Here is a 265,745-nt window from a genome sequence, read left to right on the forward strand (position 1 = left end):
AAAATTATCTAGCCAGCTCGGTTATTAAGAAGCCTGTTTATCAGATATGACTAGTTTAAAAATCCGAGCGCACCCGGTTCATTTTGTAATGCGAACTCACCTTAACACAATCAATATGTGGAGTGATCGTATTACGGGCGCCTATGTAGTTCGTGAGTCGTATGTACATTTACTGGACACGGCGCAATCATCAGAACTCAGCAACCGAACCAATGCTTAATATACAGACGTTGAACAAACCATCGGTGGAGAGCTGATAATCACATCTGTTTCCGGCGGATCTTGCGTGATGCCAAAAATCGAATTAGGATGCAGGCCAAAACTCACATATTATTTCTCAAAATTATCTAACAAGGTCGGTTTCTAGGAAGACTGCTTGTCAGATATGACTAGTTTAAAAATCCGAGCGCACCCGGTGCATTTTGTAATGCGAATTCACCTTAACACAATCAATATGTGGAGTGATCGTATTACGGGCGCCTGTGTAGTTCGTGAGTCGTATGCACATTTACTGGACAAGGCGCAATCATCAGATGTCAGCAACCGAACCAATGCTTCATCTACAGACGCTGAACGAGCGAGCTGATAATCACATCTGTTACGGGCGGATCTTGCGTATTGTGAAAAATCGAATCTCGATGCAGGCCAAAACTCACATATTATTTCTCAAAATTATCTAACAAGGTCGGTTACTAGGAAGACTGCTTGTCAGATATGACTAGTTTAAAAATCCGAGCGCACCCGGTGCATTTTGTAATGCGAACTCACCTTAACACAATCAATATGTGGAGTGATCGAATTACGGGCGCCTATGTAGTTGGTGAGTCGTATGCACATTTGCTGGACACGGCGCAATCATCAGAAGTCCGCAACCGAACCAATGCGTGATCTACAGACGTTGAACGAGCGAGCTGATAATCACATCTGTTTAGGGCGGTTCTTGCGTATTGTGAAAAATCGAATCTCGATGCAGGCCAAAACTCACATATTATTTCTCAAAATTATCTAACAAGGTCGGTTACTAGGAAGACTGCTTGTCAGATATGACTAGTTTAAAAATCTGAGCGCACCCGGTGCATTTTGTAATGCGAACTCACCTTAACACAATCAATTTGTGGAGTGATCGTATTACGGGCGCCTATGTAGTTCCAGAGTCGTATGTACATTTACTGGACACGGCGCAATCATCAGATGTCAGCAACCGAACCAATGCTTCATCTACAGACGCTGAACGAGCGAGCTGATAATCACATCTGTTACGGGCGGATCTTGCTTGATGTTAAAAATCGAATCACGATGCAGGCCAAAACTCACATATTATTTCTCAAAATAATCTAGCACGCTCGGTTACTAGGAAGCCTGCTTATCAGATATGACTAGTTCAAAAATCCGAGCGCACCCGGTGCATTTTGTAATGCGAACTCACCTTAACACAATCAATTTGTGGAGTGATCGTATTACGGGCGTCTATGTAGTTCAAGAGTCGTATGTACATTTACTGGACACGGCGCAATCATCAGATGTCAGCAACCGAACCAATGCTTCATCTACAGACGCTGAACGAGCGAGCTGATAATCACATCTGTTTCGGGCGGATCTTGCGTGATGTTAAAAATCGAATCACGATGCAGGCCAAAACTCACATATTATTTCTCAAAATAATCAAGCACGCTCGGTTACTAGGAAGCCTGCTTTTCAGATATGAATAGTTTAAAAATCCGAGCGCACCCGGTGCATTTTGTAATGCAAACTCACCTTAACACAATCAATTTGTGGAGTGATCGTATTACGGGCGCCTATGTGGTTCGTGAGTCGTATGTACATTTGCTGGACACGGCGCAATCATCAGATGTCAGCAACCGAACCAATGCTTGATCTACATACGCTGAACGAGCGAGCTGATAATCAAATCTGTTACGGGCGTATCTTGCTTGATGTTAAAAATCGAATCACGATGCAGGCCAAAACTCACATATTATTTCTCAAAATAATCTAGCACGCTCGGTTACTAGGAAGCCTGCTTATCAGATATGACTAGTTTAAAAATCCGAGCGCACCCGGTGCATTTTGTAATGCGAACTCACCTTAACACAATCAATTTGTGGAGTGATCGTATTACGGGCGCCTATGTAGTTCGTGAGTCGTATGCACATTTACTGGACACGGCGTAATCATCAGAAGTCCGCAACCGAACCAATGCGTGATCTACAGACGTTGAACGAGCGAGCTGGTAATCACACCTGTTTCAGGCGGATCTTGAGTGATGTTGAAAATCGAATCACGATGCAGGCCAAAACTCACTCATTATTTCTCAAAATTATCTAACAAGGTCGGTGACTAGGAAGCCTGCTTGTCAGATATGACTAGTTTAAAAATCCGAGCGCACCCGGTGCATTTTATAATGCGAACCCACCTTAACACAATCAAGGTGTGGAGTGATAGTATTACGGGCGCCTATATAGTTCGTGAGTCGTATGCACATTTACTGGACACGGCTCAATCATCAGATATCAGCAACCGAACCGAACCAATGCTTGATCTAAAGACGCTGAACGAGTGAGCTGGTAATCACATCTGTTTCAGGCGGATCTTGAGTGATGTTGAAAATCGAATCACGATGCAGGCCAAAACTCACTCATTATTTCTCAAAATTATCTAGCCAGCTCGGTTATTAGGAAGCCTGTGTATCAGATATGACTAGTTTAAAAATCCGAGAGCACCCGGTGCATTTTGTAATGCGAACTCACCTTAACACAATCAAGGTGTGGAGTGATAGTCTTACGGGCGCCTATATAGTTCGTGAGTCGTATGCACATTTACTGGACACGGCTCAATCATCAGATATCAGCAACCGAACCGAACCAATGCTTGATCTAAAGACGCTGAACGAGTGAGCTGGTAATCACATCTGTTTCAGGCGGATCTTGAGTGATGTTGAAAATCGAATCACGATGCAGGCCAAAACTCACATATTATTTCTCAAAATTATCTAACAAGGTCGGTTACTAGGGAGACTGCTTGTCAGATATGACTAGTTTAAAAATCCGAGCGCACCCGGTGCATTTTGTAATGCGAACTCACCTTAACACAATCAATATGTGGAGTGATCGTATTACGGGCGCCTATGTAGTTCGTGAGTCGTATGCACATTTGCTGGACACGGCGCAATCATCAGAAGTCCGCAACAGAACCAATGCGTGATCTACAGACGTTGAACGAGCGAGTTGATAATCACATCTGTTTAGGGTGGTTCTTGCGTAATGTTAAAAATCGAATCTCGATGCAGGCCAAAACTCACATATTATTTCTCAAAATTATCTAACAAGGTCGGTTACTAGGAAGACTGCTTGTCAGATATGACTAGTTTAAAAATCCGAGCGCACCCGGTGCATTTTGTAATGCGAACTCACCTTAACACAATCAATTTGTGGAGTGATCGTATTACGGGCGCCTATGTAGTTCGTGAGTCGTATGCACATTTACTGGACACGGCGCAATCATCATAAGTCCGCAACCGAACCAATGCGTGATCTACAGACGTTGAACGAGCAAGCTGATAATCACATCTGTTTAGGGCGGTTCTTGCGTAATGTGAAAAATCGAATCTCGATGCAGGCCAAAACTCACATATTATTTCTCAAAATTATCTAACAAGGTCGGTTACTAGGAAGACTGCTTGTCAGATATGACTAGTTTAAAAATCCGAGCGCACCCGGTGCATTTTGTAATGCGAACTCACCTTAACACAATCAATATGTGGAGTGATCGTATTACGGGCGCCTATGTAGTTCGTGAGTCGTATGCACATTTGCTGGACACGGCGCAATCATCAGAAGTCCGCAACCGAACCAATGCGTGATCTACAGACGTTGAACGAGCGAGCTGATAATCACATCTGTTTAGGGTGGTTCTTGCGTAATGTGAAAAATCGAATCTCGATGCAGGCCAAAACTCACATATTATTTCTCAAAATTATCTAACAAGGTCGGTTACTAGGAAGACTGCTTGTCAGATATGACTAGTTTAAAAATCCGAGCGCACCCGGTGCATTTTGTAATGCGAACTCACCTTAACACAATCAATTTGTGGAGTGATCGTATTACGGGCGCCTATGTAGTTCGTGAGTCGTATGCACATTTGCTGGACACGGCGCAATCATCAGAAGTCCGCAACGGAACCAATGCGTGATCTACACACGCTGAACGAGCGAGCTGATAATCACATCTGTTTCGGGCGGATCTTGCGTGATGTTCAAAATCGAATCATGATGCAGGCCAAATCTCACATATTATTTCTCAAAATTATCTAACAAGGTCGGTGACTAGAAAGCCTGCTTGTCAGATATGACTAGTTTAAAAATCCGAGCGCACCCGGTTCATTTTGTAATGCGAACTCACCTTAACACAATCAATTTGTGGAGTGAGCGTATTACGGGCGCCTATGTAGTTCGTGAGTCGTATGCACATTTGCTGGACACGGCGCAATCATCAGAAGTCCGCAACCGAACAAATGCGTGATCTACAGACGTTGAACGAGCGAGCTGATAATCACATCTGTTTAGGGCGGTTCTTGCGTAATGTGAAAAATCGAATCTCGATGCATGCCAAAACTCACATATTATTTCTCAAAATTATCCAACAAGGTCGGTTACTAAGAAGACTGCTTGTCAGATATGACTAGTTTAAAAATCCGAGCGCACCCGGTGCATTTTGTAATGCGAACTCACCTTAACACAATCAATTTGTGGAGTGATCGTATTATGGGCGCCTATGTAGTTCAAGAGTCGTATGTACATTTACTGGACACGGCTCAATCATCAGATATCAGCAATCGAACCGAACCAATGCTTGATCTAAAGACGCTGACCGGGTGAGCTGGTAATCACATCTGTTTCAGGCGGATCTTGAGAGATGTTGAAAATCGAATCACGATGCAGGCCAAAACTCACTCATTATTTCTCAAAATTATCTAGCCAGCTCGGTTATTAAGAAGCCTGTTTATCAGATATGACTAGTTTAAAAATCCGAGCGCACCCGGTTCATTTTGTAATGCGAACTCACCTTAACACAATCAATTTGTGGAGTGAGCGTATTACGGGCGCCTATGTAGTTCGTGAGTCGTATGCACATTTGCTGGACACGGCGCAATCATCAGAAGTCCGCAACCGAACAAATGCGTGATCTACAGACGTTGAACGAGCGAGCTGATAATCACATCTGTTTAGGGCGGTTCTTGCGTAATGTGAAAAATCGAATCTCGATGCATGCCAAAACTCACATATTATTTCTCAAAATTATCCAACAAGGTCGGTTACTAAGAAGACTGCTTGTCAGATATGACTAGTCCAAGGTGATTTACAGAGGTTTGTGGTGATCGCGAGAAAACCCACGGTCACCCTCACCGTAAACGTTAGTAAATTTCCCTCTTTATATCGAGGCGTTTTACAGAGGTTTGTGGCGATCGCGAAAACCCACGGTCACCGTAAACGTTAGTAATTTTTTAAAAAATAGATGGCACAAAATTATATCGAATCTTTGCCGCAGAGCACTCGACTGGGGATGATGTCTCTTGGCCACAGACAGCTTCGAAACTGGATCCTCTCCCAGGTTGGAGTAGGTTCAGAGGTTCACTGACACTTGCTGTTTGGTGTAACCACGCCATTTCGGAGTCTGAATCCCCAGTCGCTGTGGCAAACCTTCCTTTGTTTCTGCTATCTCCTCTCCTTCTCTCTGTTATTTCAACTTCTTTTCCAACCATGCATGCCGGGGCATGTTTTTTTTTAACAAAAATGCTTGACAAAAAAGTAGCCACTCGTGACTAATTGCATATCGACCACTGTCACACCCACCGTGACAAAAGACTTGACGAAAGATCTCCCGTTTCCGACCCGTAGAGCTCTTTATATCCAAGGTGATTTACAGAGGTTTGTGGTGATCGCGAGAAAACCCACGGTCACCCTCACCGTAAACGTTAGTAAATTTCCCTCTTTATATCGAGGCGTTTTACAGAGGTTTGTGGCGATCGCGAAAACCCACGTTCACCGTAAACGTTAGTATTTGGTTGTATTAAGGTAGCAACCGGCGTAAGTATATAACGGCTATTTTCAGGTGCAACCAAGGAGATCCGGGCCGCTGTGGCATTAGAATAACCGTAAATACTTGTAAATAACTTGCAGTACCTAGACTAAATTTTTACCTAGGCTAAATTCTTCACCCTCTTCCTCCTTTTCATCGTCGTTGGATTTCCGTTTCACCTTCGAGTCTTCTTCAGACTCTAACCTCCTCCCTCCTTGGACCTGACTCGTCTTCGTGAGTCAGGTCTAAAGGAGTCTGTTCCTACCTCCACTAGAGCTTGACTCGTCTTAGTGAGTCAACTCTAGTCGGAGTCTTCTCTCTTCAAGTCTTGACTCTCTCTCTCGAGTCAAGACTTGTCGAGTCTTTCCTTTTCTCTCGCGCCTCTACCTTGAGGTGACGAGAGACTTTAACCTTCGATTGCTTGACGTCAGTCGTCTCGATCGAACGATCTCCTTAGCCGTCTGACAACGCCCTTACGAGCGCTTTGCGACTACAAGAAAGCGCTATCGAACAACGCTGCTGCCTTGAATAACAGAGTGCGAATAGCAACTATACACCGCCATAGTCTGTTGTTCTACACTCCTGTGCAACTAGCAGTGGAAAACAGCAGGCACAGCTCTTAGGATTCAGATTAGACAGGCCAGCCTTCGGTAATCTGTAGAGAACCTTCGCTCGCAGATACCGACAAGACTAAGGGAAAGATAATACAGCAGCGCTTCTGCAATTAGCAGACAGAGGTCGATAACGAAGCAGCATCAAGAATGGCATACGCGAACGCAGTACAAAACGTTCAAGCGAGTCGCGTAACATATGGATATAGACCGAGATCTATAGATATAATCGCACCAAACGAGACGACTGCTTTCCAAATAATTGCGACTCTAAAGTCGCACCCACAACTCGCAAAACATCACGAGGATATTCTCTCCCTATTCCAAATAGGGAGAAACACATTTAACTTAACGTTCACCGACGCACAGCCAGCCGAACAAATGAAACAAAACTTCTTTCAACAAGGCGAGAACGGCATCGCCACGAAAATGGAACCATCTACTTTGAATACCCAAGACTGCCGACAGTTAAGATCAATGTTAGAGCAGTCCCTACGGAAACGCAAGAAGAAGAAATCAGGAACAAGTTCATCTCTTATAACTGCGGCACAATCAAAGAAATAACAAAAATATACCATCGAGGAACTAACATACAAAACGGCTACCGACAGATCGCTGTCGAAAACTATCAGCCGGGCAAGATCCCACCATTTGTATACCTTGGGAAGGCACCGTGCAAGGTGTACCTTCCAGACACAGACCAAACACACCAAACTTGCTACAAATGCCTCCAACCAGGGCACGGCTCCAGAGAGTGCCCCAACCAGACGGCGTGTCTTTTATGCAAGAGGTACGGACATGTTAAAATAGATTGCCCAGAAAAGCTAGATAAAGAACACACAACACAAATGGAAATCAACGCTACACAGCAACCACAAACCAATACAAAATCAGGTACCGGTGCGAGAAGGAAAATTCTCCAACAGGAACCGATGTCTGGCGCGCAATACACAAAAACGGTTATCGCGCAGCAATTAGAAGCGGCGTCTCAGGGAGAAGAGACACTAATCCCTGAAACGCAGCAAACGACATCACCCGAACTAGACGAAAACACAGAAACAGAAATAGAAATCGGAAATGAAAAACAAGGTGAAGAACTGAATGACAAAGAGGAAGAAAGTAGTGAGGAAAACAATACTGATGTAGAAGACCTCTTCAGAGAAATAGATAGCATAGGCGAAGAAGAAGAAAGCGCGCTGAACCAAACGATGATCCAAGCTACAGACGTAGTTGATAGCAGCAACGAAGACGAGGGAGAACTGACTATAGTAACTAGCGAAGACGAAAATAGCAGGCCCGAAATCCCTGAAAAACCGCAGGGAATTATCCCGCAAATGTCACGCAAGGTCTTAAAGCAGCGCTCATTTACACACGAAGAATTCTTCAGAACGGCCACTAGATCGCCGAACAAGCGCAGTAAGGACCAGAGAAGTCCTAATGCCAGACCGGAACCGAGTAAACACAAAAAGTAGCGCGCCCATCCCAAAAATCCGATGGATATCAACATTTTATCACTAAACGCCAATGGGCTAGACACCCATTGGTTTAAGGTCAAAAATCTCCTCAAAAGAGACAAGAATTGGAACATAATATGTATCCAAGAAACCCACAGAGTGAATATAAATAAAGTAAAGGAATGGACTAAACAAAACGAATTCATATACTATCCAAACCACATAAATGTGGGGCAAACCTGGACAGATACAGAGGAGGGAAAGAAACACTACTATAGAGGAACTTGCATAATCATCAGAAAAGAAATAGAAACCAAATTCGGCATAATCCATCGGATCATAAAGGAGAATAGGGCACAAGCGCTACAGCTAACTGACAGAGAAACGGACGAGAAAACGACAGTATATAATATATACGGTCCCAGTGACGTAGGAAGAATACAAACAAATTTCTACAAGGAACTTATACTAAATACTGAAAAAGCCCCAGAAGCCGCAATAATCTGTGGAGACTTTAATATAGTCACCGAGAAAATAGATTCTAAGAACATCGAAAACTTCACGCTAACACCTGCGGCCAAACTTTGGAAAGCTTTCACGGAAGTATATAAAATCCGAGACGCGTGGCGTTGGCGAAATCCAACTAAAAAACTATATACGATCATGAAAACGAGACAATCGAGGCGTATAGACAGGATATACGTCTCAGAAAGAATCCTAACGAGAGTTAAAAGAATAACATACCAACTCAACACCATTTCGGACCATATCTTTCTCCAAAAAATAACAATAGCAGAGCGGGCAAACAACATAAAATGGGGTAATGGAACCTGGAAAAGTGATCCCAGGCATTACCCCAACGAAGAGCTCTACAAAGAAATAGAACAGGTCCACCTAAAATGTACAGAAAGTAAACCAATGTACAATGATGTATACGAATGGTGGGATTACTTTAAAAGAGAAATTAAGAAGCTGCTAAAACATCACAGCTGGACCAAAAGGGTCGAAACAAACCAAAAAAAAAAAGCACTGAAAGAAGAAATCGGTCGAATCCAAAACGACCAAAACACGGACGAGGACCCCTTCGAAGCCATTAAACAAATAAAAAGGCTCGAAGACGACGAGATTAGACACCAAGCCCAGCTCGTCAAAATAAAAGATCTAGAAGAGGGCGAACGACCCACTAAATACTTCTTTCAGAAAATAGAGCAAAGAAGAGAGAGAAAAGTACTTAATAGTGTGGTCAACGAACATGATAAGGAAATAACCAACAAAGAAGAGGTTATTAAAACTGTAGAAGATTATTACACAAAACTGTGGAATAAAACCGAATATATTAACACAGGCCTCCAGGAAAAATACCTTGAACAAGTGGAAGGGATAGAAATATCCCAAGAGCAAAGAAAAGACTTGGAAAACCAAATAACCCAAAAAGAAATGAAAGCAATAATACAGAAGATGGAAGGTGGCAAAACTCCCGGGTCGGATGGCCTACCCAAAGAGTTTTATGCCACCTTCTGGAACGTGATAAAAAAAGACCTCCAAGAAGTAATTAACAACGCGTACATATTCGGAGGCATATGCGACACGTGGGCGGACGGGATATCCACGATAATATACAAAAAAGGGAACCCCGCAAACCTCAATAACTGGAGGCCCATTACATTACTTAACACGGACTATAAAATCTTAACGGCAATAATATCAGCCAGACTGAAAGAAACATTACCTGACGTAATACATAACACACAAAAATGTGGCATAAAAAATAGAAAGATCACTGATGTACTCAGAAATACCCAAGCCGCAGTGGATTATGCAAAAGAACGAGGCAAACAGCTATTCTTGGTCAACTTTGACCAAAAAAAAGCCTTTGACAAAATAAATCATGAATACATGTACAAAATATTGGAGGGATACCGCCTCCCTGGGAACATCAATAAATTAATCAAAAAACTCTACAGCACATCCAATAGCAGAATACTAGTTAACGGAGCCCTTACAGAAAAAATACATCTAAAACGAGGAATAAGGCAGGGGTGTCCGTTAAGTATGGCCTTATACGCCATATGCAGCGACCCCCTAGCCCGAAAAATTGAAAACAACCAAAATATCCAGGCCTTTAGAATAGGGAGGAGCACGATCAGGCTACAGCAGTACGCTGATGACTTGGCCTGCTATCTTACCCAAGAAAAAGACGTCAAAATAATATTCCAAGAATTTGAACAATATGCAAGAGCAACAGGCCAAAAATTGAACGCCAATAAAACCGAAATCCTACACATCCCACCAAGACGCGGTATCCTAAGCAACAGCTTCCAATACAAACACCTAATAAAACCAAGCATAAAAATACTCGGCCAAATATATGGCAAAAACCAAGAAAAAGAAACGTGGAATATGCGCACTATGAAAATAAAGAGGACCCTCAACGCCTATAAACATAGACGACTATCCTGGGTCGGAAAAAAAACAATCCTCAATTCCATGGCGTCCAGCCTCATCATATATAACGCCAGAGTAATTGAGATGCCAAAACAATATCAAAAACAAATAGAAAAGATGTATTTTAATTTTATCTGGAATCCGGAAAAAATGGAATCAATTTCGAGGAAAACATTAATAGCGGAGAAAGAACGAGGCGGATTTGAAATACCCGATGTCGAATCAAAAATAAAAGCCTGCGAATTAGAGAAAATACTCGAACTGAAGAAAATAGAAAAACCGCATGAAATATGGCATCAATACGCGATATACGAAATCGGGACAAGAATAAAACAAATAAATGAGCGACTGTATAAAAATACGGAACCTCACAAATACCCTGTACCTCGAAAATGGATTGACAATATCGAACTTAGTAAGAAAATCGAATTCGACGAAGAGGAGTGGCAGGAAGCTACACATAAATGCTTATATAAAGCAATCAAAAGTCTAAAAGAAAATAGACCGAACATAAAAACGGAAGAAGGGAAAGATATAAACTGGAAGAAGATCATCCAGACACAATATCAAACCCAAAAAACTATTACGAATCAAGAACTTATCATAAATTACAAAACTGCATACAATGCGTACATTTTCGGCAATAAAAAACGCAGCCGAAATATAACCCATACAACAACTGGAAAAGCGCTAGACCTTAAGTGCAAATTTTGTAACGCGGACAACGATGACGCAAAGCACATCCTGACGTCATGCAGATATGCAAAAAAAATCATAACCCACCTAGAGAAGATAATTGGGAGGAGTATAAGTACCAACAATATACTCTACAACATCGGAAATCGAAAAATGGACTGGACAATCCTGTCCATCTACAAAAAAAACATCATCAACTTCAAAATATCACTTGATATTGAAAATAGAAAAGTTGCGGATGAAAATATAACAAAAAAGATAATAAACAAAATCAAAAGAAGAGTCAGCCGTATAATAGCTGACACACACACAAACTATATACTTGACAACATAGACAAATTGACTTAAAACACTAAAACAAGACAAAAAATGAGAATGAAACACAACCACCCCCCAAACGGGAGCCCAAACGCAAATTTGGTCAACCCAACGGAAACTAAAGAGATAAAAACAACAAAAACCCCCTCAGGAGAGAGGGGAGGGAATGACAAAGAACCCCCCAACCGCATGCAACCAGCGGTTGGTCTTTGCTCCACCAACGAAAATACGAAAATACCAAAATCGGATAAATTGGAGTAGTTGGTTGTACTAAGGTACACACCCTCCACTCTGGTAAGAAGAATAAATACATGAGAGAAAACACAAGAAGAAACCGTTAAAATTTATGTTCATATGTACCAGTTTAAAAACCTTTAAGTTAGAAAAAATTAAAAATAAAAATAATATAAAATGTGTAATCAAGACCCCGAGCGCGAGGCAGCCCTATTCTGAGAGAGGGCTCCCAAACGCCGGCGGTTACGGGGAGCCGTATAAAAAAAAATAAAATAAACGTTAGTAAATTTTTAAAAAATAGATGGCACAAAATTATATCGAATCTTTGCCGCAGAGCACTCGACTGGGGATGATGTCTCTTGGCCACAGACAGCTTCGAAACTGGATCCTCTCCCAGGTTGGAGTAGGTTCGGAGGTTCACTGACACTTGCTGTTTGGTGTAACCACGCCATTTCGGAGTCTGAATCCCCAGTCGCTGTGGCAAACCTTCCTTTGTTTCTGCTATCTCCTCTCCTTCTCTCTGTTATTTCAACTTCTTTTCCAACCATGCATGCCGGGGCATGTTTTTTTTAACAAAAATGCTTGACAAAAAAGTAGCCACTCGTGACTAACTGCATATCGACCACTGTCACACCCACCGTGACAAAAGACTTGACGAAATATCTCCCGTTTCCGACCCGTAGAGCTCTTTATATCCAAGGTGATTTACAGAGGTTTGTGGTGATCGCGAGAAAACCCACGGTCACCCTCACCGTAAACGTTAGTAAATTTCCCTCTTTATATCGAGGCGTTTTACAGAGGTTTGTGGCGATCGCGAAAACCCACGGTCACCGTAAACGTTGGTAAATTTTAAAAAAATAGATGGCACAAAATTATATCGAATCTTTGCCGCAGAGCACTCGACTGGGGATGATGTCTCTTGGCCACAGACAGCTTCGAAACTGGATCCTCTCCCAGGTTGGAGTAGGTTCAGAGGTTCACTGACACTTGCTGTTTGGTGTAACCACGCCATTTCGGAGTCTGAATCCCCAGTCGCTGTGGCAAACCTTCCTTTGTTTCTGCTATCTCCTCTCCTTCTCTCTGTTATTTCAACTTATTTTCCAACCATGCATGCCGGGGCATGTTTTTTTTAACAAAAATGCTTGACAAAAAAGTAGTCACTCGTGACGAACTGCATATCGACCACTGTCACACCCACCGTGACAAAAGACTTGACGAAATATCTCCCGTTTCCGACCCGTAGAGATCTTTATATCCAAGGTGATTTACAGAGGTTTGTGGTGATCGCGAGAAAACCCACGGTCACCCTCACCGTAAACGTTAGTAAATTTCCCTCTTTATATCGAGGCGTTTTACAGAGGTTTGTGGCGATCGCGAAAACCCACGGTCACCGTAAACGTTAGTAAATTTTTAAAAAATAGATTGCACAAAATTATATCGAATCTTTGCCGCAGAGCACTCGACTGGGGATGATGTCTCTTGGCCACAGACAGCTTCGAAACTGGATCCTCTCCCAGGTTGGAGTAGGTTCAGAGGTTCACTGACACTTGCTGTTTGGTGTAACCACGCCATTTCGGAGTCTGAATCCCCAGTCGCTGTGGCAAACGTTCCTTTGTTTCTGCTATCTCCTCTCCTTCTCTCTGTTATTTCAACTTCTTTTCCAACCATGCATGCCGGGGCATGTTTTTTTAACAAAAATGCTTGACAAAAAAGTAGCCACTCGTGACTAACTGCATATCGACCACTGTCACACCACCGTGACAAAAGACTTGACGAAATATCTCCCGTTTCCGACCCGTAGAGCTCTTTATATCCAAGGTGATTTACAGAGGTTTGTGGTGATCGCGAGAAAACCCACGGTCACCCTCACCGTAAACGTTAGTAAATTTCCCTCTTTATATCGAGGCGTTTTACAGAGGTTTGTGGCGATCGCGAAAACCCACGGTCACCGTAAACGTTAGTAAATTTTTAAAAAATAGATTGCACAAAATTATATCGAATCTTTGCCGCAGAGCACTCGACTGGGGATGATGTCTCTTGGCCACAGACAGCTTCGAAACTGGATCCTCTCCCAGGTTGGAGTAGGTTCAGAGGTTCACTGACACTTGCTGTTTGGTGTAACCACGCCATTTCGGAGTCTGAATCCCCAGTCGCTGTGGCAAACCTTCCTTTGTTTCTGCTATCTCCTCTCCTTCTCTCTGTTATTTCAACTTCTTTTCCAACCATGCATGCCGGGGCATGTTTTTTTTAACAAAAATGCTTGACAAAAAAGTAGTCACTCGTGACTAACTGCATATCGACCACTGTCACACCCACCGTGACAAAAGACTTGACGAAATATCTCCCGTTTCCGACCCGTAGAGATCTTTATATCCAAGGTGATTTACAGAGGTTTGTGGTGATCGCGAGAAAACCCACGGTCACCCTCACCGTAAACGTTAGTAAATTTCCCTCTTTATATCGAGGCGTTTTACAGAGGTTTGTGGCGATCGCGAAAACCCACGGTCACCGTAAACGTTAGTAAATTTTTAAAAAATAGATTGCACAAAATTATATCGAATCTTTGCCGCAGAGCACTCGACTGGGGATGATGTCTCTTGGCCACAGACAGCTTCGAAACTGGATCCTCTCCCAGGTTGGAGTAGGTTCAGAGGTTCACTGACACTTGCTGTTTGGTGTAACCACGCCATTTCGGAGTCTGAATCCCCAGTCGCTGTGGCAAACCTTCCTTTCTTTCTGCTATCTCCTCTCCTTCTCTCTGTTATTTCAACTTCTTTTCCAACCATGCATGCCGGGGCATGTTTTTTTTAACAAAAATGCTTGACAAAAAAGTAGCCACTCGTGACTAACTGCATATCGACCACTGTCACACCACCGTGACAAAAGACTTGACGAAATATCTCCCGTTTCCGACCCGTAGAGCTCTTTATATCCAAGGTGATTTACAGAGGTTTGTGGTGATCGCGAGAAAACCCACGGTCACCCTCACCGTAAACGTTAGTAAATTTCCCTCTTTATATCGAGGCGTTTTACAGAGGTTTGTGGCGATCGCGAAAACCCACGGTCACCGTAAACGTTAGTAAATTTTAAAAAAATAGATGGCACAAAATTATATCGAATCTTCGCCGCAGAGCACTCGACTGGGGATGATGTCTCTTGGCCACAGACAGCTTCGAAACTGGATCCTCTCCCAGGTTGGAGTAGGTTCAGAGGTTCACTGACACTTGCTCTTTGGTGTAACCACGCCATTTCGGAGTCTGAATCCCCAGTCGCTGTGGCAAACCTTCCTTTGTTTCTGCTATCTCCTCTCCTTCTCTCTGTTATTTCAACTTCTTTTCCAACCATGCATGCCGGGGCATGTTTTTTTTAACAAAAATGCTTGACAAAAAAGTAGTCACTCGTGACTAACTGCATATCGACCACTGTCACACCCACCGTGACAAAAGACTTGACGAAAGATCTCCCGTTTCCGACCCGTAGAGCTCTTTATACCCAAGGTGATTTGCAGAGGTTTGTGGTGATCGCGAGAAAACCCACGGTCACCCTCACCGTAAACGTTAGTACATTTCCCTCTTTATATCGAGGCGTTTTACAGAGGTTTGTGGCGATCGCGAAAACCCACGGTCACCGTAAACGTTAGTAAATTTTTAAAAAATAGATGGCACAAAATTATATCGAATCTTTGCCGCAGAGCACTCGACTGGGGATGATGTCTCTTGGCCACAGACAGCTTCGAAACTGGATCCTCTCCCAGGTTGGAGTAGGTTCAGAGGTTCACTGACACTTGCTCTTTGGTGTAACCACGCCATTTTGGAGTCTGAATCCCCAGTCGCTGTGGCAAACCTTCCTTTGTTTCTGCTATCTCCTCTCCTTCTCTCTGTTATTTCAACTTCTTTTCCAACCATGCATGCCGGGGCATGTTTTTTTTAACAAAAATGCTTGACAAAAAAGTAGTCACTCGTGACTAACTGCATATCGACCACTGTCACACCCACCGTGACAAAAGACTTGACGAAAGATCTCCCGTTTCCGACCCGTAGAGCTCTTTATACCCAAGGTGATTTACAGAGGTTTGTGGTGATCGCGAGAAAACCCACGGTCACCCTCACCGTAAACGTTAGTAAATTTCCCTCTTTATATCGAGGCGTTTTACAGAGGTTTGTGGCGATCGCGAAAACCCACGGTCACCGTAAACGTTAGTAAATTTTTAAAAAATATATGGCACAAAATTATATCGAATCTTTGCCGCAGAGCACTCGACTGGGGATGATGTCTCTTGGCCACAGACAGCTTCGAAACTGGATCCTCTCCCAGGTTGGAGTAGGTTCAGAGGTTCACTGACACTTGCTCTTTGGTGTAACCACGCCATTTTGGAGTCTGAATCCCCAGTCGCTGTGGCAAACCTTCCTTTGTTTCTGCTATCTCCTCTCCTTCTCTCTGTTATTTCAACTTCTTTTCCAACCATGCATGCCGGGGCATGTTTTTTTTAACAAAAATGCTTTACAAAAAAGTAGTCACTCGTGACTAACTGCATATCGACCACTGTCACACCCACCGTGACAAAAGACTTGACGAAATATCTCCCGTTTCCGACCCGTAGAGCTCTTTATATCCAAGGTGATTTACAGAGGTTTGTGGTGATCGCGAGAAAACCCACGGTCACCCTCACCGTAAACGTTAGTAAATTTCCCTCTTTATATCGAGGCGTTTTACAGAGGTTTGTGGCGATCGCGAAAACCCACGGTCACCGTAAACGTTAGTAAATTTTTAAAAAATAGATGGCACAAAATTATATCGAATCTTTGCCGCAGAGCACTCGACTGGGGATGATGTCTCTTGGCCACAGACAGCTTCGAAACTGGATCCTCTCCCAGGTTGGAGTAGGTTCAGAGGTTCACTGACACTTGCTCTTTGGTGTAACCACGCCATTTTGGAGTCTGAATCCCCAGTCGCTGTGGCAAACCTTCCTTTGTTTCTGCTATCTCCTCTCCTTCTCTCTGTTATTTCAACTTCTTTTCCAACCATGCATGCCGGGGCATGTTTTTTTTAACAAAAATGCTTGACAAAAAAGTAGTCACTCGTGACTAACTGCATATCGACCACTGTCACACCCACCGTGACAAAAGACTTGACGAAAGATCTCCCGTTTCCGACCCGTAGAGCTCTTTATACCCAAGGTGATTTACAGAGGTTTGTGGTGATCGCGAGAAAACCCACGGTCACCCTCACCGTAAACGTTAGTAAATTTCCCTCTTTATATCGAGGCGTTTTACAGAGGTTTGTGGCGATCGCGAAAACCCACGGTCACCGTAAACGTTAGTAAATTTTTAAAAAATAGATGGCACAAAATTATATCGAATCTTTGCCGCAGAGCACTCGACTCAGGATGATGTCTCTTGGCCACAGACAGCTTCGAAACTGGATCCTCTCCCAGGTTGGAGTAGGTTCAGAGGTTCACTGACACTTGCTGTTTGGTGTAACCACGCCATTTCGGAGTCTGAATCCCCAGTCGCTGTGGCAAACCTTCCTTTGTTTCTGCTATCTCCTCTCCTTCTCTCTGTTATTTCAACTTCTTTTCCAACCATGCATGCCGATGCATGTTTTTTTAACAAAAATGCTTGACAAAAAAGTTATCACTCGTGACTAACTGCATATCGACCACTGTCACACCCACCGTGACAAAAGACTTGACGAAAGATCTCCCGTTTCCGACCCGTAGAGCTCTTTATACCCAAGGTGATTTACAGAGGTTTGTGGTGATCGCGAGAAAACCCACGGTCACCCTCACCGTAAACGTTAGTAAATTTCCCTCTTTATATCGAGGCGTTTTACAGAGGTTTGTGGCGATCGCGAAAACCCACGGTCACCGTAAACGTTAGTAAATTTTTAAAAAATAGATGGCACAAAATTATATCGAATCTTTGCCGCAGAGCACTCGACTGGGGATGATGTCTCTTGGCCACAGACAGCTTCGAAACTGGATCCTCTCCCAGGTTGGAGTAGGTTCAGAGGTTCACTGACACTTGCTGTTTGGTGTAACCACGCCATTTCGGAGTCTGAATCCCCAGTCGCTGTGGCAAACCTTCCTTTGTTTCTGCTATCTCCTCTCCTTCTCTCTGTTATTTCAACTTCTTTTCCAACCATGCATGCCGATGCATGTTTTTTTAACAAAAATGCTTGACAAAAAAGTTATCACTCGTGACTAACTGCATATCGACCACTGTCACACCCACCGTGACAAAAGACTTGACGAAAGATCTCCCGTTTCCGACCCGTAGAGCTCTTTATACCCAAGGTGATTTACAGAGGTTTGTGGTGATCGCGAGAAAACCCACGGTCACCCTCACCGTAAACGTTAGTAAATTTCCCTCTTTATATCGAGGCGTTTTACAGAGGTTTGTGGCGATCGCGAAAACCCACGGTCACCGTAAACGTTAGTAAATTTTTAAAAAATAGATGGCACAAAATTATATCGAATCTTTGCCGCAGAGCACTCGACTGGGGATGATGTCTCTTGGCCACAGACAGCTTCGAAACTGGATCCTCTCCCAGGTTGGAGTAGGTTCAGAGGTTCACTGACACTTGCTGTTTGGTGTAACCACGCCATTTCGGAGTCTGAATCCCCAGTCGCTGTGGCAAACCTTCCTTTGTTTCTGCTATCTCCTCTCCTTCTCTCTGTTATTTCAACTTCTTTTCCAACCATGCATGCCGGGGCATGTTTTTTTAACAAAAATGCTTGACAAAAAAGTTATCACTCGTGACTAACTGCATATCGACCACTGTCACACCCACCGTGACAAAAGACTTGACGAAAGATCTCCCGTTTCCGACCCGTAGAGCTCTTTATATCCAAGGTGATTTACAGAGGTTTGTGGTGATCGCGAGAAAACCCACGGTCACCCTCACCGTAAACGTTAGTAAATTTCCCTCTTTATATCGAGGCGTTTTACAGAGGTTTGTGGCGATCGCGAAAACCCACGGTCACCGTAAACGTTAGTAAATTTTTAAAAAATAGATGGCACAAAATTATATCGAATCTTTGCCGCAGAGCACTCGACTGGGGATGATGTCTCTTGGCTCGAAGAAAAAAGAAGAAGAAAAGCCAATGTAACACCCCTTTTATCTCCTAAATGGAAGGCCAGACAAGCAACCCAGCCCTTCAGAAGAAAAATCAAAACATAAGAGGGTTCAAATGTACTCTAATCTCGATAAACGTCAACGGCCTAAACCGAAAATGGGAAACATTCAAGATCTTTATAAAGGAGTCCAAGGCAGACATCTACTGCATTCAGGAAGTGCACAGAATGCAAGAACATAAAATTGCAAACTGGGCAAATCAAAACTCCCTTCAATATTACAAAAACTTCGAAACAGAAGCCTACAAGGGAAAAGGAAAACACTATTACCAAGGGACAGTCATACTTGTAAAAAACCACCTGATAGATGAATACATCGTCAAGCATAAGATCATAACTGCTGACCGCGCCCAGGAACTCGAACTAGCCAGAGAAGGAGAAACCATACGCGTAATAAACATCTACGCACCAACAACTGCTACACGCGAACAAAACGACTTCTACCAAGAACTGAAAGAACACATAGGAAAAAAAAACGACACTATCATCATAGCTGGAGATTTTAACATGGTGACAGATAAGATGGATAGTGAGAAGCAAGCCTGCTTCCGAATGACAAAGGGGGCTGAAATATGGAAGAACCTTATGAGGCAAATCTCGATACTAGACATATATAGATGGCGAAAACCGTACACCAAGACCTTTTCAAACATAAACAACCTTAACTCAAGACGCATAGACAGAATCTATGTGTCAAAAACCCTAGCAACGATGGTGACAAAGGCAGAATACAAAACAAACTGCATATCAAACCACCTATATGCGATAATCAAAATAAAGCCCAAATCGCCACAAAAATGGGGGAAAGGAATATGGAGAAACAACATCTTTCACCTAGAAAGCGGCAAATACAGAGCAACTATAGAAAATGTGTACACCGAATTCGACATGGAAAAAACAAACTACGCCACAATTGCTGAATGGTGGGATAACTTTAAAAACAAGGTCAAAAAACTCTCTATTTCTTTCGGAATTGAAGAACAAAGAAAAAAAAACCAACAACAAACAACACTTGAAAACAAACTACAATCACCTTCAATAACACCTGAAGAAAGGAAAAAAACAATCCAAGAGTTGAAAGAAATAGAGAAAAAAAGACTCGATGCAATCATGAAATTCGAATACAGAGAGCAACTGGAGAAAGGAGAGAAGCCCACACACCAATTCTACGAACATCTCAAAGAGAAAAAGCTGAGGAAAACAATCACACGCTTGAAGGATAGAACCGAGAATATAACGACGGACAAGGAAAAAATTATAAACACAATACATGGATTCTATACGGAACTGTGGAATGATGAACATACCGGAGACCCAAACCTACAAAGAGACCTGATTGAACTACTAACAAAAGAAATACCACCTGAAAACAAAATAATACACGACCTCCCAATAACCGAAGTAGAACTAAAAGAAGCCCTCAAAACACAGGCAAACAACCGATCACCCGGACCGGATGGAATTTCGATCGAATTCTACAAAACCTTCTTCCAACTCCTCAAGAACGACCTTCTCCAAATATATAATAACGCTCTCCTATTTGGAAGTATAGCAGCCACATGGAATGAATCGAAAGTCACTTTGATCTTCAAAAAAGGGGACCCCGAAGACCTAAAGAACTGGAGGCCAATATCCCTAGCCAACGCTGACTATAAGCTGCTCACAAAAATAATCGCCAACAGAATTCGAAAAGATTTAGGCGAAGTCATCTCTCCCACGCAAAAGTGCGCGATAGAAGGCAGACAAATCACAGACGCGCTGCAAAACATCCAAGCAGCGATAAGTTACAGTAACGAAAAGAAAGCGCCACTAGTAATAACGAGCATTGACCAAGAAAAAGCCTTCGACCTTGTCCCGCACAACTACCTTCTCGGCATAATAAAAAAGCTCAACTTCGGCAAAAAACTGACAAAACTAATTGAGAACATCTACGAAAGAGCCGAAAGCACAGTCGACATCAACGGCACCCAGACCAGCCAAATACCACTAAAAAGAGGACTCCGCCAAGGTTGCCCTCTGAGCATGAGTCTTTACGCCCTCTCCGCCGAACCAATGACCCAGAGATTCCTACAGAATAAAAAAATCAAAGGAATAAAACTGGCAAACATGCAGCTCAAACTGCAGCAATATGCCGACGATTGGACGATAATAACCAAAGACCTGGAATCAATAGAACATGCCCTTGAAGAAATGAAATTTTTAGAACAAGCGACAGGACAAAAGATAAACAAAAAGAAAACCGAAATACTGAACTTAAACAATCCAAAAGACCCAATCAGAAGTGAAAAATACAAAGAAAACATTAGGAACACGATCAAGATACTCGGCCAATACTACGGAGAGGAGCAGAATAAACAAACATGGAAGACAGTCATCACAAAAATAGAGAAAGCAACCCGATTTAACAATCAACGGAACCTGACGTGGTACGGGAAGAAACTGATCATAAACGCAATGATATCGCCGAGAATAACGTACCACGCAAGAGTAACACCACCAACTCCAGAAGTCACTGCGAAAATGACAAAAATAACTTTCAACTTCTTATGGCACCCTGAAAAAATAGAGAAGATCGCGCGACACAAGCTCATACGAGGAATTAAGAACGGCGGACTAGATATCCTGCACATTCCATCGAGGATAAAAGCTTGTCAACTCGAAACAATCTCCAAAATAACGAGAATAGAGCAAGTAACTGAGTTCTGGCACCAATATGCCCTATACGAGCTGGGACCCACCATAAAGAGATGGAACCCACTTTTGTTTTCAAACAACATGCCACACAAAATGGAACTATCGACAAAGTGGAGAAAAAACATCAAAAACTCAGAGGAAATCAAATTGGAAATAAGCGAATGGCAAGAGGCAACTTTGAAAAGCTTATACGCAGCAGTCAAAGAAACCCACGAAAACAAAGGCGAACCACCAAACGATGCCATCCCATGGAACAAAATTCATCTCAGAGGAATCCACCTAGATAAGTTAATCACGAACGAGGAACGAATAACATCATACAGAATCGTGCACGACGCCTACCTCCTCGGAGCAAAAAGGACAAAAGGAAGCCTTGTCCAACTCAAAACCGGCAAACAAGCCCTGACAAACTGCAGGCAATGCAAGACGAAGAAGGAGACAACGTCCCACCTGATTTACCACTGCAAAGCGTCCCAAAAGATAATAAGGTTGATGCAAGGAATAATATCAGATGCAACCAAAACAACCGTCAAACTTGATGAGGAAAGCATATTCGGCAGGAATAGAGGAAAAACGGAAACAGCAACATCACTTATAATAGCAATTTTCAAAAATAAAGTAATAAGAAATAGAAGATACCTTGAAGAAGAAAACAAATACCAAGAAGACCCAGAGCAATATATCAAAACAACATATGAGAACATAAAAAAGACAGCCCTAAAAAGAATAGAGGCCAACGAACTCCTTCCAGAAAGCCTGAAAGCCTTGAGACAAGCCATCCTCAAAGAAAACAACAAAGAACTAAGAAGAAACCAACCAACGCACGTAAACAATACATAATACAATATTGCTATCCGCACGTCTATGTATATACGCCCTTTTATTACTGAAATAAATGAACATGATAAGCAATGATGAAACTGCCATGAAGGCCCACTGACCTGAGAAACGGACAAGCGAAAACGAACGAAACCAAAAAGCCGCTCAATGCAATTGAGAATGGCTAAACATGGCACGACCTGAGCTGAGAAAAAAAAAAAAAAAATGATGTCTCTTGGCCACAGACAGCTTCGAAACTGGATCCTCTCCCAGGTTGGAGTAGGTTCAGAGGTTCACTGACACTTGCTCTTTGGTGTAACCACGCCATTTTGGAGTCTGAATCCCCAGTCGCTGTGGCAAACCTTCCTTCGATCGCGAAAACCCACGGTCACCGTAAACGTTAGTAAATTTTTAAAAAATAGATGGCACAAAATTATATCGAATCTTTGCCGCAGAGCACTCGACTGGGGATGATGTCTCTTGGCTCGAAGAAAAAAGAAGAAAAAAAGCCAATGAAACACCCCTTTTATCTCCTAAATGGAAGGCCAGACAAGCAACCCAGCCCTTCAGAAGAAAAATCAAAACATAAGAGGGTTCAAATGTACTCTAATCTCGATAAACGTCAACGGCCTAAACCGAAAATGGGAAACATTCAAGATCTTTATAAAGGAGTCCAAGGCAGACATCTACTGCATTCAGGAAGTGCACAGAATGCAAGAACATAAAATTGCAAACTGGGCAAATCAAAACTCCCTTCAATATTACAAAAACTTCGAAACAGAAGCCTACAAGGGAAAAGGAAAACACTATTACCAAGGGACAGTCATACTTGTAAAAAAACACCTGATAGATGAATACATCGTCAAGCATAAGATCATAACTGCTGACCGCGCCCAGGAACTCGAACTAGCCAGAGAAGGAGAAACCATACGCGTAATAAACATCTACGCACCAACAACTGCTACACGCGAACAAAACGACTTCTACCAAGAACTGAAAGAACACATAGGAAAAAAAAACGACACTATCATCATAGCTGGAGATTTTAACATGGTGACAGATAAGATGGATAGTGAGAAGCAAGCCTGCTTCCGAATGACAAAGGGGGCTGAAATATGGAAGAACCTTATGAGGCAAATCTCGATACTAGACATATATAGATGGCGAAAACCGTACACCAAGACCTTTTCAAACATAAACAACCTTAACTCAAGACGCATAGACAGAATCTATGTGTCAAAAACCCTAGCAACGATGGTGACAAAGGCAGAATACAAAACAAACTGCATATCAAACCACCTATATGCGATGATCAAAATAAAGCCCAAATCGCCACAAAAATGGGGGAAAGGAATATGGAGAAACAACATCTCTCACCTAGAAAGCGGCAAATACAGAGCAACTATAGAAAATGTGTACACCGAATTCGACATGGAAAAAACAAACTACGCCACAATTGCTGAATGGTGGGATAACTTTAAAAACAAGGTCAAAAAACTCTCTATTTCTTTCGGAATTGAAGAACAAAGAAAAAAAAACCAACAACAAACAACACTTGAAAACAAACTACAATCACCTTCAATAACACCTGAAGAAAGGAAAAAAACAATCCAAGAGTTGAAAGAAATAGAGAAAAAAAGACTCGATGCAATCATGAAATTCGAATACAGAGAGCAACTGGAGAAAGGAGAGAAGCCCACACACCAATTCTACGAACATCTCAAAGAGAAAAAGCTGAGGAAAACAATCACACGCTTGAAGGATAGAACCGAGAATATAACGACGGACAAGGAAAAAATTATAAACACAATACATGGATTCTATACGGAACTGTGGAATGATGAACATACCGGAGACCCAAACCTACAAAGAGACCTGATTGAACTACTAACAAAAGAAATACCACCTGAAAACAAAATAATACACGACCTCCCAATAACCGAAGTAGAACTAAAAGAAGCCCTCAAAACACAGGCAAACAACCGATCACCCGGACCGGATGGAATTTCGATCGAATTCTACAAAACCTTCTTCCAACTCCTCAAGAACGACCTTCTCCAAATATATAATAACGCTCTCCTATTTGGAAGTATAGCAGCCACATGGAATGAATCGAAAGTCACTTTGATCTTCAAAAAAGGGGACCCCGAAGACCTAAAGAACTGGAGGCCAATATCCCTAGCCAACGCTGACTATAAGCTGCTCACAAAAATAATCGCCAACAGAATTCGAAAAGATTTAGGCGAAGTCATCTCTCCCACGCAAAAGTGCGCGATAGAAGGCAGACAAATCACAGACGCGCTGCAAAACATCCAAGCAGCGATAAGTTACAGTAACGAAAAGAAAGCGCCACTAGTAATAACGAGCATTGACCAAGAAAAAGCCTTCGACCTTGTCCCGCACAACTACCTTCTCGGCATAATAAAAAAGCTCAACTTCGGCAAAAAACTGACAAAACTAATTGAGAACATCTACGAAAGAGCCGAAAGCACAGTCGACATCAACGGCACCCAGACCAGCCAAATACCACTAAAAAGAGGACTCCGCCAAGGTTGCCCTCTGAGCATGAGTCTTTACGCCCTCTCCGCCGAACCAATGACCCAGAGATTCCTACAGAATAAAAAAATCAAAGGAATAAAACTGGCAAACATGCAGCTCAAACTGCAGCAATATGCCGACGATTGGACGATAATAACCAAAGACCTGGAATCAATAGAACATGCCCTTGAAGAAATGAAATTTTTAGAACAAGCGACAGGACAAAAGATAAACAAAAAGAAAACCGAAATACTGAACTTAAACAATCCAAAAGACCCAATCAGAAGTGAAAAATACAAAGAAAACATTAGGAACACGATCAAGATACTCGGCCAATACTACGGAGAGGAGCAGAATAAACAAACATGGAAGACAGTCATCACAAAAATAGAGAAAGCAACCCGATTTAACAATCAACGGAACCTGACGTGGTACGGGAAGAAACTGATCATAAACGCAATGATATCGCCGAGAATAACGTACCACGCAAGAGTAACACCACCAACTCCAGAAGTCACTGCGAAAATGACAAAAATAACTTTCAACTTCTTATGGCACCCTGAAAAAATAGAGAAGATCGCGCGACACAAGCTCATACGAGGAATTAAGAACGGCGGACTAGATATCCTGCACATTCCATCGAGGATAAAAGCTTGTCAACTCGAAACAATCTCCAAAATAACGAGAATAGAGCAAGTAACTGAGTTCTGGCACCAATATGCCCTATACGAGCTGGGACCCACCATAAAGAGATGGAACCCACTTTTGTTTTCAAACAACATGCCACACAAAATGGAACTATCGACAAAGTGGAGAAAAAACATCAAAAACTCAGAGGAAATCAAATTGGAAATAAGCGAATGGCAAGAGGCAACTTTGAAAAGCTTATACGCAGCAGTCAAAGAAACCCACGAAAACAAAGGCGAACCACCAAACGATGCCATCCCATGGAACAAAATTCATCTCAGAGGAATCCACCTAGATAAGTTAATCACGAACGAGGAACGAATAACATCATACAGAATCGTGCAAGACGCCTACCTCCTCGGAGCAAAAAGGACAAAAGGAAGCCTTGTCCAACTCAAAACCGGCAAACAAGCCCTGACAAACTGCAGGCAATGCAAGACGAAGAAGGAAACAACGTCCCACCTGATTTACCACTGCAAAGCGTCCCAAAAGATAATAAGGTTGATGCAAGGAATAATATCAGATGCAACCAAAACAACCGTCAAACTTGATGAGGAAAGCATATTCGGCAGGAATAGAGGAAAAACGGAAACAGCAACATCACTTATAATAGCAATTTTCAAAAATAAAGTAATAAGAAATAGAAGATACCTTGAAGAAGAAAACAAATACCAAGAAGACCCAGAGCAATATATCAAAACAACATATGAGAACATAAAAAAGACAGCCCTAAAAAGAATAGAGGCCAACGAACTCCTTCCAGAAAGCCTGAAAGCCTTGAGACAAGCCATCCTCAAAGAAAACAACAAAGAACTAAGAAGAAACCAACCAACGCACGTAAACAATACATAATACAATATTGCTATCCGCACGTCTATGTATATACGCCCTTTTATTACTGAAATAAATGAACATGATAAGCAATGATGAAACTGCCATGAAGGCCCACTGACCTGAGAAACGGACAAGCGAAAACGAACGAAACCAAAAAGCCGCTCAATGCAATTGAGAATGGCTAAACATGGCACGACCTGAGCTGAGAAAAAAAAAAAAAAAAAAAAAAAAAAAAAATGATGTCTCTTGGCCACAGACAGCTTCGAAACTGGATCCTCTCCCAGGTTGGAGTAGGTTCAGAGGTTCACTGACACTTGCTGTTTGGTGTAACCACGCCATTTCGGAGTCTGAATCCCCAGTCGCTGTGGCAAACCTTCCTTTGTTTCTGCTATCTCCTCTCCTTCTCTCTGTTATTTCAACTTCTTTTCCAACCATGCATGCCGGGGCATGTTTTTTTTAACAAAAATGCTTGACAAAAAAGTAGTCACTCGTGACTAACTGCATATCGACCACTGTCACACCCACCGTGACAAAAGACTTGACGAAAGATCTCCCGTTTCCGACCCGTAGAGCTCTTTATATCCAAGGTGATTTACAGAGGTTTGTGGTGATCGCGAGAAAACCCACGGTCACCCTCACCGTAAACGTTAGTAAATTTCCCTCTTTATATCGAGGCGTTTTACAGAGGTTTGTGGCGATCGCGAAAACCCACGGTCACCGTAAACGTTAGTAAATTTTTAAAAAATAGATGGCCCAAAATTATATCGAATCTTTGCCGCAGAGCACTCGACTGGGGATGATGTCTCTTGGCCACAGACAGCTTCGAAACTGGATCCTCTCCCAGGTTGGAGTAGGTTCAGAGGTTCACTGACACTTGCTGTTTGGTGTAACCACGCCATTTCGGAGTCTGAATCCCCAGTCGCTGTGGCAAACCTTCCTTTGTTTCTGCTATCTCCTCTCCTTCTCTCTGTTATTTCAACTTCTTTTCCAACGATGCATGCCGGGGCATGTTTTTTTTAACAAAAATGCTTGACAAAAAAGTAGTCACTCGTGACTAACTGCATATCGACCACTGTCACACCCACCGTGACAAAAGACTTGACGAAAGATCTCCCGTTTCCGACCCGTAGAGCTCTTTATACCCAAGGTGATTTACAGAGGTTTGTGGTGATCGCGAGAAAACCCACGGTCACCCTCACCGTAAACGTTAGTAAATTTCCCTCTTTATATCGAGGCGTTTTACAGAGGTTTGTGGCGATCGCGAAAACCCACGGTCACCGTAAACGTTAGTAAATTTTTAAAAATAGATGGCACAAAATTATATCGAATCTTTGCCGCAGAGCACTCGACTGGGGATGATGTCTCTTGGCCACAGACAGCTTCGAAACTGGATCCTCTCCCAGGTTGGAGTAGGTTCAGAGGTTCACTGACACTTGCTGTTTGGTGTAACCACGCCATTTCGGAGTCTGAATCCCCAGTCGCTGTGGCAAACCTTCCTTTGTTTCTGCTATCTCCTCTCCTTCTCTCTGTTATTTCAACTTCTTTTCCAACCATGCATGCCAGGGCATGTTTTTTTAACAAAAATGCTTGACAAAAAAGTTATCACTCGTGACTAACTGCATATCGACCACTGTCACACCCACCGTGACAAAAGACTTGACGAAAGATCTCCCGTTTCCGACCCGTAGAGCTCTTTATATCCAAGGTGATTTACAGAGGTTTGTGGTGATCGCGAGAAAACCCACGGTCACCCTCACCGTAAACGTTAGTAAATTTCCCTCTTTATATCGAGGCGTTTTACAGAGGTTTGTGGCGATCGCGAAAACCCACGGTCACCGTAAACGTTAGTAAATTTTTAAAAAATAGATGGCACAAAATTATATCGAATCTTTGCCGCAGAGCACTCGACTGGGGATGATGTCTCTTGGCCACAGACAGCTTCGAAACTGGATCCTCTCCCAGGTTGGAGTAGGTTCAGAGGTTCACTGACACTTGCTGTTTGGTGTAACCACGCCATTTCGGAGTCTGAATCCCCAGTCGCTGTGGCAAACCTTCCTTTGTTTCTGCTATCTCCTCTCCTTCTCTCTGTTATTTCAACTTCTTTTCCAACCATGCATGCCAGGGCATGTTTTTTTTAACAAAACTGCTTGACAAAAAAGTAGTCACTCGTGACTAACTGCATATCGACCACTGTCATACCCACCGTGACAAAAGACTTGACGAAATATCTTCCGTTTCCGACCCGTAGAGCTCTTTATACCCAAGGTGATTTACAGAGGTTTGTGGTGATCGCGAGAAAACCCACGGTCACCCTCACCGTAAACGTTAGTAAATTTCCCTCTTTATATCGAGGCGTTTCACAGAGGTTTGTGGCGATCGCGAAAACCCACGGTCACCGTAAACGTTAGTAAATATTTAAAAAATATATGGCACAAAATTATATCGAATCTTTGCCGCAGAGCACTCGACTGGGGATGATGTCTCTTGGCCACAGACAGCTTCGAAACTGGATCCTCTCCCAGGTTGGAGTAGGTTCAGAGTTTCACTGACACTTGCTGTTTGGTGTAACCACGCCATTTCGGAGTCTGAATCCCCAGTCGCTGTGGCAAACCTTCCTTTGTTTCTGCTATCTCCTCTCCTTCTCTCTGTTATTTCAACTTCTTTTCCAACCATGCATGCCGGGGCATGTTTTTTTAACAAAAATGCTTGACAAAAAAGTAGTCACTCGTGACTAACTGCATATCGACCACTGTCACACCCACCGTGACAAAAGACTTGACGAAAGATCTCCCGTTTCCGACCCGTAGAGCTCTTTATATCCAAGGTGATTTACAGAGGTTTGTGGTGATCGCGAGAAAACCCACGGTCACCCTCACCGTAAACGTTAGTAAATTTCCCTCTTTATATCGAGGCGTTTTACAGAGGTTTGTGGCGATCGCGAAAACCCACGGTCACCGTAAACGTTAGTAAATTTTTAAAAAATAGATGGCACAAAATTATATCGAATCTTTGCCGCAGAGCACTCGACTGGGGATGATGTCTCTTGGCCACAGACAGCTTCGAAACTGGATCCTCTCCCAGGTTGGAGTAGGTTCAGAGGTTCACTGACACTTGCTGTTTGGTGTAACCACGCCATTTCGGAGTCTGAATCCCCAGTCGCTGTGGCAAACCTTCCTTTGTTTCTGCTATCTCCTCTCCTTCTCTCTGTTATTTCAACTTCTTTTCCAACCATGCATGCCAGGGCATGTTTTTTTTAACAAAACTGCTTGACAAAAAAGTAGTCACTCGTGACTAACTGCATATCGACCACTGTCATACCCACCGTGACAAAAGACTTGACGAAATATCTTCCGTTTCCGACCCGTAGAGCTCTTTATATCCAAGGTGATTTACAGAGGTTTGTGGTGATCGCGAGAAAACCCACGGTCACCCTCACCGTAAACGTTAGTAAATTTCCCTCTTTATATCGAGGCGTTTCACAGAGGTTTGTGGCGATCGCGAAAACCCACGGTCACCGTAAACGTTAGTAAATATTTAAAAAATAGATGGCACAAAATTATATCGAATCTTTGCCGCAGAGCACTCGACTGGGGATGATCTCTTGGCCACAGAAAGCTTCGAAACTGGATCCTCTCCCAGGTTGGAGTAGGTTCAGAGGTTCACTGACACTTGCTCTTTGGTGTAACCACGCCATTTCGGAGTCTGAATCCCCAGTCGCTGTGGCAAACCTTCCTTTGTTTCTGCTATCTCCTCTCCTTCTCTCTGTTATTTCAACTTCTTTTCCAACCATGCATGCCGGGGCATGTTTTTTTTTAACAAAAATGCTTGACAAAAAAGTAGTGACTCGTGACTAACTGCATATCGACCACTGTCACACCCACCGTGACAAAAGACTTGACGAAAGATCTCCCGTTTCCGACCCGTAGAGCTCTTTATATCCAAGGTGATTTACAGAGGTTTGTGGTGATCGCGAGAAAACCCACGGTCACCCTCACCGTAAACGTTAGTAAATTTCCCTCTTTATATCGAGGCGTTTTACAGAGGTTTGTGGCGATCGCGAAAACCCACGGTCACCGTAAACGTTAGTAAATTTTTAAACAATAGATGGCACAAAATTATATCGAATCTTTGCCACAGAGCACTCGACTGGGGATGATGTCTCTTGGCCACAGACAGCTTCGAAACTGGATCCTCTCCCAGGTTGGAGTAGGTTCAGAGGTTCACTGACACTTGCTGTTTGGTGTAACCACGCCATTTCGGAGTCTGAATCCCCAGTCGCTGTGGCAAACCTTCCTTTGTTTCTGCTATCTCCTCTCCTTCTCTCTGTTATTTCAACTTCTTTTCCAACCATGCATGCCAGGGCATGTTTTTTTGAACAAAACTGCTTGACAAAAAAGTAGTCACTCGTGACTAACTGCATATCGACCACTGTCACACCCACCGTGACAAAAGACTTGACGAAATATCTTCCGTTTCCGACCCGTAGAGCTCTTTATATCCAAGGTGATTTACAGAGGTTTGTGGTGATCGCGAGAAAACCCACGGTCACCCTCACCGTAAACGTTGGTAAATTTCCCTCTTTATATCAAGGCGTTTTACAGAGGTTTGTGGCGATCGCGAAAACCCACGGTCACCGTAAACGTTAGTAAATTTTTAAAAAATAGATGGCACAAAATTATATCGAATCTTTGCCGCAGAGCACTCGACTGGGGATGATGTCTCTTGGCCACAGACAGCTTCGAAACTGGATCCTCTCCCAGGTTGGAGTAGGTTCAGAGGTTCACTGACACTTGCTGTTTGGTGTAACCACGCCATTTCGGAGTCTGAATCCCCAGTCGCTGTGGCAAACCTTCCTTTGTTTCTGCTATCTCCTCTCCTTCTCTCTGTTATTTCAACTTCTTTTCCAACCATGCATGCCGGGGCATGTTTTTTTTAACAAAAATGCTTGACAAAAAAGTAGTCACTCGTGACTAACTGCATATCGACCACTGTCACACCCACCGTGACAAAAGACTTGACGAAATATCTCCCGTTTTCGACCCGTAGAGCTCTTTATATCCAAGGTGATTTACAGAGGTTTGTGGTGATCGCGAGAAAACCCACGGTCACCCTCACCGTAAACGTTAGTAAATTTCCCTCTTTATATCGAGGCGTTTTACAGAGGTTTGTGGCGATCGCGAAAACCCACGGTCACCGTAAACGTTGTTAAATTTTTAAAAAATGGATGGCACAAAATTATATCGAATCTTTGCCGCAGAGCACTCGACTGGGGATGATGTCTCTTGGCCACAGACAGCTTCGAAACTGGATCCTCTCCCAGGTTGGAGTAGGTTCAGAGGTTCACTGACACTTGCTGTTTGGTGTAACCACGCCATTTCGGCGTCTGAATCCCCAGTCGCTGTGGCAAACCTTCCTTTGTTTCTGCTATCTCCTCTCCTTCTCTCTGTTATTTCAACTTCTTTTCCAACCATGCATGCCGGGGCATTTTTTTTTTAACAAAAATGCTTGACAAAAAAGTAGTCACTCGTGACTAACTGCATATCGACCACTGTCACACCCACCGTGACAAAAGACTTGACGAAATATCTCCCGTTTTCGACCCGTAGAGCTCTTTATATCCAAGGTGATTTACAGAGGTTTGTGGTGATCGCGAGAAAACCCACGGTCACCCTCACCGTAAACGTTAGTAAATTTCCCTCTTTATATCGAGGCGTTTTACAGAGGTTTGTGGCGATCGCGGAAACCCACGGTCACCGTAAACGTTGGTAAATTTTTAAAAAATAGATGGCACAAAATTATATCGAATCTTTGCCGCAGAGCACTCGACTGGGGATGATGTCTCTTGGCCACAGACAGCTTCGAAACTGGATCCTCTCCCAGGTTGGAGTAGGTTCAGAGGTTCACTGACACTTGCTGTTTGGTGTAACCACGCCATTTCGGAGTCTGAATCCCCAGTCGCTGTGGCAAACCTTCCTTTGTTTCTGCTATCTCCTCTCCTCTCTGTTATTTCAACTTCTTTTCCAACCATGCATGCCGGGGCATGTTTTTTTTAACAAAAATGCTTGACAAAAAAGTAGTCACTCGTGACTAACTGCATATCGACCACTGTCACACCCACCGTGACAAAAGACTTGACGAAATATCTCCCGTTTCCGACCCGTAGAGCTCTTCATATCCAAGGTGATTTACAGAGGTTTGTGGTGATCGCGAGAAAACCCACGGTCACCCTCACCGTAAACGTTAGTAAATTTCCCTCTTTATATCGAGGTGATTTACAGAGGTTTGTGGCGATCGCGAAAACCCACGGTCACCGTAAACGTTAGTAAATTTTTAAAAAATAGATGGCACAAAATTATATCGAATCTTTGCCGCAGAGCACTCGACTGGGGATGATGTCTCTTGGCCACAGACAGCTTCGAAACTGGATCCTCTCCCAGGTTGGAGTAGGTTCAGAGGTTCACTGACACTTGCTGTTTGGTGTAACCACGCCATTTCGGAGTCTGAATCCCCAGTCGCTGTGGCAAACCTTCCTTTGTTTCTGCTATCTCCTCTCCTTCTCTCTGTTATTTCAACTTCTTTTCCAACCATGCATGCCGGGGCATGTTTTTTTTAACAAAAATGCTTGACAAAAAAGTAGTCACTCGTGACTAACTGCATATCGACCACTGTCACACCCACCGTGACAAAAGACTCGACGAAATATCTCCCGTTTCCGACCCGTAGAGCTCTTCATATCCAAGGTGATTTACAGAGGTTTGTGGTGATCGCGAGAAAACCCACGGTCACCCTCACCGTAAACGTTAGTAAATTTCCCTCTTTATATCGAGGCGTTTTACAGAGGTTTGTGGCGATCGCGAAAACCCACGGTCACCGTAAACGTTAGTAAATTTTTAAAAAATAGATGGCACAAAATTATATCGAATCTTTGCCGCAGAGCACTCGACTGGGGATGATGTCTCTTGGCCACAGACAGCTTCGAAACTGGATCCTCTCCCAGGTTGGAGTAGGTTCAGAGGTTCACTGACACTTGCTGTTTGGTGTAACCACGCCATTTCGGAGTCTGAATCCCCAGTCGCTGTGGCAAACCTTCCTTTGTTTCTGCTATCTCCTCTCCTTCTCTCTGTTATTTCAACTTCTTTTCCAACCATGCATGCCGGGGCATGTTTTTTTTAACAAAAATGCTTGACAAAAAAGTAGCCACTCGTGACTAACTGCATATCGACCACTGTCACACCCACCGTGACAAAAGACTTGACGAAATATCTCCCGTTTCCGACCCATAGAGCTCTTTATATCCAAGGTGATTTACAGAGGTTTGTGGTGATCGCGAGAAAACCCACGGTCACCCTCACCGTAAACGTTAGTAAATTTCCCTCTTTATATCGAGGCGTTTTCAGAGGTTTGTGGCGATCGCGAAAACCCACGGTCACCGTAAACGTTAGTAAATTTTTAAAAAATAGATGGCACAAAATTATATCGAATCTTTGCCGCAGAGCACTCGACTGGGGATGATGTCTCTTGGCCACAGACAGCTTCGAAACTGGATCCTCTCCCAGGCTGGAGTAGGTTCAGAGGTTCACTGACACTTGCTGTTTGGTGTAACCACGCCATTTCGGAGTCTGAATCCCCAGTCGCTGTGGCAAACCTTCCTTTGTTTCTGCTATCTCCTCTCCTTCTCTCTGTTATTTCAACTTCTTTTCCAACCATGCATGCCGGGGCATGTTTTTTTTTAACAAAAATGCTTGACAAAAAAGTAGTCACTCGTGACTAACTGCATATCGACCACTGTCACACCCACCGTGACAAAAGACTTGACGAAATATCTCCCGTTTCCGACCCGTAGAGCTCTTTATATCCAAGGTGATTTACAGAGGTTTGTGGTGATCGCGAGAAAACCCACGGTCACCCTCACCGTAAACGTTAGTAAATTTTCCTCTTTATATCGAGGCGTTTTACAGAGGTTTGTGGCGATCGCGAAAACCCACGGTCACCGTAAACGTTAGTAAATTTTTAAAAAATAGATGGCACAAAATTATATCGAATCTTTGCCGCAGAGCACTCGACTGGGATGATGTCTCTTGGCCACAGACAGCTTCTAAACTGTATCCTCTCCCAGGTTGGAGTAGGTTCAGAGGTTCACTGACACTTGCTGTTTGGTGTAACCACGCCATTTCGGAGTCTGAATCCCCAGTCGCTGTGGCAAACCTTCCTTTGTTTCTGCTATCTCCTCTCCTTCTCACTTTTATTTCAACTTCTTTTCCAACCATGCATGCCGGGGCATGTTTTTTTAACAAAAATGCTTGACAAAAAAGTAGTCACTCGTGACTAACTGCATATCGACCACTGTCACACCCACCGTGACAAAAGACTTGACGAAATATCTCCCGTTTCCGACCCGTAGAGCTCTTTATATCCAAGGTGATTTACAGAGGTTTGTGGTGATCGCGAGAAAACCCACGGTCACCCTCACCGTAAACGTTAGTAAATTTCCCTCTTTATATCGAGGCGTTTTACAGAGGTTTGTGGCGATCGCGAACACCCACGGTCACCGTGAACGTTAGTAAATTTTTAAAAAATAGATGGCACAAAATTATATCGAATCTTCGCCGCAGAGCACTCGACTGGGGATGATGTCTCTTGGCCACAGACAGCTTCGAAACTGGATCCTCTCCCAGGTTGGAGTAGGTTCAGAGGTTCACTGACACTTGCTGTTTGGTGTAACCACGCCATTTCGGAGTCTGAATCCCCTGTCGCTGTGGCAAACCTTCCTTTGTTTCTGCTATCTCCTCTCCTTCTCTCTGTTATTTCAACTTCTTTTCCAACCATGCATGCCGGGGCATGTTTTTTTTAACAAAAATGCTTGACAAAAAAGTAGTGACTCGTGACTAACTGCATATCGACCACTGTCACACCCACCGTGACAAAAGACTTGACGAAATATCTCCCGTTTCCGACCCGTAGAGCTCTTTATATCCAAGGTGATTTACAGAGGTTTGTGGTGATCGCGAGAAAACCCACGGTCACCCTCACCGTAAACGTTAGTAAATTTCCCTCTTTATATCGAGGCGTTTTACAGAGGTTGGTGGCGATCGCGAAAACCCACGGTCACCGTAAACGTTAGTAAATTTTTAAAAAATAGATGGCACAAAATTATATCGAATCTTTGCCGCAGAGCACTCGACTGGGGATGATGTCTCTTGGCCACAGACAGCTTCGAAACTGGATCCTCTCCCAGGTTGGAGTAGGTTCAGAAGTTCACTGACACTTGCTGTTTGGTGTAACCACGCCATTTCGGAGTCTGAATCCCCAGTCGCTGTGGCAAACCTTCCTTTGTTTCTGCTATCTCCTCTCCTTCTCTCTGTTATTTCAACTTCTTTTCCAACCATGCATGCCGGGGCATGTTTTTTTTAAACAAAAATGCTTGACAAAAAAGTAGCCACTCGTGACTAACTGCATATCGACCACTGTCACACCCACCGTGACAAAAGACTTGACGAAATATCTCCCGTTTCCGACCCATAGAGCTCTTTATATCCAAGGTGATTTACAGAGGTTTGTGGTGATCGCGAGAAAACCCACGGTCACCCTCACCGTAAACGTTAGTAAATTTCCCTCTTTATATCGAGGCGTTTTACAGAGGTTTGTGGCGATCGCGAAAACCCACGGTCACCGTAAACGTTAGTAAATTTTTAAAAAATAGATGGCACAAAATTATATCGAATCTTTGCCGCAGAGCACTCGACTGGGGATGATGTCTCTTGGCCACAGACAGCTTCGAAACTGGATCCTCTCCCAGGTTGGAGTAGGTTCAGAGGTTCACTGACACTTGCTGTTTGGTGTAACCACGCCATTTCGGAGTCTGAATCCCCAGTCGCTGTGGCAAACCTTCCTTTGTTTCTGCTATCTCCTCTCCTTCTCTCTGTTATTTCAACTTCTTTTCCAACCATGCATGCCGGGGCATGTTTTTTTTTAACAAAAATGCTTGACAAAAAAGTAGTCACTCGTGACTAACTGCATATCGACCACTGTCACCGTGACAAAAGACTTGACGAAATATCTCCCGTTTCCGACCCGTAGAGCTCTTTATATCCAAGGTGATTTACAGAGGTTTGTGGTGATCGCGAGAAAACCCACGGTCACCCTCACCGTAAACGTTAGTAAATTTCCCTCTTTATATCGAGGCGTTTTACAGAGGTTTGTGGCGATCGCGAAAACCCACGGTCACCGTAAACGTTAGTAAATTTTTAAAAAATAGATGGCACAAAATTATATCGAATCTTTGCCGCAGAGCACTCGACTGGGGATGATGTCTCTTGGCCACAGACAGCTTCGAAACTGGATCCTCTCCCAGGTTGGAGTAGGTTCAGAGGTTCACTGACACTTGCTGTTTGGTGTAACCACGCCATTTCGGAGTCTGAATCCCCAGTCGCTGTGGCAAACCTTCCTTTGTTTCTGCTATCTCCTCTCCTTCTCTCTGTTATTCCAGTTTCGAAGCTGTCTGTGGCCAAGAGACATCATCCCCAGTCGAGTGCTCTGCGGCAAAGATTCGATATAATTTTGTGCCATTAATTTTTTAAAAATTTACTAACGTTTACGGTGACCATGGGTTTTCGCGATCGCCACAAACCTCTGTAAAACGCCTCGATATAAAGAGGGAAATTTACTAACGTTTACGGTGAGGGTGACCGTGGGTTTTCTCGCGATCACCACAAACCTCTGTAAATCACCTTGGATATAAAGAGCTCTACGGGTCGGAAACGCGAGATATTTCGTCAAGTCTTTTGTCACGGTGGGTGTGACAGTGGTCGATATGCAGTTAGTCACGAGAGACTACTTTTTTGTCAAGCATTTTTGTTAAAAAAAAACATGCCCCGGCATGCATGGTTGAAAAAGAAGTTCGCCACAAACCTCTGTAAAACGCCTCGATATAAAGAGGGAAATTCACTAACGTTTACGGTGAGGGTGACCGTGGGTTTTCTCGCGATCACCACAAACCTCTGTAAATCACCTTGGATATAAAGAGCTCTACGGGTCGGAAACGGGAGATATTTCGTCAAGTCTTTTGTCACGGTGGGTGTGACAGTGGTCGATATGCAGTTAGTCACGAGTCACTACTTTTTTGTCAAGCATTTTTGTTAAAAAAAACATGCCCCGGCATGCATGGTTGGAAAAGAAGTTGAAATAACAGAGAGAAGGAGATGAGATAGCAGAAACAAAGGAAGGTTTGCCACAGCGACTTGGGATTCAGACTCCAAAATGGCGTGGTTACACCAAACAGCAAGTGTCAGTGAACCTCTGAACCTACTCCAACCTGGGAGAGGATCCAGTTTCGAAGCTGTCTGTGGCCAAGAGACATCATCCCCAGTCGAGTGCTCTGCGGCAAAGATTCGATATAATTTTGTGCCATCTATTTTTTAAAAATTTACTAACGTTTACGGTGGCGGTGGGTTTTCGCGATCGCCACAAACCTCTGTAAAACGCCTCGATATAAAGAGGGAAATTTACTAACGTTTACGGTGAGGGTGACCGTGGGTTTTCTCGCGATCACCACAAACCTCTGTAAATCACCTTGGATATAAAGAGCTCTACGGGTCGGAAACGGGAGATATTTCGTCAAGTCTTTTGTCACGGTGGGTGTGACAGTGGTCGATATGCAGTTAGTCACGAGTCACTACTTTTTTGTCAAGCATTTTTGTTAAAAAAAACATGCCCCGGCATGCATGGTTGGAAAAGAAGTTGAAATAACAGAGAGAAGGAGAGGAGATAGCAGAAACAAAGGAAGGTTTGCCACAGCGACTGGGGATTCAGACTCCGAAATGGCGTGGTTACACCAAACAGCAAGTGTCAGTGAACCTCTGAACCTACTCCAACCTGGGAGAGGATCCAGTTTCGAAGCTGTCTGTGGCCAAGAGACATCATCCCCAGTCGAGTGCTCTGCGGCAAAGATTCGATATAATTTTGTGCCATCTATTTTTTAAAAATTTACTAACGTTTACGGTGACCGTGGGTTTTCGCGATCGCCACAAACCTCTGTAAAACGCCTCGATATAAAGAGGGAAATTTACTAACGTTTACGGTGAGGGTGACCGTGGGTTTTCTCGCGATCACCACAAACCTCTGTAAATCACCTTGGATATAAAGAGCTCTACGGGTCGGAAACGGGAGATCTTTCGTCAAGTCTTTTGTCACGGTGGGTGTGACAGTGGTCGATATGCAGTTAGTCACGAGTGACTACTTTTTTGTCAAGCATTTTTGTTAAAAAAAACATGCCCCGGCATGCATGGTTGGAAAAGAAGTTGAAATAACAGAGAGAAGGAGAGGAGATAGCAGAAACAAAGGAAGGTTTGCCACAGCGACTGGGGATTCAGACTCCGAAATGGCGTGGTTACACCAAACAGCAAGTGTCAGTGAACCTCTGAACCTACTCAAACCTGGGAGAGGATCCAGTTTCGAAGCTGTCTGTGGCCAAGAGACATCATCCCCAGTCGAGTGCTCTGCGGCAAAGATTCGATATAATTTTGTGCCATCTATTTTTTTAAAATTTACAAACGTTTACGGTGACCGTGGGTTTTCGCGATCGCCACAAACCTCTGTAAAACGCCTCGATATAAAGAGGGAAATTTACTAACGTTTACGGTGAGGGTGACCGTGGGTTTTCTCGCGATCACCACAAACCTCTGAAAATCACCTTGGATATAAAGAGCTCTACGGGTCGAAAACGGGAGATATTTCGTCAAGTCTTTTGTCACGGTGGGTGTGACAGTGGTCGATATGCAGTTAGTCACGAGTCACTACTTTTTTGTCAAGCATTTTTGTTAAAAAAAACATGCCCCGGCATGCATGGTTGGAAAAGAAATTGAAATAACAGAGAGAAGGAGAGGAGATAGCAGAAACAAAGGAAGGTTTGCCACAGCGACTGGGGATTCAGACTCCGAAATGGCGTGGTTACACCAAACAGCAAGTGTCAGTGAACCTCTGAACCTACTCCAACCTGGGAAAGGATCCAGTTTCGAAGCTGTCTGTGGCCAAGAGACATCATCCCCAGTCGAGTGCTCTGCGGCAAAGATTCGATATAATTTTGTGCCATCTATTTTTTAAAAATTTACTAACGTTTACGGTGACCGTGGGTTTTCGCGATCGCCACAAACCTCTGTAAAACGCCTCGATATAAAGAGGGAAATTTACTAACGTTTACGGTGAGGGTGACCGTGGGTTTTCTCGCGATCACCACAAACCTCTGTAAATCACCTTGGATATAAAGAGCTCTACGGGTCGGAAACGGGAGATATTTCGTCAAGTCTTTTGTCACGGTGGGTGTGACAGTGGTCGAAATGCAGTTAGTCACGAGTCACTACTTTTTTATCAAGCATTTTTGTTAAAAAAAACATGCCCCGGCATGCATGGTTGGAAAAGAAGTTGAAATAACAGAGAGAAGGAGAGGAGATAGCAGAAACAAAGGAAGGTTTGCCACAGCGACTGGGGATTCAGACTCCGAAATGGCGTGGTTACACCAAACAGCAAGTGTCAGTAAACCTCTGAACCTACTCCAACCTGGGAGAGGATCCAGTTTCGAAGCTGTCTGTGGCCAAGAAACATCATCCCCAGTCGAGTGCTCTGCGGCGAAGATTCGATATAATTTTGTGCCATCTATTTTTTAAAAATTTACCAACGTTTACGGTGACCGTGGGTTTTCGCGATCGCCACAAACCTCTGTAAAACGCCTCGATATAAAGAGGGAAATTTACTAACGTTTACGGTGAGGGTGACCGTGGGTTTTCTCGCGATCACCACAAACCTCTGTAAATCACCTTGGGTATAAAGAGCTCTACGGGTCGGAAACGGGAGATCTTTCGTCAAGTCTTTTGTCACGGTGGGTGTGACAGTGGTCGATATGCAGTTAGTCACGAGTGACTACTTTTTTGTCAAGCATTTTTGTTAAAAAAAAACATGCCCCGGCATGCATGGTTGGAAAAGAAGTTGAAATAACAGAGAGAAGGAGAGGAGATAGCAGAAACAAAGGAAGGTTTGCCACAGCGACTGGGGATTCAGACTCCGAAATGGCGTGGTTACACCAAAGAGCAAGTGTCAGTGAACCTCTGAACCTACTCCAACCTGGGAGAGGATCCAGTTTCGAAGCTGTCTGTGGCCAAGAGACATCATCCCCAGTCGAGTGCTCTGCGGCAAAGATTCGATATAATTTTGTGCCATCTATTTTTTTAAAATTTACTAACGTTTACGGTGACCGTGGGTTTTCGCGATCGCCACAAACCTCTGTAAAACGCCTCGATATAAAGAGGGAAATTTACTAACGTTTACGGTGAGGGTGACCGTGGGTTTTCTCGCGATCACCACAAACCTCTGTAAATCACCTTGGATATAAAGAGCTCTACGGGTCGGAAACGGGAGATGTTTCGTCAAGTCTTTTGTCACGGTGGTGTGACAGTGGTCGATATGCAGTTATTCACGAGTGGCTACTTTTTTGTCAAGCATTTTTGTTAAAAAAACATGCCCCGGCATGCATGGTTGGAAAAGAAGTTGAAATAACAGAGAGAAGGAGAGGAGATAGCAGAAACAAAGGAAGGTTTGCCACAGCGACTGGGGATTCAGACTCCGAAATGGCGTGGTTACACCAAACAGCAAGTGTCAGTGAACCTCTGAACCTACTCCAACCTGGGAGAGGATCCAGTTTCGAAGCTGTCTGTGGCCAAGAGACATCATCCCCAGTCGAGTGCTCTGCGGCAAAGATTCGATATAATTTTGTGCAATCTATTTTTTAAAAATTTACTAACGTTTACGGTGACCGTGGGTTTTCGCGATCGCCACAAACCTCTGTAAAACGCCTCGATATAAAGAGGGAAATTTACTAACGTTTACGGTGAGGGTGACCGTGGGTTTTCTCGCGATCACCACAAACCTCTGTAAATCACCTTGGATATAAAGAGCTCTACGGGTCGGAAACGGGAGATCTTTCGTCAAGTCTTTTGTCACGGTGGGTGTGACAGTGGTCGATATGCAGTTAGTCACGAGTGACTACTTTTTTGTCAAGCATTTTTGTTAAAAAAAACATGCCCCGGCATGCATGGTTGGAAAAGAAGTTGAAATAACAGAGAGAAGGAGAGGAGATAGCAGAAACAAAGGAAGGTTTGCCACAGCGACTGGGGATTCAGACTCCGAAATGGCGTGGTTACACCAAAGAGCAAGTGTCAGTAAACCTCTGAACCTACTCCAACCTGGGAGAGGATCCAGTTTCGAAGCTGTCTGTGGCCAAGAGACATCATCCCCAGTCGAGTGCTCTGCGGCAAAGATTCGATATAATTTTGTGCCATCTATTTTTTAAAAATTTACCAACGTTTACGGTGACCGTGGGTTTTCGCGATCGCCACAAACCTCTGTAAAACGCCTAGATATAAAGAGGGAAATTTACTAACGTTTACGGTGAGGGTGACCGTGGGTTTTCTCGTGATCACCACAAACCTCTGTAAATCACCTTGGGTATAAAGAGCTCTACGGGTCGGAAACGGGAGATCTTTCGTCAAGTCTTTTGTCACGGTGGGTGTGACAGTGGTCGATATGCAGTTAGTCACGAGTGACTACTTTTTTGTCAAGCATTTTTGTTAAAAAAAACATGCCCCGGCATGCATGGTTGGAAAAGAAGTTGAAATAACAGAGAGAAGGAGAGGAGATAGCAGAAACAAAGGAAGGTTTGCCACAGCGACTGGGGATTCAGACTCCGAAATGGCGTGGTTACACCAAACAGCAAGTGTCAGTGAACCTCTGAACCTACTCCAACCTGGGAGAGGATCCAGTTTCGAAGCTGTCTGTGGCCAAGAGACATCATCCCCAGTCGAGTGCTCTGCGGCAAAGATTCGATATAATTTTGTGCCATCTATTTTTTAAAAATTTACTAACGTTTACGGTGACCGTGGGTTTTCGCGATCGCCACAAACCTCTGTAAAACGCCTCGATATAAAGAGGGAAATTTACTAACGTTTACGGTGAGGGTGACCGTGGGTTTTCTCGCGATCACCACAAACCTCTGTAAATCACCTTGGATATGAAGAGCTCTACGGGTCGGAAACGGGAGATATTTCGTCAAGTCTTTTGTCACGGTGGGTGTGACAGTGGTCGATATGCAGTTAGTCACGAGTCACTACTTTTTTGTCAAGCATTTTTGTTAAAAAAAACATGCCCCGGCATGCATGGTTGGAAAAGAAGTTGAAATAACAGAGAGAAGGAGAGGAGATAGCAGAAACAAAGGAAGGTTTGCCACAGCGACTAGGGATTCAGACTCCGAAATGGCGTGGTTACACCAAACAGCAAGTGTCAGTAAACCTCTGAACCTACTCCAACCTGGGAGAGGATCCAGTTTCGAAGCTGTCTGTGGCCAAGAGACATCATCCCCAGTCGAGTGCTCTGCGGCAAAGATTCGATATAATTTTGTGCCATCTATTTTTTAAAAATTTACCAACGTTTACGGTGACCGTGGGTTTTCGCGATCGCCACAAACCTCTGTAAAACGCCTCGATATAAAGAGGGAAATTTACTAACGTTTACGGTGAGGGTGACCGTGGGTTTTCTCGTGATCACCACAAACCTCTGTAAATCACCTTGGGTATAAAGAGCTCTACGGGTCGGAAACTGAAGATCTTTCGTCAAGTCTTTTGTCACGGTGGGTGTGACAGTGGTCGATATGCAGTTAGTCACGAGTGACTACTTTTTTGTCAAGCATTTTTGTTAAAAAAAACATTCCCCGGCATGCATGGTTGGAAAAGAAGTTGAAATAACAGAGAGAAGGAGAGGAGATAGCAGAAACAAAGAAAGGTTTGCCACAGCGACTGGGGATTCAGACTCCGAAATGGCGTGGTTACACCAAAGAGCAAGTGTCAGTGAACCTCTGAACCTACTCTAACCTGGGAGAGGATCCAGTTTCGAAGCTGTCTGTGGCCAAGAGACATCATCCCCAGTCGAGTGCTCTGCGGCAAAGATTCGATATAATTTTGTGCCATCTATTTTTTTAAAATTTACTAACGTTTACGGTGACCGTGGGTTTTCGCGATCGCCACAAACCTCTGTAAAACGCCTCGATATAAAGAGGGAAATTCACTAACGTTTACGGTGAGGGTGACCGTGGGTTTTCTCGCGATCACCACAAACCTCTGTAAATCACCTTGGATATAAAGAGCTCTACGGGTCGGAAACGGGAGATATTTCGTCAAGTCTTTTGTCACGGTGGGTGTGACAGTGGTCGATATGCAGTTAGTCACGAGTCACTACTTTTTTGTCAAGCATTTTTGTTAAAAAAAACATGCCCCGGCATGCATGGTTGGAAAAGAAGTTGAAATAACAGAGAGAAGGAGAGGAGATAGCAGAAACAAAGGAAGGTTTGCCACAGCGACTGGGGATTCAGACTCCGAAATGGCGTGGTTACACCAAACAGCAAGTGTCAGTGAACCTCTGAATCTACTCCAACCTGGGAGAGGATCCAGTTTCGAAGCTGTCTGTGGCCAAGAGACATCATCCCCAGTCGAGTGCTCTGCGGCAAAGATTCGATATAATTTTGTGCCATCTATTTTTTAAAAATTTACTAACGTTTACGGTGACCGTGGGTTTTCGCGATCGCCAAAAACCTCTGTAAAACGCCTCGATATAAAGAGGGAAATTTACTAACGTTTACGGTGAGGGTGACCGTGGGTTTTCTCGCGATCACCACAAACCTCTGTAAATCACCTTGGATATAAAGAGCTCTACGGGTCGGAAACGGGAGATCTTTCGTCAAGTCTTTTGTCACGGTGGGTGTGACAGTGGTCGATATGCAGTTAGTCACGAGTGACTACTTTTTTGTCAAGCATTTTTGTTAAAAAAAACATGCCCCGGCATGCATGGTTGGAAAAGAAGTTGAAATAACAGAGAGAAGGAGAGGAGATAGCAGAAACAAAGGAAGGTTTGCCACAGCGACTGGGGATTCAGACTCCGAAATGGCGTGGTTACACCAAACAGCAAGTGTCAGTGAACCTCTGAACCTACTCCAACCTGGGAGAGGATCCAGTTTCGAAGCTGTCTGAGGCCAAGAGACATCATCCCCAGTCGAGTGCTCTGCGGCAAAGATTCGATATAATTTTGTGCCATCTATTTTTTAAAAATTTACTAACGTTTACGGTGACCGTGGGTTTTCGCGATCGCCACAAACCTCTGTAAAACGCCTCGATATAAAGAGGGAAATTTACTAACGTTTACGGTGAGGGTGACCGTGGGTTTTCTCGCGATCACCACAAACCTCTGTAAATCACCTTGGATATAAAGAGCTCTACGGGTCGGAAACGGGAGATATTTCGTCAAGTCTTTTGTCACGGTGGGTGTGACAGTGGTCGATATGCAGTTAGTCACGAGTCACTACTTTTTTGTCAAGCATTTTTGTTAAAAAAAACATGCCCCGGCATGCATGGTTGGAAAAGAAGTTGAAATAACAGAGAGAAGGAGAGGAGATAGCAGAAACAAAGGAAGGTTTGCCACAGCGACTGGGGATTCAGACTCCGAAATGGCGTGGTTACACCAAAGAGCAAGTGTCAGTGAACCTCTGAACCTACTCCAACCTGGGAGAGGATCCAGTTTCGAAGCTGTCTGTGGCCAAGAGACATCATCCCCAGTCGAGTGCTCTGCGGCAAAGATTCGATATAATTTTGTGCCATCTATTTTTTTAAAATTTACTAACGTTTACGGTTACCGTGGGTTTTCGCGATCGCCACAAACCTCTGTAAAACGCCTCGATATAAAGAGGGAAATTCGCTAACGTTTACGGTGAGGGTGACCGTGGGTTTTCTCGCGATCACCACAAACCTCTGTAAATCACCTTGGATATAAAGAGCTCTACGGGTCGGAAACGGGAGATATTTCGTCAAGTCTTTTGTCACGGTGGTGTGACAGTGGTCGATATGCAGTTAGTCACGAGTGGCTACTTTTTTGTCAAGCATTTTTGTTAAAAAAACATGCCCCGGCATGCATGGTTGGAAAAGAAGTTGAAATAACAGAGAGAAGGAGAGGAGATAGCAGAAACAAAGGAAGGTTTGCCACAGCGACTGGGGATTCAGACTCCGAAATGGCGTGGTTACACCAAACAGCAAGTGTCAGTAAACCTCTGAACCTACTCCAACCTGGGAGAGGATCCAGTTTCGAAGCTGTCTGTGGCCAAGAGACATCATCCCCAGTCGAGTGCTCTGCGGCAAAGATTCGATATAATTTTGTGCCATCTATTTTTTAAAAATTTACCAACGTTTACGGTGACCGTGGGTTTTCGCGATCGCCACAAACCTCTGTAAAACGCCTCGATATAAAGAGGGAAATTTACTAACGTTTACGGTGAGGGTGACCGTGGGTTTTCTCGCGATCACCACAAACCTCTGTAAATCACCTTGGGTATAAAGAGCTCTACGGGTCGGAAACGGGAGATATTTCGTCAAGTCTTTTGTCACGGTGGTGTGACAGTGGTCGATATGCAGTTAGTCACGAGTGGCTACTTTTTTGTCAAGCATTTTTGTTAAAAAAACATGCCCCGGCATGCATGGTTGGAAAAGAAGTTGAAATAACAGAGAGAAGGAGAGGAGATAGCAGAAACAAAGGAAGGTTTGCCACAGCGACTGGGGATTCAGACTCCGAAATGGCGTGGTTACACCAAACAGCAAGTGTCAGTGAACCTCTGAACCTACTCCAACCTGGGAGAGGATCCAGTTTCGAAGCTGTCTGTTTTTTATATTATATTTTTCAACTTTTTATATTATAAACAGTCAGGCACATCCAAATAACATACAGGTATGCTAACGGAAGTGAAATTAGAGATAAGTGTGATTGCTTATTTGCTCTTTGACAGTTCTTCAATTTTCTTAAGTATTCTTCTTGTTTCATCAGTGCTTGGAATGTTTTGAAGTCTTCTTTTGATTCTTTGCAGTAGTGTGTTTTCTAATCTTTCATTTCCTATTTTTCTGTTCTCGATATCAAGGTTTACTTTGAGGTTGATGATGGTTTTTTTGTAAATTGATATCATCGTCCAATCCAAATGCTTTGTTCCATGGTTGTGTAGCGCCGCGTCCTTCGTTAGCCTCCTCTTGAGCAGTTGGTCCAGGTAGGAGATCAATTCCTTTGCAAAGCTACACTCTAGTAGGACGTGTTGCACGTTGTCGTTTTTCGCGTCACAGAATTTGCAATTCAGGATGAACATTTTACCATTTTTGTCTCTAATCATATTTCTTTTGCGTTTTTTTTCACCAAATAGATAGCTTTGGTGTGCCGTTTTATAATTTATAATTTTTTCTTCGTTTGTTATAGTGTTTCTCCCCATGCATTTCGTTTTCAGGACTCGCTCCCACTTAATCTCTTCTCCGCTCTCTACTCTTATGCTTGTCTTGTTTTCTTTCAAGTTTTTTATCGCTTTGTAAGTGGAGGTGTGGGTTGCGGTCTCCCAGTCCTCATTCTTCCAATTTAGTTTGCCGACCAGATCTAATGTGTCGGTCCAAATTTTTGGAGTGGGATACTTGTGAGGCTCTGAGTTATTGTATAGGGCGGGGTTGATGTTTTTGATTTTTGTGCCAATTTCGAAGATTGCGTGTTGGTGCCAAAATTCTGTTGGTTCCGTTATTCTTTTTAGTTCTATTATTTTTTCCATTTGACATGTTTTTATGCGAGATTCCAGGTCTGGCATAGCCAGGCCTCCGTTCTCTCTCTCTGCTATTAAGGTCTTCCTGGCGATCTTTTCTATTGTTTCTGGATGCCAGATGAAGTTAAAGTATATCTTTTCGATTTCGCGTTGTTCTTCTTTAGGTACTGGGACCACGCGGGCGTTGTATATAGTCTGGGTAGCTATGAGGCTGTCTAGGATGGTTTTTTTCCCCATCCAGGTCAGTTGGCGATGTCTGTATGCGTACGCAGTTTTTCTCATTTTTGAGATTCTTTCATTCCAAGTGTCTTTTATTTGATTTTTTCCGAATATCTGTCCAAGTATCTTGATTTGTGTTTTTTTCAGATGTTCGTATTTAGTTTTTCGCATTCTGTTGTCTTGCTTTTGGTTCATGTGTAAGATTTCCGTTTTATCTGCGTTCAGTTTTTGTCCGGTGGCCCTTTCGTATCTGTCAAATTCTTTAAAGATATACGTTAGATCTTCTTCTTTGTTTGCTAGGCAGGTGATATCGTCTGCGTATTGCTGCAGTTTTATTTCCATCCTGCCTATATTGAAGCCTTTAAATCTCTTATCTCTTGCGATCTTTCTTGCAAGCGGGTCGCAGCAGATAGCATAAAGGATCATGCTAAGCGGGCATCCTTGTCTGATGCCTCGCTCTAATTTGATCGGTTTCGTTAAAGCGCCGTTGACTATGATACTGCTTGTCGCTGTCTCGTAGATGTTTCTGATTAAGCGAGTAAAATGCTGCGGTAGTTGATAATTTTCAAGGATTTTATACAGGTATTGATGGTGCACTAGGTCGAAGGCTTTTTGTTGATCTAGGTTTACCAAAAGGAGTTCTCTTTTCTTTTCTTTGGCGAATTCTGTTGCGGCGTGAATGTTTCGGAGTACGTCTGTTATTTTTCTGTTTTTTATCGCGCATTTCTGTGTATTATATATCAAGTTTGGAATTATTGGGTTAAGCCTTCTTGCTAGTATGCCCGTCATGATCTTGTAGTCTGTATTCAACAACGTGATCGGGCGCCAGTTCTTCAGTTGTTGGGGTTTACCTTTTTTGAAGATTATTGTTGTTAATCCTTTTTTCCAACTATCGCAGAGACCTCCCAGGAGGTACGAGTTGTTGAAGAGTTCTTGGAGATCTTTCCTCAAGATCTCCCAGTATCGTATATAAAACTCCTTTGATAGGCCGTCAGCCCCTGGTGTTTTATCGTTATCCATCTTTTCTAAGATAGCTTTTATTTCATTTTCTTCGATCTGACTATCGAGGTCTATCTTTTCCTCTTCTGTTATTCGATGTTGTTTAATCTCATCTATATATTCTTGCTGGAGTTTCGAATTTTCCTGTTCGGATTTGCTCCACAAGTTAGTGTAGAAATGTTCTACCTCGCGGAGTATATCCTTTTTTTCTGTTAATTCAGCCCCGGTATTAGTTTCTATTTCTTTTAGAATTTTGCTTTCTCTTCTTGTTTTGAGCATTTGGAAGAAAAACTTCGTCGGCTTCTCATTTTCCTCCATATCACGCAGTTTATGTAGTCGACATTGGTATCTAAAATGATCGTCTTCTATTTTCTTCAGCTCTTTGATCTCTTTGTATGCACTCTTTGAGTCGTTGTTCTTATTTTGTATTTTTTGTATCTTTTCTTGAAGCATTTCGGCTTTGCTTCTTTCGGCTTTTTGTTTGTTCGAACCGTATTTCTGCAGGTGTAGTTTGGCGCATTTCTTGAAATAATCCCACCATTCATAAATGCTTTGGAAAAGGTACTTGTGTCCTGTACATCGTTCGTGTATCTCCTGGATCTGTTCGTATAGTACCTCATCCTTGAAGTGTCTGGTGTCATTCTTCCACATTGCTTTCCCCCATTTGACGTTTTCGGATTTGTTAATTTTAATCCTCGGGTAGAGGATGTGGTCAGCCAAAGTGTTCAATTTGTATGTACACATCTTGATGTTTATCATAAAGCGGTTCGATGTGTAAACACGGTCTATTCTTCTTGCTTGTTTTGTTTGCATTTTAGTGTATAATCTTTTCTTTGGATTTCTCCATCGCCAGGCGTCTCTGATTTTGTGTGTCTTTATGAATTGTTTCCAGATTCTGGCTGCCGGTGTGATTCGGAAGTTTTCAGAATTTCTCGAATCTATGCTTTCTGTTATTATATTAAAGTCGCCGCATATCACAGCGTTGTCTGGATCTTTGCCAATTTCTTGTGTGAATGTTCGAAATATTTCGGTTTGGTATCTGCCTACATGTGGAGGTCCGTAAAAGTTCCATACTCTAATGTTTTCCGGTGATTTGCTGTGTTTTGTTATTAGATTTATTGACTGTATTCTGTCTTCTTTTAAGGTCGATTCTTCCATGTCGTATTGTTGTTCTAGTTCTTTTTCGATAAGTATTGCTGTTCCTTTGTAGTATAGTAGTTTTTTTTCTTCTTTGTCGATCCATGGTTCTTTCTCGTCTAGGTGGTTTGGGTAGTAGAGTATGTTGTTTTTACTTGCCCATCTTGCTATTTTGCTTTTGTTTCCTCTGTGGGTTTCTTGTAGGCAGGCTACATTCCATGTATTGTCTGTCTTTAGAAAGGTCTTCAAGTTGTGCCATCGTTTTTCTATACCGTTAATGTTTATCGAAATTATGTTAAGAGCCATGGCGATGGTAGGGGAGTGGTGGGATTATTGCGATGAACTACTTCTTATTAGGTTTTTTCGTCGCCTTTCCTTCGAGATTGGGGCTTCGTTCATGCCTAGTCCTTTTGTTAGGACTTCGTGCTGCTCCGTGCTGTTTTCTTATCGGGGAGCACATTAAGTTTACCATTTCTCTTTCATTTAGGAGTGGCGGTTTTTCGAATAGGTTGCGCAGTTTGCGGGTCGAAAGGCTACTTGCTTTTTGTTCTTGTGCAGCTTTCGTCTCACAGTTTCGGCTTTCCTCTGTCCGACTGTGTTCTTCTTCTACGGTCTGTAAGCTGTCTACGCTACTTTCGTCGCTATTGCTATCTTGTTCCAATATTGTGATGTTTGCGCTGTCTTCGCTGTCGCTTGTTTCTTCAATTATTGCGCTGTCTTCGCTGACGCTTGTTTCTTCAGTTATTGTTTGAGTGTTTGCGCTATTCTCTTCTCTATGTAGGATTTCGTTCGTGTTCGAGGCCTCTTCTAGGGGCCTTTGTTCTCGTACTTGTGTTGCAGGGTTTTGTATTGCACTTTGTATTGCACGAGTTTCTTCTCGCGTTTCTCGTGCCTGTGGGCCGACATGTACAGATGTTCTATGTTCCGGCTCCGTACCTCTGCTTTTCTGTGTTGTTTGTTGTTCTGGGTTATTGTTATCTGTTTGCATTTCTTGTTCGTCTGCTACCTCGTTTGATTGAATTGCTACGTTCGCGTTTTGCGGGCAATTTTCCTTTCTATGACCGTACTGTTTACAAGTGAAACAAGCTGTTTCGTTAGGGCAGTTCTTTGCCTCGTGACCGGTCAGGAGACATTTGAAGCATATGTTTATCCCTTCATCAGGTGGAAAGAATATTTTACACGGCGCCTTTCCTAAATACACGAAAGGTGGTATCTTCCCTGGTTGGTAGTTTTCGATATAGACTTCTCTATATCCGTTGTGCAGTTTTGTGCCCTTGTGGTTTATCATTCTGATTTCTTGGATTTCTCCACAGTTGTATCTTTCAAATTTTAGTCTGATCTCATTTTCTTCTACTTCGGTAGGGACTGCTCTTATGTTTATTCTGACCACAGGTGTCCTGGGTTTCTCAAGGCGGAAGATTCCTTTCTCTGTGTGAATTCCTTCTTTTGTTTCATCAAGGAAGAGTTCTTTCAATTCATTTACTGGTGCTTCGTTGTGAAACGATAGGTTGAAGGTGTCTCTACCGATTTGATATATTGAGTGTACATGTACTCTATACTTTCCTAGCTCTTCGTGTTGGAGAATTGCATCTATCACATCTGCTGAAGTTGAGCAGCTGTCGAAGCTGTCTGTGGCCAAGAGACATCATCCCCAGTCGAGTGCTCTGCGGCAAAGATTCGATATAATTTTGTGCAATCTATTTTTTAAAAATTTACTAACGTTTACGGTGACCGTGGGTTTTCGCGATCGCCACAAACCTCTGTAAAACGCCTCGATATAAAGAGGGAAATTTACTAACGTTTACGGTGAGGGTGACCGTGGGTTTTCTCGCGATCACCACAAACCTCTGTAAATCACCTTGGGTATAAAGAGCTCTACGGGTCGGAAACGGGAGATCTTTCGTCAAGTCTTTTGTCACGGTGGGTGTGACAGTGGTCGATATGCAGTTAGTCACGAGTGACTACTTTTTTGTCAAGCATTTTTGTTAAAAAAAACATGCCCCGGCATGCATGGTTGGAAAAGAAGTTGAAATAACAGAGAGAAGGAGAGGAGATAGCAGAAACAAAGGAAGGTTTGCCACAGCGACTGGGGATTCAGACTCCGAAATGGCGTGGTTACACCAAAGAGCAAGTGTCAGTGGACCTCTGAACCTACTCCAACCTGGGAGAGGATCCAGTTTTGAAGCTGTCTGTGGCCAAGAGACATCATCCCCAGTCGAGTGCTCTGCGGCAAAGATTCGATATAATTTTGTGCCATATATTTTTTTAAAATTTACTAACGTTTACGGTGACCGTGGGTTTTCGCGATCGCCACAAACCTCTGTAAAACGCCTCGATATAAAGAGGGAAATTCACTAACGTTTACGGTGAGGGTGACCGTGGGTTTTCTCGCGATCACCACAAACCTCTGTAAATCACCTTGGATATAAAGAGCTCTACGGGTCGGAAACGGGAGATATTTCGTCAAGTCTTTTGTCACGGTGGGTGTGACAGTGGTCGATATGCAGTTAGTCACGAGTCACTACTTTTTTGTCAATCATTTTTGTTTAAAAAAACATGCCCCGGCATGCATGGTTGGAAAAGAAGTTGAAATAACAGAGAGAAGGAGAGGAGATAGCAGAAACAAAGGAAGGTTTGCCACAGCGACTGGGGATTCAGACTCCGAAATGGCGTGGTTACACCAAACAGCAAGTGTCAGTGAACCTCTGAACCTACTCCAACCTGGGAGAGGATCCAGTTTCGAAGCTGTCTGTGGCCAAGAGACATCATCCCCAGTCGAGTGCTCTGCGGCAAAGATTCGATATAATTTTGTGCCATCTATTTTTTAAAAATTTACTAACGTTTACGGTGACCGTGGGTTTTCGCGATCGCCACAAACCTCTGTAAAACGCCTCGATATAAAGAGGGAAATTTACTAACGTTTACGGTGAGGGTGACCGTGGGTTTTCTCGCGAGCACCACAAACCTCTGTAAATCACCTTGGATATAAAGAGCTCTACGGGTCGGAAACGGGAGATCTTTCGTCAAGTCTTTTGTCACGGTGGGTGTGACAGTGGTCGATATGCAGTTAGTCACGAGTGACTACTTTTTTGTCAAGCATTTTTGTTAAAAAAAACATGCCCCGGCATGCATGGTTGGAAAAGAAGTTGAAATAACAGAGAGAAGGAGAGGAGATAGCAGAAACAAAGGAAGGTTTGCCACAGCGACTGGGGATTCAGACTCCGAAATGGCGTGGTTACACCAAACAGCAAGTGTCAGTGAACCTCTGAACCTACTCCAACCTGGGAGAGGATCCAGTTTCGAAGCTCTCTGTGGCCAAGAGACATCATCCCCAGTCGAGTGCTCTGCGGCAAAGATTCGATATAATTTTGTGCCATCTATTTTTTAAAAATTTACTAACGTTTACGGTGACCGTGGGTTTTCGCGATCGCCACAAACCTCTGTAAAACGCCTCGATATAAAGAGGGAAATTTACTAACGTTTACGGTGAGGGTGACCGTGGGTTTTCTCGCGATCACCACAAACCTCTGTAAATCACCTTGGATATAAAGAGCTCTACGGGTCGGAAACGGGAGATATTTCGTCAAGTCTTTTGTCACGGTGGGTGTGAGAGTGGTCGATATGCAGTTAGTCACGAGTCACTACTTTTTTGTCAAGCATTTTTGTTAAAAAAAACATGCCCCGGCATGCATGGTTGGAAAAGAAGTTGAAATAACAGAGAGAAGGAGAGGAGATAGCAGAAACAAAGGAAGGTTTGCCACAGCGACTGGGGATTCAGACTCCGAAATGGCGTGGTTACACCAAACAGCAAGTGTCAGTAAACCTCTGAATCTACTCCAACCTGGGAGAGGATCCAGTTTCGAAGCTGTCTGTGGCCAAGAGACATCATCCCCAGTCGAGTGCTCTGCGGCAAAGATTCGATATAATTTTGTGCCATCTATTTTTTAAAAATTTACCAACGTTTACGGTGACCGTGGGTTTTCGCGATCGCCACAAACCTCTGTAAAACGCCTCGATATAAAGAGGGAAATTTACTAACGTTTACGGTGAGGGTGACCGTGGGTTTTCTCGTGATCACCACAAACCTCTGTAAATCACCTTGGGTATAAAGAGCTCTACGGGTCGGAAACGGGAGATCTTTCGTCAAGTCTTTTGTCACGGTGGGTGTGACAGTGGTCGATATGCAGTTAGTCACGAGTGACTACTTTTTTGTCAAGCATTTTTGTTAAAAAAAACATGCCCCGGCATGCATGGTTGGAAAAGAAGTTGAAATAACAGAGAGAAGGAGAGGAGATAGCAGAAACAAAGGAAGGTTTGCCACAGCGACTGGGGATTCAGACTCCGAAATGGCGTGGTTACACCAAAGAGCAAGTGTCAGTGAACCTCTGAACCTACTCCAACCTGGGAGAGGATCCAGTTTCGAAGCTGTCTGTGGCCAAGAGACATCATCCCCAGTCGAGTGCTCTGCGGCAAAGATTCGATATAATTTTGTGCCATCTATTTTTTTAAAATTTACTAACGTTTACGGTGACCGTGGGTTTTCGCGATCGCCACAAACCTCTGTAAAACGCCTCGATATAAAGAGGGAAATTCACTAACGTTTACGGTGAGGGTGACCGTGGGTTTTCTCGCGATCACCACAAACCTCTGTAAATCACCTTGGATATAAAGAGCTCTACGGGTCGGAAACGGGAGATATTTCGTCAAGTCTTTTGTCACGGTGGTGTGACAGTGGTCGATATGCAGTTAGTCACGAGTGGCTACTTTTTTGTCAAGCATTTTTGTTAAAAAAACATGCCCCGGCATGCATGGTTGGAAAAGAAGTTGAAATAACAGAGAGAAGGAGAGGAGATAGCAGAAACAAAGGAAGGTTTGCCACAGCGACTGGGGATTCAGACTCCGAAATGGCGTGGTTACACCAAACAGCAAGTGTCAGTGAACCTCTGAACCTACTCCAACCTGGGAGAGGATCCAGTTTCGAAGCTGTCTGTGGCCAAGAGACATCATCCCCAGTCGAGTGCTCTGCGGCAAAGATTCGATATAATTTTGTGCCATCTATTTTTTAAAAATTTACTAACGTTTACGGTGACCGTGGGTTTTCGCGATCGCCACAAACCTCTGTAAAACGCCTCGATATAAAGAGGGAAATTTACTAACGTTTACGGTGAGGGTGACCGTGGGTTTTCTCGCGATCACCACAAACCTCTGTAAATCACCTTGGATATAAAGAGCTCTACGGGTCGGAAACGGGAGATCTTTCGTCAAGTCTTTTGTCACGGTGGGTGTGACAGTGGTCGATATGCAGTTAGTCACGAGTGACTACTTTTTTGTCAAGCATTTTTGTTAAAAAAACATGCCCCGGCATGCATGGTTGGAAAAGAAGTTGAAATAACAGAGAGAAGGAGAGGAGATAGCCGAAACAAAGGAAGGTTTGCCACAGCGACTGGGGATTCAGACTCCGAAATGGCGTGGTTACACCAAACAGCAAGTGTCAGTAAACCTCTGAACCTACTCCAACCTGGGAGAGGATCCAGTTTCGAAGCTGTCTGTGGCCAAGAGACATCATCCCCAGTCGAGTGCTCTGCGGCAAAGATTCGATATAATTTTGTGCCATCTATTTTTTTAAAAATTTACCAACGTTTACGGTGACCGTGGGTTTTCGCGATCGCCACAAACCTCTGTAAAACGCCTAGATATAAAGAGGGAAATTTACTAACGTTTACGGTGAGGGTGACCGTGGGTTTTCTCGCGATCACCACAAACCTCTGTAAATCACCTTGGGTATAAAGAGCTCTACGGGTCGGAAACGGGAGATCTTTCGTCAAGTCTTTTGTCACGGTGGGTGTGACAGTGGTCGATATGCAGTTAGTCACGAGTGACTACTTTTTTGTCAAGCATTTTTGTTAAAAAAAAACATGCCCCGGCATGCATGGTTGGAAAAGAAGTTGAAATAACAGAGAGAAGGAGAGGAGATAGCAGAAACAAAGGAAGGTTTGCCTCAGCGACTGGGGATTCAGACTCCGAAATGGCGTGGTTACACCAAAGAGCAAGTGTCAGTGAACCTCTGAACCTACTCCAACCTGGGAGAGGATCCAGTTTCGAAGCTGTCTGTGGCCAAGAGACATCATCCCCTGTCGAGTGCTCCGCGGCAAAGATTCGATATAATTTTGTGCCATCTATTTTTTTTAAATTTACTAACGTTTACGGTGACCGTGGGTTTTCGCGATCGCCACAAACCTCTGTAAAACGCCTCCATATAAAGAGGGAAATTCACTAACGTTTACGGTGAGGGTGACCGTGGGTTTTCTCGCGATCACCACAAACCTCTGTAAATCACCTTGGATATAAAGAGCTCTACGGGTCGGAAACGGGAGATATTTCGTCAAGTCTTTTGTCACGGTGGTGTGACAGTGGTCGATATGCAGTTAGTCACGAGTGGCTACTTTTTTGTCAAGCATTTTTGTTAAAAAAACATGCCCCGGCATGCATGGTTGGAAAAGAAGTTGAAATAACAGAGAGAAGGAGAGGAGATAGCAGAAACAAAGGAAGGTTTGCCACAGCGACTGGGGATTCAGACTCCGAAATGGCGTGGTTACACCAAACAGCAAGTGTCAGTGAACATCTGAACCTACTCCAACCTGGGAGAGGATCCAGTTTCGAAGCTGTCTGTGGCCAAGAGACTTCATCCCCAGTCGAGTGCTCTGCGGCAAAGATTCGATATAATTTTGTGCAATCTATTTTTTAAAAATTTACTAACGTTTACGGTGACCGTGGGTTTTCGCGATCGCCACAAACCTCTGTAAAACGCCTCGATATAAAGAGGGAAATTTACTAACGTTCACGGTGAGGGTGACCGTGGGTTTTCTCGCGATCACCACAAACCTCTGTAAATCACCTTGGATATAAAGAGCTCTACGGGTCGGAAACGGGAGATATTTGGTCAAGTCTTTCGTCACGGTGGGTGTGACAGTGGTCGATATGCAGTTAGTCACGAGTGACTACTTTTTTGTCAAGCATTTTTGTAAAAAAAAACATGCCCCGGCATGCATGGTTGGAAAAGAAGTTGAAATAACAGAGAGAAGGAGAGGAGATAGCAGAAACAAAGGAAGGTTTGCCACAGCGACTGGGGATTCAGACTCCGAAATGGCGTGGTTACACCAAACAGCAAGTGTCAGTGAACCTCTGAACCTACTCCAACCTGGGAGAGGATCCAGTTTCGAAGCTGTCTGTGGCCAAGAGACATCATCCCCAGTCGAGTGCTCTGCGGCAAAGATTCGATATAATTTTGTGCAATCTATTTTTTTAAAATTTACTAACGTTTACGGTGACCGCGGGTTTTCGCGATCGCCACAAACCTCTGTAAAACGCCTCGATATAAAGAGGGAAATTTACTAACGTTTACGGTGAGGGTGACCGTGGGTTTTCTCGCGATCACCACAAACCTCTGTAAATCACCTTGGATATAAAGAGCTCTACGGGTCGGGAACGGGAGATATTTCGTCAAGTCTTTTGTCACGGTGGGTGTGACAGTGGTCGATATGCAGTTAGTCACGAGTGACTACTTTTTTGTCAAGCATTTTTGTTAAAAAAAACATGCCCCGGCATGCATGGTTGGAAAAGAAGTTGAAATAACAGAGAGAAGGAGAGGAGATAGCAGAAACAAAGGAAGGTTTGCCACAGCGACTGGGGATTCAGACTCCGAAATGGCGTGGTTACACCAAACAGCAAGTGTCAGTGAACCTCTGAACCTACTCCAACCTGGGAGAGGATCCAGTTTCGAAGCTGTCTGTGGCCAAGAGACATCATCCCCAGTCGAGTGCTCTGCGGCAAAGATTCGATATAATTTTGTGCCATCTATTTTTTAAAAATTTACTAACGTTTACGGTGACCGTGGGTTTTCGCGATCGCCACAAACCTCTGTAAAACGCCTGGATATAAAGAGGGAAATTTACTAACGTTTACGGTGAGGGTGACCGTGGGTTTCTCGCGATCACCACAAACCTCTGTAAATCACCTTGGACTATTCATATCTGACAAGCAGTCTTCTTAGTAACCGACCTTGTTAGATAATTTTGAGAAATAATATGTGAGTTTTGGCCTGCATCGAGATTCGATTTTTCACATTACGCAAGAACCGCCCTAAACAGATGTGATGATCAGCTCGCTCGTTCAACATCTGTAGATCACGCATTGGTTCGGTTAAGGACTTCTGATGATTACGCCGTGTCCAGTAAATGTGCATACGACTCACGAACTACATAGGCGCCCGTAATACGATCACTCCACAAATTGATTGTGTTAAGGTGAGTTTTGGCCTGCATCGAGATTCGATTTTTCACATTACACAAGAACCGCCCTAAACAGATGTGATTATCAGCTCGCTCGTTCAGCGTGTGTAGATCACGCATTGGTTCCGTTGCGGACTTCTGATGATTGCGCCGTGTCCAGCAAATGTGCATACGACTCACGAACTACATAGGCGCCCGTAATACGATCACTCCACATATTGATTGTGTTAAGGTTAGTTCGCATTACAAAATGCACCGGGTGCGCTCGGATTTTTAAACTAGTCATATCTGACAAGCAGGCTTCGTAGTAACCGACCTTGTTAGATAATTTTGAGAAATAATATGTGAGTTTTGGCCTGCATCGAGATTCGATTTTTCACATTATGCAAGAACCGCCCTAAACAGATGTGATTATCAGCTCGCTCGTTCAACGTCTGTAGATCACGCATTGGTTCGGTTGCGGACTTCTGATGATTGCGCCGTGTCCAGCAAATGTGCATACGACTCACGAACTACATAGGCGCCCGTAATACGATCACTCCACATATTGATTGTGTTAAGGTGAGTTTGCATTACAAAATGCACCGGGTGCGCTCGGATTTTTAAAGTAGTCATATCTGACAAGCAGTCTTCCTAGTAACCGACCTTGTTAGATAATTTTGAGAAATAATATGTGAGTTTTGGCCTGCATCGTGATTCGATTTTTAACATCAAGCAAGATCCGCCCGTAACAGATGTGATTATCAGCTCGCTCGTTCAGCGTCTGTAGATGAAGCATTGGTTCGGTTGCTGACATCTGATGATTGCGCCGTGTCCAGTAAATGTACATACGACTCTGGAACTACATAGGCGCCCGTAATACGATCACTCCACAAATTGATTGTGTTAAGGTGAGTTCGCATTACAAAATGCACCGGGTGCGCTCAGATTTTTAAACTAGTCATATCTGACAAGCAGTCTTCCTAGTAACCGACCTTGTTAGATAATTTTGAGAAATAATATGTGAGTTTTGGCCTGCATCGAGATTCGATTTTTCACATTACGCAAGAACCGTCCTAAACAGATGTGATTATCAGCTCGCTCGTTCAACGTCTGTAGATCACGCATTGGTTCGGTTGCGGACTTCTGATGATTGCGCCGTGTCCAGCAAATGTGCATACGACTCACGAACTACATAGGCGCCCGTAATACGATCACTCCACATATTGATTGTGTTAAGGTGAGTTCGCATTACAAAATGCACCGGGTGCGCTCGGATTTTTAAACTAGTCATATCTGACAAGCAGTCTTCCTAGTAACCGACCTTGTTAGATAATTTTGAGAAATAATATGTGAGTTTTGGCATGCATCGAGATTCGATTTTTCACATTACGCAAGAACCGCCCTAAACAGATGTGATTATCAGCATGCTCGTTCAACGTCTGTAGATCACGCATTGGTTCGGTTGCGGACTTCTGATGATTGCGCCTTGTCCAGTAAATGTGCATACGACTCACGAACTACATAGGCGCCCGTAATACGATCACTCCACATATTGATTGTGTTAAGGTGAATTCGCATTACAAAATGCACCGGGTGCGCTCGGATTTTTAAACTAGTCATATCTGACAAGCAGTCTTCCTAGTAACCGACCTTGTTAGATAATTTTGAGAAATAATATGTGAGTTTTGGCCTGCATCCTAATTCGATTTTTGGCATCACGCAAGATCCGCCGGAAACAGATGTGATTATCAGCTCTCCACCGATGGTTTGTTCAACGTCTGTATATTAAGCATTGGTTCGGTTGCTGAGTTCTGATGATTGCGCCGTGTCCAGTAAATGTACATACGACTCACGAACTACATAGGCGCCCGTAATACGATCACTCCACATATTGATTGTGTTAAGGTGAGTTCGCATTACAAAATGAACCGGGTGCGCTCGGATTTTTAAACTAGTCATATCTGACAAGCAGTCTTCCTAGTAACCGACCTTGTTAGATAATTTTGAGATATAATATGTGAGTTTTGGCCTGCATCGAGATTCGATTTTTCACATTACGCAAGAACCGCCCTAAACAGATGTGATTATCAGCTCGCTCGTTCAACGTCTGTAGATCAAGCATTGGTTCGGTTGCTGACATCTGATGATTGCGCCGTGTCCAGTAAATGTACATACGACTCACGAACTATATAGGCGCCCGTAATACTATCACTCCACATCTTGATTGTTTTAGGGTGGGTTCGCATTACAAAATGCACCGGGTGCGCACGGATTTTTAAACTATTCATATCTGAAAAGCAGGCTTCCTAGTAACCGAGCGGGCTTGATTATTTTGAGAAATAATATGTGAGTTTTGGCCTGCATCGTGATTCGATTTTTAACATCGCGCAAGATCCGCCCGAAACAGATGTGATTATCAGCTCGCTCGTTCAGCGTCTGTAGATCAATCATTGGTTCGGTTGCTGACATCTGATGATTGCGCCGTGTCCAGTAAATGTACATACGACTCACGAACTACATAGGCGCCCGTAATACGATCACTCCACAAATTGATTGTGTTAAGGTGAGTTCGCATTACAATATGCACCGGGTGCGCCCGGATTTTTAAACTAGTCATATCTGATAAGCAGGCTTCCTAGTAACCGAGCGTGCTAGATTATTTTGAGAAATAATATGTGAGTTTTGGCCTGCATCGTGATTCGATTTTTAACATCAAGCAAGATCCGCCCGTAACAGATGTGATTATCAGCTCGCTCGTTCAGCGTATGTAGATGAAGCATTGATTCAGTTGCTGACATCTGATGATTGCGCCGTGTCCAGTAAATGTACATACGACTCACGAACTACATAGGCGCCCGTAATACGATCACTCCACAAATTGATTGTGTTAAGGTGAGTTCTCATTACAAAATGCACCGGGTGCGCTCGGATTTTTAAACTAGTCATATCTGACAAGCAGTCTTCCTAGTAACCGACCTTGTTAGATAATTTTGAGAAATAATATGTGAGTTTTGGCCTGCATCGAGATTCGATTTTTCACATTACGCAAGAACCGCCCTTAACAGATGTGATTATCAGCTCGCTCGTTCAACGTCTGTAGATCACGCATTGGTTCGGTTGCGGACTTCTGATGATTGCGCCGTGTCCAGCAAATGTGCATACGACTCACGAACTACATAGGCGCCCGTAATACGATCACTCCACATATTGATTGTGTTAAGGTTAGTTCGCATTACAAAATGCACCGGGTGCGCTCGGATTTTTAAACTAGTCATATCTGACAAGCAGTCTTCCTAGTAACCGACCTTGTTAGATAATTTTGAGAAATAATATGTGAGTTTTGGCCTGCATCGAGATTCGATTTTTCACATTACGCAAGAACCGCCCTAAACAGATGTGATTATCAGCTCGCTCGTTCAACGTCTGTAGATCACGCATTGGTTCGGTTGCGGACTTATGATGATTGCGCCGTGTCCAGTAAATGTGCATACGACTCACGAACTACATAGGCGCCCGTAATACGATCACTCCACATATTGATTGTGTTAAGGTGAGTTCACATTACAAAATGCACCTGGTGCGCTCGGATTTTTAAACTAGTCATATCTGACAAGCAGTCTTCCTAGTAACCGACCTTGTTAGATAATTTTGAGAAATAATATTTGAGTTTTGGCCTGCATCCTAATTCGATTTTTGGCATCACGCAAGATTCGCCGGAAACAGATGTGATTATCAGCTCTCCACCGATGGTTTGTTCAACGTCTTTAGATTAGGCATTGGTTCGGTTGCTGAGTTCTGATGATTGCGCCGTGTCCAGTAAATGTACATACGACTCACGAACTACATAGGCGCCCGTAATACGATCACTCCACATATTGATTGTGTTAAGGTGAGTTCGCATTACAAAATGAACCGGGTGCGCTCGGATTTTTAAACTAGTCATATCTGACAAGCAGGCGTCCTAGTCACCGACCTTGTTAGATAATTTTGAGTAATAATATGTGAGTTTTGGCCTGCATCATGATTCGATTTTGAACATCACGCAAGATCCGCCCGAAACAGATGTGATTATCAGCTCGCTCGTTCAGCGTGTGTAGATCAAGCATTGGTTCGGTTGCTGACATCTGATGATTGCGCCGTGTCCAGTTAATGTACATACGACTCACGAACTACATAGGCGCCCGTAATACGATCACTCCACAAATTGATTGTGTTAAGGTGAGTTCGCATTACAAAATGCACCGGGTGCGCTCGGATTTTTAAACTAGTCATATCTGTCAAGCAGTCTTCCTAGTAACCGACCTTGTTAGATAATTTGAGAACTAATATGCGAGTTTTGGCCTGCATCGAGATTCGATTTTTCACATTACACAAGAACCGCCCTAAACAGATGTGATAATCAGCTCGCTCGTTCAGCGTGTGTAGATCACGCATTGGTTCCGTTGCGGACTTCTGATGATTGCGCCGTGTCCAGCAAATGTGCATACGACTCACGAACTACATAGGCGCCCGTAATACGATCACTCCACATATTGATTGTGTTAAGGTTAGTTCGCATTACAAAATGCACCGGGTGCGCTCGGATTTTTAAACTAGTCATATCTGACAAGCAGTCTTCCTAGTAACCGACCTTGTTAGATAATTTTGAGAAATAATATGTGAGTTTTGGCCTGCATCGAGATTCGATTTTTCACATTACGCAAGAACCACCCTAAACAGATGTGATTATCAGCTCGCTCGTTCAACGTCTGTAGTTCACGCATTGGTTCGGTTGCGGACTTCTGATGATTGCGCCGTGTCCAGCAAATGTGCATACGACTCACGGACTACATAGGCGCCCGTAATACGATCACTCCACATATTGATTGTGTTAAGGTGAGTTCGCATTACAAAATGCACCGGGTGCGCTCGGATTTTTAAACTAGTCATATCTGACAAGCAGTCTCCCTAGTAACCGACCTTGTTAGATAATTTTGAGAAATAATATGTGAGTTTTGGCCTGCATCGTGATTCGATTTTCAACATCACTCAAGATCCGCCTGAAACAGATGTGATTACCAGCTCACTCGTTCAGCGTCTTTAGATCAAGCATTGGTTCGGTTCGGTTGCTGATATCTCATGATTGAGCCGTGTCCAGTAAATGTGCATACGACTCACGAACTATATAGGCGCCCGTAAGACTATCACTCCACACCTTGATTGTGTTAAGGTGAGTTCGCATTACAAAATGCACCGGGTGCTCTCGGATTTTTAAACTAGTTATATCTGATACACAGGCTTCCTAATAACCGAGCTGGCTAGATAATTTTGAGAAATAATATGTGAGTTTTGGCCTGCATCATGATTCGATTTTGAACATCACGCAAGATCCGCCCGAAACAGATGTGATTATCAGCTCGCTCGTTCAGCGTCTGTAGATCAAGCATTGGTTAGGTTGCTGACATTTGATGATTGCGTCGTGTCCAGTAAATGTACATACGACTCACGAACTACATAGGCGCCAGTTATGCGATCACTCCACATGTTGATTGTGTTAAGGTGAGTTTGCATTACAAAATGCACCGACTCGACTAGCAGCATTCAGCAACCAACGAATCGGTGTCAGAACTTATCGAAATTTCTCTTCTACTGCACGTCAGTTAGAGAAAAAAGGCGGGAAATTGTAAAGCGAGAAGGACAGGCAGTTTTGGCGCGCGATACAGCGCAGGGCGTTGCCCGAGATTAGCAGCGACATGAGCAGCAGCAGAACGGGCCAAGCCCGGACTACATATGCCAATGTGGCTGGGAATATTGAACCAATTGATCGATCACGCGATCTGGGACTTAAGCTGAACCGGCCTATCAACCGGGACGAAATGTGGGATTTATTCGATTTGATTGGATTACGAAAAGAGGAAATCGATGGGATTATACAATTTCCGAATGGTCAAATTGACCTGACATTCACTGAGAGGAAGATAGCTGTCCTTATGGATAGGAAGATAGTTGACCACAAAAAGAATGGCGGTGGCTTTCCGGCCCATTGGCTGTATGTAGCAGCCAATACAGCGGTCTACCTTAGCTGGGTACCAATAACACTCAGAGAGGAAAGACTGATGGAATACTTCAGGAATAATCATGGAGAAGTAAGAGACATCCACCACCAAAGGGATAAAAGAGGAGTCAGAACTGGTGTGATGAGCCTCCTTCTCGAAACCAAGAACCTGGAACAATGGCCAATTAAGAGCTACATCTGGATAGATGGAGCAAAGATAGCAGTTAAATGCAGAGGCCAGATCGCGACCTGTGGCTACTGCGGTGAGCCAGGACATATACAGAGGTTTTGCAAGGAAAACCCAAGGAAGATCAACCAGATTATAAAGGAGCCCATCGAGTCGATGGAAGTGAACAAGAAGGGACCACAGGAAACAACCCCAAAAGCGCGGGAAACAGAAGATAATCAGAAAATAGAAACTGAGATAGAAATCTCACAAGAGATAACAAGCGGGCAGAGGGAGAAATCCACCCCGCGGAAGAAAGCAACCGAACAGGAAGGAAAAAGGGGCGTGACGTCCCCCGAAAATCACTATACAGACGAGAGTCCGTCCGAAGAGCGGGAAATAGCCCGTGAAAATGAGAACGCCGCTAGTCGACGTCTAGAGGCAAAAGCAATTGCAGAAAGTATGGGAGATGTACTAACCAGATCTGACACAACCGAGACCTATGATGAAAGCAAAAGTTCGGAGAACAACGAATCCGATCTGTTCCAACTCGCCGACGATTTACGCATATCGGAAGACGAGGATAGCAATCCAGTGAACACCAACACTGGCCACAAAAGACCGAGATACAGCACAGATTCAGAAGGTGGCGCAAACGCCCCCAAGAGAAACTACAGCCTAGCTAAAGAAGAACCGGCAAGCACAGAGATCATAAAATGTGCGGAACCTGAAAGTGGCTCTAACAGCCAGAAGAGAAATTTTAGCTTCTCTACAGAAGGTGTCGCAATGACAGAGTGCATGAAATGCGGAAAACCAATGCATTTCACCAACTATGGAGAGACAAGCAGGTGCTTGTCCTGCAAAACGAAGCACTACACAGCAATGGCGTGCTGCAATGAAGAACAAGTCTACACATACACTGAAGACCAGAAAAGAAACAAAGACTTGCTAAAATGCAACGCATGCGGAAAGAAATGTGCGATCGCCAAATGCTGCGGAAACTTATATTGTATGGAAGAAGGAGAGATCCTGGAAAAATGCGGCAGATGTAAGGAAGAAATGTAAGATAAATATATCCAAAAACTATCAAGAAAAATGGCGATTGGAGGAGGAAATAACAACACTATAAAAGTGGTAACGATAAATGTAAACGGACTAAATGAAGAAACCAAAAGAAGGTCAATTTTCAAATTTCTAACTAAAACCGGAGCAGACGTGGCACTACTCCAAGAGACACATTCTGAAATAAGAACTGAGGAGCTCTGGAGCAAGGAGTGGAGAGGCCAATCAGTGTGGAATTCGGGAAACGCGCGAACTGCGGGAACTGCGATACTACTCATCCATAGAAGAACCTCCCTCAAAATACTGAAGAAGGATAAAGACAGTGATGGCAGATATGTCAAGGTCAGTATCCAATTTGGATCCAACTTGCTCGATATTATCAGTTACTATGGCACGAATAATTATGCCCAAAAGAAAAAACAAATGAAACAACTAGCCGCGAGAAACTCCAGAATGACCACCAAAATAATAGGGGGCGATTTCAACAACGTTGAGGATCATCTTTTAGATAGAGAACCCCCAAGCTATTATGACCGTGAAATGGCACAAGGAATTAGGTCAATAGTTAATACAATGGGAGTCAAAGATACCTTCAGAGAAGCAAATGGCATGGCAAGAGATTTTACTTACTTCTATAATAACTGGAAATCTAGGCTAGACAGAATATATGTTGACACGAACCAAAAAACAATTGAGTCCAAACACATTCCTTGTGAGATGTCGGATCATGACGCGGTGCTGGCGACAATACAGCTACAAAATGGAGCTCATAATCCAACCAAAAAAACATGGAAAAACAATACACGGACCTACCTAATGGAAGACTTCCAAGAGGACCTCGATAGGAGGTGGAAAAAATGGAAAACCTTGTACCCGCTGATATACCCAACACGCGTGGAATGGTGGGCCGCGATCAAAACGCGTATAAAGAATCTTACAATCAAATACACCAAAAAAGCTCACAGGGAAATAAGGGAGGAAATAGAAAAGAGGGAACTTGCCATGCTCAGAGCAAGACAAAAAGCCCTACGTAGAAACCAACCTACGCAGGAGTACAAAAAAGCTAAAAGAGACCTTTGGAAGGCAAAAAGAGAAGACCTAAACAAGCAAAAAAAAGAAGCAAAAACGCACAAGAACACGATACTAGATAACAACCCCTACCTCCTATGCAAAAAACTAAAAAAAAAAAAAGAAGAGAGGTAGCAACGATCGAACAACTGAAGACCCCTGAAGGAAACTCCACAAGTAATCAGAGACAAATCAGGAACATAGTTGAGAGCTTCTATAAGAGCTTGTACGCGACGAGAATCAAAAACAACTACATTGCGGAACAATTCCTTGACTCCATGCAGAGAGCCCTCACCATAGAGCAAAGAGACAAGCTCGATGGTAAAATCCTCGAGGAGGAGCTACGAACTGCAATCTTGCAGCAAAAGCGAAACAAGACACCAGGGGAGGATGGTCTTAGCGCAGAATTGTACACCATAAACCTCGAAACCATGGCGGACGAGCTGGTAGACGTTTACAACGAGATTTACGACGAACAGAACGTAAATAAGGACCTCGCAAGAGCCACTCTGAAAGTAATATACAAAAAAGGAGAAAAGGATGACATAAAGAACTACAGGCCAATAAGCCTCCTAAACGTTGACTACAAGATCTTAAGCCGAATACTAGCAAATCGCCTAAAGCAACTCATGCCAAAAATAACACACGAACATCAGCACGTAAACCCCCCGAAAACAATTGGACAGATGAACCTACTCTTAAGAGAAATCACAGAGGAAATGAGGGAAACACAGCAAGGTGCCATCATCACAATCGATTTCGAGAAGGCTTACGACTCGATAAACCATGAGTTCCTTCTAGATACACTTAAAAGAGCGGGACTAGGAAAAAAATTCTGTGGTTTCTTTGGGAAAATCTACCATCAGGCTGAGGCAAGAATCTCCATAGGGGGCGACGTGGGGGAGTGCATGCCGCTGGCTAGAGGCATAAAACAGGGGGACCCAATGTCCATGCTCCTATTTACAATCGCTACGGAACCATTACTGAGACAATTAGAACAGGACCTGAAGGGATACAAAATACCAGGGGCTAGGAAAAGGTACGTATCGCCGACCTATGCCGACGATCTAACACTAACCCTACAGGATCAACAAGAAACAGGAGAGGCTTTGGAAATAATAAGCAAATTTGGACTGGCGAGTGGGCTCAACATAAATAAAACCAAAACCAGAGGGATTGACTACCGAAATAACCAGCAACAACCAAGACCCGCGACAATCAAGTGGGTACAGGAAATGGAGGTGCTGGGCCATACCATCTACAGGGGAGTCCCAGACCAACGCCAACCCTGGAACACCCCCATCGAAACAGCCTGTGATCTGATGAAAGAGATAGAAAGCCTGAAACTGACTACACAACAGAAGATACACCTCTTGAGAACAAACATCCTCCCACTCTTCACGTACCCGGCGGCGATACCAAAAATGCCCAAAACTACAAGGACAAGACTCAGAGGTGAAATAACGACCTTCCTCTTTGGAAAAGGGAAAAGACCTGAATACCCTAAGATAATTCAGAAAGAGAGCCTAGGTGGAAGGGATGTCGTTGACATCCCAACCCTGACGGACATGATACTGATCAAACCGGCAGTCGAGTTCCTTAGAAATGAGCAAACTAGGCCCTTGGAAGGCTGGGATGCGAGGCTGGAACACCAGCTGACTCTATCCTTAAGGAGATATGACCCCCGACAAATAAACAACGCCAGACCACATACCTTAGCCCCAAGACGACACTGGAAGGAAATAAATAAAGTAATGAATGACTTGGGATTCAAAAAAGAACATATCAAAATGAAAGATAACACAAAGCTATACAGTGAGGCAATTCAACGTAAAAATGAAAGAAAAATAGCCGAAATGCAAGGGCCAAATTGGACGAATATACAAAACAGAAAATTGACAGCTGTGCAGAGGGACCTGAACTGGCGTATCGCCAGTGACTTTTTGAATACCAATGAGTCCCTCTATGAAAGAGCGCTTACAGAAGAAAGGGAATGCGAGCTTTGTGGGAATACTGTGGAGACAATACCGCACCTCTTTGTCGGATGTAAAATAACAAAAGAAGCACTAAACACCGTTGCTAGAGCCTGGAATGAGGTGACTGGACAAGAGTTAGACACGACAAGAATCAGCATCATAATATACATGGAAACAGACAGAAACTCCCCGGAAGGTTTGCAGGATGCCCTCACAATATTGATCACAATGTTAAAACATGCAGTCTGGACAGCAAGAAACAACAACAAGCACAAAGGATGGAGAATTGGCAGCAACTGGATTATCCAATCCTTAAAGAGAAGAATAAAATTGAGGAAAAAATTGCAGGAAGATGAGATGGTAGAGAGGCTACTCACGGACCTATGTGAAGAACTACCATAGCATCCTGCGGGTGGCACTGTGATGATAAGAGTAACAAGTATCCGAATACTATGATCAATTGAAGCGAAACCCCACCTAACGCTATACACACCCTATGGTGTGATATACCGCGAGGTGTGGCCAACACCAACAAATGTAAGAACCGGGTGCGCTCGGATTTTTAAACTAGTCATATCTGATAAACAGGGTTCTTAATAACCGAGCTGGCTAGATAATTTTGAGAAATAATGAGTGAGTTTTGGCCTGCATCGTGATTCGATTTTCAACATCACTCAAGATCCGCCTGAAACAGATGTGATTACCAGCTCACTCGTTCAGCGTCTTTAGATCAAGCATTGGTTCTGTTCGGTTGCTGATATCTGATGATTGAGCCGTGTCCAGTAAATGTGCATACGACTCACGAACTATATAGGCGCCCGTCATACTATCACTCTACATCTTGATTGTGTTAAGGTGAGTTCGCATTACAAAATGCACCGGGTGCGCTCGGATTTTTAAACTAGTCATATCTGACAAGCAGGCTTCCTAGTCACCGACCTTGTTAGATAATTTTGAGAAATAATATGTGAGTTTTGGCCTGCATCATGATTCGATTTTGAACATCACGCAAGATCCGCCCGAAACAGATGTGATTATCAGCTCGCTCGTTCAGCGTCTGTAGATCAAGCATTGGTTCGGTTGCTGACATCTGATGATTGCGCCGTGTCCAGTAAATGTACATACGACTCACGAACTACATAGGCGCCCGTAATACGATCACTCCACATATTGATTGTGTTAAGGTGAGTTCGCATTAAAAAATGCACCGGGTGCGCTCGGATTTTTAAACTAGTCATATCTGACAAGCAGTCTTCCTAGTAACCGAGCGTGCTTGATTATTTTGAGAAATAATATGTGAGTTTTGGCCTGCATCGTGATTCGATTTTTAACATCACTCAAGATCCGCCTGAAACAGATGTGATTACCAGCTCACTCGTTCAGCGTCTTTAGATCAAGCATTGGTTCTGTTCGGTTGCTGATATCTGATGATTGAGCCGTGTCCAGTAAATATGCATACGACTCACGAACTACATAGGCGCCCGTAATACGATCACTCCACATATTGATTGTGTTAAGGTGAGTTCGCATTACAAAATGCACCGGGTGCGCTCGGATTTTTAAACTAGTCATATCTGACAAGCAGTCTTCCTAGTACCCGACCTTGTTAGATAATTTTGAGAAATAATATGTGAGTTTTTGCCTGCATCCTAATTCGATTTTTGGCATCACGCAAGATCCGCCGGAAACAGATGTGATTATCAGCTCTCCACCGATGGTTTGTTCAACGTCTGTAGATTAAGCATTGGTTCGGTTGCTGAGTTCTGATGATTGCGCCGTGTCCAGTAAATGTAGATACGACTCACGAACTACATAGGCGCCCGTAATACGATCACTCCACATATTGATTGTGTTAAGGTGAGTTCGCATTACAAAATGAACCGGGTGCGCTCGGATTTTTAAACTAGTCATATCTGATAAACAGGCTTCTTAATAACCGAGCTGGCTAGATAATTTTGAGAAATAATGAGTGAGTTTTGGCCTGCATCGTGATTCGATTTTCAACATCACGCAAGATCCGCCCGAAACAGATGTGATTATCAGCTCGCTCGTTCAGCGTCTGTAGATGAAGCATTGGTTCGGTTGCTGACATCTGATGATTGCGCCGTGTCCAGTAAATGTACATACGACTCACGAACTACATAGGCGCCCGTAATACGATCACTTCACAAATTGATTGTGTTAAGGTGAGTTCGCATTACAAAATGCATCGGGTGCGCTCGGATTTTTAAACTAGTCATATCTGATAAGCAGGCTTCCTAGTAACTGAGCGTGCTAGATTATTTTGAGAAATAATATGTGAGTTTTGGCCTGCATCGTGATTCGATTTTTAACATCAAGCAAGATCCGCCCGTAACAGATGTGATTATCAGCTCGCTCGATCAGCGTATGTAGATCAAGCATTGGTTCGGTTGCTGACATCTGGTGATTGCGCCGTGTCCAGTAAATGTACATACGACTCACGAACTACATAGGCGCCCGTAATACGATCACTCCACAAATTGATTGTGTTAAGGTGAGTTCGCATTACAAAATGCACCGGGTGCTCTCGGATTTTTAAACTAGTCATATCTGATAAACAGGCTTCCTAATAACCGAGCTGGCTAGATAATTTTGAGAAATAATGAGTGAGTTTTGGCCTGCATCGTGATTCGATTTTCAACATGACTCAAGATGAGCCTGAAACAGATGTGATTACCAGCTCACTCGTTCAGCGTCTTTAGATCAAGCATTGGTTCGGTTCGGTTGCTGATATCTGATGATTGAGCCGTGTCCTGTAAATGTGCATACGACTCACGAACTATATAGGCGCCCGTAATACTATCACTCCACACCTTGATTGTGTTAAGGTGGGTTCGCATTATAAAATGCACCGGGTGCGCTCGGATTTTTAAACTAGTCATATCTGACAAGCAGGCTTCCTAGTCACCGACCTTGTTAGATAATTTTGAGAAATAATATGTGAGTTTTGGCCTGCATCATGATTCGATTTTGAACATCACGCAAGATCCGCCCGAAACAGATGTGATTATCAGCTCGCTCGTTCAGCGTCTGTAGATCAAGCATTGGTTAGGTTGCTGACATTTGATGATTGCGCCGTGTCCAGTAAATGTACATACGACTCACGAACTACATAGGCGCCAGTTATGCGATCACTCCACATGTTGATTGTGTTAAGGTGAGTTTGCATTACAAAATGCACCGACTCGACTAGCAGCATTCAGCAACCAACGAATCGGTGTCAGAACTTATCGAAATTTCTCTTCTACTGCACGTCAGTTAGAGAAAAAAGGCGGGAAATTGTAAAGCGAGAAGGACAGGCAGTTTTGGCGCGCGATACAGCGCAGGGCGTTGCCCGAGATTAGCAGCGACATGAGCAGCAGCAGAACGGGCCAAGCCCGGACTACATATGCCAATGTGGCTGGGAATATTGAACCAGTTGATCGATCACGCGATCTGGGACTTAAGCTGAACCGGCCTATCAACCGGGACGAAATGTGGGATTTATTCGATTTGATTGGATTACGAAAAGAGGAAATCGATGGGATTATACAATTTCCGAATGGTCAAATTGACCTGACATTCACTGAGAGGAAGATAGCTGTCCTTATGGATAGGAAGATAGTTGACCACAAAAAGAATGGCGGTGGCTTTCCGGCCCATTGGCTGTATGTAGCAGCCAATACAGCGGTCTACCTTAGCTGGGTACCAATAACACTCAGAGAGGAAAGACTGATGGAATACTTCAGGAATAATCATGGAGAAGTAAGAGACATCCACCACCAAAGGGATAAAAGAGGAGTCAGAACTGGTGTGATGAGCCTCCTTCTCGAAACCAAGAACCTGGAACAATGGCCAATTAAGAGCTACATCTGGATAGATGGAGCAAAGATAGCAGTTAAATACAGAGGCCAGATCGCGACCTGTGGCTACTGCGGTGAGCCAGGACATATACAGAGGTTTTGCAAGGAAAACCCAAGGAAGATCAACCAGATTATAAAGGAGCCCATCGAGTCGATGGAAGTGAACAAGAAGGGACCACAGGAAACAACCCCAAAAGCGCGGGAAACAGAAGATAATCAGAAAATAGAAACTGAGATAGAAATCTCACAAGAGATAACAAGCGGGCAGAGGGAGAAATCCACCCCGCGGAAGAAAGCAACCGAACAGGAAGGAGAAAGGGGCGTCACGTCCCCCGAAAATCACTATACAGACGAGAGTCCGTCCGAAGAGCGGGAAATAGCCCGTGAAAATGAGAACGCCGCTAGTCGACGTCTAGAGGCAAAAGCAATTGCAGAAAGTATGGGAGATGTACTAACCAGATCTGACACAACCGAGACCTATGATGAAAGCAAAAGTTCGGAGAACAACGAATCCGATCTGTTCCAACTCGCCGACGATTTACGCATATCGGAAGACGAGGATAGCAATCCAGTGAACACCAACACTGGCCACAAAAGACCGAGATACAGCACAGATTCAGAAGGTGGCGCAAACGCCCCCAAGAGAAACTACAGCCTAGCTAAAGAAGAACCGGCAAGTACAGAGATCATAAAATGTGCGGAACCTGAAAGTGGCTCTAACAGCCAGAAGAGAAATTTTAGCTTCTCTACAGAAGGTGTCGCAATGACAGAGTGCATGAAATGCGGAAAACCAATGCATTTCACCAACTATGGAGAGACAAGCAGGTGCTTGTCCTGCAAAACGAAGCACTACACAGCAATGGCGTGCTGCAATGAAGAACAAGTCTACACATACACTGAAGACCAGAAAAGAAACAAAGACTTGCTAAAATGCAACGCATGCGGAAAGAAATGTGCGATCGCCAAATGCTGCGGAAACTTATATTGTATGGAAGAAGGAGAGATCCTGGAAAAATGCGGCAGATGTAAGGAAGAAATGTAAGATAAATATATCCAAAAACTATCAAGAAAAATGGCGATTGGAGGAGGAAATAACAACACTATAAAAGTGGTAACGATAAATGTAAACGGACTAAATGAAGAAACCAAAAGAAGGTCAATTTTCAAATTTCTAATTAAAACCGGAGCAGACGTGGCACTACTCCAAGAGACACATTCTGAAATAAGAACTGAGGAGCTCTGGAGCAAGGAGTGGAGAGGCCAATCAGTGTGGAATTCGGGAAACGCGCGAACTGCGGGAACTGCGATACTACTCATCCATAGAAGAACCTCCCTCAAAATACTGAAGAAGGATAAAGACAGTGATGGCAGATATGTCAAGGTCAGTATCCAATTTGGATCCAACTTGCTCGATATTATCAGTTACTATGGCACGAATAATTATGCCCAAAAGAAAAAACAAATGAAACAACTAGCCGCGAGAAACTCCAGAATGACCACCAAAATAATAGGGGGCGATTTCAACAACGTTGAGGATCATCTTTTAGATAGAGAACCCCCAAGCTATTATGACCGTGAAATGGCACAAGGAATTAGGTCAATAGTTAATACAATGGGAGTCAAAGATACCTTCAGAGAAGCAAATGGCATGGCAAGAGATTTTACTTACTTCTATAATAACTGGAAATCTAGGCTAGACAGAATATATGTTGACACGAACCAAAAAACAATTGAGTCCAAACACATTCCTTGTGAGATGTCGGATCATGACGCGGTGCTGGCGACAATACAGCTACAAAATGGAGCTCATAATCCAACCAAAAAAACATGGAAAAACAATACACGGACCTACCTAATGGAAGACTTCCAAGAGGACCTCGATAGGAGGTGGAAAAAATGGAAAACCTTGTACCCGCTGATATACCCAACACGCGTGGAATGGTGGGCCGCGATCAAAACGCGTATAAAGAATCTTACAATCAAATACACCAAAAAAGCTCACAGGGAAATAAGGGAGGAAATAGAAAAGAGGGAACTTGCCATGCTCAGAGCAAGACAAAAAGCCCTACGTAGAAACCAACCTACGCAGGAGTACAAAAAAGCTAAAAGAGACCTTTGGAAGGCAAAAAGAGAAGACCTAAACAAGCAAAAAAAAGAAGCAAAAACGCACAAGAACACGATACTAGATAACAACCCCTACCTCCTATGCAAAAAACTAAAAAAAAAAAGAAGAGAGGTAGCAACGATCGAACAACTGAAGACCCCTGAAGGAAACTCCACAAGTAATCAGAGACCAATCAGGAACATAGTTGAGAGCTTCTATAAGAGCTTGTACGCGACGAGAATCAAAAACAACTACATTGCGGAACAATTCCTTGACTCCATGCAGAGAGCCCTCACCATAGAGCAAAGAGACAAGCTCGATGGTAAAATCCTCGAGGAGGAGCTACGAACTGCAATCTTGCAGCAAAAGCGAAACAAGACACCAGGGGAGGATGGTCTTAGCGCAGAATTGTACACCATAAACCTCGAAACCATGGCGGACGAGCTGGTAGACGTTTACAACGAGATTTACGACGAACAGAACGTAAATAAGGACCTCGCAAGAGCCACTCTGAAAGTAATATACAAAAAAGGAGAAAAGGATGACATAAAGAACTACAGGCCAATAAGCCTCCTAAACGTTGACTACAAGATCTTAAGCCGAATACTAGCAAATCGCCTAAAGCAACTCATGCCAAAAATAACACACGAACATCAGCACGTAAACCCCCCGAAAACAATTGGACAGATGAACCTACTCTTAAGAGAAATCACAGAGGAAATGAGGGAAACACAGCAAGGTGCCATCATCACAATCGATTTCGAGAAGGCTTACGACTCGATAAACCATGAGTTCCTTCTAGATACACTTAAAAGAGCGGGACTAGGAAAAAAATTCTGTGGTTTCTTTGGGAAAATCTACCATCAGGCTGAGGCAAGAATCTCCATAGGGGGCGACGTGGGGGAGTGCATGCCGCTGGCTAGAGGCATAAAACAGGGGGACCCAATGTCCATGCTCCTATTTACAATCGCTACGGAACCATTACTGAGACAATTAGAACAGGACCTGAAATGATACAAAATACCAGGGGCTAGGAAAAGGTACGTATCGCCGACCTATGCCGACGATCTAACACTAACCCTACAGGATCAACAAGAAACAGGAGAGGCTTTGGAAATAATAGGCAAATTTGGACTGGCGAGTGGGCTCAACATAAATAAAACCAAAACCAGAGGGATTGACTACCGAAATAACCAGCAACAACCAAGACCCGCGACAATCAAGTGGGTACAGGAAATGGAGGTGCTGGGCCATACCATCTACAGGGGAGTCCCAGACCAACGCCAACCCTGGAACACCCCCATCGAAACAGCCTGTGATCTGATGAAAGAGATAGAAAGCCTGAAACTGACTACACAACAGAAGATACACCTCTTGAGAACAAACATCCTCCCACTCTTCACGTACCCGGCGGCGATATCAAAAATGCCCCAAACTACAAGGACAAGACTCAGAGGTGAAATAACGACCTTCCTCTTTGGAAAAGGGAAAAGACCTGAATACCCTAAGATAATTCAGAAAGAGAGCCTAGGTGGAAGGGATGTCGTTGACATCCCAACCCTGACGGACATGATACTGATCAAACCGGCAGTCGAGTTCCTTAGAAATGAGCAAACTAGGCCCTTGGAAGGCTGGGATGCGAGGCTGGAACACCAGCTGACTCTATCCTTAAGGAGATATGACCCCCGACAAATAAACAACGCCAGACCACATACCTTAGCCCCAAGACGACACTGGAAGGAAATAAATAAAGTAATGAATGACTTGGGATTCAAAAAAGAACACATCAAAATGAAAGATAACACAAAGCTATACAGTGAGGCAATTCAACGTAAAAATGAAAGAAAAATAGCCGAAATGCAAGGGCCAAATTGGACGAATATACAAAACAGAAAATTGACAGCTGTGCAGAGGGACCTGAACTGGCGTATCGCCAGTGACTTTTTGAATACCAATGAGTCCCTCTATGAAAGAGCGCTTACAGAAGAAAGGGAATGCGAGCTCTGTGGGAATACTGTGGAGACAATACCGCACCTCTTTGTCGGATGTAAAATAACAAAAGAAGCACTAAACACCGTTGCTAGAGCCTGGAATGAGGTGACTGGACAAGAGTTAGACACGACAAGAATCAGCATCATAATATACATGGAAACAGACAGAAACTCCCCGGAAGGTTTGCAGGATGCCCTCACAATATTGATCACAATGTTAAAACATGCAGTCTGGACAGCAAGAAACAACAACAAGCACAAAGGATGGAGAATTGGCAGCAACTGGATTATCCAATCCTTAAAGAGAAGAATAAAATTGAGGAAAAAATTGCAGGAAGATGAGATGGTAGAGAGGCTACTCACGGACCTATGTGAAGAACTACCATAGCATCCTGCGGGTGGCACTGTGATGATAAGAGTAACAAGTATCCGAATACTATGATCAATTGAAGCGAAACCCCACCTAACGCTATACACACCCTATGGTGTGATATACCGCGAGGTGTGGCCAACACCAACAAATGTAAGAACCGGGTGCGCTCGGATTTTTAAACTAGTCATATCTGATAAACAGGGTTCTTAATAACCGAGCTGGCTAGATAATTTTGAGAAATAATGAGTGAGTTTTGGCCTGCATGGTGATTCGATTTTCAACATCACTCAAGATCCGCCTGAAACAGATGTGATTACCAGCTCACTCGTTCAGCGTCTTTAGATCAAGCATTGGTTCTGTTCGGTTGCTGATATCTGATGATTGAGCCGTGTCCAGTAAATGTGCATACGACTCACGAACTATATAGGCGCCCGTCATACTATCACTCTACATCTTGATTGTGTTAAGGTGAGTTCGCATTACAAAATGCACCGGGTGCCCTCGGATTTATAAAACTAGTCATATCTGACAAGCAGGCTTCCTAGTCACCGACCTTGTTAGATAATTTTGAGAAATAATATGTGAGTTTTGGCCTGCATCATGATTCGATTTTGAACATCACGCAAGATCCGCCCGAAACAGATGTGATTATCAGCTCGCTCGTTCAGCGTCTGTAGATCAAGCATTGGTTCGGTTGCTGACATCTGATGATTGCGCCGTGTCCAGTAAATGTACATACGACTCACGAACTACATAGGCGCCCGTAATACGATCACTCCACATATTGATTGTGTTAAGGTGAGTTCGCATTAAAAAATGCACCGGGTGCGCTCGGATTTTTAAACTAGTCATATCTGACAAGCAGTCTTCCTAGTAACCGAGCGTGCTTGATTATTTTGAGAAATAATATGTGAGTTTTGGCCTGCATCGTGATTCGATTTTTAACATCACTCAAGATCCGCCTGAAACAGATGTGATTACCAGCTCACTCGTTCAGCGTCTTTAGATCAAGCATTGGTTCTGTTCGGTTGCTGATATCTGATGATTGAGCCGTGTCCAGTAAATATGCATACGACTCACGAACTACATAGGCGCCCGTAATACGATCACTCCACATATTGATTGTGTTAAGGTGAGTTCGCATTACAAAATGCACCGGGTGCGCTCGGATTTTTAAACTAGTCATATCTGACAAGCAGTCTTCCTAGTAACCGACCTTGTTAGATAATTTTGAGAAATAATATGTGAGTTTTGGCCTGCATCCTAATTCGATTTTTGGCATCACGCAAGATCCGCCGGAAACAGATGTGATTATCAGCTCTCCACCGATGGTTTGTTCAACGTCTGTAGATTAAGCATTGGTTCGGTTGCTGAGTTCTGATGATTGCGCCGTGTCCAGTAAATGTAGATACGACTCACGAACTACATAGGCGCCCGTAATACGATCACTCCACATATTGATTGTGTTAAGGTGAGTTCGCATTACAAAATGAACCGGGTGCGCTCGGATATTTAAACTAGTCATATCTGATAAACAAGCTTCTTAATAACCGAGCTGGCTAGATAATTTTGAGAAATAATGAGTGAGTTTTGGCCTGCATCGTGATTCGATTTTCAACATCACGCAAGATCCGCCCGAAACAGATGTGATTATCAGCTCGCTCGTTCAGCGTCTGTAGATGAAGCATTGGTTCGGTTGCTGACATCTGATGATTGCGCCGTGTCCAGTAAATGTACATACGACTCACGAACTACATAGGCGCCCGTAATACGATCACTCCACAAATTGATTGTGTTAAGGTGAGTTCGCATTACAAAATGCATCGGGTGCGCTCGGATTTTTAAACTAGTCATATCTGATAAGCAGGCTTCCTAGTAACTGAGCGTGCTAGATTATTTTGAGAAATAATATGTGAGTTTTGGCCTGCATCGTGATTCGATTTTTAACATCAAGCAAGATCCGCCCGTAACAGATGTGATTATCAGCTCGCTCGTTCAGCGTATGTAGATCAAGCATTGGTTCGGTTGCTGACATATGATGATTGCGCCGTGTCCAGTAAATGTACATACGACTCACGAACTACATAGGCGCCCGTAATACGATCACTCCACAAATTGATTGTGTTAAGGTGAGTTCGCATTACAAAATGCACCGGGTGCTCTCGGATTTTTAAACTAGTCATATCTGATAAACAGGCTTCCTAATAACCGAGCTGGCTAGATAATTTAAGAAATAATGAGTGAGTTTTGGCCTGCATCGTGATTCGATTTTCAACATCACTCAAGATCCGCCTGAAACAGATGTGATTACCAGCTCACACGTTCAGCGTCTTTAGATCAAGCATTGGTTCGGTTCGGTTGCTGATATCTGATGATTGAGCCGTGTCCAGTAAATGTGCATACGACTCACGAACTATATAGGCGCCCGTAATACTATCACTCCACACCTTGATTGTGTTAAGGTGGGTTCGCATTATAAAATGCAACGGGTGCGCTCGGATTTTTAAACTAGTCATATCTGACAAGCAGGCTTCCTAGTCACCGACCTTGTTAGATAATTTTGAGAAATAATATGTGAGTTTTGGCCTGCATCATGATTCGATTTTGAACATCACGCAAGATCCGCCCGAAACAGATGTGATTATCAGCTCGCTCGTTCAGCGTCTGTAGATCAAGCATTGGTTCGGTTGCTGACATCTGATGATTGCGCCGTGTCCAGTAAATGTACATACGACTCACGAACTACATAGGCGCCAGTTATGCGATCACTCCACATGTTGATTGTGTTAAGGTGAGTTTGCATTACAAAATGCACCGGGTGCGCTCGGATTTTTAAACTATTCATATCTGAAAAGCAGGCTTCCTAGTAACCGAGCGTGCTTGATTATTTTGAGAAATAATATGTGAGTTTTGGCCTGCATCGTGATTCGATTTTTAACATCACTCAAGATCCGCCTGAAACAGATGTGATTACCAGCTCACTCGTTCAGCGTCTTTAGATCAAGCATTGGTTCTGTTCGGTTGCTGATATCAGATGATTGAGCCGTGACCAGTAAATGTGCAAACGACTCACGAACTACATAGGCGCCCGTAATACGATCACTCCACATATTGATTGTGTTAAGGTGAGTTCGCATTACAAAATGCACCGGGTGCGCTCGGATTTTTAAACTAGTCATATCTGACAAGCAGTCTTCCTAGTAACCGACCTTGTTAGATAATTTTGAGAAATAATATGTGAGTTTTGGCCTGCATCCTAATTCGATTTTTGGCATCACGCAAGATCCGCCGGAAACAGATGTGATTATCAGCTCTCCACCGATGGTTTGTTCAACGTCTGTAGATTAAGCATTGGTTCGGTTGCTGAGTTCTGATGATTGCGCCGTGTCCAGTAAATGTAGATACGACTCACGAACTACATAGGCGCCCGTAATACGATCACTACACATATTGATTGTGTTAAGGTGAGTTCGCATTTCAAAATGAACCGGGTGCGCTCGGATTTTTAAACTAGTCATATCTGATAAACAGGCTTCTTAATAACCGAGCTGGCTAGATAATTTTGAGAAATAATGAGTGAGTTTTGGCCTGCATCGTGATTCGATTTTCAACATCACGCAAGATCCGCCCGAAACAGATGTGATTATCAGCTCGCTCGTTCAGCGTCTGTGGATGAAGCATTGGCTCGGTTGCTGACATCTGATGATTGCGCCGTGTCCAGTAAATGTACATACGACTCACGAACTACATAGGCGCCCGTAATACGATCACTCCACAAATTGATTGTGTTAAGGTGAGTTCGCATTACAAAATGCATCGGGTGCGCTCGGATTTTTAAACTAGTCATATCTGATAAGCAGGCATCCTAGTAACTGAGCGTGCTAGACTATTTTGAGAAATAATATGTGAGTTTTGGCCTGCATCGTGATTCGATTTTTAACATCAAGCAAGATCCGCCCGTAACAGATGTGATTATCAGCTCGCTCGTTCAGCGTATGTAGATCAAGCATTGGTTCGGTTGCTGACATCTGATGATTGCGCCGTGTCCAGTAAATGTACATACGACTCACGAACTACATAGGCGCCCGTAATACGATCACTCCACAAATTGATTGTGTTAAGGTGAGTTCGCATTACAAAATGCACCGGGTGCTCTCGGATTTTTAAACTAGTCATATCTGATAAACAGGCTTCCTAATAACCGAGCTGGCTAGATAATTTTGAGAAATAATGAGTGAGTTTTGGCCTGCATCGTGATTCGATTTTCAACATCACTCAAGATCCGCCTGAAACAGATGTGATTACCAGCTCACTCGTTCAGCGTCTTTAGATCAAGCATTGGTTCGGTTCGGTTGCTGATATCTGATGATTGAGCCGTGTCCAGTAAATGTGCATACGACTCACGAACTATATAGGTTCCCGTAATACTATCACTCCACACCTTGATTGTGTTAAGGTGGGTTCGCATTATAAAATGCACCGGGTGCGCTCGGATTTTTAAACTAGTCATATCTGACAAGCAGGCTTCCTAGTCACCGACCTTGTTAGATAATTTTGAGAAATAATATGTGAGTTTTGGCCTGCATCATGATTCGATTTTGAACATCACGCAAGATCCGCCCGAAACAGATGTGATTATCAGCTCGCTCGTTCAGCGTCTGTAGATCAAGCATTGGTTAGGTTGCTGACATTTGATGATTGCGCCGTGTCCAGTAAATGTACATACGACTCACGAACTACATAGGCGCCAGTTATGCGATCACTCCACATGTTGATTGTGTTAAGGTGAGTTTGCATTACAAAATGCACCGACTCGACTAGCAGCATTCAGCAACCAACGAATCGGTGTCAGAACTTATCGAAATTTCTCTTCTACTGCACGTCAGTTAGAGAAAAAAGGCGGGAAATTGTAAAGCGAGAAGGACAGGCAGTTTTGGCGCGCGATACAGCGCAGGGCGTTGCCCGAGATTAGCAGCGACATGAGCAGCAGCAGAACGGGCCAAGCCCGGACTACATATGCCAATGTGGCTGGGAATATTGAACCAATTGATCGATCACGCGATCTGGGACTTAAGCTGAACCGGCCTATCAACCGGGACGAAATGTGGGATTTATTCGATTTGATTGGATTACGAAAAGAGGAAATCGATGGGATTATACAATTTCCGAATGGTCAAATTGACCTGACCTTCACTGAGAGGAAGATAGCTGTCCTTATGGATAGGAAGATAGTTGACCACAAAAAGAATGGCGGTGGCTTTCCGGCCCATTGGCTGTATGTAGCAGCCAATACAGCGGTCTACCTTAGCTGGGTACCAATAACACTCAGAGAGGAAAGACTGATGGAATACTTCAGGAATAATCATGGAGAAGTAAGAGACATCCACCACCAAAGGGATAAAAGAGGAGTCAGAACTGGTGTGATGAGCCTCCTTCTCGAAACCAAGAACCTGGAACAATGGCCAATTAAGAGCTACATCTGGATAGATGGAGCAAAGATAGCAGTTAAATACAGAGGCCAGATCGCGACCTGTGGCTACTGCGGTGAGCCAGGACATATACAGAGGTTTTGCAAGGAAAACCCAAGGAAGATCAACCAGATTATAAAGGAGCCCATCGAGTCGATGGAAGTGAACAAGAAGGGACCACAGGAAACAACCCCAAAAGCGCGGGAAACAGAAGATAATCAGAAAATAGAAACTGAGATAGAAATCTCACAAGAGATAACAAGCGGGCAGAGGGAGAAATCCACCCCGCGGAAGAAAGCAACCGAACAGGAAGGAAAAAGGGGCGTCACGTCCCCCGAAAATCACTATACAGACGAGAGTCCGTCCGAAGAGCGGGAAATAGCCCGTGAAAATGAGAACGCCGCTAGTCGACGTCTAGAGGCAAAAGCAATTGCAGAAAGTATGGGAGATGTACTAACCAGATCTGACACAACCGAGACCTATGATGAAAGCAAAAGTTCGGAGAACAACGAATCCGATCTGTTCCAACTCGCCGACGATTTACGCATATCGGAAGACGAGGATAGCAATCCAGTGAACACCAACACTGGCCACAAAAGACCGAGATACAGCACAGATTCAGAAGGTGGCGCAAACGCCCCCAAGAGAAACTACAGCCTAGCTAAAGAAGAACCGGCAAGCACAGAGATCATAAAATGTGCGGAACCTGAAAGTGGCTCTAACAGCCAGAAGAGAAATTTTAGCTTCTCTACAGAAGGTGTCGCAATGACAGAGTGCATGAAATGCGGAAAACCAATGCATTTCACCAACTATGGAGAGACAAGCAGGTGCTTGTCCTGCAAAACGAAGCACTACACAGCAATGGCGTGCTGCAATGAAGAACAAGTCTACACATACACTGAAGACCAGAAAAGAAACAAAGACTTGCTAAAATGCAACGCATGCGGAAAGAAATGTGCGATCGCCAAATGCTGCGGAAACTTATATTGTATGGAAGAAGGAGAGATCCTGGAAAAATGCGGCAGATGTAAGGAAGAAATGTAAGATAAATATATCCAAAAACTATCAAGAAAAATGGCGATTGGAGGAGGAAATAACAACACTATAAAAGTGGTAACGATAAATGTAAACGGACTAAATGAAGAAACCAAAAGAAGGTCAATTTTCAAATTTCTAATTAAAACCGGAGCAGACGTGGCACTACTCCAAGAGACACATTCTGAAATAAGAACTGAGGAGCTCTGGAGCAAGGAGTGGAGAGGCCAATCAGTGTGGAATTCGGGAAACGCGCGAACTGCGGGAACTGCGATACTACTCATCCATAGAAGAACCTCCCTCAAAATACTGAAGAAGGATAAAGACAGTGATGGCAGATATGTCAAGGTCAGTATCCAATTTGGATCCAACTTGCTCGATATTATCAGTTACTATGGCACGAATAATTATGCCCAAAAGAAAAAACAAATGAAACAACTAGCCGCGAGAAACTCCAGAATGACCACCAAAATAATAGGGGGCGATTTCAACAACGTTGAGGATCATCTTTTAGATAGAGAACCCCCAAGCTATTATGACCGTGAAATGGCACAAGGAATTAGGTCAATAGTTAATACAATGGGAGTCAAAGATACCTTCAGAGAAGCAAATGGCATGGCAAGAGATTTTACTTACTTCTATAATAACTGGAAATCTAGGCTAGACAGAATATATGTTGACACGAACCAAAAAACAATTGAGTCCAAACACATTCCTTGTGAGATGTCGGATCATGACGCGGTGCTGGCGACAATACAGCTACAAAATGGAGCTCATAATCCAACCAAAAAAACATGGAAAAACAATACACGGACCTACCTAAGGGAAGACTTCCAAGAGGACCTCGATAGGAGGTGGAAAAAATGGAAAACCTTGTACCCGCTGATATACCCAACACGCGTGGAATGGTGGGCCGCGATCAAAACGCGTATAAAGAATCTTACAATCAAATACACCAAAAAAGCTCACAGGGAAATAAGGGAGGAAATAGAAAAGAGGGAACTTGCCATGCTCAGAGCAAGACAAAAAGCCCTACGTAGAAACCAACCTACGCAGGAGTACAAAAAAGCTAAAAGAGACCTTTGGAAGGCAAAAAGAGAAGACCTAAACAAGCAAAAAAAAGAAGCAAAAACGCACAAGAACACGATACTAGATAACAACCCCTACCTCCTATGCAAAAAACTAAAAAAAAAAAGAAGAGAGGTAGCAACGATCGAACAACTGAAGACCCCTGAAGGAAACTCCACAAGTAATCAGAGACAAATCAGGAACATAGTTGAGAGCTTCTATAAGAGCTTGTACGCGACGAGAATCAAAAACAACTACATTGCGGAACAATTCCTTGACTCCATGCAGAGAGCCCTCACCATAGAGCAAAGAGACAAGCTCGATGGTAAAATCCTCGAGGAGGAGCTACGAACTGCAATCTTGCAGCAAAAGCGAAACAAGACACCAGGGGAGGATGGTCTTAGCGCAGAATTGTACACCATAAACCTCGAAACCATGGCGGACGAGCTGGTAGACGTTTACAACGAGATTTACGACGAACAGAACGTAAATAAGGACCTCGCAAGAGCCACTCTGAAAGTAATATACAAAAAAGGAGAAAAGGATGACATAAAGAACTACAGGCCAATAAGCCTCCTAAACGTTGACTACAAGATCTTAAGCCGAATACTAGCAAATCGCCTAAAGCAACTCATGCCAAAAATAACACACGAACATCAGCACGTAAACCCCCCGAAAACAATTGGACAGATGAACCTACTCTTAAGAGAAATCACAGAGGAAATGGGGGAAACACAGCAAGGTGCCATCATCACAATCGATTTCGAGAAGGCTTACGACTCGATAAACCATGAGTTCCTTCTAGATACACTTAAAAGAGCGGGACTAGGAAAAAAATTCTGTGGTTTCTTTGGGAAAATCTACCATCAGGCTGAGGCAAGAATCTCCATAGGGGGCGACGTGGGGGAGTGCATGCCGCTGGCTAGAGGCATAAAACAGGGGGACCCAATGTCCATGCTCCTATTTACAATCGCTACGGAACCATTACTGAGACAATTAGAACAGGACCTGAAGGGATACAAAATACCAGGGGCTAGGAAAAGGTACGTATCGCCGACCTATGCCGACGATCTAACACTAACCCTACAGGATCAACAAGAAACAGGAGAGGCTTTGGAAATAATAAGCAAATTTGGACTGGCGAGTGGGCTCAACATAAATAAAACCAAAACCAGAGGGATTGACTACCGAAATAACCAGCAACAACCAAGACCCGCGACAATCAAGTGGGTACAGGAAATGGAGGTGCTGGGCCATACCATCTACAGGGGAGTCCCAGACCAACGCCAACCCTGGAACACCCCCATCGAAACAGCCTGTGATCTGATGAAAGAGATAGAAAGCCTGAAACTGACTACACAACAGAAGATACACCTCTTGAGAACAAACATCCTCCCACTCTTCACGTACCCGGCGGCGATATCAAAAATGCCCCAAACTACAAGGACAAGACTCAGAGGTGAAATAACGACCTTCCTCTTTGGAAAAGGGAAAAGACCTGAATACCCTAAGATAATTCAGAAAGAGAGCCTAGGTCAGTGGTTCCCAACCTTTTTCATCCCGTGCCTCCCTTGGCCGAAATTTAAGCCAAAATTCCCCCCTTAGGATAAATCCACCCGATGATTAAAAAAGGTCAGTTTTACCGCGCAAACACCTGTTGACTGAGAGAATAAGACGGGCGGCACCAAGTGTTGGTTTTTAGCAGTCCTCTAATAACACTTTGTAAACCTCCAAAAACAATGGTCTTGGTCCCAATCAAACAAATTCTGGAAGGCTTGACTTAACAGACCCCCACACTTCCATTTGTGTTTTCGGCTTACCATGCACCAAAGGCTAACATAACTGCTGTGACAAATCAATATCCATTAATTTACTGGTCTCGCAATTTTTTTGTCAAGTTTGCGTATGCATTTGGCCAATAATATTCGCACTTTCATATATAGCAGGGTTAACCAGAGTCGAGTCTGACTCGAGTCACCATTCTTTGATGACTCGACTTGACTCGAGTCATTTTCTCAAAATATGGAAACGACTCGACTCAAGACAATCAGGCTATTGACTCGACTTGGACTCGAGTCATTGTGCATGACTCGAACCAAGCCATATGACTCGAGACTGTAAAACGGCCAAGACTGACATTTCATTGTAATTTCGACGAACAGTAAAGTGACCACCCAGTTGGAATTTCGTCTATTGATACTGGTACTTGACAATCCGACAAGAAACTGCTCAAGGGGAGGAAAATTAGTATATCATAAATCCACATCATTCAATATCACCAAACAATGTTGACTTGAGTGTGACTTGGACTCGAAATCGAGTCATAATACCATGACTCGGACTCGACCCTCTGCTCGGTGACTTGGACTGGGACTTGACTCAATGGTGAATTGAAAATAACTCGTCTTGACTCGAGTCAAAACTATGAAAGTGAAAGGGACTTGTGACTCGGAACCTCACGACTTGGTCACAGCCCTGATACATAACATACACGTGATCAGATTGCCTGCCGGAGCTCATTGAAATCTAGGACACCCATTACGTTTCGGCAACATTGCACCAAGATTAACATGTCTTTTTTTCGGGTAGCTGTTTACTAAAAATAAAGCAAGGCTAGCGATCTCTTTGACTTGAATCGATGACGTTGTAGTATTTTGTCACTGTCTGAAAACGTTGACTTGAAAATAGGGGGATTTGTATGTGAAAAATAGATTTCAAATAGAATTTGAACATACTTTCAGCAAACAAAAACGAGCCATAATGAGCATGCGTTCGGATATAACTGGTTGACTGCATGACAGTTCCGATATGAACAATTTGGGAAATCCGTTTCAATTCTAAAGTGGAATTCCTCCCTAAAAATTGCAAAATTCCCCCCAAGGGGGGAATTCCTCCCCGGTTGGGAACCACTGGCCTAGGTGGAAGGGATGTCGTTGACATCCCAACCCTGACGGACATGATACTGATCAAACCGGCAGTCGAGTTCCTTAGAAATGAGCAAACTAGGCCCTTGGAAGGCTGGGATGCGAGGCAGGAACACCAGCTGACTCTATCCTTAAGGAGATATGACCCCCGACAAATAAACAACGCCAGACCACATACCTTAGCCCCAAGACGACACTGGAAGGAAATAAATAAAGTAATGAATGACTTGGGATTCAAAAAAGAACACATCAAAATGAAAGATAACACAAAGCTATACAGTGAGGCAATTCAACGTAAAAATGAAAGAAAAATAGCCGAAATGCAAGGGCCAAATTGGACGAATATACAAAACAGAAAATTGACAGCTGTGCAGAGGGACCTGAACTGGCGTATCGCCAGTGACTTTTTGAATACCAATGAGTCCCTCTATGAAAGAGCGCTTACAGAAGAAAGGGAATGCGAGCTCTGTGGGAATACTGTGGAGACAATACCGCACCTCTTTGTCGGATGTAAAATAACAAAAGAAGCACTAAACACCGTTGCTAGAGCCTGGAATGAGGTGACTGGACAAGAGTTAGACACGACAAGAATCAGCATCATAATATACATGGAAACAGACAGAAACTCCCCGGAAGGTTTGCAGGATGCCCTCACAATATTGATCACAATGTTAAAACATGCAGTCTGGACAGCAAGAAACAACAACAAGCACAAAGGATGGAGAATTGGCAGCAACTGGATTATCCAATCCTTAAAGAGAAGAATAAAATTGAGGAAAAAATTGCAGGAAGATGAGATGGTAGAGAGGCTACTCACGGACCTATGTGAAGAACTACCATAGCATCCTGCGGGTGGCACTGTGATGACAAGAGTAACAAGTATCCGAATACTATGATCAATTGAAGCGAAACCCCACCTAACGCTATACACACCCTATGGTGTGATATACCGCGAGGTGTGGCCAACACCAACAAATGTAAGAACCGGGTGCGCTCGGATTTTTAAACTAGTCATATCTGATAAACAGGGTTCTTAATAACCGAGCTGGCTAGATAATTTTGAGAAATAATGAGTGAGTTTTGGCCTGCATCGTGATTCGATTTTCAACATCACTCAAGATCCGCCTGAAACAGATGTGATTACCAGCTCACTCGTTCAGCGTCTTTAGATCAAGCATTGGTTCTGTTCGGTTGCTGATATCTGATGATTGAGCCGTGTCCAGTAAATGTGCATACGACTCACGAACTATATAGGCGCCCGTCATACTATCACTCTACATCTTGATTGTGTTAAGGTGAGTTCGCATTACAAAATGCACCGGGTGCGCTCGGATTTTTAAACTAGTCATATCTGACAAGCAGGCTTCCTAGTCACCGACCTTGTTAGATAATTTTGAGAAATAATATGTGAGTTTTGGCCTGCATCATGATTCGATTTTGAACATCACGCAAGATCCGCCCGAAACAGATGTGATTATCAGCTCGCTCGTTCAGCGTCTGTAGATCAAGCATTGGTTCGGTTGCTGACATCTGATGATTGCGCCGTGTCCAGTAAATGTACATACGACTCACGAACTACATAGGCGCCCGTAATACGATCACTCCACATATTGATTGTGTTAAGGTGAGTTCGCATTAAAAAATGCACCGGGTGCGCTCGGATTTTTAAACTAGTCATATCTGACAAGCAGTCTTCCTAGTAACCGAGCGTGCTTGATTATTTTGAGAAATAATATGTGAGTTTTGGCCTGCATCGTGATTCGATTTTTAACATCACTCAAGATCCGCCTGAAACAGATGTGATTACCAGCTCACTCGTTCAGCGTCTTTAGATCAAGCATTGGTTCTGTTCGGTTGCTGATATCTGATGATTGAGCCGTGTCCACTAAATATGCATACGACTCACGAACTACATAGGCGCCCGTAATACGATCACTCCACATATTGATTGTGTTAAGGTGAGTTCGCATTACAAAATGCACCGGGTGCGCTCGGATTTTTAAACTAGTCATATCTGACAAGCAGTCTTCCTAGTAACCGACCTTGTTAGATAATTTTGAGAAATAATATGTGAGTTTTGGCCTGCATCCTAATTCGATTTTTGGCATCACGCAAGATCCGCCGGAAACAGATGTGATTATCAGCTCTCCACCGATGGTTTGTTCAACGTCTGTAGATTAAGCATTGGTTCGGTTGCTGAGTTCTGATGATTGCGCCGTGTCCAGTAAATGTAGATACGACTCACGAACTACATAGGCGCCCGTAATACGATCACTCCACATATTGATTGTTTTAAGGTGAGCTCGCATTACAAAATGAACCGGGTGCGCTCGGATTTTTAAACTAGTCATATCTGATAAACAGGCTTCCTAATAACCGAGCTGGCTAGATAATTTTGAGAAATAATGAGTGAGTTTTGGCCTGCATCGTGATTCGATTTTCAACATCACTCAAGATCCGCCTGAAACAGATGTGATTATCAGCTCTCCACCGATGGTTTGTTCAACGTCTGTAGATTAAGCATTGGTTCGGTTGCTGAGTTCTGATGATTGCGCTGTGTCCAGTAAATGTACATACGACTCACGAACTACATATGCGCCCGTAATACGATCACCCCACATATTGATTGTTTTAAGGTGAGCTCGCATTACAAAATCCACCGGGTGCGTTCGGATTTTTAAACTAGTCATATCTGACAAGCAGTCTTCCTAGTAACTGACCTTGTTAGATAATTTTGAGAAATAATATGTGAGTTTTGGCCTGCATCCTAATTCGATTTTTGGCATCACGCAAGATCCGCCGGAAACAGATGTGATTATCAGCTCTCCACCGATGGTTTGTTCAACGTCTGTAGATTAAGCATTGGTTCGGTTGCTGAGTTCTGATGATTGCGCTGTGTCCAGTAAATGTACATACGACTCACGAACTACATATGCGCCCGTAATACGATCACCCCACATATTGATTGTTTTAAGGTGAGCTCGCATTACAAAATGAACCGGGTGCGCTCGGATTTTTAAACTAGTCATATCTGATAAACAGGCTTCCTAATAACCGAGCTGGCTAGATAATTTTGAGAAATAATGAGTGAGTTTTGGCCTGCATCGTGATTCGATTTTCAACATCACTCAAGATCCGCCTGAAACAGATGTGATTATCAGCTCTCCACCGATGGTTTGTTCAACGTCTGTAGATTAAGCATTGGTTCGGTTGCTGAGTTCTGATGATTGCGCTGTGTCCAGTAAATGTACATACGACTCACGAACTACATATGCGCCCGTAATACGATCACCCCACATATTGATTGTTTTAAGGTGAGCTCGCATTACAAAATCCACCGGGTGCGCTCGGATTTTTAAACTAGTCATATCTGATAAACAGGCTTCCTAATAACCGAGCTGGCTAGATAATTTTGAGAAATAATGAGTGAGTTTTGGCCTGCATCGTGATTCGATTTTCAACATCACTCAAGATCCGCCTGAAACAGATGTGATTATCAGCTCTCCACCGATGGTTTGTTCAACGTCTGTAGATTAAGCATTGGTTCGGTTGCTGAGTTCTGATGATTGCGCTGTGTCCAGTAAATGTACATACGACTCACGAACTACATAGGCGCCCGTAATACGATCACCCCACATATTGATTGTTTTGAGGTGAGCTCGCATTACAAAATCCACCGGGTGCGCTCGGATTTTTAAACTAGTCATATCTGACAAGCAGTCTTCCTAGTAACTGACCTTGTTAGATAATTTTGAGAAATAATATGTGAGTTTTGGCCTGCATCCTAATTCGATTTTTGGCATCACGCAAGATCCGCCGGAAACAGATGTGATTATCAGCTCTCCACCGATGGTTTGTTCAACGTCTGTAGATTAAGCATTGGTTCGGTTGCTGAGTTCTGATGATTGCGCTGTGTCCAGTAAATGTACATACGACTCACGAACTACATATGCGCCCGTAATACGATCACCCCACATATTGATTGTTTTAAGGTGAGCTCGCATTACAAAATGAACCGGGTGCGCTCGGATTTTTAAACTAGTCATATCTGATAAACAGGCTTCCTAATAACCGAGCTGGCTAGATAATTTTGAGAAATAATGAGTGAGTTTTGGCCTGCATCGTGATTCGATTTTCAACATCACTCAAGATCCGCCTGAAACAGATGTGATTATCAGCTCTCCACCGATGGTTTGTTCAACGTCTGTAGATTAAGCATTGGTTCGGTTGCTGAGTTCTGATGATTGCGCTGTGTCCAGTAAATGTACATACGACTCACGAACTACATATGCGCCCGTAATACGATCACCCCACATATTGATTGTTTTAAGGTGAGCTCGCATTACAAAATCCACCGGGTGCGCTCGGATTTTTAAACTAGTCATATCTGACAAGCAGTCTTCCTAGTAACTGACCTTGTTAGATAATTTTGAGAAATAATATGTGAGTTTTGGCCTGCATCCTAATTCGATTTTTGGCATCACGCAAGATCCGCCGGAAACAGATGTGATTATCAGCTCTCCACCGATGGTTTGTTCAACGTCTGTAGATTAAGCATTGGTTCGGTTGCTGAGTTCTGATGATTGCGCTGTGTCCAGTAAATGTACATACGACTCACGAACTACATAGGCGCCCGTAATACGATCACCCCACATATTGATTGTGTTAAGGTGAGTTCGCATTACAAAATGAACCGGGTGCGCTCGGATTTTTAAACTAGTCATATCTGATAAACAGGCTTCCTAATAACCGAGCTGGCTAGATAATTTTGAGAAATAATGAGTGAGTTTTGGCCTGCATCGTGATTCGATTTTCAACATCACTCAAGATCCGCCTGAAACAGATGTGATTACCAGCTCACTCGTTCAGCGTCTTTAGATCAAGCATTGGTTCGGTTCGGTTGCTGATATCTGATGATTGAGCCGTGTCCAGTAAATGTGCATACGACTCACGAACTATATAGGCGCCCGTAATACTATCACTCCACATCTTGATTGTGTTAAGGTGGGTTCGCATTACAAAATGCACCGGGTGTGCTCGGATTTTTAAACTAGTCATATCTGACAAGCAGGCTTCCTAGTCACCGACCTTGTTAGATAATTTTGAGAAATAATATGTGAGTTTTGGCCTGCATCATGATTCGATTTTGAACATCACGCAAGATCCGCCCGAAACAGATCTGATTATCAGCTCGCTCGTTCAGCGTCTGTAGATCAAGAATTGGATCGTTTGCTGACATCTGATGATTGCGCCGTGTCCAGTAAATGTACATACGACTAACGAACTGCATAGGCGCCAGTTATACGATCACTCCACATGTTGATTGTGTTAAGGTGAGTTTGCATTACAAAATGCACCGGGTGCGCTCGGATTTTTAAACAATTCATATCTGAAAAGCAGGCTTCCTAGTAACCGAGCGTGCTTGATTATTTTGAGAAATAATATGTGAGTTTTGGCCTGCATCGTGATTCGATTTTTAACATCACTCAAGATCCGCCTGAAACAGATGTGATTACCAGCTCACTCGTTCAGCGTCTTTAGATCAAGCATTGGTTCTGTTCGGTTGCTGATATCTGATGATTGAGCCGTGTCCAGTAAATATGCATACGACTCACGAACTACATAGGCGCCCGTAATACGATCACTCCACATATTGATTGTGTTAAGGTGAGTTCGCATTACAAAATGCACCGGGTGCGCTCGGATTTTTAAACTAGTCATATCTGACAAGCAGTCTTCCTAGTAACCGACCTTGTTAGATAATTTTGAGAAATAATATGTGAGTTTTGGCCTGCATCCTAATTCGATTTTTGGCATCACGCAAGATCCGCCGGAAACAGATGTGATTATCAGCTCTCCACCGATGGTTTGTTCAACGTCTGTAGATTAAGCATTGGTTCGGTTGCTGAGTTCTGATGATTGCGCCGTGTCCAGTAAATGTAGATACGACTCACGAACTACATAGGCGCCCGTAATACGATCACTCCACATATTGATTGTGTTAAGGTGAGTTCGCATTACAAAATGAACCGGGTGCGCTCGGATTTTTAAACTAGTCATATCTGATAAACAGGCTTCTTAATAACCGAGCTGGCTAGATAATTTTGAGAAATAATGAGTGAGTTTTGGCCTGCATCGTGATTCGATTTTCAACATCACGCAAGATCCGCCCGAAACAGATGTGATTATCAGCTCGCTCGTTCAGCGTCTGTAGATGAAGCATTGGTTCGGTTGCTGACATCTGATGATTGCGCCGTGTCCAGTAAATGTACATACGACTCACGAACTACATAGGCGCCCGTAATACGATCACTCCACAAATTGATTGTGTTAAGGTGAGTTCGCATTACAAAATGCATCGGGTGCGCTCGGATTTTTAAACTAGTCATATCTGATAAGCAGGCTTCCTAGTAACTGAGCGTGCTAGATTATTTTGAGAAATAATATGTGAGTTTTGGCCTGCATCGTGATTCGATTTTTAACATCAAGCAAGATCCGCCCGTAACAGATGTGATTATCAGCTCGCTCGTTCAGCGTCTGTAGATCAAGAATTGGTTCGTTTGCTGACATCTGATGATTGCGCCGTGTCCAGTAAATGTACATACGACTAACGAACTGCATAGGCGCCAGTTATACGATCACTCCACATGTTGATTGTGTTAAGGTGAGTTTGCATTACAAAACGCACCGGGTGCGCTCGGATTTTTAAACTATTCATATCTGAAAAGCAGGCTTCCTAGTAACCGAGCGTGCTTGATTATTTTGAGAAATAATATGTGAGTTTTGGCCTGCATCGTGATTCGATTTTTAACATCACGCAAGATCCGGCCGAAACAGATGTGATTATCAGCTCGCTCGTTCAGCGTCTGTAGATCAAGCATTGGTTCGGTTGCTGACATCTGATGATTGCGCCGTGTCCAGTAAATGTACATACGACTCACGAACTACATAGGCGCCCGTAATACGATCACTCCACAAATTGATTGTGTTAAGGTGAGTTCGCATTACAAAATGCACCGGGTGCGCTCGGATTTTTAAACTAGTCATATCTGACAAGCAGTCTTCCTAGTAACTGACCTTGTTAGATAATTTTGAGAAATAATATGTGAGTTTTGGCCTGCATCCTAATTCGATTTTTGGCATCACGCAAGATCCGCCGGAAACAGATGTGATTATCAGCTCTCCACCGATGGTTTGTTCAACGTCTGTAGATTAAGCATTGGTTCGGTTGCTGAGTTCTGATGATTGCGCTGTGTCCAGTAAATGTACATACGACTCACGAACTACATATGCGCCCGTAATACGATCACCCCACATATTGATTGTTTTAAGGTGAGCTCGCATTACAAAATGAACCGGGTGCGCTCGGATTTTTAAACTAGTCATATCTGATAAACAGGCTTCCTAATAACCGAGCTGGCTAGATAATTTTGAGAAATAATGAGTGAGTTTTGGCCTGCATCGTGATTCGATTTTCAACATCACTCAAGATCCGCCTGAAACAGATGTGATTATCAGCTCTCCACCGATGGTTTGTTCAACGTCTGTAGATTAAGCATTGGTTCGGTTGCTGAGTTCTGATGATTGCGCTGTGTCCAGTAAATGTACATACGACTCACGAACTACATATGCGCCCGTAATACGATCACCCCACATATTGATTGTTTTAAGGTGAGCTCGCATTACAAAATCCACCGGGTGCGCTCGGATTTTTAAACTAGTCATATCTGATAAACAGGCTTCCTAATAACCGAGCTGGCTAGATAATTTTGAGAAATAATGAGTGAGTTTTGGCCTGCATCGTGATTCGATTTTCAACATCACTCAAGATCCGCCTGAAACAGATGTGATTATCAGCTCTCCACCGATGGTTTGTTCAACGTCTGTAGATTAAGCATTGGTTCGGTTGCTGAGTTCTGATGATTGCGCTGTGTCCAGTAAATGTACATACGACTCACGAACTACATATGCGCCCGTAATACGATCACCCCACATATTGATTGTTTTAAGGTGAGCTCGCATTACAAAATCCACCGGGTGCGCTCGGATTTTTAAACTAGTCATATCTGACAAGCAGTCTTCCTAGTAACTGACCTTGTTAGATAATTTTGAGAAATAATATGTGAGTTTTGGCCTGCATCCTAATTCGATTTTTGGCATCACGCAAGATCCGCCGGAAACAGATGTGATTATCAGCTCTCCACCGATGGTTTGTTCAACGTCTGTAGATTAAGCATTGGTTCGGTTGCTGAGTTCTGATGATTGCGCTGTGTCCAGTAAATGTACATACGACTCACGAACTACATAGGCGCCCGTAATACGATCACCCCACATATTGATTGTGTTAAGGTGAGTTCGCATTACAAAATGAACCGGGTGCGCTCGGATTTTTAAACTAGTCATATCTGATAAACAGGCTTCCTAATAACCGAGCTGGCTAGATAATTTTGAGAAATAATGAGTGAGTTTTGGCCTGCATCGTGATTCGATTTTCAACATCACTCAAGATCCGCCTGAAACAGATGTGATTACCAGCTCACTCGTTCAGCGTCTTTAGATCAAGCATTGGTTCGGTTCGGTTGCTGATATCTGATGATTGAGCCGTGTCCAGTAAATGTGCATACGACTCACGAACTATATAGGCGATTGTAATACTATCACTCCACATCTTGATTGTGTTAAGGTGGGTTCGCATTACAAAATGCACCGGGTGTGCTCGGATTTTTAAACTAGTCATATCTGACAAGCAGGCTTCCTAGTCACCGACCTTGTTAGATAATTTTGAGAAATAATATGTGAGTTTTGGCCTGCATCATGATTCGATTTTGAACATCACGCAAGATCCGCCCGAAACAGATGTGATTATCAGCTCGCTCGTTCAGCGTCTGTAGATCAAGAATTGGATCGTTTGCTGACATCTGATGATTGCGCCGTGTCCAGTAAATGTACATACGACTAACGAACTGCATAGGCGCCAGTTATACGATCACTCCACATGTTGATTGTGTTAAGGTGAGTTTGCATTACAAAATGCACCGGGTGCGCTCGGATTTTTAAACAATTCATATCTGAAAAGCAGGCTTCCTAGTAACCGAGCGTGCTTGATTATTTTGAGAAATAATATGTGAGTTTTGGCCTGCATCGTGATTCGATTTTTAACATCACTCAAGATCCGCCTGAAACAGATGTGATTACCAGCTCACTCGTTCAGCGTCTTTAGATCAAGCATTGGTTCTGTTCGGTTGCTGATATCTGATGATTGAGCCGTGTCCAGTAAATATGCATACGACTCACGAACTACATAGGCGCCCGTAATACGATCACTCCACATATTGATTGTGTTAAGGTGAGTTCGCATTACAAAATGCACCGGGTGCGCTCGGATTTTTAAACTAGTCATATCTGACAAGCAGTCTTCCTAGTAACCGACCTTGTTAGATAATTTTGAGAAATAATATGTGAGTTTTGGCCTGCATCCTAATTCGATTTTTGGCATCACGCAAGATCCGCCGGAAACAGATGTGATTATCAGCTCTCCACCGATGGTTTGTTCAACGTCTGTAGATTAAGCATTGGTTCGGTTGCTGAGTTCTGATGATTGCGCCGTGTCCAGTAAATGTAGATACGACTCACGAACTACATAGGCGCCCGTAATACGATCACTCCACATATTGATTGTGTTAAGGTGAGTTCGCATTACAAAATGAACCGGGTGCGCTCGGATTTTTAAACTAGTCATATCTGATAAACAGGCTTCTTAATAAGCGAGCTGGCTAGATAATTTTGAGAAATAATGAGTGAGTTTTGGCCTGCATCGTGATTCGATTTTCAACATCACGCAAGATCCGCCCGAAACAGATGTGATTATCAGCTCGCTCGTTCAGCGTCTGTAGATGAAGCATTGGTTCGGTTGCTGACATCTGATGATTGCGCCGTGTCCAGTAAATGTACATACGACTCACGAACTACATAGGCGCCCGTAATACGATCACTCCACAAATTGATTGTGTTAAGGTGAGTTCGCATTACAAAATGCATCGGGTGCGCTCGGATTTTTAAACTAGTCATATCTGATAAGCAGGCTTCCTAGTAACTGAGCGTGCTAGATTATTTTAAGAAATAATATGTGAGTTTTGGCCTGCATCGTGATTCGATTTTTAACATCAAGCAAGATCCGCCCGTAACAGATGTGATTATCAGCTCGCTCGTTCAGCGTCTGTAGATCAAGAATTGGTTCGTTTGCTGACATCTGATGATTGCGCCGTGTCCAGTAAATGTACATACGACTAACGAACTGCATAGGCGCCAGTTATACGATCACTCCACATGTTGATTGTGTTAAGGTGAGTTTGCATTACAAAACGCACCGGGTGCGCTCGGATTTTTAAACTATTCATATCTGAAAAGCAGGCTTCCTAGTAACCGAGCGTGCTTGATTATTTTGAGAAATAATATGTGAGTTTTGGCCTGCATCGTGATTCGATTTTTAACATCACGCAAGATCCGGCCGAAACAGATGTGATTATCAGCTCGCTCGTTCAGCGTCTGTAGATCAAGCATTGGTTCGGTTGCTGACATCTGATGATTGCGCCGTGTCCAGTAAATGTACATACGACTCACGAACTACATAGGCGCCCGTAATACGATCACTCCACAAATTGATTGTGTTAAGGTGAGTTCGCATTACAAAATGCACCGGGTGCGCTCGGATTTTTAAACTAGTCATATCTGACAAGCAGTCTTCCTAGTAACCGACCTTGTTAGATAATTTTGAGAAATAATATGTGAGTTTTGGCCTGCATCGTGATTCGATTTTGAACATCACGCAAGATCCGCCCGAAACAGATGTGATTATCAGCTCGCTCGTTCAGCGTCTGTAGATCAAGCATTGGTTCGGTTGCTGACATCTGATGATTGCGCCGTGTCCAGTCAATGTACATACGACTCACGAACTACATAGGCGCCCGTAATACGACCACTCCACAAATTGATTGTGTTAAGGTGAGTTCGCATTACAAAATGCACCGGGTGCGCTCGGATTTTTAAACTAGTCATATCTGATAAGCAGGCTTCCTAGTAACCGAGCGTGCTAGATTATTTTGAGAAATAATATGTGAGTTTTGGCCTGCATCCTAATTCGATTTTTGGCATCACGCAAGATCCCCGGAAACAGATGTGATTATCAGCTCTCCACCGATGGTTTGTTCAACGTCTGTAGATTAAGCATTGGTTCGGTTGCTGAGTTCTGATGATTGCGCTGTGTCCAGTAAATGTACATACGACTCACGAACTACATATGCGCCCGTAATACGATCACCCCACATATTGATTGTTTTAAGGTGAGCTCGCATTACAAAATGAACCGGGTGCGCTCGGATTTTTAAACTAGTCATATCTGATAAACAGGCTTCCTAATAACCGAGCTGGCTAGATAATTTTGAGAAATAATGAGTGAGTTTTGGCCTGCATCGTGATTCGATTTTCAACATCACTCAAGATCCGCCTGAAACAGATGTGATTACCAGCTCACTCGTTCAGCGTCTTTAGATCAAGCATTGGTTCGGTTCGGTTGCTGATATCTGATGATTGAGCCGTGTCCAGTAAATGTGCATACGACTCACGAACTATATAGGCGCCCGTAATACTATCACTCCACATCTTGATTGTGTTAAGGTGGGTTCGCATTACAAAATGCACCGGGTGTGCTCGGATTTTTAAACTAGTCATATCTGACAAGCAGGCTTCCTAGTCACCGACCTTGTTAGATAATTTTGAGAAATAATATGTGAGATTTGGCCTGCATCATGTTTCGATTTTGAACATCACGCAAGATCCGCCCGAAACAGATGTGATTACCAGCTCACTCGTTCAGCGTCTTTAGATCAAGCATTGGTTCGGTTCGGTTGCTGACATCTGATGATTGCGCCGTGTCCAGTAAATGTACATACGACTCACGAACTACATAGGCGCCAGTTATACGATCACTCCACATGTTGATTGTGTTAAGGTGAGTTTGCATTACAAAATGCACCGGGTGCGCTCGGATTTTTAAACTATTCATATCTGAAAAGCAGGCTTCCTCGTAACCGAGCGTGCTTGATTATTTTGAGAAATAATATGTGAGTTTTGGCCTGCATCGTGATTCGATTTTTAACATCACGCAAGATCCGCCCGAAAAAGATGTGATCATCAGCTCGCTCGTTCAGCGTCTGTAGATCAAGCATTGGTTCGGTTGCTGACATCTGATGATTGCGCCGTGTCCAGTAAATGTACATACGACTCACGAACTACATAGGCGCCCGTAATACGATCATCCACAAATTGATTGTGTTAAGGTGAGTTCGCATTACAAAATGCACCGGGTGCGTTCGGAATTTTAAACTAGTAATATCTGACAAGCAGTCTTCCTAGTAACCGACCTTGTTAGATAATTTTGAGAAATAATATGTGAGTTTTGGCCTGCATCGAGATTCGATTTTTCACATTACGCAAGAACCGCCCTAAACAGATGTGATTATCAGCTCGCTCGTTCAACGTCTGTAGATCACGCATTGGTTCGGTTGCGGACTTCTGATGATTGCTCCGTGTCCAGCAAATGTGCATACGACTCACGAACTACATAGGCGCCCGTAATACGATCACTCCACATATTGATTGTGTTAAGGTGAATTCGCATTACAAAATGGCGCTCGGATTTTTAAACTAGTCATATCTGACAAGCAGTCTTCCTAGTAACTGACCTTGTTAGATAATTTTGAGAAATAATATGTGAGTTTTGGCCTGCATCCTAATTCGATTTTTGGCATCACGCAAGATCCGCCGGAAACAGATGTGATTATCAGCTCTCCACCGATGGTTTGTTCAACGTCTGTAGATTAAGCATTGGTTCGGTTGCTGAGTTCTGATGATTGCGCTGTGTCCAGTAAATGTACATACGACTCACGAACTACATATGCGCCCGTAATACGATCACCCCACATATTGATTGTTTTAAGGTGAGCTCGCATTACAAAATGAACCGGGTGCGCTCGGATTTTTAAACTAGTCATATCTGATAAACAGGCTTCCTAATAACCGAGCTGGCTAGATAATTTTGAGAAATAATGAGTGAGTTTTGGCCTGCATCGTGATTCGATTTTCAACATCACTCAAGATCCGCCTGAAACAGATGTGATTATCAGCTCTCCACCGATGGTTTGTTCAACGTCTGTAGATTAAGCATTGGTTCGGTTGCTGAGTTCTGATGATTGCGCTGTGTCCAGTAAATGTACATACGACTCACGAACTACATATGCGCCCGTAATACGATCACCCCACATATTGATTGTTTTAAGGTGAGCTCGCATTACAAAATCCACCGGGTGCGCTCGGATTTTTAAACTAGTCATATCTGACAAGCAGTCTTCCTAGTAACTGACCTTGTTAGATAATTTTGAGAAATAATATGTGAGTTTTGGCCTGCATCCTAATTCGATTTTTGGCATCACGCAAGATCCGCCGGAAACAGATGTGATTATCAGCTCTCCACCGATGGTTTGTTCAACGTCTGTAGATTAAGCATTGGTTCGGTTGCTGAGTTCTGATGATTGCGCTGTGTCCAGTAAATGTACATACGACTCACGAACTACATAGGCGCCCGTAATACGATCACCCCACATATTGATTGTGTTAAGGTGAGTTCGCATTACAAAATGAACCGGGTGCGCTCGGATTTTTAAACTAGTCATATCTGATAAACAGGCTTCCTAATAACCGAGCTGGCTAGATAATTTTGAGAAATAATGAGTGAGTTTTGGCCTGCATCGTGATTCGATTTTCAACATCACTCAAGATCCGCCTGAAACAGATGTGATTACCAGCTCACTCGTTCAGCGTCTTTAGATCAAGCATTGGTTCGGTTCGGTTGCTGATATCTGATGATTGAGCCGTGTCCAGTAAATGTGCATACGACTCACGAACTATATAGGCGCCCGTAATACTATCACTCCACATCTTGATTGTGTTAAGGTGGGTTCGCATTACAAAATGCACCGGGTGTGCTCGGATTTTTAAACTAGTCATATCTGACAAGCAGGCTTCCTAGTCACCGACCTTGTTAGATAATTTTGAGAAATAATATGTGAGTTTTGGCCTGCATCATGATTCGATTTTGAACATCACGCAAGATCCGCCCGAAACAGATGTGATTATCAGCTCGCTCGTTCAGCGTCTGTAGATCAAGAATTGGATCGTTTGCTGACATCTGATGATTGCGCCGTGTCCAGTAAATGTACATACGACTAACGAACTGCATAGGCGCCAGTTATACGATCACTCCACATGTTGATTGTGTTAAGGTGAGTTTGCATTACAAAATGCACCGGGTGCGCTCGGATTTTTAAACTATTCATATCTGAAAAGCAGGCTTCCTAGTAACCGAGCGTGCTTGATTATTTTGAGAAATAATATGTGAGTTTTGGCCTGCATCGTGATTCGATTTTTAACATCACGCAAGATCCGGCCGAAACAGATGTGATTATCAGCTCGCTCGTTCAGCGTCTGTAGATCAAGCATTGGTTCGGTTGCTGACATCTGATGATTGCGCCGTGTCCAGTAAATGTACATACGACTCACGAACTACATAGGCGCCCGTAATACGATCACTCCACAAATTGATTGTGTTAAGGTGAGTTCGCATTACAAAATGCACCGGGTGCGCTCGGATTTTTAAACTAGTCATATCTGATAAGCAGGCTTCCTAGTAACCGAGCGTGCTAGATTATTTTGAGAAACAATATGTGAGTTTTGGCCTGCATCGTGATTCGATTTTTAACATCAAGCAACATCCGCCCGTAACAGATGTGATTATCAGCTCGCTCGTTCAGCGTATGTAGATCAAGCATTGGTTCGGTTGCTGACATCTGATGATTGCACCGTGTCCAGTAAATGTACATACGACTCACGAACTACATAGGCGCCCGTAATACGATCACTCCACAAACTGATTGTGTTAAGGTGAGTTCGCATTACAAAATGCACCGGGTGCGCTCGGATTTTTAAACTAGTCATATCTGACAAGCAGTCTTCCTAGTAACAGACCTTGTTAGATAATTTTGAGAAATAATATGTGAGTTTTGGCCTGCATCGAGATTCGATTTTTCACATTACGCAAGAACCGCCCTAAACAGATGTGATTATCACCTCGCTCGTTCAACGTCCGTAGATCACGCTTTGGTTCCGTTGCGGACTTCTGATGATTGCGCCGTGTCCAGCAAATGTGCATACGACTCACGAACTACATAGGCGCCCGTAATACGATCACTCCACATATTGATTGTGTTAAGGTGAGTTCGCATTACAAAATCCACCGGGTGCGCTCGGATTTTTAAACTAGTCATATCTGACAAGCAGTCTTCCTAGTAACCAACCTTGTTAGATAATTTTGAGAAATAATATGTGAGTTTTGGCCTGCATCCTAATTCGATTTTTGGCATCGAGCAAGATCCGCCGGAAACAGATGTGATTATCAGCTCTCCACCGATGGTTTGTTCAACGTCTGTAGATGAAGCATTGGTTCGGTTGCTGAGTTCTGATGATTGCGCCGTGTCCAGTAAATGTACATACGACTCACGAACTACATAGGCGCCCGTAATACGATCACTTCACATATTGATTGTGTTAAGGTGAGTTCGCATTACAAAATGAACCGGGTGCGCTCGGTTTTTAAACTAGTCATATCTGATAAGCAGGCTTCCTCGTAACCGAGCGTGCTTGATTATTTTGAGAAATAATATGTGAGTTTTGGCCTGCATCGTGATTCGATTTTTAACATCACGCAAGATCCGCCCGAAACAGATGTGATTATCAGCTCGCTCGTTCAGCGTCTGTAGATCAAGCATTGGTTCGGTTGCTGACATCTGATGATTGCGCCGTGTCCAGTAAATGTACATACGACTCACGAACTACATAGGCGCCCGTAATACGATCACTCCACAAATTGATTGTGTTAAGGTGAGTTCGCATTACAAAATGCACCGGGTGCGCTCGGATTTTTAAACTAGTCATATCTGATAAGCAGGCTTCCTAGTAACCGAGAGTGCTAGATTATTTTGAGAAATAATATGTGAGTTTTGGCCTGCATCCTAATTCGATTTTTGTCATCACGCAAGATCCGCCGGAAACAGATGTGATTATCAGCTCTCCACCGATGGTTTGTTCAACGTCTGTAGATTAAGCATTGGTTCGGTTGCTGAGTTCTGATGATTGCGCTGTGTCCAGTAAATGTACATACGACTCACGAACTACATAGGCGCCCGTAATACGATCACCCCACATATTGATTGTGTTAAGGTGAGTTCGCATTACAAAATGAACCGGGTGCGCTCGGATTTTTAAACTAGTCATATCTGATAAACAGGCTTCCTAATAACCGAGCTGGCTAGGTAATTTTGAGAAATAATGAGTGAGTTTTGGCCTGCATCGTGATTCGATTTTCAACATCACTCAAGATCCGCCTGAAACAGATGTGATTACCAGCTCACTCGTTCAGCGTCTTTAGATCAAGCATTGGTTCGGTTCGGTTGCTGATATCTGATGATTGAGCCGTGTCCAGTAAATGTGCATACGACTCACGAACTATATAGGCGCCCGTAATACTATCACTCCACATCTTGATTGTGTTAAGGTGGGTTCGCATTACAAAATGCACCGGGTGTGCTCGGATTTTTAAACTAGTCATATCTGACAAGCAGGCTTCCTAGTCACCGACCTTGTTAGATAATTTTGAGAAATAATATGTGAGTTTTGGCCTGCATCGTGATTCGATTTTTAACATCACGCAAGATCCGGCCGAAACAGATGTGATTATCAGCTCGCTCGTTCAGCGTCTGTAGATCAAGCATTGGTTCGGTTGCTGACATCTGATGATTGCGCCGTGTCCAGTAAATGTACATACGACTCACGAACTACATAGGCGCCCGTAATACGATCACTCCACAAATTGATTGTGTTAAGGTGAGTTCGCATTACAAAATGCACCGGGTGCGCTCGGATTTTTAAACTAGTCATATCTGACAAGCAGTCTTCCTAGTAACCGACCTTGTTAGATAATTTTGAGAAATAATATGTGAGTTTTGGCCTGCATCGTGATTCGATTTTTAACATCACGCAAGATCCGCCCGAAACAGATGTGATTATCAGCTCGCTCGTTCAGCGTCTGTAGATCAAGCATTGGTTCGGTTGCTGACATCTGATGATTGCGCCGTGTCCAGTCAATGTACATACGACTCACGAACTACATAGGCGCCCGTAATACGACCACTCCACAAATTGATTGTGTTAAGGTGAGTTCGCATTACAAAATGCACCGGGTGCGCTCGGATTTTTAAACTAGTCATATCTGATAAGCAGGCTTCCTAGTAACCGAGCGTGCTAGATTATTTTGAGAAATAATATGTGAGTTTTGGCCTGCATCGTGATTCGATTTTTAACATCAAGCAAGATCCGCCCGTAACAGATGTGATTATCAGCTCGCTCGTTCAGCGTATGTAGATCAAGCATTGGTTCGGTTGCTGACATCTGATGATTGCACCGTGTCCAGTAAATGTACACACGACTCACGAACTACATAGGCGCCCGTAATACGATCACTCCACATATTGATTGTGTTAAGGTGAGTTCGCATTACAAAATGCACCGGGTGCGCTCGGATTTTTAAACTAGTCATATCTGACAAGCAGTCTTCCTAGTAACAGACCTTGTTAGATAATTTTGAGAAATAATATGTGAGTTTTGGCCTGCATCGAGATTCGATTTTTCACATTACGCAAGAACCGCCCTAAACAGATGTGATTATCAGCTCGCTCGTTCAACGTCCGTAGATCACGCTTTGGTTCCGTTGCGGACTTCTGACCAGCAAATGTGCATACGACTCACGAACTACATAGGCGCCCGTAATACGATCACTCCACATATTGATTGTGTTAAGGTGAGCTCGCATTACAAAATGCACCGGGTGCGCTCGGATTTTTAAACTAGCCATATCTGATAAGCAGGCTTCCTTGTAACCGACGGTATTCATGGTGTTTGTCGACTACTTTGGTCATTTACACCAGGCCGATATTCTTCTTATTTTCCGTAACTGCCGACTTATAGCACGGCGGTAGCACGGCCCACCTCTAGGATTTTTGTAAGACACCGCTTACACGGATGATATGGCGAGCAGGAGCCTAGGTAAACCTCCAACACTTAGGTATCGGAATTCAGAAGTCGACCTCGGTCGGACTCGAACCCGCACCCATTGGTGTTGCAGCCGCGGATCATACCACTGCGCTATCTCGCCACTCGCTGAACGAGCGAGCTGATAATCACATCTGTTTCGGGTGGATCTTGCTTGATGTTAAAAATCGAATCACGATGCAGGCCAAAACTCACATATTATTTCTCAAAATAATCTAGCACGCTCGGTTACTAGGAAGCCTGCTTCTCAGATATGAATAGTATAAAAATCCGAGCGCACACGGTACATTTTGTAATGCGAACTCACCTTAACACAATCAATATGTGGAGTGATCGTATTACGGGCGCCTATGTAGTTCGGGAGTCGTGGCGAGATAGCGCAGTGGTATGATCCGCGGCTGCAACACCAATGGGTGCGGGTTCGAGTCCGACCGAGGTCGACTTCTGAATTCCGATACCTAAGTGTTGGAGGTTTACCTAGGCTCTTCCTCGCCATATCATCCGTGTAAGCGGTGTCTTACAAAAATCCTAGAGGTGGGCCGTGCTACCGCCGTGCTATAAGTCGGCAGTTACGGAAAATAAGAAGAATATCGGCCTGGTGTAAATGACCAAAGTAGTCGACAAACACCATGAATACCCCAAAGCAAACATTGGTTCGGTTGCTGACTTCTGATGATTGCGCCGTGTCCAGTAAATGTACATACGACTCACGAACAATATAGGCGCCCGTGATACGATCACTCCACAAATTGATTGTGTTAAGGTGAGTTCGCATTGCAAAATGCACCGGGTGCGCTCGGATTTTTAAACGAGTCATATTTGATAAGCAGGCTTCCTAGTAACCGAGCTTGCTAGATAATTTTGAGAAATAGTATGTGAGTTTTGGCCTGCATCGTGATTCGATTTTTCACATTACGCAAGAACCGCCCTAAACAGATGTGATTATCAGCTCGCCACCGATGGTTTGTTCAGCGTCTGTAGATCAAGCATTGGTTCGGTTGCTGAGTTCTGATGATTGCGCCGTGTCCAGTAAAAGTACATACGACTCACGAACTACATAGCCGCCCGTAATACGATCACTCCTCAAATTGATTGTGTTAAGGTGAGTTTGCATTACAAAATGCACCGGGTGCGCTCGGATTTGTAAACTAGTCATATCTGACAAGCAGGTTTCCTAGTCACCGACCTTTTTAGATAATTTTGAGAAATAATATGTGAGTTTTGGCCTGCATCATGATTCGATTTTTGGCATCACGCAAGATCCGCCGAAAACAGATGTGATTATCAGCTCTCCACCGGTGGTTTGTTCAACGTCTGTAGATTAAGCATTGGTTCGGTTGCTGAGTTCTGATGATTGTGCCATGTCCAGTAAATGTACATACGACTCACGAACTACATAGGCGCCCTTAATACGATCACTCCACATATTGATTGTGTTAAGGTGAGTTTGCATTACAAAATGCACCGGGTGCGCTCGGATTTTCAAACTAGTCATTTCAGATAAGCAGGGTTCCTAGAAACCGAGCTTGTTAGATAATTTTGAGAAATAATATGTCAGTTTTGGCCTGCATAGTAATTCGATTTTTAACATCACGCAAGATCCGCCTGAAACAGATGTCATTACCAGCTCGCTTGTTCAGCGTCTTTTGATCAAGCATTGGTTCGGTTCGGTTGCTGACATCTGATGATTGCGCCGTGTCCAGTAAATGTGCATACGACTCACGAACTACATAGGCGCCGTAATACGATCACTCCACATATTGACTGTGTCAAGGTGAGTTCGCATTACAAAATGAACCAGGTGCGCTCGGATTTTTAAACTAGTCATATCTGAGATTACCAGAGAACCTGTCCCTTGGAGAACCCGTCCCTACCAACTCGGCCCTCGGTGAACCCGGCCCTTGGAGAACCCGGCCCTCGGGAAATTTTGCATATCAAGCACGCGTGGTCTACTTGTTGTGGTATTCACGGTGTTTTTCGACCTAAATTGCTGATTTCAATGGTAACTGTGTTTGTCAAAGGCTGTAAAGGTAATTTCTTTTCCATGTTAAATGTTTGTTTGTTTGTTTGTTTGTTTGTGGTGATCATGGTGGTGGTTCGACTACACTGGTCATTTTACACCAGGCCGGTTCTTATTATTATCATTCCGTATCTGCCCGATTACCAGTGAACTCAGCACTTAGTGAATTCGGCCGCACAAACTCGGCACTTGGTGAATTCGGCCGTGGTAGATCTCGTAGCGGTACCGGTCGCCATGATTGGTTACTGGGATGTTTGCCGGTGAACTTGGCACTTTGAGTGGTTGTCAATGTTGTACGGGGGTCAGGGCATGCGTAGATCACAGATTGCGTAATCGCGGGAAATAACGCAACGCTCTTCACTTGGTGAATTGGCACTAGAACACCTTCGCATTAGAAATGCATTTAATGTGAATGAACAGTATCAAAAAGAAAATTTAAACGTGTCGTGGCTCGCGGTAGATCTCCTAATCCTGGGATCCTTCGACCCTGTTATCGAGACACCCTAACCCCAGAGTGGAATCGTCTGTCCAAAGGCAAAAAATAATTTATTTTGACGTGATCATGCGAAACATTTGTTGATGAGGAACACTGGCTTGTTCGTTCTTTCGTTTTTGGGGTATTCATGGTGTTTGTCGACTACTATGGTCATTTACACCAGGCCGATATTCTTCTTAATATCCGTAACTGCCGACTTATAGCACGGCCCACCTCTAGGCTTTTGTAAGACACCGCTTACGCTGATGAGGTGGCGAGGAGGAGCCTAGGTAAACCTCCAACACTTAGGTATCGGAATTCGGAAGTCGACCTCGGTCGGACTCGAACCCGCACCCATTGGTGTTGCAGCCGCGGATTATACCACTGCGCTATCTCGCCACCGAATACTGGCTTGTCGTGATCGATAAACGAAGAAGCGCCGCTTGATCTTCCACATTTTCGATCTCGCATACAACGCCAAGATCCATCTTCTCAAAACTTACACGACACAGGCCCGTCACCCACGCCATCGATTCCAAGCAGACCGCGCGTGCACTGTAAAAACTGTGCCCTCCTTTAGAGGAGGTTCAAGGATTACCTTACAAACAGGAGGAAAATTTTCTACCTTATTTCACAGGTAGGTATTTTTCTACCTTATCCCCGAGGTGGGTAATTTCACACCTCTATCCGGTACCAACCCATCCTATATACGGCATACGCATATCCTCGTCAAACAGCAACATACATATATAATGCATCACATGTTGACATGACATTGGATTTATTATTAACAATTCAAGACGTCATTACTCAAAAGATTTTATTTGGTGGTGCATTGCACGGAGTTTGGTCTTCACAGCATTGGTGATGTGCACACCAGGCAAATGTTCCAGAATCACTGACAAGAAGTTTCGCCTTCCATTCACTTACGGTAGGTTTGATGAGCGGCGTGTTGGTAGCTGGTGATGGCTTCATTACATCTTAATAAAGGAATGAAACTCCTTTACTATATATTCTGATGTGTGATATTGTGCATAAACATCTAGCAAATGAGAGCTATGCTATACATTAAGGCAGGCCTGGTCAAAGCCAGATGCCAAAAGTGCCAAAAATAAAAATTGAGAAAATGCGTACAAAAATTCAATTACTTTTTCTCAATATATTTCAACATGGTGATAATAAGTTATATTCTTACCAGGACCATAACTGCCGCACCCCAAAACAGGAATGTCTGACATCACACTGACACGATCCTCCTGTGAGCATAGATCTAAAAAGATGCATGATGCAACTATAACCCATGAAGAATCTATAATATTGTACAATACTATAATATTATACAAACCAGCACTATCCGATGAACTGAAGCCAAGGGAATCTGCTTTTCCTTGTCAGCAGAGGCACCAAGTGGCGGCAGCATTTTCAGAGGGGTCTCAACATGAAGTTGTGGAACGAGTTCTGTAATGAATAGAGTGTCATAGATTATATAGTTCAGCGGTCCCAGGCGTGATCTTCCAATATGTACGACGTACGTAGCATCTGTGAATTTCATCAGAGTGCCCGGTGGACACGAGCAAATCTCCCGACCCAGCGAAAATTCACGCTTGACACGGAAAACATCACAGTTTCAAATATTTGAATAAAATTGTTTTTGTGCGGGCATAATTTTTTAATTAATGAGTTATATATACATCATACGAGAGTTTGCATCATGACATCGTAAAACTGTTGGGTTATAATATTGTAACTAGTGGACCTGTGACGTGCCACAATTTTATATAGAATATTTTATAATCTAATGAAGAATGATCTGATATCAGACATTTGAGAGGTGTAGCCTAATCCTGGTTTTGATAAAGTCATGATAAGTTTAGGCTATTGGTATTGTCATTGCCAACTTCAAATTAAATCAGCGTTAGATTTTGCCTTCGATTATTATTGGAACATATCAATAACAACTGAAATATAATCATTATTGAGCCATCGTAATAGCATTGCTTCTTAATCTTATTAGCGATCGTACCCCTTGTACTTCCAATGAGATTTCTCGTAGCCCCTGTCCATTTTCAACACAATTTCTGATGTTACCTATTTTTTTGAATCAGAAAGCGCATTGACATAAAATCGCACGCAGCGCGAAGACTATTTTCCAGTTGAATTAATTGGCCAAGAACATATTCCACAGCATATAGGCCTAATTCCACAATTCATCTCGCACACCCTGATGTGGTGCTTCGTACCCTGATGGGGTCTATACGGACTCTGGTTAAGAACCCAAGGAATATAATGTCCAATCGGCGAATAATTCATTGGTGTTACAGCTGTAGAGCGTGCTACTACCTACTAGGCCTACCCTAATCGTCACGGATAATAACATCGATAAAGAGAACAAACAACACCCGCATGTTTGAGACCTCTGCAGTATTTGAAGATTTAATAACCTTGCAGCAGGCAATGTGTAAATTTGAAGCATAAATAATACACTATGGGCTTACCTTTGATTATTTGGTGTTGTTCTAGAACTTCCACTTTTATTTGACCTTTGTCTTTAATATTTGCGTCTTCATCAAGGTCAATAAAATCTTCAATTGATTTGTCGTAATACTTGATCAAGAATTGACGACCACGCAGTTTATCTTTATAGACTTCATAAACTGCACTCCGTATCTCAGAGACATTGTCGACTTTTATCCGCTTGGAATGTACCCATAATTTAGCTACCAAGTTCATTGTCATCTAAAGAGACGGATTGAATAACAAATGTTTATATATCACTGTCAGGTGACAGGCATACGCAATGATGAAGTCTTATGAACTTGGAGTCATTGATTGAGTAAACATCAAAAGGTCTTTGGTAGATCAATTCATTCGGCAAAAAAGCATGGTAACGATCAGTTTCGCGAACACAGTAACAATGCAGATGACGAGAGAAATATATTGATTCGATTAATTTTCCCAATATTTTCCATTGCTTGGCAATAAGTAAATGTATTCGACTTTACAAAATATAGGACCATCATCGTTTTCGTCCACAAGATATATGCCACGAGATTCGTACTTGTTAAAACCATCATCAAATATTTTGGATTTACCAATGTTCATTTGGTCATTTTGCAAAATTTCAGCGCCTAATAAGCCGCGATAAAAATTTGGTAGCGTTGAAACCATAACTTTCTCAATGTTAATATTTGGTGGACAGTCATACAAGCAGTTTCGAGCCATCATTTCCCAACATTTTCGTTGCATCAAACGACTAGAGACTGTCAAGCTGATATTTTTGAAATTTCCAGAACTTCGACAAATTTTCTTGACAATTTGATGATAAGATTTTGTCATTGTACACATTACAACTTTTTCAATTAAACTGTGGAAGATCAAGCGGCGCTTCTTCGTTTATCGATCACAACAAGCCAGTGCTCCTCATCAACAAATGTTTCGCATGATCACGTCAAAATAAATTATTTTTTGCCTTTGGAGAGACGATTCCACTCTGGGGTTAGGGTGTCTCGATAACAGGGTTGAAGGATCCCAAGATTACGAGATCTACCGCGAGCCACGACACGTTTAAATTTCCTTTTTGATACTGTTCATTCATATTAAATGCATTTCTAATGCGAAGGTGTTCTAGTGCCAATTCCTCCAAGGGCCAAATTCCCCAAGTGAAGAGCGTCGTGTTATTTCCCGCGATTACGCAATCTGTGATCTAATCACGCCGTGACTGTGTGATCTACGCATGCCCTGACCCCCGTACAACATTGACAACCACTCAAATTGCCAAGTTCACCGGCAAACATTCCAGTAACCAATCATGGTGACCGGTACCGCTACGAGATCTACCACGGCCGAATTCACCAAGTGTCGAGTTTGTGCGGCCGAATTCACTAAGTGCCGAGTTCACTGGTAATCAGGCAGATACGGAATGATAATAATAAGAACCGGCCTGGTGTAAAATGACCAGTGTAGTCGAACCACCACCATAAACACCACAAACAAACAAACAAACATCTAACATGGAAAAGAAATTACCTTTACAGCCTTTGACAAACACAGTTATCATTGAAATCAGCAATTTAGGTCTTATTCGAAAGCAGAATAACAGCTGTTTTAGCGGACATATCAAATCAAATGTTGGAAAGTTCATGTAAATTAGCCCAAAATATTATCTTACTGTGACCATATTCTATCAATATGGTCTGGCTAGCCAAATTCTCTGGGCCAACATAAACAAGCTGCGTTTGGTTTCAACGATTAATAATCTTGTCACTGGATTCGAGGTATATATAATTGCACTCAAATATCAAATTTTGCTCCATTAATCAACATCAAGTTGAAAATGTCCATTCTTGTACCATCTTTTATAAAATCACGAATCAGTGTTCTACAGGTATGTAGCCTATCTATATGACTTATATACCTAGAAAATTCAAGCATAAATATTATGATATACCGTAGGTATAGGTACCGGTAATTCAGATGTTTGAAGCGACTTGGACAACTTGATAATTATAGTGGTCTAATTTCACTAAATTAGAGCGAAACGCCAGCAATATAATTGTAATCTAATTCGGAAAAAACGGTTTAGCTCTAATTCTAGCCTGTAAAAGCAGAAACTTTTCTATATAGTTGTCTACACCTGTTTGCAGAAAGTCAAACAACTCTAGGCGCCATATACTACAGGCAATTCGAAATACCCCATAAGCTATATGCTACTGCGTATATACCTTTAACCCGCTACCTAAGTCAGTCACAATTCCTATATATTTACGGCATTTACCATACAGAAAGAGCGAACTATGCCTGGCTGCGACCTGTTGCGCGTCAAATGTTTGTCCGGCGCGATGACGTAAAATTTGAATCGCTGAAATATTCTAGAAGTCGCGCATCGATAATCATATTCCTAAACGTACAACATCTCACTTATTTAGTTATCCTCTGAATAAAACTATTAGCCATGCTCGTTGAACATGCGAGATTACCGAAAGAGTGAATATATATATAATGAAGATCATATATATCAGAAGAAAACAAAACTGTTCGACCTTAGAGCAACAACACGAATATACAACACCGGTGACATCCTCACGCAATAAAACGAAGGGAGAACATTGTTTTCTAATGGATAGATCGATGGATATGTTTTCTAATGGATATATCTTCCACCTCCCAAAACCCTCCTATAAAGTAATGTATCGTATATATCACTTTATAGGAGGGTTTTGGGAGGTGGAATATGTATTTCTGGAGGTAGGAAAATGTATTATACCTTCTTGACAGGTGTATGGCATACTCTACCTCTCGTAAAAGGAAGGATTATAGTTTCTTCCTCCATTTTAGCCAAAAACCCACCTTTATTTTTTACAGTGTGGTCGGTATATGAGCGCTGCGTTATTTCCCGCGGCTACGCAATCCGTGATCTAATCACGCCGTGACTGCGTGATCTACGGATGCCCTGACCTCCTCACAAGATTGACGAATCACTTTATAATACTATTATTCAGGGTTGTAACCAAGTCACATGGTTCCGAGTCACGAGTCAATCATACTTTTGTGGTTTTGACTCGAGTCGAGTCGAGTCATTTTCAATTCATCACAGACTCGAGTCTGAGTCCAAGTCACCGTTTGAAGGGTCAAGTCCCAGTCATGGTGTTATGACTCGAGTCGAGTCCAAGTCACAGTATTGAAGTCATGTTCAACTCATGTTTTCAATCCTGCTTGGGTGATATCGAATTACTTGTTTGCGAAACATGCTCATTTTGTCCCTATCAGAGTCTTGGCACGTGTTTATTTAGGCAGATAACGGACAGGTCCTGGCCTCATTTACCGATGTTAAAGATAACTTTACTAATCTTAGAACTTAAAATCAAATATCTATCTTGTCAGTCTGATACATCACCAATACTAGCATTCAGTTTTTATTATGAGCACATCGACGATAGCTCACGAATAGCTGATAGAGAACCAACGAATTCACGTCTACATACTATCTGATAGAGAACCAACAAATTCACGTCAAGATACTAGTTGATAGAGAATCAATAGATGCATGTGTATGTAGAGGTATTTACAACAGGCCAGCATGCTGTAATAGCGTGCATGCAACTATGTGCATTGTGCAGTGAAAACAGAGCAGATACCTTTTGATTATACTAAAGGTTTTCCCAATTGCATTACAGACTACATCGCAGTTACAGCATTGGAGAAATAATTGTACAATGGGGCTGTTCAAAAACATTTTTTTCAAATTTTCTGGCTACTTCTTAAAATTGATAGATTGTCTAAAAAATCAAATTTGGCTCAATTCCAACCAGTAGAAAGCAATGCTATGAAAGAAAATTTTAGACTAATTACAAATAGAGATTTTCGAATTTTACCGGCTGTCTCATGATATTGTTACATTGGGTAAAAATATGATTCATAACAAATTTGACTCAATTCGAACTAGAAAAAGTGAAGTTATTAGAGTAGAATGTTTTGGATATGAAAAAATAGTCGGCTTACTACTATGTAATTATATTATATGAAAGAATTTCTTCGACAATATCGAGAGAAGAAGTGTTTTGGAGTCGAATTAAGCGCCTTGTCGAGCTATAACTTGCTGAATGTTCATTGCTCAATACCATCAAGCGTAGGCTACTCATGCTACTATGGATACAATGCGCCGCACGAAAACACCTGGCAACAGCTATACCTGCTGGTCAATAGCCATATACACAAAACCGTTTCGAGAAGGCACGTCGTCAGTCAACCCCCCGAAAATCGTTAGTCGTGGGCCCCACAGCTAGATGGATGCTTTCACCACCACGTGAGCACATCCATTCTACTAAGTGCAGGCAGAGAGTTTACGCAGCCGAAGCGCGGAAATTTTCTATAATTCATGACCGAATCCGTCAATAATATTGGCAATTGCGTACATATTGCTATAATTTTTTTATCCTCTCAGAATTATCAGATTCTTCGGAAGAGCCGAGTGAGATGTCGTCGTGGAAAATTTATGGCACGAAATCAAATTAAACTTATTCGGGCTGGACTGATGCAATAATTACTTCGTTGCATGTCATTATTTCATGACCTTATTGTCTGTTATATAGTGAATAGATATTGAAATCGCCCAAGCGTGCTAAGCTAAAAGAGGCACACGATTCCAAATTGCTATTTCTTCACTGGAAAAAAACTTTTATTTGTGGGTGGCGTTTTTGCTGTTGGGTAGAGATTGCCAGGACAGCGAAATTCGGGTCCAGCCATGTAGGTGCCTATGGACAATTTGACATGTATATCGAGGTTTTTGGACTACATAATGGCAGTCGTTTTCGGCCACGTTTCCTCGCTGCAAAATTTTTGGCCCACTTTTCGCAGTCCTGTGTTAGCCCAAACTTCATCATGTGTAGGTGCGTCGTGGCGCGGCAATAGCTGACGCCGAAAATGCCTGATCTTGCAAATCATGCGTATTTCTTGGCGGACGAGCACCCAATATTCAATTTATTTAGTGACACAAAAAATCTAGAATTTATGTTCATTCACGAAATAACTTTGGGCCCCCTTCAAGCTCGGCCCCTATCAATTAGGGGTTTGTAGTGCGGCAGTTACTATACGTCCTAGGCTAGTCATATTGCCCAAAATGAATGAATGCAAAACGAACTTCGTGCAAATTGCGCATTTAGAGAGTCAGCTTGTCAGCTTGTCAGCTATCAATGGACAAGCCTTCAACATATTGCATCTTGGAATTATTGTATAAAATTGTAAAATACCTGGCGGACCGGCAGGAAAGTCGTCGCGGACCGGCGGTTGAGAACTACTGCACTAGATGCAGGAATTGACAAGCATTTTTGAACCACACTGAAGAGCATTGAATACTCATTCTTTCTGGTCGCCCAAAAATGCAAAGAATCATCGCTTTCAAATCTAGACATGAGCTTGTCAGTCTTTTCATCATCTGAGTCATTTCATTGGCTCTAATTGAACTTTGATTCAATTGTTTGCTTGTATAATTGAAAAGTGTTGAGTACTTTAATTGCGGAGGATCTATTACCTCTTCATCACTGGACGATTTTGTACCATGCATTGCTATGTTTTTACGGCGGCATATCTGATATCAGACAAGTAAAGCGAAAGCAGTGGTGACAAATAGCGATGTCGTCAGAATTCGTCGGATGCGTTGATCTAGCCATTATGTTTCGCAAATTTCTTCATCTTCAAGTCATATAAAATAAGCCGAGTAAATGACTTGGGTCGAGTCAAACGTAATGACTCGAGTACAAGTCGATTCAATCCAAATATTGACTCGAGTCGAGTCGAGTCATTTTCCCATTTCAAGAAAATGACTCAAGTCAAGTCGAGTCATAAAAAAATCGTGACTCGAGTCTGACTCGAGTCGAGTCATGACTCGAGTCATTACAACCCTGCTATTATTAGTTTAATAATTCATATTAATAGCTGTTAATACACTTCATTACAAAATTTCCCGAGGGCCGAATTCACCAAGTGCCGAGTTCATCGGCAACCATCTGCCCACTTATAGCACGGCCCACTCCTAGGCTTTTTAAGACATGGCTATGCGGATCAGATGGCGAGGAGGACCCTAGATAAACGGCCAACACTTCGGTAGGAATTATGGAGTCGACGTGTCAGGCTCGAACCCGCAATTCATTGGTGTTTAGGGGTACCACTACGTTACCACGTAAAATGGGACCGTAGCATTTGGCATTTCGTGTGGCAATTGACTTTTGTGTGGAAAATTGTGTTCGTTTTAGAACTTATCCGAAACTTTTATTCCGCCATAGATTGTATATGATAAAACGAAGCCACTCACCACAAAGGAGGATTTAAAGAAGTTTGATGACATATTGAATGAAAGCAAAAGCCTTTGCAAGAGATGTGGTATGTTGAATCTGTTTTGTTATTTTCAAATGCTTGCCGATAGCAGACGGTATATATAAACGTCAGATGTGGAAGCTATCAAGGTGTTATGTTTATTATTTTTAGAAATTCAGTCAGTCAAAGTGGACGATCGTATTGCTTGGATTATATTTAGGCTTATTTTAGCATTTTGAGATGCAACTCTGAACGTGGACGGTCATGAACAGTCAACTAATTCTGTTCCTATATTGACATATCAGACATTTGCACTCGTACCGTTGGCGGCGACAATATTGGTCAGTCAGCAAAAAGCATCATGAAGAAGGTTGCCAGTCTGGTGAAATTATAGCAGAGTCGGAAAGAATGGGAAATACGCTTTCATCAACCTCCATTTGAACAAGATCACATATAGTAAGAGACATTCATGATATGCTGCAAATGTCACTGTGTTCTTTGTCTAGTCGCCCCACTCATGTAACTATTGAGGCTTCATGCCAGGGTTTTAACCAAGTCACAAGGCTCCGAGTCGCAAGTCAATCTCACTTTTATAGTTTTGACTCGAGTCATTTTCAATTCACCACCGAGTCAAGTCCGAGTCCAAGTCAGCGAGCAGAGATCCGAGTCCGAGTTATGGTATTATGACTCGAGTCAGAGTCATTGTGTTAGCTGCTCAGTTTCCAATTTAAGTCTTGTTAAACGAACTTTTTATATAATGTTTGTGATATCGAGTGGGTCGCATTTATAATATACGAATTTTCCTTACTTTTAGCAGTTTCTGGCCGCATTTTCAAATACCAGTATTAATAGACGATATCCCAATAGCGATTTGCTGTACTATTCTTTGAAATCATGAAATGTCGGTCTTGGCCGTCTGAGTCTCAAGTCATGCGCAATGAGTCGAGTCATTTCAGTACTTTGAGAAGATGACCTGAGTCAAGTCGAGTCAACAGAAAATCCTGACTTGAGTCTTACAACCCTGCTTCATGCAATGAGCATTTACTTTGAAGATAAATAGTAATTAAATAACTGGTTGGTGGTACAAAATTTTAATACTGCTTTCAAAAGTACCTTCATGATAAACGTTATTGAAACCCGGAAAACTTTTCGCGTGCCTATTAAAGAGCTACCGGCACCATAAAGGAAGCAAAACACAGTTGAATTCAAAACCAGATGGAGAATTATGACGCATTAATGTCGAATTTAGAAATAACATCAATGGAGCCAGAACACAGCAACAATGCAGTGCATAACAACGGTTGCGTAAAACAGTATGACAGCGTGACACAATTCTTTAATTATTTATTATAGTGGTGCCCACCGTAAATACTATTTTATTAAAATCCGAATTTTTCGATGTCAATAACTCCGCTTCCACTTGTTTGAATCGAACCAAATTTGATGAACATCGTTTCTATACATAACCTAACACTTTCATGGGGTGAACAGAAAATTTTCAAATTTTTTCTATTTATTTTTATATAATAAATAGAAACTTTCTTTTCCTGTAGCAATGCGGCTACTGGTTGGAATTGAACCAAATTTGGTGTGTAGGCTTGAATTAGGTAACCTAACAATTTTATCAAGTAGCAAGAACGATTTGAGAAAAAAAGTCATTTTTTAAGAGCCCTAATGTCCATGTCAGAGAAACGTTTTAGGGTATGCCTACGGACATGTCTCGCAGCGTTCTCTACATAATTGTCAATTGCGATACAAACTGTTCGCTTGTATTGGTTAAGCCATCAAGCTTCGAATTGTAAAATGTTGGGAGTCTTGATATCAAATTTTTGAAAGGTGCACTTTGAGAAGATTTCGGAATCTGTCAAATTATACAAAAAAATTTAGCAAATTCTTTGACATATTTCATCCATTTGGGACTCGATCAACGTAAAAGAATTAGTAATTATTTTATACAATATATTGTATTTGTAGTTGAAGTATAGTAATAATTCTTATGGTTACCGCACTTGTAACGATTCACGGCCATAACTGGAATAATTAGAATGATGTAACTTTCAAATTGTTATGCATTTTGCAACAACAGTGTTCTCAATTTTCAAGGTGCTGACCATTGGAGGAAGAATCACCCTTAAGCCGGGAATTCACGATCCGTAAACGCGGCCGACTGTTTCTCTCCTCAAGAGGAAGGAAGAGAAAAAGGGAGCAGAAATAGCAAGAGTGTGACAAGTCGCGTCCATTCGCTTTAATGCGTATTTCCATCCGCGAAGCGCGAAGTAGTAGGTGTGAAAACTAATGGGCGTTTGGCTAGCGCTTTATAAGGTTGACTCCAGCGCTGTATTTGCTAAATGTTGCGGTGAAATAGGGGTGGTGTCATTTGGTATCAATATTGACTATTAAAAGACGATTTGTTAGTGGTCATGGATTTGTTCGGCCAGTATGCAGTAATTTCTGATGGTCACTTCCCGGGCTTCTGTTCTCTAACCCCTCATGATTGTTATTCTGCTTCTAGTAAGACTGTCGATTCTAATGTTTTATCGTATCATTTGTTGGAGGTTTTGCTCGCTTTTTTACAACGTTTTGCTCTCTGCTAGGTCGATTACTGGCTGAGTATCACTACAGCCTAAGAAACTGCATTAATTCTCATTTTAATGTCTTGCTGGTTATCTTGCTGTCAATTCTAATAATTTGTTAATGTCTATACCAGTGCCGCCACTCAAATGTTTTGTTCTCTGTACACAATATTGTTAGGTCTTCAGCTTTCCAGGAAGAGTATCATTCCACTTTCTAGACTTGAGTATATATCTCTCCAACTAGCTGCTTATTCATTTGGATAGTTGAATTGATCATTTTTGACAGAATGTGAAGAAATTTTAGTCAAGAATTCTTTTTGTGTTGGTGGCTGTTTTCAAAGATTGCTGAAGTAGTCATCGTTGATCTTGATAATCAAGTAGAAGGGGCGATTGAAGTCAGTCCTCTAGTCATATAATAATAAAAAATATTTTATTATTATAAAAACTTGAAAACTTGAGTGGAAATAGTCCAGAATCAAATCCATTTTAGTAAGTATGGGTGAAAAAAATGTAGGAGTCATTCGTTACTTGCTACCTCTGCCATTTTCGCAGTACGAATGTCTTAGCTAATAATCGTCATTTTCATTTTATTTCTACAGGGTGTTGAAAAGAAAACGCCAGAGGGATTATCATCATCAGACGATGAAACCTGATTACTGACTGTTCTCATAGTTTCATTCATTGCTACTTGGCCCTACAAGTAATTTCGTTCGTTTCATTTTTTACACCGGCATTATTTACTTGCCAATTCGTTTTGAATTAAATTACCGCAAATGTGATTAATATGTAGTAGATAATGTGGTGTGTGTGTGTGTACGCAGCCGTGATCAGGTTATGCCCAGTGGTAGAAAACAGGTTATTATATCAGGATATTCTTTTAATGTAGGATCTACATTCTACTCACCATGTTTAAAGGCTGTAGCATCTGCACAATATTTACATTATTGAAGGACATTGAAAAGACATTGAATTGAGTCGACACAAAATCCCCCTTTCTACGACCTGCCGAGATCTAATATCTACTATATCGGGCTCGGCTTTCTACATCTTTGGTCTGTACTGTGTTTACTGGGCCCATACAGATCAGGTGCGGCCAGCCCGTGGCACGCAGGCCAAATTTGGCACACGAGAAGGTTAGGTGTGGCCTGCGAGGTAATTCTCGAAATTATTTATGACATCAGGTACAATTGCAAGCCCAACCAAAATTGATTAGCATAACCGCGAAAGTTGATGATGACTTAAACAACAGTTCTGACGCATTGACTATCCAGGGACCAGCCCCATTTATCCCAGATCTTCGTATACGACCATAAAGTAGAATATTTAATAGCAGATTTATTTGACTTGAAAATTTTTCTCGGTTCTTCGCATGATTCATTATCACTAGATTTCTTGCACTCAGTATTTGAGCCCCCTTCTGAAAATTATAAATACCTATTATTCACAGAATTGAGTCTAACTATATTCGCAATTAGGAGATAACGTGTCGTCCAACATGCGGCTTCGCTTGTGCACTCACAGCGAGATCGTCGATCATAGACAAAATATTAGCACAAAATGATGGAGGCATGTTCACTGATACCGTCGATTTTGCTATGTCTAAACGTCGAATAATCCTGTCCTTGCCAAATGAGCACAGTGGTATACAGATGCGACCCCCAATGTTTGTTAGCAACATATTTATTGATATAATTCAGTCATTATCTTGCAAAAAAATGTCGTGCTTCGCGCGACCAGGGCCTGATTCCGCACCGCACAGTTGCATGACATATAGTTATCAATTTTAGAGCGTATTAATATAAGTCTTGTTTGCAATGTTACCTAATTCGGTTCGCTCCTATCGGACGACTAAAAAAGGTTATCTACATTCCAGTTGCCCGCGCAATGGTTCGTAAATCTCATATGTCCCTTTGGCAAAAACTTGGCCACCCCTGATATAGATAAAATTAGACATTACTTGCAAATTACAACTCAGTTGCAGAGGGGAAGAAAATCGCGATAAACGTTTTTGCGATGCAGTCAAAATTGATGCAATTTTTGGAATTATACCACAATACTGTGACAAAGCAAATGAATTGGCTGGTTTTGTAAAATTGTAAAAATGATGTAAATATGACCAAACGATGCTTCCCACTTGACAAAATTAAAAATATTTGTAGTGTAGCTTAGCTGTTTGAGTCGAACGAATGATTATAAAAGACTGCAAGTCCCAATCCTTGAATACTTGATTAAGTACATGTAGACTAGACATAGGCTATGGTCTTTGACTACTTAACTAAATTCCATTTATGACCAATGTCTATTAGTAGTAAGAGTGCGTGTGCTTGTAATCAGGATAGTGTGCAATGACAAAATTAGTAAGTTCAATCTCTTTATTAGTTGCAGAATCATACACACGAGCTACACTTGGATTTTTCATCTGAAATTTTATGAAACAGGATTGAATATCTGCCATATTTGAATGATTCATACATTTAAGTATATTAGAGAGTCAATGTTATAAAAACTTGAAAAAAGAAGGATATTTAGCAAATGTTTCTTTCATGTTAATTGCATAGTGGATATTTCGAGCTGTGCCACAATGAAACAATTTAGCATGCCACCGTTAATCATGTTTGCATATGTTTAATGGTTGTATGATAGTCATTCAGCCGACAATGTGGCATATAATTTTCGGAGTAAAATGGTAATAATGCTGGAGTCGGAGTCGGGAGTCGGAGTCGGAGTCGGTACGTTTAAAGACCCAGGAGTCGGAGTCGGAGTCGGAGTCGGAGTCGGTACGTTTAAAGACTCAGGAGTCGGAGTCGGAGTCGGAGTCGGTATATTGAAAATGTGTGGAGTCGGAGTCGGAGCCGAAGTCGGTGGTAAAATTTACCGACTCCACAGCCCTGGTTGTAACATAGTCTTGCAAGTATGCTGGTCGAATTACTGTACGGCTTGGCCTGCTGCTACTGGAACCAGATAACGACCCATTAGTGTCGCTGTTCACTACTGCTGGTCTGGCAATCGAAATGTCGTCAAAGTCAAATGCAACATGCGGGCGAGTTACAGTAGTTCGAATAAACTTTCTGTTGCGTCGGTAGATCGTTCCATCTGTCGCCTTCACAATGTACGATCGATCATTCAGTTGCTTAATCACCACCGCTTCGAGCCACAAGCCATTTTCTGTCCTTTTGAATCGAACCTGTTGACCAGGACTCAACAGGGCGAGGTCTTTTGCACCACGATTGTAATACTTTGCCTGTTTTCTTTTCCGATCCATAAGCGATGGAATGACATCAGAAACAATTTTCGGCCCAAGCAGTTTAGTTGCTATTGGCAACAAGGTCTTGGTGCGTCTTCCAAATAGCCTCTGTACTGGAGAGCCAGGAACAGTCTCGCCTGGAGTGTTCCTCCAATCCAACAGTACAATATTTATGTCTTTTTTGTCAGTTGTCGCTTTACGAAGTAACGATTTGAAGATTTTGACAGCTGATTCCGCCTTTCCGTTCGATTGGCTGTGTCCTGGAGAGCTGGTCACATGTTCAAACTCATATTCCTTTGCAAATGCCTCGAAGTCATGAGCAGCATAGCATGGACCATTGTCAGTAATCAATTTCTCGCAGATTCCATGACGTGCCATTTGTGATTTTAAGCGGCGAATAACTGCTGTAGAAGTCTGTGAGGTTAGTCGATCTACCTCAAAATAATCCGAGTAGTGATCAACTGTAATCAAATAATGTTGTCCGTCAGATTCACATAAATCGCTACTGATTATTTGCCAAGGACGTCCTGGTACCGGATGTGAAATCAGACTTTCCTTCTGTTGGTTGGGTTGGTGTAAGCCACATGTGGGACAGCTTGATACGAAGTCTGTAATATCGGTAACCATGTTGGGCCAATACAAACATTCACGAGCCCGGCGTACACAACCTTGAATTCCAACATGACTGGCATGAAGTCGCTTGAGAATAGTGCCTTTTATGGACGACGGTATGACAATACGATCACCCTTCAGAACGATTTGATCCTGAAATGTCAACTCCTCTTTAAAACAGTAGAAATTTCGAATTGATTGGGGTACCAGCTTGGCTTCATTCGGCCACCCATGTTTTATAAAAGAGATTAACGTGTTCATGACAGAATCAGAGATTGTTGCTTGGCTGACCATGCCGAGCGTGGGAATGCGTCCGAGCGTCCGAATGGAGGCGTGGGTTCGAATCCCACTTCTGACACCATGTTTCTTGCTGTACATTTATTATGGCTTCCATGTGCCATCAACCAGAGATGATATATAAGATGAAGCGGTCAAGCACGAGTGATGCGGTCAAGCACGAGTGATGCGGTCATGCACAGTTGGGTAAGGCATGACGTCATACCTTGCTACTTTACAGGGAAGCATCATCATAATGCATACAATAACCCACGTAACATTGAGTTCTTCTACTTTCGCCTTTTCGAACACCCAGTTCGATTTGTGTCAGATAAGTTGAAATTATACGATATATACGGTCTACATCTAAAATCGAAATTAATAATTATTTATTAATTTTTTAATTTTGACTGTAAGAAAGAAAACGATAGAAATAATTCAATATGAGCGATCAAAATTTACCAGAATACTATTTAAAATCTTCGTAATTGGAATTGTGTCAGTTAAATTCAAATCAGTCGGTATATATATTATATAGTCTGTATCTACAAAAAAAAGCCTATGCGCTTATCCTTCATACCGTAAAAACTGGAAAATTTTTGTGCGGGAGGTTTTTGTTTAACCAGGCTTAACTTTTGGTAATTTTGCAATCAGGACACAAAACTTCATCGTTTGTGACTACAGGACACACAAAATTTTGAATTTTTTTTTCTAGTCATAACCCTAATATGCACCCATCACATCACTGAAGTATAAAGCATATGTAATATTGTATAATGAATCATATTTGTTCGTTTTACGCCCGGGGCGATGAACAGACGAATATGACGTATGTTTTGATACTACCGAACTAAAGCATCGGGAAAAGTAGAATCCGATCAACAATGACTACGAAGAATTTTATTTCAAACGCCATGCATGAAAAGAAAATTCTTATAGCGATAATCCAATTACTGGCGATATGTCTTATGCAGTGGGTTGCCCCAGCATTCAGCCAGTCAGGTACGATTCTCAAGAATTAGAAAACCCATAAAAAGAAGATACAGCATTGCCTGTTTCAGATGGGTTTAAGAGTGTTGTGATTTGTCATGGCGAGGCGAGGAAGTTTGCGTGCACTGCAGGGAACGTGATCTACATCCACCATGCATGGTACGGCCGCCTCAACACGAAAACGTAAGCAGACAGTTTGCATTTAATAGGCCTAAATAGCTGTAAATCGATTTTTCTGTTCAATGAGCCTACGAATAGAGTATGCGATAAACGTTACGTGACGTTAGATGAGAAGTTCTAGAACACCGTGTATGGTTCGCGAGAGACGATATTCATAATGTCAATATAGTCAAGAAAATTCAAGTTTATTAGGCATCGATATGCGACCTCACTTTACATACTATAACTAAATCCGGTATATAGTTACAACTGCTTCATTTCAATCGCATCACAGTTACAACGTTTCGACTATAATTTGTGGTTATATATATGAATACGTGCACTACGTCGGCAATCATACCATATATTGTGATTGCGCGGAAGATTATACACATGCGCGCTACTTAACGTACATTACATGCACGCTGGAACCTATCATATTCATCTCATTCAAAGCGTAGCTTAAATGTGCTTCAAGTGTCAACATGTCACGCGAACTAGTGATTTTTAAATAGCTTCGCGAGTCAGTCGCGAGTACATCCTTACATGAAAGAAAACACCTGCTATCGTTTACGTGAACCGAATCAGCTGATGTTGAACTAGTTACGCGGTCATATGACGCGTATGACACTTGGTTCAATTAAATCAGTGGTTCCCAACCTTTTTCCACCCACGTACCATTTCGAGGTTTTATGCAGTGCTCGCGTACCACCCACATATGTTCCCATTTATGACGTCATAATCACGCATTTCAACTAACTATGCGAGGTGTAATAACAAATTCTATTGAACTATGCATTATCAGCCAGGGTTGGTGGGATCAGTGTTGCCAATTTAGCGATTTTCGCGCTAGATCTAGCGATTTTTCATCCGGTTTAGAGCCAAAAAATATGGATCTAGCGCCTAGCGATAAATCTAGCGATTTTTGAAAAGTATTTAGCGATTATTTAGCGCTTTTTTTACGAAAATAAGTAATAAAGATCAATTCTGGCCGACGACGGCATTGGCTCTACCGGCCACCAGAGTGCGGACTCCGATGATAAATTATAGTTATTAACCTTCGGATTGATTATAGATAACTAACCTACGGTAGGTTAGTTATCTATAGATAGATACGCAACTCCCGTCGGTCACGCATGAACAAACAGTGTCACTTCTTGCTGAGTAATCTAAAAGTAGCATAATTGGCAGTGCTATATCTGGAGATCTGAGCGCTGAAATTTAATATAATTGGTGTTGATCGAAAGGTAGTGTCGCAATGATTTCGAAAATAAAAATTGAAATCTTGTCAGGACAATGGAACCACCCCGAACAGCGCGTAAAGTCTGAAAACCAGCATTGCTCCGACAATGGCACCGCCGCAAAACATAACAATGACCAATTTCGTCCAGCGAATGTTCAGATCAATGCCGATTTTTAGACTTTGGGGGCTGTTTTAAGGTCGTTCCATTGTCTTGACAGAAATTTAAGTCCTATTATCGGAATCAGTGGGACACTAGCTATAGTTTAAGACCAGTTTTATTAAATTTCCTACCCCGGGTTCGTCCTCGGAATATTTGCTTACTAAGGTCTCTGCTTATAGTGGCTGGCTAACCCGATTCAAGTCGTGTTGTGTCGGGTCAAGTTGCATGTCGTGTTCAAACACAGCTTAGACTAGTCAAGCGCATTCCCCACGGTACATAGCATCACGTATTCACGGACGCATCAAGCAAGACAAGCTTATTTAGTGAGCGGTTATGTCTGCAAACCTGGTCAGTGGTCACGCAAAGCGATCTGCTTAATCGAAATGCACTGCTGTACGTTTTGTCCCGCTTAGAGATGACTCTCACGTATTATGAATTATAAATATGATAAGTGACTTTGGACTCAGACGAGTAAAATATAGCTGAGAAGAATGCATTGATATAATGGTTCGATTTAACACCTTCAGCAATTAAGGCAGATTTAGCGCTATTTTTAGCGCTTTTTTCTCAATATTTAGCGACATCTAGCGATTTTTAACACCAGTTGTAGCGATTTTCTTCCATCTGGGGTTGGCAACACTGGGTGGGATGTACAGTAGTCAGAAGAAGAACAACATAACGGGATAGCAACAAACAACAAAGACAATTTATTTAATGTCATGGCTGCATTTGTTTATTTTTCACTAGCTGGACGATGCGTGGCATAGGGCCTACGTTTGCTCACAGCGCATCGAAAGTCATGCATGGGCGCAACAAGTCGGTTTTGTTTCTTCGACTTGATAGTCATCAGGGATGAAAATCATTGCTCGCACTCCCACGCAGATTTGATATTGGCAGCTGGGGAATAGCGTGAGAAAGTAGCGACGAGTACGACGAGGCCATGCTAAGCCAGAAGTTTATTGAAGAACAATCTTTGTGTTTCGTCTTTGCTGTCTGGTCATCCTGGCTATCTATGGGCTCCTCTTGTTTCCCAGTCTCGACAGGCAGGTCGGCTGGATCAACAAAGAATAGATTGGTCATGTAGGCACAACATGTCACAGTGGTGAGAAAAAAGACGTAGGCTTCCTCACGACGACGACGGTCTCGAAAAACTCAAAATCAACCCCGCCTGAACTAATAACTCCCTTCGGTCAAAAAAAAAAACAGAATGTACTCGCGTACCACCTGGAAGACCTTCGCGTACCACTAGTGGTACGCGTACCACAGGTTGGGAACCACTGAATTAAATGAATGACATTTTTTAAATTTCGTGACAATCAGACTGCGATCAGTCTCCGGAAAAGTCGAACCCAACCAGAGGTGGCGAGGAAAAAACTATTTCAACTTTTTCAGATTACTCAAATAGGCTTTGCCAACACACAATACTTACCATCGTGGTTATGTTTATTAACTGCAACAATTTCTAATTGTAAAATTTTTGGCAAAACTACTTACAAGTCGAAATACAAGCAATTACTACTAAATAAATACAGTCCATCCTTAAGATTACCGGACCATGACTGACCTATCGATCTCGCTTCCCATGACATGCCGCCCTATTTGTTGTCGCTTTCTTTTTCAATACCATCTTCTTTACTGTCATTCAGTGTGCATGCCTATCCTCTTTACATCGCGTAGGCCAAGGTGGGTGTCTGATTCCATAGACTACTCCAAGTCGCTTCGACATCTTCCTGTCTTTTCATTGTATCGCATTTTTGTGGTGTATTGAACCGATAGAATTGCTAATAAACCAATGATGAATGATGATGACAACCAACCAACCATAGAACTGAGAAGAAAATTGTAAATCAATAATTGTAACATCAAATATGACGACACCCACAGGAAATTTTAAGTAATCGAGGTAAAGAGATGGCGTCAGCTCAAAGTAATATATTTCACGCATGTTCGTGAAACTTTGTATCTATATCATTAAAAGTGCAATTATTTCGATATGCTAGGCTTGGGTCGCAAGATGCCAATAAAACTCAGGTTTTGGTCGCGGTGAAAAAGTTTGAGAACCCCTGCTGTAAGCAGTAGGTTGTCATCATAGATGGGACATAATATACCGTTTCCCCTTTCCATTTTCGACTTGTACATTGTGACTCCATACGTGTCACTACGTCCTATCAGAGTCGGCTGAAAAGCATGATGTAGCCTACGTATAATTCAATAATAAGAATATATGTTTTGAGCGAAAAACATAGCAAATATACCCAAAGTTTCAGTGAATATACAATTTTCAAATAGCACTCGCACCCACCTCAAAATTCTTCTATGGCCCGCTGGTTGAGAAATCCTGGCTTATAGTATATGCGACCCATCGACTAAATCCACCGTTCGAAACTAGTCACCTGAGTAATTTTCAGAACTTCCTTTTCTAATACTGCTGTTTGAGTAGAAATTTACTGCGCTAATCCTACTTCAACTTGCTTACAATCGCAAATGACTTTGAATAGATTTGAGGTCAACAATCCAATGAAACATATTATGTTGGTGTCAGCCATCGTACGGTTCAATACGAAATCCTCAATGGGTGTTGTGTGATGCCAATATACGAAGCCCTTTTCCGGTGTCGTGTCAAATTCATTTGAAAGTCGCATAAACTGATAACTCGCTACTCAAAAGATTTGGTGTTCTAAACAGAAGATACGAGGAAGCTAGAAATTTCCAAGTTAGGCTATGTATCAGTTCCATAGCGGTCAATGTCCCTCAAATTTCAACGAATACTTCAACTCGGAGTCAGAAGTGCTCAAGTAGGGTCCAATCGCGTTAACGAAGAACAATTACAATAGGATCAGGATGCAGGGCTGTGGAGTCGGTAAATTTTACCACTGACTCCAACTCCGACTTCGACTCCAGACGTTTTCATTATACTGACTCAGACTCCGACTCCCGAGTCTTTGAACGTACCTACTCCGACTCCGACTATTTTCTTAAGAGAACTCCGACTCCGACCCCAACTCGGACTCCAACAGTATTACCAATTTACTTCGAAAATTATATGCCACAGTTACGTTTAAATAACTATCATATACCCATTAAACCCATGCAAACATATGATTAGCGATTTCATGCAAAATTGTTTTCTTGTGGCGCAGTTCAAATTATTAAATATGCAATTAACATGCAAGAATGCCTTTCTAAATATCCTTCTTTTTTTCATATATACAAGTTTTTATAACATGGACTAATATCTTAATATGTATGAATTATTCGAACATGACATATATCCAATTCTGTATAATTAAGATGTAGATAAAACAATCGAAGTGTAGCTCTTGTGTATGAGTCAGCAACTAATACAGAGATGTAATTTACGAATTTTCTCAATACACACTATACTGATTACGAGCACACACACTCACACTACAAATGAACATTGGCCCGAAAGGAAATTTAGGAAGTAGTGAAATACCATATGTCTAGTCTACATGCACTTAGTCAAGTATTCAAAGATTAGGACAAGCAGCAGTCTTTCATTTGTTCGACCCAAGCAGCTAAGCGGCACTGGAAATATTTTCAACTTTGTCAAGTTGGAAGCAGCGTTTGGTAGCATTTACATCAATTTTACAATTTTACAAAGCCAGACGATGTCTTTACTCCCTCACAGTATCATGGTACATTTCCAAAAATGATATCCATTTGCGACTGCATCGCGAAGATGCATATTGCGATTTTCTTCCTCCACGCTACTGAATTGTAATTTTAAAATATTGTCCAACCTTTTCGGCAAAAGGGCCACATGAGATTTAAGAACCATTATGTGCGGACCACTTGAATGTTGATGACCCGTCCTTAGACTTCCAATAGGAGCGAACCGAATCAGGTAACGTTGAAAATAAGACTGATATTACTACGCTTTAAAATTAATACAATTATGTCTTGAAAACTTCGTGTGAAACTGTGCAGTGTGCATCCATGTCCTAGTCGCGACAAGCGCGAAATCATTCAAAGGTAATGAATGAGTTTGCTAAATATATACGTTACTTGCATACATCGGGGAATGCCGCTGTATACGACTGGGCTCATTTGGCAAGGACAGGAGTATTCGGCGTAGCACGTACACGTAGCAATATCGATGGTTTGGGTGAACATGTCTCTATCAGTTTGTGCAAATGTTTCGTCGCCGACCCTCTCGCTACGAGCGCACAAGGATATTTGCATGTTGGACGACACGTTATCCCCTAATTGCGAATATAGTTAGACTCCATTCTGTAAAATACGAGTATTTATAATTTTCAGGCGGGGGCTCCCATATTAAATGCAAGAAATCGAGTGACAACAAATCATGCGAAGTGCTAAGAAAAATTTTGAGTCAAATAAATCTGCTGCTAAATATTCTACTTTATGGTCATATAAAAAGATATGCGATAGATGAGGCGGCCCAGCAAACATTTGATGGTCCACACATAGCCCATGGATGTAACATCAAAATTCCCAGACCTATCCTTAGACTGTTCACTCGGACTGGAGGTGTGGACTCCCCTTGACGTTCAGTGACTGGTCAGTGACTGTCCGTGAAATCGCTCCCAGGCCAGAGGAGGGAGAAAGTCGGGAGTAACCAAACGATCTAATATGTGACCTAATCTGACACTCGCAACACATAATTAGACAGTGTGCCTTATCCACAGTTACCCCTACCATCACCAGGATGAGACACACTACACGATCGATTAACCAGTTTCCGGAAATTATATTACAATCAACGAAATAGCACAAAATGTGTGCAACATTGGAAGAAAAGGCAGGTCAAACAGCTGGAACTTGATACACTTTAAAACAACAGTGTACGCCTTTATTACCATGTATCTTCACCATCGTGAGGGCAAGGTTGCGACAAGATACTGTCTTTCTTTGTATTCTCCATCTAAAATATTAATAGAGAAATGAATTTCAGCGACTATGAAATAATACTTTAAAATGCTATCATATTCCGAACACTTTGATACCAGTGTTGGGATGACTCGACTCACCTTTTTCGTATGACTCGACTCGAGTGATTTTGCTAAAAATGACTTGACTTGGCGTATAAGAAATGTGGATTGACTTGTGACTCACAGTAAAATTTACGGGTCAATTTCAAGTCATCAAGTAATCGGTGTCAATAAAGATCACTGTATCTTGATGTTTGGATTGTTTGCGAAACGCTGGTGTAACCCGTGAGAGCAACCAATCATCAAATGATCATGCGCGGTAAAGCACCTGCTTGCGTACCTCTATATTCGTTCATTGATTCAAAATCAATGACCACTCAATCTGTATTTCAAGCAGCTGGCAAAATGCAATGATTCATGCTCATACTTCGAAAACCAACTGGACTCGAATTTTGACTTGACTCAAGTCACCTCCAAAAATCAAGTGAATCGACTTGACTCCAGTCACCTTAGGAAATCAATTGACTTGACTTAAGTCAAAATGTGCAATGACTCGCGACTCGAATGCAGCGACTTGACCCCAACACTCCTTGATACACACATTACAAATTACTGAATAAGACATTATGGTAAATATAACAGAATTAGTGACTGTAAGACCGAGAGTCTTTTGCAAATCAAATTCATAAAACATTGTGTAGCTATAATTCTAATGCAAATTAGGAATCATCGTCAGCATCAGCGGCATTGACAAAATAGATATGCTACACTCGGAAGCCTAAGCAGCATAGTATGGTTCAACACTAACTATGATCTCCGTCCACATCCCATATTTTCACACAATCATATGTTATTTACCTTAGATTGCTGCGTTTGGAGTTGTGCAGGTGCATGACGCAGCACAGATCTCACCGCGTCTTCATAATCTTTTTCCAGAACAGTCTGGTGAATATTGCAGCAAGCCCCTAAATTTGAGATAGTGTCAAACAATTCAGAGCAGTGATTCCCAACCGCGGCCCTGAGGGCCTCATGCGGCCCCAGCTAGCGTTCTTGTGGCCCCCACAAAAATATTGAGAAATCGATCCATGAAAAAAATATATGCCTATAAAATACTCTTGCTTGGCTTGGAGTCGGGAGTTTTCAATTAGGGTTGCACGCAAGTTCTGAGTAGACTGCTAAGATTACGTCACTGCAGTTTCAATGCAATGTGCCCTAACTTTCCAGTTGAACGGGCAGTACCTATAGATATAGGTAGAGATATTGACAGGACCGTAACAGCAGCATCCCAAGCCCCCACCCCCAATTGGGGGGAGCGAGCACGAAGGGGGTCCAAAATTATCAAGTGAATTAGCATTAATTATATGGAGTATTTTATGAAATTTTATGCAACTTTTTAAATGATTTTTCGCGCAGCACACAATTTCAACTTTTCAAGTACCTCAATTATTAGGTACTTTTCGACCAAGATAAAATACGCAAGATTTATACAAGTGGCCATATTTGCGTTAGCCATTACCGCGCCGCACGAAGACATATAAAGTTTTAGGCCATGTAACATGCGACTCCAATAAGTGTGCTAGAACAATCGGCAGCGAAAAAACCTTGGCCAAAAAGGACTGCCCTAATGCTGACCGAAAACTTCGTTATGTATATTCAAAATACATATGGGTATATTCCATAGGCGCCAAAATGACTGGCGCCGAATGTTCCGGTCTTGGCAATCTGAACGTCGCGAAACAAATAGGCTACCATCCCGCAGGGAAGAATTATGTGCCAGTGAAGAGCTATTTATTCGAAATCGTGTGCATCTTTTAGTTTAGTGCGTTTGGGCAATTCTATATTTTTTCGATACATTAGACTGAAGGTCACGAAATAAAAAATAACATCATGTAACAAAGTCGTACCAACGGCTCCACCCGTCCGAATATGTTCAATTATTATTTACGGGCCCTACAATTTCCAAGACAACTCACTCAGCTCTACCGGTAAATCTGATTACGTGAGCAGAGAGGACAAGTAATTAATAGCAATATATATGCAATTCCCGATCTTATTGACATATTTTATTTTGAATTATCGAATTCTCCCCAGGGCAATAAAACTACTCCGAAATAGCCAGCAATGGTGGATTGTTCTGAACAATGTGAGCGCGGCAACACAATGGCCAATGGCGTCAAGCGAATGATCGGAACAATGCCAATTTTCATATTTTGGTGACTATATTTTGGGTTCCTTTCATTGCCCTGGTATTCGTGCGGCCCCGGCCGTACTCTGAAATTCTAAATTTGGCCCTGCCATCGAAAAAGGTTGCGAACCACTGATTTAGAGACAGCAAATATGTTCAACTTACGATATATGATTTGGTATAAACTGAGTTTACACAAAGCCTTTTTCTTTTCATTTCTGCCCTTCACACAGAACTTGCTCCAAACTTCAGCAGTTGCAACTCTTCTATATAATTTTCTCACAGAGTCATTTAGAAAGTGCCCCCCGACGGGAGTCATTGCTTTTACCTGAAAAATTAAGACAAGTTAACACATCATTGCAGTGTCATAAGACAGATGTGGGGAAGTTTGAAGGGCAAAACCAACAAAAATTTTTGGCCATTTCCTTCAGAACGCCACCGTAATGGAGCTGCAATTAATTGAAATTTTCACAAGACCTTCACGGCTCAGCTGCCGCGGCTGCTTAACTCATCACATGGCACGATGTCTTCACCGTCGCACTTGCTCGACGCAGAGGCAGTCACGTAGAATACGAATTTTATATAGTTGTAAGCAGATCTTTATGAAGGAATGATGTCGAAAGTTCATTCTCTGCGTGACTGCCTTATTGCGTCGAGCAAGCGCGACGATGAAGACAGCATGCCATGTAGCGAGCTAAGCAGCAGCGGGAGCTAGAGCGTGAAGGTCCTGGGGAAATTTCAATAAATTGCAGCTCCATTACGGTGGCGTTCTTAAGGAAATGGCTGCGGATAAAAAAAATTGTTCATTCTTCTCTTCAATTTGAGACCACATCATCTTTGAGCGCAGTGCCCCTTCAATTGTATCAGAATACTAAATGTATTTAGAGCGCAGCAACAAGGTACCATATTTCTTGTGTATTACAAGACAATTTTCTATTATATACTATTCATTTACCATTCTCCACTTCTGCTTAGCAGTATTGATCTCATTTTCAAGAAAGCTCTCCAGTTTCACAACATCCTGAAATGGTTCCGGAACGATATCTTCGATGAGTGTTACACCTGTGCTGTGGTCCTCATTAGCAACTGGTCGGCCATTGGAGTGTAGTAATTGCAGTATCTGCTCCAGTAACCTTTCGTTTTTTTTACAATCTTGTTTCAAGTCTTTTTGATTTTCGTTGATTTTTGCGATTTCTTTACACAAGAAGTCCATACGAGATCGCTTCGGCTTTGTTTCTGACAAGCTTGTGCCTTCAAGAAACGTTGAGCTCAGTGGAGTATCTGAACAATTGAATATTTTTCTTCACAATACACAACTTCACTCTACTACAATTATTCTACTCCCGCGTTTCATAACCTTTTGCCGTCACTATGCAATGAGAGTAGAACCACGACGTATGCAACATTTGTCAGATGTCTTGGCAGACCTCAATTTGGTTGCCGCTGTCATAATAGATCAAGCAACTGAACTCACCATTTGGAGTTGGCCATCCCCAGTCTTGAATTGAAAGATCATCTTCAGAAATGGATACTTGTCGCAAATGATCATCTGAACAGATTGATAACAGCCAGTAGCATCTCAAACACATACACTAGCAGGCATGGGGTGATTAAACGTGCAGAGAGTATCTAAAATCATCATACTGCTCCATTTAGCTAGACTTTACAAATATTCAGCTTAATATTTTTGAACAGTTAAGAAAGTTATAAAGCACTTACGTTAAAATTGTTAAATCATGTTTGCAGAAAGCCGACTGATACCAGCAATCTAGACGAGGAGCTCTCTGGCAGAACGATATTCCGCGAACCTTTTGTGCCGCCAGCCAATCTAGCTCGAGATCGTTTTCTCCTCATCCATTCTCGTTTATATATTCTCTTATCAATAAATCTCATAGCCATAACGATATAGTAGGGCTGGGCAGAATCGAATAGAGGTATCTCAATATTGAAATCTCAAGTAGAGTTTTAATGGCATATAGCACAGTTGATTGCCAACCAGACAGACAAAATATTACTCCAACATATATAACGTTCTTGCTCAATGGAATGTTATAACCCCGAGAAACAGTATATCTTACCTTTTTGCCGTTCCTAAATTCAAGTTTCGTCAAGAAAGACGTAATAACAGATTACCACTGCTGTTATAGTATCAACATGCTATCACTTATATATGCTTTGTCTGGATTAGAATTGTTATGCCTGGCGATAATCAAACTAACTGACATACTGACCGTATGCATTATTGCATATGATTGTCTACTGACTATATACGTAGCAAGTTGATCACCAATCTATGTGCATGGCGCCAAGCGGTTGAGAATGCTTCCCGGCGATGAGAGCTGCTTAGTCAACCATACCAGACGGTCGCCTGAATCACGTGGAGTCATGGAGTGTGTGTACTGCGCAGAGAGCAATTGCGCATGCGGGTGAAAAACGCTAATCATCTGTAATATTCCCGCTCGACCACATGGCGTCGGAGAAAAAAGCTCAGCGCGTCTTTAAATGATCGCGAATGTTATCCACCGCAGGAACAAATAGTAACACCTTAGACCATGCATAGCTCTACTTCAATAGCGAAGCGCTGAGTGCATAAATAAGACACTTCAGAAGATAACACTTGCTTCTCGCCGCTGGCAGTCATTCAAAGTTCGAACTTCCCAGATGAAAATTTGAATGACGTGACTGTGTGTACTGAGGCATTGCGCATATAGGAGAAAAGCATTTATGCTCTCATCCACGAAGCCCGCGCCGCGACAATTGTTAACAATGTTCACCGTTCAGTGTTCACTGTTCATTGATGTTCAGCACAGGAACTTCGGTTTAACACCATACTGCAGTAAAAAAATTGCAAAGTTTATTACATGCTCGAAATAAAAGACCGAAAGAGAATATACCATGCATCAACTCCTCAGTACCAGCATATAATTCCCGTCAAGACAAGCATAATCCTGATCAATTCATAACGAAATACAGATTCAATGTGCGCAGATGCCATTTTGCCGACCGATCGAGCGCATGCGAGTGAAAAACGCTATCTGACGACATGGCGCATGCGAAAAAACGTGTAAATGTGTGATTTTCTTTCGAACCACCTCAAAATGTCTCGAAAGGATGGAATATGGGCACCTATCAGCATAGGAACATGAGATGCTGACTTTTTAGCTGAGACAACGGGAAAATATCCGCACACTGTCAGATTGTGATATCCATAGGATATTTGATTTGGAATTTCAGTGGACTATCCTAAATGTTTGTCTGTAGGTATGTCCTTGGATATTCGAAACGGACAACTCTAAACCTGGATAGCCTAGTATATGCCTGCCGTCTGTCCAAGCGGACACTAGAACACTCGGACACGGCTCGGAACTGGCTCGGATGTCCCACGGAGATTAGGTGTTTGCTGGGGGGCCCCTGGTTACGCCAATACGTCGGAACTAATCTTTAATCCATCATCACGTTTCGCGCTCAAGCTAATTAAATTTTGGTTTGCCTTGCAATTTTATCTGATGTTATAACTAATTTCGAGAATTACCTCGCGGGCCACACGAAAGCTTCTCGCGGGTCACGGGTTGGCTGCTCTGATCTATATCGTTACTAATAACAGTGATAGATGGTACATGAAATTCCTATTTCAGTTATTGTTAGTAATTAGTCTACCTTTACCTTTAAAAGCAATTCTTTTCATAATAAAGAAGTTGGAGTCGGAGTCAGGGTCATTTTCACACACTCTGACTCCGACTCCAGTCCTCATTTTTTTCATGACTCCGACCTCGGTTCCAGCCACTGTAGTTTTCATGACTACGACTCCGACTCCAGCCTATATATTTTTCACGACTCAGATTCCGACTCCATTAGGAGAAAATTAGACAAACTCAGACTCAGACTCCACCGACTCCGACTCTACAGCCATGTCAGGATGGAACACAAGAAAACGTATTGCTATATCAAGTATGCCGCAGTGTTGGAATGACTCAAGCCATGACTTGACAATCTGTATTTCAGACAGCTAGCAAAATATAATGACATAATCATGCCTCATACTTCTAAAGGGCAACTTGACTTGAAATGTGACTTGACTCGTGACCTGACCTGACTTGACTTGACTTGACTCGAATCCTCTCCAAAAATCTAATGAATTAACTTGACTTGACTCGAGTCACATTCGAAAATCGATTGACTTGATTTGACTCGAGGCAAGACGTGCAATGACTCGAAATGACTCATGACTCGAAGGTAGTGACTTGATCCCAACACTGGTATGCCGGACCCCAATTGTGGAACAGCATCTCGCCGGCCACCCGATAGTCGTAAAGCATGTCCGTATTCAAGTCGAAATACAAGCAATTACTACTAAATGAATACTAGTCCATCCTCAAGAATGATTACCGGACCACGACTGATCTATCGATCTCGCCCGCCATGACATGCCACCCCATTTCTTAATGCTTGCTTTTTCCTATACTATGTTCTTTACTCTTCATTCAGTGTGCATGCCTCCCCTTCACATCGCCTAGGCAAAATGTGGGTGTCTGATTCCATAGACTTCTCCAAGTCGCTTCGACACCTTCCTATCTTTTCAATGTATCGCATTTTGTAGTGCATTGAACTGATAAAAATTGCTAATAAACCAATGATGATGATGATGATGATTAATAAATTTCGTGCCAGACTTTCCATTGAATCTCATTTATGAGTGTCCATTTGTCATACATGTTGTCTCCGTGAGATGATGTTGAAAGACATATAGCTTGTTGTCTTTCGTCTTTCAATTGCTTGCATCTTCTGTAAGACTATTTTAAGCTACACACACACGCATATAATTCGAGAGGGTACTCAAAGAACGTTTGGCAACTCATGGTGTATTCCCTGTTTAACAGGTGCAGCGTAGTCGGTGTCCGCAATCGCATTTGCCAAGAAGATAGTCACGCAGTGATATGGAATAAGTGTGAAGGTGAGCGAGAATGCGAACTGACTGCGATCGATGACGAGATGGAAGCGAAGCGATGCCTGGAAGACGAGCGGAACAGCTTCAGAAAGTATATTTTTGTCAAATACCACTGCGATTTACCAGGTATGTCCGACATTAATCATCGCTTGATACGAGCTCGCCTCTGCATGTCCATGTCCAGGAAACAAATGTGAAACGGAATTCATAATTTTGACTGTGCTTGGATCGGCTATGGATTTACGATTATTTTGAACCTAGATTTAGATTTGTACTTGGATATCAAAATTCCTGATACTTAGAAATGGTCGTGAGAGTTGTGGACTTGTGTTTTTTGCAAATATGTGCCCGTAGCGCTAGAAACAGTGAATACCAAGTTGCATGAATTAGATCGTTTAACCAAGATGACTTATTGCTAGCCTTCACTGAAATCCTGAAACTGACACAGATTAACCCATAGTTTTGTGTGAACTCATCTTAAGAATCACTGGATCTTATCATACCCAATCGACTTTTATTCATTCCACAGACATCCATATAACATTTTACGGTGGAACATTCTAACTGGGGAAAAGTTTGAGTGATTCGCGCGATGATTAATTCCAGTGTCTGTTATTCGTTCGGTGTAAATTGGATCATACCAGTTATATATAGACAACAAATTACTGAAGCCTAGTGCCGAGATAGCGCAGTGGTATGGTCCCGGCTGTAACAGCAATGGTTGAGGGTTCGAGTTCGACCGAGCTCGACTCCAGAATTACCACCAATGTGTTGGCGGTTTATCCAGGCTTCTCCTAGCTCTGTGATCCATATAGGCTGAGTCTTACAAAAAGCCTAGAAGTGGGTCGTGGTACAAGTAGGCAGATGCGGAATAAAATTGAAAAATATCGGCCTAGTGTAAATGATAATTGTGGTCAATGAACACCACAAACAAACAAACCGCGGGATTAGTATTTGGTGCTGAATCCGCACAACCGACTTATCACGTGGCCAACTTACCGGCCGCGAACCAATATTTAACAAGTATCATATTTTGCAACTTTTCATTTTCAGGGAAAACAGTGATAGGCGAATGTGGTTCGCAATCGTCCTGGGGATCGTGGTTATCGACTGATAATCCACTGGGATCAGGTGATTTCGAAAGGAAGAGCGATCATCAAGACCTAATTGATGGCTGCCGCTTCCCCAGCGCCGTAGATGTAAAGTCTATCTTATACGTGTTAGAGTTGTTAATCTTTGATCGATTTCAATTCATTGATTAGATTCAATTGAAAGAAGGTGGCGACTATCATGAAGGAAATGACGTTCTGCAAATAGGTATCGATTTCGGAGCGCAGTGTCTGCATGATAGACAAGCGAAAAAATGCAATGACTATAAAGTACGCTATTGCTGCGTTAAAGGTACGATGATTCACTTCGTGTTTTCTAGTCTAAGTGAATGTACCGGGTGCATGACGGACATTTCGTACGTTTGCCGTTTTTCGTAACTTCAGACCATAGTTGGTTAGTAACGAAGCAGCCTAATTTTACTGTTTTGCAGAACTCAAATACATTTTAGCTTCTTGCACTACTTACTCAAACGGTTATGTTTTTAGACTATACAGACTATATTTCCACTTGTCTTTTAACAGTTATTACAGAAAAATAAATTACTGTTTAGACTAGGGATGGGTTTGCATCACTTTAACAATTGTAATTGATAGATGAATGCGTGAGATGAGCCCCTGTATCACGATAGCTGAGTTTATTTCGATGATTCTACCGAATCAGCGTTAACCACAAAGATGAGATTTTGTAATAGTGAGAGTTGCCACCTCCGATTAACTGCTGACATCATGCTACCCCTGCATGCACAAAATGTCCCTTTCAAAACTGCTTACTTGGGTAGTTTTCAAACCTTACATTGATACTGTCACTCGAATACGAGAAAATTTACACCTTCGACACGGGTTGCTTTGCTGCGAGTAATGCCAGTCTGTACCTATATGATGGCAGTACACTTGGAGGAGCGAGCAAAATGACTCACGTCCTCGATCCTCAATCGAGTTTTCAATATAATCATTCGGGTCAATTGGCGAGAGAAGAGTTTTTTGAGCTCTAAAATGATACGCTTCTCCCCACTGAGAGCTAATTTATGAATGATGATTATAGCTTCGATGCTTATTCGATGCTGGTCGTATCAAAGTATCTACAACATAGTATAAAGCTACATACGTTAGCGGAAATGATACTTCTGTGAAATCATGATCATTCACAACATTCTCACAACGTCCAATGAGATAGCCATGTTCTTAAAATGCGGACTTAGCTAGGTAGTGCACTCAAAAAATGATCTGGTCTCGAATTGAAGGGCAAAACGAAAAAACATTTTTGGCCGCAGCCGTTTTCTTCAGAACGCCACCGTAATGGAGCTGCAATTTATTGAAATTTCCAGAAATACATCCGGCTACAACTGTCGCGGCTCCGGGTCATTGCTTAACCCGTTACATGGCACTATGACTTCATCGTCGCACTTGCTCGACGCGATTAGGCAGTCACGCAGAGGACGGACTGTAGATAGTTGTGATATTTCATGAAGAGTATGCGATGCGTCACTCCTTTTGACTTCACACGATGTAACGGCACAACTTCTCGATGTCATTGCAGTTTGCAATAATGTCAATGTATATTCTCAATACTATTATGAAGACTCTGGGTAGAGCAAGACAATACCTTAGACCAGCGCTTTTCGACCTTTTTGAGCTCCATTCGCAGTTTTTTTGAAAAACAATTTAATTCGCACCAGTCAGCTGGAATTTATTACACAAAAAGAAAAGCTTATCACTTTTGTATTTGTAGAGCTTCCTGTAGGTACAGAGCTTCATTATTTCACATTCAGCGTATCGTATTGTTGATTAATGAAATACTAGAATCACCTCAGTAGCAACATCACAGATATCGCACTTCCGCTGTTCTCAAGGTGGTCGTTTCTTTTTCTGGGGGTATCGTGCAGTGATTTCTTTCGAAGCTAAAAGGGCGAACCCACGAACAATATTCACTCGCAACAATATAACTTTTCCACTAAATCGACGTGTTATGTCATCGCTATATGAATGTGTGCCGAAATTCCAACACTTTGCATTCAAATCAACACTGGCATCGCCCACTATTACCTACAAGGTAGCGTTATCATATTTTGGATTCAGGAAAGGAGGACACTTATTCAAAATTTTCAGAAATAGAAAAGTGGATCAAGTAGATTCCTGAAAAAATGGTGAATTTTTCAGACTTCGTGGTCGGTTGACTAAAAAAAGCCAACTTTCCAGCTCAACTCCGAAAATACAGTTTTTCTTTCACACTTAACATTGGTTGACTATTTGGTTGAAATTCTTTTCATTCGTACAAGTACGAACCGTTACACAGGTTGAAAAGCACTTTATGCTGTAGTCGTTTTTCGGGATAACAGTAATTTCTCATCCACAACACGAATACCACCAGTCAGGGTTCTCCATGAACATGACAAAATTCAGGACATTCAAAATTGGTGTAGGGTTCGGGTAATGTAGGAAAATTCATCATCCCCAACCAAAATCCAACGGTACGCAAACCTAACCTGAACCCACAACTCCGCAGCTGACCCTAAAACATATATATTCATTATATTGTAATCTTACTAATCCCCAAGCCATAGTTTTACGATACCCGCAAACCTTCATCTTATGATTCTCCAACCTGAATGCGAAACCAATTATGACCGCTTTGAATTTTGAAATGTTCAGAGGGCACATTGATTGGTGATGGTAATGTTTTATGCATAACATAAGAATAGGACATGATCTATTCCTGCCCTCAAGAAATAGAATACACTAGGCCCAATTAAGAGAGAAATCTCCTGACTGAACATCGTCCATGGAACGCCGTATCTACACCACCTTGGCGTGTAAGACATATTTGCTTCATAACACCGGCTGACAACTATCTAAAGTTCGTCCTCGGCGTGACTGCCTAATCGCGTCGAGCAAGTGCGACGATAAAGTCATCGTGCCATGTAACGGGTTAAGAAGTGACCCGGAGCCGCGACAGCTGCAGCCGGATGTATTTCCGGAAATTTCAATAAATTGCAGCTCCATTACGGTGGCGTTCTGAAGGAAACGGCTGCAGCCAAAAATTTTTTTTCATTTTGCCCTTCAATTTGAGACCACATCATTTTTGAGTGCAGGGCTCCTTTAATAAGATTTATAACTGGCGTAATTTCCATAAAGGTCCCATAAACGGCACATATTCGTCTTTTCCATATCATGCCTGCTGTTATCACACCATAGTGATTGATACTCGGAAACTCGGACTCGATTCGCGGTCTTATTAATACATGATTCAGAATCGAATCACTCAGGGACTCGAAATCGGTCATAAGCGCTACTATCCAAATAATATTAATATAAATACTAAATTAGATACTCGATTTGGTCTAGGCCAGTGGTTCTTAACCTTTTTTCCTCCAGCGCCCCCTTTCCAAAATTATTGGGCTCTAGCGCCCCCCCCTCATATTGTAAGGACTGTAATAAAGACAATGGCAAAGAGGGAGGGCCGTGACAGCACTTCGTCAACTCCCCTAAAAACGATTCTCTTGCACACCCATAGCGTGATAAACCAAACTCCTTGGGGCTGGCTTTGCCCCCAAGAACCCCGTCGAGTGATTTCGTTGGTCAGCAAAGTATGTGTGGCGTGGTCGCCCTACGTGGCAAAATTTTCTATGGTGCATAAATGAAGAGGTGGTAATTACATATATATGTCGCTATAAACTTTTTATCCTCTCAGCCCCGTAATCGGATTTACCAGTAGCGCTAGGTGAGCTCTTGTCTTGGTAAATGAAGGCTACGTAATTAATAATTATACATATTCGGGCGTGCACGTTGGTGTAATTACTTCGCTACATGTTGTTATTTTGTTACCTCTTGTCCACTATATAGTCAAAAGATATTGAAACGCATAAACGGATTAAGCTAAAGTAAGCACATGATTCAAAATTGGTATTTTTTCACTGGCAAATAATTTTTCTCTAGATTTTATTTGTCTTGTGGGGTGCAGATTGCGACGACATGATAATTCGGCACGAGCAACTTAAGCACCTATGGACAATTAGACTTAAGGAAGTTTACGGTCAACATAAGGGCAATCCTCTTCAGCTAAGGTTTTCTCCGTGAAGATCTTTTGGCACACTTCTCGGAGTCCCATATTGTCCGGAACTTCATATGTCTTTGTGCATCGTGGTGTGGTAAGGGCCGATGCCGAAATGCCTATTTTTATTTACCATAATTATGCGTATATTTCCGAGGGGGAGTCGTCCAAACATGATGTGTAATTTATGTTCATTCACCGAAATGATTTAGGGCACCCTTCGGGTTCACCCCACCCAACGATTGGGGGTTTGGATTGCTTCAGTATCGGTCCTGGTAATAGGTCATAGTCCAGTGGGTGTCGAGACTTTAGTAATTGGGACATTTCGTGCTTTAATCGCGCTCGAGGACCACTCGACTATAATAAACCGTATAAAAATTGTATGTGGTACATTCAGGTTCAAATCAAGGTTGTTATAACAACAATCGGGTACGGTCCCATACCCCGGGGTTCGGACCATCCCGAATTCACATCTGCGATTGGCAATACGGGGAAATTAATGGTATTGGATTTTGTTTTAGTGGTTTGTGTGACTAAGTAAGTCAACTGATAAGGTGATGCATATATCTGCTCCCATTGAACTTAGTACTGTACCCAGTCATCAATTTTATCGTGAATGTATTCTAAACAAAGTAACTCATATTATATAACGTTCATGTGAGGTTGTGGACCACAGCACTAGATTGTATCATCCTTTATGATGCGATGAAGAAATATTCTGAGAAATAAATTTTGTAGCTCTCAAATACAAGTAGGCCTATATTTAGTTATTCATTTCGTGCTCAAAGCTTCAAAACATATTTTATGTAGGCCTACTAGTAGGGTTGCATTTAAAACAAGCGGTGTTTTGAAACACTTTGTCTAAAACATGTTTTAAACAAACAATGTTTTAAAAAAAGGCCTTTATAACAAAAATTATGTTCAAGGGGATCTCACTCTCAAAAGTGATATACGGTACCTCCTTCTTCGATTTCCACACGCGGTGCAGTGCAGGATATTATACGTCGTTCGAAACATTTTGTTGCGAATAATCCTAGCAAACCTGACGGCAGTGTTTTAACGGGAAATTGGCGATCTAAAACTACGCTAAATTAATTTTACATGAATTATAATAACCCACTATATTTATGAAAACATATGTAGCAAACATTGTCGCGTAGCGCGACCGAAATTTCCGGGATTTGACGTGTTTTGTGGAATGTTAATTTTCTCTGAATACTGATTACGGATATGTCCTACTACTACATCATCTACTGCGAAGCTATTTTTCTTCAGCGCCACCCATATCGGCCCCCTGATCTCAGCGCTCTCCATATCGCCCCCTGAGCGTTTCCGCCCCCTTTCAAAACGCTAGCGCCCCTTCGGCAGCGTTGGAGGCAAGGTTAAGAACCACTGGTCTAGGCAAAACTGCAAGGTGATCGACCGAAACCGCTGAAATGACAATACTCAAAATATCTCAAATATTATCCGTCTGAAATGTAGATTGTATGGCAAGAGTTCATTTGTTTCTTCGACCTTAAATTCCAGATGCCATGCGTGTCATTACGAGAGATACCTTTTTAAAAATAGAAAAACTGAAATGAACGGGTCTATTTGATTGGACTTTCGTTTTCTCTTTAAAGGCAGAGATGATAGATGCATCCATTCCGGAAAAATTGCCAACGGATTTGTTTCTCGGCGTAATAGAAAGTTTTTCCGCATCGGCGAGAGCGTTCGGTACAGATGCAAAAATAACTTCGCGCTGGTGGGCGCCGCAGTGCTAAGATGCCAAGTTAAGGCAAAATGGTCGCATGCTGTACCCGAATGCCGAAGAACGAGTGAGTACTAATCAGTACGGTATGACCTGTCATTTACGAAAATTGTACGATTAAGTAGGCAATGAATCTTATTTAACGGCTAATTTATAGGCTTATGTCTATAAATAATCGTTTAAATCAGTAGCTCCCAAAGTACGTGATCGCTCACCAGAGATTGATTTTAAAAGACACGAGTGAAAAACTAAGGGAGCAATCAGGGCTTAAAACCGACGAAGGGGCGATAGGGCGACTGAACTGTTGGCATGTTCAGTCAATTAATTTCTTTCTTTCAATCTTCTTCGATTCTTTTGCTATTGCCCTTTTTCGACGCCACCTCCATGTATAACTCAATGGATTGCGATTTCGACAGCGATCGACTGTCTAAGTGACAAACGTAGCCTTATCCTCGCCACCCACTATGCCTACGTGGTGTCTCACAAAAGCCTAGAAGGAAAGCAATAAGTGCTAAAAATCTTCGGATCGAGTCACAGACTGAGCCACAGCGACAGTCCATGTAAATTCTGTATATGGTTTGCTAGTTATGAATTCTGATTTATCTCGCACACTGTTGTCTTGTGTCACCAGAACTCTGCAAAGAGGCAAAACCGATGGGAAATGGACAGGTGACTTACGAAAGCGGTGATACCAGCATCGGAAGTACGATATTGTATAGCTGCAAGGAAGGATATTCGTTAACCGGCAACAGGAGACGGACATGTCTGCAACATGGAAGTTGGTCTGGGATGGAACCAATATGCGAGAGTATATACGACCAATCAAGTTTTTTTACGGTCACCTGATATTTCGAGATATTGGTAGTACTGATTTATGGTGCACAATCCGAAATAGTAACAATGTCAAAAATTACTTGTCACCAGCATACAGAGATAGAGATTCGCAAGATATGTAAAAAGTTTTTCACATGTAAGTCGAAAAGGAAAGGTAAATTGCTTTAAACACACAAGAGAAAAATTATAGAATAATTTCCTCGGTCAATGGTCTTTGAGAACTGCCTGAGCTCTATTCTACAACAACAAATGTAAAATGAAGTCACGAATTAATGTAACTTCAAAACTTTGTTACGCTGCCCAAATATCTATAATTTACAGTATCAGGTTTTGTGATGTTCTCAAATCTGAGTTGTAATAACTCGAGTCTCGTTTTTTTGCTGACTCCACTTGATTCGATTCATTTTCTTGAATATGGAAAATGTCTGGATTGATTCGAATTGAGCCAGTTTGACTATTGAATCGACATGTACTCGAGTCACTCCACGTGACTTGACCATCTGATATGACTCGAGGCTCGGGCGATGGTTGGTTTTCACTCAGGTAGAGTTGTAAAAGAGTAAATTGAAGAGAATCACAATTTGGATTTTGAATCTAGGATTAGTCAGCAGCTTTTAATTGATACCGAAAGACTAAATCAGGGGTGGGCTAACTTTTTATCTCGCGGGCCTTATTCAACATTTAAAGCCATCCGCGGGCCGCACTATATCAAATTTGAATACTAAGCCAAATTCCGGTATTGGTATTTGATTATATAGTGACCGACTACATATAAATAACATATATGTCTTTTCATATTCAAAACAAATCGAACATTGATTTGATAATAGAAGATATGGAATATGATAATAGAAGATGTGGTACCGATGGATCAAAAATGGCAAAATGATGGCCCTCAAATCTTCAACTGAGAATAGTGGATCTTTTGCTGACTCAACACCTTGATACAAGCTGTAACTATCGCGGACATTTACATAGATATCTTCCTTTTCAAAAAATATTTATAAATGCTTAACATTTGCTGCTCAAACGTATCATCGGTACCCACCAGGTGGCTCGAATGGCGCACGACTGGAGAACCTAGGGGACATAAGCACAAAACTCAAATTTCCCAACTTGTTTTGTTGTGTACTATAATCTAAGCTACAGCATGCCAATGAAGAATGTTTCGTGGCCACCTACAAGAATAAAATAAAGTATATCAACCCGAATGTTGGGATGAAATCACGTTTTGATTTCCAGCGAAGCGTACAAAATTACTGCCACATACATATTACTGGAAAATCGACATTCTGACTTTCAAATATACCTTGTAATAGCGATAAAACACCACAGGTAACTATGATTTACAGCCTCTATATATGCAGGCGCCTTTCTCTTGTTAAGTGATTAGTTGGTCCAACTATTTTGCTCGATTTGGCTATGGTACCATAGGTCCCCCATCCGATAAATATTGTAATTGAATTGAAAATAATCTACTCGAGGATGGTATTTATTCAAAAATATGTGCCGGTATATACCCTGATACAAGACCTATAATTCACATCAAAATTACTGCGGCTTTGTTAGTCTGGAAGGTGATATAGAAAAATGTAGATGTAGATCCAAATTTACTTCGCAACCGCTAAAACGTAAATCATTTGTCACAGACCCCATAACTCTCGCAGGTCGAAGTTTTTTGTTGCCTGTGAAGAAAGATTCTGTCAGCATGCCATTCTAGACAAAGTCGCGTACTGTAATCATGAGATTATCACAGAGAATTGTTCAAGTATTTTTGGTCCCAGTGTCTCATCGGTACCACACCTCCCCTACGCGTTGGAAACATTGACGAGAATTTATAAGCTGTTCGTCCTCATGGTCTAAATTAGAAATGAAGGTCGGTTGTCCCGATTCTTAGAACTGGATGTAAAATTTAGTCTGTTAGCAGCGATTTGTTCATAGATATGCTATACTGATAGTACTTTTGGTTCAAATCCAGGACACACAATGCTGACAACATCATAACCATATGTGACCTTTAAATACGCTTCTACGACATATAAATATTATAACTATAAATAGCCTACTTCACAAACAAAGAACGAATCTCTCTAACAAACTCGTGAATCGTTTTTTCAAGTACAGCACTAAAAGTGATAATGTCGCTCGGGTTGCCAATCTAAAATCACACTCGTGGTCCAAATTAAGTCATTTACTTTCACTTTCTGTAATGTTTAGCAATTGAAACCTAACAAAATACACGGGCCTCGAGTTCGGGCTATCGCGCCAACAATGGAATACAAAATACTATTTTAAAAATATAACCTATCATGATCGCGTTGAAATATATTAAGAAAATATTTAATCAAGTACCCACAGTAATTTGATTTATAGTACGTATTTTCTCATTTTTTTACAACGTTTCTTGATGCTTTTGCGGGCCGCGCAAAATGGTGCTTGCCCACCTCTGGACTAAATAGTACAAGTATAAAAACGATTTTCAGCATTTTTAGGTGCTACACGTCCCCACTGACCATAATATTATTGCATCGTGTATTCATAACACATACTTATAGTTATTGCATATTGTCCTGCGTATGACTTTATAATGTGACAGGCTGACTTGATGATCTAAGGATCGTATCTTAGACCGCCTTTTCACTGAATTATTTTCCCTTACTTTGAAAATAAACTTCTGTCTGTGTTACTGTTTTCCTGCAGGAATCTGCGCCGCAGACAAGATATACTCGAAATGTGCGCCCAAGTGCCCGGAAACATGCCTAGACGAGTTTGACGTGCCAAAGGTGAATTGTGAACAAGATACCGATTGCCAGCCAGGATGCGTTTGTCCGGAGGGAATGTTGCTGCTCGACAAGGCAGACGATACTTGCATAAAGCGAAGACGGTGTCCACGTAGGATCGCCCTTAGTACCACTTGACTCAAGAGTTGTACAAACTAATGGGTTTTCAAAATGTGCAACTAGAAGTAGAGCTACTCGATGTTCAAAACTAGTAGTAACGATTTTTAAAAATCCACCACTAACTAACTAAAAAACGACTGGCTGGATTCAATACTGAATTGCAAATGCACTAAGAAATATTGGGGATATAATCGGAATTTCAAATATGTGGTTTCGAGTTTGGAATCGGAGGAGTTTCGGCGCAAAAAACCAACCCCCTAGTCATGCACTGGTTAGTAGAGATGACTCTGAGCTGGTAATGGTTGATAGAACATCACACAACAAAACGCCGGTATCACGATTCACGTAAAACGATGAGACGTGTTTTCTAGTTTGTTTTTATAAATGCGCAATTGGAACTAGATAAACTCAGAAAGCAGTAGTTAGTTGGCCGTCAACTAATTAGTAGTTTGTACAAGTTTGCTTGAAACATAATCGAGATTACATAGCATTTATTTTCTTTCACACAGGGAGGAAGATATGCAAAGCGTACGGTGATCCGCACTACATCGTGTTCGAAGGATCAAGCGCGTTTGATTTCATGGGTCTGTGCACGTATATGATGTCAGAAACATTTACTCTCGGTTTGAGCGACAGACGGTGGTTATCGATAGCTGTCGAAAATGAGGCAAGACACAATGTCACTTATGGATCGTGGGTTAAGAATGTGAAGATAATGCTAGACGGCGGTCTGACAGAAATACTGCTCGAAAAGGGTGGCGCAAAGGTATTAAAATCGATGAACATTTTAGTGATCATCACGAACATAGTGGATGTTTTCAGATCAACGGGGAAGATGCGATCGATTCAATAAATGCGCAGTTCCTTTTGCGAACGAGGGGAAATAGCATGCACGTTACAACTGCGTTTGGAGTGACTGTGACGTTTAACTCAAATGCAGTTATCATTCGGATGCCGACAACTTACCGCAATCTGGTACTAATCACTAATGCTATTGGTATACCACGCAGATGAATATCAATTAGTCTATACCAGGAGTGGGCAACCTTTTTGCTATTCACGGCCGCATTTCGATTAGGGGAGATGTGGTGCCGATGGATCAAAATTTCGAAATGATCTCTGGTCCTCAAATCTTCTGCCGATAATAGCAGATCTTTTGCTGTCTCAACACTTCGATACCAGCTCTACCTATCGCGGACATTTACATGAATATCCGCCTTTTCACAAAATATTTATAAACGTTTAAAGTTTGTTGCTCGAACGTGTCATCGGTCCCCACCCGGTGGGTCCAAAGGCACATGACCATGGAACCTATGAGACATACGCTCAAAAACTCAAATTTGTTAGCTTATAGTACACAACAAAACAAGGTAAGCTGCAGCAAGCCAATGAAGAATGTTTCGTCGCGACCTTTAAGAATAAAATAGATTATATCAACTCAAATGTTGTCATAAAGTCATGTTTTGATTTACGCCTATACTTACAAAATTAATGCCACATACATATTATCCGCAAATCGACATTTTGACTTTCAAATACCTCGTAATAGCGATAATACACCACAGGTAACTATGATTAACAGCCTATATATATGTAGGCGAGTTTTTGTTGGTTATTAGTTGGTCTATCTATTTTGCTTAATTGGTCTATGTTACCAAAGGTCCCCCACCCCATAAATATTTTAATTGACTTGAAAATAGTCCACTCGAGGATGGTATTGATTCAAAAAATATGCGCCATTATACACCCTGATAAAAGCCGTACACTTCTCATCAAAAATTATGGCGGTTTTGATACTCTGAAAGGTGATATGGAAAAATGCAAATATCGATCCAAATTTACTTTACACACTCCAAAAACGTAAATCATTCGTCACAGACCCCATAAATCACGCAGGTCGAATTATTTTGCATGCGAGGAAAGATTCTGTCAGCATGCAATTGTAGACAAATTCACGGAGCCTAATCATGGAATTATCATGGAGATTTTTTCAAGTATTTTCGGTCCCAGTGATCTATTGGTACCACATCTCCCCCACTTACGTAGCCTACTGCCGAATTCCAGGACATCGCCGTAACGAAGCAAGTGGAAGCCAAATACCAATGTTAAACTGCCCATGTCTATTTCTGGCGAACTCTAGACTAATGCACTTTTTCATATCGGCGTACTAGGAAATCGCGAGCGGTGATATTATGAATAGTTAGTGGGATCCGTCATGGTTGAGCGAAGTGCCAAAATTCATGAATTAGTTTCGTAATTATTCTTAGTACGTTCACATATTTCTATCAAACACTTTTCCTTTCTCAGCCCATGTGAACATATTCACCGGTGGAGTTGCTGGATGAAGTGTTTTCAAAATATTAGGGCAATTTGTAAATTATGATGTATCTTCGGGTGGGCTGTTATTGGGCTCTTTGTTACATTCTGTTATTTCTTGATCTCCATCAGGATTGTCGGTACAGTGGAAAAAGATTAAAATCGCGCAAACGTACCAAAAACAAATTTCTTTCGGGAGTGGCACACGACTTCCAGTTGGTATTACTCTATGGACAGCATCAATTTACGCTACTGTTCCCATCTGTACTGTGGGGCTCAGATTGCAAAGGACTCTACTATATAAACATCGAATATGGAGTGTAGCATTGACTCGCGCGAACTCGTACAAAAATCTGAGATTAGTTACAATATCTGACTAAAAAGAGGCTCACGAGGAAAAATATTTTGGGTTTTCATACAACTTTGATGCCGTAAAGAGAAAACGTACTAAGTTATGCGAAGAAAAGTCACAACCCGACAAGCATGTTACTGTGTGCACGGTGCACTTTAGGGGTATGTGGAGTGCACCTGTACGAAAAAGTAGAAGAAAACACAGAATTAAATAGTACAAAAACAGGCTTTCTTAAACTGCCCTATCTCTCTCTCTCTCTCTCTTCCTCTCTCTCTCCCTCCCTCTCTCTCCCCCTCTCTCTCCCTGTCTCTCTCTCCCTCTCTTTCTCTTTCTCTCTCTCTCTTTCTCTCTCTCTCTCTGTCTCTCTCTGACACTTTCTCTCTGAAGCTCTTGGAGTTCTCCAGACCGTGAGGCTGAACTTGAATAGGCTAACATTGTGTATTTATGGGCATTCTGTGCATTGATCAATCAAAAAATTGAGAAGTATATAAGCCTTCCACCAAAAGTGGATTTACGAGTGTATTCAGAAAATTTTGGAATCAATGAATGAGAGTCATATAAACTGAGGACCCAGCATAATTACAACGTGATGTCCAGTTCCGATATTATTTGGGCAGATTAATTTCCTCTCCGAGTGGACATATTTTTATTAATATTTTATAAATCAAAGTCACTCATGGTTGGAAAATGTAGAAAAATGAAAAAGGCAGTTTCAGCAAGAGCCGATCATTTTCGTGACATTGTCGAATCTGATATTAAGCTGTGATATTGTAGCAAAGGTCAGTCGTTTTGTCTCGATCGAATTTAGTCTCCAGCATCGCCAATGACGTACATATTTATATTCATGATTTCATGGAGCAAGTGAACAATGGCATGGGTTTTCACATCAACTTCGAGAGTTGCCCGAATTAAAAAAGGATGAAGATCACTGGTCAAGACATCGATGCGCTAGGAACATATGCAATTGATTGATCCCCAATTAAATCCATATCCTTGTAGTGGGCGTTGTTTCGTGTCCCCGCATATTTTGCGCGACTTAAATTAGGGTCACGAACCATAGTTTGGTAAGCCTTGTGGTAACGCACATCTATTTAGCGACGCACTGTGGATTTATAGGCCATCTTACAATTGTACACGACATCGCCTGTATTACTTTGAAGGTTCGAGGAATTTGTGGAAATTTCAACAAAAACTCCAGTGATGACTTGATGAAATCAAACGGCGAATACGCTGAGACTTTCGTGGAGATGTCGGAGAGTTTTACTGTTGGTAGATGTGAACATTCTCCCGGGGCGCTGAGGGAATGTTCTGATGACGAAAAGTTGACATGGTAAATGTCTCATTTTTACATAATTATATTTGCCTTTAAGGAGTAGTTTTACTTTAGCAAAGCGAGTTGGGAACGATGTAGCAATATTTTTAAACGTTCTGCGGAGTCACATTATCCTACAGACATTTACATGTTGTTGACTCAGCCCATTTATAAAGAAAATAGTCGGGGAGGTTGCCGGATATTTGAGCATGCTGCACAACGAAACACGAAGGTCTAACATGTGACATTTGGGCATGTGACTTTAAAACTTCAAATCTAACCGTAACCCTGGTATCAAGCCTTGTATATATACTAATCCCGATTCTAAAACCCAAACATATGGCCTCAAATTTAACTCAATCAAGCTCTAACCCAAGATTTAACTCACATGCTCAAGTTTCGCATCCCAAATTGTCGCATGCGCATATGCTTACGAACCGCTCGAGGGATCTCATATGATCATTTGGTAGAAATCATAACAGATCTTCCTCCTGCCACATGATGTGGTTCTCTTCTTTACAGCATTTCATTACTTTCTGGAGAGTTGGAAAGTACCAGCTAATGATCCGATGAGCAAAGCTCGTTAATCAAATTTTCGATACAGGCAGAATAAAAAATAACCATTTATTTCCAGGTCCGAAGAGAAATTCTGCGGGTCACTGATAAATAGAACAGGAGTATTTGGAAATTGTGTTGACGCTGTGTCAATTGTAAACCAATATTACGACGCCTGTGTATTTGATATGTGTGCCACCGGGGGAAACAACGATGTATTACTTGAGGTAGGTTATGATGCACGTCGCGAATTCTCCCAAAAATGAGCAGTAGCGTTATAGATAAATAACCCGGGATACATGCGAAAGACGTGACTACACGCTTTGGAAACGAGACAAAGCTAGTTATTTCTGGCAGCTAACAAATATGGTAATGAGATAGTTTGCGTCCCTAGCGTAACAGTTATCAAGATTTGCTTCGAACAAACGCTTGTACGCTGGCAAATTATTGATATAATGGTATATTATACCGATATAACAGTGCTTCGTAAACTTTTTGTATGCGTTTACAATTTCGAGAATTTTTACTTAGATCACGTACCACCTCGTTATATCGATCGGTATAGCCTAGTGGTTATTAACTCGAAAGTGCTAGCCAGCGATTTAGCTTGATTACAAGTTAATAATACCGAGACCAGTTTAGCACAAATGGCTTGATGCAAAGGCACGAATAGGTATGCTGATCTGGTGTGGAATCTTTTGAAATTGTGACAAAGGCTTGGGAATTACCAATCCACGGCACTGCAAATCGCGCGAACCAATGGAGTTTTTTTAAGGATTTGATTCATTTCTTTAAACAATTTCTTGTAGCTCTATTAAAATATGTTTTGCAGGTTTTCGGGGTATATGGATCCCGGTGTTGGGATGACTCGAGTCATGACTTGACTCGAGTCGGACTCGAGTCACCTTTTTCCTATGACTTGACTTGACTCGAGTCACTTTGCTAAAAAGACTTGACTTGACTTGACTCGGCTTGTCAAAAATGTGGATTGACTCGTGACTCGAAGCCAAATTCACGAGTCAATTTCAAGTCATTAAGTAATCGGTGTCGATAAAAATTTGTATCTTGAATATGTTCGGAATAGTCGCGAAACGCTGATGTAATCCATGAGAGCGACCAATCATTCAATGATCGTGCGTTTTACCAAGCCTCCATTGTTCTGTTACAAACAAATTGACCGCAAGCGAAGTGATCGAAGCTTACAGTTTACGTTGTCTTAAACTAGTATTACAGTAATTTAATAGCAAAATGTCTATTCCTGTTCTCATCTTAACCAAACCTCTTGTTTTATTGAAATTGAATTCGAATATAGTTAATATAGTCCTCAACCATTGGCGCTGGCTCGAATTGTATCGTGTCAATTTGTAAACGGGTAATGTATTGCATCTTATCAATTCGTTTCTCTATTCTCTATTTTGGCTGGTAACTATAAACTGTGGCTGTGTAATTACTTACGTAGTCTAACCGTTATACGTATATGTGAGCAATACAGCGCCTTCTTGCGTGCATATTCAACCGGGACCGCGATTCAACTCTATATTCGTTCATCGGTTCAGAATCAATGACCACTCAATCTGTATTTCAGACAGCCGGCAAAATGCAATGACGTAGCCTAATCATGCATTCATGCCTCATAATTTGGAAAGGCAACTTGACTTGAATTGTGACTTGACTCGTGACTTGACTTGACTTGACTCGACTTGACTCGAGTCACCTACTAAAATCGAGTGACTTGACTTGACTCGAGTCACATATGAAAATCGATTGACGTGACTTGACTCGAGTCAAAATGTGCAATGACTCGACTTGACTCGTGACTCGAAGGTAGTGACTTGATCCCAACACTGATGGATCCCTCCTGACTTGACCATTGGTTTCGCTGCACGTCTGATTACACTGGGCATCAATTTTGAACGACAAATTTGTTGACTTTGATTTAGCATTTGATTTGGGCTAATTTTGACTTGCTGATTCCAAAAATGCCGCTGTTTTTGTTCTATTACGTCAAGTTTTTGCTCTACCACATATACCGAAAATATGCAAATATTTGCGAATTTAGCTATTTAACTCTTCACCTGATGTGCACAACCCAAAAACTTGACGTGGTAGAGAAAAACAGAAGTCATTTTTTAATTCTGCGCCCAAAAGTTAGTCGAAATCAATTGCCCGATCAGAATCAACAAACAGTGTTTACCAGTTTTATTCACTGTGAAACACGATTTATGTTCCCGGGTTCTAATTGGCATTTCCTGATCTCTCTCACCTAAAAAGTGCCAAAAATCAATATAGTTATTTCCAAACATTGATTTCGCACAAGTAGGCCTAGAACAGACGCGCGTCCACGTCGTCCAAGTATCATATGATCGACCGAAAAGATCATCGCTCTATAAAATATGCCGGACCTGATGAGTGGAACAGTATCCCGCCGGCCATCCGACAGTCGACGAGCATGTCCACATTCAAGTCGAAATACAGGCAATCACTATTAAATAAATACAGTCTATCCTCAAGATTACTAGACCTCGACTGACCTATCGATCTCGCTTCCCATGACATGCCGCCCTATTCTTGTCGCATTCCTTTTCTATACTGTCTTCTTTACTTTCATTAGTGTGCATGCCTCCTCTTTACATCGCCTATGCCAGTGGCTCCGAACGTGGGCGATATCGCCCCCCAGGGGGCGATTTGGCGGTCTAGGGGGGCGAAAATTACCAAGGGGCGATAGGGGGCGAAAATGGACAAAGGGGGTGACAGGGGGTGAAAATAGCGAAGGGGGTGATAAGGGGGCGATGGCGCGTTAAAACGACTTAATTGGAACCAATTCGGAGAAATGACCTTTTTTTTAGTCAACCCACGAAAATTTAGCTGCAAAAGTGTAAAAGTTCGACATCGAGCCGAAAAGTTGACCTTTTTTTTAGTCCACCAACCGGTAACTACAGTTTGCATGCTCGTTATTCGGTTCACAAAATTTGGGGGGCGATGATCGGTGTGGAGCTCGAAAAGGGGGCGATGAGCCGAAAAAGGTTGGGAGCCACTGGCCTAGGTCAAGATGGGTGTCTGATTCCACAGACTACTCCAAGTCGTTTCGACTTCTTCCTGTCTTTTCATTGTATCGCATTTTTGTGGTGCATTGAACTGATAAAATTGCTAATAAACCAATGATGATGATGATGATGATGTGCATTGCGCAATATTGTGCATGGTTATACAAATTTACCCTATAAGCAGGGTTGCCATACCGTCCTTATTTCTAAGATTTGTCCTTATTTTGATGGGCCACGTCTTAGAAAACTCAACTGTCCTTATTTCTAAGAAATGTCCTTATTTTCGACTGGCGTCCTTGTTTTGTCCTATTTTCAACAACTACAGAACTTCGATCATTTCCCTCTGGTCTGGTATCTGTGCTGCATAATATTCTAAAATTATGCCTTTCCGTCGAGGTTTTATTACATCACAAATGAAAGGAACTCCCGTAGCTGACGCACCACAGGATTTGATTTCGAAGTGGTGCGATAGCTTTGCTGGGGCAGTGAGTGGTGTAGCAGTTTCGGCTGTACCAAGCTATCGCAGCATACGTCATTTTAGCAGTAAACAGCAGTACCAGGTTTCTGCGGTTTAGTCTAAAGCAGAATAAGCTGTAGGGAAGGCAGCATTTATTGCGTATTAAAAAAGGGCGTCGACACTTGGGTGAAAAATAAAGCAATAAATCAATGATAAATTTATCTAAATTATATTGTACACATAGTGTTAGCTACTAATAAGACTAAATCTGCTGGCGTAAAACGTATTTCGTGACAATTATTAGAGAGAAATCAAAGGTATTAAACGAAGCTTGAAGGGCGAGTGCTTCGCACATTGGCGACATTGCAGTATCTGCAATTGTGACATTAACCTGGAGGCCACATAAATGACCGCTATTTCAACTCACATTGATACCCCAAACCACAAGAAGTGTGTCATAATGAATATTCGAGCCAATCGATGAATAATTTGTTCACAAGTCGATCAGCACCAACGACAACAGACTACAAGGCAGCTGATGTTGAGGGTACCTGGGCGTTCGATACCGTAAACGCCAGCAAGCATCCCGCACCAACGATGGCACATCGAAATTGATCAAAGCAATATTCCCCAATTTCAACATCGCAAAGGAGTTTGCTTCGGCCAGGACCTAGACTATACAAGCATTGTTACTGGAGTTCTTGCTCCACGCTCAAAAAATCATTTTGTCTAAACTTGATGTATGCCTACTGCCTTTTCCCATCTTGGTTGACTCCTCTAATCACAATGAGGCGTACAAGTTTGGTTTAACACCCCATGGGGGGCCCAAGACCAACGAGTTTTTTTTTTTTGGGGGGGGGGTGACGAGAAGTGCTATTTCGGCCCTGAGTTACGGTAAACCTAGACGTGGGCTGTCGTGAGATCCATGAAGCACTTTATACTAAAAAGAACTTGCTAGAGCAGGTTGTTTCTTGAATGTGATATGCAACGGCTCGTATAAATACAACGTATGCACAAAAACGCTTTTAATGCTAATCTAATTTTTCGACTGTCCTTATTTTTGGCTCCATGTCGATGGCAACCCTGCCTATAGGAAATGGATATTTACCAAACTATCTTTGATCTCTGTAAGTCCATTTTTAATCGCTTGGCATAGACTAAAAAGTTATATTCTATAAATGTAATTACTAAATATTCTGACGCGTAGGTCGTGTGGGCTATCGATTGCTTTTTCGCAAAGCAAATTACAGCCAACCTTTGGCTATTTCTCTGTCTGGCAAAGGGTTAATTCTGACATTGCATAATCATCGGTAGCGAATTGTTGTTTTTAATAGCAAACAATAAACCACAAGAATTTGGTAAATGGAAATTTCACCTAAATCCATTAACTATGTTAGAATCAATGCCATCGTTAAATGTTAATTGCAAACTTAAATCAACATTTCAGACTAAAACATTTCAAGTATAAAATCAGCTCAAAATGGGATGTTTTGGGGGGCCTGACGAGGTGCTGTTTCGTTCCTGCCAACGGGTATACGCCCGAAGATGTTTAATTGTTATTGAGTGGTCCTACCTTTTCAAACACACCTCACTCAGCTCTATTTGCAAATATGGTTACGTGAGCAGAGAGAAGATAAAAATTGATAACAATATATATGCAATTCTCGATCATTCTGACCGATTCAATCATGAATTCTAGAAATTTTCTGCGCTTCGCGAACTTAGACAGCAAAAGCTGATTAACTAGATAAAGTCGCAATGAGTATGATAAATAGCGATAAACAGTGTATGGCGGCCGGAGGGGGTCTGGGGGGCCAAGCCCCCCCAGAAGTTCGGTATATAACCCTATGGGGGGCCCAAGACCAAAGTTTTTAGGGGGCTGCCGAAGTGCTGTTACGGCCCTGAATGTCGTGATGTGATTGCTCTTCATACATTCGTGCACTTTATGCACAAGTCTGCGGGGAATTATACGCGGGGCAATGTTGGATTTATAGCAATTTATAATTGTCTCCGAGCCTTTACTTTGATGTTAGTAAAATTGTGTCGAAATTTCATGGTCTGTGATTTTGATTGCTGCGTCCTACTTTGCCTTTTTGATTTTGCTTTTAAATCTGTTTAAATCCCTTTAATGTGCCGTTAACTCTTGAAAAGAGGCACCCGAAAAGTCTTCGAGTTCAATAAATATTATTTTACAATGGATATTGTATTGAAAGCTATATTCAAGTTCTGTACCACGAACCAACTATTTAAAGGTCTATGACCAGCAGAACTCCAGATACATCGTTGTCTGACGGGTATTCATCCATGCGTTTGACGCCAGTCTGCATGCAAGTATTCTCTTTCCCAATTTTAAGAATCGGTCTTGGACGGCTTTAGACATAACTAATGTCCCTCATTTTAGCATTCATATCGAGAAATTGCATATAGCTATTCATAGGAACAAGCAACAATTGTCCTCCATTGTATATTTTTGTGGCATATTTGGAGGTCAATCAGAGCAGCAAGATGGCTTTGTTTGAGTCGCATGTGGCTCTAAGAGCGGCTGTTGGGAATCACTGGCCTAAACGTATCAGAAACAAATTTCTTTCGTGAGAAACACACTATACCAAGTTGGTATTTCTGCATGGGGCATATCATCTTTATCTGCTGTTCACGTCTGTAATGTGAGGCTCAGATTGCAAAGGGCCCTACTGTGAAGTTTAGCATTGAATCGCGCGCGGCGCGAAGAAATTTTCAAGATTATTTAAAATTCAATTAATCCAAATTTCAATTTGCCTGTTGACGGCCGCCAACACATACTAGTTAAATTACGTGTCACGGCCGCACGAATGTCCTTTTACGGCCGCAGGTTGCCCACCCCTGCTCTACAGTGTACACTGTACACGGTGTATCAAGGCATTATACTGGATTTTATTTCTTTCCGTCACCTGATCGAGCAAGTAGTAGGATCATACTCGAAAAAGTTACTTGAAATAAAACGCTACACCGGTTGTAAAAGTTATAAGATGAGTTGCTTCTTCTTAGCTATGTATACTTGGCCTAACCAAGAGCGAAATTAGAAGCTTATATTACCTACCAAGAGTATCTGCAAATTCAGCCACATCTAATGCAATCATATAATATTATGTTTGAAAGTCAGTGGTTATTCTGGCTATGATTACATATCTATGCTAGCTACCCAACAAATCTGTTCTTGCACAGAACTTGCAAGCGTACTACGAAGAATGCGTAGAAGCCCAAGCAGACCCACCTTGCGATTGGAGAGACCGTCTCAATCACAGCAAACCAACATGTCCTAAGAACAGTCACTACACCGACTGCTTGAATTCCTGTCCGACGTACTGTTTCAATGTTGCAAACGCAAATGGGTGAGCACGAATAATCTCAGAATAGTCAATATTTTGCGATGGTAGGAAGAAAAAAATGCCAGTGATTTCACTAAAACCAGTACTGATGCTTTCGGTAAAAATCCTGCATGTTCACGATTGGGTATAGGATAGGGTTACCATATAATCTTTTTAAAGAGGATTCGTCCTCTATTTTCAACAGTGGCGGCTCGTCCTATAGGGCAACTGGGGCATTGCCCCACCTAAAATCCTGTTCAATAACAATTCTTTACCATTTATAGGCGCACACCAATCTATATATACCGAAATCACAGCGAAAATCGCATTCTTCTTGTCCTTTCGCTTGTAAATGCCCATATATAGCGAAGTCTCGGCGAAAATCGAATTCTCTTCTGTGTTTTCGCTTTGCGAATGCCTAGCCGGGGCATGCCCCGGTAGCGCTCATAACAAGCTTTCACTGTCTATTCTCTCAAATCCGCGCACAATAAAGAAACGGTGATTTACTCTCTCCTATTCATAAAATTACCGAGCAACCGGGGCACAATAGCTCTGTGCCCCTAAGGTGTGATGTAGCAATCGTATCAATAGCTGAACTCGGTATAGGTTGATTTTGATGGTGTTTCACACCATGAAAACTCTTGAAACTTGGTATGTCATGTCGTGATGGTGGTATTTAGCACTGCCCCAAGTTTCAGGGTTTCTACTTAAAGTTTAGGGTAGTAATTCCGTTTCCGAAGTTGAGTGTGTGCTGATCCGTCATGTATCGCAAACAGATTTTACTCAAATGCCGGTATTAGTATTCATTGATTTTGACGATGTTCAATACTGAGATCGGTTATGAAATTTGGCACGGTAAGTCTTAATGTTAGTATCGAACGCTGTACCAAGTTTTAAGTTTGTCACTGAACTGTGTTAGTGGTAATTTCGTTTCCTAATTCGAGTGAGAGCTGACTCGTCATTTACCGCCAACAGATTATACGCAAAGCCGTTATTGGTCTCTATTGATTTTAACGATGCTCCTTACCTAGATCCGTCATAAGCTTTTGCACGGTATGTCTTGATTTTAGTATCGAACGCTGTGCCAAGTCTCAAGGTTGTCACTCAATGATTAGGGCAGTAATTTCGTTATCAAGGCCGAGTATGGTGGAGATGCGCTCGGATCTGACACTTTAGCCTACAACGCGGCATTGCGGATTTCACGCAAAAGCCGGCGTATCTGCGGCAACGTTGACTGAGATGATGATATCATTCTTAGTTTGCATCCAAATATTTACTTCGATATTATATTCTCCAGTGTCAATTTTACCGTGAAATTGTGGCCTTCAAGCCATTTGCTTACAACCCCCTGTCAAGCGCGATAGCTATTTCGTTTTCGATGGCGGCTAACAGCTGATCACTTGATCAGCCTATTCCTCAGTAAATTTTACGCAAAATTCGGTGATGGTCTGTTCACATTAATTTTGACGGTGTACCATACAGAAAAGGGCCATGAGGCCACTTCTCGATGATGTCATGTAACAGTGTACAAAGTTTACGGCTTTCATCCACGTATTTATTCGGTAATATATTTTCCAAAGGCGATTTCGCAGCAGACCTATAGACAGTAATAAAGCCGTATGCGTCGTGTTACAGTCTCCAGTTTCAAGGCCAAAATCTCCTATGCTGTACCGAGACCGAATTACCTAGGCTGCTATTCTTAGTTCTTCAGAATGATGAAATGGATTCAATATGACAGGCCCAATCTACGAGATAACAATTGCGTATCTGTCCGAACTCGTTGACCTTTCCAATTAGGCTTACGCAATCTCTCGAGTTATAGTCATTTCCATTTCTGCAGATAATTAGTCAGGTCTAGTGCGAACATGAACCGTGTTGAATCTTTGTTCCGTACGCCGTTTACGCAGTTACCACACTTCAAGTCACAGCTCACCGGCGCACCTCTCGTGGCACATACGTTAAAATCACTGATGCCGGGAAATTCATGTTACCGTACCATCATTAAGTTACGTGTTTACGTTGGAAAACGCCATTGTGACGTCATCTTGATAAAAAGTCGCTTGCAGCCCTTGCCCCACCACCCGATATTGTCACGAGCCGCCACTGATTTTCAATAAACTGAACGTGTCCTCATAGGACGCCTAAATAACCTCGTTTTTGGAATTTGTCCTCTTTTTCTATAAAACTCCAACGCAGCTAACGCCTGGGTTGGTAAGATAATCAACGGAAAACACGGCGCGACGGGTATTTTGGGGGCAGATACGGGAAATATGACCTATTTTAGTCAACATAGTACTATTGGTCAAATAGTTGTAAAAATCACTAGTATTTCTTTCAGGTACTAGAGCTTTCAGAATTCTTAAAAAGTGTCCTCTTTTTTGGATCTTGAAATATGGTAACCCTAGGATAGGAGTAATACTCCGATACAGCGGAGGTCACAGCACAAGTACATGCTTCCATACTTCGCATGTATTTTATTAATTTTACTCAAGGATTGGATAACGCCATCTGCAATTTCTAGAGAGAGAGAGAGAGAGAAGCCTTATTTGTCAACCGTGCAAATCAATAACATACATACCAAATACAATAGGGCAAATTACGATGCACAAATTAGCAAGATATAATCGGAAAATTTCTATAAAAGAGTCTTCAAAGTCGAGCTATCCCTAGCCCCTAAAACTTCGGATTACCTAATAAAAAAAACAGAATTACGAAAACATGAGAAATGAAATGCATCCAAACTCATAAATACAACTTATTTTGAGAGCACTATCACTAACGTTGTACCAAAACGTTTTGAGAGAGGTGGTTAAAGTAGTTTACGTTGATACTGACTTAGATGTAGGAGTAAGGCCTTGGGACTTCAATTACAAGTGGAAATGCCATTTGCAAACATGTCAAAACTAATTCAAATGCTAATAGCAAAATGAAAATCTAAAACTAATTAGGTAAAAAAAGTCAAAAAGTCAAAAAGTAGATTTGCTCCATGGGTCGCAAACTATTGGCAGTAACACAGAGGCGGCTTCTGTCGGAATTGCGCAGGGCATCCTTAACACAAAATGACTAACGAACTATAAAGAGGCGCTCTCTTTTTGAAATCCATCGAGTACAATAGTCTTAAACATTATCACTTCTTTAAATAGTGCAACTAAGCAAAATCTACTTGACTGCTTTGAAAAAGTGGAAGTACATATCTACTGTTCATCTACGCGTATTGAATCGGTGAAAATTGGTAGCTATGTTGACATTGCATATTGTTGGTTTATATTTGCGCCTAGGAACAAGTACAGCAATTCCGGGAGTGACACGTCAGGATAGCGCAACACTCGAACCAGACTTATAGAAACTACTCAATTTTCCGAAACCGCAACTGGAACTAGAACTAACACTACTTTTTATTTAAAAACCTGCAGTTACAACTAAGAACTGCTCATTTTTAATACTAGCAACCAGAAGTAACACTGGGACTAATTCTTTATTTCAAAACTAGCAACTAGAACTAATAACTACTTATTTTTCAAAATTCGCAACTGGAACTAGAACTAAGAACTCACTTTTCATAAGTCGCACTTAGAACTAGAACTAAAACTGACTAAATCGGCAACTAACCAACTAAAACACAACTAGCTAATAACTGATAGCATGAAATACAATTGCAAATGAGCGAGGAAATATTGGAGATAGAAACACTATTTGAAAAGTAGGGGGTTTCGAATTGGAAATGCCCCTGGCTACGTCAATGTTAGTAGTTATGTCTCTGAGCTAGCGATAGCTGCAAGAACATCACACAACAGAACACCGGTATCACGATTCGGGCCAAACTGCGACACGTGTTTTCTAGTCTTTCTACAACTAAATTATTTTTAAAATTCGTCACTAAAACTTGAACTACTCTTCTTTACAAATTTAACAACCGGAACTTTAACTATAACGACTCAATAATCAAGTATTCAGTTGACCGTCAACTAACTATAGACCAGTGGTTCCCAACGTGGACGATATCGCCCCCCCCATGGGGCGATTCGGCGGTCTAGGGAGGCGAAAAGGACCAAGGGGGCGATAGGGGGGGCGAAAATGGACAAAGGGGGCGACAGGTGGTGAAAATAGCGAAAGGGGCGATGGCGCGTTAAAACGGCTTAATTGGAACCAATTCGGAGAAATGACCTTTTTTTTAGTCAACCCACGAAAATTTAGCTGCAAAAGTGTAAAAGTTCGACATCCAGCCGAAAAGTTGAGCTTTTTTTTTAGTCAACCAACCGGTAATTACAGTTTGTATGCTCGTTATTCGGTTCACAAAATTTGGGGGGCGATGATCGGTGTGGAGCTCGAAAAGGGGGCGATGAGCCGAAAAAAATTGGGAACCACTGAACTACACTGCTAGGTTGTACATGTATGAATCGGAATCCATTAGCAACCATAAGACGCGACGAATAATTACAAATTCCTTTCCTGTAAGTTTTGAGACACCTTGCAATATATTTCGCACTCATTTTTGTGTGGATGCCGTCTCTTTAACTCAGCGGTTCGCAAACTTTTTAAGACACGCCTCCCTTTATGATAGTAAAAAAGTTCGCGCCCCCCCCCCCCCCCTATTTCGATATCACGAAATATTTAAAAGAGCAAACAGAATGCTAGCAACCCCAACGGTTAGATTTATGGCGTGCAAGGTTATGGCTGATGATGAGACAATTCTGGGATATGAATATGAAATTCTGACTAAACGCAGAGCAGGAACTAAAAATAAAGGTAAATCGCGCGAAGCACGAAAAAGAACCACTGCTTCAAATGATGTAGTCGCAAATCGAATTAGATGCAAGGATACGATGATCTCGGGTTGTGCGTGCGATGATGGGTACTCATGGGAAGGAGACAAGTGTGTTTTGCAACAAGAATGCGGATGCGTCAATAATAATCAATACTTCCCAAAAGGTATTCCATCCAATCGAGATATGATTTTCAGCTTTACTGATGCATCAAGTTTTCTCACTTCAGGTTCTGAAGTGCCTTCCACGTATGCTGGACAGCGATGTGTTTGCTTGGGCAATGATGAGATTATTTGCGAATGTGCCGAGGACTACATCAGGGACGATGAGTATTGTAGAAGTAATCATGGATTATTATCGATTTCTCCCCTCATTACATTGCCACAAACTTGATGTGTAATTTGTTTTATCGTTCAGAAATCACTTGTTCGGATTGCCACCGAAATGCGCTTTGTAATGACGGTGGAAATAGTATAAAATGCGAATGCGAAGTAGGATATATCGGCGATGGGAAAGAATGTAAAAGTAAGGTTGATTCCTTGAATTTGTAGTAACATTTGATGACCGAATCCAGTCAATCAAAAACTACGGTAACAAATGAATAGCAGTAGCCTAGTAGAAAGAAAAGCACTATTGCACGAACGAATATTCCTGAGAGACGCTTGGAAGTACAGAGCTTTAATATACGATTGAACAATATATTCATATCGAATTGAGCCCGAATATTTTCGGCTGACACTCGTCAAGGGTAATCGACAGCAATTATCGTAGAGAATTGGAAAGAACATTGTAAATCGACAATTGTATCACCAAATATGAGCTACCAGCATGAAATCTAGTTTGATAGTTTGGAGGATATTTCATAAAACTTAAGTTCAAGGCACCAACATGGGAGAATGTACGGCCTCTCCTGACGACGCGTAATCTGTAGTATCCGTAATTTACGGCACAAATAGGATTATGCATTGAATTTGTGCCAATAGCAGTTTACTGTTCTGATTGAAGCTTCAAGGGATGATTCAAGGGTTAGTTTTTCTCCAAGCTGGATGCGCGTGTTGTAATAAATCTAGGGACATGCTGTTAGTGCGATCCTTCGATGTCTTTATCGTTCTCAGTTCCAACCACGTGACCACGAAAAACATGGTAACTCATACTTATACAATATACACCACACTACTTCGTTGAAATGCGGAAATATAGTCCTTGTGTCTTGCTACGAATGCTGGGGGTAGTTTGGTTGGCGTTGATATTCAATGTATCGTAACACTTACGCACCGCATAAATACATTGGCTTCATCAGTGGTGATATTGATGGCCACAATTCGGTGACTTAATATTTAAGCATGGGTCACGAGATGGTAAATAGTATGGAGCAGGCGTGTCAAACTCGAGTTGTGTTGCGAGCCGGATTCAAACCATCAAATCGCTCGCAGGCCGGACCAGTCAAATCGTTCCAAAATGTTATCTCAAAATCCACACCTATGGATACACGTTACGATGGGTCATATATACCGTGATGAAATATTTCATATGACAATGCGGTGTGAATGGAATCACGTAACTCGCTGCCTAAATTATATTCACCGATACTTTCGTGAAATCATATCGGTCACTACATACCCAAGAAAATTCTGGGCTTTACTCAACTTTTTTTAATATTAAATGTTGATACTACGTGACAGCAGCCCCGAATTTCCTCATGCTGTCTTCCTAATTGGAGGATTAAAGTACTTCTACTTGCCAAACTGAAAACAGCGAAAAGTAAGCAAGTAGATAACAGAATAGTACGAAGTAGTTAAGGGAAATTAGATCTTCTTGAGTAAGTACCCAAGTAGCGGAAAACTACTTTAGTACTTCAACAAAGTAGAAGTACTTCGTTACTGATCCCCTCTGTAAATAGCCTCCTACCAAAAAAAATGCTTGGATATAATTGATCCATTTGCTTATACCGGACTGCGTCAACTTCCCTTCCTGGTCCTTATGTGAAGGAGGAGTCAATCGACATGCCCATTTTACCGACATGCTGTTTTCTAATCAAAATTTGTTGGGTCGCAAAATATACTCAAATTTTAATTTCTTTTCAAGTATGCATTGCCTCCAATAAAGTTAGTAACCATGTCCGTATCTGAATGGGTAACGCCAGTTATTAAGATGAAGTGATCAGTTGGTGTACCGAATTCGAGGACCATGTACTCTATTATCCAATTATGCATCAGATAAGCAAGAAGAATAGTTTTGTTTTACAGAGTTAGCATGTGACGAGCTCTCTGGATTGGAGTTTGGCATTTTCGAGTACCACGACGCCAATCACGTTGGAGATTTTGTCACTTATCAATGCGAACCTGGTTATATTCTCCGAGGCGACGCAGAGAGAACGTGCCAGGAAAACGGCCAGTGGTCCGGATCAGAACCGTTTTGCAGAAGTGCGTATTTGCTCTCAATGTATGTAAGCCATCTTATGAGACAGGGAGCGGGAATAGCGAAATCCGAGTATAAATTGATGCAGAATTCCAGTTACAATGGATACACTGTACCTGGGTAACATTTTTCGTTTCAACTGCATTAACTGTAGCTCATTTACGGAAAAATGCACCGATATATAGGTATTCACAGAAGCGGAAAGAGCAATTCTAAATAATATCAAATTGCATTGTGATAAATATCAATGATATATGTGGTCCCACCGCTGTACAACGTGCTACTCAATATATCAACCGTCCTGCAAACCCATTGGTTTGTTCTATCATTCAAATATGCAGTTCAAAAGTACGTCAGTACATCGATTGTTTTCGATTAGCAGTGTTGAAATAGAGGACATGGGATCTGAAACATTATATATTTACATAGTTCTTATTGAAGCATCTCAATGAAAAAAAAAACGCATTGTGTTAAAAGTAGGTTTTGGCTTCAGGTGATTAGTCCGACCCATAAGCGACCGACAGGGTAGAATCCGGCGGGCAATGCTAATTCAGTTCGGCAACCCATTATGTAGTGTGTTTTATAGTGCGTTACGTCACTCGCCCTTTTATATTGGATTTTGTTCAATGTGCCTGTGTTAACAAAAGTGATGCAAGTGAACCGAGTTAATCTATTCCGTCAACAATTTGAATATGTAAATTGTGTAGGCTAGGTAGGTTACCAGTAATGAGATGGAAAACGTGTTTCACTATTCAGAAACCAGATGTACGCGAATATTGGCATTGCAGCATGGAACGATTGCATATACTGACGAAGACAACATTGGAGATTTGGTTACTTACCGATGCGAAAATGGATACGTTCTTAGAGGAGAATCATCTCGCATTTGTCAAGAGGACGGGCAATGGTCGGGATTAGAGCCGTCCTGCGAAGGTCAGTCTAACTTTACTAGCTGAACATGACTCGACTTGATTCAAAACTGTGTATGTAAAGTAAGATGAACGCGTAACTCAGAACCTTTTGACTTGGTTACAACCCTGATAACGAATGATGTTTCGCGTTTCTATTTGTCATTGTCACCAAAAGTCTAAGAAGAACTCCTTACGATAATTACCGTTTACTCCAGTGGTTCCCAACGTGGGCTATATCACCCCCAGTTGGCGATTTTGAGAACCAAGGGGGCGAAAATACCTCAAAGGGGGCCACTGGGTGCGATGGGGGAGGGGCGAAAATGTTGGGACGTCAAGTGAGATATATTTAATAAACACGGCCAAAAATCCACGTGAAGGCGGCTTATTTTCATTATGATGCGAAAAGTTCGACTCAACGGAAAGTAGACTCGGAATCCGGTTTTCCGAACAAATACAACTTCGGAAAAGGCACCGTTTTCGCAAAAATCCTCAGAGATCAGAGTTAAGCAATGATATATATACAATGATTGGAAACTACCGTGAGCCTTGCGTTTCAGCGCGTTGCAGGTCACGCTTCATCGCGTACACAGTCGTGCTGTGAACAAAAGCGCCATCAGCAATACTTATTCGAGGAACTAGCAATGACATATGATACTTTGGGTATATTTATCAGTGACAATTAGCGTTATCGTGTGGAATAGTTTTAGAAACGCATTTCTTTCTCGAGACTGTTTTTTTTTCTGATTAAGCTAGCGGACCACTGACATGTAAACGAGGATAGAGCTCGGTGGGATTCACCTATACACACGAATCACAAGTTAAATTTCGCGCGTCATGCACGTATCGCAAACCCAATTCACACATTGACGACTCGCGATTATAAGCAATCACTACGCTGTAGCCTTGTGACGACCAACGGGTCGTATATTCACACAGTCGTGGACGTTCAACCACTGTTGCAAGTGACACGGCCTTCATTTCAACTTGAGGTGGCGCTTTTCCATCACATTGATACATCAATACCATCATATACAAATAAATATCAAGCAGACGTAGTTATCAGAGAAGTAACTCCAGTTATTCTGAGTACTCGAGTAGGTTCGCCTACTTCATCGGGTGATTGTGTTTTCATACTACTCACCTAACAACAACATCACAACTTGGTTTTTGCCAGGGATATATAGATACACCTGGGTTTTCAATGTTTTTGAAAATTACACCCACATATTCATTGGTCAATGGTAATTTTGTCGTAGTCACAAAGCTTCACCCTGCAATTTCAAAAGTGACTATATCCAACAAACTGCAAAATAGTAAAGGATCGTTTGAAATAGAAATTCCTGAATATTTTTCCTAATCTGTCCCAATGAAGGAATTGAAAACTCGCCACGAAATCCATTTTCTCCTGTGATATAGCCACTAAATAACTTCAGGATGAGATGCTAGATAAGAATGACTCTAGGCTGGACGGGGTATGTGCATTAAAAACTCACACGAAAAGCTGTCGTCGGAAGCGTTCCGCGTTGATTGCCACCACCTATCTTTGTGAAATGATTTTCGGCGCTCGTTCAAATCAAATCGAAGACGCATATTTTCAAGACCATAAATACAGCTGTAAAATTCGGTTCGAAATCATATACGTCTGCCCAATTTCTAAAAATAATGTGGTCTTATTTTCAAGAAAAGTCATTTTGTATCTGTTTATCACTAGCCTATAATTCATATTTGCACAAGAGAGATGACGGTTGCGCGATAATTCAGCTAATTTTGAACGAAGACTTGAGGGGCTCCGCGGGGCTCCGTAACGGTCTAGAATGGGCCCGCGAAGGCAAAAAGGTTGAGAACCACTGTTCTAGAACTTTTTAAAAGTACTTCACAGATTTATATTTTAATGCTACTTCTATTTGAACCTGGCTAGATCATTGTAGCAATACTTCCTCTACTTCAGTAGCAACGCTGTAAATATAAACCACCTCTGACAAAAAGTCACCTATCCATGATCCTTCCACAAGATGCCTTACAATACACAATCGAATTTTCATGGTCCCATCATGTTATGTAAAGAAATGGGGAATGATGAAACAAGATACATACACTTCATAGATGCAACATTTACGAATACAGAATTGAATTTTTCCAAATTCTTAATTCATTGGTGTATTTACGAAGTGATGATGCATGCATTTGAAAAAAGAAACATTATTATGCAACGGTACGGAAGTAGATTGATGCAAAAATAACAATAGGGACAACAAAAACAGTTCATGCGTGATTTTTTAAGTAATAACAGTGCTAGATATCAATGTTTGTCATCTTTAACTTGGGAAAAATATTTGGATGATGTCCTTCAAAAATGCAGCAGTACACTCGCTTTCGTTGGCTCAAAAGTGGCCTATTACAACCCAATGATGCCGTATCTACTCTTGATGAAATCTCCTGCCTTGTTTAGATATTTGTCCATCTTTGCTTGCTCTTGCCCGAATCATTGGTAGGATGAGAAAATTGTGAAATGTCCCTATGGTCTAATTTTAGTTCTAATCTAATTTATTGTTTTCCTGAAAATTCCTCTTCGTCCGAGGCATTTCGCAGCGAGTTAACAAGAATAGCACTCTCGCGTAGGGAAATCCAGGGCATGGTATGGCATGGTATGGTATGAAAGTATGGTATGGTATGGATCGATATTTTGGCATGGAATATGGAACAATGCAAGTATGGTATGGAATGGAAGATTTTAATCTATGGTATAGAACGACATTTCCATACTTCCATACTTTGGCGTTTTATACATTTTATCGTGATTTGTGCAAGCTTCATGAAGCATACGTTGTTCGTTGTTCACGGAATACGATCGCTTTTGTTATGTGTGAACGTGAACTATTGAACGCTGTGTAGGAACAAATACACGCTTGTGCAACGGTTTTAGGAACACTTGGAATGACATGATTTTGTGATGTAATAATGACAACAGTAATGTTGATCCGATATTCTCTCGAGTCTAGACACGACGTCTCCGAGCATAGTCTATCATGTGACGCAATAATTGGTAATGTAGGCTACTCCAACTACCTCATTCCTTGAGTGTCGACAGCTTACAAGCAATCATGATGCAACGAGCTAAATGATCAATATGATTGATAATTACATTTCTTCCGAAACATTGTCCGCACATCTATACTATTTAAATACCGAAATATCTTATTGGTCATATTTCAAACGATCTCGCATTAGGATTATAGATCAGGGAGTGGGGTAGATATAGTCTGGAATTCTCGCCACGCTAACCCCAACCAAATACTGTACCGGGGCCTACGACATTTACGGCCTTATCTGGTACTGATTTGACCTGTTGTACGAATACATACAGCTTATCTGAGGCGATGCGTCTGGTAGCGAGAAGCGAAATCGCGCATAATCGTGAATTTCTGTTTTGTGAGCATCGGCCTGTTAGCTCTTGCAAGCATAATGTACCAGATAAGGCCGTGAATATCGTAGGCCCCGACTGTACTAATAATCACGCAGATCGCTGCAGTATTGATCGCCTGCAGCTGGGATATTTTATGGGTGCGCCTATATTATGAATTATTTTGCGAGTATTTACTTCAAACTTGCATGTGCCTCATTCCAATGTACCGGATATGAGATGATATCCTTATGGAACAGGGGCAGGCAACTTCTCCAGTCGGCGGGCCGGCAATAGGAAAATTAGCTACTTGGCCGGCCGGATTGCTGGAAGGATAAATTATTCGCCCATGTATACAAGAAATAAATCGTATTTGATGAATGTATTTTATGGACAGCATTGTCACTTCAAAGCCATTTCTCATCGATAATGACTATACGATGTTGATTTGAGAATAGCATTGTCATACAGGCGCCGCCGCGTCTGCTTCTCTCTGATCAAATAACTCACGGTGCAATCCCTAATTAAGATTTCAAAGCGTTTGATAAGCCCGGTACCCAAAATTTACCAAGAATCAATTCATTAGGGTTCAGCACATCGTAAATGCTGATAACGCAAGTCTTCTCGCTTCGACGAACTTACGCGTAAGCTCCACTCTCGCACGCTACACAGTGCGCACACCTATATGATAACATACAGTCACTAAAATTTGACGTTTAGGCAAGTAGTGTGGAATCAGAGTTGGATCAATTACAATATTTTAACTCAATTACAATTACAATTACAATTACTTCCTTGCATGTTTCAATTACATTACAATTACAATTACTCAATACTAAAATTATCAAATTACAATTACAATTACAATTACTGGTAAATATATAATTAATTACAAATATAATTACAATTAAAATTACACTTAAACAGGTAATTGATTCAGTAGAGAGGTGTTCTTAAACAACCGTAGCGACGAAATTAGCAACAATCTCAAGCTTTTCGTGTTTCATTCCTGATATGTAGAATACCCTTTAATAAAAAAAACTCGAACGTATTCGAACTATTCCAATCCTAATCATGAGTACTGAAAACTACAAGGACTGAAAAATGTTTCAAGCGTCTGTTAAGAACCAAAGGTTTGAGCGACTAACAGCGAATAGGCTACAGGACAGTCAATGAAATGTAATCAAACGATTAGGCTACTCAGGCCTGAGTTAGGATAATGAAATGTATATGGTAAGGCGTCAGCGATAAGGATGATACCGATAAGGTGCGTAAAATTTAAACAAATTCAAAAGGAAAGAACGTCCTCATAACTAAGAATTACAATATTTTGGTTCGCATTTACATCATTTAAATTTTCCCTTGCTCGGAAACTATTAGATTGCATTTGATGAACATTAGGGTGCGAAAAATTTCTGGCCCCAGTAAATTTGGCCAAGATTGGAGGTAAGATTGGGATAACATCTCTACAAATGCGTGATCAGGTTTGATGAATCCATGGTTAGAAACTTGAATTTTTTTGCTATTGTTGCAACAAGCCTCGGTACTGGTCAGAGATTTAAAAAAAACTTTGACCGTGGTGTAGGAAATGGTTCAGCACTGGTTTCAGAAGAGTTTATTTGCTGTTCATCCATTTTTGAAATAACTTTTTTAGACACGTGACAGTGAATATTTCGTACCCCCCTTATCGTCATAGCACACAATGAAACCAGAAAGTTAGCAATCCTTACATATAGTTTGAAAGTATGGAAGGTTATGACTGTTGGTGAGAGAATTCTCCAATACGAAATTCAGACTATATATACACCGAGCAATAACCATAAAACGGAGGTGAATCGGGCCAAGCGCGGAAAAGATTTCAGTTCACTGGAGCGTCGCGTCACGTTCAGATGCTTTCACGCCGCCGAAGGGGACGCGCCCCCAGTTTGAGAACCTCTGGTTTAGCCTATATTGTAATTCAGTAAGTTTTCTGTTGCTACTGAACTATGGAAAACAGTTTAGCGTGACCGAATTATCTAGTTATGACGCAGCACGCATAGAAAACCGATGTAAATAGGCTAATTATTACATGTGGTGACTGTTTACTAAGGCCTTAAGGCCCCTCGTCGTCATCCTGGTTCGTACCGGATTTTCACTGGTGCGACGAATAAATGATTGATTAAATGACTATTTTATGTTGTGATTGTCAGGTTTCCATGAAAATGTAATTGAGAATGTAATTGAGCAAAATTACACAAAATAGAAATCCTCTAATTACAATTACAATTACAATTACATGAAAAAATGTAATTGATTACATTTATCTCAATTACAAATTACAATTGATCCAACTCTGTGTGGAATCTCGGCAGACTGGGGCCGCGGGCCACATTATTATGTAAGATGGGAAACTGTCCGCGGGCCGGAAAAAATCTTGTTGTGGGCTGCATCCTGCCCGCGGGCCGTATGTTGCCAGTCCTTTTTATGGACAGTCCAAGATAACAATCTGCTCACTATCTCATTTTGCTCGCGGAAGCTGTAGACGTACACGGCAGCTCACCACCGTGAACTAAATTTCACCAAAACAGACTCTGTAAAACTATTACGAGGAATTAGATTCGCATTAGATTCACTAGTTAAAGCAATAATGACATCCGAAATATCAATAATATAGGTGCTATAAAAGGTACTATACTTACGATATTGAAGTATTTGAAAGTATGGAATATGTATCAAGTATGGCATTGAACAATGTTGGTATGGTATGGAAAATTGCAAGTGTGGTACGGAGAGAGTAAGGCAAGTAGGGAGTATGGAAAATTCTCGTTCCATACCATACCATGCCCTGGGGAAATCCATCGCCTTACTTATACCGTGCAGTCCCGGTAGTTACTGTGACGAATAATAGCGTGCTAGCGTATAAGCTTGTAATCTGCGAACAACGTTATTGTTTTTAAAACTTCAAGTTAGTACAACGCCGTTCTGACTAACATGGGCGATGCTCGTGGTTACCACAAAAGAAGTGCAGCAATATTTCATTAGAGTACAGTACAATTACCCTACAATTACAACAAGAAATATCGTGATCATAAACGTCATTCTATTTTGAACTATATGAACCTTCGAAAATCGATTGACTTGACTTGACTCGAGTCATAATATGCAATGACTCAAGATGACTCGGGACTCGAATGTAGTGACTTTTTCCCAACACTGATGTCCACACGCGTTGAGGAGGAACTGTAAGTATTTACCCTGAGCAAACACATGACATTCCTTTAGTACGTGATAATACCAGCATCTTTTACACTATAATTGTCAAGGATGTGCTTCCCTGGCAAAGACGGACTATTACAACAAGAGTGTTTCTTCCCGCAACAATCGACCCAATGACAGTCCCAGACTAGGAACCAATTGCACTTTTTAACAATATCCTTCGACTTCTTGTAGTATGCAGCCCGTTCTTACTTGCTCCCAGTTGGAAGAGGTGTCTGCGTCTTTCATAGGAGCGCTCTTTTCTGGTAAATTTAAAGTTGGAATGGCTCTAATTTTCAAATTGGTCAATTTATGTCCTGTCAACAAATACAGTATAAGACATTAGACACGAAACTCGTTTTGTCAGTTTTGAAAGTCAACTACCATTGGATCAAAATAAATAATTATGGTACCAAGTAATTTCTTAACTAACACACATGTAAAATTTGCGCAAATATATTTCAGTGAAAGATTTTTGCAAAAGGGTGTGTTATATTGCTTGAAAAATAACTTGGGTATTGAGGATGAAGCCTATATAGCCAGCAATCTAAATTATATTTGCAAAATCAATTATATACATACAAAGCGGCCAAATTACATCATTTCATAACGCATGCGTTAAGTAAGTCAGAAGGTTCGACTGAAAGTTAAAGATAAAGTAACGCAGGCTTATGAATGACGAAAGGCATAAAATGTTTTTTTTGCATTCCAACAAATCATAGGACGTAAAATGATGCTCGTAAATCATCTTTCTTGCACAATTCATTCATTCATGGATCTTCAAACATTATCCCTATCAATTTTTCAACGTTTCAACCCATTTAAAGTTAGTCTCAGTGCAAAAACGTATAACAGGTACTTTGAACAAATGAACATTGGCAGAGGTTTTAGCACACCTTAATATGAAACATAGTCCCCCCTTGCTGACTTAAACTAACTATAAATCTATCAACTCATGAGAAAAGGAGGATGACATATCATTCCACATCAAACGGAACATTATACCGACTACCAGACAACGGTATTATTGCTGCATTATTTCACTGATGCACTTTTGTTCTTCAAAATGCCAATTTTCCTCTTGAATGATGATGATGTAGGAGAAGCAAAGAGATTCCATTGCCCTGACCCAGAAAAGAGTTATATATATCGTACAGTAGCCTTATTGCTTTCTGTTAGAATGGGTCTCATCGAATTTTAAAGTTGGCCACCCACCAGCAATAAGATTACTCATACAAGTATCTGAATCTGTTTCTCTTTCAAAATATCAGATGGCGTAATTGCTGCTTACAAATGTTCAAATCTCAATCTGTCTTAATTTTCCAATCTTATCCGGTCATACACAGAAGCAAACAAGCTAAGCAGCTAGTTGGTACCTGAATATTGCACATTGGCGGCGGGAGTTTCATTAGACCCTAGTATGCAGTACTGTCTGACTATGCTGGCAAAACCTAATAACAATCAACCAACAAACGAAAAAAACAGTGTAATATCTGCCGGCAAAGTTGATTGAAGCACCCACCCCAGTCAACCTTACTCGCAATCCCTCGTATGCGATCAACCGTAGCCAGGCACACGCTAATTTCGGCGGAAGTAGACCTTTCAGCGTTAAGGGGCGTGCTTGGCAGTTTCCAATTATTGTACGTATATAATTGGAGTTAAGTGAATAAATTACCCGGTTATATGTCCTCTTTGTCGGATACGTAAATAGGGCAGGCGAAATTTTGTTTCGAGATTGATAGGGAGCGATGAGTCGAAAAAGGTTGGGAAGCACTGGTATACACGTTGGTTTTGCAGAAGTCCTGTGCCAGCACAGTCTTATCATTGAATATGGAGACCTTAGTGTCACAGCCATAAGAATGGGGGATTTCATTACATATAAATGCAACCCCGGCTTTTCACTTCGTGGGGTTTCGAAACGGGTTTGCCAAGAACGGTACTTGGTCTGGGGAAGCACCTTTTTGTGAAGGTGGGTACTTTAGGCTCATAATAATACCTTATATCACAGCCGTTCTCAAACTGGAGTAATCGGGCAATTACATTGTTTTGACAATGTGACAACATCCTGCAACAAGTATAGGCAAAACGTACTTATTGAGTTTAATCAGAAAAAGGAGACAAACTTCGTTATTGAGCACGTCTGGTTAAAAAGCCTGCTCATCACGCCTCGAGAATAGATTCCTGTAAATATTACCGGGAAATTTTGTTCCCTAAACCCGGGCATGAAAGGGCCTAAGATATTGCGCCACACGAAATAATATTTCGGTTTTAATCATAATTTACCTTTATTTACGATAGTGATGACCGCGAATAGATTCAGATTCCTCGTACTTTCGCATTCCCAAGTTAGGGTATTCAATCGCCAATTTTGAGCTCCAAAATTGTATGAAGGTACCACTACTGAGATATTGAATGCGTTTGTATATTCAGAAACTAGTTGCACGCGAGTCTTAACACTGGCGCATGGAACGATTGACTATAGTGACGAAAACAACGTTGGGGATTTGGTTACTTTCCGATGCGACAGCGGCTACGCTCTGAGAGGAGATTCAACTCGAATTTGTCAAGAAGATGGGCAATGGTCAGGATTGGAGCCGTCCTGTGAAGGTTAGGCTGATTTTACTCTTAGGATGAATTGGATGACTCAATTTGACATGACTAGATTTAAAACTATGCACGAGTCAGTTGGACTTGTGACTCGTAACTCCGGACAACCCTACTTTGGGATCCACTACCATTAAAGAAAGGTTGACTCGTTACTTGAAACCTGTGACATGTTTACGACCCTGGAAAGGAATAACTTGACGCGACTCCATTTGGAATCGTAACCAACAATCTAACTTTAAGAAGTACTGTGGTTTAGGTCATTACCATTTATACGTTGGTTTAACAGAAATCCTGTGCAGGCAGAGTCTTATCATTGAATATGGAGAATTTAGTGTCACAGGCATAAGGATGGGGGATTCCATTACATATAAATGCAACCCCCGCTTTTCACTTCGTGGAGTTTCGAAACGGGTTTGCCAAGAGAACGGTACTTGGTCTGGGGAAGCACCTTTTTGTGAAGGTGGGTACTTTACTCATAATAATACCTTATATCACAGGCGTTCTCAAACTGGAGTAATCGGGCAATTACATTGTTTTGACAATGTGACAACATCGTGCAACAAGTATAGGAACGTACTTGTTGAGTATAATCAGAAAACGCAGACGAACTTCGTTACTGAGCACGTCTAGTTAAAAAGCCTTCTTATCACGCCTCGGAAATAGATTCCTGTAAATAATATCGGGAAATTTTGTTCCCTAAACCCGGGCATGAAAAAGGCCTAAGACATTGCGCTACACGAAATAATAATTTTGTTTCAATCATAATTTACCTTCATTTCCCATAGTGATGACCTCGCATAGATTCAGATTTCTCGTACTTTCGCATTCCCAAGTTAGGGTATTCAATCGCCAATCTTGAATTCCAAAATTGTATGAAGGTACCACTACTGAGATATTAAATGCGTTTGTATATTCAGAAACTAGTTGCACGCGAGTCTTAACACTGGAGCATGGAACGATTGACTATAGTGACGAAAACAGCGTTGGGGATTTGGTTACTTTCCGATGCGACAGCGGCTACGCTCTGAGAGGAGATTCAACTCGAATTTGTCAGGAAGATGGGCAATGGTCTGGATCGGAGCCGTCCTGCGAAGGTTAGGCTGATTTTACTCTTAGGATGAATTGAATGACTCAATTCGACATGACTAGATTTAAAACTATACATTGGGGTTGTCCAAAATTTGGAAAATCTTGAAAAGTCTCCGTGATTGTGTCTCATTCTATAGATTATTGATGATAAACAACAATTAGCCTGAAAGAAGCTTACAGGAAAGCCGTTAAGATGAACAAACAACACCTGCTTCACAAAACCTTTTACAGCATGACTGCTTTATTGTGAACGAAGCGGCTGTAGCCTACATGCCGTGCTTTCATCGAGGAAAAGCAAAGGCGCTTATGCAAGTGGTGAACGAATTCCCCATTTAAGAATGGATACATCATCAGTGATTAAAAATAGAAAGCTTGACTATGACACTATACTTTGTGTGATCCTATTGTCTGAAAGCTTTGAACGAATTCACTTGGAATCCGCAGGTCCAATAAACATTAAAATGTTTCTTGTCATCGTCGATGCGCATTCGAAATATCCTTTCGTTAAGGTAATGAATATCGGTTCTACCACAACCTTGTGTGTAGTCAACGCTTTGAGGGAAGTCTTTTCTATGGAAGGCTTGCCCATAACAATTGTCACGGATGGCGGGCCGCAATTCACATCGAATGAATTCGATACGTTTTGTTCTAATTTGGCAATCAGCCATATCGAATCAACGTTTTTTCACCCTGCCTCGAACGGGGAAGCGGAGCGTTTCGTCCAGACTCTAAAAGCAGGATTGATGAAAAATTGCAACGGGGGAAAAGATCTCAACTTCGCGCTCCAAACACTTCTCGCTACTTACCGATGTGTACCGCACCCGGGGATGGACTGGAAAACGCCTGCCGAGATTTTGCATGGTCGGCAGCCGCGTGATTTGTTAAGTTTGTCCTCCCCCTTCCACTTCGGAAAATTGAAACCCGTTAGGCCTAGACAATCAGTCACTCATTTCGAGATTGGTTCCTCAGTTTACGCTCGCAGTTACCGAGGCGGACCAAAGTGGGTTGCTGGCGTGGTGACGGAAATACTGTAAAAACAGATCATGGGTATTGGAGAAGGCATAAGAACCAACTCCAACCACGCTTGATTTCAGCTGGCAATAATACAGCCACACAGGAAGTTGTTCAACCTCGGCAACCACAAGTTGAGCAGCCATTGGTCAGGAATAGGGCACAACGTCTTGTAGCTAGTCCTGCTCGAACGTCGGGCAGACGTTATCCGCTTAGACCAGTGGTTCCCAACGTGGGCGATATCGCCCCCCAGGGGGCGATTTGGCGGTCTAGGGGGGCGAAAATAACGAAGGGGGCGATAGGGGGCGATGGCGCGTTAAGACGGCTATATTGGAGTCGGGACCGTAATTACCGCACCCCAAACCCCCAATTGGGGGCAAAAATATATCGTGAATTGACAAAAATTGTGGTGTAATTTTTTAGAAATTCATGCAACTTATTCCAAAAATTTTCGCGCTGCGCGCGATTTTATATTTTCATATATTTTGACTTTGGGGTGCCCGTCCCCCAACATAAATACTCATGATTTATGGAAATGGGAGACTTCGGCGTCGGCCATTACTGCGCCACGACGCACCAAGACATATGAAGTTAGAGGTCATGTAACATGCGACTCCGAGAAGTGTGCCAGAACGATCAGCAGCGAGAAGATCTTGGCCGAAAAGGAATGCCCTTGTGCTGACCGAAAACTTCGATATGTATACTTATACATATATGTTTAATTGTCCATATGTGCCTCAATGGCAGGCGTCGAATGTTCCTGTCCTGGCGACCTTAACCCCATCAGGACAAATGCCATCCCGCAAAGAAAAATATATTTGCCAGTTAAGAAATACCAATTTCTAATCAAGTGCGTCTTTTAGTTTGATACCTTTTGACGATTTCCATATCTGCTGACATACCAGATATAGGAGGTCACGAGATAGCATCATTGTAACGAAGTCAATATAACAACGATTCCGCCTAATTTCGTGGCAAAGCGAACAACGTGATGGGAGTCGGTTTATCACCCTATATGGGAGCCCAAGACCAAGGTTTTTGGGGGCCTGACAGTAGTAGATATAGGCCGATTATAGGCAGCCAATGAGCGATCGCCACGTGTCCAGCCACGCCCACTTTCAAATTTAAATATTCCCGCGTATTTTTTTTTCAATTTTTTTGTTTCAGTGGATTATGAGAACGGTTACTCGCCGAGAATTGAACCGAGGACCTCACGACTCAGATATGAAAACACGCCTTCTCCTGGAGTCGAACCGAGAACCTCATGTCTTATAGACCACAACTGTAACCATTACACTACCGCGCTCGCTGAGAAATTCCGTCCGTACTGAACCTTTAAGGCCGAATGAAAACGGTTCCTCTCCCTGATTTGAACCGAGGACCCTATGACTTGTAGAACAGAACAGTAACCATTACACTATCGCGCTCGCTGCCAATCCCTGTCCGTATTGAAGGTTTTAAAAAAGGTTGTCTAATAAGGGGCAAGCATTGAAAACACATTTGTTATTGGCGCGACAATCACCATATATTTTTCGGGATATCCACATGATAATGGTCCCTATTGACCTCAGAAAAGGATTCAGGTCCATTTTCCGGCCTCAAGAAAGCTACCATTGAATTAGAGATGGCTACCGTACGCTTCCGAGCCCGCGCTCTCAATTGTTAGGCGAGGCGACGAGTGTACCAGTACCATTACAGACGTACAACGAACGATCAATGTAAGTGGCTCTGTAAATCATGAGCAATAATAAGCAACGAGTGTGCCATCAACATTATAGACGTACCAACGAGCATATTCAACTAGCATTGATGCTTTATCGATAGAGCGCAGTATGTGTAGCTGGATGCTAACCAATTCGCATTTAACAATGCGACCCGCGCACAATTATGTAGCCCGATTTTCGTTGAATATTGACGACCCCAATAAATCGAATGAGCTCTTTTCCGCAGACATCTATGACACAGCTGTCAGTCCAGTGGACACGAACTTGAGATTCCGTGGGGTTAAATTCCGCATCAAATAACATCAGAGCGCCTTTTCTCGCTTTCAGGATTTGGACTGATGCGTCCGGCCTATGTCGCAACACTAAAATATGTGGTAACACGAACCTGTGCACACGCACAGTTGTTATTTGTAGTGTCATCGTCGCCCGTCAATGCGATAAACTCCCAACGGCTGACACATTGGCCTTCAATCTAATACCAGCATAATTTTTGTAGGTCGAGAACAAGGGTAATTTAATTGCAACTAAAATGCCTGCGGCTTGTTTTGGCTCGAGTGTCGAATGCAACATATGAATCCATTCGCGTTACGCACTATAGCCTATTTAGGATGATGAGCCAAAACGCGTAGGCGAGGGCATGAAGATAATAACTAGCCTATATATTTAGAACAAATCAAGCATTGATTTCACGATAACGTATTCGTTATAACGTCATAAAAATTTAGCGAGTTTTATAAGCTGCTTATCCTCAATAACCAATTTGCGGAAATTAGTGAAGAAGTGGATTGTACAGATTCTTAGAACTGCACGACAATCTGGTTATAGATTTGCTGATGGTACCTGCTGCCAGCATCATAACTAAGCAACCTTTACTTACCCGTCAGCTAATGTCTTACTATGTAAAACATGCATTCTGCACGTTCTTCCGTATAGACGAACGTAATTTACCGATGTCCTAAATATTCAATTAATTCGGTTACTTTATGTGGCAGCTCATAATTTGAAATCAGCAACGACTTCATTACATTACAAGTCTTACAGTTTACGTTACTTCTTGCTCGTTTCTTTACTGCAAAAAGCATTTATATTCAACTCGTCGCATTTTAGATTGCTTCGAGTCGTGGCGGTAGTTATGAATAAGTTAATATTGTGCCTACTGCCCAGTGCACCTATAGATGCGGAATCTACTTAACACGCGCATGGATCGCTTATTTCAAATAAACCGCATAAAGTAATAAACGTGCTGGAGTTGTCAATCTAAAATCGCATTCATGATACGAAATAAGTCATTGTCATTTTGAATTTATGGGATGTTTATAAACTACCTTTGAAAATGCGCGGGCCCCGTAGTCAGGTTATTGCACCAGCAATAAAAAAATAACATAGTAAGTATATTCCGGGCGATAAAATATCATATATTTTTGAATACATTTCATCCATATCTACAAATATATCTTGATGCTATCGTGAGCCACTAAAATGTTGTCCGCATGCGATCCGCTTACCGTAGTTTGCTCATCCCTGGTTTTAATCATAATCTTTCGAGTAAGTTCTGTTCTGTTGGTAGGCAAGCCCTACCAGAGTATATTTTGATAAAGACAGGAGTAAATCGTTCTCGAGCACCAGAGAATAAGGGTAATTTAATTGCAACTAAGGTGCCTGCGGCTTGTTTTGGCTCGAGGGTTGAATGCAACATATGGATCCATTCGCGTGACGCACTATAGCCTATTTAGGATGATGAGCCAAAACGCGTAGGCGAGGAAATGGAGATAATAACTAGCCTATATATTTAGAGCAAATCAAGTATTGAATTTATGATAACGTATTCGTTATAACGTCATAAACATTTAGCGAGTTTTATAAGCTGCTTATCCTCAATAGGCCTAACCACTTTGTGGAAACTAGTGAAGAAGTGGATTGTACGGATTCTTAGAACAGCACGAGAATCTGGTTATAGATTTGCTTATGGTACCTGCTGACAGCATCATAACCATGCGACCTTTACTTACCCGTCAGCTAATGTCTTACTATGTAAAACTTGCTTTCTGCACGTTCTTCCGTGAAGACGAACGTAATTTACTGATGTCCTAAATATTTAATTAATTCGGTTACTTTATCTGGCAGCTCATAATTTGAAATCAGCAACGACTTCATTACATTACAAGTCTTACATTTTACGTTACTTCTTGATCGTTTCTTTACTGCAAAAAGCGTTTATATTCAACTCGTCGCATTTTAGATTGCTTCGAGTCGTGGCGGTAGTTATGAATAAGTTAATATTGTGCCTACTGTCCAGTGCACCTATAGATGCGGAATCTACTTAACACGCGCATGGATCGCTTATTCCAAATAAATCGCTTAAAGTAATAAACGTGCTGGAGTTGTCAATCTAAAATCACATTCATGATACGAAATAAGTCATTGCCATTTTGAATTTATGATATTTTTATAAACTACCTTTGAAAATGCGTGCGCCCCGAAGTCAGGTCATTGCACCAGCAATAAAAAAAAGTAACATAGTAAGTTTAATCAGGTCGATAAAATATTATATATTTTTTGAATACATTTCGTCCATATCTACAAATATATCTTGATGCTATCGTGAGCCACTAAAATGTTGTCCGCATACGATCCGCTAACTGTAGTTGGCTCATCCCTGGTTTTAATCATAATCTTTCAAGTGAGTTCTGTTGGTAGGCAAGCCCTACCAGAGTATATTTTGATAAATGCCGGAGTAAATCGTTATCGAGCCCCTTTCGTTAGCAACTTCTTCAGTAACACAAAATGGGTGACCAATCGCGACCTCTCGAAATAAATGAACAGCATGCAACATGAACAGGACATGAAGCTACGATGTCCGATAATTCCTTTCAATTAAAGTAGAAGTATATAGCTATTTCCGACCGAGTAAAACGTTACTCGCCATTGCGCTGTCGATAGTAGTGAGAAATGACATTCGTTTACTTTCGATAAATCCAACATACGGGCTCATGTCGAGGGCAATTTTTAGAACTCTAATATCGCATAGCCTAACTTGCAATATTTTTCGATTTATTTAGTCATGTTTTCCTTGCAATAGCCATTCAGCATCGCGAAAATTCATAGTAGCCTACAATTTAGAATAAACTGCTACCTTTCATCAAGGTCGTTGAAAAAGTACTTATCAACATTTAACTATCATGACATAGTAAACTTCTACTCAAGTAAGAGAAGTAGCGATTGTAAGATGATTAGAAAATTAGTATTACGGACCCAGTTTTGCCTAAAACCTAAATAACAACACGTTATCTGATCCCTTCCGAATCGCGAGATTGAATATCCCTGAAAAATGAATAATATTCATAATATCCACATTGCTATACATGAAATTTGCTCTGACATTGGCCATAGTGACCATTTAGAATTGGATATTCAAGGAGTCGATATTTCTTCGATGCGCCTAGTGCACTAATTCGAGTGCTGAAATCCGAATCGACTATGTTTGCTATAATGATTCGAGTCGAGTTGTAAATTTTAATTAGCAAGCACTGAAATTACAGTAATATAGTTATATGACCGATGCGAAATTTGGTAGCCATTTCCCCGGAATAGTAATCAATCCGAAACATTATGATAAATAGATAATGTTGAAGAAACATAAAAATATCATCAATGGTGTATGTATTATGAAACTGGAAGTATTGTATTTGCGGTAGACCGCAATTAGTTCCCAATTCGTAATTTCAACCGCATTGGTAGTTTATTCATAAAAATAAATCAACAAATACTTTGATGCTAGTTTCAAAATAACGTAAATCTCTTAATGAATTTTCCTTGAATAGTAATTAATCCGAAACATTATCATGCAAGGTCTGGGAAACATAAAAATATCATTAATGTGGTATGTATAGTGAAACAGGCAATATTTTCTTTGCGGTTACCAGAGAATATGTTCTAATTCGTAATTTCAACCCCATCATCAGTGTCTCATAATAATGAATTAGCAAATCCTTGGATCCTAATTTTCAAAGTAGCTTAGCTTAGATATCTGAATGAGCTCTGACTCGCTGTTATCTTCAAACCATGGAATTATTACGAGTATCACCATCGGTCACTGAAGAAAAGGATGATATTATATCCGGGGCATATTCCTTGGCCAGGAATTTTATCATGTACGAACTAGACGGACCAAGCGTTAAAGCAAATACGAATGCGGAGACAACCTTACGGCGAGTTGGTGATGAAATGTTCGAGCGACATCGAACTGTCGTAAACGCAATCTCTAAACGTCTCCGATACAGTATTGTTGAAGTCGATGAAAAATATGAAGAATATTCTGCGGATGAGCGGATGTTTCTGATGATAGCTGATGAAATTTTTAAAGATACCCAAGAAAATTGGGGTCGGATTGTATCTGTGTTTGTGCTGGGTAGCATTGTTGCTCGCAAAAACGAGGAAGAGCATCACGGTGATAATATAGAAGGTATCATACAGTCAGTCGGGAATTACATCGGTAGAAGAAGACGAAAGTGGATAGGGGAAAATGGAGGATGGGTAAGCGATTTTGCATGCCCTGATAAGGATTTGGGAATTATCGTTTAGCTTGAGGTACTGTGTATCTGCTCTCGAGAGCCCATCCCATCTATCGATAATGAAACTTAGCTTGCACTTCACAATTCGGTTTTCAATTCACATTTTGTCATAAGGCATATAAATTTACAGACTAAGCGCTCCGAGCTTTGAATTACCTAGCAAGTACGGTGACTTTCCTCTGCAAGATTAGGAACCCTTACATTTTTTTCTTTGTTTCAGGACAGTTTTGTAAGATTTTTGGATAACGCAGCTTTCGATGATAGCAAAGTTTGGAAGAGGCTCATGTTTGCCGGAATTGGACTGACGTCTATTGCAATGGCGATAACAAGATCATGGATACTCCTTGGCCATACATCATGTAATATTTTTTAAATAATATATTTCTTCGCCGTTTCATTACATCAATTTTCACTGTAGGACGGATGCAGTTTCTTCTGAGATTACATGAAAGATTGATCCATAAAACCGTCTTTATCTGGAACATTTCTATTCTTCAAATTTATCCAGCTACGTAAGGGAATTGTTAGGTTACCTAGCAAACGCCGCAGGTCATATTTGACCCAATTCCGACCATAGTTGCGACAGGGAGTTATGAAAGCTCAAAATTATCCATCTTTCTATGCCAAATATCGTTGGTTCTCCACGACCAAATATAGTGTTCTATAAATATTGTGTATATGGAACAGATATAAATGTGGCTATTTTGTTGTTATTTACGAAGAATACTTTGCTCAGTAATTAATTTCACGGGGATTCTAAACTTCAATACATACAAGTGAGCCAAGTTACATTTACCTGGGTTAACCTGTAGTGTTATGTAATTACCAACAATTTTACCAAGACGTAGCGAACACGATAAGTAATATGAAGTGAAGGAATAAGGGGGCCAAATCCCAATGTATAGATGCATATTTATGCGGAAATATCGTCTTACCGGACGAATGCAATTGTTTCCTTAAAGTGTTCCTGTCTACGCCATTCAAGCGCGGTAAGATCGGTTTGTGTTGGCGACATTCAGGATGATATTTCACGAAGCTCTGAATGGTAGTCACATATTCCTCGTCGATTCTTGTTCTATCGCTGTCACTGAGGTCGAATACCTTTAGCTGTTCATTGAATAATTGATTATTTGGCGGTTTAGATCAATTTCATAAACGAAATCTGAACTACATTGCTTTATTGAGAACCACGAGAGAGCAGGAAATAACTTACTGTAGCGCATCGCTTCCCCATCTCTTCGGTAAAATTCCTGATTTGCAATGAAAGCATCTTGCAATTACTCAGGTTGAATTCTTCAACGCGGGTTTTATGCAGGATTTCAGTTACTGTTTTGTAGCAGGAGGAAATGTCAGGATTTCTACTCAAATCCAGCGAATGCAGCTTAAACACAGTGTGATGTTCAAATATTTTACGACGCTACAAACAGCTCAGTTGCTGTAACAATGATATTTATCGACGGCAGAGCAATAATATCAATTTCTGCGCCTCATCGTAAAACTGGTGTAATACAGAAATTGATAAACGTCGATAGGATTTGAAGAAACTGCCGAAACTACCATTAATATGAATCAGACAATTATAACTGATGTCGAGATATTGGCGCTAAACGAATATGGGAAACTGACAATTTACGACCAGAATTAATCGGCGATGAAGACAAACATTACAAACTTATAACAGAGAAATGTTGATTAGCCAGTCACGTTATAATAGATTAGCGAAATGTCCTGAGATTAAAATAGCATTTCCGTGATTCCTCTTAAATGGACTCTTTGCAACCAGTCATAAAGAATATGACTATTGACATTACTACATTACTCACTACATTACTCAACATAAGGAATTTCAACTTGATCATGATCCATAAGTATTGATTGATGATACATCCTCTTATCACCTGTAGCATATGTGAATTATCGTGAATTCATGATCAGAAAATAAAATTATTATTCATTCTAATCAACATCCAATGTGTTTTGGTGTTGGACGATTTCAATATTTCGATAAGTCGGATAAAATGATGATACGTGGCATATATACTCAAGCAAGAAACTGCTCCAGTACCAACACCTCCACGTATATGCCAATAACATAAGACTGAATCATGCTAGTTTGCAGAGTTTAGTCAACCATTGTACAGTTTATGCGCTATGAGAATATCGAGTTAATCCAATTACATCATCATAAAGTTTATCCAAGAGTCATAACTATATTATTTTCCAGTATTGTATGGACTAAATTATCAGAAATAAACATCCAAAAAGTTTAAGCTTTGGTTTTTACTTTATAAGAATAATTTATATACTTTATGATAATCATGGTAGGGTACTTGTAATAACGAAGGTGTTTTTTAGCAACAAGCTATCATTAATTTCATCAATGACACAAGCTAATTGATAAATTTTGAAATTGACTGTAAGATATTAAGCTAATCGTCAGAGTCGACGGCAATAAAACTATTTTACTTGAGTAATATTTATCGCTACATAAATATCGTTACGCCTTCGGTACGATGTAAATAGTTGTCTCGTGCGGCATCCGTTGCGTGTCGTCACCCTTCGTACACCGTCGAGGAATAGGCTACCCGGCTCCGTTGACTTGTGACTATTTGTCGTAGACTTAAGTTGTGATATTGTAAGTTTCGAGGTTCTAAGATGGGTCCGTTCTGGTAAAAAGGAGTCCGCGAATACAATAAAGAGACAATCCTGAGGATGCCGCCCGCCCCGCTCTGGGTTCGGGGCCAATAATAGGGATTAAATAGAGGCGGGCGGCATCCTCAGGATTGTCTCTTTATTGTATTCGCGGACTCCTTTTTACCAGAACGGACCCATCTTAGAACCTCGAAACTTACAATATCACAACTTAAGTCTACGACAAATAGTCACAAGTCAACGGAGCCGGGTAGCCTATTCCTCGACGGTGTACGAAGGGTGACGACACGCAACGGATGCCGCACGAGACAACTATTTACATCGTACCGAAGGCGTAACGATATTTATGTAGCGATAAATATTACTCAAGTAAAATAGTTTTATTGCCGTCGACTCTGACGATTAGCTTAATATCTTACAGTCAATTTCAAAATTTATCAATTAGCTTGTGTCATTGATGAAATTAATGATAGCTTGTTGCTAAAAAACACCTTCGTTATTACAAGTACCCTACCATGATTATCATAAAGTATATAAATTATTCTTATAAAGTAAAAACCAAAGCTTAAACTTTTTGGATGTTTATTTCTGATAATTTAGTCCATACAATACTGGAAAATAATATAGTTATGACTCTTGGATAAACTTTATGATGATGTAATTGGATTAACTCGATATTCTCATAGCGCATAAACTGTACAATGGTTGACTAAACTCTGCAAACTAGCATGATTCAGTCTTATGTTATTGGCATATACGTGGAGGTGTTGGTACTGGAGCAGTTTCTTGCTTGAGTATATATGCCACGTATCATCATTTTATCCGACTTATCGAAATATTGAAATCGTCCAACACCAAAACACATTGGATGTTGATTAGAATGAATAATAATTTTATTTTCTGATCATGAATTCACGATAATTCACATATGCTACAGGTGATAAGAGGATGTATCATCAATCAATACTTATGGATCATGATCAAGTTGAAATTCCTTATGTTGAGTAATGTAGTGAGTAATGTAGTAATGTCAATAGTCATATTCTTTATGACTGGTTGCAAAGAGTCCATTTGAGAGGAATCACGGAAATGCTATTTTAATCTCAGGACATTTCGCTAATCTATTATAACGTGACTGGCTAATCAACATTTCTCTGTTATAAGTTTGTAATGTTTGTCTTCATCGCCGATTAATTCTGGTCGTAAATTGTCAGTTTCCCATATTCGTTTAGCGCCAATATCTCGACATCAGTTATAATTGTCTGATTCATATTAATGGTAGTTTCGGCAGTTTCTTCAAATCCTATCGACGTTTATCAATTTCTGTATTACACCAGTTTTACGATGAGGCGCAGAAATTGATATTATTGCTCTGCCGTCGATAAATATCATTGTTACAGCAACTGAGCTGTTTGTAGCGTCGTAAAATATTTGAACATCACACTGTGTTTAAGCTGCATTCGCTGGATTTGAGTAGAAATCCTGACATTTCCTCCTGCTACAAAACAGTAACTGAAATCCTGCATAAAACCCGCGTTGAAGAATTCAACCTGAGTAATTGCAAGATGCTTTCATTGCAAATCAGGAATTTTACCGAAGAGATGGGGAAGCGATGCGCTACAGTAAGTTATTTCCTGCTCTCTCGTGGTTCTCAATAAAGCAATGTAGTTCAGATTTCGTTTATGAAATTGATCTAAACCGCCTAATAATCAATTATTCAATGAACAGCTAAAGGTATTCGACCTCAGTGACAGCGATAGAACAAGAATCGACGAGGAATATGTGACTACCATTCAGAGCTTCGTGAAATATCATCCTGAATGTCGCCAACACAAACCGATCTTACCGCGCTTGAATGGCGTAGACAGGAACACTTTAGGGAAACAATTGCATTCGTCCGGTAAGACGATATTTCCGCATAAATATGCATCTATACATTGGGATTTGGCCCCCTTATTCCTTCACTTCATATCAGTGATGAGCGGATGTTGGATTTTGAGAATCCGAATCCGTCCAACAGTTTTGGTGTCTGCGGAACTATCCGTCCGACTCCGGATAATCTCATCCAACTATCCGAATTTATCCGGAAATCTCCTCCAAGAATCCGAAAAATCCTTATCGAATAATGATATCGCAGAATATCAATTGTAAAGCTGAGCTTAGTTACAGTTCTGCACTAGAAGATCACGAATTGTATCTATGGAATGAACAAAAATTGGAATTTCATTTATAGGAAAGTTACCGCAAAGAAACAACGCTACTAATTTGAAGTAAGTGTGCGAATGAAAGTGGTATCTCGATCAAAAGCAAATGTAAAATGACAAAGATTATTAGGCCATGGCCATATGTAACAATCAGGCATTTAACCATATCACCCAATATATATCAAGAAGTAATAGTAGCAAGTTGGGACCATGGAATTTCACAATCGGGAGATGGTCAATATTAGATGCAGATAAGGCACATTTTGCCCACAAGTGCTGGAAGGCGTGAAGGCCTGTTTAGTAGCAACTTGCTGATGCTCATAATACCTTTGGTCAATCAGTTCAAAGCATCGAGCATGACGCTTATAGTCGTGTCACACAAAATGTGAATAATAGCACCATCCTGATTCCTGAATGTCCCACAATCTGTCCAAATTTCCTCTCCAGTAGCTGGTTAGTAGTTGTCTTGTCGACTTGTTTATTGGACCAGAAGAAACTCATCTTCAACTGTGCTGTATCCTTACCCTTTTGGATATGGTTTGTAAGATTCATTGTGCCACTTGATAACGTGTGGTGTTTCACTTGAACATAGACATTATAGCATTCAGCAGAGCCAGTGTCCCATAAATCCGGATGCAATCTCTCTGCACTCCACTCTGGCTGTGCTATCTCTCAAGACGTCGACTTTCTTCAATCCATTATAATTGAGAAACGAAACTCCGACAGTACGGAATCATAGCTCAAATCGACACTCAGACGAGGAGTTTGACAACATTCAAGGTCTTCAAATAATGCAATGCACATTATGCACTAGTTGATGGAGCTTCACTCAAGAGATATGACGCATCACTAACGTACTGATCAACGCTCCTTGGCGTTGACTTTCAAACTGTTTACATGGTCTCTCGTTGAAATCATATGGAAAAGCACCATAATCACGCCAAATTCTTTTTTCACAATTCTTCAACTGAAATCAAATTTACTTAAACAGACCATTGCTTGACAAAAAAACTAACAGCTTTTTCTTGTATGGCTCAGTGGTTCTGGATGATTGATTCCGTCAATCATATTGGAGAAAATATACGGCCGTAAACCAAACTTTACGCTGATTGGTCGAGAGACAATGGCCATGGATACGACGCAGCAACGGAGGACGCTGCATTTACCTAAGCCTAGTTGGCACTACGATGTATTCCTATAGCCGTCTAGACTGTATAAAAACGACAAGATTACAGTTAAATGTTTATTTCGTCATCAATATTAAAATTAGGAAAGAAAATTAAAAATTTAGTAACGTATACTAAAATAAAATGCCGAAATACTGCTGAGTATATAATGCAGTGCTACCAATGGCAATGAACTGGGGAAGAACAGATTTTTCCATTCATTTCCTTCCAACGCAAAGGCCAGGAAGGCTTGGGAATGCAGAGTAAGAAGACAGGATTTCAATCCTACTTCCAGAAGCTTCATTTGCTCCTCATCGCCGACCTCACTGCAGTTGCAGTGACTTAAAAAGCCCAGAAATCACAGTGAGCCAAGATACAAGTCGGCAGCTATTGACCCGATGAATCGCGTAAATGCATTAAATGCATTGATCAGTTCAAATACTGTCATGTCGTGGAGCACAAAGCCTTAAACAGACTAAAAGCACCACTGTTGTGTACAATAATAATAATAATAATAATTTGCTCCCACCACTTTTGCAAGGAAGATTCTGCTGCTAGTGCATTATAGATACACCAATACAGTCACGTCTAAAGAGAGGTGCGATTCCCAGTCGCAATCTCCGTGGTGAAGCAGAAGATATGCGCATTGCAAAGAGGCGGACCCTGAACTCCATGCCGTGTCAACTGTCTTCCTCCAATGTTGCGGATGCTGCACATGCAAATCTTACATTGTTATCGGGTGATCATGATTTAGAATCGCCATCGTGTAGTCTTGAAATGGAATCTTCAAATCCATCACCTGAATCTTAGGGTTTTGGTAGGGTTTTGGAGTGCTTTGAGGGAAACAAGACAGCAGATAGCCTACTCCATATGCAACATCTCTTTTCAAATCACTTCACGGACAGTACAGTATGAACAGGTATTCAATATCGTGGGGGTTATTGCACGAAGAAAGGGCCATTCAAGACTACTAAGCATCACTCATGTGAATGTAGCAAAGATCGGTCTTGTTCTTTTTCCATATGGATATCTGGGTGCTTCACATGATAGAGTGATTCTAGCTGAGCAGACCTCATCCGCACTGGTGTGCTTGAGGTATCGTAACAGCACATGCGATGAGCTCATGAAATTTGAACGTGAGCAGAAATCACAGAAAATTAGTTTATATTTGACTGCTGCTATAGATAATTACAAGTAAACCACTCTTATTGGCTTCAAATTCAGGCCCAAATGTATGTCACAAATAGTCCTGCCTTCTTATACTCTGCATTCCCAAGCCTTCCTGTCTGTTCTTCCCCAGTTCATTGTCATTGGTGGCACTGCATTCATAAACACAGCAGTATTTCGGCATTATATTTCAGTATATGTTATTAAATATTTTATTTCCTTTCCTAATTTTATTATGGATAAAGAAATAAACATTTGACTGTAATCTTGTCGTTTTTATACAGTCTACACGGCTATAGGAATACATCGTAGTGCCGACGATAAGTTTAGGTAAATGCAGCGTCCTCCGTTGCTGCGTCGTATGCATGGCCATTGTCTCTCGACCAATCAGCGTAAAGTTTGGTTTACGGCCGTATAGCAGCTGAAGGAAGGGAAGAGTAAGCAGGACAGTTGAGTAGGTTTGCTTTCGTTGTAACGGTATATAGGATTTCTGGATTTTATAGCCTTGTTATATGTTATTAGTGTGCCTTAGTATGATATGCATGTATCTTGAATGATTTCAAAGAGGCTGGTAGGCTGCTGTATCGTCAATAAATCATTATATTAATTATCATACATTTTATCTATATATCTTCTTACATAATTTTCTATATAATTATCTGACTCCAGAAAGTTACTTGTACATGTTTGTATGCATATTCTTATTTGGTTGACCGGGCTGCAAGTGTGTGAATAGCTGTTAACTCGATGTGCCAAGCTGACAAGAAGTCCAAGTCCACACTGGGAATACCTTCTCACAGAATGGAGTTATTACATTGTTGAACGTCATCAGGATATATTCCGTTATGATCATGAACTGCTGAAAGACTCATGGTAGCCAAAGATTGTGCCATAGCACAAGCACCGCTGTATAGTGTTGATCGAAAAGGTATCATACAGCTACTGTGGCAGCATGAAAATCATTAATGCTACAAGTACGCAAAGAGGGATTTGACTTACCGCTATATTAATCTACAGAAGACTGCCACAACAACAATTTGAGGATTCTAGAAATTGTATGCCCTATTGTGTTAAAAACTACATGTGAAGGCGAGAAGCAAACGCAGTTTTGTGACTGGTGTTGAAACTATACCTTCAATTTTGCGAACTTCAGACACTGCTCTGCGAGAATACCGTACTGATGATAACCATGTCAGGCGAGCTCATGTCCAATCATACCATCTTTTATCAGTTCACATATTATATATCGTTGGACTGGCAAGTATGGTATACTTTATGTGTTTTAGCTAATAAATCTGATAACATGGCTGATCTTATAGTATTGTCTATTCTTGAATGGTTAGAATGGTAGTGGCAATAGTTGATCTATATTATCTTGGACTCTTGACAAACATTTTTAGACTGCTACCAGTCATATCGCAAGGTGTCAGCTGTCTGTATTTGGTTATTGAATTGATGACTTCTTTCTATAGGCCTGTAATCAAATCTCACATAAGGTTACAACTATCCGGAAATATCCTATCAAAAGTTACAACTATCCGACAATATCCGAAAAAATATTTGTGATAATATCCGAGTCCTATCCGACTGCCACAAAATCGTCTAATATCCGGTCCGAATGCCATCCGAGTCCGTCCGATGCTCATCACTGCTTCATATTACTTATCGTGTTCGCTACGTCTTGGTAAAATTGTTGGTAATTACATAACACTACAGGTTAACCCAGGTAAATGTAACTTGGCTCACTTGTATGTATTGAAGTTTAGAATCCCCGTGAAATTAATTACTGAGCAAAGTATTCTTCGTAAATAACAACAAAATAGCAACATTTATATCTGTTCCATATACACAATATTTATAGAACACGATATTTGGTCGTGGAGAACCAACGATATTTGGCATAGAAAGATGGATAATTTTGAGCTTTCATAACTCCCTGTCGCAACTATGGTCGGAATTGGGTCAAATATGACCTGCGGCGTTTGCTAGGTAACCTAACAATTCCCTTACGTAGCTGGATAAATTTGAAGAATAGAAATGTTCCAGATAAAGACGGTTTTATGGATCAATCTTTCATGTAATCTCAGAAGAAACTGCATCCGTCCTACAGTGAAAATTGATGTAATGAAACGGCGAAGAAATATATTATTTAAAAAATATTACATGATGTATGGCCAAGGAGTATCCATGATCTTGTTATCGCCATTGCAATAGACGTCAGTCCAATTCCGGCAAACATGAGCCTCTTCCAAACTTTGCTATCATCGAAAGCTGCGTTATCCAAAAATCTTACAAAACTGTCCTGAAACAAAGAAAAAAATGTAAGGGTTCCTAATCTTGCAGAGGAAAGTCACCGTACTTGCTAGGTAATTCAAAGCTCGGAGCGCTTAGTCTGTAAATTTATATGCCTTATGACAAAATGTGAATTGAAAACCGAATTGTGAAGTGCAAGCTAAGTTTCATTATCGATAGATGGGATGGGCTCTCGAGAGCAGATACACAGTACCTCAAGCTAAACGATAATTCCCAAATCCTTATCAGGGCATGCAAAATCGCTTACCCATCCTCCATTTTCCCCTATCCACTTTCGTCTTCTTCTACCGATGTAATTCCCGACTGACTGTATGATACCTTCTATATTATCACCGTGATGCTCTTCCTCGTTTTTGCGAGCAACAATGCTACCCAGCACAAACACAGATACAATCCGACCCCAATTTTCTTGGGTATCTTTAAAAATTTCATCAGCTATCATCAGAAACATCCGCTCATCCGCAGAATATTCTTCATATTTTTCATCGACTTCAACAATACTGTATCGGAGACGTTTAGAGATTGCGTTTACGACAGTTCGATGTCGCTCGAACATTTCATCACCAACTCGCCGTAAGGTTGTCTCCGCATTCGTATTTGCTTTAACGCTTGGTCCGTCTAGTTCGTACATGATAAAATTCCTGGCCAAGGAATATGCCCCGGATATAATATCATCCTTTTCTTCAGTGACCGATGGTGATACTCGTAATAATTCCATGGTTTGAAGATAACAGCGAGTCAGAGCTCATTCAGATATCTAAGCTAAGCTACTTTGAAAATTAGGATCCAAGGATTTGCTAATTCATTATTATGAGACACTGATGATGGGGTTGAAATTACGAATTAGAACATATTCTCTGGTAACCGCAAAGAAAATATTGCCTGTTTCACTATACATACCACATTAATGATATTTTTATGTTTCCCAGACCTTGCATGATAATGTTTCGGATTAATTACTATTCAAGGAAAATTCATTAAGAGATTTACGTTATTTTGAAACTAGCATCAAAGTATTTGTTGATTTATTTTTATGAATAAACTACCAATGCGGTTGAAATTACGAATTGGGAACTAATTGCGGTCTACCGCAAATACAATACTTCCAGTTTCATAATACATACACCATTGATGATATTTTTATGTTTCTTCAACATTATCTATTTATCATAATGTTTCGGATTGATTACTATTCCGGGGAAATGGCTACCAAATTTCGCATCGGTCATATAACTATATTACTGTAATTTCAGTGCTTGCTAATTAAAATTTACAACTCGACTCGAATCATTATAGCAAACATAGTCGATTCGGATTTCAGCACTCGAATTAGTGCACTAGGCGCATCGAAGAAATATCGACTCCTTGAATATCCAATTCTAAATGGTCACTATGGCCAATGTCAGAGCAAATTTCATGTATAGCAATGTGAATATTATGAATATTATTCATTTTTCAGGGATATTCAATCTCGCGATTCGGAAGGGATCAGATAACGTGTTGTTATTTAGGTTTTAGGCAAAACTGGGTCCGTAATACTAATTTTCTAATCATCTTACAATCGCTACTTCTCTTACTTGAGTAGAAGTTTACTATGTCATGATAGTTAAATGTTGATAAGTACTTTTTCAACGACCTTGATGAAAGGTAGCAGTTTATTCTAAATTGTAGGCTACTATGAATTTTCGCGATGCTGAATGGCTATTGCAAGGAAAACATGACTAAATAAATCGAAAAATATTGCAAGTTAGGCTATGCGATATTAGAGTTCTAAAAATTGCCCTCGACATGAGCCCGTATGTTGGATTTATCGAAAGTAAACGAATGTCATTTCTCACTACTATCGACAGCGCAATGGCGAGTAACGTTTTACTCGGTCGGAAATAGCTATATACTTCTACTTTAATTGAAAGGAATTATCGGACATCGTAGCTTCATGTCCTGTTCATGTTGCATGCTGTTCATTTATTTCGAGAGGTCGCGATTGGTCACCCATTTTGTGTTACTGAAGAAGTTGCTAACGAAAGGGGCTCGATAACGATTTACTCCGGCATTTATCAAAATATACTCTGGTAGGGCTTGCCTACCAACAGAACTCACTTGAAAGATTATGATTAAAACCAGGGATGAGCCAACTACAGTTAGCGGATCGTATGCGGACAACATTTTAGTGGCTAACGATAGCATCAAGATATATTTGTAGATATGGACGAAATGTATTCAAAAAATATATAATATTTTATCGACCTGATTAAACTTACTATGTTACCTTTTTTTATTGCTGGTGCAATGACCTGACTTCGGGGCGCACGCATTTTCAAAGGTAGTTTATAAAAATATCATAAATTCAAAATGGCAATGACTTATTTCGTATCATGAATGTGATTTTAGATTGACAACTCCAGCACGTTTATTACTTTAAGCGATTTATTTGGAATAAGCGATCCATGCGCGTGTTAAGTAGATTCCGCATCTATAGGTGCACTGGACAGTAGGCACAATATTAACTTATTCATAACTACCGCCACGACTCGAAGCAATCTAAAATGCGACGAGTTGAATATAAACGCTTTTTGCAGTAAAGAAACGATCAAGAAGTAACGTAAAATGTAAGACTTGTAATGTAATGAAGTCGTTGCTGATTTCAAATTATGAGCTGCCAGATAAAGTAACCGAATTAATTAAATATTTAGGACATCAGTAATTTACGTTCGTCTTCACGGAAGAACGTGCAGAAAGCAAGTTTTACATAGTAAGACATTAGCTGACGGGTAAGTAAAGGTCGCATGGTTATGATGCTGTCAGCAGGTACCATAAGCAAATCTATAACCAGATTCTCGTGCTGTTCTAAGAATCCGTACAATCCACTTCTTCACTAGTTTCCACAAAGTGGTTAGGCCTATTGAGGATAAGCAGCTTATAAAACTCGCTAAATGTTTATGACGTTATAACGAATACGTTATCATAAATTCAATACTTGATTTGCTCTAAATATATAGGCTAGTTATTATCTCCATTTCCTCGCCTACGCGTTTTGGCTCATCATCCTAAATAGGCTATAGTGCGTCACGCGAATGGATCCATATGTTGCATTCAACCCTCGAGCCAAAACAAGCCGCAGGCACCTTAGTTGCAATTAAATTACCCTTATTCTCTGGTGCTCGAGAACGATTTACTCCTGTCTTTATCAAAATATACTCTGGTAGGGCTTGCCTACCAACAGAACAGAACTTACTCGAAAGATTATGATTAAAACCAGGGATGAGCAAACTACGGTAAGCGGATCGCAGGCGGACAACATTTTAGTGGCTCACGATAGCATCAAGATATATTTGTAGATATGGATGAAATGTATTCAAAAATATATAATATTTTATCGCCCGGAATATACTTACTATGTTATTTTTTTATTGCTGGTGCAATAACCTGACTACGGGGCCCGCGCATTTTCAAAGGTAGTTTATAAACATCCCATAAATTCAAAATGACAATGACTTATTTCGTATCATGAATGCGATTTTAGATTGACAACTCCAGCACGTTTATTACTTTATGCGGTTTATTTGAAATAAGCGATCCATGCGCGTGTTAAGTAGATTCCGCATCTATAGGTGCACTGGGCAGTAGGCACAATATTAACTTATTCATAACTACCGCCACGACTCGAAGCAATCTAAAATGCGACGAGTTGAATATAAATGCTTTTTGCAGTAAAGAAACGAGCAAGAAGTAACGTAAACTGTAAGACTTGTAATGTAATGAAGTCGTTGCTGATTTCAAATTATGAGCTGCCACATAAAGTAACCGAATTAATTGAATATTTAGGACATCGGTAAATTACGTTCGTCTATACGGAAGAACGTGCAGAATGCATGTTTTACATAGTAAGACATTAGCTGACGGGTAAGTAAAGGTTGCTTAGTTATGATGCTGGCAGCAGGTACCATCAGCAAATCTATAACCAGATTGTCGTGCAGTTCTAAGAATCTGTACAATCCACTTCTTCACTAATTTCCGCAAATTGGTTATTGAGGATAAGCAGCTTATAAAACTCGCTAAATTTTTATGACGTTATAACGAATACGTTATCGTGAAATCAATGCTTGATTTGTTCTAAATATATAGGCTAGTTATTATCTTCATGCCCTCGCCTACGCGTTTTGGCTCATCATCCTAAATAGGCTATAGTGCGTAACGCGAATGGATTCATATGTTGCATTCGACACTCGAGCCAAAACAAGCCGCAGGCATTTTAGTTGCAATTAAATTACCCTTGTTCTCGACCTACAAAAATTATGCTGGTATTAGATTGAAGGCCAATGTGTCAGCCGTTGGGAGTTTATCGCATTGACGGGCGACGATGACACTACAAATAACAACTGTGCGTGTGCACAGGTTCGTGTTACCACATATTTTAGTGTTGCGACATAGGCCGGACGCATCAGTCCAAATCCTGAAAGCGAGAAAAGGCGCTCTGATGTTATTTGATGCGGAATTTAACCCCACGGAATCTCAAGTTCGTGTCCACTGGACTGACAGCTGTGTCATAGATGTCTGCGGAAAAGAGCTCATTCGATTTATTGGGGTCGTCAATATTCAACGAAAATCGGGCTACATAATTGTGCGCGGGTCGCATTGTTAAATGCGAATTGGTTAGCATCCAGCTACACATACTGCGCTCTATCGATAAAGCATCAATGCTAGTTGAATATGCTCGTTGGTACGTCTATAATGTTGATGGCACACTCGTTGCTTATTATTGCTCATGATTTACAGAGCCACTTACATTGATCGTTCGTTGTACGTCTGTAATGGTACTGGTACACTCGTCGCCTCGCCTAACAATTGAGAGCGCGGGCTCGGAAGCGTACGGTAGCCATCTCTAATTCAATGGTAGCTTTCTTGAGGCCGGAAAATGGACCTGAATCCTTTTCTGAGGTCAATAGGGACCATTATCATGTGGATATCCCGAAAAATATATGGTGATTGTCGCGCCAATAACAAATGTGTTTTCAATGCTTGCCCCTTATTAGACAACCTTTTTTAAAACCTTCAATACGGACAGGGATTGGCAGCGAGCGCGATAGTGTAATGGTTACTGTTCTGTTCTACAAGTCATAGGGTCCTCGGTTCAAATCAGGGAGAGGAACCGTTTTCATTCGGCCTTAAAGGTTCAGTACGGACGGAATTTCTCAGCGAGCGCGGTAGTGTAATGGTTACAGTTGTGGTCTATAAGACATGAGGTTCTCGGTTCGACTCCAGGAGAAGGCGTGTTTTCATATCATTTTTAAATTTGAAAGTGGGCGTGGCTGGACACGTGGCGATCGCTCATTGGCTGCCTATAATCGGCCTATATCTACTACTCCTGACGAAGTGCTGTTTCGTTCCTGCCCACGAGTTACGCCCGAAGATGTTTAATTATTATTTAGGGGTGTCCTACCTTTTCCAACACACCACACTCAGATCTACCGGTAAATCTGATCACGTGAGCAGAAAGAGGATGAAAAAATTGATAGCAATAGGCCTATATATGCAATTCCCGACCATATTGACCGATTCAAACATGAATTATATAAATTTGTGGCACTTCGCGCGTTTAGGCGAAATACGGTGACTTACCAGACAGCACATTAAATAGGGTATAGCTGATATGTAGCGAAAAAAAAACACTGGCTGACAGGGGTCTGAGGTGGTTTATCACCCTATCGGGCCAAAGACCAACGTTTTAGGGGGGTGACGAAGTGCTGTTTTTAGGTTCCCAATATTTGTGGGGGCGATGATCGGTGTGGATCTTCAAAGGGGGGCGATGAGTCGAAAAAGGTTGGGAACCACTAGCTTAGACTTAGAAAACAAACTGAGTTCTATCGGCCAACGTAAACTACCTTGTACTCCTAACTTACAGGGGAGGACTGTTATGTTCGTACATTTTACGTTGGTTTCGTTTGTTTCCTATTAGTCTAGGATTAGTAATTAGGCTACCGCCAATCAGGGCCGTAACAGCACTTCGTCAGCCCCCCCCCAAAAACTTTGGTCTTGGCCCCCCATAGGGTTATAGACCTAACTTCTGGGGGCCTTCGCCCCCAGACCCCCCTCCGGCGATGCACTGTTTACCGCTATTTATCATCATCATTTGGAGTTTGTTTGGTGGGTCAGCTTTTGTCGCCTAAGCGCGCGAAGCGCGGAAAAATTTATAGAATTCATTATTGAATCGGTCAGTATGATCGGGAATTGCCTATATTGTCATCAAATTTTATCTTCTCTCTGCTCACGTAATCAGATTTGCCGGTGGAGCTGAGTGAGGTGTGTTTGAAAAGGTAGGACCACTCCATTAATAATTAAACATCTTCAGGCGTATACCCGTTGGCAGGAACGAAACAGCACCTCGTCAGGCCCCCAAAAACGTGGGTCTTGGGCTCCCATAGGGTGATAAAACGACCCCCCCCCCATCACGTTGTTCGCGTTTGTCACGAAATCAACTGTACTGTATTGTGAGCCAGCGCGAAGCGCGAAAATTTTCGATAATTTATGATAAAATCGGTCAATAATCAGATAGGCGATTGCATATATATTATGCTATCAATTTATTTTCCTCTCTACTCACGTAATTAGATTTACCGGTAGAGTGAAGTGTCTTGAAAACGGGGTGGCCCGTAAATAATAATTAAACATCTTCTGGCGGGCGGACCCGTTGGTATGACTTCGTTACATGATGTTATTTCGTGACTTCCAGTCTGCTATATCAAAACATATAGAATCGCCCAAACGTAGGCTTCTGAACTAAGAGACGCACACGATTTCAAATTGGTATTTCTTCACTGGCATGAATTTTTTCCCATCGGGATGGTATTTGTCTTGTGAGGTTCAGATTGCAAAGACAGGAACATTCGACGTCTGTCATTTAGGAGCCTATGTACAATTAAACCTATGTGTATTTTATATATAGAACGCCGTCTTCGGTCAGCATAAGGGCATAGACCTTTTCGGCCAAGGTTTTCTCGCTGCCGATCGTTCTGGCACACTTCTTGGAGTCGCATGTTATATGGCCTAAAACTTGATTGTACTTGGTGGGTCGTAGCGCGGTAATGGCCTAATACCCAATAATAAAGATAAATGGCTTCTTGAATTCGCGAAAAAATTTTGAAAATTTGGCATGAATTTTCAAAAAATACTTTATGATTTATGCTAATTCACGAAATAATTTTGGGCCCCCTTCGAGCTCGGGCCCCCCCCCAATTGGGGGGTTTGGGGTGCGGCAGTTACGCTGCTGCCGCCAATCATCATTTCCTCGTGTGTCGTGCTTCGTATTTATACCCTGTGTTCTGTTGTCTATTGGTCTTTCGTTTAACTGCACTCTGGATCGTATCGCTTGTCCTAAAGTTATTCTGCTGTATAATATACTGATTCCGTATTGCAACCTAGTCGTATCGAGTTATTGTTCAAACAAGATCAAGAACATAACATAACAAGCCCCCCACCCCCCAGAAGTTGCATCGATTACCCTATGGTGGGCCTAAAATCATTGTTTATTTGGGCGGGAAGGGGCTGAAAACATGTGCTTTCGGTCCCGGTTACACAACACACAGCCACATACTTCTGAACCCGTTCGTGACCACCTCTGGTCTATGAGCAAAGCTTTGCTAGTGTGACGTCATAAATCATCTTAAAATGCACTAGTTGGCGCTAAAGAGTGTCCGGAATTTGGGTCACAGAAATATGGTAACCCTAAACTAGTTCACCAATATCGAATTCGAATCCATTGGGTATAGCTGGTGAGAAGTGGATTTCTGTTGATAAGGTCACGACATGCGCTCATTTCTGCAGCTACGTCTGAACAAATCGCACCATTTCCAGATTAAATTTGACTATATGGCTTGATATTAACGAGCGCAGTAACGGTAATAAAACATTACGTCACTGTTTAAATGCTGTATCATGTGTACAATGTACAATATTGTACATTGCAATGACATTGCATTCTCGTGCGGATATGACGTCATCGACAGAAGACACGAAGTTATTATTACGTCACAGGACTTTGCATACCCCCACAAAATGACGGTTCCTTGCGATCGCTACAACCGAGTCATAGCTGCCGGAGCAGTGGTATCAATGAGCTCCGGAGCTTGGAGCCGGAGCTAATTCATCGTAGAAGAGAGCTCCGGAGTCAGAGCTGGAGCAGTTTAAAATTTACGATTGCTCCAAATCCTTGTTGCTCGGTAACATTATGAACTGAGAGAGTAAATCACCGTTTCTTTATTGTAATCGCGTCGTAGCCTATAGCACTCTGGGTGATTTCTCGGCTTTGCGAACAACAGATCTGGATCTAGGGAGTTTGGGGTCGATATGGAGATGAAAGTCACGCCTCATTGAATTTGAAGTACAAGATCAAGTTGACGATAGAAAATCACCCCAAGCCCGGTTTAGTAAGTTTGTACGGGGTTGGATACATAGCAAGAGAAAGCAAGCCACGTTGCTTCAAGCTTTTTAAATGGAAGTAGGGGCTCGAATGTCTATGAACCTAATTTCCAGGCCCTGACCCCGACATTACGGAAATGAGTCATATGATGTTTCATATTTCGATATCTGACGAACAATATGGACTACGATCATGGTTGGCAGCTTGCTCGAGACCTAGCAACAACGGCTACGCACCATAGTGATGAGTAGGGCGATTTTTTTTTTGACCTAAAAAACGAAAGATTTTGACCTAAAAAATCTAAATTTTGACATTTTTTGACCTTAAAAAACTAAATTTTGACCAAATTTTGACCTAACGTATGCAAATTAGGTGTTTTCCCAAAAAATGTTACAATTTTACTACTTATCCTCATTTCTGGTTTGAATTGTTTGTCCTTACGAAGTAGTTTTCCCTGAAAAACTTGTTTGACTCAAAAACTGACAAATTTTTACATGACGAAATATTATTTTAACAAAATTTGGACCTATGATGAATTCCAGTACATGATGTACTATGGTGAAAATAATTAAAATTTGTTGTAGTACAACGAAAGATACTTTCCTGCATTCTCGGCAGGGATATCTAGATATCTAGTTTTAGATATCCCTGATTCTCGGGTAAAAAGTGTCTGTCTTTACTAAGTAGCTTGCCAAGGATGAAGATGTGGCGAGATAGCGTAGCTACAACACCAATGGGTTTTAGGTTCTAGTCCGACCGAGGTCGACTCCAGAATTCCTACCCGAGTGTTGAAGGTTTATCTAGGTTCCTCCTCGCAATCACATCCGCGTAAGCGGTGTCCTACAAAAAGCATAGAAGTGGGCCGTGCTACAAGTCGGCAGATACTCGGCATATACGGAATCGAATATAAGGAATATCGGCCTGGTGTAAATGACCAATTGACCATTGTAGTCGACAAACACCATGCATATGCAAACAACAACAGTAAGAAGAATGGAGAAAGAACGTTCAACGGTAGCAGCTATTGGCTGGCAACACTGAAGTTGTGCGTGCGTACACTGCTGGTGACACACCGTGTTGCTTCATTCTGACAATGGTGTACATCTCAATTTTTGTAAGAACCATACAATGCCCACGCAGTCTTGCTTCACTTAGAATATTGCGGTACGTTGAGCATAACACCGTGTCAACCTATTTTTCTCATTTGACTGTTTATGATTCGCAATGAGCAGACAATGCGCCGTCTGCCACGGTAGGCCTATAAAGTAGTCTACAAACTGTAAAATGTCAAACGATAAGTTCACCGATTGCGCAAAATCTACGATACAAATAAAATGCAGGTTGCGAAAAATTTTGTCAACTTTGACATTTTTTGACCTAACGCTAAAATTTTGACCTTATTTTGACTTTTTTGACATGTCAAAAAAAAAATCGCCCTAGTGATGAGCATCGGAGCGGAGTCGGAGTGTATTCGCAGCGGAGTTTTGCCAATTTTGTGATACTCGGAGTGGAGTCGGAGTTTACTACAGATATTTTTCCGGAGTTTTACGGAGTGTTGTAAGTTTTGCCCCCCATATCTTTCGATAGCTCTGACCAGAAGACACTATTGATTACAAGCCAAAACAAAGACAGTTGACACCTCGTAAAGTTGTAATATGACGGGTAACATGCAAAAATAATTGCCAAGTGCATAAAAATCAGCCATCTCCACTGCAATTGGGGACTGGAGAGTAACCTAGTGATCTCGCAAGGCATTTTCGTTGGGCAGTGTCTGTAGTTCACAAAATTGAAGGCACCCAATATCATTCGCAGTCTCATTTGCTCCCTGCCTTGAGATGCAGTCTTTGAATCCTCAGTTGAATGTCACCATATTATGAGATATGATCTCCAGAATCTTCCACCTTGCTGTCATTGCAGTCTTCTATAGTCACATTCCTCCTTGCGTATTTGTTTCATGACTGATTTTATGCTACCCCAGTAATTGTGCGAAACATTTACAATCAGCAGCATACAGCGGGGCTTGCCTATGGTACAACCTTTAGCTACCCTGATTCTTCCAGCAAGTTCATGATCATAACGGAATATATCCCATTATCCTGATGACATTCAATGTAGTAATAGGTCCATTTTGTGAAAATGTATTCCCAACGTTGGTATTAGTTGAAACATGATAATATCCGATACCACTATTGCGATAACTTTTCGCAACTTTTATCGTACTTGCACTTTGCAGTGAGAGAAATCGATAATAAGTATTACATCAATATTACTTTTACATTTGTGAGAAATATACATACAACAAGGAAGTTTCTGGATTGAAACAATATTAACTTAGGCAATGTGTTATATTGATTTAATGACATTGCGACGAATTTTCGCTAGTAGGATCCGCTCACAGAGGCATACCAGCATCTAAGCCCGCTTCAAAGATTTCAACAATACATAAATCACTAAGGTAAGCTGAACTTACTCTGTAAAAACAAAATATTCCGAATTTCTGAACCGCCACACTAAATAACTACAACCGTCTGCTTTGCTCTGCTCGCAGCAATCAGCTCGCATCAACTACACTTCGCTTCCTTCTATAATAATTGACGTAATCAGTCATCCAGAACTCTTCTGAATTTTCGTCATGTAATGTTTGGTTTGATAGAGAAATGACTTTGATGTGATAAGACAAATCAGCACCATAATCAAGTTTCTGCTGCTGCTCTGTCTCAAACTCCAAATTACAGGTATCATGTAGCAGCTTGAAAATTGGAAGTCACTTCACTAGTCATTTAGTCAACTCCAAGGAGCGTCGATCGGTGCGTCAGTGATGCATCATGTCTGTTTAGTGCAGCTCCATCAACTGTTTCACGGCGATGCGGAACTTAATTTACTGAAACCTGTGATGTGATCGTCGATTTTAGTGGTGTTAGTGTTAGTTAGTTCGAACTGACTGGTTTTCCTTCGTCGTCTTATTATAATGGCTGAAGCACCGTCGACGTCAAGTGGGTTACCCACAAAGACGCAGAAAAAGAGTGACGTGTGGAAGGATTTCACTCTGATGCTGCATGATAATAATGGCCAGTATACAGGGTTTGCGAGATGTCAAAATTGCAATGTTCAGCTAAAGCATCACAAGTTGACAAGTGGTACGTCGCATCTTCGAAGTCATATCGAAGCGTGCAAGAAGAATGGATCGCAGTTGAAAAAAGTTCCTTTCTTTCTTCCAACAAAAAAGTAAGCGAGAAATCGAAGGAGAAGGTTTGCCGTGGTGTTGTCTCCTTCGTAGCCCATGATATGAGACCATTGAGCTCTATTGAGGGGAAGGGCCTTAAGCAGATGACTGATGCCTTGATCGAAATTGGGGCAATGCATGGCAATGTGAGTGCAGAAGACGTTTTACCATCCAGATAGCAGGGGTTCTCAAAGGGTGGGCCAGACAGCTATTTGGAACATTTTAGAATTAATTAAAATTTAGTTATATCTGTTTTATTAATCTCTAAAAATATATTCATAATATCTAATTATTCGTAGGCTACGTAAAGATTTTCATCCAACTCTGATGAGGCGTAGTGGCACGTATGGAGTCAGCATGTACAAGTTGAAAACGGTAGGGAGAAACGGCAGCTTTTTCCACTGGCTATGAATACCTACGGTTAACAGCAACTATAATCATTTCGAGTATACAATAACTGGAAATGCTGAAGTAACAAAGTATCCCAGCAGGGTCATATGCAGTTGAAAGGGGTGTGCAATAAACTCGGAATGAATTGTAATTGAGGTAGGCTATAGATATACTGCACTTAGGCAAGTCTTATTATTGTAAGATAAAAATAGCCATAATTGCAAATTATTACCAACTTCTGATAGAGGTATCTGCACCACCGCACCGAATCGTAATGGACTGAGGATCTAGCGGAGTGCATTAATCTCTGGAGTCGGTTTAAAATGTCCGCCCCGGAAATCATCGTACTTAACGTAAGAGTCACATGAATTGATTGTATCATTGGTTTGAATATTCTGACATCGCAAATTCCGTTGGTTTGGTGCAAGACATACAATTAGCATTGTACAACATGCATATCAAATAAATCTTTCTGCACTTCTCTGTAGTACCTGATTGACCAATGAATCGTTTGAGGCTGACCCAGAATAATTATATTATTCCCCACAATAGTGGAACTAAAATCCCAATCACACAGCGGATGCGTGGATTTGATCATTGTGTTTCGCGACGCGAATGGAGCAGCGGGCGATCGTATTATACACAGAGTTTTAGCCAATGATCTACCAGGGCCGGAACTGCTGCACCCAAACCCCAATTGCGGGAGCTTGAAGTGGCCCAAGATTATTTCGTTGGTTGTTTGTTGGAGGATATTTATAATACATGAAAAATTTTTTCGCGCTTTACGCGATTTCATGAGTCGAAAGGTCCATATTTAAATATCAACAGTAAATTAAGAGAAAAGTGTGCATATCTTAGATAAATAGGCCTATTGGAGCCGTCTATCATCAGGCATTGAACAGGATTATGAGTCCAAGATTAGAGATAAGCCACTGCACATTTTTAAACAGGAAAATGGGCCACGGCCTAGAAAGGGCCGAGAAACCCTGAGATAGACGGTCAAACGTAAGTTGGATGAGGAGGCTTCATCTTTGAAGCAGAAGCTGTCAGAGGAACTAAGAGTTGCTATCAAGTCTTATGGGCTGGCTGGCATCTCCACAGATATGTGGACCGATCTAAAGGGTCGCAGTTTTATTAGCTTGACTGTCCATTTTGTCGGAGAGAACTTGACTCTCATAAGTAATGTTGCGACAGTTCGGCAATTGACGGATACTAAAAAAACTGGTCTGAATATCAGACAGGGTATCGAAAACATCGATTGGGATTCTTCGACAATGTTTTTGAATAACTACCTCTACCGATATGGATGTTTCGGAGACTGGACAAGATTCTTCGGGTTATCTCAAAGTCTGGGATTGAGATCCTCGGAGTCGGAGGGACTTTGCTTCACAGACCAAAGTTGTCGGAGGGACTCAGAGTCTCGAAAAGCAGACTCTGCTCATCACTGCTACGCACCGAAGCATAGTTTTGACTGTCTGACGTCTGACGTCTTGGCTATAGGTATCTCAGCTCTAAACTGAAGCTGCCCGAGTTCATCTCTCGGCAAGGTTTCAATATGAATTTGAAAAGTGGTGCTCAAATTTCATAAACACCCAACCCTTCAAAAAGGTTAGAGAATATAATTTTACGTGGGGAAAAGCCCCACTGGCCCTATAGGACGAGCCACTACTGTTCACTAGGAATGACGTGAATCTGAGGTTCGCGTTCGCGTTCTTTCTGCGAACCTCTGGAATTTTAAGGTTCGCGTTCACATACGAACCTTGATAGCCTAAGTTGACTAGGTTCTTCTCTGTGAACCTTTTCCAAGTAATACAATTTTTTCCGTCATTATAACGTCTTTGCTTAAACTTCTGTACATTTCAACTTCGTACCACTCACCGCACGTCGCTGGCAACATGAAAAGAACACTAAACGAGCATGTACCGTGCCGATTTCAAAAATTATTTACTCGAAAGTTTGCTCGGAATATTCAGCTTTCGGTTTGTGAATCTTCGAATACTCTCTGCTGTGATCTTCGCACGCAATCGCACAATAGTAAAAACGAAAAACACTGCATGTAAGAAGGCAATAAATTGTGGTTATTCAAATAATCAGTTATTTATGTCAACGAAATTATTGTAAAGAATGCATCGACGTCTAATGTAATAAATCTAACAGGCGTAAAGAATTTATCTTGATTTGATTTTCTTATTGTATCATAAAAAGCAAATCCGTCCTTTTGGGGTGTTAGCCTTCTGTATGAGATAATATCTGGTGGAAGTATAAAAACTAACCTGGTCTATGCAAGTCCTCGTCGAAATTGTTGGCAAAGCCATTTAGTGGAATTATTATAGCTTTTGATTGTTCCAGTTGATACATTAGGTGACGTTTAAAAAGTCACATCCTATCCCTATGACTTGTTTGATTTCGAGCATTTTTACTGAGCTGACGTACCTCCTCGTTTTATCGATCAGAACTTAGGCTGATAGCTCGAAAGTGCTGACACGACAGCCGCTATTATAGCTTGATCGCCAGTGAATAGTACCGTGATCAGTTAGGCACAAATTGTATGACGTGAAGGCATGATTTGGTACTCTGATTAAAATTGTGACAAGACTTGATAAATTATTATAATACTCAACGTACGCTATGGCAAATCGCGCGAAACGAGTGAATTTCTTTATGGATTCGTTATATTTGTTCATAAACGTTCGTCAAGTTGTTGTAGAATAAGATTAGCGAGCTTTTGGAAGTACATGAATATCTCCAGGCTGCGCAATGGAGACCATCGGTGCACGTCTGAAAAAATTCAACCACGTGCCATAGTTGATTATACAAAGGGAGCAATCGAACATACCAAATTACCTATGCACGTAATTCATCACTACATCAAAGATTCTCAGTAACTGGGATCATGAAATGCAACGTTTCTTGGATACAAAGCTACTTGTTATCATATGATCGACAAAAAAGAGAATCGCTCCACCAAATATGCCGGACCTGATGTGTGGAACAGTATCCCGCCAGCTAAGAACGACTGAGGTTTAGAGGTAAAGCGTTTATACTTTGGTTTTACAGAAATCATGTGCAGGCAGAGTCTTATCATTGAATATGGAGATATTACCGTCACGGGCGTAGGAATGGGTGATTCCATTACATATCAATGTAACCCCGGTTTTTCACTTCGTGGAGATCCGAAACGATTTTGCCAACAGAACGGTACTTGGTCTGGAGAAGCCCCTTTTTGTGAAGGTTGGTACTTAAATCAGAATAATATCCCATGCTTCAGTGCTTAATATATTCATATTTATTATCGAAGCTTTTCGGCTGACCCTCATCAGGGTATATCGTCAGCAATATTGAGAGCATTCAAATAACCATGTTTGACAACGATCATTATCGCTAATTATGACGTCACACAGAGTAAATACAAAGTTCGAGAATCGAGAAAACTGTAGCGCAAGCACAAAGATAGAGAAACAAAACAAGTGCTTGTCAAACGCGAGTACTTGAGAAATTTGATTCGGACACTGTGACAATATTATGCAACAAGCAGGCAAATCTTACTTGAGTATACTCCGAGAAACTTTATATTTTATTACTGCGAAACTCTAGTCATGAAGATATTGACATGAAACCATGCTGTTTCAATATTCGTTAAAATTTTAATCTTGCGAATTTCAGTTGTTTTCAATCAAAGATCCAACCGAGCGAGATAGTGTAATGGATATGCGACCAACTTCTCGATCGGTAGTTCGTGGGTTCGATCCCCGGCCGGGTCATACCAAAGATTTGAAAATTGGTATCCGCAGTTATCCTGCTAGGCGCTCAGCAATCATGGATAGCATGGAGGAGAAAAAAACGGGGGCGCAGACTAGATGACCTGACGGCCGTATCGCAACTCCGTCGTCAAAGCATCTCCATGGTGCAGGCGAAAAAGAATAACATCTCTCTCTCTCTCTCTCTCCCAAACACGTAGGCCTAGTAAACTTACACAGTATGAACCCAGTCATATGCCTGAGTGGCAACACAGTCCGCACATCAGCATACTCAAGACATGATGCCCCGCGTAGCAACACAATCCTGACACATTTTATATTCGCTGAACTACGAACAAAATCCCCAACACTACCCCAAGCGGAAAGCACCTGCAATAAGCAGCGCGTAACCGAAATTTGAAAATTGATTGACAATTTGACAGCGTTGCGAAAATTTATCGTGGCGGCTAGTGTTCATTTTCGACTGGTTCGGTAAAAGTTAACGGCTCGGGAGACGAGGTCATGTTCTCAGAGATGTTGTTCCCATAGATGGAATTTTGATCCCGAAACCCGACATGAAATAGTCTGACACAATCAGTCCTTCACAGAACTGTTACAACTCGACGGCGAGTTGGACTGGAGTAATCGCTGCGAGTAATGACTGACTTCGATTCCTAACTGACCGCATAGAGTCCGGACACAATAAGTTCTCCTTTGTGTGTATTGTAGAATGGCGATCAAACAACCCAGACTATAGCATATCGTTAAAAATACGCTGGCATGTAGGGGGAGATGTGGTACCGATGGATCAAAAATCGGAAAATGATCGCTGGCCCTGAAATGTTCAGCCGAAAACAGCAGATCTTTTGCTGGCTCAGGACTTTGATACAAGCTCTACCTATCGCGCACATGTACATGAATATCCGTCTTTTCAAAAAATATTTATGGACGTTCAAAATTTGTTGCTCGAACGTGTCATCGGTCCCCACCCGGTGGGTCCAATGACACACGACCCGGGGACCTATGACACATATACCCTAAAAAACTCAAATGTAACTACTTTTCTTGCTCAGTGTTATAATCTAAGCGACAGCAAGCCAAAAAAGAATGTTTGGTCGCAACTGTCAAAAAATAGAATAAGTATTAACTCAAATGTTGTCATAAAATCACGTTTCAATTTAGGCTCGGACTTATAAATTTGAGGGTACATACATATTGCCCGAAAATCGACAGTGTGACTTCTAAATACCTCGTTATAGCGATAAAACATCATATGTAATTATTACGTAAAGATTTTCTGTACGTAGGCATGTTTCATTTGTTTCATGATTAGTATGCTTGATTATTTTGCTTGATTTGGCTATTGTATCATCGGTCCCCACCCTACGAATTTTATACATGAATTGAAAAAAAGTCCACTCAAGGAAAGTACTGAAAAAAATAATAGGTGCCATTATATAGCCTGATACAAAACTTACACTTCACAATAAAAATGATTGCTGGTTTGTTCGTGTTGAAGGTTACAAAGAAAAATGTATATGTCGATCTAAATTTAGTTTACACCCCCTAAAACAAAAATCATCTGTGAGAGACCCCATTGCTCGCGCACGTCGAATTTTTTTGTATGTGAGGAAAGATTTTGCCAGCATGCAATTGTAGACAAGTTCACGGAGAGTAATCATGGAATTATCATAGAGAATTTTCAAAGTATTTTCGGTCCCAGTGATCCATCGGTACCACATCTCCCTTACTCTAAATTAGAAATTACATTAATTAGAGTCAGATGCAGAGTGGCATGGAAGCCCTGTCTAAAGCACGACCGCTTTCGGAAAGAATGATTCGCGATCCAGTTTCTTCTCGCGTGTGGCGAGGTGAATCAAGCGTGACCAGCAATTGATACGGACAAAAACCACCGTGACAATGGCCTTACGTATTACGCCATTCGCCCTTATATTTTTATTTATACTTTACTACCCATATTTACAATAGTGAAGCACGCAAGCATATTCTGATTCTGCAAAATTTTGCACTACCCAGTCATCTAATCGAACAACAAGTTTGAGTGTCAAATTAGGATATACTTACCGCTACTGAGATGTTAAATGCGTATTAATATTTAGAAACTAGCTGCAAGCGAGTCTTGACATTGGAGCATGGAACGATGGAATATAGCGGCGAAAACAGAATGGGAGATTCCGTTACTTTCCAATGCGATATCGGCTACGCTCTGACAGGAGATACAACACGAATTTGTCAGGAAGATGGGCAATGGTCAGGATCGGAGCCGTCCTGCGAAGGTTAGTATAATTTTATTATCTGTATGAATTGTAAAGGACTTAAATCGACTTGACTAAATTTAAAACTATAATTAACAGCTTCTCGGGGACACAGAACTTCAACATACAATTGCATAGTATATTCATAGTGAAATGAACCCGAATATTTTCGGCTGACACTCTTCCGAAGTAATCGTCAGCAACTAGTAGAGAATTGGAACGAAAATCGTAGATTAACAATCGGATCGTGAAATATGACGTCACCAGCATGAAATGTCGAATACCAGAGCGTTCAATGTAGTATTTTAAATGGTACACGAACTCTTTTTGTTGACACAGCTCTGGCTGGTGCATTTTGATAAAAGTGGACTCCAAGGAACACAAATAAAAGCGTGAACGGCCCCTTCCGACGACGCGAAATCTGTAGTCTCGATCATTTTTCGCACAGGCGAGATTATCCAAAAAGTGGTTGCCAAATGCAGAATTTATGGCCTTTGATCATTTCGCAGTAGTCTTGAGCGGCATCTGCTGGTTGGAATTGAGTCAAATTTGGTGTGCATCGTTTTTTGCACTGTAAAAAATCTGGTAGATTTACTGGGAAATCTCTGTAAATTTTACCACGAATTACCGGTCGCAGCCAATTACTGTGCGTAGCTTGTCATTTTACATTTTGATATGTAATATCACCTTAATATAGCTGTAAAGTAAGTTACCAGAATTTATTCGCAAAATTACTGACAGTTACTCGTTACTGCAGTTTACCGGGCTATTGGCAAAATTGATTAGCTTCAAAATCGCTGCAGCCAATGTATACGTAGAACTGAATGTTACTGATATATCATTCTAGAGGTGATTTGACCTGATTGAACCTCGTTTGCGAGACTGGGGTCTGTTATACCGAAATTGTTGACCCTAGTATCAATTTAAGCTTAGTAGGGTACAAGAAATAACTGACAATCGTAGCTAATGTGGAACACCGTAGCCATATTATATTATAAGGCAATGGCTGTACGCCGGGTACGGCCAGTCTCGCTGGTTACATTCGCTGTCACGGATAAGGCTGATAAGTTAGAAAATTAGTTCAGGATGTATAATATTGCTCGGCGAAACTAGAAATATCAGCACCGCATGCTCAGCTGACCATTTGTTAATGGCGGACAAGGCGACCTGTAATAGGTTACATTAGGTGACTGCTTTTTCTTTGATTCGTAGTAAACAACCAACGCACAACTGTGACATCACAAGCAGCGTCTGGTTAGGTAAGTACAGTAAGTAGTGAACAACACATGGAATATATATCAATTTATACGAAATTAGATGAAAAAAGGGACTATATGCAATGATAAATGTTTCTGTATGGAAAAAACGACCCAGATCAAACATTATAACGTGGCCAGTAAATATTATTGGTGTCATGTGTCAGCGGATGAATACCATTTATTTCGAAATCGTTCGAGTGTCGTCTAGCCAGTGGCCATTAGTGAGATTTAATTGAGCAAAGGGTGGAGCGAAGCTTGTGCTTGAAGAAAGTGGACACGATCGTTGAAGATTCCTAGGAATGCTGAATGGAATACGCATCTTAAAAGGTAATACAGTACTACATAGTATTTGTTACCGTGAATATCTGACTCTGCACACCAGCCCTCGCTGACTTAGATTTCATGATTGATATATTTCATTCGCCGCATTCTCTGTTCTATTTTGGGATATTTGTCGACTTATTCAGTGACCACATACTCCGCTGCGGAGGAGTTGAAACTGTTAACTTGGTAATGTCATTTTCGGGCCATAGCATAGATATGTTTTCATCCACTGCTGGATTTGTTTGCCACACATGCCACCTTAAATTAGGAACCTTTTGCTTCAATACAGAGATAAAGTCATGAATCTCTGCTATGTCATGTAAAAGGCGGAGCCATCATCACACAATGTGCCAATACCGGTACTTCAAAACATGTTATATTTTTGTTAGCCTATTTGTCTTAGTCTTTACAATGTCATGTCCACTGTCCAGGTTAGGAACTTTGCTTTATATAGCTACTTACGCATGAATTCTTTTTAGTGGAACTGCAAGATACTACTTACCTTACACAGAAGGAATGAGAACGAGAAAAAGAAACAATTGGAAGTTTGGCCGGTGGTGGAATTAATTCACGTTTTCTTGAGACCACTCGTGTTACTGCATGTCTCCTAAAGAAGAATTAGACCTCCAGCAGCAATATTTTTCCATCGATAACCACTTCATCGTGATATCATGAATGAATATACAGTTTGTTCCAATGTCGTTTTGGGGATGTGAAGAAAATGTTGCGATATTTTTGCATCGGGTTGCTTTGCGATAGGTATGGATGTACGTGAATTTACAAGCTGGTATGTAATCCTGATTTACAGGGACAGCATGTAGGTAGATAGGCGGTAAAATGACAGTCTCGATCGCAAATGTACAGGAGAACATGTAGATTAGATATACCGGAGGTGACTGTAACATTACAGTCTGGCGTGTAAAGTGAGATTACCGGACGAGTGTAAGTTAAATTTACATTGACTAACGGTAACGTTAGATTACCACGAAATGTCTGGCTACCGTGCTTCCAAACATTTCGCGGTAAATCGAGGTTTTTATTTTTTACAGTGTAGACAACCTGACGATATAATCATGTTTGAACAGCCCTAGTGGTCAGTAACTAAGTACTGCTACTTGCATAAGTAGATCTAATTTCCCGCTACTTCTGCTTCTACTTCGTAATATTTTATGATCTACTCACCTACTTTTCGCTATTTTCAGTTAATCAAGTAGAAGTAGTTTAATCCTTCAATCAGGAAAATAGCCTGTGGAATGGCGGGGCTGTTTTCACGGAGTATCAACATTTAATTTTCAAAAAAGTTGAGTAGAGCCCAGAGTTTTCGATACACTTCGCGCACGGTGGATATGGAGTGAACAATATGATTTCACGAAAGTATCAGTGAATATAATTAAGGTGTCAGGTTATTTGGTTCCCTTCAAACCGCATTGTCGCCCATATGAGGTATTTCATCACAGCATATATGGCCAATCAGTGGAAAAGTGGAATTTGACTTTTTTTGGCTTAACTGTTTTACCATACCACTTTTGAAACTTCCTGGACTAACGACATGAAAAACATTTTCCGCTTTTGGAAGTAGTATATATATTTCTCTTTCAATTTCAAGTATCATACTTTGAGTTCTAATTAGTTTCAATGATTTTGTCCGCAGAATATACATGTTAGCGTGTAAAAGCAAGTGTAGTAATGCCTATAATTTCCGGAAATAAAGCTACACAATATGACATTTTTACGATCCACCATGTTTATTATTAACGTTTACTATTCGTGCAAAGAGCTTACACCGAATCCGATGCAACTTCTCCGTAGTGCTATTCGACTAAACTTTACGGGCCTTATAATATGTGATAGGGTGCCATACCATGATATTATCTAAAACGGACTGTAAGTAAGCAGAGGTTTGGGATCTCTTTTCCATATCAATACAATCATTTTCATCTCCTGATGCGAACGAATGTTCATGCTGTCGAAAATTGGATACCTCCTGCAATGAATCAATTTTAATCAAGCTCTGCAACTTTCGCATAGCTCAATTTGCAGCTTTTCACAATCCATGCGAACGACTTACGATCTTGTTCATAACAACTTACTTACTTGAGTAGATTTAAAGTTAGTCAATTCTACTTCTACTTCAAGTGGTTTTAGGTTGCGCATGGAAGAAGTACTTCTACTCGTACTTGAGTCGCTTTTTTGACTACTGTCTCCACCTCTGCTTGGATTTTCCGTTTTTGATATAATGGTGTCGGCCCTACCGTACAAATGCACACCGCGGAAAAGAAATGATGCCTCCCGTAAAAAATACCATGTGAGAATCGTCTTCCTCTCAGGGATGAAGGTGTTTCTGGTACGTTTTGCCGACTGGAATATATTTTGACTATACCGACCATCCTGATCGGAGGTCAAGGAAAAACAACATACAACAAATTTATTAATAAAAACCAGAAGACGCATAATCATTAACTCTGTGCACATATTTTTCGAAGACACCCTTTCTAATCCTAATCTTCCTAATTCTAATCCGTTTCAAACTTGTAATACGACTTAGATAGCTGCAGCCTACATCTTATGCCTATATAATTCTGTCAAAAAAGAAATAAACGCTTAATGAGTGCACAAGTACATGAAGTAATGAATTTGCAAACTTTGTAAAATCGTTACAGGACAAAAGACTTTGTCACCATTCGCCAATCGGTAAATCCAAACCTAATCCTAATCAATGCTCATCTGTGTAATATACGTAATGTATATCTAAGAAATCATTGATGGACAGAACACCTCAAGTGCTCTCCACGGTGTAAAGTTTCCAGTAGCCAATTTGAGTATTTGTATATAATATGAGTATTGTATATAATATAATCGAAATGGGGCGGAGCCTACCATTGAATCGGCGTTTTATGTGGTCAAGAGGTTACGAGATTTGAGTCAACGTGGAAAGGGTGCACCACGACAAAAAAGGTTTACAAGCACTGGATTAGAGCATCAATGTTTTTGCAGAAATCCTGTGCAGGCAGAGCCTTATAATTGAATACGGAGATATTAGCGTAACGGGCGTAAGAATGGGTGATTCGATTACATATCAATGCAACCCCGGTTTTTCACTTCGTGGTGATCCGAAACGAGTTTGCCAACAGAACGGTACTTGGTCTGGAGAAGCACCTATTTGTGAAGGTGGGTACTTTACTCCGAATAATATCATCTATTACGGTTCTCCGGCTGGGGTAGACGTAGCCCGGGGGTACGGAAGCGGAATGTTTTGATATTGTGAAAATATGCAATACATATAGCATACATGAATTTTTCATAGCGACAGGCCAGGGTCACTTCCGCGGGATGACCTCTGTATTGTACATATATTATAAGTACGATAGAAGCCAAGGTTGGCCCAGGAAAATTCAATCAAAGTTAGAATCCCAAATTACCGCATAACCGTCGGAAATGATTTTGACTTTAAGTTGTGTTTTCCTGTAGACATAATTATCACTTCCACACCTTAAAATATACTTTACACCAGAGTTGGATCAATTGTAATTTGTAATTGAGCTGAATGTATTAATTACGTTTTACATGTAATTGTAATCGAAGCATTTCTATTTTGTGCAATTGTAATTTGATGAAAATTTTGCCAATTAAAATCTAAATTACATTGTTATTGAAACCTGACAATCACAATATAAACTAATTAGCCTATTGACATGCGTGTTTCATGCGTGCCTCTATAACTAATTCAGCCATGCTAGACTGTAACCCATACTTCAATACCAATGGAAAACTTAGTGAATTACGATATAGGCTAAACCAGCGGTTCTCAAACGAGGGGGCGCCCCCTTGGGAGGCGTGAAAGCATATGAAGGGCGGCGTGGCACTAAATATTTCACTATCATAAAGGAATGGGTGTCTAAAAAAAGTTTGAGAACGACTGGGCTAAACTAAATCTTATTATTTCAAAAATGGACGAACAGCAAATAAACTCTTTTGAAACCTGTGCTAAACCATTTCCTACAACACGGTCAGAGTTTTTTTTTAATAAATCTCTGACCAGTACTGAGGCTTGCTGCAACAATTGGAAAAATAAATTCGAGTTTTCAATCAAGGCTTCATCAAACTTGATCACGCATTTGTACATATGCTATCCCAATCTTACCTCGAGTCTTAGCCAAATTTACTGGGGCCAGAAATTTTCCGCACCATAATGGTCATCAAATGCAATCTAACAGTTTTTGAGCAAGTGTAAATGTACATGCGAACCAAAATTTTGTAATTCGCAGTTATCAGAAGCTTCTTTACTTTTGCATTTAGTTTAAATTTGCACACCTTTTCGGTATCATCCTTGTCGCTGACGCCTTACCAATTACATTTCATTTCATTTGCCTTACTCTGCTCTGAGTATTCGTTTGATTACATTTCATTGACTGTCTTGTAACCTATTCGCTGTTAGTCGTTGCCAGTCGCTCAAACTTTAGTCGCTTAAAAAAAATTCTGTGTTTGTATTTTTTAGTACTCGTGATTAGGAATAGTTCGAATACGTTCAATTTTTTTTTAAATTGAAGGTTATTTTAAACATCATGAATGAAACATGAATGGCATGAGATTGTTGCTAACTACGTCGCTATGGTTGTCAAAGAACATCTCTCTACCGAAACAATTACACGTTTAACAGTAATTTTAATTGTAATTGTAATTTGATATTTTAGCATTGAGTAATAGTAATTGTAATGTAATTGAAACATGCAAGAGAGTAATTGTAATTTAATTGTAATTGAACTGAACTAATGTAATTCAACTCTGCTTTACACAATGTCGTACAATATATTTGCACTCATTACGTTAAGAGGAATGTGAAAATATTTACCGCAATGTGTATACTTATATTTTATAACACTGTTTGGCCACGTTGTGAATCCAAGCCCTGCTCATCAATTAATTGAATGTGAGAAATGATGTTTCAAAGTGTTAGTACATAGTTTATTGGGCGTGTACTCGCGATTTCAATTGCTCGCCACTTTATGTTACATTGGTTTGAAGCAGTGTGTCATTCATTCAGGTAAATCGAAAGAGCACGAAACGCCGTTAAGAAAAGTTTTAACAAGCCATTTCCTTATTATTTTTCTTGCTTCTACCAATGCCGTGTCTCCACTTATAGTAATACATATTGAGTCATGGCGAAAAAGTCATTTATGGAATGTACCGACTTTCTACAAATGTGCTAAATCTATCAGTGTATATCAGTTGCTCTCTAAACCTCTACTGAAGTGCTGAGACCCTACTCTCCTCTCCAAGCTTACATTGAACCACTACCGAGATTGGGAGTGCGTCTTACCATTCAGAAAGTAGCTGCACGCGGGTTTTGGCATTAGAGCATGGAACGATTGAATATAGTGACAAAATCAAGATTGGAGATTGGGTTACTTATCGATGCAATAGTGGCTACTCTTTAAGAGGAGATTCAACTCGGATTTGTCAGGAGGACGGGCAATGGTCAGGATCGCACCCGTTCTGCGAAGGTCAGTGTGATTTTAACGGCTAGTAAGCGGCGGCCAACCCGCGTCCGTAGAAAGTGATTTGTGTTGCCATGGGCATGTAATTGAATTAGTATGTATTGGCAACATTCAAATTAAATTTTGGGAATTGACTTCCGAATCTTTGAGAGATTTTAATTATTCTTGAAATTTTCGTCGCGCTCGTCGCAATTCAATGTGACTTCTTTTTTCAATTGTTGATATACAATGTTATTTCCAATTCTCTGCTAGTTGGTGACGATTACCCCTGACGAGTGTCAGCCGAGAATATTCGGGTTCATTTCAATGTGAATATGAATATACTATTCGATAATAATTATTGTGTCACAGTAGCAGTGTTTCTTAACCTTTTTAGCGATCGTACCTCTTGTGCGTTTAATAAGATTTCTCGTACCCCGTGTCCATTTTCAACACCTCTGATGGTACCTATACCAAAACAAAAAGCATATTCTCGTAAAATCGCGCGTAGCGCGAAGAATATTTTTCAGTTGAATAAATTATCGCAGAAAATATTCCACTTTTTGTTGGTTTGCAGAATAATTTTAAGCACAAGATAACATATAGGCCTATAATTCCACAATGCATCTCGCACCACAGACCCCTGGCTACGATACCCTAAAACAGGGGTGGGCAACATACGGCCCGCGAAGAGATTTTTTCCGGTCCGCGGACAGTTTTCCGTCTTACATAATAATGTGGCCCGCAGCCCCGATCTTCCGAGATTCTTCATTACTTGCTTACATAGGCCTACATCAAACTTTAGTGACTGTATATTCTTATACTCATGTATGCGCAGCGAGCGATGGTGGAGCTTATGCGTAAGTTCGTCGAAGCGCGAAGACTTGCATTATCGGCATTTACGATGTACTCAACCCAGATGTAATTTGTGGTAATCATGGTATATGTCGACTACAATGGTAACTTACACAATACCGATATTTCTTAGTTTTGATTCCGTAACCGTCGACTTGTAGCAGGTCACACGTCTAGCCTTTTGTACGATACCGCTTATGTCTGGGGTCGCAAACTCAAAGCGGGTGGCGGGCCACTTTCAAAGTCAGAAGCCGCGGGCCGCAAGAATTCAATATCGAGATAAAATAGGCCACACAGTTGAACAATCACGCTATCTCGTCACCTATTTTAAACCCTAATGAATTGATATCTTGATAAATTTGGGGCTTCGGGTTTATCGAACCCATTGAAATCTTCAGTGTGTTGATTGATCAGAGAGAAGCAGATATGGTGGTGCCCAGGCCGTGTTATTTTTGGCATTTCAGGAGCCAGATGCCAAAACTGCCAAAAATAAAAATTTGAAAATGCCAAAAATAAGCAATTTTTGGCATATGCCAAAAATAACGCGGCCTGCCAAATAGTGTATTTCGTTCATGGTGTTGTGTTAACAGGACCGCGTTTCAAGCGAGAAGAGCGTTTGTGAAAGGCAGGTTTCTTAATCTGGGTCCAGCCCACCCATTAGGTGTGAAAGCATGGTGTCCTAAATGGTGTGGGCACAGCGTGATTGAACGGCTGACTGCATTTGGTTTACGTCATACTTTCCATTTGTCCAAAGGCAATTTTACGACCATTTTTGACCGGCTTGTCGAGCACTAAATTTGATAAAACGGGTATCATTGAGAAGCTGCCGCAGTACTGATGATTAAAATATAAATTATATTCTGCTCATGGAGCTGGAACCCCCAAAATCAACCACGATTTTTGCATTGTGATCGAGTTGAGCATTGTGACGCAACAAACTGTCTGGCTATTTCTGAGCTGCATAGTCTCGTTTTTCCGGACAGTCTTGTTGCATCAATGTTCTTAAACAAGCTAACCTTCCCAGGACTCTTCCATGCGAGTTGGTAATATTAAAGCCACCTGGAGTGACAAAAGTCCTCCGAAAATATATATCGGTAGACTGAAGGAGAAATGATAGTCGGGCTACTAATGTGTTGAGAGACAACACAGGAAACTCCTGGAAAAGGATCGGGAAGAAAATTCTTTCCGCGATGAGACCGATGGCACTGGCGAAGTGATCTTTTTTCATGATGCATGGAAGCCGGTCCGGCCCTCCAAAGATTTACAAGCTCTGAAAACCTTTTGTGGATGACTGGCTACATTCTTTCCCTCAACGGCTATTGTTGAAGCCGATATTTCCCAGATTCGCTGGGCGAGAAATGAATTTAGGAGAAACTTAGCTGACCTGAGTTTGGAAGCACTGTTACAGAGCAAATGATTTAAGTCTATTCAACCGCTGTAACAATCAGCTGTTGAGCGTGTTTGTTAGGCTTTTCTTTCTTTTTTTTGCTTATTGGCTCCGAGTCCGATGGATACTGCACATTTTGTGGTTTCGTTTGATATTATTAACCTATGAAATCGTTAGGTTTTTTCTTCTTCTTATTGTTTGTTGGCGCTGATTATACGTGGATCCTGCACATTTTGTGGTGTCTTTTGACAAACTAGCCCAAATAAAGCGTTTTTGTGACTAATTCGAGGCTGAAACTATCTATTTAGAGGACGATGCCAAAACTGCCAAAAATAAAAATCGAAAAATGCCAAAAATAAGTTATTTTTGGCAGTTTTGGCATATGCCAAAAATAACACGGCCTGGTGGTGCCTGTATGACAATGCCTTTCTCAAATCAACATTATCTTCGTCATTATTGGCGAAAAATGGCTTCGAAGTTACTTTGCTGTCGTTAAAATACATTCATTAAATACGATTTATTCCTTGTATATGTGGATAAACGGGCGAATATTGTATCAATTCAGCAATCTGGTCCGCCAAGTACTTAATTTTCGTATATCAGGCCCGCCGACTGGAGAAGCTGCGCGCCCCTGCCCTAGAATATGATTATGTCCAATCACCGAATAATCCATTGGTGTTACAGCTAATAATATGGCTGAAGAGACCAAATATCACTCAAGATGTATAACTAACTTACCTATACATAACGGGGGCAACTGAATGCCATTGGATTTCATGGTGACTTGATTAGATATCTATATACGCTACACAACGTAAGCAACGAACTTTTGATGTATTAGGCTATTATTTCTCATGACAATTTATTAGTTTGTTGCATCTGTGGTCGTACCAAGTCACGGCGTTACGAGTCACAAGTCCTTCTCTAATTTTTTTTACGTTTACCTCAACTCAATTCATTTATACTTTACAACCCAGTCAGTCCGAATTCGAATAATTTTACGAAAGGTTGCGCCCAAGTCCAAAGCACAATTTTCAGTCACGAATCATTAGCGGGTCGTATTTTATAATTATGAACCAGAAATGTGACATAATAGCTGATCTTCCACCGCATAATAGATTTTGAGAGTGATGTTACAGTGGAGTGTGATAAGATTTCCGATTTTGAGTAGTTTCAGAATGAACTTCAAGTTCTCAAATCGCATACTTGGAAATCCAAAATACCGCCGCGGGCCGCACAAAATGATGTCACGGCCGCGTGTTTGAAACATACGCTTTAGATGATGTCGCGTGAGGAAATAGTTTATGGTATGGGTATATTTAGACTAATTTCACGAGTGAAAGCGCTGTCTAAACCAGGTGATGCAAACCCTGAACACCGAAAACGACAATCGTTTATTTCGCTAATTTTCATATTAGCGTTGGCACACGCCCAACACATGTTCGCAATTACGCAATTGTGCTTTCACACCGATCCAATGGTTGAAAATGAGTCAAATATAACAATTCTTATGGAGATAAATCCCAGGGGTGTAGATTATTCTGTTTTCGTGTGCCCTACCAAGAGATCCCATGCCACTAAGACATATCTACATATAAATTGCAATATTTCACTCATTTTCACCCGTTAGAAAGGGTGTCAAAGCATAATTTGTTTGCTGAAAGTACTGTTAACCTAGGTTAGCATATTTTGAGATCCAGAGAGGGGGACACTTTTTACCGGCAGCAAAAGTTACTATAGTAGACGAGTAAACGGGTGATTTTCAAATTTATTGCTCTAAATAGGAGGACGTGCGGTAACCCTACCTCAGGGCCGGCCAACCCGTGGCCCGCGGGCCACATGTGGCCCGCGAGAAGGTTTTGAGTGGCCCGCGAGGTAATTTCCGAAATTTCTAATATCATCAAAAATGGCTTGCACAGATTGTGAACTTGCAAGGCGAACCAAAAATTTGATTAGTCTGACCGCAACACTTGAGATGTGATGACTAAAATATCAGTTCCGACGCGTTGACAGATCCATCAGCCATTCACATATTGGTATATCGTCGAACACTACAATAAAGCAGAATAATTTGCGATATATTTATCAAAGGTAAAAATTTTCTACAAGCTTGGTGCAACATGTTGTCACTCGATTTCTTGTTTTTAATATTGTTGCCCTTTTGTGAAAATGGAAGAATACCTAATGTATCAGATTGAGTCTAACTATATTCGCGATTACGAGACAAAGTGTCATTCAACATATGCGACATTGCGTTTGCGCTCGCAGTAAGACCGTCGACTATGAAATCTAGGCACGAAATGATTGACGCATGTTGGTCGCAGCTTTCGACATCGATATGTCCATGCGCCGAATGGCCCGGTCCTCGCAAACTGAGCCCAGCGATATACAACAGGCCCGCAATATAGTCAAGTGACAATATTATTGACCTTGAACTTGAAAAAATTTTCGCGCTAAGCGCGGCTAGTGGCCCGCGCAATAGTTCGTCTATCGAATGTGGCCCTTTAGCTGAAAAGGTTGGCCAGCCCTGCCCTACCTTAACCTGATTTATACCCTGCGTTACGGAGAAAATATGCTGATACACCTATCTTACTTTAATGGATTTATAGTGTAAGATAACAACATATTAAATTTTTGATACAGCCCCCATGTTCATCTCTAGTCATCATTCTGCGTTGATTGTTAATTTGCAACTTACGATTTTGAAAACTGCCTTCGGCGATTGAGCAACCTTTCGTGGCAATCAATTTATTCAGATTTTTGCTGCAATAATTTGCTGTATATAAAGATATATCACTACATGCGAGAAATCGATTCCGGTATTGCGCTATGACCAGCCATGCTAATTTTGGAATTTGGTTAGCTAGATGGCAACCCAAACATAAGACTTTCGAAAAGTCGATTTTGATTGAAAATTCTATAAAGATGTCAAAAGGAATTGAAAAGAGCGTATTTCAAACAACAAATAAGTTTATAAAGTATTAGTTTTTAAACTCGATGAAGTGGAGTACGTTTGGAGTGTCCACAAAGAGCTAATGAAAATCTTAGCGTTGAGGCTAAAAATTCCAGTAAATTAATGGTCGATTTGGAAATCAGTCGTGTAGGAAGTAGAGGATTAGAAGGTATGATTTTCGGAAGGACTCGACTGATCTTGCAATACATAAATGAGATCCGTAATTTGTGGATTTAGCACAGATTTGGCTCTATTAGTGTTTGTGGGAACAGGCGATATTGAACGTCTTGTGGTTTCTGTTTGATAGGAAACAAACACCGAAATATAACGTTTTCTGTGGAAAATTTGAATCGATATTCATTTAGGACTATGCTCAAACCCAAAATGCCCAGAAATGCTATTTGTGAGGCTTTTTGCACATTCCAACAAAAACTATGCCTGACAATAACGCTATACTTTTTTTCAGAAATCTTATGCACGGAGGTGCTCTCTTTCGAAAATGGATTCTTGGAATCTAGTGACCAATCCAATAAAGTGGGCGATGTTATCACGTACCGATGCCAGCCTGGGTTTTCCCTTCGTGGCGATTCAAAGCGGATGTGCAAGGATGACGGATCATGGTCTGGGGTGGACCCTATTTGTGAAGGTTCGTATACTTCGTTGGTTGAGTTCAGGGGGCGGTCAACTTAAGCGCACAAGAAGTCATTTCAAACATTGGCCATCACATAAACCCAACAAGATCTGAAAACTCTCTTTCATTATAAATACCTTATTTCTGGTAGCCAGGTAATTTTATAGGTGGCTTCCAATGCGAAAAATCTATCAGATTCGGTCTTGAACGAAAGCTACAGTCGCACTGATACCGGAAATGTAAATTTTAATCTGGTTTGGCCACGGGTTGCGAAATTCAGCTTTTCGAATTGGAGTGTTTTATTAGTGATTCGATTATACTCGAAAATTTCCTATTTCTGATACGTCGCGAGTCCTAGTCATGCATCAGGATTGTCGCTATAGTGATGAGATCTTGGAATCTTCCAAACGTACCCGACAAAAATTCTTTGGTGAGGGGCACACGATTCCAAGGTGGTATTTCTATATTTGGTGTATCCTTTGCCCCCACTGTTCGCATCTGTAGTCCGATGCTCAGATTGCATAGGGCGTGACTATATCAAAATAGAAAAATGAATTCGAATTGAATCGCGCCTAGCGAGAAGAACATTTCATGATCAATTAAATCTCTCAAATAATATTTATTCTTTCGCAATTTAGGGAGTCAATTCGTAAATTCAATTTTCATGTCTTCGGCCACAAACACATGTTGATTGAACTACGCGTGTCCACTGCCGCACAAATTTTCCTATGCGGCCGCTTGCAACCGTTCGGCCGCAGGTTGCCCATCTATGATTAATAGGAACATAGACGTATGTCGTATACTTACGCATTTACCTACAGAAACCGACTGCACTCGGACCCTAACGATAGAACATGGATTCGTTGAATACAGTGGCAAGAATGGCGTTGGCGATTTGGTTACTTATCTTTGCGATTTCGGATATACTCTGAAGGGTGAAGCTGAACGAACCTGTCAGCAGAATGGCCGATGGTCCGGATCTGAGCCTTCCTGTGAACGTCAGTATTGTCTCGACATTTTCTCAAGTCATTTATCATATTAACCTGTGATATAATACAGTGATGTAGTCTAGTGTTCTTCGACCGGTGTGCATGGTGTAGGGGAAACCGGGGACAAATGTAACTAGGGGCAAATGTACCAATCGACCTCACCGCAAGTAGGATGGAGAAATCAGCTTGATATTTTAAGTGCGCATGCAGTAGTTATCTCTCCTATTATACCTGGAGTTACGTTGAGCTACGATGCGAAACCCCGGAATAATTTGCAAAAAACGAAATGTTACGCCCTTGAGTAAAGTTTTTCTGGTCTGGAATAATTTGTCTAGACGAATAGTACCTCAAGTAGTTACAACGAAATATATGTAGTTGGAACAATGTTACTAAAGTCCACCGTGATGATGGAAAGAATAGGACTTGCATCGCCGGGAAGGTACCATACTGAGACACTAATCATGGTCAAGCGTGTCAGGGGCAATCGTAACACTCTGTTACTTTTGCCACGTTACAATATGTTATCAATTCTGAATGTCTTCGTTCATATGTTGGTATTACCATTCATCTACTGCAGAATAATCTTGCACCAGCCAGAAGTTCACCAGAACAGATACTACCTTGCGATACCAATTCTAACATGATCATCTGTCGAAACGGCCACACAATAGTAGTGATGTGTATCTGACGGTTCGGTTATTTTCGTGATTCAACCACCCTTTCTCATGTTGATCGACTTTTGGTGTGTCGAACTTCAATGGTCATGACTGAATTCTCGTCCTCTGTCTTTAATCATGGCCCACTTACATTTTGATATTTGATGTGAACAATTTATTTTAATTTTGTACAGCACCGAAGAATGTCATTATAGCTTTGACGCCACACAATGTTGTGTCCTCGTTTTGCTATACCATCATCGGCCCATTCAACCAAGATATGTTAGCCAGGTCGATTTCGCACCTTCGCAGGTGACCGAATGACCAACCAATTATGTACGCTGAACAACGGAACCTTGGTAGAAGAGGCCAAATATGTGTAGAGAGATGATGGAATGAATGTGTCTCTTGTACACTTCAGGCTTGAACAAGACACGAAGGGTGATATTGCATTCAGATGCCATAAATGCGATGGGGCGTAGCCATGGAAGCGTTCAAACGTCTCTTCCTTTAGTTTGATGCAATATTACAATTTGTGCTTCCGTTTTCGTTGTTCATTTCGTTTCTGTTAGTTATAAATAACACTGTTACAATTGCCCCGCAAGGGTGGAACAATTGCCCCTGGGTACGGGGCGATTGTAACATTTGAGCAGCGATTTTTGCGACCCAAAATTTCCATGATTGATTACTGATTGAGTTCCAATTTAGTTTTTATATCAACTATCGAGTTGTTGGCTTCTTTATATAAAACTTTGGAAGTGAAATTTTCACGAGAAAAACACGTAATGTTGGAAAATACAAAAAGTGTTACAATCATCCCCGGTCTCCCCTACAGAAGGTGTATTAGGGTTTAGCACACGAAAACGGGGGTTCTTGAATTGGGATCCATGAACGTCTAGTAATAATTTGTCGTTTTGTTAGGACTTGTCGATGGAAGCCCTGCCGATATAGCTATGTAGGCCAAAGTAGAGAATGATAATCGTTAAATATCTTACCGTCAGAAATATGCGAGGCTCCGAAAAGGTACTCGGATTGCGTCAGACCTCCTTTGAACTCCTGCCTCGACCGACACGACTTGCCTTCCGAGGAGAAAAGAGATTGCGTGCCTGGATGCATTTGTCCGAAAGGCACCATGACGGTGGACCGGTACAATTCTACATGCGTTAAAAGACGACATTGTCCGAGTGAGTAACGGAAAATGACTTTAATTTCATGCCAAATTGAATATTGCATTCGGCACGTGTTGGATCAGTTATGAATGCCGCACGGCATAATGATTCGAGTAGTCGAATCCGAATCGCGTATTAATTGTAACGATTCGAGTCGAATATCTTCTATGGTATTTTCCACTGCGGGAGGTTGAAAACATCTATTAGTCGTATGACAGCATACGAATCATGTAGTACAAAGCTATACAAGTTAGTGGAAATTACGTTTCTGTAAAGCTGTGATCAACCCTGCTACTGTCCACTTTCTCGTAATTTTCATACCTCATCACGGCTTGAGCAGCAGTTGGCGGAAAATATAGTTTTATAGTCTTATTTTCGACATAAGTGTTTTACAGACACAATAAAACGCCCGCGGACGCCCACGGAGGTTATGGCCCACTAGATTGGAACCGCTGCTCTTGGTCAACGTGCGTTTCTGATCATAAGGTTACTTCAAGTCGTTACGAACCCTGCTATCTTTTCATTATATCACAATCTTGTAGCGTTTTGATGTGATGAAGCTGTTAACAAAATGACTGTCTGACTGCTACCGGCGTAGATGATTTATTTTCCATCTTACCAGAAAGAGCTGTATGTCGCGTGTGGGGGGATCCACATTACGTGATGTTTCAACGTAGCACCATTTTCGACTATATGGAATTGTGCAACATGACATTGCTGGAGCCAGTCGATATCAACACGAGTGACGATAGATGGCTCACGGTATCGGCTGAAAATGAAATGAGACCACCGATTAGCGCTGGATCGTTCGTTAAGAGTGCCAAGATCAGGCTTAGAGGCGGTGAAATCGAAGTTATTTTCGAAAAATCTGGTGCCAAGGTAAATTTATTCAGCATGATCGGATTAATAATGCATACATTATGACCGCGCGCTTCATAGGTGGACGGTGTTCCGGTATCGGATTTGCGCACGCCTCTATTCAACTTACATACGAGGGGTAGAAACCAGCTGCTGACCACCTATCATGGTGTAACTATTCTATATAATGGAAACGCGGTGGTAATCAAAGCACCGACCTTGTACCGGGAACAGGTACAAATTTTGATTTTGTATCTTTAATTAGTTATGTAGGCCTATGTATAGAATTCGAGTGAGAATCGTGATTTGTCAAACGTGCAAATCAGTAAACAAATTTAAAAAAATCAATTGGGTGAAATGCGATGTACAGTTAATCAAAGTATAGACGGGACGTGCGATATAACAGAGTTATCAAAGCGGAGTCACCCGGGTCAGGAGCAACTCACTACAGAATTCGTTTGCTTTAAACCAGGGCTGGCCAACCTTTTCAGCCGAAGGGCCACATTCAATTGACGAGATATTGCGCGGGCCACTAGCCGCGCCAAGCACGAAAATTTTTTGAAATTATAGGTCAGGAGTCGGCAACCTTTTGTTAGTCGCGGGCAAAATTTCGGGTGTACAACTTTTTGGCGGGCCGGAATTTTTCTTAGTACTATATTTTACGCTCACTTCGGTATATTATCCTACATTATTGCAATCTCAATCATACCAATCAGAAGACACATGTATTTACACTTCAACAACACAGAATAAATGTGACAATTGACGCAGCTTGCATTGTGAAAAGTTTTCTACTTCCGGTAACAAGTCAGATGAAACAAGAATCAGACCCTATACAAAATGGACGTCCGAAATACGTGATCTTAGCTTGCTATTCGTGAATTTCATTGTTCAAAACTATTGTTCACATGCGTACGTGCTTCCAAAAATCGATGCAATTTCTTTTGCATTGTTGGTCAAGCTGGGATAAAGACCAATTTCAAGAACGTACTCTTTGTCAAAGTCTTGCAGCGATATGCTCTTTGTATGAAATTTGTCATTCAATTCAACTGCATCGCATTTCAGAAAGGCCCATTTGAAATTTTCAGGCAATAGTATTGGCGTCCAAATTAAACAGAGTACTGAATAGTCAGAATTCATTTTGCAGAGAAGGAATGTCGGAAAAGCGGGTGAATATTCAGTAGTTAAATTTCGTATCACAGTTACAAATGTAGTGTTGGTACTAGGTTTTCTCTCCTCCAGTATATGAAAGTGAGCATAATTTTCTTTATACTGTTGACATTTCCAGAGTCACAGATTTGTTTTGAATGCGCCTCAACATCTCATGTATTTAGTTGTTTTCCCCCTGAAGTTGCAAATTCAATTGGTTCAGATGTGACGTTAAATGTACCTGGAAAGCAAGATGAGATACCCATTTTCGATTACAAGATTTGAGTCGGCGATATTTGTGTTTTCGAGGAAAGTTGCTATTTTATTTCTCAGTTCATACACTCGTGTAAGCATAGCTGCTCGACTTAATGCGCGAACATGACAGATATAGGCCTACATGACATCGCCATATTGATTCTCTGCTTCTAGTAAGATCTGGCGTAACTGATTCAGTTAATGAGACAAAGATCATATTAACAGTTTTCACCATTGTGGCCAAAACACTATTCAGTTTTTTTGTCTTGGCACACAATGCCTTCTGGAAAATTGAACTATAGATATAGGCTAACTAACATATACGGAGGCTAGTTATATATAATCGAACAGTTTGAGATTTCGTCATTGCGGCTGAGATGTTCCAAGCGTTTTTGAAGCAAATGAAGAACACCTTTATTGTCACACCCCATTAGAGTGGTAAACCCTTTAAAAAGTATGGAACACCTTCGGTTGCGAGATACACCCGATTGATAAGCACTGATCCAGTCTAGTCTATCTCCATCTCCTACTTCAACCACCTTCGTTTTATGGCGTAACAATAGACTAATACGATGTAGGCTACTATTATATCGTAGCAATGCCGCATTTTTTCATGCAGTGCTGCACTGCAGATTGAAACTCATTATGAAACGGCGGGCCGTATTCTTGTGATAACTAATTATTATGTCGCGGGCCGGACGATTTCGCTTGGCGGGCCGGATCCGGCCCGCGGGCCGTAGGTTGCCGGCCATTGTTATAGGTCAATAATATTGTGACTTGACTATATTGCGGGCATGTTGTATATCGCTGGGCTAAGTTTGCGAGGACTGGACTATTCGGCGCATGGACAATTGGACATATCGATATCGAAAGCTGCGACCAACATGCGTCAATCATTTCGTGCCTAGGTTTCATAGTCGACGGACTTACTGCGAGCGCAAATGCAATGTCGCATATGTTGAACGACACTTTGTCTCGTAATCGCGAATATAGTTCGACGCAATCTGATACACTAGGTATTATGGCGCGCTATGGGGCACGCTACCTGAGTATGGACTATACGCCGCGTTCCCTCTAGGGTCCGCAACAGAGAGTCGGCGAATACGTTGGCCAGCACTTTATTGTACAACATAAACTCGAACAGACTAAGGATAAAACATTGGATAAAATAAACAGCGTTGGTCGTGCAGCGTCGGTCGATCGTCAGATAAAAAGCCGGCAGTCGTCAGGTAGAAAGGCGGCAGCGCTGGTCAGGTAAAAAGTCGGCGTGCATCTAACGAAGGTCTTCTTTAAATAGTCGGAATGCAGACACCGTCGCGCACAATGATCAGCAATGATTGTTAATTGTTCATCCGACGTCGAGAGGGTATGTGCGGTACACCAATCCGCCATAGTATTCTTCCATTTTCACAAAAGGGCACCAATATTAAAAACAAGAAATCGATTGACAACATGTTGCGCCAAGCTTGTTACAATTTTATTTTTAACTTTGATGAATCAATCGCAAACTATTCTGCTTTATTGTAGTGTACGAAGATATACCAATATGTGAAGGGCTAATGGATCTGTCAATGCGTCGGAACTGATATTTTAGTCATCACATCTCAAGAGTTGCGGCCAGACTAATCAAATTTTTGGTTCGCCTTGCAAGTTCACAATCTGTGCAATCCATTTTTGATGATATTAGAAATTTCGGAAATTACCTCGGGGGCCACTCAAAACCTTCTCGCAGGCCACACGGGTTGGCCGGCCCTGCTTTAAACTTTATATTGACTAATAAAAAATAATAAACATTTTGAAAAACAAGCAAACAAACAATCAAAACAAACAAATACAGCATCATGAAAAAGTATAATTGTAATGACTAAAGTAATACGATGACATTCTCAGCTCATTTTTCCGATGTAGCTGTGTCGATAAACAAGTTTGCATCTCACGCAAATATATTTTTCTGATTCTAATTTGTCCGTTTGAAAGGATTGCAAAATATTGACAGGAAATAAGCTGATTGATCTGGTATAATGGTGTTTTTGGTGGTTCATCATGATATAAAGAATATTGACCTATTGACCTATAAACCGATACCTATAATCGTCGATATCAAAACAGATAGATTATTTTTCTCAGTCTAGTCATAACATAGTGTTAAGAAATTGCGTGTACGTAATTTACTTGAATAATACTTGATAATTTGATATTGATCCGTGTCAGGTCAAGTCGTATTAGGAACTTTAGCTGAGTCTTCCGAACACTGGATGACTCTGGTTTTGGTAGAACCAATGCGGAATCCACAGTAGACTAGAAAGAATTATTGTCGATGAGGTGTAGAATGTTGCGCGACATGGTGGTTTAAGCCTCTGTAAACGCTGCATTTGGTAAACCAACATATTCTCTTGCTTATCACATCGGCTGTAAAATAGATGTTGCAGATAAATGTCATATTGCCAGATAAATGCAGTTAAACGCATTCCCATGGTGATACGCGTACCCCAGTTTGAGAACCCCAGCCGTGCAGTGTTGCTTATCTGGGCCACTGCGTCGGAAGAATAGCAGTTCCATTTAAATTATAGGTAAGAGGTCTTTGCGGAGACTTAAACGACGATCCAAGCGATGATTTCAAGACGCCGGATGGGGTCATAGTGGATGACGTAGCAGCTTTTGCTGCCGGTTATCAGATTGGAGAATGTTCGGGACAGTTCACACCTATCAACGCCTGTACAGCTAAAGACAGAGCGAAATGGTAATGAATAATGATGTCATTGCCCGGGCTAGATAAGTCTAGTAAATGAGTGATTCTAATCTGAATCGAGTGTTTAGCTTCGAGTGGATTAGTCCGGTATCACCTATGAGAACGTATCACAGTATGGCATACGTGGAAAGTTCAAAATACCTACCTTTTATATGACCTCAAACAACTTGATTCCAGTTCGATATCACATTAATGATTGTTTGGTCTTTTTTATTTTGTCACCATACCTACCTCATTGCATTAAGTGGCAATGAGTTGGGAAAACTTCACGTACTAACGTGCGTAGCTTTGTACTACAAGTCTGGTATGCTACGATGCGATCAATTGACGTTTACTGCCTTCCACCGTGGGAAATGCCATCGAAACTATAATTTCAGTTGATAAATTAACGGTAAGTTGCAAGAGACGTAAAAGTTCAGTAGTCGGAAAAATCATATCTAACAACTCGACTCGAATTATTCGATTTCATACTCGATCCAGATTGAAGTACTTGAAATCATTGAGCAAAGTACAGCCATGCATTGCTTCACCAATTTCACGCAGAAAACTTCTACTTGATCTGCACAGGTCGGAATACGGATATTGCGGATCAATCTCAAACGAAACGGGGGTGTTTGCTGACTGCGCGCAACTGCTGGACACAGCTAAGGGATATTACGAAGCGTGCCTTTTCGATATGTGCGCTACTGAAGGAGATCGTAAAACGCTATTAGAGGTGAGGATTCGAGCTGGTCACCACCATCGGATGACCAGTTGAAATGAATGTTGATTTTTGCAGAGTACTGAATTATTTGATATACGGATATTGTACGCTTTCACACCAAAACTTATATTTTAGCAGCAGAAGATTTAGATTCGATAATTTGTTTCCGTCCTTGTAGCCTCGAAACCTCGGTTATTCGTTTTCAGCGCTGAAAATACTTGTTTCGAATGGCTGCTAATATTTATAAACGATATGTCTGCCAAGTAATGATCGACCATCGTATTTTGGTCGCATTGCTCTCCAGCGGGACACCTGGAATTGCTTGTGGCCGCAACAAAATATGCATTTGACACCAATTCTGTTGAATGAAGTCAAAAAGACAAATTCGTATCTACAATGCGTTCTGTTCTCGGACATTTTGAGGTTCACTTTCACAAAAGAACCTTGGTTGGTTCTGTAATGTGAACCTTTTTCATGTATTACAATTTTCATTTCATTATAACATATTTGATTGAAATTTATTGCATTTCAACTGAGGGCTACTGTATGCATGGCGCCAGCAGCACGAAAAAATCAACACTGGACGAGCATGCACCTTGGCAATCTCAAAACTTTCACTTGCTTCGCTACCAAAGTTTCCTCGAAATGTCCAGCTTTCCTTTTGTGAATATTGAATGACTCTCTGATGTGCGCTTGACCCGCAATCACACAACATCAAGAGCGAAATACACTTCATGTAGGTAGTCAGCGAATGATACTTCTTCGACCAATCAATGAAATTGATATCGTTGCCTGATGCAAAAATTCTAGCAGGCGCACAGGGTCAATCTTGACTTCATATGTTTATTGTACCATAAAAACCAAATCCATGCGATTGGGATGTTTGCTACTACTGTTGTAGGCTTATAACTTGTCAATGGGGTGATATCACGAGCAAGTATAGAAACCCGTTTACACTCTACTCAATATCAACGTAGCAATACTCATACGCCGAATACATTGTGCGGTCTGGCCTGGCAGGTTAAGAAGTAAGATTATTCACTTGCAACTGCAAGTCATCGTCGAATTGTTGGCAGAGCGACGGAAAATATTGATTTTATGGGATTAATAGGCCTATATCATTTGGCTGCTGGTTGCCCCAGTTGATACATTTGGCGACGTTTAAAACGTCAATATGTAGCCTACTTCGGCATTGTGGCATTATGTGGCCCGAGTCGTCGCTAGGTATCGTGTATATTAATATAGGCTATCTTTTCACTGAACTGTAGGGTTCGAATTAGGAAAATGACGCCACGTGATGTCATGAGGTTCACGCTCGAGTTCACACAGAACCTTCCAAAAAGGTTCGCCTTCACACGAACCCGAACCTTTCAGAGGTTCACACCATCCCTAGTGATTAGTCATTTCACCGATGAACACAGTGCATGTAACACATTACAAGCAGCTGGTTTTAGGCAACCTAGCATTTGTTTCAACAAATCAGTGAAATTGGGAAAAATATTTATTTGGACAAACCTATTACGCAGATTCAATATTAATGAGCGCCCAATATGTCACACGACCCTGTTTTGGCGGCTTGATCATTGTTCGCGTCTGTCCCATTGTAACGTCAAGCAACAGGCTATTCGTTTGGTATTAGGTAACTCGCCTGTTCGAGAGAAAAATATGTTTCCGAAGTGACATTCCATATTCTTAACACCTCCAGTGCCAACTTATCGCGATTCTCCTATTCTGATATCGTTCTACTGCCTTAAGTTACTCGATTATACATTATTTCAGGCATTAACTACATTTGTGGACGAATGCAGAGACATTGCACCGGTGACTTGCGAATGGCGAGTCAAACTTGGTTTGAACGATGATAATTGTCCCCCAAACAGCCAATACGAAGCATGTCCTATAAACTGTCAAAGATCTTGTTATAACATCGAGGAGCCGTCAACGTGAGTGTATAAGTGATATCCCCAGCGTAACTGAAAATGAAACCTCGAATTCCATTCCGTTAAGATGCTCAGAGCTTCAAGAGGGTCGATGTGAGTGCGGGGAAGGCTTACTCTTTGAAGGGCTGACTTGCATTCCAGAAAGTGAGTGTGGATGCACCATGAACGGAGAATACCTTAAGAAAGGTTGGTAACGTTTCCAACATAGACCAAGTATGAACACGCGAACTATTGAATGCATCATTATGGGCGGAGCTCATCCGGAAAAATGCTAATCGTCTTGTTAAAATCGTGGCCCATAAAGTTGCATAACATTTAAACTTGTCGCGAGTCTTTTAGTAAAACTTTTCATACAGCGAAATAGGTTGCCACGATTAACAGTTTCACGTCAGGATCAGACGATTACCATTCCCGGGGATAATCAAACTTTGTGATCTCTGCCAAGTTTCTATGAATCCAGTAATTCCAACTTTAATGTAGTTTGAAAGAAAAAAGATGTAGCTATATTTCTAATTTTAATCTAATTTGGACGCATCCGTGTAGCTATCGATCTATTCCTATTGCATTTTGAAGAAGAAACAAACTGCGTAGCTGTTATTCTAATAGTTATTTAATTTGGTAAAACTGAAAATTTTCTAGGTCTCCAAGTCTTGTCTCGTGTTGGTGAAAATGAATTCCAAGTAGATATAAAGTGATATTGATGTTCGTTGTGTTTCCTTCTAACTTGGAATTGAGTTCAATTTCCACGAATTAGTGATTTTATTATTTTAATCATTTATATGAATGCGTATGGAGCTATATCCCAGGGGTGTATTGGGTTTTATTTTCGTTTACCACCTTTTGAGATTTATTGGGGTGGTAAACGAAAACAGAATCCGCTACAGCCCTGACTATGTCCCCAAAAAGTAATTAGTTTATTGGTGTCGTGTTCGCACATTGGAAGGGCGTGAAATCACAATTTGGTACCTGGCAGTGTTGTTGTTTACATGATATACGCGCCAGGCTTTGGAGAAAATGCACGATTTTCGTTTAAACCAGCTGTGATTTTTGAACTTTTTTGACTAATCGCCTCCTTATCAAGCTAAACATATCTTTATCGCCCACTAAACCCTAGAGATAATAAGTAAGGTTACCCTTCTACCTTTCTGCAGTATTCAAGTAGGTTGTATCCAGTGGAGGCCCTACGAACAGGGGGGCCCTGGGCGAGACTTACCGGGGGGGCCCCTATAAGTATCTATCCGTAACTTCTGGGGGGCTAAGTAATTCTACCGCATGCAGAGACGTGATGATTATCGGGATACGGGACTTTTCTAACAAATGCAGTGATTTGATGATGATTGACACATCTGTTCGGAATCATATTCTTGCTTGGTACACGGATATCCATGTTTATTCGTCATTCTCCTTCAAAAAAGTGCAAAATCCAAATAGGGGGGCTCCTTCGACCAGGGGGGCCCTGGGTGACCGCCCACCTCGCCCACCCCAAAAGCCACCACTGGTTGTATCCACTTACTCGGGTAGTTTTGCTTGTATAGTACTTCGATAGCCTTTTTCGCCCGAGTCACTCAACATCGAAAAATTTGGAAACTTCTGGTTAACAGTGACTGGTCTGCGCTCTACATACAGCTCACGCCATGATATAATCAGTATTTTCACTTTTACAACCGCATAACACAGTGGTCCCCAACCTTTTTCATTTCGTGCCTCCCTAGGCCGAAATTTTAGCTGAAATTCCCTCCTTTCGATAAATCTGTTCGATGATTAAAAATTGTCATTTTTACCGCGCAAACACCTGTTGACTGAGAGAATAAGACGGGCGGTACCGAGTGTTTGTTTTTAGCAGTGCTGTAATGACACTTTGTATACCTCCATAAACCATGGTCTTGGTCCCAATCACACAAATTCAGGAAGGCTTGACTCAAGAGACCCCCACACTTTCATTTGTGATTTCGGCTTACCATGCACCAATCGCTAATATAACTGCTGTGAAAAATCAGTATCAACGAATTTACTGGTCTTGCGATCTTTTTTTTGAAGTTTGCGTATGCATTTGGCCAACAATAGTGGTACTTTCACATATAGCCGGGTTGAACAGACTCCACTTGACTCGAGTCATTTTCTCAAAATACGGAAACGACTCAACGCAACTCGACTCGAGACAATCTGGGTATTTACTCAACTTGGACTCGGGCCACTGTGCATGACTCGAACCAAGCCATATGACTCAAGACTATAAAACGGCAGTTCATTGTAATTTCGAATAAAAGTGAAGTGACCACCATCTTGGAATTTTGTCCATTGATCCTGGTACTTGACAATGCAACAAAAAACTGCTAAAAGTGAGGAAAATTAGTATATCATAAATCCAAATCCTTCAATATCACCAAACAGTGTTCACTTGAGTGTGACTTGGACTCGTACTCGAGTCATAAAACCATGACTCGGACTCGAACGTCTGCTCGGTGACTCGGACTTGACTCAATGGCGAATTGAAAATTACTAGACTTGACTCGAGTCAAAACTATGAAAGTGAGATTGACTTGTGACTCGGATCCTCGGTACTGGGCTACATCCCTGATATATAACATACACGTGATCAGATTCCCTGCTTGAGCTCATTAAAATTTAGGACACCCATTACGTTTCGGTAACATTGCACAAAGTTTACCATGTCTTTTTTCGATCGGGTAGCTGCTCACTGAAAATAAAGCAAGGCTCGCGATCTCTTTGACTTGAATCGATGACGTTGGAATATTTAGTCACTGTCTGAAAATGTTTACTTGAAAATATAAGATAAATACTTTCACTAGAGGCCTTGTCGTGATAGATTCAGCACGACATCTACTCGCTTACGATATATTTGATTGTGAGGCCGTCGCTGACCTACAAAATTGTCTTGCGAACTGCAGCACATCTGAACTAGATAAAAAAGGGGCGGGGGGATTTTTATGTGAAAAAGAAATTTCAAATAGCCTTTGAACATACTTTCATCAAACAAAAAACAGTCATAAGGAGCATACGTTCGGATATAACTGGTTGACTACATGACAGTTCGAACATGAACAATTTGGGAAATCCGTTACAATTCTAAAGTGGAATTCCTCCCTAAAAATTGCAAAAATCCCCCCGAGGGGGAATTCCTCGCCGGTTGGGAACCACTGGCATAACACGACAAATGTGGAGGCTTATTATTACGATATAATTATTAAAAAGCAGCGGACCGTCGAATGTCAAATAATTATTGTGAATTAAAAGGTGACCGCCATTTTTCACTGATTCATTTCGCATTTTAGGAAGCTATTACGACGATTACAATTCGAACGAAGAATGCACGTGTTTGGGAGCGGGAATACTTGAATGCAGCTGCATGGTCGGATATGTTCGAGACCGCGAAGGCTGCCGACGTGAGATTAATGCGTAATTCTATTGGTGATAGTAGGGTAATTATTGCGAAACGTCAGTAGTATAGTAGATCGCTCGTGACCTGGCAGGGGCTCTTATGGGTGCGGTGGCGAGCGGCTGGGAAATCGGGGTGGCGAGCGGCTCTTATTTCTTATGGGTGCGGTGGCGAGCGGCTATTGCGTCTTATGGCGGGGGTGGCAAGCGGCTCTTATTTCTTAGGGCGGGGGTCGCAAGCGGCTGGGAAACCCGGGGTGGCAAGCGGCTCTTTTGTCTTATGGCGGGGGTGGCAAGCGGCTATTGTGTCTTGTGGTCGCACGGTAACCCTTTTCAGTATAGGGATCGGTCGCATGCGGCTTCATTGTTGGTATGTCGTACTTCGTGTTGAATATGTATCAAGTAAATAGTCACGTGATTGATCCTTAGTTAATGTGTATAATCCAAATTATTAAATATGACCGATTCGAGTTAATCCCAACGTTTACGGTGAATACGACTTCAATATATCGTTATTCTTATAGTGGAGGTGGCATGCGGCTATTGCGTCTTATGGATGCGGCGGTGATTCGTACTTTCGGGTATAGACTGCGAGTGGCATGTCGTACTTTTAGCAAAAAAGTGTGAAATAGTTTGCTAAATCTAGGAATCACTTGCTTGGTAATATTTTGGTAATTAGTTGGACACAGAGCCGGCGTAGACGGCCATTCGAATACCAACAATATCCGCGTTCACATTGTAACACTTCAAAAAGGTGTGAAATATTTGTAAAATCGTACGAGCGCTCACAAGATAACACGTCAGACATAGCCATCTCTCGCGGTTTGGTGTTACAGAGGTAGGAATCACGCGCAAGTAATATTTTGTCACAGAACTGGCGTAGACGGTGATTCCAATACCAGCAATAGCCGCGTTCTCAAACTAACACTTCAAAAAGGAGTGAAATAGGTTGCAAATCCCGCGATCGCTGACAAGATAACACCTCAGACATAGCGATCACTTGTGACTTGCTGTTACATACATTCCAATCGCCACAATGTAATATTTTGATAATCAGTATGTCACAGAACTGGATTTCACTGGTAAAATTTAATAACTAACGAATAACAGAACCGTCGCAGACGGTGATTCAAATACCGACAAATTTCCACTTATTTCTGACCCAACCCTAATCCTCTGTGAAGTTGACGCTTGTTCAAAAAGGTGTGAAATAATTGTAAAATCCTACGTCAGTGACGCGATAATGCATCAGACATAGCGATCTAGGTATAGTACGGTGTCGGAATCCATTCGCGAGATGTTCTATAGGTATATTGAGGTAATCCGAAACGAAATATTTTGACTTGGCGTAGTGTGAGTTGAAATAGGATTGACAAACATGACTACCATCTTTGCAAGTGCCATTTCGAAATTATACGCACAATGATTTGAAACAAATAATGAAACATTACAACTCTATTCACGATCCGGCTTTCCGTTTGTCAAAGATACATTTTAACACCTTACCATACTCAAAAGAATTATTCACAACATTAACCGATGTTAAAAATATAGTTTTAACTTACTTGATTATATCACTACAACTCGCAAACTTGAATTAATTCATCCTGGTTGTATTCATATGACCGATAATTTTTATTCAACTGTAAAGGTCGTTCCTATTCTGTAAGACAAAGTATTTACTAATCGGTACATATACGACTTGACATAACCTATTACATTTTGAGTATACGAGATTTGAATGTCTGAACAATATCTGAGAATTAAATGATCACAAGTGAATCCGTATATTACAGCGTAAAAGATGTTGGAATGTCAGCAACTCTGTACGGTCATAGTTACTACCACGAATTTACCCGGCCAACTCGTCATGATCATTCCTGAAATCAACACAAACATGACCACTGACTTGAGTTAACCACAAACATCATAAAGTTTTAAATCCACTTGTAGCTTACGTATCATTTGAATGCGGGTTATGTTTTATTGCAATTGAGTTAACGGAAATAGTATTAAGGCTCGATATTTTAACATTTTACCATACTCAGTCAATCAGGAAAACCTTGTCAAGTAAATCCGTTTGTAACTTACCCGACCAACTCAAACAGTATCAGTATGAAAAACAGCCAAGCATACACGAGTCCATACAATCACTAAAACCTAAAATCCATAACAAGTTCGGTTTTACTCATATCCCTACGACGCATCTTTTTTTTATTCAACTTTAAAAGTCGTTACTCTTCTGTAAGATAGAGGAATTACTACGCGGTATATTCTTCAAGACAAAGTAATTATTACTCGATATATTTTGTAAGACAAAAGTAATTACCACTCGGTGCAGGTGACTTGAGATTAACATAATATGTTTGAGTATACGAGATTTGAAAGTCTGATCAACGTATAGTTGCGACTTCATTTCTTACAATCGAACGCTGGTGTTATATCGAAAGTTACCATTCTGTAAACATAAGGATTGATACATTGATGTGCCATACGTAATAGTTGATCATGACTTGATTATTAAATTATTCGTGTTAATTAGACCCGGCGTTGTGGTAAAGGTTATTATGACAACAACAATCTTTTCAGTACCGTTTTTATTAACATATCGAGTTGTAAAACTATGCGTGTCTGAAATGTTCATGATTGAAAAATTATTCCACCTTGATACATATCACTCTGCGTATCGCGGATATCAGAAAATATTTTACAAATGTAATTGTTTCCAGTAACCAAGACTCAAGATGAAACAACGATTTCGTTTGCTGATTAACAACCGGTGCAATACTTTATTGTCTGCGACATCGAATTGAAACATACGCACATTACGCAGTACGAAAATATCACTTTGGGCTCCGGGGCGGTGTCATTTAATCTGTGTTAAACTCTGTTCACACTCTCTGTCGAAAATGCGTGAAATGTAAAAACATTACGAGGTCACAATCTAAGACTTTGATCTTCAAAAAAGTAAATAGAGGTATCTTTACTGGATGGATTCTATTCAACTGGTCTTGGTTAATACAAAACCCATAACAATAATATCGAAGTATGTGCTACACTGAAATCTACAAAAATGTGTTTGTATTGCTGTTCATAGTAGCGATATCGATTTGAACCTCCAGAATAATTGTCATCATGTAACCAAACTAAGGAAAGCTGTTGTCAATTTGTATGATGTTCACTGAATGCGTACTAGAACTAATTGTGTAACGCACACGATCAGAGAAATTGGAAATTTTCCCATTGTCATTCGTCACAATACTCGGCTACTAAAATACGTTACTTGTATGTGATTGAATCGCTGGTAGTTAACTCGATAAATCAAACCCCTAAGAAATTTCACTCACTCATTGGATGTTAAACAGTGTCGCCTAATCGGCGTGGGTCGCTTTTTCTAAATACAAATCATACCTGACCATCGCTGATAATTAACTCGGTAAATCAAACCCCTAAGAAATTTCACTCACTCGTTGGATATTGAACAGTGTCATCTAATCGGTGTAGATCCTTTTACTTAATGTAAATCATATTGGGTCCAGCAGAAAAAATTTTCACCCACTCGGAAATGAAACCAATGTGTTGGTCTCCATTCGATATTTTGTTTGGGTCAAATTGCAATGAACACATTTGAGTGGTTGAGCTTTACATCATCAAGCTGTCATTTGTAAATCAAGATTTCGGTAAACTTGTAAATGTATCGTTCAACTAACCGACATTTAGTGATTGGTGAACATACCAAACGATACACATCCACCTCGAAATACTCCGTTGATCGTAATTTCCATCATCGTAATAATCGAAGTACATTTGTGTCGAATTCGTAACAACCGACTTTTCTATGACATGATAAATTTTTGACAAGTTATACTTAGATGGTTGGTACATATCGCAAAAAATAATATACCATTCATATTGATACTGTTACTCCATTGATCGGTATTTCAAACGAGTCGATTTTCAAACGAGTAAAATTTATTACTTGAGCTAGTAGGCTTACTACATTTAGACGTAAACTCACCCGTCTTTCAAAACCGCAACAAACAATGATAAAAAAGTATGCAATCAAACACAACAAGTTTTACTGTAGGACACTAATTATTATCCCACATAATTCATTTCTTACCGAAGGCATATGAATGTAGCGTACCGCTCCATGATTGAACTATAATTACCCTCGCTGATTACTGATTATGTTACTGCTACGTCTTGTTGCGTTGTACTCTTTTGTGCAGTCGCTTTTAGTCACCGTCCGAGCCAGTCGATCTCCTAGTCTCCGTCGGACGAGCATCATTGACTTATCGAGCCGCGGACCAAGAAGAACGCGCGCCCACGACAGAGCACGCTATATTTTGGTGACCCCGACGTGATTTCGTTTGCCGACGTGATTTCGTTTGCCGACGTGATTTTGCTAGCCTTCTAGCCGACGTGATGTTTCTGGAAATGCAATACCGCAAACTCGACCAGGATCAATGATAGAAAGCGATGAACTCACGATATGCGAAAACGAGATTTGCACTAGCCACATAGGAATCGATAGTCTGTTTGCATGGATGCGGGATTTCAACGACATGGAATTCGGACCTTTCTACACGTACTTGCTTTGTTACGACGCTTCTACCGCTGAGACTTTGTCCATTCAAGACCCCAGAACAACTCAAATCTGCATGCTGAATACTTCAGTACTACTTCCTGCATCACTTGCGGACTCGCATATTCACAGCACGACGACGACATGACCGAGCCTTAGCACAGCGACCACGTACACTGAATTCTCTTCGCAACTTCATATCTTCAATCGCCCGACACCGATATACTTGTTTTTCTACGTAGATATAGAGGCAGCTATACCGTATCTGTCTAACTACGCATTCCAACTGTAGAACGAAAGATGAGCCGAACGAAACTCTACACAACCGACGGAACCATTATTCATGATGGGACCATGAACCGAACCGAATCGAATCACCTCGACATCGACAGAAACAGCGGGAAATGCGCTCAAACGCAGATCTCCCCTGACTCAATCTTGTCGAGCGACGACTTGCAACTAACCTATCACCTTGATAGGCATATTCCGAATGAAAACGCTCTTCGTCTCAGTATTATGTGGCAGACGTTCTGTTCTACATTACCCGCTCACGCATCCGAGAATCTACTAGACTTCTCACGAACCTTAACGACACGACTTGTGAAATATGGGGGCGACATAACTAATTCGTGCAACGACGTCAACGTGTTGGTCCAATAACGCTCGAAGTTCAATCGAAATGTAGGGATTCTTTTAATCCATTGCCAGTGTACTTGTCGAACAATTCCGCTCCGTGATGTTGATAGACGTTCCCCTAGCCATATCTGCATATTCATTCATTTGTTCCATGTGCGTATTGACCGTTTCTCAGTCGACGTTAATGAATTCTTATCGTTGTTTTACGCCATCAGTCACGACTAGACGTTACATATCCCAAAACTATTGTAAGGTTGTTCATCACGCGATATGATCGTGCTAACTTCGACTCATGTTGGCGAATTATGACGTTATCCCTTACGCCCAAAAGCTTTCGCAGCCCATACCTACTTGCGTACCATATAGGATTAGACAACGCTTGTAGTCGCGCAATTCTAAAAAAATCTCGCTCAACCGTTTCTCGATCAACTATACTTTTTCGCCATCGAAGCTCTGTTATGTGCATGGCACTTGAATGTGTTGCCTCGCCATTTAGTGAATCCCTCTTCTAGTATTATTCACGATTCACTGCGATTGTACCGGCTGCACTAGTAAATCCAAACGCTCTTTTTCTGGGTTGTGCAGATTTCAGATCACTTCAATTCTAATTCAGAATCACACTTCGAATTCAAAATCACGCACCCCAAACGATTATACAATTACGCACACGTGCATTGAAATGTACATCACTCGATCCAGTTTATTCTGTCCACATCAAGTTTTGATCCGCACTGACATCTTTTTTCATAATTCGAACGAATAACTGTCCGCATGACGCCTCAACGGATTGTCTTTGTTAATATGCCAGTGGCCGTATTATTCGTACCCCACGTCACTTGAATGATTTTGTGTTGTCACCAGTATTTGAATTGTATATTTAGTGTGATACTCGTTCACTTTTCCGTCATCACTTATAATAGTTTCGCCACATACTTATTCACCTCTTTGTATGTCATATAAAACGTGTCTACTGTCTACTTCACACTGTTTATTGTATATTTATCGCTAAAGCATTATTTTGTCGTTCATGTCTTTACCACCATATCCACCCCACTTTCGTTCGCCGTTAAACCATTAGAGTAGTACTAAGTATTCGAATTTTAGTCTGTAATCACTACCGTGTCATGCTGATAGGGTGCTTCACTTAGTAGTTGAATCGTTGTATCGTTTCCATATTATCCTAAAGCTTTTATCAACCAGGGGGCCCTTGTAGCGTACCACTCCATGATTGACCTATAATTACCCTCGCTGATTACTGATTATGTTACTGCTACGTCTTGTTGTGTTGTACTCTTTTGTGCAGTCGCTTTTAGTCACCGTCCGAGCCAGTCGATCTCCTAGTCTCCGTCGGACGAGCATCGTCATGTTTTAGTTGTTTTATTAAAAGAGCAATGCGGACTTGTCTACTTTGACTTATAGAGCCGCGGACCAAGAAGAACGCGCGCCCACGACAGAGCACGCTATATGAAATATATTCATGTTACACGAAAATACTCGATATTCCCATGCTACAATCCTGTACAATGATTGGCGGTGCTTTCAAACTGTTTCAATGTCACAAGAACTTTATTGTCTGAATGGTTGTTCATGTATCTTAATAATCAAATAGTTCAACACAGAACGAGTACTAACAGAAACATCACAGTTGTTTACACAAAAGTTTGTATGTGCGCAGTATGCGAATACCACGTGTAAGTCCAGCACAATTGCAGTATCCAGCCGAGATTAGTTAACACCAATTTATTACAACGGAGCCACGTAAACTTTCGTGAATGTAAGGCATACTCACTTCTCGAGATTCTGTCAATGTCATAGCAATAAACCAGCTACTCCAACAACAGAGTATATACGTTTTCTAGTAACGACTCTCGAATCTTACACACAGATCAATCTACTTTGCTAACGAAAAGTGCTGAGTCATCACATGATTATCCTCACAACAACCAGTAGATGGAGCTGTATTAAAATGTTCCTAACCCTCTGCACACCAGTGACAAATTGTTTTGTGAATCGAGTTGTTGTTCAGCATCAAGTCTCCATGTTGAAGCATACATTAAAACAGTGCAATCCAATTAAAACCACGAATCTATTTTCATTTCCTCACAAACTGCCACATACAGAAAAATAAATTTTATTTTCCCAAACCATACTTGTAACCAATCGCTTTCATTAAACACACAACACCATAATAGTATTTACTTTCTACAACATAGACATTCCGATGTAGTCAAGAAATATTTTTATTAATCAAAATCATCGACTTCTGTTTACGGCGTTAGTGTGTGCATGTCATACATGTGGGGTCCGTATTAAAATGGAAACAAAACGACTGAATGTAAGGAGATAGAAGCCTATCGCATAGATTTACATGTGGTCTTCGCTACGGTTTCAAAAAACGAACCATCTCTTTTGCATTGATCGAGACCGAGCAAGTTGGTTAATGGCCATGATTGAGTTTGTCATATGCGAATGATAGGGTTACTGTCAAATCTACATAGAACAACCTTCTGGCACTCATAATAGCAATTTAATTCTATCCCTTCATAATTGCATACTCACGACAAGTATATTGTACAACTCGACAGCTACGTTTAACAAGACCAACGACACTGAACCCACGACGTTTACCTATGTAAAATTACCACTTTCACTTGGCAGTCCATCGTTTACCTGACTAAACATATCATTTTCATTTGGAGATCTGACGTTTACCCAGAGTAAGAAACCATTTTCACTTAGAAATATATTTTTTCCCCGAGTAACAAACCTTTTTCACTTGGAAATATATTTTTTCCCTGAGCAACAAACAATTTTCACTTGGAGATATATTTTTTTCCCGGGTAACAAACCTTTTTCGCTTGGAAATATATTTTTCCCTGGGTTACAAACCTTTTTCACTTGGAAATATATTTTTTCTCTGAGCAACAAACCATTTTCACTTGGTAGTCCGTCGTTTACGTGAGTAAAATATCATTTTCAATTGGAAAAATACTTTTAACTAGAGTAACTAATCATTTTCTTTTAGAAATATATTTTCTACCTGGGTTTTCGTTTTGAAAACGGACAGCCACACCGGACAATTTGATATTTTTGTATATTGTTACAACGGGCAGCGATAAAATATACACCAACAACGACTCCAATACATTTGTGTAATCGCATATTCACTTGTTCTGGTGCATCCCATCGAAATCCTCAGTTACCCGCATGCAATGTGCTGTTGTACATCGACGTGTATGTTTTGGAAATTGGACAATATGTTTCGACATGTCTGCGATGTCCGGGTTCGTGCTTTGGATTTTCCAGAGTCAAAATGTCCGAATAAAACACCTCCTCGACTTCGGTAAATGTTTGGCACGCAGATAACGGCGGTCGGAAATCGAGGAATTTATGTTTCCATCGGGCTAACAACTCCGGGTTACTTGCGAGTTTCCTCGGGTCTGTTTACTATATTGTGTCTTTACTAGTCAATGCATGTCGCTCCAGTCAGCTGAAACCGGATCACTAATCTGAGAAAGTGTGTTGACCAGATCCGGATATTCACTCATGAACCAACGACCAATATTCAAGTAAACATGTTACAGCCCGTGTTTTGTCTCCGTGGAAAATACCAATGCATACACCATCACACCAAGTACGTCACGATTGTTCACAAGTATTCGCGTAAACGAGGTGTACATACAATGTGTCGGTGCACAAACATCATGGGACACAAATTCACGTTCTCAAGGCTCAGGTAAATGATAGTTTTCCAAACGAAAAGGGTTTGTTACCCAGGTAGAAAATATATTTCTAAAAGAAAATGATTAGTTACTCTAGTTAAAAGTATTTTTCCAAGTGAAAATGGTTTGTTGCTCAGAGAAAACATATATTTCCAAGTGAAAAAGGTTTGTAACCCAGGGAAAAATATATTTCCAAGCGAAAAAGGTTTGTTACCCGGGAAAAAAATATATCTCCAAGTGAAAATTGTTTGTTGCTCAGGGAAAAAATATATTTCCAAGTGAAAAAGGTTTGTTACTCGGGAAAAAAATATATTTCCAAGTAAAAATGGTTTCTTACTCTGGGTAAACGTCAGATCTCCAAAGGAAAATGATATGTTTAGTCAGGTAAACGATGGACTGCCAAGTGAAAGTGGTAATTTTACATAGGCAAACGTCGTGGGTTCAGTGTCGTTGGTCTTGTTAAACGTAGCTGTCGAGTTGTACAATATACTTGTCGTGAGTATACAATTATGAAGGGATAGAATTAAATTGCTATTATGAGTGCCAGAAGGTTGTTCTATGTAGATTTGACAGTAACCCTATCATTCGCATATGACAAACACAATCATGGCCATTAACCAACTTGCTCGGTCTCGATCAATGCAAAAGAGATGGTTCGTTTTTTGAAACCGTAGCGAAGACCACATGTAAATCTATGCGATAGGCTTCTATCTCCTTACATTCAGTCGTTTCGTTTCCATTTTAATACGGACCCCACATGTATGACATGCACACACTAACGCCGTAAACAGAAGTCGATGATTTTGATTAATAAAAATATTTCTTGACTACATCGGAATGTCTATGTTGTAGAAAGTAAATACTATTATGGTGTTGTGTGTTTAATGAAAGCGATTGGTTACAAGTATGGTTTGGGAAAATAAAATTTATTTTTCTGTATGTGGCAGTTTGTGAGGAAATGAAAATAGATTCGTGGTTTTAATTGGATTGCACTGTTTTAATGTATGCTTCAACGTGGAGACTTGATGCTGAACAACAACTCGATTCACAAAACAATTTGTCACTGGTGTGCAGAGGGTTAGGAACATTTTAATACAGCTCCATCTACTGGTTGTTGTGAGGATAATCATGTGATGACTCAGCACTTTTCGTTAGCAAAGTAGATTGATCTGTGTGTAAGATTCGAGAGTCGTTACTAGAAAACGTATATACTCTGTTGTTGGAGTAGCTGGTTTATTGCTATGACATTGACAGAATCTCGAGAAGTGAGTATGCCTTACATTCACGAAAGTTTACGTGGCTCCGTTGTAATAAATTGGTGTTAACTAATCTCGGCTGGATACTGCAATTGTGCTGGACTTACACGTGGTATTCGCATACTGCGCACATACAAACTTTTGTGTAAACAACTGTGATGTTTCTGTTAGTACTCGTTCTGTGTTGAACTATTTGATTATTAAGATACATGAACAACCATTCAGACAATAAAGTTCTTGTGACATTGAAACAGTTTGAAAGCACCGCCAATCATTGTACAGGATTGTAGCATGGGAATATCGAGTATTTTCGTGTAACATGAATATATTTCATATGCCTTCCAGAAACATCACGTCGGCTAGAAGGCTAGCAAAATCACGTCGGCAAACGAAATCACGTCGGCAAACGAAATCACGTCGGGGTCACCAAAATATAGCGTGCTCTGTCGTGGGCGCGCGTTCTTCTTGGTCCGCGGCTCGATAAGTCAATGATGCTCGTCCGACGGAGACTAGGAGATCGACTGGCTCGGACGGTGACTAAAAGCGACTGCACAAAAGAGTACAACACAACAAGACGTAGCAGTAACACAATCAGTAATCAGCGAGGGTAATTATAGGTCAATCATGGAGCGGTACGCTACATTCATATGCCTTCGGTAAGAAATGAGTTATGTGGGATAATAATTAGTGTCCTACAGTAAAACTTGTTGTGTTTGATTGCATACTTTTTTATCATTGTTTGTTGCGGTTTTGAAAGACGGGTGAGTTTACGTCTAAATGTAGTAAGCCTAGTAGCTCAAGTAATAAATTTTACTCGTTTGAAAATCGACTCGTTTGAAATACCGATCAATGGAGTAACAGTATCAATATGAATGGTATATTATTTTTTGCGATATGTACCAACCATCTAAGTATAACTTGTCAAAAATTTATCATGTCATAGAAAAGTCGGTTGTTACGAATTCGACACAAATGTACTTCGATTATTACGATGATGGAAATTACGATCAACGGAGTATTTCGAGGTGGATGTGTATCGTTTGGTATGTTCACCAATCACTAAATGTCGGTTAGTTGAACGATACATTTACAAGTTTACCGAAATCTTGATTTACAAATGACAGCTTGATGATGTAAAGCTCAACCACTCAAATGTGTTCATTGCAATTTGACCCAAACAAAATATCGAATGGAGACCAACACATTGGTTTCATTTCCGAGTGGGTGAAAAATTTTTCTGCTGGACCCAATATGATTTACATTTAGTAAAAGGATCTACACCGATTAGATGACACTGTTCAATATCCAACGAGTGAGTAAAATTTCTTAAGGGTTTGATTTACCGAGCTAATTATCAGCGATGGTCAGGTATGATTTGTATTTAGAAAAAGCGACCCACGCCGATTAGGCGACACTGTTTAACATCCAATGAGTGAGTGAAATTTCTTAGGGGTTTGATTTATCGAGTTAACTACCAGCGATTCAATCACATCCAAGTAACGTATTTTAGTAGCCGAGTATTGTGACGAATGACAATGGGAAAATTTCCAATTTCTCTGATCGTGTGCGTTACACAATTAGTTCTAGTACGCATTCAGTGAACATCATACAAATTGACAACAACTTTCCTTAGTTTGGTTACATGATGACAATTATTCTGGAGGTTCAAATCGATATCGCTACTATGAACAGCAATACAAACACATTTTTGTAGATTTCAGTGTAGCACATACTTCGATATTATTGTTATGGGTTTTGTATTAACCAAGACCAGTTGAATAGAATCCATCCAGTAAAGATACCTCTAGTTACTTTTTTGAAGATCAAAGTCTTAGATTGTGACCTCGTAATGTTTTTACATTTCACGCATTTTCGACAGAGAGTGTGAACAGAGTTTAACACAGATTAAATGACACCGCCCCGGAGCCCAAAGTGATATTTTCGTACTGCGTAATGTGCGTATGTTTCAATTCGATGTCGCAGACAATAAAGTATTGCACCGGTTGTTAATCAGCAAACGAAATCGTTGTTTCATCTTGAGTCTTGGTTACTGGAAACAATTACATTTGTAAAATATTTTCTGATATCCGCGATACGCAGAGTGATATGTATCAAGGTGGAATAATTTTTCAATCATGAACATTTCAGACACGCATAGTTTTACAACTCGATATGTTAATAACAACGGTACTGAAAAGATTGTTGTTGTCATAATAACCTTTACCACAACGCCGGGTCTAATTAACACGAATAATTTAATAATCAAGTCATGATCAACTATTACGTATGGCACATCAATGTATCAATCCTTATGTTTACAGAATGGTAACTTTCGATATAACACCAGCGTTCGATTGTAAGAAATGAAGTCGCAACTATACGTTGATCAGACTTTCAAATCTCGTATACTCAAACATATTATGTTAATCTCAAGTCACCTGCACCGAGTGGTAATTACTTTTGTCTTACAAAATATATCGAGTAATAATTACTTTGTCTTGAAGAATATACCGCGTAGTAATTCCTCTATCTTACAGAATAGTAACGACTTTTAAAGTTGAATAAAAAAAAGATGCGTCGTAGGGATATGAGTAAAACCGAACTTGTTATGGATTTTAGGTTTTAGTGATTGTATGGACTCGTGTATGCTTGGCTGTTTTTCATACTGATACTGTTTGAGTTGGTCGGGTAAGTTACAAACGGATTTACTTGACAAGGTTTTCCTGATTGACTGAGTATGGTAAAATGTTAAAATATCGAGCCTTAATACTATTTCCGTTAACTCAATTGCAATAAAACATAACCCGCATTCAAATGATACGTAAGCTACAAGTGGATTTAAAACTTTATGATGTTTGTGGTTAACTCAAGTCAGTGGTCATGTTTGTGTTGATTTCAGGAATGATCATGACGAGTTGGCCGGGTAAATTCGTGGTAGTAACTATGACCGTACAGAGTTGCTGACATTCCAACATCTTTTACGCTGTAATATACGGATTCACTTGTGATCATTTAATTCTCAGATATTGTTCAGACATTCAAATCTCGTATACTCAAAATGTAATAGGTTATGTCAATTCGTATATGTACCGATTAGTAAATACTTTGTCTTACAGAATAGGAACGACCTTTACAGTTGAATAAAAATTATCGGTCATATGAATACAACCAGGATGAATTAATTCAAGTTTGCGAGTTGTAGTGATATAATCAAGTAAGTTAAAACTATATTTTTAACATCGGTTAATGTTGTGAATAATTCTTTTGAGTATGGTAAGGTGTTAAAATGTATCTTCGACAAACGGAAAGCCGGATCGTGAATAGAGTTGTAATGTTTCATTATTTGTTTCAAATCATTGTGCGTATAATTTCGAAATGGCACTTGCATAGATGGTAGTCATGTTTGTCAATCCTATTTCAACTCACACTACGCCAAGTCAAAATATTTCGTTTCGAATTACCTCAATATACCTATAGAACATCTCGCGAATGGATTCCGACACCGTACTATACCTAGATCGCTATGTCTGATGCATTATCGCGTCACCGACGTAGGATTTTACAATTATTTCACACCTTTTTGAATAAGCGTCAACTTCACAGAGGATTAGGGTTGGGTCAGAAATAAGTGGAAATTTGTCGGTATTTGAATCACCGTCTGCGACGGTTCTGTTATTCGTTAGTTATTAAATTTTACCAGTGAAATCCAGTTCTGTGACATACTGATTATCAAAATATTACATTGTGGCGATTGGATTGTATGTAACAGCAAGTCACAAGTGATCGCTATGTCTGAGGTGTTATCTTGTCAGCGATCGCGGGATTTGCAACCTATTTCACTCCTTTTTGAAGTGTTAGTTTGAGAACGCGGCTTTTGCTGGTATTGGAATCACCGTCAACGCCAGTTCTGTGACAAAATATTACTTGCGCGTGATTCCTACCTCTGTAACACCAAACCGCGAGAGATGGCTATGTCTGACGTGTTATCTTGTGAGCGCTCGTACGATTTTACAAATATTTCACACCTTTTTGAAGTGTTACAATGTGAACGCGGATATTGTTGGTATTCGAATGGCCGTCTACGCCGGCTCTGTGTCCAACTAATTACCAAAATATTACCAAGCAAGTGATTCCTAGATTTAGCAAACTATTTCACACCTTTTTTGCTAAAAGTACGACATGCCACTCGCAGTCTATACCCGAAAGTACGAATCACCGCCGCATCCATAAGACGCAATAGCCGCATGCCACCTCCACCATAAGAATAACGATATATTGAAGTCGTATTCACCGTAAACGTTGGGATTAACTCGAATCGGTCATATTTAATAATTTGGATTATACACATAAACTAAGGATCAATCACGTGACTATTTACTTGATACATATTCAACACGAAGTACGACATACCAACAATGAAGCCGCATGCGACCGATCCCTATTCTGAAAAGGGTTACCGTGCGACCACAAGACACAATAGCCGCTTGCCACCCCCGCCATAAGACAAAAGAGCCGCTTGCCACCCCGGGTTTCCCAGCCGCTTGCGACCCCCGCCGTAAGAAATAAGAGCCGCTTGCCACCCCCGCCATAAGACGCAATAGCCGTTCGCCACCGCACCCATAAGAAATGAGAGCCGCTCGCCACCCCGATTTCCCAGCCGCTCGCCACCGCACCCATAAGAGCCCCTGCCAGGTCACGAGCGATCTACTATACTACTAACGTCGGTAATTCTAATTCTGATCTAATTTATCAATTGTTTTCATCGTCTCATTTACTTCTAATCTAAATTTATGATTCCTGAAAATGCTTTACACTGTAACTGTTAGATAATCCGATTTCTGCGAATAATTATCGAGATGACCGATTTTGCGTCGTTGGGAGGGGCCGTCTACACTTCCATTTGTGTGCCTTGAGGAGGACTTTTATCAAGATACACTAACCCAAACTCTGTCAACAAAGGAAATTCGTGAACCACCTGCAAATAGTGGATTGAACGCTCTCTCATTCGAAATTTCATGCTGGTGACGTCATATTTTGTGACACAATTGTTGATATACAATATTCTTTCCAATTCTCTACTAGTTGCTGACGATTACCTCTGACGAGTGTCAGCCGAAAATATCCGGGTCTATTTCAATATGAATATACAATTCAATTGTTCACTGAAACTGTATAATGCGAAAAAAGCCGAACTTGATGTACAAACATTGCAATTTCCGTTGATAGATTGCCTCTTAGCGGCAAGGAGCGTGTAAGATCAGTACGCGAAAGACTCATCTCTCATTGCTCGACTCCAATCATTCCCATCATTACTCAATTCAGATCCGAGTATTCCTATCATTGTGTGCCCAGCGCTAGTCGTCGCTCAACCAGTGATTTTCGTCAAACAGGGGCAGTGTTTCGATATTAGAAGTTGATTGTCATGCAATGGTGGTTACCTCTGTGAAGGGGTTTGTAACGCGTAAAGAGATGGTTAATCCGCGGTCTTCTGTACTGTCCGCTCGATCGAGACTAAAATTGTTTAAACTGGATGTTGTGTGCTCCATTGGACCTATCTCACAAACTGCACACTCCGAATATTTCCAACCGTCCATGGTGTTACAAAATATCACGCATTTACCATTCCTGTGATTATGGACTGTGAATTGATATGAAAAGATTTGGACTTTGGTTGTATTTCTTTCCAATTCCGAATTGAAGTCAATTTTGGAATTTTGAACATTAGAGTTGAAAATGATTGGAGTCTTGTATTGTAGTGGAATCCTGTAAAGATCCGATATGTGACGAAAATGCGGATTGTTTCGAAACGGCATTGGGCTCGTCGTGTGTCTGCAAGAAAGGTTTCGCTGGAGATGGATGGAGGATAGGGATTGGCTGCAGGCGTACGTAAATATCATTTCATCCGAATGAGCAAATACCCTGCATTTATGTTCGGACGTGGTCATAGCAACCGAGAACGTTTCTCAAGTAGAATTAGAAATAGCGACAGCAGAACTTTCTCAAGTACAAGAGAAGTAGTGCCTTTAAAACATCCCAAAACTACTTCAAGTAGTGGATGAATACGTTCGCCTTGGAAACCACTCAAGTGGGTGAGGAGCGGTGAATAGAATGCATAAATAGGTTCTCAAAGTCCACTACTGAATTTAGTCTTTGACAGCAACATGCAATTGCTCCAAAGAAAGAACTCAAATTAATTACAAGAATGCAAAGGGATTATATACCGTGTAAAAATAAAATGAGATATAGGCAACGACAAATACTATTTTAAGAATGCTTAAATTAAGATACTTTTGTCGAAAAAACTCCGTCTCAGTCCCTGTATCTCTCTCTCATTGGAGGAACATAATTATTGTACTTGACAGAGTGTAAGTAGAGAAAAGTAGGTAAGTATGACGAAGTACAAATAGGAGTAGCAGATCGTCAGATTTACTTATGCAAATGGTTAAAGTAGAGGGAAACTCTACTCGAATGCTTACTATGCTACATCTGTTCGCCGCCAGATATCCATTCTTGTTTATTTTTAGGCACGGGCGTATCATGCAAGAAGCCTAAACCGTTTCCCAACGGCATAGTTCATCATAACATCCCGCCCTACAAAGTTTCCAAGTTTCTCATATTCGAATGCAACGTGGGTTATCTACCAAGGCGTATCCAACAGCGCATATGCAGACAAGACGGTACATGGTCAGGATCGCTTACAATGTGTTACAAGTGAGTTGATCCAGGCGGCTAACCTCATAAACTACTCCAATATGACAATGGCTTTTCAGAATGCAGCCAGCGAAATGAAGATTGGAAGCGACACAAATGTACCTTATACACTACTGTCTCTATCGAATGTGGTTCCGCGAATCGTTGTAATAAGCCCAGAAAAAGATTTTGAATCACTCTATTGTCTGTCAATGATTCTTAAAGGAAAGCCTAGGGGCTTTATTGTGAAGTGTGTGACCATAAATAAGTTATAGATATGAAGTCAGGTAAGCTAAGTGCGGCGATATAACGATACACGCAGTGAAAAGATTGACTGGACAGATTATATTCATAATGCACACAGTGACTCCAGGGGAGTCAGGTTAAGCTGTGCCTCAATCGTGGTGAATAATGATTCCAATCATTATTGGCATTCTCTATCTATGCTCACGAATGATTAAATTAGGAACATATTTACGCCCTAAATCAGGGAACTACTTATTTGCTGTTTAAAAATATAGCGCGAATGGGGACGCGGCGCATAGACGGATCAAGCCTAACCTGTGATCGCGCAATTCATCATAAACTGCTCAGAGTTTACATTAATGCGTGTAAATTTCTAATGTAATAAGAAACAAGTCGATGCCTTTATGGATTAATATAGTTGTAAATCTGACTCCGAAGCGCTCAGTACCTCACCAATCAAGAAACGCACAACAATTGACTGGATGACACCCTATATCTGTAGAAGGCAGAGGTGGTCATTAACAAAGTAATTCTGTTATTTATTTTAGATGCACAATTAAAACTAAAACTACTAAAAATACAGTGCTTGATTTGGGTCAGATTTCTACAAACTTAACATTTAGTTAGTTGATGGTCAGCTAACTAACGGTATTTTTAGTAGTTCTAGTTTTAGTTCTAGTTGCTGATTCTGGAAATTGAGGAGTTGTAGTTCTAGTTTTAGTTGCTGATTTTGAAAATTGAGGGTTAGGGTTAGGGTTAACACTGCGAACCCAGCGCGTTGCTTTTTGGGGTAGAAATCTCTCCCATTTCTAACACAAATCCCCGTTCTAACTGCAGCCCACGTAATTATTCAAAACAAAGGTACACTACAACAATTGTTAACACCTCTAATCACACCAACCTATAGACACGTCCTTCTAATAAGACACGAAAATGTATGCTATGCTACAGCTTGGTCACTATACCGAGCAGTCTGTAGCTTGGTTAAATCGTCCTATTGTTTTGGCCAGGACCGTAACTGTCTCACCCCATACCCAATAATTGGAGGGGGCGCGCTCGAAGGGGGCCCAAAATTATTTTGTAAATTAGGATAAATTATATGATTAATTTGGAAATTTATGGAACTTTTAAAAATAATTCGCGTTAGGTGCGAATTTATTTTGTCAAATATCTGGATTATTGGCTGCACTCCCCCATAAAGAAAAAAGACCCATGATTTATACGAATGGACATTTCGCCGTCGGCCATTACCGCGCCACGACGCACCGTGACATATACAATTTTAGGCCATGTAACATGCGACTCCCAGACGTGTGCCACGTGACCGGCGGCGAAAAAACCTGGACCAAAAAAGGACTGCCCTGATGCTGACAGAAAACTTCGATATATATACATCAGCCTAGATGTTTAATTATCCGTAGGTGCCTAAATGGCTGGCGCCGCATGTTCCCTTCCAGGCAATCTGAACCCTACAAGACAAATACCTACCCGCAGGGAAAATTTAATTTCCAGTAAAGAAGTACCAATTTGAAATCGTGTGCGGCTTTTAGTTTAGTACGTTTGGGCGATTTCAATGTCTTTTGCCATAGCAGACAGAAGGTCTCGAAACATCATCATGTAATGAAGTTATTATACCGCCCGAATATGTTTAATTGTTATTTACGGGCCCTACAGTTTTGAAGACACCTCATTCAGCTCTGCCTGGAAATCTGCAGCAAGGAGAGTAAAAATTGATAGCAACATCTCGTCGCAGTGGTATCAATGTAGCGTATGTCCAGCTTTTGAAAAATTTCCATTTTTCCGGCCATATCTTGGCTATGGTTTCGTCTGTCTCATTAATTCAAATTTAATCGGGGCCAATATATGGCTGAAAGAAGATAATAACTTAACGTTTGTCAATTTTCTCAAAATGTGTAAAATGGATATAAGTCACTTTGATACCACTGCGACGATATATGCATTTACCGATCATATTGACCGATTCAATCATGAATTGTTTACAATTCTAAGGCTATGTCCGGAATTTCCCGGACGTGTCCGGAATCTCACTGTTCAAACTTGCGTCGGGTAGGAATTTTTAAAATAGGCCCAAATGTCCGGAACTTTGAAGGCTTGACATATGCTCATAATTTTTTTGTAAATCAAAATAATAACATTAGATATGCTACATGATATTTTTCTTCGCGTCGCGCGCGATTTACTATTACGTTTATTTTTTTAAATATGGGGACTACCACTCCCGCAAAAACTGCAATAACATATAAATACCTTCATTTACTGAAATAAGTCTAATTGGAATCGAAATTTTATGAGAAAGTTTATTCCGAAAATTGGGGTCGTTTGCCTTTATCCTTGGGTTCCCAAAGATTTTGAACGTAATGAGTTTCCAAAGTAGCCCGTGAGTAAGTCTGGGCAAAGGTGCTGACTTCTTTTAGTAATCAGCTTGTCAAATTTTGATCTGGGCCATGACAATGATCCCTCTAAAAGCTGCGCGCGTGCACAATTGCGCAGTACTGACACGGTCTCTGCGCATAAAAAAAATCCTACGTGATTACCTTTTTTTATAGTCGTTGCGCCCTGTTGTCCAATGGACCGTGCAGTGAGCTGGTGAGTGCGCGCAGACTCGTTAAAAACTAGAGATACCACTGGATGTGGGGTGTTTATGAAGCTCCGTGGTGAGAACCGGCATAAGGCTGATAAACAATCTTATAGGTGTGACATGAACATGACTTAATGATGTACAATTACGTTCCTTGTATTTTCGAAGTCATTATCCCCTACCTATGCTCTACCGCTAACTGTGATCATATGTCGGATAGAGGATCAAATTATATAACAATATGGAAGAACCAATCTTATTGACAGAAGTCATTCAAAAAATTTAACGAGCAGATGCATATCGAAACCAGATACATATAGCAAGCCCCCCAGAACTTGCATCGGTTGCCCTACGGTGGGCCTAAAATCATTGTTTATTTGGGCGTAAAGGGGCTGAAAAATGTGGTTTTGGTCCCGGTTACATAACACACATCCACATACTCCTAAACCTGGTTCATGACCTCATCTAGTCTATAAGCAAAGCTATAGTAGTGTGATGTCATATTGAAAGACAATGTGTTCATAACTCATTTTGAAATCCACTAGTGGGCGTTAAATAATCTCCGGAATTTGAGCTACTGAAATATGGTACCTCCACTTTAGGCTAGGTAATGCATTGTACTAAACAGTACAATAAATGTCGTTTATAAGTTGCGGAAAACACGACTAACCTGATGGGGAGTCTGGGGGTTGAAGTTTAGTTTATCACCCTTTGTGGGGCCAACACCAACGATTTTTGGGAGGGTGACGATGTGCTGTTACGGCCCTGGTTTTAGTAATTTCGCTGGTCGGTTTTCCAAATTCGTCTTCTCGCAACCTCATCCTAATGACTGCGTGCTTTTATATCATTATCCCGACCTAAATTAGACCATGTTACATCGTTTTTATTATGACTATAGATTACGCCATGGATCGGCTACCACTGGCACGCGTGCCAAGAGTGGTACGCAAGTTGCTTTTTCATGGCACGCTAAATGATTTGATGTACATTATTACAATAATGTTTTTGTAAAAAGTGAAACAAAAGTTTTCAAAATGGAAAAAGCTCGAAGATGAATCCAAATTATTTCGTAAATCAATATGAAATAAGGTGTTTTGAGACGGATTTTATTTTTCTTCAAAATTTTCTCCTCACTTCGTACGTACAGTTCGTATTTGGCCCGCTGGTCGTAAATTGCCCAGGTCTGCCCTACTCTAATCTACAAGCCTTCGGGTAACCCCTAATTGTCAGTGAGTCACGAAACCAAAGTCTATCACAAGTGTGCGTGCATGTGCAAATTGTGCATACCATATGTGTTGTAATTTATAGTTGCGAGTTTTAAAAATTGAGTAGTTTTAATTCTAGTTCTAGTTGAGATTTTTAAAAATCCAGTGGTTTGTTCAAGTCTGTTAGGGGTTCGCAGGTCAACAGCACCATCTTGCGCATGGCTAAACCGCCACAATTCAATTTTCACAGCGGGCAGGTGTGGCTCTGCTCTAAACAAATATAAAAATTGAAATAGCTGGTTCGTGGTACTCTGGTACAGAGTGTAAAGATCAAACATCCATTGCTAGTACACTGATGTGCGGCCGTAACTGGAGATAGATATATAATAAAACCAATTAAACTATTTAGTAGGTTACGTTCTTTATGTTTTCGTTACGCAGACCCATTCCCCACCACAGAGGTTATATATAATCTTAAAGGTGAACTCGATTGACCAAACCAACTTTGGCTAAATTCGCAATGTTTTTCCTCCTGGTTCCGCCAATATATTTCTTCCCTCATATAAACGAGTATTTTCGGAGATATCTGACCGCAAAAGTAGCATATTACAACCACATGGCAAAAACGCCCGCAAAACCAGTGAACCGTGTCGATGACGTATAATACATGGCGCTTTCTGAGGCTGCGGTTGCTGTATACAGGGCTTTGGAGCAGTCGTGAATTTCAAACTGCTCCAGCTCCGGCGCTCTCTTCTATGATGAATTAGCTCCGGTTCCAAGCTCCCGAGCTCATTAACACCACTGCTCAGGCTCCAGCTCCGACAATCACCGGCTGTAGCCGTCGCAAGAAACCGTCATTTTGTGGGGGTATGCGAAGTCCTGTGAAGTAATAATTACTTCGTGTCGTCTGTAGATGACGTCATATCCGCACGAGAGCGCAATTTACTCCATGCTGTTGTATGTACAGTACATTGGACACATGATACACCAATAAAACATTGACATGATGTTTTACCACCTGTACTGCGCTCGTTAATATCAAGCCATATAGTCCAATTTAATCATGAAATGGTGCGATTTTTCAGATGTAACTGCAGAAATGAGCGCATGTCGCAACCTTATCAGCGGAAATCCACTTTTTACCAAATATACCCAATGGCTTCAAATACGATATTGGTGCGCTCGTTACCGGTTCTTACGTCGACGATTAAGTTTAGTGGAGTATAGAAGGCTCGCCTTCAAACGAATCGAATAAACTGGTAATTAGTGCCAATGAAAATCAGGTGGTGCATCATCATTTTAGAACTTAATTCAACGTCGTGTAGGCTACTGTAGAAGTCAGTAACCAATTATATGGCCTACTGCAAACTCGCAAGTGACATATCGCGACAATTCAAGAATACGAGGGCATCCAGCAGACAAGAATGCATACACAAAATTGAGGATTGGAAATTGAAAAGCGCACATCCAATCACTAATTGCCCTCTTATATTCAACACCAGGGTAGGGTTCGGACACCGCATTGACTAGCTCGCATCGCGGCAATTGCAGGCTATGCGGACTATAAAGCGATCGAGGCTGCTGCGATGCATTTACCAATTTACGTTCGCAAATCGTTACTGAAGTGAACGATCGTGCGCTTGAATGAATTTCAATTCATATGAAAAAACGATAACACACTATCCAATTTGGTGCTACGATTAGGAAACCATCAACAAAAAACGTACATTTGCTCGTCCAATTCAGAAGGAGAGACTGTTTCTCTGCGTGTGGAATGCGCGACTCTAAATCCACATGTGCAGCAATGTCATGGTTATATGTTATGGTGTCGCTTATGTACATGTCTCATTACCAGGGCGATTTTTTGACACGAAAAACGGAAGATTTTGACTTGAAAAATAAAAATTTGGATTCTTTTTTGATTTGATAAAACCTAATTTTGACCTCGCTTATGCAAATTAGGTGTTCTGACACATAATGATAAAGTTGTACTACTTATCTTCATTTCTGGTTCGAACTGTCTGTCCTTACGCGTAGTTTGGCCTGAAAACACGTTTTTGGCTTAAAAACTGACAAATTTTCACATGAAAATACTAGTATTGTAACGAAATCTGGCCCTATGAAGAATTCCAGTAGTTACATCACGTATTATAGTAGAAATAATTTAAATTTGTTATTGTAGAACGAAAGATACTTTCCTACATTCTCGGGTAAAAAGTGTCTGTCCTTACTAAATAGCTTGCCAGGAATGGAGAAAGAACGTTCGACAGCAGCAGATGTTAGCTGACAACACTGAAGTTGTGCGTACACTGCTGGTGACAAACCGTGTTGCTTCATTCCGAATATGCAATCTACATCACAATTTTTCATCATGCGCTTCATGATATAGATAAGAGCGATGCAATGCCCAAGCAGTCTTGCTTCATTTAGCATGTTGCGATACGTTGACCAATGACCATAACCCCACGTGTGTCATTTGGCCGTTTATGATTCACAAGGAGCAGACAATGGACCGTCTACAACGGTAGGCATATATAAAGTAGGCTACAAGCTGTAAAATATCAAATGATAAGTTAACCGACAGTGCAAAATCTACGATACAAACAAAATGCCGAGGTCAAGTTTTTTTGACTTCTTATACTATTTTGACAAATTTTGACCCAACACTACAATTTTGACATGTCAAAAAAATCGACCTGCTCAGCAATTCAGCATTGTGCGAATAGGTTTAGTCGATTATTTTGGCGTTTTCGCCTGCTTAAGCCCTGTAAATCAGATCATTGCATGTGTTACTCGTGAGTTACTATATGTGTTTACTTGTGTCTACTAGTTCTGCACGGTCATTCCCACGACTCTTGTTTAAAGCGAAGCGAGGGAGCAACTGATATCAATCTCAACGTGCATTGTTTGACACGACTAGAAAACAAATCTCCTCATCTACCAGCAGAGTGCCGACACATAGTGAGCCAATAGTGTCTTGTCTTATATGGTGTGGACCAGAGTTGGATCAATTACAATATTTCAAATCAATTACAATTACAATTACTTCCTTGCATGTTTCAATTACATTACAATTACAATTACTCAATGCTAAAAATATCAAATTACAATTACTTTTAAACAGGTAATTGATTCAGTAAAGAGGTGTTCTTTGACAACCATAGCGACGTAATTAGCAACAATCTCAAGCTATTCATATTTCATTCCTGATATGTAGAATACCCTTTAATTGAAAAAAACTCGAACGTATTCGAACTATTCCTAATCATGGGTACTGAAAACTACAAGCACAGAAAAATGTTAAGAACCAAAAGTTTGAGCGACTAACGGTGGATCGGCTACAGGACAGTCAATGAAATGTAATCAAACGATTAGGCTACTCAGAGCTGAGTCAGGATAATGAAATGTAATTGGTACGGCGTCAGCGATAAGGATGATACCGATAAGGTGCGTAAAATTAAAATAAATGCAAAAGGAAAGAACCTCCTGATAACCAAGAATTACAATATTTTGGTTCGCATTTACCTTTTCACTTGCTCGGAAACTGTTAGATTGCATTTGATGAACATTAGGGTGCGAAAAGTTTCCGGCGCCAGTAAATTTGGGATACCATCTTTACAAATGCGTGATCAAGTTTGATGAAGCCTTGGTGGAAACTTGAATTTTTGTTTGCTATTGTTGCAACAAGCCTCGGTATTGGTCAGAGATTAAAAAAACTTTGACCGCGTGGTGTAGGAAATGGTTCAGCACATGTTTCAGAAGAGTTTATTAGCTGTTCATCCATTTTTGAAATATTAAGATTTAGTTTAGCCCACTGGCTCTCTAACTTTTTTAGACACGCCCCCCTTTATGACAGTGAATATTTCGTGCCCCTCTTATCGTCATAGCACACAATGAAACCAGAAAGTTAGCAATCCTTACATATAGTTTGATGGTATGGAAGGTTATGACTGTTGATGAGAGAATTCTCCAATACGAAATTCATACTATACACCGAGCAATAACTATAAAACGGAGGTGAATCGGGCCTGCGCGGAAAGGATTTCAGTTCACTGGAGCGTCGCGCCCCGTTCAGATGCTTTCACGCCGCTCAAGGGGGCAAGCACCCAGTTTGAGAACCACTGGTTTAGCCTATATTGTAATTCACAAAGTTTTCTGTTGCTACTGAAGCATGGGAAACAGTTTAGCGTGACTAAATTATCTAGTTATGGTTCAGCACACATAGAACACCGATGTAAATAGGCTAATTATTACATGTGGTGACTGTTTACTAAGGCCTTAAGGCCCCTCGTCGTCATCCTGGTTCGTACTGGATTTTCACTGATGCGACGAATAAATGATTGAATAACTGATTATTTTATGTTTGATTGTCAGGTTTCCATGAAAATGTAATTGAGATTGTAATTGAGCAAAATTTTGATCAAATTACAGTTATAATTACACAAAATAGAAATGCTTCAATTACAATTACAATTACATGAAAAAATGTAAATAATTACATTCAGCTCAATTACAAATGACAACTGATCCAACTCTGGTGTGGACACAGCGAGATTGAGTGGCTCACTGCATTTGGGTTACGTCATACTTTCCATTTGACCAAACGCAACTTTACGGTCATTTTTGACCGGCTTGCCGGGCGCTAAATTCAATAAAACGGGCATCAAAGGAAAGCTGCTGCTGTACTGATTGCGGAAATATAAATTGTATTCTGTTCATGATCCTGGGACCTCCATTAATCGGCCTATAAACTTGGATTGTGATCGAGTTTTGGCATTGTAATGCGACAATTCTGCTTGGCAAAACGAGAGTGAAGCTGAGAAAAAAGAGCCAGACAGTCCTGCTGCGTCACAATGCCAGAACTCGATCACAATGCAAATTTCTGAGCCGATTTTAAGGGTTTCCAGGTCCATGAACAGAATGAAATTTATATTTTAGTAATCAGTAGAGCAGCAGCTTTCCATTGATATCCGTTTTATGGAATTTAGCGCTCGGCAAGC

General features: G+C 41.4%; 3 protein-coding genes and 5 long non-coding RNA genes across 16 annotated transcripts; 5 read left to right on the forward strand and 3 right to left on the reverse strand.

Annotated features, from left to right (window-relative positions):
* The first annotated feature begins 6,052 nt into the window (after positions 1 to 6,052).
* Positions 6,053 to 119,812, forward strand: LOC145437863 (uncharacterized). 3 transcript variants are annotated; one of them, XR_013914753.1, is made up of 5 exons: positions 6,053 to 6,070; positions 116,430 to 116,526; positions 116,766 to 116,916; positions 118,564 to 118,743; positions 119,633 to 119,812. It is a non-coding gene; the product is annotated as an uncharacterized LOC145437863 (long non-coding RNA). The 3 variants fall into 3 exon arrangements; XR_013914754.1 differs by lacking the exon at positions 6,053 to 6,070 and adding an exon at positions 106,615 to 107,187; XR_013914752.1 differs by lacking the exon at positions 6,053 to 6,070 and having other exon boundaries at positions 116,323 to 116,526.
* Positions 107,715 to 110,387, reverse strand: LOC145437862 (uncharacterized). Its single transcript, XM_080315213.1, has 4 exons — positions 110,148 to 110,387; positions 108,998 to 109,110; positions 108,848 to 108,922; positions 107,715 to 108,632 (listed from the first exon to the last, which is right to left on the reverse strand). Exons 1-3 carry the CDS (start codon positions 110,380 to 110,382, stop codon positions 108,890 to 108,892), a joined length of 381 nt encoding a protein of 126 aa, XP_080171339.1. The 5' UTR covers positions 110,383 to 110,387; the 3' UTR covers positions 107,715 to 108,632; positions 108,848 to 108,889.
* Positions 119,813 to 124,007: 4,195 nt separating the features above from the next.
* LOC145437836 (sushi, von Willebrand factor type A, EGF and pentraxin domain-containing protein 1-like) lies at positions 124,008 to 256,897 on the forward strand. Of its 6 annotated transcripts, none has more exons than XM_080315142.1 (38): positions 124,008 to 124,167; positions 124,227 to 124,338; positions 137,696 to 137,889; positions 138,817 to 138,962; positions 139,026 to 139,164; positions 144,543 to 144,737; positions 145,302 to 145,478; positions 148,205 to 148,396; positions 148,914 to 149,170; positions 149,227 to 149,379; positions 152,233 to 152,402; positions 153,019 to 153,166; positions 159,642 to 159,808; positions 164,511 to 164,713; positions 164,777 to 164,887; positions 164,965 to 165,072; positions 166,794 to 166,970; positions 167,722 to 167,898; positions 176,941 to 177,117; positions 177,404 to 177,577; positions 178,035 to 178,211; positions 210,101 to 210,274; positions 212,901 to 213,077; positions 217,634 to 217,807; positions 219,964 to 220,140; positions 225,775 to 225,954; positions 226,761 to 226,937; positions 228,586 to 228,768; positions 229,376 to 229,632; positions 229,693 to 229,845; positions 233,586 to 233,755; positions 234,332 to 234,479; positions 236,247 to 236,410; positions 236,475 to 236,593; positions 239,701 to 239,811; positions 255,762 to 255,887; positions 256,530 to 256,716; positions 256,776 to 256,897. In XM_080315142.1, exons 1-38 carry the CDS (start codon positions 124,050 to 124,052, stop codon positions 256,792 to 256,794), a joined length of 6,168 nt encoding a protein of 2,055 aa, XP_080171268.1. In that variant the 5' UTR covers positions 124,008 to 124,049; the 3' UTR covers positions 256,795 to 256,897. The 6 variants fall into 6 exon arrangements, with proteins under 6 accessions (XP_080171268.1, XP_080171269.1, XP_080171270.1 ...); XM_080315143.1 differs by having other exon boundaries at positions 164,595 to 164,713; XM_080315144.1 differs by lacking the exon at positions 177,404 to 177,577.
* Positions 130,433 to 136,449, reverse strand: LOC145437857 (uncharacterized). 2 transcript variants are annotated; one of them, XM_080315206.1, is made up of 6 exons: positions 134,538 to 136,444; positions 134,293 to 134,367; positions 133,774 to 134,099; positions 132,984 to 133,146; positions 131,492 to 131,598; positions 130,433 to 130,626 (listed from the first exon to the last, which is right to left on the reverse strand). In XM_080315206.1, exons 3-6 carry the CDS (start codon positions 134,029 to 134,031, stop codon positions 130,558 to 130,560), a joined length of 597 nt encoding a protein of 198 aa, XP_080171332.1. In that variant the 5' UTR covers positions 134,032 to 134,099; positions 134,293 to 134,367; positions 134,538 to 136,444; the 3' UTR covers positions 130,433 to 130,557. The 2 variants fall into 2 exon arrangements, with proteins under 2 accessions (XP_080171332.1, XP_080171331.1); XM_080315205.1 differs by having other exon boundaries at positions 134,293 to 136,449.
* On the forward strand, positions 178,405 to 201,526 carry LOC145437873 (uncharacterized). The gene is made up of 2 exons (XR_013914763.1): positions 178,405 to 180,272; positions 200,389 to 201,526. It is a non-coding gene; the product is annotated as an uncharacterized LOC145437873 (long non-coding RNA).
* Positions 185,347 to 195,319, forward strand: LOC145437870 (uncharacterized). The gene is made up of 2 exons (XR_013914760.1): positions 185,347 to 185,474; positions 195,214 to 195,319. It is a non-coding gene; the product is annotated as an uncharacterized LOC145437870 (long non-coding RNA).
* LOC145437872 (uncharacterized) lies at positions 185,417 to 195,389 on the reverse strand. The gene is made up of 2 exons (XR_013914762.1): positions 195,262 to 195,389; positions 185,417 to 185,522 (listed from the first exon to the last, which is right to left on the reverse strand). It is a non-coding gene; the product is annotated as an uncharacterized LOC145437872 (long non-coding RNA).
* LOC145437867 (uncharacterized) lies at positions 213,093 to 215,371 on the forward strand. Its single transcript, XR_013914757.1, has 2 exons — positions 213,093 to 214,642; positions 215,119 to 215,371. It is a non-coding gene; the product is annotated as an uncharacterized LOC145437867 (long non-coding RNA).
* Positions 256,898 to 265,745: the final 8,848 nt, after the last annotated feature.

This window comes from Botryllus schlosseri, chromosome 4 (assembly GCF_051294905.1).
Source record: "Botryllus schlosseri isolate E-star chromosome 4, Bs_hap1, whole genome shotgun sequence".
NCBI lineage: Eukaryota > Metazoa > Chordata > Ascidiacea > Stolidobranchia > Styelidae > Botryllus > Botryllus schlosseri.

Excerpts from the sequence above, each read along its gene's own strand:
- LOC145437857 (XM_080315205.1), bottom strand. The coding sequence starts at position 134,407 with ATGTGTTTGAGATGCTACTGGCTGTTATCAATCTGTTCAGATGATCAT. Across the intron at positions 133,147-133,773 it reads CTAAGCAGAAGTGGAGAATG|GTAAAAGCAATGACTCCCGT; the intron begins GTAAATGAATAG and ends TTAATTTTTCAG. Across the intron at positions 130,627-131,491 it reads TCCAAACGCAGCAATCTAAG|ATGGAGAATACAAAGAAAGA; the intron begins GTAAATAACATA and ends TTAATATTTTAG.
- LOC145437836 (XM_080315142.1), top strand. The coding sequence starts at position 124,050 with ATGACTACGAAGAATTTTATTTCAAACGCCATGCATGAAAAGAAAATT. Across the intron at positions 145,479-148,204 it reads GATGGAACCAATATGCGAGA|GAATCTGCGCCGCAGACAAG; the intron begins GTATATACGACC and ends GTTTTCCTGCAG. Across the intron at positions 226,938-228,585 it reads ATCTGAGCCTTCCTGTGAAC|AAATATGCGAGGCTCCGAAA; the intron begins GTCAGTATTGTC and ends TCTTACCGTCAG.
- LOC145437862 (XM_080315213.1), bottom strand. The coding sequence starts at position 110,382 with ATGAACTTGGTAGCTAAATTATGGGTACATTCCAAGCGGATAAAAGTC. Across the intron at positions 109,111-110,147 it reads ACAACACCAAATAATCAAAG|AACTCGTTCCACAACTTCAT; the intron begins GTAAGCCCATAG and ends TATTCATTACAG. Across the intron at positions 108,923-108,997 it reads CAGTTCATCGGATAGTGCTG|ATCTATGCTCACAGGAGGAT; the intron begins GTTTGTATAATA and ends GCATCTTTTTAG.